This window comes from Alligator mississippiensis, chromosome 1 (assembly GCF_030867095.1).
Source record: "Alligator mississippiensis isolate rAllMis1 chromosome 1, rAllMis1, whole genome shotgun sequence".
In the NCBI taxonomy this organism is placed as follows: domain Eukaryota; kingdom Metazoa; phylum Chordata; order Crocodylia; family Alligatoridae; genus Alligator; species Alligator mississippiensis.
The window spans coordinates 8,231,155-8,517,659 of record NC_081824.1 but is presented as its reverse complement, the minus strand read 5'-3'; the positions used below and the strand labels follow the sequence as shown (position 1 = coordinate 8,517,659).

The following is a 286,505-nucleotide window of genomic DNA, read 5'->3' as shown; positions in this document are numbered from 1 at the left end:
CAGATGGGCACACGCCACACCCTGAGGGGCCCCGAGGGGTCTGCAGCCTCCCCCCTCGTGCTTCAGAGGCCTCCAGCCAGATGGAGCCCCTGGTTCTGGGCTCCACACAGGCAGAGCATCTGGCTCTTGGCTGCGGGGGCTGCCTGTGATTTTTTCAGGCTCTGGGGCCTCGGAGCATGGCCACCTCCCTTTGTGGGGTCTACTCCCTACTGGGGTCTCTGGCGCGCTAGCTGGAGGAGCTCCCGGCCACAGTCTAGAGACTGTGTGCCATCAGGGATGGCGAGCAGGAGATTAACTCCTACTGCCAGGCCCTCCTCCCCCAGGAAACAGAGGGTAGACCATGGTTTCCCTCTGGAACAAGGGAGGACCCGGGGACATCTCATTCTGTCCAGCCAGGGGGTTGGACCAAGGTGGTCAAGGGCCCTAAGGCCCCAGCCCCACTGGAGCTTTGTAACAGGTATGAACCTCTTGAACCCCAGCAGAGCCTGCTGAGTTGCCAGCTCCCATAGGCAACACAGGCTTAACTGTAGCTACTGCCCCCACTCTCCCTAAGACAAAACACAAAGTGTTTGTCGTGGGAGACTGCATCCTGAGGGGGACTGAGGGGACAACCTGCCGCCCCAACCCCTCAGCCCAGGAAGTTTGCTGCTTCCCGGGAGCCCGTATCTGAGGCATTGCGGAGAAGACCCCTAAACTCCTCCAGCCCACTGACCACTACCCTATGCTCCTTATCCATGTGGGCACCAATGACATGGCTCAACTCTCCCAGCTGGGTCATGAATCACTACAGGGATTTGGGAGCGGGGCTTAAGGGGTTGGGGGTGCAGGTGGTGTTTTCTTCAGATCTTCTGGATTCAGGCTATGGGCTGAAGAGAGAGAGGAGGATCTAGGTAATGACCAAAGACTGTGGGGCTGGTGTCATTGGGAAGGCTTTGGCTTCCATGACCACAGTCCGCTCTTTGGTGAGAAAGGCAGTGAGCTGCTGGGAAGGGATGGCCTCCACCTCTCTCTGATAGGGAGGAGGCTTTTCTCAGCCAGACTGGCTGACCTGCTCCACCGGGCTTTAAACTAAGCCTGCCGAGGGACAGGGGGACTACCGCCACTGCTGGCCTGCTGAGCAACCCTTGCAAAGCCAGCAGGCCAAGGCACTTAAGGGAGCCCACCCCTGCCCCAGCCCTAGACCAAGCTACAGGCAAGGCAAGGGCCCCCAAGGGATCACTTGCATGCCTGTGCACCAATGCGAGGAGCTTGGGGAATAAACAGGAGGAACTTGTTTCCCTGCTCAATACAAACAATTATGATATCATAGTGATAATGGAGACCTGGTGGGACTCCACACATGATTAGACCATGGGTATAGACAGCTATACCCTGTACAGGAGGGATCCAGTGGACAAAAGAGGAGGAGGTGTAGCTTTCTATGTCAAGAAGAGCTATGCATCCCTACAAGCTGAAATCAGCACCCAGGGTGGACAACTAGAGACCCTCTGGGTTAAAATCCATGGAGAGCACAGCATAGGAGATACAATGGTGGGAGTCTACTAGAGACCTCCCTCCCAGAATCAAGAGACTGACCAGGAGTTCACCAGGGAATTGGCTGAAGCTGCATGTTCTTGGTCTGTGGTTGTCATGGGGGACTTCAACAACCTGAACATCTCATTGGAAGAGCGCTCAGCCAAATCTGAATGGTCGTAAAGCTTCCTCACATGTGTGAATGAACTCTATCTGAGTCAAGAAGTCTACGGACCAACAAGAGGCAAAGCACTGCTTGACCTGGTACTGGCAACTAGGGATGACCTAATCAGTGACCTAACGATCAAAGTGAAGCTGGGTGACAACGACCACGAGCTGATCACCTTCACCATCGACCGAAATGCTGTCATGTCAGGCAACAATACAGAAATCCTTGACTTCAGGAAAGCCGACTTTGACAAACTCAGGAGACTTGTCAGTGAGGCCCTAAGGGACCACAACCCTAAAGGGAGGGGAGTCCAAGAAAAGTGGTTACTCCTCAAGGGAGTGATCCTAGATGCACAAGCTAAGACTATTCCATCTCGGAGGAAAGATAGCAAGAGGGCACAGCAGCCCCCTTGTCTCAACAAGAAACTAGCAGTCCTCCTGCATCTAAAAAGACAGACCTACAAAGGTTGGAGGACAGGATCCACCTCCAAGGAGGAATACTCTGCACTGGTCTGGACCTGCAGGGAGCGACCCAGAAAAGCTAAGGCTGTGATGGAACTTCAACTTGCTACAAGTATCAAGGACAATAAAAAGTCCTTTTTTAGATATGTGGGGAGCTGGAGGAAAAGCAAGGGCAACATTGGACCCCTGCTGAACCAGAAGGGACAACGGACAACCGACACCCAGAAAAAAGCCAACTTGCTAAATGAGTACTTTGCATCAGTCTTTCATTAGTCCCATGGGGCGCTCCTGCCCATTAAGGGACAGGGACGCCTAAGCGAGGGTGGTTCCTTGCCCTCCATCAGTGCTGACCTTGTGAAGGAACAGTTTGAGAGACTGGACATCTTCAAGTCAGCCAGCCCTGACAATTTACACCCTAGAGTACTCAAGGAACTGGCCTGCATCATAGCTCAGCCCCTGGCACGGATCTTCGAGAGCTCCTGGCACTCTGACGAAGTGCCCAATGAATGGAAGAAGGCCAATGTGGCGCCTATCTTCAAGAAAGGGAGGAAAATGGATCTGGCAAACTACAGGCCCATCATTCTGACCTCTATCTCAGGGAAGGTCTTAGAAAAAATCATCAAAGAAGTCATTCTTAACAGACTGGCCGATGGCAACACCCTGAGGGATAGCCAACACGGGTTTGTTGCGGGTAGGTTGTGTTTGACCAATCTCATTTCCTTTTATGACCAGGTGACCTATCACCTGGACAAGGGGGGTAATCCAGGTGACTTTGACAGGCTCAGGAAATGGATGGATGAGAGCCTGATGGTATTTAACACCAAAAAATGCAAGGTTTTCCACCTTGGGAGGAAAAACCTGCAGCATATCTATAGGCTTGGCAGTGCTACACTGATTAGCACTACAGATGAGAGGGACTTGGGGGTCATGATGAGCCAGCAATGTGATGCTGCAGCCAGTAAAGCAAGCAAAACACTGGCTTGCATCCATAGATGCTTCTCAAGCAAATCCCAGGAGATCATTCTCCATTGTACTTGGCCTTGGTGAGGCCGCAGCTGGAGTACTGCATCCAGTTTTGGACTCCACAATTCAAAAATGATGTGGAGAAGCTTGAGAAGGTGCAGAGAAGAGCCACGCACACGATCAGAGGTCAGGAAAACAGCCCTTATGAGGAGAGGCTGAGAGCCATGGGACTCTTCAGCCTGGAAAAGCACAGGCTCAGGGGTGATCTGATGGCCACCTATAAGTTTATCAGGGGTGTTTACGAGGACCTGGGGGAACGATTGTTCACCAGAGCACCCCGAGGGATTACAAGGTCAAAAGGTTATAAACTCCAGCAAGACTGTTTCAGGCTGGACATAAGGAAGAACTTCTTTACTTTAAATTTGGCTAACACAGGTTTTATTTTTGTTTTGTTCTGTTTTCTGTCTCCTTGGTATAAAAGTGCTGGTATAATTTTAAATATATATTCAGAAAACAACAACATTGTTTTACCCCAAGTATCCTAAAGATTTGACAATGCCCAGCAAAAGAACAAGGAAAAAGCTTTCTAAGTAAAAATTCCAATGGAGAAATTGTCCCTCTTAAGGAAAAACTCACCTTTAAAATGATAACTTGGTTTAATTGTAACAAGGGCATTGGCATCCCTCAAGCTCACATTTACAGCAACAGGAGGGCTCCACTGAGAAATTAATTTTGGGAGCCCTCTTGTTAAATAAATCACTTGATCCTCAAGGAATAGGGTAAACAGTCTTTTCTATCCTGCCGGCCACCCTTCTTGGCTAGCAAGGAGGAACAGCTTTGGGCCATTGGAAAATACACGTCGGATGGGCTTGTCAGTGCCCACCCTGATGTTAAAGCAGGAAAAGGCCAGAAAAGTTCTCGACTTATGATGGCCGCCCTCCTGTAGGTAACTGCTCCACCTTTTCTGTATAGAAGAGAAACACCCCAAGAATTGCAATAATGTGTGTGAATTGCCACTGCACATGTCAGCATTGCAGAATCTAGCAGCAGTAATCACCCAGTACTATCCTGCCACGTCTTGTTGTCACTTCTAGGTATTGGGAGGTGTTCCCTTTTTAGAATTCACTTGAAGGATATATGAGGCTTGTCTGCTCTGGGGCTCTAACCTCCCCTTACACCTCAGCCAAATGCCAACCATATGCCCCAATATAGCAGTTCATATTAGCCACCAACAGATGTTCTATTTCTTTGTTGGTCTTTTCTTTTCTTTAGCTGAGCACAATGAGGGGGAGAAGTCAGGCACTCCCCAGGTTTTAACCCCAATGGCTGAGAGGTTAGGGTAGGTTTAAGAGCCTCCTTCCACTGTAAATCTACATCTCTCTGAGTTCCCACCACATCACAGGCAAGTCAGTATTCAGTCCCCAGTCTAGGGCTCCTATATCACTGCTACTTGCATTTCCCAGCAATTGTTTAAAGTGGAGTGAGAGCAGCATGAATGTTTTGCCTAGACTGGGTAGAGCCCAGGAACTGGTCCCTTCCAGGGCAGCATCATTCTCACTAAGCCACCCTAGGGGTGCATACACATGTACTAACTTACTGACAGTTAAGATGACTTAACTTTTTAAAGCTGACTTAACTGTCAGAGTGCACACATCTATATGGAGTATAATCAATTTAAATGCAGCAAAAGATAATATGCCTCCAAACTGTGTTATCTTGAATTGCATTAGTTAAGTCAATTCTACTGCAGTGGAGGGATGCTACCAGCCTTACATCATGTCAGGGAGCTGTACACTTCAACATGGGCTTAATTTAAGGTGACTTAGATAAGTTGCTTTATTTTAAGTCACTTTAGACATGCATATGCACCTCCAGGCTCCAGCCTGCTTATTTCTGGCCTCACCTATCTCCCTCCCTTGGGTTCCAAGGAGACACCTTCAAAAGGTTCACTGATGAAAGGCTAAGGAAGACTGGACCTGTGCCCTGTGCTTTGAGCACTGTGTTAGGAAGTTGGGGACATGGGTTCAAGCCTCCTGTGTATGAAAGGCCTGGGTCCTGGGTCTACTGTTTTCCAGGCAAATGCCTTAATCATTCAGGTATTGATGTTTAAATGTAGATGGGGCTTCCTCCTCCATCTAACACCCCCTAGCCATGAGGTTTTGCCATGCAGAACTTGGAATTATGCTTCCTTGCTCTTGCACATAATAAGCAGTCTCTGGCCTGCTAAACTTCCACACTGCACATGGAGTAGCATTCCAAACTGTGTATACATGGCAGAAGCAGCAGTTACATGGCTGGCAAACTTGTGCCAAGTCCTGCACTAAGAACTGAACCATGTAATGCAAGAATCGAAGCTGGGGAGCATGTGGAGAAGTTGCAGTGCTATAGAAAAGGGCTGAGGGTTTGGGCACACGTAAACATTGAACTGTTCCAGAATGTCACTGGTTGGGAACAGGGTCACAAGTGTGTGCAGTATTCTGCCTCTGACACAGGCAATTGGAGTGAACAATTGACTCAGCATGCCCAGCAGTGGGTGAGTGGTGGAGAGAGCTTGCCCCATACCCTTGGGATCTCAGGAGTTCTGTGATCTGTGGCTGAGATGGTCACTCACACAAGGCAGCTCCTTCATAGAAAGTGCCAGCAAAAGACGAAGTGGGGATGAGGAGGCAGTAGAGTTCTGGCTGTGTACTGGAGTGGCCACTTGCAAAAGTGGAGATGGGGCAGAGAAATGAAGTGCAGGATGTACGGAGGACTGAACAGACCCATGCCACATAATGCTTGGTGTCTGCACATAACAGTGGTTCGCCATGAATCAGTTCACAATAGTATCCAGAGCAGGCATGGGGCACACGGGGTTGGGGCTGTGTGCACTGGTCCCCACCAGTACCATGGGGCTGGGGCCAGCAGTGGCAGCAGCCAGAAGGAGCCACCTGCCCTTTGGGCTGCCCATAAATTCAGGCCCATTGCAGACCAGCCCCAGCCAGCTGCGTGCCCAGGGGTGGCAGGACGTGCCACAGGTGGGAGGTGCAAGGTGGGCCAGGTCAGGGTTGTGCATGGGTTCCAGTTGATCTGCTCTGGTGGGGGTGAGTCTGGAGTGGGCACAAGATTTCCTGGGGATGCACACAGCTGACAGTGGTGGGGAGGTGCCACAGGGCACTTGGACTCCAGGCTGTTGCAGAGCAGGGGCAGGGAATGACTGGCGCAGGGGGGTATACACGGGGGTCCCATGCACACTCCACCATAACAACAACCCTCCCCTGCAAAGCCCACAACCATACCCTCCCTCACACACAATCACACTCCCCACAAACATTACATCTACCCACACCCCCCCACCTCCCACAAACCCGACACCCTCCCCGACATCCCCCCACACACCTGTGTGTCTCTGGGGGGAGCCCTGATCACTGCTACATGCACACACCACACCAAACGTGCACCCACACCACCCATGCACAACCTACAACTACCCCTCCCATACAGTCCCCCAGCCACCTTCCCCCTCGACCACACCCTACAAACCTCATACCCACCCACCCACACACACCCACAAACATTTCCTCCCACAAACCCCCATGCCCACGCACCCACATCCACCCACACCCTCACACACATCTCCACACACCACATACACACATATCCACACACACATACCCACATACCCCAAACCCACCCCCCAAACTTCCCTACTCCTCCACACCCCCCTACAATATACAAGAGTAAGACTTCAGCTTTAGATATTATACAATCACCTCTATGTATAAAACACAAAGACACACACAGATCAGGACAACAATATTTTTAAAAATAAAATTAAAATATGTTATTGTCAATCTTTTGATTGACAGTATATGATGATTTTTAATACAATTATTTTAATATATAATTTGTTTTTTCTCCAGTTCCAGGATGACAACTCTCCTGCCTCGTGTAGCCCCAGGCCCAGCCCACAGTGGCAGCCCACCCTGCCCCGCACAGGTCCAGGGGGCATATGCTCCCCATGCCTGCCCAGGGTGCATGCCCTGGTGGGAGCCACCCCCTTTCCCTGTGCCCCCCAAATGAGCTGTGGTTCCATCCTGCACCACGCCCTGCCCCACACTGCCCTGTCCTGTCTGGGCAGTGTCTGTCCCAGCCCCAGCCCCAGCTCCACTCCCTCCCTCACCTCACGGGCCTTGATCTGCCTCATCCAAACCCTTGCCCTTTCCCCTCCTCTTCCACCACAACAGATTTACCAGCTGGACACTGCTCTTCAATCCATTGGGCTGCTCTTCAATCCATTGGGCTGCATATCAGAAATTACATTGGTATCGACCATTATGCCTCCTTAAAAATTGGCTATCGGTATCAGCTCAAAAAATCTGTATCAGTGCACCCCTAGCACAATTCACTCCATTTCTTCTGTGCCTTATAGCAACTTCTATGTCATCTGTGAATATTTACTGTTGAATATGTTAAAATGTCCAAAGGTTGCCTTTTTGTGAATGTTATGATTATGACTGTAGCTTATTATATAACTATTACTCTTTGGTTTGCTACCAAAGTTACTTTAATATATTTTAGATTTATTTCAAAGGCAGGCCTTGGGATGAAACATGCCTTGTATGGCCTGCCCAGCACATTTTCCATGTGCATGATATGACACTAGAAAGTGTGTTCATGTGTGTTCAGTGGTAATTATCTATACCTGTGCCTGGCTGCTACTAACTGGTAAAACTGTGATGACTGCAGAGTCTGTAACACAACATATGGAGATGGAGAAATAGCTTTATAGGAGCCCAGTCTGTTGTGACCTGCTTGCCTCCTGGCCTATTGTTTTTGACTTCTGTATTGTTTTTCATCAATTTCCAGCTTTGGATGGCTGTTTTGTCCTTGAATTGTTTTGCTGCCATTTGCTTGCCCTCTGGCTGTGTGATACTTCCATTGCTGTTCAGTATTGGTAAGGCATAAATTGTGTTTGTGTGTTCTTTGTGTATATAGCTGTGAAATTGTTATTGCTGTTGCTATTGTCCCTCCCCTTGTTAACATCCCCCATTGCTTGATCATTTGGTCAATAAATTATGTTGCATTTTTTACTTTAAACCTGAATCCCTGCATGTGTAAATCTCATCCTGTAACAGAGAACCCTGGCCCTGTTACTAAGAGACAGGATGTTCCCTTCAAATCCAGAACCTTCCAGTCATGGCTGGCCAGTCAAGTAGGGGCTAAGGCTCAAGCCCTGCTAGCCGGTCAGGTGATAGGAAGAGGAAGGCCAGGATCATATAAATGGCAAGTGGAGAAGGCCAGAGGGGCAGCAGGGAGGGGTACTTCCAATGACCACGGTGCTGCAGCTGCAGTCTCTGTTGGAAGACTATGCCATGCTGTGAGCCATCCTCATGATCATCTAAGGTAAGCAGGAATGTTGCCTCTCTTGTTTCTGTATTATCATTTTTCCATTATATGGCATTAGAAGCCTGTTTTGTGTTGAATGTTAAGACAGGTGGTTTGGGTGAGGCTATTTGGGGAAGGAGGAGGCCTCATTGGGGGCCCACTGCAGTATGGGGACCCCAGTGCCAGAAAGGGTGCAGTATTTGGGGGTGAGCTGACCCTACTCCAAAGAGGGTGCAGTATTTGGGGGTGAGCTGACCCCAGCACCAGAGAGGGTGCAGTATTCAGGGGTGAGCAGACCCCAGTGCCACAGAGGGCACAGGAGTCCAAGTGAGTTTTTTTTTTTGAGAGCTAGAGCCTAGGAGTCAAACCCTGACTAGTATATTTTTTGACTGACAGGCCTAGCTAGAGAGAGAAGGGATAGGCCCACAGCGGCCAAGACCCCAACATAAAAAGGAATTTACAAATATCATCTGTGAGGCTTGGGCTGCGGTGTAGGGAAGGACCGGAGCCACAGATAATGCCCCCTGCCATCGGGGCATACAATGGGCAGCCTCCCACTTAACTAACAATTAATTAACAACAAGGCATGGCAGGCGATAAGGTGGACAGTTGACCCATAACAGGTGGGTGGAGCCACCAGTAGACTGACCCTGAGGAGCTCCCCCCCCCCCGTTATATATTCTTAATAACCATTTCAGAAAAAAAACCAGGGCTGGCACATCCACCTTTCTCTGCTCAGTCTGAACCTTGCGCTAACTTAACCCATTTTGCCAACCCAAGGGGTTCTTTTCCCTACATTTATTTGTTCCTGCTACGACACAGCCTGTTATTGTTTTGCCATATGTCTATGTTAAGTGTGTTTTGTAATATATCTGGGATAATGGTGAATGCCTTGGGTTAACTGACTTGATATTATGCTATCAGGCACTGGGGAAGAAGGGGTCAAATTTGCCCTGGACTGGATCTGGAAATAAAGAGGGATCTCTGCATGTAGCTTTATGGGAATGGGCCACCAACAGTGCAGTGGACCAATCTGACCAACAGGAGTGTGACTGAATTGAGGGTTCTCCTTGTGGGACTCTCTATGCCTGGTGACAGGAAAGACTTCAAAGAAATGACACAATGGAGAATGGCCTGAAAAACACATTCCCAGATACGCAAGAGAGGCAAAGGCAAGCAGGACTGAGAGTTTCCAGCAGAAACAACCCGGCCTACTGGCTGACTTCAACGCTGCTAATGGGTTGGCCTGGGCATCCTAGCAGTAGGACTCTGTGGGCTGGATTGCACTTGGCCAGGAAGTGCTGTCTGCCTTGAGAAGGTGAGTTTATTCACAGCCTGGGACTCAAGGGTGTGTTGCTTCCCCTTAAAGAGAGCAAGGCCCATTCCAGGAGCTGAGCCTGTTGTAGTGGGTAGTGGAGGTGTGGACAAAGCCTGGTGGTGAAGATTCCCCAAGGCCTGGTGTCAGAGGCAGAGGAGCTGGCTCATCCACAGGAGAAGCTACAGTAGGGGCCCACATACCACAGCAAGGTGCATGCCATACACAATGTGCAAGTTCACACAGGGCCTTTATTGAAAGAGGGGCACAAATGTGACACTTCCCCTGCTGCAGTTTTTCCATTCACCGTTGGCGGCAGCATATACATCCCAATACTTCCACAATGAGGTGGGTGCAGAAGGAAATGCTGATTACGCAGGTGCCACCATGTCTACGGCAGATCTCATGTGGTGAAGGAGCAGCACCCCCTGCACAAAGGGAGAAAAAAATAACATGCTTAGCTATCGTTGCAAAGAAACAATGAGCAGTGGTGAAAGGTTTCTGTCACAACCCAAGGCTGTGATTTTTGTTTTGTGTGTGCTTCGGCACTGCTAAATTATTTTCCCGCCAAATTTGTAGCTTTCTTTGCAGGGTGCATTTCTTCTTTGCATCTAAGAAGTGCGTGTTGCAAAGAGTTCCCGCCATTTGTATTCTAATCCGAGCTCCATTATTGGCTCTCATTAAATTATGCACACGTGGCGGCTAGTGATTGGCTTGCTAGCCGTATAAAAAGCCTGTGTGGTTTCCGCCCAAGTTGGAGGACTCCACGAACATCAGGAGGAGGAGACTTCACCCTGTGTGAAGATCTCTAAGCGCTGCGGATCCTATCAGACCCAATGCATTTCATAATAGGCAACAGAGGTCTGATCAGCCTCTGGCCTCTGCCCGTCACCGTTCAATCCCTAGATGAATCCCTCCCTGCACGCAAAAAAGACGGATCCACGGAGCCTCGACAACTCCGTAGGAGAGACCGAGCTTGTCGTAGTCCTCAAACGAGGATTTAAGCGGAGCTGTGCCTGGAAAACTGTCCAGCCTACACCGCAACCATCTTTGGTGTAAGTAAACAATCTTGAATCAACTACTAAGCGTCCGCGACTAATTCTAGCTCGCCGCCTGTTTTCTCTGACCCCGCGTGCCCGGGCTGCTGGCCACAGCCCACGCGCACAAAAGGGCCCCGGATCGCTCCCGGCCCGCACAGTTTCTAACAGGGATACATAGAGCGAAGCTTCGAGCTCCTCCCAAGTAGAAGTGGCTTAGCTTTTAGAAGGATCAGATCCCTACAGTTTCCAGTGACTCCACTTTTAGCAGGTCAGCACACCTTTGCAAGTCACCTGAAAGCTCATAAAGGAGCTGTGCAGATGTAGGTACGAAGCCCTCTGCAAAGGGAAGGATTTCCAGGGTAGCTTTCATTTAACACAGGGGAAGTGCATGCACACGGGCAGTTCTTCTAGGGCAGGTGCTGTGCTGTTAAGCCTCACCCCGCTCATCCTGCAGTGACTTGTTTGTGTGCCAATGTCCTAACTGTTGGCTGTGAGCATGAAGTGAAATCTGTATGTGAAAGCATAGCAGGTTTCTTAGAGGGAGACCCAAACATACCGGCACAGCGTGTTGAAGGGGAAAAAGGAGAGGAAAAGCTGGCCACTTACTAAAGTCTCATTGGGCAGGGCACTTTTGATGCCAATAAGTGGTGACTCATTCTAGTCAGTTCCAACTAAGGTCATGATGAGAAGTTTTGGACAAGTGTTATGAGAGGAATCTGATGTGGAGTAAGAGCAAATGCGAAGCGACTCTCACAAATAAAATATTTGGATGTCTTCTCCTCTCAGGATCAGATTGATCACCACATTTGGGATCAGGAAGGAATTATACCCCATGGACAGACTGGCACAGACTGTTTTGCCTTTCTTTGTAGTCGGGGCACCATCCCCTTCCTTGGCTGTCTGCGATGTATTATAACAACTCCTTCCAGTCCTTGCAGTGGAAGGACATTTATAGTGCCCTTGTCCCCATGCTTCACCTGTGTCAGGTCAGGGTGTTTTTCATGTTTTCAAGCATTGTGCTTGGTAGTTGTGTGAGAGGGTGGTTCCCAGAGTTTTAATATGAGGTTACACAAGATAGGATAAATACAGATGATCCTGCTTTGAATGGGGCTTGGACTAGATGACCTCCTGAGGTCCCTTCAAGCCCAACTTTTCTGTGATTCTGTGAGATTTGAACAAGAGAAGGTCTACAGTCTGATCATTAAACATGTGCTGCAGTAACAGTAAGGACGATAACACCAACCAGCAAGGGTGACTTGCAAAGATTCCTGGGAATTTTTACTTCCCTAGTAAACTTTATTCTACACATCAATAACAGCCCTTTTAAGATAACTGCTTGAAAAAAGACATTGAGCTTGGCTAGATGCCGAAGCATGAGATAGCATACAGACACGTGAAAGCATGCTTACAAGGGCAGCAGAGCAAAGGTCCTATAAAGACAAAAGAACAGTTACTGTTTAGTCTGTAAAAGAGAAGGAGGGAGGACTGAATAGCAGGCTTTAACTACCTGAAGAGGGGTTACAACGAGGATGGAGCTGGACTGTTCCCAGTGGTGGTAGATATAGGTAGAGGACAAGGGGGGCTAATGGGGCTTAGCCTCACAAATGCGGGGCAGCAGCAGGGCCACTAGTCAGCTAGCTGAGGGCGTCGAGTGGCTGCAACTGGGGTGAGGATGGAGTGGGGCTGTGTCTGAGGATACGAAAGGGCGAGGCAAAGCACAGCCAATGGGGCGTGGGACTGAGCCACGAGCGGCTCATCCAGGGGACACAGCTCCTGCTGCTACGTGCACCATGGGAGGCATGGGGGGGGTAGCAAAACCCCCAGTTTTTCTTTCTTTTTTTAAATGCGTTCCCTCCCCTTCCCCAACCATTTCTGACTTTTTCTTTCCCTCTCTATTCCCTATACATAAGTACAAGTGAGCTAAGACATAGGATAAGCTTCAGCATCTTATTTTGGTAGCAAGTTGTATTTTTTGTTTTTTCTCCTTTATATTGTATAATCATGATGTTTATATTGATTTTTACTGTTCTATATTACTGTTTTACTGGTATATATGATTTAGGCCTACATAGGTAAGTTAGCATAAGTCATGTCAAGTTTCCATTTTGTTTGTCAAGTCTCCATCCTGTCCCCAGGCCCCGTTGTGTAATCCACGACTCACACCTACCCCTCCTTTTTAACTTGGTTCCTGAATGAATGGGGATGAAGGAGGGTGCTTAAGAGACAATGGCAGAAGGTCTAAAACCAGCTCCCTCTGAATGACTGAACCATCAACACCAATACCTGGACCAACGACCCAGCCCTTGGAACCACCCTCAAGGTTCAAGAAACAAAAGATGAGGCAACCCACCATTGTGCCAGGCTGCACATGCTCAGTAAGAACACCTGGAGCCCTCTGGGACAGGACTGACCTTGCCTGGACAAGCCCTCCCCATAGGAGATCAGAGGTAGTCTGCCCCATAAAAGGTGTAGTGAAGACTGACTCCTTGGGATGCCCTCTCCATCTGGACCAGCACCATGCCACACCACCTATCCACCCAGAGGCCCTGCTGCGACCCCCCTCTGGACAACACCTAATGGACAAGGACCCCTTTCCAGCCTGGATAGGTAGCTATCACCCCCCACCCCCTCTTCAACCAAGGACTCGGACTCTGCTTCTCTTCCCTACCTGGATTCCAACCCTTCCACTGAGTCTCTTTCTCCTGCTGCCATTGTGTGCGTGTGTGTGTGAGAACCAATAACTTCATGGGGCTGTGTAGTGTGTCATCTGTTTAATAAACCTGTTATTTGGACCTCTGAGTTGGGTTTTGCCATACTATGGTTCAGACCTGCTCCAATCTCTGCTCCTCGCCCCTCTAACTTCTGTCTCATTTCTCCCTCTCCTGCTTCTGGCTCACCGCCACCTCCAACATCTGTCCTGAGCTCCTCTCTGCCTCCAACCCCCTGTTTCTTTGCCACTGTCTTATCCCCACTGCCTTTTCCCCTGAGAAACCAGGTTTCTGCCTCGGTTTCTTTCCTGGCTGTCTCCTCCTTGCCACCACTTCTCTGCACACCCCCCCCCCCCAATCTCAGCTGTCTGCTTCAGTTCTCAGCCCCAGTCTACCTTAAGTAACCCCAAGCCTCATTTCTTCAGCCAGCTTCTCTGTAGTCCACCAGTTCTAATCCCACTTCTGACAACTTTCACTCCCTACACTTTAACTCTCTCTCACCTGAACCTTTCCCCAGGTATCCCAGGTACCAAAAGCACACACATACACACTGTACCATTCAAGTTAGGAACTTACCTGTGTGTATGTGTAGATGGGTTGTATGTGTGTGAACTGCCGAGTGTGTGCTTGTGTGTGTGTATGTATATATATGTCATTGTGTGCCTGATATATGAATTAGTGATCAGTGTCTATCCTTTGGGGTGTATAGTGTATGTGCTTGAATTGGTGATAGGTACGCATGTGCCTGAGTTGGTAGTGTCTTTGTATATGTCTGTGTATGCACCTAATTGATGTGTGTGTTTTTATATGTGCAATTTTGTCACACCCACCTGTCTAACAGTGCAATATTGAGATCCTGAGAGTTGGCCTGACCCCACAGGGCAACAGGGGGCTGTGTGGGGCAGGGCAGGCTGCTTCTGTGGGCTGGGCTGGGGATTTGGTTGGGGCCGGATTGTGCTGGGGTCTTCTTGGGGATGACTCAGAATGGGGAGGGCCCGGGGGTCCTGCTCTGGCCCCCAGCTCCGGGCCTCCCTGGGCACTGTGGGGCCAGAACTGGGGCTGGGTAATGACCCCAGGCATGGAGGAAGGGGCATAGAAGGCCCTGGCCTGCACCCCAATCCTTGGCCCAGCTCCACTCCTCTTCTTCCCTACCCCTGCCTGATCCTAGCTCCTGCCCCACTCCCACGCTCAGCCCCCTGCCACCCAAGGTTTTTTTTTTCCTCCGCCTGTAGTGGCAGATGACAGAACAAGGAGCAAAGATCTCAAGTTGCAGCAAATGAAGTTGAGGTTAGATATTAGGGGAAACTACCTAACTAGGAAAGTGTGAAGCACTGGAATAAGTTACCTAGACAGGTGAGGGAAACTCTATACTTGGAGATTTTAAAGGCTCAGCTTGCCAAAGCCTTGGCTGGGATGATCTAGTTGGGGCTGGTCCTGCTTTGAGCAGGGGGTTGGACTAGATGTGACCTCCTGTGGTCACTTCCAACCCTCATTTTCTGTGATTCTATGATTCTATCAATGGATGCCAGTCTCACTGGATTAGGACCTGTATTGATGTAAAAATAGGCTTCCTTATACATGTCAAGTTCTAACAGCGACACAACAAAACTATGGCCAAAATACTGAAAGAAAGGCTAGTCATAGTGCTTGGCTTTACTCAATTTTTATCAATATATCTATGAAAAAAGGTTTCTATAATGGTCCATCAAGGATCCATGATGGAAGCTTATACTGCCAAAAAAATAAAAAAATAAAAAAGAATAAGGGAGCTGTATATAGACCAGGAAAAGAGTTAGTAATTTCTGCTGCCTTATGTGGGTCCTACACAATGAATGGTGAAGGGGCCCGTTGAAAAGAAGCTGACACTGTTGGCACAATTCATAATGTGCCACTAGCCATTGTCAGAGCAGGAACTGAAGGAACTGCAAGCAGATGCTGAAAATGATGCTGTTCTTTAAATGTGAGGACTAATTATCTTGTAGGCATACCCAGAACAGAGACCTGATATACCAAGATAAATCCATATTTATTGAGCAGTCAAGATGGACTTATCTTAAAAAACAGCATCACCGCAGTCCTGGACATCTCAGTGAAAAGGTGTTAGACACTATTCATGAGAGACCTGGGAGCAGAGCTGTGGAAAAGGAGAGCTCACAGTGCTGCTTGCTTATTGCTCAGGTACACGGGGGCAAACTGAAGGTATGGTACAGTCCTGGGAGATCTCTCAAATCTACAAAAACAAAAGTCAGAAGCAACCTGCCCCACTTAAAGGGCTAGATGCACTACATGATCCATGCCTTCCAATGGCTTGAGTGTCTAAATATGGCTTTGTGAAAATTCGTGTTTCAGTTCCACCCTGGCATCACATGGGGAGCTGGTCTTTGTCTGCTAAAAGCATTGCCATGCCATAAGCCTCTACGATACAAACATCCTTGTTATCACCTTGCCTCTCCCTTGTATCCCAACCCCCTTTGGTAGACTGTGCTGTCGTCTCTCATATAGAGGCTGATGTTGACCGAGCTCAACGGAGCCCTCATTCCTTACTGCTCCCAGTAGATGGGTCAACAATAGGAGTCCAATCCTTCCAGGTTATTTTCTTTCTTACCTGGTGCAACCTGGGAGAAGAAGAGGGCAAGAGCTAAGATCAGATAGAGGTTCTTCATGGCAGAAGGCAGGCTGTGATCTCAGCGGCACGGCAGAAACAAGGCGCCAGGCAAGATAACCATGAGGTTCTCTACTCCGTGGTGGTATTTGTCTATATATATGGCCTTCAGGTCTGAGCAGTGCTGGCTTCTGGCATCCTGGGTGCACAATCCATCACCAGAAACCCCCGCTAATAGCTACACACATCACTTCCTCTGAACAATCACCCGGGCATCACAAGTGAGAGCAGAGGACAATAATTCCTCTCTGCCCGGTCAAGGAGACCAGGCGCTAGGAGTGCTGTGTGCTTCAGGAGGCCTTTTGGTGAAACAGGTGCTTACTTCAGAGAAAAGCCAAAGGGGACAGAACAATTGGAGGGCACATTGTCACGGCAGGGTACAACGGCACAGAGGGCTTAGCAAACACCAAAGGTTTTAAAGCACTGCTCCATGACCTTTGCTGGCCAATAGGCAAAGTGACAAAGCAAACTTCATTACCTACAGCACGTGCTACATCAGAGGCTGTCATGGAGAACACACTGCCTACAAGTCACAGTTTGGAGCCTCCTGATTCACAGCATTTTGCTGAACAGAGATGGTCCCCTGGCCTAGACTGCAATCCTGTCACTGAAGCCCTCTTCCCCTTTATGGTGCGGGGCATCTTTTCTGCTTTCCAGCAGCTCTGGACCTCCGTCCGACCTAACACCTTGGTCTTCTTCCTCCATGGGGAACCAACTCTTGTGCCTGAGCCTCACACCTGCCTATTGATCCATTAATGTCAGGGAGCAATATTTCTCTCCTCCTTCTTCAGGCTTGATTCATCAGCAGGGGTATGGAGGCTTGTATTCCTGGGCAGGACAGCAGATCTTTCATTAAAGCAGACCATGCACTGCTTGTCTAGTTTTAGCCCCCTGAGCAGAGAGATGTAGCTAGCTGTGTTAATATACCCTGCTTTTTTCCCCCTGGACAAGGCCATTTCTGTTTTGGTTATAGTATAACTTAATCAGCCTCATCAGAAAAGGGGGAGCCTAGTTAACAGCTGTGGCATGGGCTCCCCCTAACTGACAGACACCAGGATCTGAGCCATATCTCCCTTGCTGCCATTGAGCTCAGTACTTCCTCTCCCGTCCCCTGGGGACACAGAGAACAACTGGTTTCCATCCTTGAAATGACTCTTTGGGGTTTTGAAGACTATTATCACATCCCTTTTTCAGCCCAAATAATCCCAACCTTGCTTCCTAAGTCATGTTTTCCAGCTCTTGCTGTGAGCACCCATCTGTCAATACATTTCAACAACCTCACTGTCACAGCCAGAAACTCTGTCCTCTACTCCCTGAACCCATTTCACGATGGTGTCCAGTGAAGTCACAACATGATCTTGAGTACTACACACTAGATATCTCTCTGGCCATATTTTGTATTATAGAAGGCAACTTCCCTATCTTCCCCTCGTCATCCCTCAGGGCCTCCACATTGGAAGCCAAGGGGCTTCTGGATCTCTGTGGTTTATTGGTGGCCACCAACGACAGAGTAGAGGGAGAGTTTTCCTAGACATGAAGGAGGTTCCAAGGTAGCCCCAGGTCATTTTTATGAGGAGGTTGAAGGGTTTTTTTAAGACTGAAAGTAGAAGTTAATATCACAGAATACCTGGAGCCCATTCGACTTATATCTACCCTACTCCACAGCATGCCTAGAGACCACCCAAGCTGATCTCATTAGGATGAAAAAGATCAAATGCGACTCTAACAGGAGCCTATAGATTTCATTGGGGACCAGATCCTGTTTCCTTCTTTCTGATTTAGCAGCCCCATCTTCCAGAAGCAGCTCCACATGCAACATGGAGGAGGTTTCCCTGAGTGTCAGTAGTCAGGAAAAACATTCATTACACACAAGGAGCCCGAAAACCATTGTAAGACTAAAACTGCATGCACAGATACTGCCCAATGGCATCACAGCATAGATTAGTCTGTTCAGTAGCCAATGTCCCCCTGGATGAAGAAGTCTCTTAAGGAAAAGAAAGGGGTTATGGCTGCCCACTTCACCAACCCATATCAAGAGATTGGTCAGGTATCAACAGGTACCCCGTAGTGCTTAGCTTTTCCCAACCACATGACCACTTTGTGCTCCCCTCCTGTTGCCCCAAAGATTCCTTTAACCAGAGACCCCCAAGGATTGAGACAGCCCCTCATCTGATTTGGTGTCAAGTGAACTTTATTTAGTAACCCCTAGGCTCATTACAAGTATTCTTCCTTGTAATAGGACCAGGCAAGTGGTTCCTTAGACGTTACAGCAGTGACCTTCGGTGGTACCGGTCTCAGATCCTCCGCTGGGCGTGCGGGATGTTAGTTTCTGAACTCCTTGTTACTCAAAGCAAGAATTCCAAGCCTGCTTCTGTCTCCCCAGGGTGGCAAGACAATCACACGTCGTCTCTTTGTTTGTCCACTACTTTTGTAACTTTTTCATCTCAAACTGCCCAATCCTCAAGTTTCTTACCTCATCTTTTTAGATAAGGTACTCCAATCCTATTCCATCTTTGGTTTTCTTTCCTTTTAGGGAAACTACTGTAAGTGGTTAGCCCACCATACCAATCATAGCACTCACTTTTCCTAGTGTAATTACACTCTGTGTAATGTAATTGCTTAGTTCTGGGAAGACCTAAAGTTATGCTAAGAGCCTGAGCATAGCTCAGTTTGCCTGTCATCTTCGCTGTCTTGATGCCCCAGAGTATGGTGGCATCACACAGACATTGGTTGACCTCTCACATGTGACTCAAGGCATGTGGATTGCTACCACATCTGAGATATCGATCTTCTCACAAGCAAGCCACCATGTCCTGTGTAGACTTACTTTATGGAGAGTTTTGGAGGAGAGCCTTTAACTCTTCCTTTTTTGCTCTAGCTTCAAACCTGGTCAAAAGCCTTTGCGTACAGCAAACAAGCACACTTTGGATAACTGATCATAGGATTGCCAGAGCTAAGACCACCACAAGGGGGTGTAAGGCCATATTGAGGATGTGGGTCAGTGGGTGACCAACCGCACAGTGTTCCCCATCAATGCTTGTGAGTGGTATCTTTAACTTCTTGTAGGACTGAAACAATAGTTTCCTTTGATCCTTGAATTACAACAGAGGTTCTGTTAGCTGTATCCCAAACTTTTTTGCCCTTCTGTAGCAGAGTCAGATCTTGTAAGACTGAGTAAGTTTGGGATCAGGCATGTTCTTGGCAATTCTATCCTTTTTATATAATGGGCAATGCTTTCTTTGTCATTTTAAATGGTACCAGTGCCCCTCTGTTCTGCAAGATGATGGAGAAATGCTGAGAGATAGGCTCTTTCTGTGCAAAAATCATGTCTGGTTTCTATTGGGGATTCCATCATTTCCCTTTTTTTGTTTTAGACCTTTACACAAATTTTAAGAATTATAGATTCATAGATGTTAGGGTCAGAAGGGACCTCAATAGATCATCAAGTCCAACCCCCTGCATAGGCAGGAAAGAGTGCTGGGTCTAGATGACCCCACCTAGATGCCTATCTAAAAAGGCAGAAGCGTAGTCAGCAGGATTCGAACCTGCGCGGGGAAACCCCAATGGATTTCTAGTCCATCGCCTTAACCACTCGGCCACGACTACATATAATTTAATAAAGCTATAATACATTATTATCTCTACTATAAAAAAAACTAAAATAACTCAGTGCTCTGTTATCAACAGCATGGGGTGGGGACCCCTCCCTAACCAAAGCATCCTGCCAGGGCCTGGCCATGTCCCCCCCTCAGCTCAGCACTGTGGAAGGAAGGGCTGCTCTTGTACCCCCTGTCTTCTGGCCTGAGCCACTGCAGGCGTGTGCCTGCATTTCTTCAGTCCAGAGGGGATATCTTTACAGTTACAAACTGATTCAGCATAGCCAGGTAAGACTAACCAATAAAAGAATGACAATAAAAACAAATGGTCAATCTGGCCTTCTTGATCTTTGTCACGGCCAAACTTTTGTAGGCCTGGAGGCAGTTATACCATTTTCTATAGCCACTCTGCAGATATTTTATAGTTTATCAAGAAGTTTTGCTTACATGTCATTGTTTATCATAGTTAACATCAGAATCACTTATAATAATAACATTGCACAAATATAGCCAAGCAAGCAAGACAATTGCTATTATGCATAACACAATCAAGCTCAATTCTTCTTTATATCCAGCAAACTTTTTGAAGCTTCAGTGGTGGTTTACATCCTGCAAAACATAAAGACAAAAAAGGGAAGGGCTCAACCCCCTTTAAGTTAGTTCAGGTCATGGAATCACTTTTGACACTGTGGCTGGCTTTACCCAGATATCCCCATTCTTGCTCTTTGCAGAAGCTACTTTTTAGCAGGCTTTATGTGTTAAAGAGACAGGTTTGCCAATGTGTACTCTGCTACACATCTTCCCTCCTTGGCCTTCACCAAAGGTTTTTCTGTTGGGGTATGCACCCCCTAACCTTCTCCCATCCAAGGGTAAGCCACAAGGCAATGGGAGCTACGGTTTTCAGGTGCCCTATACTCACCTTTCTGTGGGGTGGAAACATGTGGCATTTGTAGAGACTTCCCCTCCATTAGTAGCTCCATCACATTAACTAGTTCCAAAAGGGTGTAATTTTCAGGTCATACACAGGACCAATTTTTAGGCTTTTCTGCTCTGGTTGCCATTACTCTTCATAGGCACAGTCTTACTTCTGGGCTTTTTGGCCCCTTCCCAGCTCTCTGACCTCTCAGGCTTCTAGCTCTGGCAATCTTAGCAGAGGTTTCCTTTAACCTTTTGACCTTTTTAGGGCTCTGCCATTGGATTGCCAGACCGCTTGGGTTTTCAGGGCTTTGCCAGACCCCTCATCAGATCTTTCTCTCTCTCAGTTCCACTTTGAGCCTTTTGACCCATCTAGCAGTATTTTATTCCAGCCGTCTTTGAAGTTTCCATACTTTCTGAACAAAATATTATGTTTTAATATACATTTAAAGCTTCCTGTTACCATTAAGATTGTATCTGACATTTATCATAGCTATCCAAAAGACCGTATACGATTGCTGAATCAAATTTAGCTTTGATTTTAACCATTTTTTAAATAGAGAGGTTCCAAGTTCAGGGAAGCATAAAATGTGCAGGTGCTTGTTTCCTGTAAAACAATGGATTAATGCAGCTTTTTACACACATCCTGCTATGTTGGTGTTATAAATAGCATTTAAATATCAATAAGATTTTTCCTGATAGTTTTGAAAACATTTCATTAGGTTGTTTGTTAAAAACATAATCTTTGAATAAATATAATTTTGCTAAACAAATGGAATTTATGACTTAAAACGTTCACGGGGATGTCTGCCCTTTGTTTCAAATATCCAGTCCAAGCCAGAAGGAAATGTCTTGGTCTGGGATCCAAAGACAAATTTAATTTTTAGAGGGTGTATAACTCATGTTTTTATTGCATTTTTATGATATTCATATGCATTTACACTTTTAACAATTTAAAGCAAACCAAACAAATACACAAAAAACCATGCAATAAGACAAACAACACAGAACAGGCAAAACAATTTTTGCTGTGGTGGTAAAATAAAGCCATGGCTTAGGTGAAGAAAATGCTGTTCATGGTAATGATGAGGCCCCATGGTTTATCAGTCACCTTTGCTGCTGGATTGCATTTTACGCTATAGCTTCTGGAAAAGAAAACAAACCACACACAAACCTGCCGAGGAAAACTCCTTGCAGTAAAATATTATTCATATTTACAAATTTACAATGCTGACATGTGCAGTGGCAATGCACACTTTATTGTAATTATCGGGGTGTTTTTCTTGAATATACACACATATTTGGATAAACAAATATTATTATTCTCATGACTATTAACTTAAAATTATATCAGTGCTTTTGTGCCAAGGAAATAATCAAAGACTATATTAGACAGATTAAATATTAAAAATTATTTTACCCTCCTGCTATAGCTGCTGGAATTTCAGAGTATTTTTCTATACCGGGAGCTACAACAGTTGTTACTGAATTCAAAGCTCTGAAGTTTAGTGTTAGTTTTCAGGTTTCCTTGTTTGCCCTCAAAACAGATCAGAATTGGGGAGTTACATATACTAAACATCTGTACTATCATTTCCTAATTTAAATTATCTACTAGAAGTTGTAATTCTGTTTCAGCCTCTAGTAAGTATTTACACTGCCTTTATGGGGGAAGTTTGATTCCTCATTCAAAACACATGCCTATATTCTGCCACATTTAACTTTATCTGCTCGAGACATTAGAAATGCCTTCATGTACTTCTCTTAATTAACCCTATCACTTACAGTAAGAGTCTTAATAGTTGTTACCGAGTTTTCATAGACACCCTTTTTCTTGCCTTAACAAGTTGTTAACACTTTCCTTTCTAAAAGATCCACACTTTACCTGGAGAGCAGGGGAGGTAACAAAGACATTTCTCACTCCCTGTTACCAATGGGAATGCACACTTACACTTCCAAAAGTTTCTCTGCCTTGCAACATATACACAAAGCAAATATACCACAATGCTCACCATCTCTGTTTTGCACAAAAAAACCCCACTCATAGTCTTTACAAAGCCACTCACTCATTAGCAGGTATCCTGGTTTCCCATTTTCCATGGAAAAATAGAGAAAACCATGGATCTCCCCTTTTTATCTGAGGAAACATGAATTTCTCCTTTTAGCAGAGAAACCTGTGGATTCCCTGCTTTTGCAAATAGCTCTGAAGGCTGGTTGAGCTCCAGCCTCCAAGAGCTGTTTGCAAACCGGGCTGGAAACCCCAGCCCTTCCTGGAGGGGAAAGGGGAGAGGGGAAGGGCAAGGCCTGGGGCTTTCACTCAGCCATAGCTCTGCTCAGCTTAGCTTCACTCTTCACTCCTGGAGCCTGAGGTAAGTGGGGCTTGCAGGGGCCTGGGGCCCCTCTAGCAGAGCTGGGGGGTAGGGGCTGTGGGTGAGGTCAAGAGGCATGAGTGGGGAGGGGGGGCTGTTGTGGGGTCAATGAGGGGCACCAGCAGGGTTGGCTTTGGGGCTGAGTGAGGGACCAGCAGGGTTTGTCTACAAGACAGTTGGGCACTGTCTACAAGGAGTTTATCCCAGAAAGCATAATCCACTCCATTTCTTATAAGCCTATACAATCCCAAAGGTTCCCTATCTGTGAATGATATGGCTATGACTCTAGCCTATTATATGACTAACTTTGCTACCAAAGTTACTTTAATATATTTTAGAGCTATTTCAAGCACAGGCCTTGGGATGAAATATGTCTTGCCAGGCCTGCCCCAACACACTTTCTATGTGCATGATATGAAACAACCTGTTATTACTCTGCCATATGTCTATGCTTAGTGTGTTGTGTAATACTTCTGGGATAATGGTGAATAGGGCTGTGCAAAATGTCACTGCGTATATTGTTTTGAAGCTGTTTTGATGCATTTTGAGCTTGAAACAGCTAAATTGAAACAAAGCCAAAAGCTTCGGAACAGCTTCAAAACAAAATGAGGGCACTTGAAACATTTTGAAAGTTTTGAAATGTTTCAAGTTCCAAACAGCCCTGTGGCAGGAGGCAGGGGACAGCCAGGGCTGTGCTCCAAGAGGCTTCGCCAGCCCCACGGAGCTCAGTCTGGTAGCAGGAGGTGGAGTGTAGCCCTGGCTCACCCCACCTCCCACCACTGGGCCCCTGGATCTGCACGCCGGATGAGAGAAGGCTGCTTCTGCCACCTGGGACCAGCTGCAGCATCGATCTTCCCCGGCATTGGATGCAGCGCAGACAGGAATGAGAGGAGCAAAGGCAGGCAGGACTGAGAGTTTCCAGGAGAAACAACCTGGCCTACTGGCTGATTTCAATGCTGCTAATGGGTTGGCCTGGGCATCCTAGCAGTAGGACTCTGTGGGCTGGATTGCACTTGGCCAGGAAGTGCTGTCTGCTTTGAGAAAGGTGAGTTTATTCACAGCCTGGGACTCAGGGGTGTGTTGCTTCCCCTTAAAGAGAGCAAGGCCCATTCCAGGAGCTCAGCCTGTTGTAGTGGAAGTGTGGACAGGGGGTAGTGGAGGTGTGGACAAAGCCTGGTGGTGAAGAGTCCCTGTGACAGGGCACCCTAACCCTGTCATGAGGAAGAAAGTGCACCCCTACAAGGCCAGAACCTTCTGGGCACAGAGGGCTGGGGAGGAAGGGGTTAACTGCAGAACTGGGACAGGTAGTCAGCTGACAGGAAGAGGCAGGACTATAAAAACCCTGGGTTGAATGGTAGTAGAGGCCAGCAGCCAAGGGGGAAGGAGTGTTTCTCAGGGCTCCAGGGAGAGGCTTGGTGGAAAGCCCAAAGCCAGGAAGAAGGGAGCTATAGAAGCCCTGGAGGGATGGCAGCCGCACTGCAGCAAGGACTGGAGCTAATGGTGGGGAGCTGAAACACAAACCTGCAACCGTAAGCTGACGTACCACTTCCTTTATTCCCATTTTTTTTGGTGGCAGATATTGCCCACGGACAGAGCTGTTTATTTGTTTTCTTTCAGTGATGGAAAACCGGTGGTTTGGGAGAGGCTATTAGGGGTTGGAGGAGGCCTCATTTTAGGGACCCACTCCGGAGTGGGATCCCCAATGCCAGTGAAGGCACAACTTTTGAGGGCCCAGACCCCGGCGCCAGTGATGGCGCAGCTTTTGGGGGTCCAGATCCCAGCACCAGTGAGGCACAGAGAGGGAGAGGGCTGCGAAGAGTATGAGTGCCAGTAAGGGCACTGTTTTGGGATGATCTTAAGAAGGCCAGGGAGGCCTAGAGCACCTGTGTGGGCTACAAATGTATTTTTTTCAATTGTTTGAATAGGTGGGGTCATGCCCGGGATTTGAACTTATGACCCCTTTGCCTGTGGGGCCGGCATATGTGCCTCTTGGTCAGGAGGAGTTGTGCCTTAGAAAAGAGCAGAAAGGGGGCCAAGAGCCTCCAGGCACTGGAAGAAAGAGCTAGAGCCTTGGAGTCTAAACCTGTTTGGTGAGTTTGGATGGAGAGGTCTAGCTAGAGAAAAAAAAGGGGTCAGACCATCATGGCAGAGACCCGAACATACCCAATATAATGGGCAGTCTCCCGCTCACATACTAATTCTGTCAAGACGTGGGAGTTTCCCATCTTATAAGTGTGCTGCTGGTTACTACTGCCCAAGTGCAGCACCCTGCACTTGTCTGTATTGAAAACCATCCTGTTTTTGTTAGTCCACCCTTGCAACCTATCCAGGCCTTTCCGCAGTCTTTCTCTGCCTACTAACGCGCCCACCTCACCCCAAATTTTGGTATCATCAGCAAATTTGAACAGGTTGCTTTTCACCCCCTCGTCCAAATCACTGATAAAGAAATTGAACAGCGTGGGCCCAAGGACCGAGCCCTGGGGTACTCCGCTGCCCACTTCCCCCCAGGTCAAATATGACCCATCCACCACCACCCTCTGAGTATGACCCTTCAGCCAATTCACAATCCACCTGACCGTGTAGGCATCAATGCCACAGTCTCCTAGTTGTTTTTTTTTTTAATGAGGATGGGGTGGGAGACAGTGTCAAAGTCCTTGCTGAAGTCCAGAAAGACTGCATCCACGGCGACACCTGCATCCAACGCTTTTGTGACCTGATTGTAAAAGGCAATCAGGTTGGTCTGACGTGACCTGCCCCTAATGAAACCATGCTGGTTGCCCTTGAGCATCATCCCCAATGCCGGCCCATCACAGATGTGCTCCTTGATGATCTTCTCAAAGAGTTTCCCCAGGATTGAGGGAAGACTGACGGGTCTATAGTTGCCTGGGTCCTCCCTCCTCCCTTTTTTATAGATGGGGTCCACATTGGCTATCTTCCAATCATCTGGCATCTGGCCCAAGCACCACGAGCACTCATGAAGCCGTGCTGAGGGCCCTGAAATAAACCCTGCTAGCTCCCTCAACACCCTGGGGTGTAGAGCATCTGGACCTGCTGACTTGAACACGTCCAGCCCCTCCAGAAGCACTCTAACCCGGTCCTCCTCAACCTTAGGTCTGGAGGCGTTCCCCTTGAGTCTGTCTTGAATCACGGTGTGGGGAGTCCCGGTCCCTGCACAAGAAAATGGAGGTGAAGAATTTGTTAAAGAGGTCTGCCTTCTCCTCTGGCGCAACCACCAGATTGCCCAGAGTATCTTGCAGGGGCCCCACGTTTCCCGGTGCCTTCTTCATCCTCCCTATATATTTGAAAAAGGACTCTTTATTATCTTTGATCTTGGATGCTAATTCTAGCTCTATGTCCGCTTTAGCTTTCCTAACAGCCCCCCTACAGGTCCGAGCAGTGGAAGTATACTCCTCTTTGGAGATAGCCCCCCCCCCCACTTCCACCGGGTGTACGCCGTCTTTTTGGCAACCAGGCATTCCTGGACGTCTTTGGTGAGCCAGGAGGGCCTTTTGGGCACTCTTGTCCCCCTTGCTTCTTGTTGGGATCATCAACCCTTGGGCCCTGAGTATCGTCTCCTTAAGGAATGACCACTCATCTTGGGCACTGAGTTCCCCTGCCCTCGAGAACCCCAGCGCCTCTCCCACCAATCTCCTCAACTTGTTGAAGTTGGTCCTCTTGAAGTCTAGGGCTACTACCTTGCTGCAGGCCCTTGTTGCCCTGCACTGGATGATGAATTCCAGCAAGCGATGATCACTTTCATGGCAGAAGGTAGGCTGGGATCTCTCCGTCACTGCAGAAATGAGGCACCAAGTCAAGGTGAGACTGCCACCACTGAGTACTGAACAGCAGTTGCCTATTTATAGACCTTTCAGGTCTGGGCAGTGATGGCTTCTGGGATGCTTGAGGCACCAGATGCCATCTGTAGCTAGAAATTTCTGCAAACAAATACACACATCATTTCCCTTGAACAATCTCCTGGGGTATCACGGGTGAGAGCAGGAGGTAATAATTCCTGTCTGTCTGGTCAAGGAGACTGCATGCTAGGCTTGCTGTGTGCTTCAGGCATCCTTTTCATGGAACAGGTGGTTACTTCAGAAAGAAGCCAAAGAGGATAAAACAATAGAAGGCCGCAATGCTCACCAACTTTTGCAGGCTCACGGGCAAATTGACAGAAAATTTAACTTCCTAATGGCCCTGAGTGACATCAGAGACTTGTGGCAAACTTGTTGCCCATTAGCCAGAGGTTGGGGCCTCCTGCAAATAGCTACACGCATCACTTGCCCTGAACAATCACCCGAGGTATCACAGGTGAGAGCAGGGGACTTCTCTGTCTGGTCAAGGAGACCATGCACGAGGAGCACGATGTGCTTCATCAAGTCTCCTGGTGCAACAGGTGGTTACTTCAGAGAGAAGCCAAAGGAGATAGAACAACTGGAGGGTACAACTTTACTGAAGGGTACTATGGCACAGATGCTTTAGCAAACACTGGCAGTTTTAAAGCACTGCTCTCTAAGCTTTGCTGGACCATGGGCAGAACAACAAAGTAAATATTACTTCCTAATAGCCATGGGCAACATCAGAGCCTGTCATGGAGAATGTGCTGCCTACAAACCACAGTTTAGAGCCTCCTGATTCACAGCATTTTGCTGGACAGAGATGGCTCCCTGGCCTAGACTGCAATGCCATCACTGCATCCCTCTTCCTCCTTATGTTACTGGGTGTTGTTTCTGCTTCCCCAATGCTCTGGATCTGCATCCAGCCTAACACCCTGGTCTTCTGCTTCCCTGAGGGGAGCTGGCTCTTGTGACTGAGCCTCATGCGTGTCTACTGTGCATTGCATGCACTAGGCGTGCTCTGGAAAACTGGGCCCCTCTTGTCTTTAGGAGTTGGGTTGACTTGTGTGTACACTGCAATGGAGCATAGGCTCGTCACTGCTCCCTGTGGGTGCATGGGAGCTTAAAATGGCAATGCTGAATCACAAAATATTACAAAAGTAGGGCTGGGAGGGGATCTTGAAAGGCCATTTGATCCAACCTCCTGCTCAGGCCAGGTTTATGTCTGTCACCCATCCCAAGCAAAGCCATCGGGGAAGGAGATCCCATAATCTGGCCCAGTTTTTACAGACTCCCAAAGTTAATAAGTGCTTTCTAAATCTTTTCTACTGCCTTTTACATTCATTATTTCTTGTCCTGTCTCCTGGGGATGCAGAGAAGCAGTGCTTTCCATCCTCTGTATAGCAACTCTTTGTTTTCAAAGGCAGACTAAATAATCCCAGTTTTTCTAACTTTTCCTCACATCCCATGTTTTTCAGACCTCTAATCATGTTTGTTGCTCTCTGCTGGGCTGTCCATTACAGTGCCCAGAACAAGACACAGCCTTCAGAAGAGGCTTAACTAGTGCTGAGTAGACTGGAAGAACCAGTGAGAGTAGAGTAGACTGGTGAAACCCCATGAGAGGAATCTGCAGCGGAGGAGTGGAAGACTGTCACCTCTGGACCCAGGCAGCAGGAGCTGGCATCTTCTTCCCCATTGCATCTGGGGAACACATATGGGGGCCCTGGCAGCCTTAGTGGAGAAGGCAGCAGAAGAGGATGCAGAGGAGGTGGTCCCTGCAACCCCCATTGGGCAGGTTGGGGGACCATTGCCCAGGCAAAAAAAGAAACACCAGGTTATTGTGGTGAGCAATTCAATCCTGAGAGGCACAGAGGGGTTGATCTGCTGATCAAATCCTATGGCAAGAGAGGTCTCCTGAATGCCTGGAGCTAAGATCAGCAACATCACCAAAAATATTCCTGATCTCATCAAGCTCTGCGACAACTACCCCATGGTCCTTGTCCATGTGGGCACAAATGATGCAGCTGGGAGTAGTCCAGACAGCATCATGAAGGACTTCCAGGAGCTGGGGGTTGGGCTCACGAATTCTGGGGCACAGGTGGTATTCTCCTCCATCCTTCCAGCTGGCAGCAGCTGGAGGTGCCAGGATGCCTGCGTCGGGGTAGTCAACCAGTGACTCCAGAGATGGTGTCTTCAGAAGGGATTCGGATTCTACAACCATGATCAGCACTTCCAGGGATGAGGCTTCCTGGGAAGGGATGATCTTCATCTCCCTCCTAGAGGTAAGCATCTGTTCTCCCTCAGGTTGGCTGATCTCCTCTGAAGAGCTTTAAACTAGGTTCGATGGGGGACGGGGAACTGGTGGTCGATGAGAAGCCAGGGTTGTGAGCCACAAACAAAGCACAGGACCAAACCAGGTAAGCACTAAGGGGCACACTAACCATCAAGGCAAAGGGGCACCAAGAGCAACCATTGGGAGGCTAAAATGTCTTTACACAAACACCAGGAGTGTGGGGAATAAGCAGGAGGAGCTAACACTCTCTTATTTCCTATCACACAGTATGCCCTAGTCAGCTTAACGGAAACATGGTGGGATTGTACTCACAGCTGGGTGGTGGGCATTGAGGGGTTCAGGTTGTATACGTGAGACAGAGTGGGGGGAAAAGGCGGGGGTGTAGCTCTCTGTGTTAGGGAGCAGTACACATCTTCCATCATCAAGGCGGGGATAGAGGAGGAGAATACTAAGGAATTGTGGGTCAGGATACAGGGTGGGCCAGGGGAAAAGTACTTGGTAGTGGGGATCAACTACAGACCTCCTCATCAGGATGATGAGTTAGACGAGGTATTCTCCAAGCAGCGCTCAGAAGCCATTGAGGTGAGGGAGGTGGTGGTCATGGGGGATAAAAATGACCTGGACATCTGCTGGGAGGAGCAGATGGCCAAATCAAACTACTCACATAAGTTGTTAAACTGCATGCAGGACCTCCACCTAACCCAGGTGGTGTCCAGTCCCACCAGGGGTAGCGCCTTGCTAGACCTGGTCCTAGCAACAGGGGATGATCTCACGGGGAATCTGTGAGTACACAGTAACCTGGGAGATAGTGACCATCACTTGGTAGAGTTCACTATCCAGCGAAGGGTGGGAAAAGTATCCAGTGAGGCTAACGTGTTAGACTTCAGAAGAGCCAACTTTAGTAAACTTAGAAGGCTAGTTAGTGAGGTGCCTGAACTCAAGAGCATCGAGCAAATGGGGGTCCAGAAGGGTTGGGGGTTTCACAAGGGCGTGATCCTTGTGGCACAAAAGGAGCCTATCCCCTTATGCAGGAAAGGGGGTTAGGGGATAAAAAAGCCCCCTTGGCAGAAAAGGGAACTCCAGAAAAGACTGGGGGCAAAGAAAGAGATGTATAGGCAGTGGAAGTGGGAGGCAGCCACCAAGGAGGAATATACCTCCCTGGCGTGCTATTGCAGGGAATCAGGCAGGCCAAGGCAAGACTGGAGCTTAGGTTGGCTACAATAATTCAGGACAATAAAAAGTCCTTCTACAGATACATAGCAAGCAAAAGGAAGGTGCAGAGTAACATAGGGTCCCTGCAGGACAAATGAGGACAGTTGGTGGCTGACACCAGGAAAAAGGCAGCGCTCTTCAATGAGTTCTTTGCTTCAGTATTCCTAAGTATGGGCCAAGACAATTCCCCCACCTTGAGGATAGACGGATATCCAAAAGGCACCAGACCACCAATTAGCGCTGACTTAGTTAAGGAGCACTTGGAAGGGCTGGATAGGTACAAGTCGGTGGGCCCGGATGGCTTCCATCCACGGGTGCTGAAGGAATTGGCCAATGTCATAGCTGGCCACTGCCACAGCTGTCTGAGTACTCATGGTGCTCCAGCCAGGTCCCTGAGGACTGGAAAAGGGCCAATGTGGTGCCCATTTTTGAGAAGGGTTGAGCTGGGTAACTTTAGGCCAGTCAGTCTTACCTCTATGCTTGGGAAAATACTGAAAAAAAAAAATCATTAAGGAGCGCATTTGTGAAGGCCCAGTAGGGGAAATGATGCAGGAAGGAAACCAGCACAGGTTCATCACAGATAGATCCTGCCTGACAAACCTTATAGCCTTTTATGACCAGGTCACACACTGCCTCGATACAGGAGCTGAGGCCGATGTCATCTACCTGGATTTTAAGAAGGCCTTCAACACAGTTTCGCATCCTATTCTCGTAGGGAAGCTAATGGCCTGTGGAGTGGACGCCTACACAGTCAGGTGGGTGGTCAACTGGCTTTGGGACTGCACTCGGAGAGTGGTGGTGGATGGGTCGTTCTTGGCCTGGAATGAGGTGGGCAGTGGGGTCCCGCAGGGTTCAGTCCTTGGACTGGTGTTATTTAATGTTTTCATCAGCGATTTGGACTAGGGTGTGAAGAGCACCCTCTCCAAGTTTGCAAATGATACCAAGTTATGGGGCAAAGTTAACACACCAGAGGGCAGGGAGCAAATACAGGCCAATCTGGATAGGTTGGATCACTGGGCAGAATAAAATAGGATGCAATTCAACAAAGACAAATGCGAGGTACTCCACCTAGGAAGGAGGAATCCCCAGCACACCTATAGGTTGGGGGGTGACCTCTTCAGCAGTTCAGTGGCTGAGAGGGATCTTGGAGTCATAGTTGACTCCAGGATGAACATGAGCCAGCAGTGCAATGGGGCCATCAACAAAGCCAATCGCACCTTGTCATGCATTAGCAGATGCATGACCAACAGATCAAGGGGGCCGCAGTTGGCCCCCTCTATGCGACATTGGTCAGGCCACAGTTGGAGTACGGTGTCCAGTTCTGGGTGCCGCACTTCAAGAGGGACACAGAGAACCTGGAAAGGGTCCAGAGGAGGGCCACTTGCATGATCAGTGGCCTCTGTGAAAGACCCTACGAGGGGAGGTTGAGGCATCTGGATCTCTTTAGCTTTCATAAGAAACGTCTAAGGAGAGACCTTGTAGCCGCCTATAAGTTTATCAAGGGAGGACAACAGGGAATTGGAGGTGCGCTATTTACCAGGGTGCAAACTAGCAGAGAGTAGATTCTATTAATCTATGAAAAAAAAAAAAAAAAAAACCCAACCCATTTTCTTTGGCTTACACTCCTACTAGCGTGTAAATACACTATTGGCATTTTTCTTGCAACAATAGTACTGTCTTGACTCATAGAAAATTGGCTGGGTTGGATATAAACTGCCTGGTTTGTTGGGCTTAGAGGGTAATAATCAATGTCTTGATGTCTAGTTGGCAGCCAGTATTAAGTAGAGTGCCCTAAGGGTCAGTCCTGGGGTCAGTTTTTGTCATCACCGACCTGGAAGATGGCACACAGTGCACCTTCAGCAAGTCTGTAGATGACACCAAGTTGGGAAGACTAGCAGATACTCTGCGGGGTGGGACTGAGATTCAGAGAGACCTCAACAAACTGGAGGATTGGACCAAAATAATCTCATGAAGTTCAATAAGGACACGTGCAAAATCTTGCACTTAGGACGGAACAATCCCAGTCATGGATACAGACTGGCTGGGCCCCGGGGACTGACTGGCTGGGCAGCAGCTCTGCAGAAAAGGACCTGGGGGTGACAGTGGACAATAAGCTGAATATGAGCCAGCAGTGTGCACTAGTTGCCAAGAAGGCTAACTGCATCCTGGGCTGCATTGGTAGGAATGTTGTCAGCAGATCAAGAGAAGTGATTCTTCCCCTCTCTTTGGCATTGGTGAGGCCACATCTGGAGTACTACCCAGTTGTCCCCCATCCAGAAAGGATGTGGACAAACTGGAGCAAGTCCAGCAGAAAGCAATGAAAATGGTTTGGGGGCTGGGGCACATGATTTGTGAGGAGAGGCTGGGGGAATTGGACTTATTTAGTCTGCAGAAGAGAAGACTAAGAAGGGATTTAATAGCAGCCTCCAACTCCCTGAAGGGGGGATCCAAGGAGGATGGAGCTGGACTGTTCTCAGTGGGGACAGATAACAGAACTAGGAAAAATGTTCTCAAGTTGCAGCAAGGGAAGTTTAAGTGATATATTAGGAAAAAAACTTTCTATCTATGAGGGTAGTAAAGCATTGGATCAGGCTACCCAGAGAGATGGTGGCATCATCATGGCAGTTAAGACCCAGCTAGACAAAGCCTTGTCTGGGATGATGTAGTTGGGGCTGGCCCTGCTTTGAGCAGGGGGTTGGACTAGATGTGACCTCCTGAGGTCCCTTCCAACCCTCATTTTCTATGATTTTTATATTCAGGTCACAGTCCACTTGAAACTTCAGGTCCTTTTCTGCAGTACTGCAGTTTCTCTGCTTGCTCCCCAGCTTTTTTTTTTTTTTTTTTCCACTTGATTCTTCCATCCAAAATGCAGGGTTTTGCACAATTTTTCCAGCTATATTAACAACTGCTTTTGGTGCACACACAGAGCAGGCAATTCTGTTCCATGTATAAATTGCATCCATAGTATACTAGCCCATTGCATGTGTGCATAGAGCTGCGTACCTGCCCCAGCCAGCATGCAGCCTACTGCACATGTTCTTCTTGATATTTTCCATGCCTTGCAAGGCACTGGACAGTCACAAGCAGGGTGAACAATTGAGCGAAGCCCCTACATGACATCCGCTGCTCATCAATGTTCCTCTCTAGGTTTCTTAACTCCAAGCAGCCTTGCTTGCAGCACTCAGTACTGTTGTATACCTGATGGGCAGGACTGTGCTTTACATCTCACTGGGGCCAGGCCACTGAAGTCACTGAAAGTGTAACAGCCTGAGCAAAGGAGATGTCTGTTACTCCTTCTGTCCTTAGACTTAGTCTCAATGGGGTGCTAACCTGTAATGCATCTTCTTGCTGGGGAGGGTCCCATGCAGATGGAAGTGAAGAACAGAAAGTCTGCCTTGGACCATGAGAGATTGCTCTGGGTTACAAGGTCATCGTAGCAGACTGGTTGGCAGAGGCTTGCACCAGGCTGCACAGCTCAGGCTGTAGCCCCTGGCAGGCTAGCAGAGACTACAGCCCAGCTGCAGGCATTGTAGCTGATTATAGCCTTGTCCACAGACTGAGCCACCTGCCTCGGATAATTAGCTGTGGCACTGGAAGCTAAAAGGCTGCCAAGGAAGTCAGCTAGAGGCAGGCAGTCTGAAGCGGAGAGACTCCCAGAGAGAGAAAGAAGACTGGGATGGGGAGGATGCTTGGCTGGCAGTGGCAGCACCAGGCCAGGGATCTCCCAAGGCCTAGAGCTGCAAGGCTGGAGGCAGCAGCCCCTAGACGGAGAGAGGGGACTCAAACGAGAAGAGAGATTGCCCTGTGGTAGGAGGTGGCAGCACCTTCTTGGGATCTGGGGGAAACACCAGGACTGCGAGCCACCCCGTTATGAACTGTGTTTAAAGACTTGAACTAAGCCAAAATCTCTGAACCTGCTACAGACATCAACCAGTTTCCAATGGAGAATGAGGAGTGGGTTAAGGTTGCAGTGACAAATGTGTCCTGTGCAAGAAAACGTTGTATAGAGCCAAGGCGGGTGGAGCAGAATGGCAAGGTGTTAAGGAGTGAACAGCCTGTGCTGTGGGATGGATCAATGACTGTATTGATCGGTCCAGCTCGGTAGATTGTCGGGGTCGCTGCTCCCCGCTGGGGCTCACCTTCTGCCCTGTGGTCTTACCATTCAAGGGGAATCTTGCCATGGGTGTCAAAGGCTTCAGGATCTGATGTAAGCAATTCCCACTGATGTGAAATTTGTCTTCCTGGAAGTGTCAGGAACAACAGAGACTACACAGGTCTGATTCTGTGATCTTTCACATTCAACGGTTTTCATCTCAGATGTTCCAGATCAGGCACTGAGATGGTGGATTCGATGTGTGTGTGTGTGTGTGTGTGTGTGTAGGTATGCATCTGAGCGCGAGACCCAGGAGTGGGTGGCTTGTAATGGCCCAATAACACTTGCATAATGCACTTGTACAATGGGTTGATCACAACATTTGCACAGTGTACAAGAGAAGGGAACTGGTTTACTTTAGGTTTAGGGAGTGACAGGGATCAACAGCAATGGGAACTGTTTTTACTGTAATGAGAAAAATACCTGTAAAGACATCCCTGTTTCTTTCTGGATATTTATATGCTGTAACTGGCTGGAAAACATCAAAGAAAAGTATTTCTGTGCAGTTTGTGATTGCAACTCATGATCTCATGATGAGATTTGCAGTACTTGGCATTCTTTTGAAAACCCCTGCTCCTGGAGTCAGGTGATTTATATGAGAATCTGCTAGCTCTCATTTTGAAATATCACCTGTATTTTTGCTAAGAGAAGCTCTCTGAAAATAAGACCCCTCTAGGAGCTTAACACCCCAGAGAACAAAACTAAGCAAAAAATCTGGGAGTTTTAAGTATTCTTTTGAATGCTTGGAATTTGCAATGCTGGAGAGCTATTAAAGTATATTATTATTAACTGTCCACATTGCTGTCAATCCAGGTCACTCCCTAAACCTAAAGTCAACCAGTTCCCTTCTCTTGTACACTGTGCAAATATTACAGTCAACCCAGTCCTGTTTTTTTCTCTCATTGCAGAGGACTCTTTGGACAGCATTATACACTTGGAGATAGGGCTTTCTGTACTGGTCTACAGCTCTGTGCTGTGTAACACTGTGGGACGTAATATTTTGTTGTGGAGATGACATTTCATTGCTCGTTGTACTCCGTGTTACCTGAAACACGGTTCCCAAACCCGGGGGCTCAAGTTGGCATCTGTAAATTATGAAAACAGCCATCACAAGAGGGAGGTAGCCAATCCACTAGTCTTCCCTGACACTTTCGCTCCCCAACTTTCCTTGAGCCCGGTATTTACATAAAAGAAAATGCATCTCTTTCCACAGTAGCAAGTCGCTGACTCCAACTCGCTGTTCTCAAATACAAAGGGGAAGACCCGAAGCTGGGGGCTGCCGTTGGGTCCATATGGAGGCTGCCCTATACAAATCTCACCCTCCTTCACTCCCTTCTTCTCCCCTGCCCCATCATGTGCACAGTTTTTTAAATGTGGTTGTTGGTATCCTGAACAGTGGTATCAGCAGGACGAACTTTAGTCTCCATTAGCAGGGCTGAGATCAGTTATTTACATCCTCGTGGCGTGGATGATGGAGTCTGCGATTGGCCTAAACTCCCCATCCTCTTTCCATGCAATGAACTGTTGGGATGCTTCCTCTGGCATTTGTAACATGATAAATGGTGGGTGCCAGGGAGGGTATTAAATAAGGGATAGGTCACCCTGGTGTAGTGGTTCTCAACCTATTTGCCACACTTGCAGCTCTCAATGTGCTATGTGGGTTGTACCCACACCACTTACTTTCTGTGCATCCATCTAAAAAGTGTTTTAACAAGATGTCACGTGGGCTGCAACACTGTCCTGATTGGGCTGCATGCAGCCCACAGGTTGAAAGCCACTGCTCTAGAGTTATCCAGACCAGTGCTCTCCCTGTGTAGCATCCACTCCTGCCACTGGCAGAGACTGCATACTGTGCTAGATGGACTGTTGGACCTACTAATTGCGTCCTTCACTCACTCAGCGTTTGAAATGTCGCTGTCGAGAAGAGTCAAATAACCTTTTCTCCTAACACACACTCCTCCTGCTTATCCCTTTCCAAGGAAGCGTCTTAAGCACTTCTGGTGGAACCGTTTGCCTGTATTGATATGAAAGGGGGGAGCATTTTTTCTGGATGGTCCAAGGATCCCCCTAGCACAGCTCAATGCAAGCTCTAGCTTTTGCAGCATCTCTTCCTGAAAGGACACGGTGCAACAAGAAAATGCCCAGAACGACAGCGCTCCCAGTTCCATATGCAGTAACCTCTGGAAAACCTACAGGAGGGGATCGCTTCCTCTTCAGCAGACCCTGCAGGTGGGACAAAAATGAGGTCAGACCATTTGTTCATACACACGCACTCCAGCAAAATGCAAGCTATTCCTTTAGGTGACTGTTAATTGGTGTTTACTGAAAGCTGAGCACAGACACGCTTGGCTTGACCAGGACAATTATCTCACTGTGAATTTGCTTTGCCCGCTGTATGTCTTCTCTCCAGCATTTCTGTATCTGAGGAAGGATGGGCACAAAATGCATTTGCACTTTTCTCAATGACAGAAAAAAGGAGCGGTCAAACAGACCTGCTGGCTGAGGGACAACCCCCAGCACCTAACTGAGACCCGAGGAAACAAATGGCCATGACTGTGTCCACACTATAAGTCACTTCTTTGACTGCAGTGCGGTGCAGGCATATCCACGCTTGCTTGAAACTAAGTTTTGTGGGCACTGGTAGCTGAGCTGCTGCTCAAGTGGGTTTTTCAACCTGTGTGAACCTCCATGGTGCCATGGCTAAACTGCTGCCCCTTAGACCCATGTCAGCTAGCTCAGAGATGGATGTGCAACACGGCACTGACGGTAGTGCAAGTGTATCCCATGTCAGCACATGGGCACAGACTGGGGTGGATCCATTGGGGGTGCACTGGTACAGTTGCCTCCCCCTTTGATGCCTTCTCCACCCAAAGTTTAAAACTGCCTGGCAGTGGCAGCAAGGAGAGCATCAATTGAATGCATGGCTCATTAAAATCTACCTGATCCCTTCTAAACTCCTTATTTCACAGGTGTTAATGACCCTCTCTCCTTTTTAATGGTCTTGATGTTCCATGAATCAAGATGGCCTTTCTTCTGCAGTCTGTTAGCTGCTCCTGGTAATGTACCTCCTCTTCTGCAACCCTGCAGACTGTTTTTAACTCATTAAAGGAAGTTATATTTGACCTTGCTTAAACATTACATTCAATACTACAGCCCTAGGCCCTTAGCATATTAGTACAGCTTGTAGTTTCTTTTTAGCTGGATAAAGACATGTGCTGTGTTATATGGGATGATGCACCACACCACCTGCAACCCCTTTTCAAAATCCTACATCTGCCCATGGATACAGATTTGCTAGTTAGATACCTGATGGCACGCCTAACAGTGAGGAAGTGTGTTTGGTTTGCTTGTGCAATTAGTCTGACTGAATTTTAGGCTCCTTTTCATGCTCCTGGAATTGAGAGGACATTATATTAAGATGCACAAAAGGCAATATGAGCAAGGTAGAATTTGTTCCCCTCCCTACAGAGGTGAAGCCAGACAGGAAGCTTAAGAGTAACTAGTTCCCACCTCCCAGGTTGGCAGCGTAGGTGTTTGCATTTGAACTGCCTCGTCTTTAATAATCTCAAAGTGTTATGCCTCACCTGGAGCAGCCTGAAAGAGGAAGAAAGCAACAGCAAAGAGCAGGAAAAGGCTTCTCGTCACTGCAAGCCAGCTGGGATCTCAGCGCCGTTGCAGACTTGAGACACCAAGGCCGAGTGAGACAAATGTTGTTTGCCGGTATTCATAGAGCTCTGGGACCGTGACGTGTTGGCAAGCAGGACAGTTTGTCCAGCCCTTCATCTGAATGACCGGTGAGAATATCACACGTGTCTCCAGAGAGGTGAACATTTCCTTGGAACATGTAGATTTTCATCACCAAAATTAAAAGTTTCCAGTCCAGACTCACAAATTTTAGTTTTTTGGGCTAAAAAGTGTTTAGGCTTTCAGCTGGAAACCAACAGAAACATAGTAGTTTCATACTTTCTAGGGTCAGAAGGGACCTGAACAGATCATCAAGTTTGACCCTCTACCCTGGGCAGGAATGAGTGCTGGTATCATAATACCCCAGCCAGGTATCTATCCAACCTCCTCTTCAAGACCCCCAAGGTAGGGGAGAGCACCACCTCCCTTGGGAGCCCATTACAGAGCCTGGCAGCCCGAATCATACATCTTGCGTATGATTTTGATTCACTGGAACCCCAGTTTTCCACATTTAAAATAGTTTAAATGTATAAATTTTGACCAACCGTAGTGTATCATAGAATCATAGAAAATGAGGGTTGGAAGGGACATCCAGAGGTCACATCTAGTCCAGCCCCCTGCTCCAAGCAGGACCATCCCCAAATAGATCATCCCGGCCAAAGCTTTGTCTACCCGGGTCTTGAAAACCTCCGAGGATGGAGTTTCTACCACCTCTCTGAGGAGCCTGTTGCAGTGCTTCACCGCTCTCCTAGTGAGAATATCCTTCCTAATATCTAATCTAAACTTCCCTTGCTGCAACTGGAGCTCGTTGCTCCTTGTTCTGTCATGTGCCACCGCTGAGAACAGTCCGGCACGCTGCTGGCTCATATTCAGCTTATTGTCCACTATCACCACCAGGTCCTTTTCTGCAGAGCTGCTGCCCAGGCAGTCAGCCCCCAGTCTGTACCGGTGCCTGGGATTGTTCTGTCCTAGGTGTGGCTTAATTATGTGTATAACTTAATTAGCTACTCACAATCTTTTTTTTTCTTTAGGGCTGTGCTCAGTATCATAATTCAAGAGCCGGTGTCCCAAGAGAATGAAACCATCAAGAATGTGAGAGAGAAAACTCTAAATGAAATATAGCATTTCACCACTATTTTTCAGCCTCGGCGGGTGACTCCCTGGTTTGCACAACATGAACCTTTGCACAGCACAGTCAGTTCTGTACACAGCCCTACCTTGCAACTCCTAATGGCAGGAATGAAACCTGTCATTTTGCAAGTGCACCTGAATGCAGCCAGAACCTGCATTTCCGTATGAGCTGTCAGAAATGATCTGCATCTCAGTTTGGGAGATGCTTTCCTATGAGACTGAGAGAGTCAGGGCAGGGGGAAGCCCCAGCTGATTCGCACGCCATAAACACAGGCTCCTCAATGGAGAAAATCAAAGGAACATCTGTGTATAACAAACCTGACACTTATCTACTTCACACACACACGAGTGCATGCTGCGATGCATGCATAGGGTTCATCTTCCTCTTAGAAAATAGGTGGTTTAACCCCTTAATTGAAATGGGCAGAATGAATAAGGCACAACTCCTTTTTGCAGAGGTCTGCTGCTCTTTGAATTTCTTCTCTTGCAGCATTTCTGACTATAAAAAGCATTGTTCCTCAGCCTGACGAAGGGTTTTTGAACCCGAAAGCTTGCTCATTTTTTTTTTCCAACTATTTAAGTTCATCTAGTAAAATATACCAGATTCACCCAAAGAACCTTGTCTGCCTATATCCTTAGACCAACACGGCTACAACCTACACCCTTGTACAAGTAGGCATTTTTGACTTGATGAACTCCTGTCACGAGGCCCCCTCCAATCAGCACCCACAAAACTACAGGAAAAGAGTCTGCCCTTTAGGCTTGACCATGCCAAGGAATGAAGAGATTCAAAAATGCTTTCTGCAGATGCAAGTAATAATTCAAAGTAAAGCGTCAGCTGTGATTTTGAGACAAAAGGCATAATAGGCATTTCCTGTCAGTGTAGCTATTATATTTTAGCAAGGGCATAATTGTCTACCCATGATCTCACTTTTTTAACTCTATTTCTTCTATGCTATTTTAATATAAGAGGAACAAGGATGGTTACAGTAGGCAAGGATTTCTTAGGGTTGTATCTTTTATTGGACCAACTGCATGGTTGGCATGGAGTTAGACAAGCTTTCAAATGCAAGACATTTTTCATCAGGTCTGAACCCAGGCAAAGGAACAAAGCTATTTAAATGGTTATCTCCAGTTGTCTCCAAAATAGACATGGGTGGCATACACACTCAGTTAGTGTTTCTGGCCCTGATTCCCTGTTCCCTGAAATCTGTCTACCTCAGTATGGCTCCACGGACTGAATGCTGATTTATGGCTCGTTTGTGCCCCAGCAGAGCCTCAGGATTTGGGTCACTAATCAGGGTCCCATCGTGCTAGTCTCTGTATAAGCGCCTACTAAAATGTTGAAAACAGCCCAAAGAGTTACACGGGGAAAAAAACGACCCAGGCTTGACATACCTTGCAACTCCAAATGGGGTTTGCTTTTGTCTAAGTGTCAGTCATGATGGTTGTGCTTACAATAAGCAGACTGCAAGTGTGTGTACAAACTCAGGACAGAGATGCTATTTATTAAGAAAGAGTCACGATATAGCAGCAGGCTCAGGACTGGGGCCGGAAAAGTCTAACCCATCCTGTGCCAGTGACTGACTATGTGCAATTCTGTTTAATTTTACAGCCCCAAATGGCCATTTTCCAGCATTTTTGTCACGTGTGCACAGTATGCGATTCCGTTACTCGTGCATTGTGGACGGCTAGTGAGCATGTGCAGCAGGGCGCAAGCTGGCTACGTATGGGTGTACCTGAGCAGAAGTCTTAAAAAAACAGCAAGAAGGAGCATCCTTCCATGCTTTAGCCCAATAGCCTCATGCAGTGTCTCTCGACCTTTTCAGACTCAAGATGCCCTTAGATAGACCTGAGACACCCATCAGAAAATGCCAGATCCTAGTTTTCAATCCTTTTTTGATCAGAAAAACAATAAAGTCGTTACACTGTTCATAGACAATGAGGGTTGGAAGGGACCTCAGGAGGTCACATCTAGTCCAACCCCTGCTTAAAGCAGGACCAGCCCCAACTACATCATCCCAGCCAGGGCTTTGTCTACCTGGGTTTTAAAAACCTCCCCGGATGGAGCCACCACCACCTCTCTGGGTAACTTGTTCCAGTGCTTTATTACCCTCCTCATGAGAAAGTGCTTCCTGATATCTAATTTCAACTTCCCTCGCTGCAGTTTGAGACCATTGCTCCTTTTTCTGTCATCTGCCCCCATTGAAAACAGTTTAGCTCAGGGGTGGGCAATTATTTGGGTGCAAGGGCTGTTTTGGGGAGCTGTTACGAGCTGGGGCAGCACCCGTCCTCCCCTGCAACAAGTCACCGAAACTCCCCATGTGGGATGGGGTCCTGGGCAGCAGTGTCGGGGGGTGGGACGGGTGGGTGAGGCCAGGATTGCAGGACAGTGACAGCATGGCGCTGGGACCAGGTCAGAGCCACAATCCACTGCCTGACCACCCTTGCGATGGGCACAGGTTTCATGGGCAAGACCTGGCCCTGGCAGATCTGCCCCCACCCCAGATGCAGCTACCTGTTCATGTGCACCCCATGTCCATGCAGCTCCCTGGAGCTGTGTCTAGGGCCAGGGTCTTAGGGTGCGGAGCCAGGGAAGAGCTGGAAGCCTCTGGGGGGGCTCCAGCATCCACAAGGGGGAGAGGAGGACTGTGAGCCCCACATAGGGGGCTCAGGAGGCTAAGGCTTGGGAGGCCGAGGAGGGGAGGCAGTGGCAGGGGACAGCTACGTGTCACTGCCGAATCCACCAAGTAGGGAGAACTTAGCCTCCCTTCCCCTTCCCCTTGGCCATCCTCTTCCTGGCCTGGGCCATGCAGCTCCCAGGCAGAGGACTGAGGGGGGTGGACCCAGCGGCAACTCCATGCCCCGCCATGTACTTGCAGTGGCCAGGACCAGGCTGGGACCAGGAGAGGTGGGTGGTACTGGGACACTCTTGTCCCATGCCACTCCACAGCTGGCCATGGGATGCCTGCATGGCAGTGGCAGCACCCAGGCCTCCAGCTTCAGCATGGGACATCGTGGCATGAACCAGAGCAGTGGGTGCAGTGGCACAGTGGGACACCGCTCCACACCTGGCCATACACAGTCTCCATGGGGACCAGACCCCGGCCCCAGACACAGCATCCTCATCAGGGCTTCCACCACTGCTGCTGTCCCTGTGCCACTCCGCTATGTCCCATGCTGAGCTGGCAGGGTTGGGGGCTGCTGCCACTGCACAGGCATCCCAGGGTGAGCTGCATGCTGGCATGGGATGGAGATGCCCCAGTGCCAAGTGCCGTGGCTGTGGGTCCCACCATGGACCAGGCAAAATCACTCTGTAGACTGGATCCATCCCATGGGCCATATTTTGCCCACGCCTGGTCTAGCTCCATCCTCTTTCAAACCCCACTTCAGGCAGCTGAAGGCTATTATTCATTCCCCTCTCAGTCTTCTCTTCTCCAGACTAAATAAGCCCTGTTCCCTCAGCCTCTTCTCAGAAGTCATGTCCTCCAGCCCCTAAACCATCTTAGTTGCCCTTCATAGATTTCATAGACATTAGGGCTGGAAGGGATCTTGCAAGATCACTGGGTCCAGCCCCCTGCCCCAGGGGCAGGAAGTCAGAGGAGGTCAAATGATCCCAGACAGATAAGCAAACTTCAGACTCCACTGGACTCTCTCCAGTTTGTCCACATCCTTTCTGTAGTGGGGGCCCCAAAACTGGACACAGGACTTCAGATGTGGCCTCCCCAGTGCTGAATAGAGGGGAAGAATCACTTCTCTTGATCTGTTGACAACACTCCTACCAGTGCAGCCCAGTGTGCCATTAGCCTTCTTGGCAACAAGGGCACACTGTTGGCCCATATTCAGCTTCTTTCCCATTGTCACCCCCAGGTCCTTTTCTGCAGAGCTTCTGCCCAGCCAGTCACCCCCCCAGCCTGTCCCCGTGCATGGGATTGTTTTGTCCTGGTGTTGCAGAGAACTCAGAAAGATCACAAGTATGGCTTTCTATTTGAAATCTCTGGATTCATCTTGTGAATCATGTTTGCACGCCTGATACTGTTAACACTGTGTGGCACCCCATGACACCCTTGAAAGGATCTCAAGGTACCCCAGGGTGCTACAGTCCCTTGGTTGAGATTCACTGACTTAGTGTTTAGGTAACTTGACAAGGAAATGAGAGAGCCAGTTTCTATCCCTTCCCTTCCCTTTACCCCCTGGTCTGTGATATGATGAGTAGAGCACTGTACTACAAAGTCTGAGAGAAACAGGTTCAAATCTCACCTGGCTGAGGAGAACCAAGAGCCTATGTCTTCCAATTCTTGGGCCAAAATAAGGAGGGCTGTTCCTCTGGTCTCTAACACTCACTGGCCATTGTTTTTTTGCCAGGTAGAATTGTGCGACTCTCACATGCCCAGCATATGTGTATATGTAGTCAGGTATCCACCCAGCCCATGCAAAACCTATTGAACAGTCTCAGTAGCACTGTGGATACTAGCATGTCCACACCGCAGAGATAACAGCCTCAGAAACTGTGTGTAAATCCCACAACCAACACGTACGTTGGGTGTACAAAGTCTAGTAGAATTCTGCCCTCTATGTCTCTACATTCTCTTGTCCACACTGTGGTGATCATTACCAGCTTGGCGATGGATTCGATATTTTTGTAAGTTCCTTGAAGAAAAACATTTTGATTCCCCTTACACAGACAGTGTGCTTCATTCTCATTTTATCTCCAAATCCAGCTAAACAGGGTAAAATACAAAAGCTGCACAGAAAACATGGCGCTTCTCTGCAATATATCTCCATGCACGTTGGTTAAACTAAAGCCGTTTACAACTTGGTCGTAAGATTTCCTAGATAATATCCTTTATAGTTGGGAAAGAGGTTAGATCAACTTTCAGTCACAAAATATCCTTCCTGAGGTCTCGGAAAGAAGCAGATACAACCTTAGCTAAATACCAGGCAAAAAAATGACAGCAATTATTTTGTTTTAACTCCACTGGGGTTAGAAAGAACTTCCTCTTTCAGTGCTGAGGCCACCTCTAAGCCCAGAGCAATTCTCTCCGTGGGTGGGTGAGGTTCCCAGAGACTGGAAATAGGCCAACCCTTTCCTGAGTCCTAGGTGCCCTTTGAAGGAAAAGCTCTTTGTATGCCAAATACCAAATCAAGAAGGTGGTGGGTTGGACAAAAGGAGGAAAAGAACTTGACCCAATGTGATCCGAACACATAACCTTAAGGTCTGATTGGTGCATAGTCTTGACCCCTACCAAAGCTAACCACGAAGACCCAGGTTCTGAACAGCAGTTTTAGAACAGCCTGTAAGTTGAAACTGTGTGATTAATGGTCTCCTTTCTGTTCAGGATCAACATAGGGATTTTCAGGCTGAACAACTTGCAAGTAAGGTTTCAGGGTAAATAGAGTTTTGTAATTGAAGCCGTTGGGAACCATAACTATGCAGAGGATGGGTCCTGTCCGCAAGAAGCAGATAAACAGCCAGATCTTCACCTGGTTATAGCTTTATTGATTGATGCCAGCTAAAGATCTGATGCATTATTTTAAATGGAGCTGTGCTAATTTAAACCAACGTACAACCTGGCTGTTGGCTTGAGTTGAGCTCTGTCATTCTCCAGTGGCTGAAGAATGTCTTGCATTCGAAAGCTTGTCTAACTCTATACCAACCATACAGTTGGTCCAATAAAAGATATTACCCTAAGGAATCCTTGCTTCTTGCATCTATTTGATATGTTTAGTGTAACAGGATGCTCTTCCCAGGAGGTGCCCATGAAGGCCACTGGTGGTCACTCAGCCCTTGCTCAGTCTGCTCTGTTGGGGTACTCTCCCCTTTGCTTCCTGCCATGCCTTGATGTTACGTTCCTTTGAAAGAAGGAAGGGAGACTGCCCCAGGGTTTTTCAAGCCTGATATCACTCTCTGGCTTGTTGGCTAATTAGAGCCAAGTACCCCAAGACACAACCCAACATGGGGTCCCCTCGGCCGTTACACATTTGTCAGCACTCGGACTTCCTGACCTCCACTCCTCTTTCTCTTGGCTGGTTCCTGCAGCCTAGGCCAACTACACCGGACCTGAGTTTTGAGTCCCAGCCTTGTCCTGGCCCTCCTTGGGTCTTGTCTCCACCTGGCTCTGGGCCCTGGGCTCTCTGGGCCATATTCTTCCTGGCTCCAGCAAGATGCAGCAAACAACCACTTAACGTAAATCCTCCCTTCTGGGCAAATAAACCAACAGAACAGAAAACAGTAGGCTACCTCTTTAAAAGGCAAACCTTCCCCTAACAGGGTAGGTAAGCAAACACCCAGGGTAGCCCTCCCTGGGTACCCACATACCCACCAGCTCTGTGTTATATCCTTCTGCAGGCTCTGTGTCTTGCTGGTAATTCCAAGGCAGCTCAGCAGCTCACCAGGCACTCCCTTGCAGTGCTCCTAGGCAGGAGATCCTTCTTCTGCAGCTTGTAGAGCCAGTCTTCCCATCCTGGTTCTGGCCCTGGCTTATAGTTCTCCTTGGCCTGACCCCTTTCCAGTCAGATGACTCCACAGGGTTGGCTTTAGGTGCCTACTAATTAGGCTCACTACTTTGTCTCTATGACAGCTCACTTGTAGCAATGCCTTGTCTCCCATGCAGGTCTCCAGACTGCAGTTTTACTGTGGAGCGACTAGCACTGCAATAGGCTTCCTGCTCCTAAGGCAGGCATTGTCCTATGGTGGTATAGCAGAGCAAGCAGCTCTGCAGTAAGCACTCATGATTCTTGCTTCGCTAGGCCAGCTCTCCTGCAGCTTTCTCCTTTGCAGTCTCTCCTCCACCTGGGGCTATCGCTAGGCCCTTTCTCCTTTAAGTAGCAGAGAGTTCCTGGCTGTCTGTTACAGTTACCCATATTCATTGATCAGGAGAGGTAATGATAACCTAAGCAGGAAAGAAAACTTCATGTGGAATTGTTACCCTTTATGCACACGTAAATGGTGTTTTTGCTAATTCTGTACAGTTTATGACACTATTACCTCCACAGTTTAAATGCATAAGTGCAGTAAGCTATGCACTGACCTTGTACACACACCCATTCTGAATGTGTACCTGCATCTAAGTCCCAAAAACACAACTGGCCAGAAACCTATGACTAACTGGTAGGAAATGTAGGAGGAAGAAGATCCTCCCATGTTTTCACCCTCATAGCTGAAGGATGGTTTGAATCTGAATCTCTTCACTTTCCCAACATACCAGTTTAACCACCAGACCAAATTTCAGGCATTACCTAATCATCTTGCTGGCTTCCTTTAGAAGCTGCCCCCCTGTGCAGTCAAGAGGAAGAAAGGCAGGGCCAAGAGGGCCAATGTAAGGCTAAGACTATGTGGCTCAGTGAGTTGGATGCTCTTCTGAAAGGGAGCAGGCCCTTGGTTTTTTCCATGGCCTGTGTTCATAATGGGACAGAAACTCTTAACTCAGGGTACTTTTCTCTGCCCCACCAGAAGAAGGGCAGCGGTTCAACTTCAAAAGGAAAGTTAGAGAAGGGCCTACATAATAGCTAACCTACGGTCTGGTGGCCACAATCCTATGGCAGGGCATCAGGGCAAGGAAGGTTCAAAGACCTGTGAGTGAAGAAGGCCTAGAGCCCAGATCTCCAGCTTCTTGGAGGAGTATCTTAACCAGTCTGCTACCGAGGTTCAAATATGAGGGTCCCTCCTTCCCCCAGCTACATTGGAATTGCTCTCAGCTACGTGTCACGTGCCTATGTGTGCACGTAGCTTACTGTACATGCTGAGCCTATATGTGCAGGCTTACACGTCTCCTCCATAGTGTCAGGGCACAAAACACCCAAGTACTGTGGCTAGAAAGGTGCCATTGAGGCACACAAAGATAAATAGAAGTCCACCCTGAAATATTCACTGAAAAAAAAAGCAACATGTGACTCTTTGGATGCAAATGCTTCATCAGAAGAACCTGGACTCTATTCTACAAGAATCTCTTGAGTAATGACTGCCCTCCATTTTTCTCTCCTTTATTTCTCTACAGACACCCTGTTGCAACACTGGACACTCCAGCCATTCATTTTAAGAAGGAAACTAAATCCACTGTTCATTCTGCCTGTCACAGATAGTCACAGAGGCCCCATTAATGAAATATCTGAGCACCATTTTTTAAACAGTTATTCTCATCAGGGCACATTGAGATAAAAAAAAAAAACCCTGCTATTATCCTCCTTTCATAAAGGGGAAACTGAATCACGTAGGCTACAAATTATATTTTTCTTGGAATAAACCATTTTATCCTGGGACAAAGTGCAGTCATACAGGTGTCCATGTCCATTGCCCTTGGATAAATCCAAAAAAAGGTTTCCTGGAGAAGAGGCAGTAACAGTTTATCCCAGGATGGTACAGAGTATGTCTGTACAGTCATCCTGGGGTTGCATCATTGAATCAATGGCAGAAAAGCAGCAGTGAATTCAACCACTCACTGAACTTTGATTAGAAGGGCAACGTGTGTATGTACCAGCCCTGGGACAGTGCTGGTCTGGTACAACTTGTCCAGGAACAGCTGTCACATCTTTACCTAGTCATAAGGAAGTCAAGGGTTAGATCTGCAAAAGGACTTCGGTTGGGTCTAACCAGGGTTAGATCTTTTCCTAGCCACAGAGACGTCAAGAGTTAGATCTGCAAAAGGACTGTTGTTTTGCAGTGCCTGACCCAGAGGAATCCACAGCACAAACTCCTTAGGTCTCATCATAACTCACTACGTGGGTTATGTGTCAGAAATTGGAGTCATCCAGCAAGAATCCATGGCTCGTCCTGGCATAAGGTGACCAGATGAGGGAGTCAAAGACTCAGCATCTGACTGAGCCATTTGCCCAGCCAGTCAGCAACAGAAGCAACATCCCTAATCTGTCGGTGCCACTGTTCAGTTCAGGATTTATAAAGGATGACAGTCAAATTTGCAAAGATCAAGCTGTCCTCTAGCCATCAGGATGCAATGCTGTCCTGATGAAAAGGCTCTTCTTTTGCTCATGCCATGCTCAACCCCCAGGAAAAACAATGAGAGGGCCAGCTAGACTATAACCACATTGTGCCATTCATAGTCATTATTTATATGGCAGTGCAGCCAAGGTACCTCAGCCATAGATTTAGGACTCTGATATACAAGTATAAAGATGGTCTGTGTTGCAGCGAGCTGACAATCTAACTAACAGACAAGTGTCAACAGCCAGACACAGGAAACCACAAGACTGTATTGTCTCATGGGTGGGATGGTCTCAGTACATCAGCAGCATAACCATTCCCAGATGGTTTTTTAAGACCTCAAGGCAAACATGAGTTTTAAAGAGGGATTCATAGATGGTAGGGTTGGAAGGGACCTCAGTAGGTCATTGAGTCCGACCTCCTGCCCTAGGCAGGAAAGAGTGCTGGGGTCAGACGACCCCAACCAGGTGCTTGTCCAGTCTCCTTTTGAAGACCCTCAAAGTAGGGGAGAGCACCGCCTCCCTTGGGAGCCCATTCCAAATTCTGGCAGGCAACCCTTGCTGTGAAGAAGTTATTTCTAATGTCCAACCTAAATCTGCTCATGGTAAAGGCAGACGACAAGGTAGCTGGTGTTTTTTCTTCATGCAGGAGCTATAGGAAGCTGACCTCAAAAGATTAGGTCACCCAAGGCACTTTGAGCCGTATTGAGATAGGTAGACCCATAAGGCCATGGAGCTTGGACACAATACCCAGTCTTGTGAGCAGGTACCATACTACCAATATTTGCCATCCTCTTCATTAGCAGCTATGTGTGTGCTCCAGCCCCTCAAAACCATTTCAAGAACATCAGAGATCCCACTTGGTAAATGAGGCTGGAGCCGAACTGTAGAAGGGGATATAGTCCCCCACGCTGCCTTATTCATCCCATGCCAGTGGAGTTTATTCAAGGACTTTGATAGGGAATTCCTCCTATAAAAGAAAAAGCTCCACACTGTAAAGCCCATTTTAAACTAGACATGTTAACCAGTTTCATAATACTAGAGGTGTAATGCAGTTGGTCCAATAAAACATATCACCCCCAAAACATCCTTGTTTAGTTCTTATGTATTTCCTGGACTGTCACAGCTAAAACATCCCTCCAACATGACCAGTTTAATAATGCCCCTTTGGAGAATGATTAATTTACATAGATGCCAGCAAAAAAGCCGTAATGTAGATGCAGTGATACCGGCAAAAAGTCCTTTAGCTGCTATACCTTATTTTGCTCATGGAGCTGGTATAGGCTACACTAGCAAAGTGAAATTAGTGTTGGTATAAACTGTCTTCACTAGGCACACAGCTATTCCAATGTAGCGCTCTACCAGCAAAGGGTTCCTAGCATGGATGAGACCTAACAGCGAAAGCCAGCTGGAATATCTGGACTGTCAGGCTTTGTTGAGATGAAAGATTACTTTTATATCCCTGTGGCTATTGCGGTGTATTAAATAATCACAGGCTGTGGTGCAGTTTATCTGACATGGAGTTAAGCCTACTTCATTCACGAGCTTCCATCTTCTCTGGGGGCAGATTAAGGTGCTCAGAGGCCTCTTTTATTAAGACCACTCATGTTGAACTGGTTCCTTTACCTTCCCAAAAAAGTGCAGCGCAGCATCCTGGAGTTCACACTCAGCCCAAAGAGACAGGGATGGTAATAAAGGACTCTTCCGCCACTGCATACCCCAGCAACAGGGCTGTGGGGCCCAACATCGAGCTTTGCCATTTGCCCACAAGTCTCTGGCTGGGCTGGGATTATCAGGTCCACCCAGAGCAATGTGTTTTGGAGTTAACACCCCACTGAGAACTGTTCATATGTCCCAGGGCTGTTGATTCAAGTTTCATAAGGCTGTAGTGTATGAGGGGCCAGACAGTCTTTTGGGCCTTTTGCAGATGTCCTGTAACATGGGGGACTGTGTTCAACAGCCTGTAAGGCCTCTTCCAGTCCTATGCTCTGACGTACATTGGTTGCAAGCCAGATCCAGTTTTAAGCCAGATGGCAGACAACTTCTTTCTTTAAATGACCAGTGAGACTCTGACTTAATCATATGACTCCAGGCGCTGTCACCTTATACACAGGCTCCTAAACCCTAGTGGGCTTTAACCTGTGCCTGGTCTTCTTCCTTGTCACGTATTCAGTGCAGGTTGTCAATGCAGGCACCCGATGTCCTGCAAAGCACTGTTTACTGAGTCTGAAGATAAAATGCCATTGTATTTTACAGGTGACAACGTGATGACATGGTCAAGCAGCAGGGTCCCTCTGGGACAACAGGAACTACCTGCTACCTTCCATTTCTTAGGGGCCTGCCATTCAGAAGGTGTTGTATGTTCACCGTCCAAAACCCAGGTCCCTTTGAGTTGTCTCCAAATGTGTGTCCAAAAATGAAGGAAGCCAACCTCAATGGTCATGTTTTAAAACCTTGTGGGTGGAGCTGCAGGCTTCCTGGGGTATTTTTACTATTGTGACAGCCAGAACCAGAGGGATTAATAAGCAATAATGTGTGCTTCTTGGAGGCATTTGGTATTTTGCCTAAATAGGTAATATTAGTTAATATAAGCTTCTAAGTTTGCAACTGTAACTTGTCTGTCATAAGTTTAACCAAACTGATAAAATTAATTGTTCATAGAACTGGCTGGGCCCCAGAGGCAAAGCTGTAGCTGTGAGATTAGCTGGCCTAATAATGGTTTTATTGCTCAGGGTTCAGCTTTAGCGATAAAACCTGGATCTAACTGCTAGGCACACCCAAACACACTCCAGGAAGGTGTATCCCAAGAAAGCATATTCAACTGAAGCCTAAAAGGGGCTGGGATTTAGGCGGAGCGATGTCAATTTCAAACCTAAATGTGCTGCATCATAATTTGCTTATTGGATAAACCCGAGTCTGGGTAGTAACCTTGTATGATGATTTGAACACCTTTCAATCCCATAGGGTAACAGCTATAGGGCAAGATTGTGAGTGGCCCTGAGGCCAACAGATTAGCATAAAACTAGGTATAAAAACACATGCATCAGGTAACCAACAGGAAGAAGGGAACAGAACGGTCATTTCTGTCCCGCACCTGGACCCCGGACTCCCGGTGTGAGTGAGGATCGGATCCTGAGCAAGGGCCCTTCCCCGGTAATCCCTCTGACAGCCTCGATCTTCAGGGACGCCTGACTTCGCTGGAACCACTTGGCATGCACCTGGCATTGAGGGACTATCGATAAATTGCCAAGCCATGTCTGTCTATTTGTTGTTTTGAACAGCCCAGTGTGGCTAATACCCTCGCAGTGCCTAGCTGGCCTGTGACAGATTGATCTATCTATCTAGCTATCTATCTAGCTATCTATCTATCTATCTATCTGTTATTATTATCTGTTGTTACTATTTTACTATTAGCTCTTTTATATTGCCTTATCTGCTTATCGCATTTATCTTTCTGTTAACTGTTGTGTGTGTGTAAGCTATAATAAATTTGCCTTTATTCCACTCCCAACTTTTACCTCCTCAATCCAAAATTGATACACTCACAGTGCTCAGCTGGCCTGTGACATACTATGTGCTTTTATTCCATTATAACTGGTGATCCCAAGGTAAAGAAAACTGTTGCCATCCAAGATAACTCTTTTGCTGTTCCACGAGGACTAGTCCATGCTGTAAAGTGCTTCATGCTGAGCCATTGCACCTTGCGTTTAATATTCACTGGACAACCTGGCTGGAGAGCAGGAGGGAAGCTTAGCTCAGGTGGGAGCTAAAGGTCCAGGGTGCCACCTTCCCAAGCAGCAGCCATCTCCTTGAGCCTTGCAACTCTAGTTTGCTTGCTTCCTGCATCCACATATCCCCGCTCTTTTTGCTGCCCATGGGGCCAGCTTCAAAGGGGATGCAGGAAAAGAGCTTGCATAATGCCTGACCTATAGCCAGGTAGTCAGAGCACTGTATTAGGAAGTCAAAGAGATGTGGTTTCAAACCTCCTTTGGGTGGCCTGAGTCTCTCACTTTTGACGCACCCTAACTGGCTGACTGTTGAGCTAAAACATGGGTACAATCCTCTTCTGGTGTCCCATTAGTCATGGGTTTCTTCTTGGCTACAGTTTGAGAACCCATGCAAGTACACAGAGTATGCCAGTACCTGCTCGGCGGGCATGCAGCCCCCTGCATGGACTCAATAGCTGTTTGGATGCTCGTGCATCCCCACTGCCCCGGAACAGAATTAAAAACTGCATATGCACCAAAACTGGCAGCCACACAGCTTCTGGCACAGAGGAATAGCCCAGAGTTCAGTTGTACCCAGCCCACTGCAACATGCAATCTGATTGGTCAATAGCGCTCCAGAATGTGGTGATGCAGAGCAATGGGTAGGTGGGCTTGTCACGTGACTCACTTCAGCCAATCCGGAAAGGAACGCATTCTTCTCTGTCACAATGAGATTCTAGATGCGAGGTTGGCACTGTCTGCCACTCCTCTGAGCGGTCCTGGGCAGGAAGCAGCAGGTAAATGGAGCTCACAGGACCAATGTCCTCTGCCTTGGTCCCCATGCATTTTGGAAGGAAAATGTAAATCCCGGGGCAATTTGCCCTTCTGCGTTGAGTTGCTCCAGATCAGTCTGTTTTGTATCTCTTCCCTCCAGGGATTCAGAGGTAACAGCCGATCTTCAACTAGGAGACAGTCCCTCGCTACCTATTGGTTTAAAACTGCCTTTAAGGGGATTTTGCTGTAAGCACCAGGTAATTCAGGCTCAATTCACTTAAATCCTTTTGATCAGGTTCCTCTCTCAATACTATTTTACAGCGTCATATATATGCTAGGCTCATCTGACCCCAGGAGATTACAATAGACCCTTCCTTTATGATGGGGCCAGCAAGGGAAGGCAAAAAATATAGAACTGCTTTTAAGATGGAGCTTGGTGATAAAGAGTAGGGCAGGCTGAAGGCAAGCAGATGGGGATAAATTGCAGTCAGACCTAGTGAGTGCTCAGGCTTGGTCTATGAGAGCCATGGTGGTTCTGTAGCGTAGAGATGGGGAGGTGTTCAGGTTCATAAAAAAAAGGGATGCCATAAAGATATTAGATGATGGCCATCATTGAATGTTATTTGGAGCATCACATTAATAGCCAAATGGTGTACTTGAGGAGCTTATGGCTTCCAGACCCGTAACTGATCTCCTAATAGACTTCTTTTTGTGTGTCTGTCTGTCCTCACACACACCCTCCAGGCCATGTTTTCTACTGCACCTGCCACCTGTATCTAAGTAATGGTTTAGTTTTTGTGTCTCCTCTCTCCAGTCATACTCTGTGATCTCAGTTGAACTTGAAATGATGAAGTTCTTCTACCTTCTTCTGGTTGTTCTCTTTGGGATCTTCCTGGCCACTACTGGTAAGATTTGATTCTAACAGCCAGGACAAACTCAGCTGTCTTCTTTCCCAAATATTTTAAGGTTGTGTAATGTGTGCGTGTGTCTGTCTGTAGAGGGAAGGGAAAGGAGGTCAACTTTCTCAAGAGGCCAGTCACCCTGATCTTCACTTTGTATTTGAGATAACAACAGACACTCGCAGAGAAAATGCTGAGGGGCAATCCTTGTCCCGGTGGAGTCAGTGACAAAGCTTCTCTTGAAGCCAAATGAGGCCAGGACTTCATTTAGTGCTCTGTCTGGCTCTGAGTCAAGGTTGCTCATGTTTCGTGGTTTCAGCCCATCTTCACATCTCCCTCCCAAAGCCTTTGGAGAACAAGGGAGGGAAGGGAAGGGAAGGGAAGGGAAGGGAAGGGAAGGGAAGGGAAGGGAAGGGAAGGGAAGGGAAGGGAAGGGAGGAAATGGGTTTGCCCAAGCAGAAGTCTGGGCTTGTCCTTGAATTTATTCCAGCCTTGGGCCCCAGACCAGCAAAAAGTTTAGGTACATAATGAAACTTTCAGCTACGGCTGCTTCTGCTGATGTTAACCTCCACGGTTACCATACCTCTAATATAAGTCTCCCTGTATAGTCTGATGTTAATATGGGATCTGAAATAATCTGCCTTTTAAAATCAGAAAGCCAGATTTTTGTATTAAGTATTTCACTTGCGGCCAGCTCCAAAGCCACACGAGGGCAGTGGGAAGAGTTCAAATGGGCGATGCATTGATCTGGTAACCTCTCCTTTTCTCTCCATTTGTTCTAAAACATGTGTTCATGTCATTTCCCATCACCCACTGACTCTAGTCCTTTGCCCGGGTCTGGCAGTGGTATCACAGTGATCTTGCATTTGCTCACTTACTTCTCTCCTTGTGCAGCCAATGGCCAGCGTGCATCCCGGTATGTCAACCACTGCCTCCAGAAAGGTGGCACGTGCCGATATGATGACTGTGAGGCGGGTGAGGAGCAGATTGGGACTTGCTACCGTCAGACCATGGTCTGCTGCCGTGATGAGGAATAAAAGGGGATACAGGCAAGCAGGCTGTCCTGGAGGCGCCCCATTGCCAGATGCACAATGGCCACAGAAATCCGCGCTATTTTTTAATTAAAAGAAAATTGTTGATAAATTATATTTCCTTCATAATAAAAGGACTGCATTGCTACCCTGGTGTGCATGTTTCTCTTTAATTCTTCTCCCTTGAGAGCACAGACCTCATTCTAGTCTCATAAAAGGGCCTTTTTGTGGGTGGAAAGATAAGATCCCTTTTCACAGGAAGAATGGAGTGAAGAGAAAATGAAAATCAGGCCCTGAGTTTCATGTAACCTCTTCTCTTGTGTACTTACTTAGGCCCATTCTCTACCGTCCACTTCCACGGGAGGTAGCAAAGTGGTTTAATCCCTATTTTACACAGGAAAAACTGGAGCATGGGGAAGCTAAATGATTTTTCAAAAGCCTTGCAGGGAGTCTTTCCCATCCCAGGGCCCTGAGCCCAGGTCTCTCATGTCTCCAGACAAAACCCGTGACCACTGGAGCAGCATTCGTCACTCACCACACTGGCTCAACCTTGTAACTAATAAAAGTATGCCCAGGCACAAATGAGTTAATTGATACATTCTCATCTGATCCAATGACAGCAAATGCGGCTGGGTTGTGCTCCCAAAGAAGTCTTTGCCACGTGGCAACCCAGTTTGTGCTTCTGCAGCCACCTTGTGGCCTGTGTTTGCACCAATGCATTCTGGGAAAATCTAGACCATTATCATATCTTGCCTCCGCCGCTATGGGATGTACAAACAGAACGATGCTAGTGGCTTGTGGCGCGATAGACACTGGGGTGCCCTGCTTTACGCTGGTCTATGAGGAAGGTGGCTCTATCCCAGCTAAGCAAGAAAATGGCAACATGTCTGAGAGGTTACAGGAAAGTAGACATAGCATCATAGACAATGAGGGCTGAAGGGACCTCAGGAGGTCACATCCAGTCCAACCCCCTGCTCCAAGCAGGGCCATCCCCTACTAGATCATCGCAGCCAAACGGTCCCCAACTACATCACCTTAACCAAGGTTTTCTCTACCCGGGGCTTAAAAACCTCCAAGGATGGAGATTGTTGCCACATCTTCTTTGGGTAACCTGCTCCAGTGTTTTACTACCCTCCTCATGAAAAAGTTTTTCCTAATATCCAACCTCAACTTCCCTTGCTGCAACTTGAGCCCATTGCTTCTTGTCCTGTCATCCGCCCCCACTGAGAACAGTCCAGCTCCATCCTCTTTGCAACCCCCTGCAGGGAGTTGAAGACTGTTATCAAATCCCTCCTCAGTCTTCTCTTCTCCCGACTAAATAAGCCCAGTTCCCTCGGCCTCTCCTCATAAGTCATGTCCTCCAGCCCCTTCACCATTTCCTGTGCTGGACTCTCTTATTTGTCCACATCCTTTCTGTAGTGAAGGGCCTAAAACATAACTCCAGATGTGGCCTCACCATTGCCAAATAGAGGGGAAGAATCACTTCCCTCAATCTGCTGGTAACACTCCTACCAATGCAGCCCAGGATGCCATTAGCCTTCTTGGCAACAAGGGCACACTGGTGGCTCATATTCAGCTTATTGTCCACTGTCACCCCAGGTCCTTTTGTGCCTTGCTGCTGCCCAGCCAGTCACCCCCAGCCCATACCGGTGCATGGGATTGTTCCATCCTAAGTGCAGGACTTTGCACTTGTCCTTATTGAACTTCATGAGTTTTCTTCCAATTTGTTGAGGTCTTTCTAAATCCTAGCCCCACCTTCCAGCACATCTACTACTCTCTGGCAACCGCGGCAGAAAATTGCTTCCGCATGCCTGGCCGCTGAGGCATTGTGAAGTTTCACAGCTGAGATCATCAACTGCTATGAGAAGGAAATGAGAAAGCCAATGATCAGCAAACATAGAATCAGTCTATATTGTTTGGGTAACACCGCTAGGGCAGAACGACCTGACGTGAGGCATTTAGCTGTGAACAGTGCACATGAAACAGGAGTGTGATGAATTCATGCCTACTCCCTCTCTGTATCCAGGATTCAAGCAAACATCCACAGATACAGAGGCTCTTTGCCTCTTTGGAAACCCCACACTCAAGCTTTGCTCTTCTCCATGGCAGAAAAGAGGATGCTTTGGTTTGTTGCCATCCTTATACTCCTGGCTGTTCCAGGTAAGGCAAAGAAAGCCTAGGTTTTGAGACTGATAATGCATGGGATACAATATCATTTTGGAGCACCCATGTGTAAGGCTAAGGAGGTGCCAGGAATACATGTCACTAAGAGCAGGAGTACCCAGGAGCTGGGTTAGCTGATGAGCTATTTGAACACGTTTCTCCTGGGCATAGGGGAGGAGGAGGAGGAACGATCTTGGAAGGTTTTAGAAAGGGCAGAGAGGAGCGGGTGGCAAAGTTGGTTGGGAAGATTATGCCATTTAGAGATGGCAGCAAAGAAATGTGCACGGGACCAGCCCTGGGAGACACCAGTAAGCAGAGTGGTGCTGTAAAAGAGGCAGTGCTGTCTAGTGGGTAGAGTGCCAGCCTGGGACTCAGGATAGCTAGGTTGTATCCCCAGCTCTCCCACTGACCTGTGGGGTGACCTTGGGCCAGTCATCTCACTGCCCTCTGCCTCCATGTCCCCATTTGTGGATCGGGGTGAGGATAGTGACCTCCTCTGTAAAATAACTTTTGATCCACTGATGAAAAGAGTTATCTATGGGCTAAGTGTTATCACATGCTGCTATGGGCTGGGGAGCTCTGAGCTGGTTCTTCAATGACAGATCCTCTGAAGCTGCCGGTTAGGAGGTTCAGCTTACTCTCCTCTGCTTGTGACTTGCTATCTTTGTAGATGTGGCTCTGTACACACTCACAGAGGCTGACATAGGATCATAGCAAAGTAGGGCTGAAAGGGACCTCACAAGGTCATCTAGTCCAGCCCCTCGCTCAAGGCAAGATCCCTGATGTCTCCAGGCAGGCATCACCATAGTTTACCTATCAATGCACCTTTTCCTCTTGCAGGCAATGCCCAGGGATCCAAAAACGTCTGTAGATCTGCAGGGGGTCAGTGCCAGATGGGAACCTGCCTTTCGGGTGAAGTCAGGATTGGGGACTGTTTTACCCCCGTAATCCTATGCTGCAAAAAGTACCTAGCGCGCAAGACACCTGGAGAATTGCAAGGAGGTGCCTGATCCTTCGGCAATGGTCTCTTCTGTTCCCCTCTCACGCGAGGCGGCAACTTTGTGTGTTTTGAATTACGTGCGGTAGACCTGTGTGTTTTCTAAAGGAGATGTTGTGCCTTTCTGTGCTTGTTCTCTTGGCTCTTTGCTGCCAGGTGTCAGCTGAGAGTCCATCAACCCCACATCCAAGCTGCCCATCCTGGCCTGAGGAACAAAATCAGAGCTGCATTGGTCTTCCCTTGGCTTGGAGCCTCCCAGGAGGCCAAGGCATGGAGCCACCGTGACACGTGCACGCATGTGTGTGTGTGTGTGTGTGTGTGTGTGTGTGTGCGCGTGCGCGTTTATTCTGACTTCCTCCCAAACACTGTCACTAGATTACAAGTGTGTCACCTCGGGGGTAGGGAAAGCCTTGTAGCCATTAGCCTCAGGTTATTCTGTGCAGTGTCCGTACCTTTTATCTTCCTGTGTGGAAAGCAATAAATGTGGAGCTTAACAGAGCAGTCATGGTCCTTTTGTATGTATTTCCTCCTTCCTCCCCTGAGCAACTTGCTCACAGTCTCACAGCAAATCAGGAGCAGATGTGCAAGCACCATGTATGTGTGGTGGGACTCCACTATGGGTGCTGGCTACTAGATCACCCAAGAAATGGCACCCTCTCCCTGGAAAATCAAATCTCTATCACACTAATCACAGCTGCAACAGCCAAGTCTCCATCACACTTTTGGAGTGGTGGTCTCACAGATTTAACCATCTACCGTTCAGAAGGTAGCTTCTCCCAGTCCTTTCTGGGGTGTGCCAGTCTGCGGGCAGAGCTTCTGCTGCATCAGCGCACAGAAAAGAAAGAGCAGGACTCAGCCTGCCCTGCTCGAGTAACCCAAGAAGACTGCAATGGCAGGGAATGCTCCCCCATTTTTGAAGAATCAAATGCCGTGGTTCAGGTTGAACCTACTTGTCATTTACAAACGGGAGGGAGTTTATAGATTTTTTTTTTTAATGTAGAATTAAAAAGAAAGAAAGAAAGAAAAAAGGTTAAAGTCTAAATGTCACATCTTGCAGTTTTCTAAACGCAAGTTTTCCTGGTCTGGTCTGATTTATTTTGCCAGGTTTTTAGTCACTGATATTTGCCACCACAAATCCAGGCAGAAAAAACTTCAACGTGGCAAAAACTCTCGTGGGATGAGAAACCTGTTCCTTACTCCACACCCATTGGAAAGGCTTTTATTAGCACTATTGGGCATTTGTACACACCACGAGATTTCCAGTTTACACCACCGCAACTGTTCCTAGATCAGGACTCGCTACTACGATGACCTGCTAGATCATAAGTGACAAATTTCACATACATGGTGCCCAAATCTCATGAGCTACCAAACCACTGCCTGGCCATCTCTGTCCTTTTTTTCCCCCCTTAAGTATGACATTCATTATTACTTTTCTATGACACCATGTGCTGTTCTACCACAAGAACCATCTGTTTTTATGTCAAACAAAGGGATTTTGGAGGAAAAATGTGTAACTTTGTTATTCACACTTTGTTCTCTTCAGCAGGAAAGCCAAGTTTCAGTCCAGTAGTCCCTTTCTCTTGAACAAAAGACTACATTCATTACCATCCACTGAACCAAAGTAAGAGCAAAGAGCAATTATGCCAGTGCTGTAGAGTTCTGACCTTATATCTCTCTGTATAAAAAAAAGTGGTTTTTCCCGTTTGTCCTTTAAAGAACTTTACTTCCAGCTTATTTTTTGCTTCTTTCTCCACCAGATTCACTGAGACCTCAGCTGACCTCCAGGCATGAGGATCTTTTATCTCCTCTTTGCTGTTCTCTTCCTGGTTTCCCTTCTCCATTGAGATAATGCCCTCTGTCAGAGGCAGCCAACAGATTGGTAAAAGCAGGAATACTGCAATTGAACAAGAAAGCAAACCTAGCTGCTTAGGCTGTGCTCACAGCTAGGAAAATATCACCATTAGACGAGGAACTCTTGTCCCCACTGTTTCAACAGCAAACCCTCCATGGACTCCAGAAGGGATGGATTTCCCTCTTATGCAGGGTGTTTCAAAAATGCATACCCACTTCAGCCATCAGGGATACAGAGACGTATTGATCAAGAAGAGTTGATTCTTATTTCTTTAGAAAGCAAGAATTTCCAATGTACGCTAGTGTAGGTATTCCAGATGTCCACCATTGATAAATAGGAACTCATTGCAGCAGCCAGCAAGAGAACAGTACACACATGGGTATATATATATTTTTGAGACACCTTGGATACAAGAATATGAATCTGTTTCAGCAACTTCACAGTCTCAGATCAACTCATTGTTCCCTTAATTTTCCTTAGAGATTGTCTGTCAGCACCACAGTCACTTACTTTATGTCCTGTTAAAAGGTTTGTAGGTCACAGCCCTGCAGTTGGATACATGCAAGTAAATGCCTATACTTTCATGCAGTTCCCATGAGGTCAACAGCACTCCACATCGATGCCAGGCTCTATCCTCATGGAGCTGATTGCAGGATGGGACACTTTTGGACCAAAAAAACTGCAAAAAAGTTGGATCAGTTTTGGCCTGCAGCTCAAATTTCCAGGCCCAAATTGAAGAAATGTTCTCCCTCTCATGGGTGCCATGTATGTGGGGCCCCTTGGGAAGAGGGTTGTCACCTTGAAATGCATAAAACTTTTCACATATCCCCCCCCTACCCCTCAGCAAAATTAAAAGTCTGTACTATGCCGCCTCTAATTACCGGTCTTTCCCAATGTGAACATTTCTTTTCTCCTGTGTGTATGCAACAGTCATGATCCAAGTCTCTTACCTGTATTCTTAGCCACCGCACTTTTTAGTGCCTTGCTGATAGATTCAGCTTTAGCATGACTCATTTATGAAAAGGATTTATGTAATTTGGGATGAAAAGAGGCACTCTGATGGGGTTTTCAAAGCGCCTAGGTGCTTTCACACCTATTGATTTCAATGGGAAGGAGGCACCTTTGCAGAACCACTAGGCACATACCTGTAGTTTGACATGCCCCAATACCATTAAAAACCTTTCTGAAGGCACTTTTGAACTGCATCCTAACTGTTCCCCTCCTGTGAGACATCACTCAGTGATTCTCCTCTGCTTCTGGCTTCTCTAATGTAGTTTCATGTCAGGTCTACCCTTTCTACTCATGGGATCATAAATCAGGGAATCCAGCCATCTCTGTTGACTCTGGGGGGTAGGATAAACCTTTTCTTTGTGTTCAGGGAAAGGCCATTTTATCACTCTGCTTATTCAGAGGTGGTTCCTGCTGTGCTGGCAACTCTACCCGGAGGAGATGGAGACTGAGGACTGCTGAAAAAGCAACAGCATATGCTGCAAAAGGATGTGAAAGGGTCTTCTCTAGGAGCTGAAGAAATCTGACCCAAGAAACAGGGCATCAGGAGACATCTGGGCCGACTCCAGTAACTAAACTCAAGCTGTTCCATCGTGTAATTTAATTAGAAGGAAGTGTTGAGCTTCTCTGATTGGATGTACGGAGTATTGTCTCCTACCTGGACCCCTTTTGTCTAAATCATTTAATTTGGGGTGCTGCCAGGCTAACACAATCACTTAAATTGAAGTGATGTTGTCACCATGATTGTCCAGGAAATACGAGAAAGACAAAAATGCTGTTGGTGATACCTTTAATTGGTCCAAGTTGGTCCAATAAAAGATATCGCCCACAGAGTCCCTGCCTCTCGCAGTCTAAGTCAACCTTATTGCTTCTCCCCTCCCTCCGTGTTTGATTTCAAAAGGTACCATGGTCCCAAGGGGCATGGTAGGCAATAGTAATCTGTCACCAGAGAAGATCCATTAGTGGCAATCATCTTTTTTGGGGCTGGATTCTGATTTCACTTGTAACAATGTAAATCCTATGGAGTGAGAGGTATGACTGAATTGTAGTTGGGATCAGATCTGGACCCCCGTTTCTAGAAATGGATACACAAGGACCCCTGTTTGAGAGGGGCCAAGCAGGAAGACTGAAAAGGAAGCCAGGATAAGGAAAGATCGTGACATTTGGTAGACTAGTTTTAGGGGATGAGACGGCCTAATGGGAGAGTGTGGTGGGAAGGATTTGGGCATGCTATCAGTTTGGGAGGGCTGAGCAGCAGCTGTCCATGTGGTAAGACTTCAATTCGATAGAAACACCTGGCTCCTCGTTGTCAGGTCAGCTGGCCTGTATCCACAGTCCGGGGAGCTACATCCAGGACTTTTGATACAGTCTCCCACAACAGTCTCACAAGCAAGCTAAAGGAAAATAGGTTGGATGAATGGACTGTAAGGTGGATAGAAAACTGGTTGGATCATCATGCTCAAAGGGTAGTAATCAACGGCTCAGTGTTTAGTTGGTAGGCGGTATTAAGTGGAGTGCCCCAGGGATCAGTCCTGGGACCAGTTTTCTTCAATGTCTTCCTCAACAGTCTGGACAAAGGGATGGAGTACACCTTCAGAAAGTTTGCGGAGGACACCCAGCTGGAGGGAGCAGTAGATACGCTGCGGGGTAGGGCTAGGACTCAGAGAGACCTCGACAAATTGGAAGATTGGACCGAAAGAAATCCCATGAAGTTCAGTAAGGACAAGTGCAAAGTCCTGCGCTTAGGACAGAACATCCCTCTGATGACCTGAGGAATGACCCAAAGGCCAGGCGAGGGCTGCCATCCCTCCTCACATCTGCGGGGTAATCCCAGGCTTCCTTGTGCTGTTGACAAGCACAGATTTGTTGGGTAACTACAGACATTAGTTTGTCATAAGACCTCTGTGAAGCTTGTTTGCTGTTCCCAGGAGACAGTCCAATGTCTGTTTGACCAGGATAGTGAAAGCCAAGAAGAAAACCTTAATTTGCTGTGTGAAAAAGTGTGCGGTATAATGGAATGACAGTCTGGAGAGGTAAGGCTCTGAGTTGGGTGCCTCAGTTACCCATTGTCTGCATTGTACCCATTGATTGTTGTACAATCCAACCTTGTAGGGGTGCTGTGAGGCTACAGGAGGTCCGAATACAATAACCAGGGGAGATCCCTTCCAGCCTTACATTCCTATGGCTCCCATTCACACGGCTCCCAGGCTGCAGCACAATGACTGCCACTGCAAAGCCTAGAAGTGAACACCCAGTGAAAAAGGCATCGATGATATCAAAAGGAAAAAACAATAGACAGAAAAAGATGCTGATAAGATAAGAGGGAAGCACTGGAGTCAGTCTGTGGGGGTGATTCTGGTGCTTGGGCAGCACTTTCACGGTGCTAAGCACTATGGGCTCTTGCAATATATGTAATGAGTAATAGCAAAGCCCCCTCGGAGCCCAGCAATGGATCAAGACCCTATTATAGTAGGTGCTGTGCAAGCACACAACCAAGAGATCCTGGTGCATAAGCTGCCAGGGGCAACAGATGAAGAATTGGAGTGGTCTCATCTGTATGATGACAGCTAACACAGGTTGGTTTGCAATAGGGGTAACTAAACTTCTTCTGAACTGTAAGAGCCACTGCACTTCCATTTCTGAAGTGACATGCCCCTGTGGACTCCAGCTGCTTTGCTGTGCACAGGTTCATGATCGCTGTGCAGTGCAAAGCAGCTGAAGCATGCAGTGCAACTCGCTCCAGATGTGCACTTCCATCACCCATGCCGAGCCTGACTTTATCCCTGCTCTCCATCTACCAAGGTGTTAATTCAGGGGTGCTCCGCCCCAGGCTGGAGCCATCTCATCTCACCCACAGCTCCCCATGGGTCTGGAAAATTTGGCAGCAAGGGAGCAGTGCTAATTAACACTGCTACTGCTCATGCTGCTGGATTTCCATGTCGCTGTATCAGGTCCCAGCTGGGCCATTCTCGCGCAGCTGGATCAACCAGGCTATCCCAGCCCATGCAGTTGGATCAAGCTCCATCCAGACCAGGGGTGGGCACTTATTTCGGACACAGGGCCACTTACTGAGTTTTGACAAGCCATCGAGGGCTGCATGACAGGCAGCCAGGGGACAATAAATATTAATTTTCTAAATTTTTAAGGAGCCCTGCAGGCCGGATAGACTGGCCTGGTGGGCTGCATCCACCCTGATCCAGACCATTCCCATGCAGCTGGATTGAGCCTACAGATGGGATCTGGCCCACAGCCAACCTGGCACAACTTATCTAACCCATGGGCATCAATGTTTTAAGTCATATGAAGAAACAGGGATTTTTCACCAGTGGAAGGACAAGCTATTTCTATGCATATTAAAAGGACCCTCAGGTTAAAAAGCATGTATATTGTCTCTGCCACACAACACCAGAAGAAAGGAGTGTTTGGTGACATGGAGAGGTGGCAGGTTCTGCTAAATGGAAATAATCTTCCACTCACTGTGCAATCAGACTGTGGCACTCACTTCCCCCAGGCCAAGAATTTGGGGCTGGTCCTGCTTTGAGCAGGGGTTGGACTAAATGACCCCCTCCCAACCCCCATTTTCTATGATCCTTGGTAAGACTCAGCGGGACTGAGAACAAGCACAGCCAGCAGCTTAACTGTTAATATTATCAGAGCTCATGGCTCTGTGTTAGGAATCAGGACGGTAACTCCATGGACGCCTGTTATGCCCCTTCTCACTACCATGGGGGTCACATGTGTCCTCTGAAACAACTGGACCTGACCACTGCCAGAGATGGGATGCTACACTCCCATATTCCTCCACTTCTTAAGATGAAATATTTCTTTTTAACATGCTCTGAGCCTTAAATTTGAGTTTTTAAAATGCAAAAAGTTCTCAATGCAACAGCTAGAATCTGGGTCCTTGTAAAAGTGTCTTTGTTTGATGGAGTTTTTTTTGATCGAGTCATAAGATGTGGGTATCTTACATCCAAAGGCATCTAATAACCACAGAAATATGGTTTATGGGCTTTGAATGTGTTCTAGTTTGGCAAGTACTAAGCTCCACTGGTCCTTGAGACTCAGGACCCACCAACACAGAGACAGGCTCATATGAGAAACTTGTTCTGAGCTAGTATGAACATAATCTTCTGTCAATAAGTCACAGGCTTAAAACAAGAAGAATGGGCATAGTTATTTTTCTAACACTTAATGAATTCTGTAGGGCAGTGTCTTGCCTCACTCAAGGCCCCATCCAAATCCACCGAATTACATGAGAGACTCTGCATTGATTTCAATGGAGCCTGAATGAAAATCCAGGGGATTAAAATGCATCGCTCAGGGTGTTCAGCACACCAAGGTCAATGACTAGTGTCTTCAAGACGCAGTGTCTTACAGATAGCTGGGCAGGAGACAAAAGCTATAGCTGCAATGCAGTCACTGCTATGATGCCCCTTGCATAGACACACCCACGCTTGTTTTAAGGATATTGCTAGCAGGATGGGTATGGTAATTTGGAGATCAGCCTGGGAGAGATGCCCAAGTACCTCTCCCATTCTTGGATGGGGTTGGGAGTTTGCTCTGGGCTCTGCCATAGATACAAGGTTAGCAGAGCCCCGGCTAGGCAACTGCAGTGGTGACACACCCATAAAGGGCAGGGCAGCTTGTTCTACCCCTGAGCAGCCAGTGGACTTTTAAGTGCCCTACATCCACTTGTGATCATGGACACATCAAAAAGACCCACAAATTATCAAAATGAGAGGCCTAAAATCAGTCACCTTCATCCATGCTTGAGGGGCGGGGTGTACTCTGTACCTGGCAGTGTCATGAAAGCATAGTCATGGTCACCTATAGCAATGAAGATGTCACAGCACGGGTTTTGGCATGGGCCAGCAACCCATGTAAGTACCCAAAGTGCCTGCCTGGGCTTATCCAGCCCTCACTGAAGCCATTGCCACTGCAGCTTACTCCAATTGTCTATATGTGACTGCAGGGTAGACATTTCAGCACAAGGCCTGATTTCCAGGCATGCAGAACCCTTCCCACATAAAGCAAATCACTTTTAAAACCCATGCCCCTTAGGCCAACCAAAGCCTGCTGAAGTCAATTTAAAAATGCACCTTGACCTTGGGCTTTGGATCACAGTCCTAGTGAGAGGTCTCAATATTAATTTCCCTGCCAGCCTCCCACTTCCCCCATTCAGGGACCAATGTCTCGTATGTAAAGCACAGGCCGGGATTTGTGAACAGCAGGCTCTGAAAACCCTGGAGACTGAAGGTAGCTAAGGCACTGGGCAGCTTCCCACCCAAGGGTCAGACGTCAACACAGCCTTCAAGCAAGGCAGAGATGAGTACGGATGTGCCTGGACTACCACTGTATGGCTTGCAGTGTTCATTGATTATGTATGTGGACAAGGTTGCCAGTCCTCTGAGCAATTATACTGGCTGCTGCCAGAGTAGCTCAACTTGGCTGGCAATGGGTATCCACTTTGGCTTCATCCAGCAGAAACATGGTGGCCATTCAATAGTCTGGCCTTCCTAAGTACCTAGTAATAATCTAGCTACATAGAAGTGTTGAATCACCATCTTTTCCCAGCTGGGCTTCAATGCAGTATAGAGATGGTTTTACCCATATTTCTATTTTAAAATAAAGCCTTCAAAACCAGAAAGAAGCCTCTGAAATGCTGTTGCTTCTCTTTTTCGCCCCCCAAGTCGATCCCCATGAATCCAGGTGCAATCTTGGCCTGCTTGCCCTGATCTCTGATTAAGTCAGGAAGTCCCATCCAGCCCTTTGCCCTGTGTTCCTGTGTCCAGCCAGGAAAAGGCTTATCTGCATTGTTTGATGTTGATGCTTCTTCCATTTGGCCTGGCTGTATTTGTCAATACTGGCCCATCTCCAGCTTGCAAATAAAAGGTCACAGAGGCAGCTTGCAAAGGGGGAAATAAATCCTTGTCTGTGCTATTCCTTACTTTCCTGTAAAGAGTAGACACGTTTTATTTCCTGGGGGGGGGGGGGTATTATTATTTCAGGGGGGGAGGAAGTATGGGGGTGGGTTGGTATAGTGACATTCAGCTCTCCAGCTAGAAAACCAGTAGGACACAATGTGAGTGCTCTAACTCCCCTCCCCAATGAGTCTCGGAGTTTCTTTCCCAGTAAAGCAAGTCCCAGCTCACGAGAGGAGACTCTGAGAGTTCGTTAAAATAAAAGTGGACGTTTCCAGCAGACTGGGTTCTTTGGATAGATGTGATATCTTTTATTAGACCAACTAAATAGTTTGTGGGGGGGGGGGGGGGGGGGGAAATGTTCCTTGCAAGCTTTCGGACACTAACACCCTTCTTCAGGCCAAGGGAGAGTTTGCTGGTGTTTGTGTGCTCTCCTGGGTAGAATAGAAACCAAAATGCAAAACTCAGGTCTGTGAAAATCCACGTGCATGGCAGCGAGGTTTTTGCATTCTCATATTTGCATTTTGCAGACCTGCATTTTGCATTTTGGAGAGCACACAAACACCAACAAACTCTTCCTATGCCTGAAGAAGGGCGTTTGTGCCCATAAGCTTGCAAGGAACATTTTTTTTCCCACTATTTAATTGGTCTAATAAAAGATATCAGATTTACCCAAAGAACCTGGTCTGCCTATATCCTTAGACCAACACGGCTACAACCAACAACCCTGAAGTCTTTAGCACACGTGTTTCTAGAGAAATGTTTCAAAAAGTGACCCCATGACATCCAAAGGACAGAATTCAATGTGTATTCATATATCCTTTATTTAGGCTCTTGTGATTTTTTTTACACCGATGTCCTGATTTTTTCATGGGGAATTTTTGCACACAAAACTCCGATACTGCAAGTACCATGTACCCATAGACAGAAAACTGGGACTAAGAACTGTGTTCCTGTCACCACTGGCTGAAATATAAGTACAGGACAACTAAATTGTGACCTCTCTCCCTCAAGATCTTTGTGACCTGAAGTGGCTTCAGTTCTGGCCTGTGGCTTTTATTTTGTCGATAAAAAGCTTTGTTTGCTTTCCTGCTGCTGGTGCCTCCAGGATGAACCTTCTCCCCAAGGCCACTGTTTGCTGGAGTGTCGAAATGCACCTGATAGTGGTCTCTCGTCATCAGGAATATTTTGCAATCCCTCCAGCCTGTATAAATCAATAGTCTTCCCATCTCTGTCTGCTTGTTTCCATCTTCCTGGGTGCTACTTCCTTGCGGTGTGATCTGCCCTTCAACCATGAGGATCCTTTACCTGCTCTTTGCTGCTGTCATGATCCTTTTCCTCCAGGCTGTTCCAGGTGAGGTAGAAAGATTTAAAGGGAATGTATGGGACTGGGTGGAGGGGGAGCAGAGATGTTTTCATGCTGCAGCTGAGAAGAATTATACTGGGGTCTCTGGGGAAGATGGGGCACCTGGGATCCTCCAAGCAAGAAGTTACTGCATGAAATATTCTTGCCTGGGATGGCTTTTGAGGACAAAATCTTCAAAACCCAATCAAAGGTATGGTCAGTTAATAGCAGCTTGCAAAAAAACTCAAGTTGAATCCTGATGCTCACTTCACAGTTCTCTGACTGTAAGATGGGGATAGTGGAACCAGTTTAATACCCAAGGGTGTTAGTTGAATAGGGGATTAGTTCATCAAAGTCAGTGGGATTATTACAGTGACCTTCAGATCAGTCCTTCATCTCAGCTGGAAAGTGCATAGGAGGTATCACTGGGATGGTTGCAATGGTGTTGGGTACAATGCCTGGAAGCATCACTGGGATTGTTGTGATGGTGTTGGGTACAATGCATGGAAGCATTGCTGGGATTGTTGTGATGGTGTTGTGTGCAATGCATGGAAGCATCACTGGGATTGTTGCGATGGTGTTGTGTACAATGCACGGAAGCATCATTGGGATTGTTGTGATGGTGTTGGGTACAAGGCATGGAAGCATCACTGGGATGGTTGCGATGGTGTTGGGTACAATGCACAGAAGCATCACTGGGATTGTTGTGATGGTGTTGGGTACAATGCATGGAAGCATTGCTGGGATTGTTGTGATGGTGTTGGGTGCAATGCATGGAAGCATCACTGGGATTGTTGCGATGGTGTTGTGTACAATGCATGGAAGCATCATTGGGATTGTTGTGATGGTGTTGTGTGCAATGCATGGAAGCATCACTGGGATTGTTGCGATGGTGTTGTGTACAATGCATGGAAGCATCATTGGGATTGTTGTGATGGTGTTGGGTGCAATGCATGGAAGCATCACTGGGATGGTTGCGATGGTGTTGGGTACAATGCATGGAAGCATCACTGGGATTGTTGCAATGGTGTTGTGTACAATGCGTGGAAGCATCACTGGGATGGTTGGGATGGTGTTGGGTGCAATGCATGGAAGCATCACTGGGATGGTTGCGATGGTGTTGGGTACAATGCACAGAAGCATCACTGGGATTGTTGCGATGGTGTTGGGTACAATGCATGGAAGCATCACTGGGATTGTTGCAATGGTGTTGGGTACAATGCATGGAAGCATTGCTGGGATTGTTGTGATGGTGTTGGGTGCAATGTATGGAAGCATTGCTGGGATGGTTGCGATGGTGTTGTGTACAATGCATGGAAGCATCATTGGGATTGTTGTGATGGTGTTGGGTGCAATGTATGGAAGCATCACTGGGATGGTTGCGATGGTGTTGGGTACAATGCATGGAAGCATCACTGGGATTGTTGTGATGGTGTTGTGTACAATGCATGGAAGCGTCGCTGGGATTGTCACCATGGTGTTGGGTGCAATGCATGGAAGCATCACTGGGATTGTTGTGATGGTGTTGTGTACAATGCATGGAAGCATCACTGGGATGGTTGCGATGGTGTTGTGTACAATGCATGGAAGCATCATTGGGATTGTTGTGATGGTGTTGGGTGCAATGCATGGAAGCATCACTGGGATGGTTGCGATGGTGTTGGGTACAATGCATGGAAGCATCACTGGGATTGTTGCAATGGTGTTGTGTACAATGCGTGGAAGCATCACTGGGATGGTTGGGATGGTGTTGGGTGCAATGCATGGAAGCATCACTGGGATGGTTGCGATGGTGTTGGGTACAATGCACAGAAGCATCACTGGGATTGTTGCGATGGTGTTGGGTACAATGCATGGAAGCATCACTGGGATTGTTGCAATGGTGTTGGGTACAATGCATGGAAGCATTGCTGGGATTGTTGTGATGGTGTTGGGTGCAATGTATGGAAGCATTGCTGGGATGGTTGCGATGGTGTTGTGTACAATGCATGGAAGCATCATTGGGATTGTTGTGATGGTGTTGGGTGCAATGTATGGAAGCATCACTGGGATGGTTGCGATGGTGTTGGGTACAATGCATGGAAGCATCACTGGGATTGTTGCGATGGTGTTGGGTACAATGCGTGGAAGCATTGCTGGGATTGTTGTGATGGTGTTGGGTGCAATGCATGGAAGCATCATTGGGATTGTTGTGATGGTGTTGGGTGCAATGCATGGAAGCATCACTGGGATTGTTGCGATGGTGTTGGGTACAATGCATGGAAGCATTGCTGGGATTGTTGTGATGGTGTTGTGTACAATGCATGGAAGCATGGCTGGGATTGTCACCATGGTGTTGGGTGCAATGCATGGAAGCATCACTGGGATGGTTGCGATGGTGTTGGGTGCAATGCATGGAAGCATCACTGGGATTGTTGTGATGGTGTTGTGTACAATGCATGGAAGCATCACTGGGATTGTTGCGATGGTGTTGGGTACAATGCATGGAAGCATCACTGGGATTGTTGTGATGGTGTTGTGTACAATGCATGGAAGCGTCGCTGGGATTGTCACCATGGTGTTGGGTGCAATGCATGGAAGCATCACTGGGATTGTTGTGATGGTGTTGTGTACAATGCATGGAAGCATCACTGGGATGGTTGTGATGGTGTTGGGTACAATGCATGGAAGCATCATTGGGATTGTTGCAATGGTATTGGGTACAATGCATGGAAGCATTGCTGGGATTGTCGCAATGGTGCTGGGTACAACGCATGGAAGCATCGCTGGGATGGTTGCGATGGTGTTGGGCACAATGCATGACACAGGGTTTGTTCCCTGACTCCTGCTCCAGCCGATTTAGTGACAGCAAGGGAGGTGGAGGCAGTGCAAGGAACAATGTCCTTTAATAAATTGCAACACTGAACTGAAAGTTGAATGAAAGCCAGAAATGTCCTGTTCTTGCCTGGTGGAGCGGTAGCCAAAACAAAATTTGAACAAGCAGTGGCAAACCAATGTAACTTATGCTCACGAACCAAAGATTAGTCCAAGGTTGTGGGCAGGGTTGGTGCAGGGAGGAGGGGAAGAGTCTCTGCTTTTGATTCCCTATTTTTTCGGAAACAGAAATGAAACCAGTGGGTTCTTTTTTGTTTTGTTTTTCTGATGATGTATTAAAATACAGGTTGCTTCTGCTTTGTGCTTTTTTCTGAAAGATTTTAGGGGCAACTAGGGTATGTTGACCCCACTTCCCCAGAGCTCCTGGGAACATTGATTTTGGGCACGTTCTGCCAACCTGCACGTAGCAAACATAGGAATGAGGTGCTGATGAATGAGGCTGCCCATCCACTGCCGCTCTCCAGCACACGGGGGAGTCCATGAGTGATAGCAGGGATTGTCCTCAGTGCAGCTCCAGGGCCTCGTTTTGTGGGGAGGTGGTGGGTGTGAGTGGAAGGGAAGGGATCACTTGTGAATCGCACACCCAGAAGTCTTGGAGAAGTGATGTAGACAAACCCCAAGAGTATTAAGATGCCTATACCATCAGAGCTGTCAAGGGAGTGAAACTTAAATAGCAAGGAAAGGAGGGGTTTTTACTCAGACTGTTTAAAACCCCTCCATTTTCATCCATTCAATTCAACTGTCCGACAGGCAGATGGGAAGAATAGCCCTATTATGAAAGATGCAGTTTTCTAGCCTGGTGTTGAGTGCAAAACAAGGAATCCTTGCTATTTTGAAAGGTAAAGACAAACCCAGTTCTCTCTCGTACACCCCGCCACCCCAAAAATAACCAAACCAAAAAAACCCCCAACCTTTTCTGGACCTTTTAAGTATCTTAGATAAAAATACAGCAGCACATCTTTGCTTCGTTTGCAAGCTGCCAATAAGGCACGTGGGTTGTTATCACCATAAGTGTCTCTTGCAAATCAAGGGAAGTGATTCTTCCTCTCTATTCAGCATCGCTGAGCCCTGACCTGGAGTCTGTGAACAGTTTGGGGCCCCACACTTCAAGTGGAAAATGGCAAAAAGGATTAGAGGCCTGGGAAATGTGACTTATGCGGAAAGGCTGAAAGACCTAGGATCGTTTCGTTTGCAGAAGAGCAGAGTGAGGAGAGATTTGATCTATCCCCCTTGAGCAGGGGGCTGGACTGGGTGATCTCATGAGGTCCCTTCCAGTCCTATTTAATTTTCCCCATGAGCTTATGATCTAGTTTCCCAGTTGCCCAATTTAAGCTCCTGCTAGGCCAACAGTGAACCTCAACTTCAGGAGGGCTCTGCCTGGGTGCATGGTTCTCATTGCAAAGATGGTGTCTATCTCTTTCCCTTATGCAGCCAAAGGCAGCTATTACAGCACCCTGCAATGCAGAAACAACCACGGCCACTGCCGGAGGCTCTGCTTCCACCGGGAACGGTGGATCGGCAATTGCAACGGTGGGCATCAACACTGCTGCAAATGAAAGATGAAGCTGAGATAAAGAACCACCAGATCCCAAAGAGGAAGGAGACCAAACCAGACCTGCCAAGAGAGACCACACCACGGCAATTCCCAGGCTGGACTCAAGCAGCACTTTTACAGCAGGGTCAGTCCACTGTAAATAAAAGATTTGCTTTTATATGTCCCTCTGGCTCCGTAGTTGAACTGCGTTTTCTTAAAGACATCGGAAGGTGGACATTTCTATCAGAAGTCTAGTGCTGGAGCACTGGGTCATATAGTTGGGTTTAGTAATAGATAAAGGCTTTTTTGCTTCTAACTTTTCACTCTGATGATGATGATGAGAAGCCCCAATCAATTATCTGACATCAGCCCTTCCTGCCATTAATCAAAAAGCAGTCTCTGTCTCAGAGATCTCACAATCTCTGTATAGATGAGACAGTCATAGGAGGAAAAACAAGAAGTGGAGGGAAGAGAAGGTAAATGCTGAAAGAACACTGATATTAAAAGAATCAGCTGAACAAGTACAGGACGTCCTCAGTTATTTGAAGCCGCAGTCATCCAAATGCCAGGTTTCTTCTACTAGCTTGCAACTACTGGCCTTGCACAATTAACTGTTTTCCTTTAAGCTTCGTTGAGTACAGAGCTGTAGATCTGCTGAGAAGTTCAATACAATGGCTTGTAGCCTTTGGTACTGTGTTAGAAACTGTTCTCTTTTTTAAGAGAGAATATCTGTACCGTCGAGCCTAGGATGACTTTATATGATGCCTCGTGTGTTAACATTACTCACAAGATGCTCCGGCTTCAATTCAGTGACCCAAATGGCTTTTTGGCGGCTGCTTTCCAAATGGGTTCAGGTTACTCAGGATGTACCGTAGCAGCAAGAGCAACCGCCGTGTCAGAACCAAAGCATGTTGATAACTAGAGAAAAATCACTTTGACTTCAGGGAGTGGACTTTGGAGTGGACTTCAGGACACAGGTCCAAGCCTTTGGAGAAGGCTGATTGGTGGGCTCTGGGAGAGTAGCTTCATTTCAGTTCCCAGTAGGAAAGCATCCTTGTCTGATAAAACATCAGCGTGCCTGGTACAAATTAGGGTCCTTTTCTTTTCCGCAGAATTTGACTGCTTTTTCTTTTCTTAATGCTGATCAGCAACTTTAATATATCAATAGCTATAGCGATAGCAATAGCTATATCTCAGACTGTTCTGCTAAATGGCACCTCCCTTTTGGTTTTATTGGGCTCTGGGGTTATAGCTATATAGATATCTATAGCTATATCTATGGCTATTGCTATATCTATAGCTATATCCATAGCTATAGCTATATCTCACAGACTATTCTGCTAAATGGCTCCTCCCTTTTGGTTTTATTGTGCTCTGGGGTTATAGCTATATAGCTATCTAGATCTATAGCTATAGCTATAGCTATTGCTATAGCTATAGCTATAGCTGTAGCTTTATCTCACAGACTGTTCTGCTAAATGGCTCCTCCCTTTTGGTTTTATTGTGCTCTGGGGTTATAGCTATATAGCTATCTAGATCTATAGCTATAGCTATAGCTATTGCTATAGCTATAGCTGTAGCTTTATCTCACAGACTGTTCTGCTAAATGGCTCCTCCCTTTTAGTTTTATTGTGCTTCGGGGTTTTGCAATGCCCAGCATTGAATCAATCAATCACCTTAGCGACAGGATGCAGGAGTTGCAGAATGATGAAAAGAAAATATTTTCAATTGTTTTTCTTTCCATACTTGAAAAAGCTCTTCTTTTTAAATGTTTAATTTTAAAAATAAATGATTAAATTTCTTTGAAGGTGCAGGAGCCCAGTCATAGATCCATAGATTGTAAAGGGCTGGAAGGGACCTCACAAGATCGTCGGGTCCAATGACTCGAGATGAAATGATGAGTTAGCACCACCATTACATCTCAGCATTGGATAATCACATTCTTGAGACCGATGGTGATTTTGAGTGTACGGACACAAGAGAAAGATCCACGCAGATTTTAGGGTGAATGCTACATTCTGTAAGCAACTGATTTTTGTGCAAATCTAAACTCAGTCAATACCATCAATACAATTTGCCTTCAAATATTAAAAAAAAAGACATTAAAAGAGGAAAATAACATTATTATAGAATATGTGTAGAGAAGAAAAATGAAGTTTAGATGCTTAATATGCTGATACAAAGCTTAATCTGGCCCCTATGGGAACCAGCAATAAAACCTCTTCATTGACTTCACTGAGAATTGGAACAGGCTCAGCGGCTTGAACGTTATACTATTTTTCAACACTAGATGGGGATCCTAGACCACTTTCCCAACTTTGCCGGAGCAGCAAGCAGAAATGAAGAAATGCTGTCTGGACCCTGACATTTTTTGCTATTCCTTTAGGCTTCCCAGTGATGAGCTGCACTGACATTCAGTGCTCACCATAACTCTGCATTTGCACAGCCCACGCCGACATAGACTGCTCATTAATAAGGATGGGTGGCACACGGGGATGTAATCATCTGATGAAGCAAGCTGATGCTTAGGATAGCTTATGCTATATACTTCCTGATTTAGTCTATAAGGTGCAAATCAACCCTGCCTGATACACAGTGAAGCAGAAATCTGGTGAACTTTTCCAACACTAGGCTGTTATCCCCATGTGCTCAGAAAGTGAGAGTCAGTGAAATGAAATCATGACATTGGCCCTGAAACGAAGAGTTATTTTAAATAGTTGCTTTTGCTGCCTGGTCTCTGAGCTACACGCTGCATTCAGGTCATCTTTTCCCTGCAGCCGTAAGATCTAGAAACTTTTTAAAATTAAATGCAAGCTGAGGTTTTCCCACAACAGCACTCTGGGAGCTGGGGCTCCCAGGAAGATACAGTATGATGGGGCCCGTGATGCAATGGCAAGAAGCAGCAGCCCTGATTTCTGGATTCACAAACCTAGTGGGAATTTGTGACTGTTTCTCCTGCAACTGGAGTTTTTGTTCTGCTACAAGGACGCTTCAAATGAAAGAAAAACTGGGAACCGGGTTTGCAGCTGCTACGGATCAGTAAAGCGCTACTGATCTCGGTACAACTGGGCTGAGATACTGGTGCAATGTGGCTGAAAGGCAACCGGTGGAGAGAGCTGCACGCTGCGAGTAAAGATGGCAGAACCGGTCCCCGGGAAGGGACAGCGTTTTCCCGCAGTGACACGCGGGGTCCCAACTCCGGGCTGTGGAAGGAAACTGAGACAGAGGAAACAGCCTGAACACCAGTGACAATGTCCTTGCTCGGCATTTTGGCCGGAGAAAGCACTAGACCTGTCCCTGAAGGGGGGATTTTCCTGGCCAGATGTTCATGGGAACTACGTCCCTTCACGCCAGTGGAGACCAGCAAGCCTCCAGTGACTTAGCTCTTCACCTGCACGACCCCCATTATTATATGCAAGGGGAGCTGCGGGGCGACAAGAGCCTCCTTTGAAAATCCCATGCTTCTTCCAGCAGTAATGTGCAAAGCGTGTGGAAGCTCCTTCTCGGGGCAGCGGCCTCGCCTGCCCGAGGATGTGCTTCTCTTTGGGTTGGCAGGGTGTCGGAGAGCGAGCCCAGGGTCAGGCGCCCCTGAGGCTCATCCCCATCATCCATCCCATCGAGCCGATAAGCCGCCCCTTGATAACGGGAGGTGCCAGAAGGAGCCTCCGGTTTCCCACCTTTTTGAAGTCTGCCCGGTGACGTTTTGCAGAGCTTTGTCGCTGTGCCAAAGTAACCAAGCTCCAGCTCAGCCTTTTCTCCCCTCCTTCCCCTCAGCCCCCCCTCCCCTCTTCCTCCCGTTTCACTGAGCACGCACCTCTGCGCGGGGCTGATATGGGCTTTGGGGTCCCACAAATGATGTCATCTGTTTTTGGTCCAGCCGAGGAGAAGGCGCTGCCGGAGATGGCCCCGGGTGAGATGCGTCTGCCTCTACCCAGCCTGGCGCCGGCCGCAGCAGCAAGCCTTCCTTTCACAGCCCCTTCTGCACCTTATCACTGGAGAGATGACATCTTCGGGGGCGCTGCGCAGGCCGGCATGGCTGGGAGACAGGCTACGGGATTTCTGGAGGCCACTGCTGGGAACCCATGAATGTGCATGTGTTCACGGGAGCCAGTTCCTGGCATGAAACAAGCAGGGAGATCACGTCCAGCAGGACAGAGCCAACAGCCAGACGGCATGAAAGGGAAGCTGGCTGCATGCTACAGCCAAGCCATAGTCAACAGTCTCCATCAATAGGCTGAGTATTCAACTAATTCTGCTCCTGTTAAAGCCACCGATAGCTTAACTGCTGGTATCAATGGCCAGAGCTTCACACTTCTGACAGACTCAGTGCAAGGTGAAGCAGTAACCCAGGAAGGGTTAATGGATCCCAGCCTATCGCAGGGCTCAGGGGAGTGCAGAAGCAGGAGGAAGCCACGTCTAGGGACAGGGGTTGCATGATATGGCATGGCATGGCATGGTCTGGTATCGTGTGGCATGTTCTCCTACCTTGGGAATAGAGGCAATTTGTGGGGTGTGACTAGCTGGATGGCTTCTATGGAAGATGCTATGAGATGGATAGTATGGGTCTGAGTTCATGAGATGCTGCGGGGAAAAAATCCAACAACATGCCTACTTCTTCTGGAAATGTTTTTTTCTCATCACAAATAATGCCCAACATCATCCTCCCCCTGCATCTTCCTTCCTCATCCCCGTATCTGCAAAACCAGGGTGTTGGTCACAAATATTTTGGGCACCACCAGAAATGAACTGGAGTTTCTGTCTCCCGGTGCACCCCGGCGGTGTGGTGGCCATGCTGCACCGCTTCCCTCACCAAGGGGGGACACCCTAGTGCACGGTGGGGGATGAAGTCCAACCAGGTCGCTGGACAGAGGAAAATGGGAGTTTGAGGCATGGGGACGACGACTTCCAGAGGAGGGATGGCTGTGATGATTTGGCACTGAAATAGCGCCGTTCGGGGCTGAAAAACGTTGGGGCCCAATTCTGCTCCACCTCATAGGCACATAAGTGATCTTAGGCACCTAAGTGTGATTTTCCTCCACCCTGCTTGAGTCCCTGAAAAACTGTTTGTGCCAAAGCCTGGGAGGGTGCCCCTCTTCCTTGCAGCCCACATACAACTCAAGCTAAAGGACGTGTTAAAAAATCGATGCACTGATGGATGTTCAAGGACTTGAGCAGGGTGGAATACAATCAAGTTTTTAGACTCGTGGGGAATTTTGTCATTGGAAACAATGGTGCCCTGGGAGGGTCAGGCACCTCTCTAATCCAACATTACCACTGGCAGCAATGCGACGCTCATCTTGTGTCATCTAGCCTTTGTGCCGCACTGAAAACGCAGCACCGATGTGGCTTTCTCAGCAGTGCAACCTATGAAAAAAATAACCACAGAGCCAGATTTATCCTGTCCTTGGCTTGAGAGCAAGGACAGATTGGTCGAATATGGTGGGGATAATGAATTAACAGGAACTTCTCCTGTGCATAAATAAATGACTTCACTGCCCAGGCCTGTCCTTCTGGCCTCTTTCAGCTACACACCATGGACCCCTAACAAAAATGTAGCAACGAGACCCGTTTCTCCAGGGATGAAATGCGCAGCGTGGGAGGCATCCAATGCAAACATGGTAGAAAACAGCTGCAGGGTTGCTCCGTGAGATCTCAGCCCAGCTAAGAGTTGCTTGCTGCTGGTCCTTCCTATGTGAACCTATACAACCTGAAGCAAGGGTAGGTCCCTGGAGGACCAAATCGCTCCCTTGTCATCAGAAGACGGAGGCACTGAGCACGTGTCAGGAGCAAAGTCTTCAATCACCCCGGCCTCCTTTTCCAGCTCCTGGTTTGGGGCCATTCAGTGAGATTCAGAAGACATGGTGGTGTGCATGGAGAGCAGGGTGCTAATGAGGTTCTCCTGCAATTACCTAGGGAACTAAGCACCTCCTCCTGCAATTAAAAAAATGGCTGCAGCCATCCCAGTGGCCCCAGCACGGCAATGAGTAGTGACAAGCTGGTCAGCCAGCAGTTCTCCAGCTCTTCCAAGTTCAACACCCGGGGGCTGCTTAGCTGGAGCCTTCCTCAAGTACCTGCTCAGCACCCTGGATGCTTTGATCTCGTCAGGCCATTTATGCCAAGGCCCAGATCCCTGTGTCTAGGGCTGATGTGAAAGCTGTCATGAGGTTTATTGTCCAGCTCTGCATCCCCTTATCAGCGACTCCCACACACTGGAAATGAGATAAGCATGACAGCATTTTTTCCATTGGCTGGCTTATCACATCTGTGAAGAGGAGAGGGCGGTAGAGGGAGAGCAGGATGGAGGGTGGGAAGGGAAGCAGGAGCATAGATTCCTATCCTTTACCACCAGATCCTCATTCGTGATAAAGAAGAAGGGGTGACAGGGTCTCAGAGCAGTCCTGGGGCTCTTGAGGTAGCTAGAAGAGACATGCAATTGCCTTGACTAATGCAAACAGAGCTGCTTCTGCCCTAAATTACTATGCAATGTAGGGAGATTCTCACAAGGGATCAGCTGTGTTCCTGGCTATGGGGAGCATCTGCACCAATGCTTGGCTACAGGTACATGGTTGATCAGGCTTCAGACCCCAAGGCACTCAATTGACTTCAGCAGTGGTCAGGAAGGACATTCGTGTCATGTTAGAAAACCTCTTCGAGGGAAAAAGGAGGAGGCTGCATCAGAAACAGAGAGGCAGTGAAACCAGCTGCAGAGAGACCCTCACATGCCATCACTGCCCCTAAGGCAGTTTGGCCAGGCTCACTATATGTCTTCTTCTCCACCTCCATCACCTTGGCGTGCAAATATCAGTGAGCAGGAGGGAGAGAAGTAGCATTTTCTCTGTTAGCAGCTGAGGACCTGAGACTCATAGTTAAAATGAGGGTTAAAGGGACCTCAGGAGGTCACGTCCAGTCCAACCCCCTGCTCCAAGCAAAACTATCCCCAGCTACATCATCCCAGCCAAGGCTTTGTCTACCGGGGTCTTAAAAACCTCCAAGGATGGAGATCCCCCCACCTCTCTGGACAACCTGTTCCAGTGCTGGGTATAGCAGATTCAGAGATATTAAATGAATTCTGTCTCCCTGTATCTAAGTCTGGTCATTTCTAGTCATCTCACAACTAAAACAGTGGTTCTCAACTTTTCTGTACCAAGACCCATTGGGAAACATTGATGGCCAGCCCTGACCCAGTGCCCCTCACTCCCGACCCACTGGCCCCACCCCCGGCCCCCCAGGGTATGGGGCAGGGGCAGGAGGCAAGTAGCCCCAAGCAACCCGAACTTGGACAGCTTGCAATGCAAAAGCCACGGTTTCCCACCTTTTTCTCCTTTAAAAGGAGCGCCCATTTTTAAAGTTTGTTCGCAACACTTTCAAATATTCTTGAGACTATATCGAGACCCGCAGGTTGAGAAACCCCATGCTAGAGGACACTTCCAACACAACAAGAGGCCAGTCCAGCGCAGATCCATCTGGGGTAAGTGCCCAGTGCAGTGACGTTCAGGCACCAGCAGATGTCACAACTCTCCCAGTGACCAGTTGAATTTAAGCCACTTTAGATTAAATCTTCCATCTCCCAGACAGAAGCGCGTTACACTTTTGTTCCTGACGGCAGGCACTGAGATGCTGAGGGTTCAGATACCACCGCCAAAAACTCATTCGCTGTCACTTTGGTGATAAAACAAGTTGATTTGGTTTAAAAATGGGGGGGGATAACAAATACGTTTCCATTTTTATTACTCACCTTCTGGTTTTTGTACCTCTGCTACCCATCCAAGCCATGTGAGCAGGCTTTTCTTTACTACTAACTGGTGTTTTCATAGCATAGAAATGCTTAAGTGATCGAGTGATCCTGGAAGCCGGGACTTTAAGAAAAGCATGAAACGCTCCGAGGGTGGCAATAAAGTCACTAGAGCTGGCAGCCACGTTTTCAGTTCGGAAAGCAGTGCGGTGAATACAAGGGGCTGACCAATTGGAGGGGGTCGCCCATGTCCCTGCATCTAAGCCAAAAGCTGCCCGTGGATTGTCTTAGGTCCCAGAAGTCACAGAGATACGGATTTAACGCTTCAACAGCTGTGCTAAATTCCTGCATGGCTACCGCAGAATATTTTTCTGTGGTGCAATGTGGTCGTTAGAAAAACCTAGCAGCACGGATTGCAAAGAAGATCATTTGATTTACTCTAGGTAGACACCTGGACCCTCACATTTGCAAATTCATTTTGCATTGGCACAAATAGCCCCGGTCTCTCCAGCATCCAATCAGGCATGCAAGCAGCACCCTCGGTAGTGATCGCAAGGCCCACCACAAGGTAGACAAGTCTATAAAGGCACTGTATTTTCCTGTGGAGTGACAGAGAGCTGCTACACAGAAGCTTCCCATATGCAAAGGTGACCTCTGAAATTGTGTTGCCTCTGATTTTACCAAGAAGCCCAGTCTGAGATATTTGGGGGGGGCGGGCTGGCTTTGGGAGGCCTAAGCTGCACAAAAGCCAGCTGTTCTGCTCCTGGGGGAAAAAAAACCAAAAACACATATCCAGCCACTTTGGGAACAAAACGTAGACACTGAGAATGAAACATTCATTCATTCAACGTTCATTATGAAACAACATAGCCTGGAAGCCCAAGGACCGAGCTTCCCAACTCAGCCAACATCCCCGGAGGCTCAAGGCTTCCAGGTCCCCATCTGTTTGCTGGAGCCAGCTGCTGCCACGAGGTCAGGATGACGGGGCTTTGGTGAGCAAGAGGCCCTCTCTCCCATCCTGGTGTACTGCATGTCCCACAACTCTAGCTCCTGGAGTCATTTGATGGTAGACCAAGTCCTGATTTTTGACTATTTAGGACTGACCAGACAGCTCAGCAATAGGGGTGCCTCTTCAGGCAAGGGCACAGAAGACAGGCGTATCAAGAGCAGGAAAGTTTGTGTTTTGGATGCTGAAATGGAGAGCATTTCCTCCTGAACTGGTTCTAAAGGACCCCATTTCATAAGAGGTCCTGGCCAGAGGATGCCCAGAAGTGGTGGTTATTATTAATGCTGCACCGTGCAGCATTAATAGGACCCCAGTGTGACAAGAGCTGTATAAATGAATACAGCCCCTGCAGACACAGGAAACAAAGCCATGGCACTGGAGATAGGCACTGGAAAGCCGGGACAGACTCACATCTCCTGCCTCAGCCAAAGCACAGTTGACTGGGCTGTGGGGCCTTCCCTAGGAAGACAGGAGGGTCTTGCATGCCGCCAAGCTTGCAGCCATGTCCTGAGTGCATGGGGCATGGTCAGACATTAGATGTCAGACCCTTCTCCCGCAAAATGGCAATGACCTCTGCAGATCAGGCTCGAGGACAAGCCCAAGGAGGGCTGTTGGCCTCTTGGAGCAACCAGAATACACATCCCAGCCCTGTCTGCTGCTCCTTGCAAGGAAAGATAGAGAGGAAACCTCCATTTGGTTTGCTTTAAAGCAAGGGGGTGGGAGGCGCTGCACTATCTAAGGGCAGTTTGTGAGGTACTTGCTGAAATAAATAAGGGCTTAGAAAGCAGAGGTGAAACCCTCCCTGCTGGAATGTGAATAGGTTTATCTCCCCCAGGAGATATGCCCCTCTAGGAAGGGGCTAGGTCCATGCATTTGTTATAGACACTGTAAGGATGGGGGCATGGCTGGGGATGCAGGCAGGCCCTTGTGATGGGGGGGATTTTTAAAACTATTATCTGCCAAAGGATGCTTTGCATTTGAAAGCTTGTCTAACTCTATCCTAATACATGCTATGGGTTGCCAACTCCATTTGAATCTATCCCAGGGGGTTTCCAGGATGCCAGCGTGCCCACGACACACAACATGAACGTGCCCGCGTGCTTGCGTAGATCTGTTATGTGTTACGGCACGTAGACTTTACATCAGGAAGGCGAAGACCTTTTAAAAACCCACTGGACAACTGTATCAATTGGATTCAACATTTAATTTTTATTTCATCTCCCGGGCGACTCTCAGCAGCCTCCTGGAGAGTTATATCCAATTCCTGGGGACTCCGAGGCAAACTGGAGGGTTGGCAACCCTATATAAACTCGGTCCAGTATAAGATACCACCCTAAGAAATCCTGTCTCTCGCATAATTTCTGGACCTTCACACTTACAACATCACTCTTGCACTAATTAAAATATTATCCACAGTCCCAAGGCATCTGACATGGAGCACCAGGCCTCTCATCCTGCAGAGCGCACGGGAGGGGAAATGGCTGTGCGCTGACGGCTGGTAGACTAAAGTGCATACATACAGGAGCTAGTGCAGGGAGTCATGGCTGTGATTTGGGGACTGATGGGTGATGGTCATGGCTATGATTTGGGGACTGATGGGTGATGGTCATGGCTGTGATTTGGGGACTGATGGGTGATGTCCTCTCCGCTCAGCATGATGCAGAGCTGGAGATGAGCCCTTGGGCCCTGCCTGCAGGGAAGCAGCTGTCTGCTGGGTGTAGGCAGGCTTCAGATGCCATCTATTAACAAGGTTACCTGTGGGGTATAGACTGCCCTGAGGTTAAGCTAGTTGCTAGCCTTCCTGGATTGGCTGGGAGTCTACCAGAATCGGCAATGAGCTCCCGGTGAGTATCGAAAGCAATCCGGGAGACTGATATTGTGAACGGGTTGAACAGTACAATTAATGACATTTCATCATGTTGGGGGGAAAAAAAATCCCGAAATAGCTTCAGTCTGAGTTGGCAACCCTAAGTTAACCACAGCTTTGAAGTAATGATTGATCTCAGGACATGCCTTAAAGAAAAGCCTCACTTCACCCTTAGGAAGGTCAGCCAATATGGGCCTATCTGAAGATGGAGACACAACAGCCACCCCCATTGCTAAAGCAGAGATCCTCTACAACAAAGTGAACAAGGAGGCCCAAGATGAGAAAAAGCTCAGGACCAAGACAGGCGTAGACCTACCATGTAACACACGTTGAGACATGGACTATGGATGCACCCATGCGTGTGACTGTATGTGTGCACGCGGCTGCAGCACAGCACGTCTGTGTGGATGCCCAGCGCCTTTGAGAGGGAGGGTAAGAAGTGGCTTGTAGGTAAGACCACCCATATGGAAATTATACCGTGGTTAGTATGCACCAGGTTTCCAGGCAATGTTATCGGTGAGGGGGGACTCCCCACTTACAGCTAGCTGGGGACAGGATCAACAAGCCAGACATGAGCTCTAGAGTTTACCACCTTCAGATTAAAGGCTTTAACTCTGCAACTCCAAATCATTCGCATTACAAAGCATGAGATTGCTGACAGGAAGTAGCCCCGAGAGGAGGAAAAGGTTATTATAGATTCCAGAGATCTACTCAGCCAGATTTTAGAGGATATGTGATATATCAAAATTGGTATCTGTGTTAGGAAGATAGTGCAGCTGAGGACCTCATCTCCTCATCTTTGATGTCCTTGCAAAATGCACTAGATGATATGCGGTCGCTGGCTAAGCATGTGTTGCATCCCGCTTCAATGGCTCGTGCCCTTAAAGATAACAGCTCACTACTGCCTCCTGCTAATAAAATTGTTTCTTTACCGACTCAAGAGGTAGCAGCCAGTGCTGCAGCCTTGTGGGCTCAGACTAGGATCTGCTAAACCACCACATCTCAACTGGAATAAATGCACTAGAAGGATACAGTAGGGGACCCCATGGAGTGCCCCAAAAGGCTGAATCATAGAAAAGTAAGTGTGGAAGAGACCTCCGGAGGTCACTTAGTCCATACCCCCTTCCTAATGCAGGATCATCCCTATCCAAACCAGCTCATACAAATTTGTACCCATCCTATTCCTAAAGCTACACAATCAACAAGAACTACAAGGCACCTGCAATAGCACCCACAACTACAACAGCACCCCCGCCTGCCACAGGTAAAGCAAGGGGACAAAAGAAGTCAGTGTCCTGCTCCTGCAAGGGTTGTCAAAATATACACTCGAGAGATGCAAGGAAGAGGTGAAACCCTCCCTGTTACCGAGAAAGGCAAAAAGCCCTCCAGTCGCTACCAATCTGACCATGGGGGAAAATTCCTTCCTGACCCCAAATGTGACCATCAGTTTGATCCTAAGCAGAGAAGTGAGACCCTCTAGCCAGGACCCTGTGGGTTTAAGTTTCGGAAGGAGAATCAGCATGCTGAATCCCCTAGTCAAAATCCCCAGCTTCAGCTGCAGCCAACACCCAATGCTGCTGAGGAAGGCAAAGGAAAAACCCTAGCACATGTAGCAACAGCAGGGGAAAAAGTCTTTCCCAGCTCTATGTAGCAGCCAGCAAAGCCCAGAAGCAAGGAAAGTACTTATAGCACAGCATAGGCACAGCTGCTCCTAGATCCTCCATAACCAGTGCTTATCCAGCCTATTTTTGAACACCTCCAAACGATGGAGAGTCCACACCTGACCTAGATGGTCTGCTCCACTGCTTCGCTATCCTCACCCATTATAATATGACAGCCATGGCAAGACGGAGTTGAGGTGAGAGTGTACATCAGTAAAGAAAGGTACAAAACATTACAGGGGAGTTGTAACGATCCCCTGACCGAGCTCTATAAACCCAGTGCTTCAGAGTTAAGATCACTTAAGAAACACAGGCATGTTAAGAGATGGAAATGCAGAGTTCAGGATCCAAGCAATTTTTGCTCTGCACCTCAGTGATGCCAAGCAGTGCCTATGCGATGCGGATTACAGCCTTTCAGTGCGTGGTCCTAGAGCGCGTCTACACGAGATGCATACTGGGCATTAGCCTAGTAACACTGTGTAGTAGCGTAGCAGTTACTAACCATGCTAACAGCCTACTGAGCAGTGTTATTAGGTTAATGTGCAGTAAGTGTCACTAAAAAACCATGCGCCAGCACTACTGTGCAGTAACTCTAGTTACTGTGCATTCAGTTAGTACCTCTTATTAGAGGCACTAAACTAAATGCGCAGTAACTAAGGTGCATTAATGAACGTGTAGACGCGCCCTTAGACTAACAGATGCATGACCGTTCTCCCGCACCCCACTGATTTATGGGGCAGCGAGATAGAGATTGGTCAAAATCCCCTCTGAGATGACATCCAAGTTCTGAGCCCTCGATCTGACCCGATGCTTGTATAACTGCTCTTAGGTACAGCGATCATTAACTTCATTACAACTGTATTTCTTCAAGCACAGCCTACTCGTGAAGTCTCGGTTAATTTTAGCTGTGCACAATATCTGAAGAGCCCATTGCTAAGATCATTCCAGACAAAGAAATAACTGGCAGAAATGCTAAATGTTTTTAGAGGATGAGTTGGGAAACTAAGCTCATAAACAAACCAGTCCATTTATTTGGAGATTTCCAGAAAAAAATCATTCTGCGTTCAAAGAAGAAGTGCTGGGAGTTGGATTTTGCATCTATTACGGAGAGATCTGTGTCCTTCTGAGGCCAAAGGGGAACTCAGACTTTTTTCTAGAGCTGATTCGACACACTAGAGATGGTGTATCATGTTCTTGTGCTGTTTAGACGCGAAGACGGCAGGTTCAGAGACTCCAAGGCAGAGCCAAGTTGTCCTGCAAGCCCATGGAGAATCATTCCAATAGCACCCAAAAGGCCCAAATGAGATGGTGACGTCATTATGTGAGATGTTATATAAGTACACAGGCCTTTCCTGCCCCTTACAATAACCCAAAAGAGACAGGACAGACAAACCATAGGAGAAAAGAGGTATGATTATCCCTATTGTACAAGGCAGGGGAAACTGAGGAACAGAAAGGGGGGTTGTCCATGCCTTAATAATCTCCTTCCTGGGCCTTAGAAAGCCTCTGACAAAATATCCTTGGCCCGCTTGCTCCCATTTGGGTGGGCCAGAAGCAGCAATTAGAGGAGAAGCAGCCCTCAGCAGCTTGGAGCACCCTCTTGGCATCGCTCTGTCCTGACCCAGTGTGGGACCGTTATTTTGTTGGTGACAGTCCCAGGTTTGAGAGGGGTCTCAGGATCACATAGCATCCTAGCTAAGACTATAACCCAGATCTCATAAACCCCAGGCTTTAAACACAGAGCAACCTTCCCCTCATGTCACCCCACTGAAATGCATGCTTTGCATGGGGCTTTCGGTTCTGGAAACACACTGGGTGATTTTTATGCAGTTTCTCAGCAACCTCCCCAGGCAGAGTGCACATCCCAGGCGGGGACTGACACAGAAAAGCTCAGCTGATTTTTATCTACCCACTTGAGACTGCTGATAAGGAGAATTCAATGGGCTAATCCATGCCAGCTGGGAGATAACAGTGGTACCTGATAAAACAGACAAGGCTCTTTTATATATATATATATAACATCCAGCATCTGCTCAGTGCTAGCTGCCAGATCAGGGGCAATAAAGATGTTCTCCAAGCATGGGGCAGGGAGCAAAAAAATATCTGCATTGTAGTCCAGGCTTTGCCACTCTTCAGCTGTGTGTCACTAAACTACTTTGTGCCTCAGTTTACCCACCTGTAAGCTCCCCCACCCCAGAGGCCAAACTCATGCAAGCCTGGATAAAAGCCAAGGCAAGGCATAACCCAATTATCAAGTGTTGTGGGGTTTTTTAGTATTAAAACTCCAGGCTGCCACAGGCTGTAGGAGTAGCAAAGGGGAAGGGTACAAATCTTTCTGCCAGCATTTTTCTCTGATGGAAAATTGAGGTTTGGGGGACAATGACAGCTTTCCTCTTATTTTTCTCATAGCAGCGCTAAAACAGAATGGGCTATTTTTTTTTCTTCTCATTTATGAAAGCAAAGGAAAACTGCTGAGCTTTCCATTTTGCAAGAAGTCTGCATTTCCAAGTGGTAAAAGCATTCGTTCTCCAAGCGGCTCCAGCCGGGAGGTCTCTCCCTCTGCTTCTCTCCCCGCTAGCCCCCCACACCAGCCCTGAGGAAGATAAATGGGTGGGGAGCCACCAGGCCAGTCATTAGCAGAGTAGAAAACAAGCCAAGGCTGGTACAGGCTGGGCTCTCCCGTGATAGCGCCGCAGACGGGGTGCCGAGCTCTCCCCCTCGTCTCGAGTGTGCCCGAGCAAAGCCTGAAGAGGCCGTGGGAGTTTGGCTACCGTTATCCCAGCCTTATCATCCCTAATGTGCAGCTTGTCACTGATCCCACTTAGCTCGATGACCAAGAGGCGACCCCAAGGTCAGGCCCGTCTCCAGAGACTCGGCGCTATCTCCGTGACCTGCCGAAACCTTGGCAAGGGCTCCGGTTTTCTGACGACAGACAGCCCCCCTTCCTTTTGCCCCCTCCAGCCCCCAACTCCTCTCCGGTGTCTGGCACGGACCCGGGGAAGGCTCCACGCTTACGGACCGAAATAGCAACATAGATAACTGCCCCAGACAGGCCCATGCTGATGAATTCCCATTCAGAAAGCAGCCATCGCTTCCCCGCCCCGTGCCCCGCAGCCGCTGATTCATCTCATCGCACTGTCCACCCGGCTCCTGAAGAAGGATGTGCATGATGCTAAAGCCCGGGGCAAAACCCACCTTGGCTCCACACAGGCAGGGTCGAGCCCATGCAGCCGCTCTTACTCATCATGGCCCTGACCCTGCCACACCACATCAGGAGGGACCCTCATCCTCTAGGACAGAGAAGGAAGCTAAGGGACAGTGATTTCCTCCATGCTAGGTCACTCAGTGGCAGAGGCAGGAAGCAAAATACTGACTCCCATTCCCCTGTCCCAGCCATGAAGCTCCTCCAAGCTGCTCAAGGAGAGCAAGCAGCTCCCTGCAGCAGCTTCCTCCCTTTATCCCATGCCTCAGTTGTTCCTGCCTTCTGCTTCTGAGCAACATTGAACCCATTGCAGAGGGCTTAGACACCACCTGATGCCTCAGAAGAGGGTATCGACCCTGCTTGCTTTGCAGCATAAGAGGACCTCTGAGCACGGAGGGAAGAGGCAGGCTTTTTAGCTGGGGAAAAGTTATCAGAGCTCACATCTTGCACTTTCCCTAGAAGGCTGTCGTCTTCGGCAGTGATGGGCCTGTCACAGTCTGGACTCATCTGGCCTGGCTGTTCCCATGCTAGGCCTGGCGTGTTGCTATCATTGCACCCACCGATTTTATAATCAAGGCACAATAAACTTCGAAATGCAAAATGCAGTGGAAGCTCCATGTCCCGTCCACGCCCCTCTCGACTCACAGTGTACAGGAACAGCTGGGGGGAACCCCACAAGGGCACTGCAAAACCGGGGGTGGGACCCATCTGCCATGACTCAGTCTAACCACGAAGAGACAGGGGTGCAGGAGGAGACGGTACCCGGTGGGTTGGACTGCTCTTTTGTCCAGCCTGAGACTTGCTGTTACCACCAGGGCTCTGCAAGAGATCCACAAGATTGTAATTGGACCCAGAGAACAGCCCCTTGCTCAGTGCAAACCAGCTCTCCACCATCTATAGCCTATAATAGCTCTTACTGCAGGCAACTAGCTCAGGGGTGCAAGATGTGTGTCTGCACCCAGATGTGGATTAAATTGACTACAGACATGAATTTCTCTGCGCTGATGGCTCTGGTGTGATGTAAGGTTTGAAGCTCGTTTAAGAAGCGCCCTGCAGTTTATTGAGCACGGTCCATTTTGTGGCCTATGGCAGAAGGGTTTGATGGGATAGGCAGGGGAGCCAGGATAAGGGTGCAAAGAAAAGACGTGGTCAAAAGGCTAAGGTAGGGAAATGACCTTGGCCACAGCACTCTGCTTGGAGAAGTGTGGGACATTTGTCACGATCCTAAAATATGTAAATCTTTTTTCTTTGGTTCACCCCGGCCTATTCTTACTTCCCCTGTTAAGTGCCTAAATCTCCTAAACGGTCCTAAAAGGAACTGTAAAAAGAGTCCATGTTAGTAGCTTTGCACGGTTGATTTCTAAATTGATTTTCTCCATTTTGGTACTGCCTTCCTACTGCAGCATGGCCAGAAATGGGGCCTCGAGGTCTTTCATTCTGATTGCAACCATTCTCCCCACACTGGTATGACATGCCTACATCTCAGTGGGGTTTTGGCCTGGTGCGGTCTCTTCCTGCCCATGATGGCTGTCAGTATATCTCCTCATTCCTTTATTTCTGCAGAAAGAGTTGCCCTGTTCAATTCAGTACGATCAATCTACCACATCCTCGCGCATGGCACGATCCGCACCCACCGTCAGTCCTTGCCAGCTGAAGAACCCAAGAAACAGCCCGCTCCTTCTGTGATTGAGCCGATATATATGTATTATTTAGTTATTTATTGGGTTTATATCCCACCCATTCAAAAAGGCTCAGAGCAGCTCACAGCAAACGAACAGCCCACCTGCAGGATTCCCCCAAACCTGAGCACTCCAGCTACCCTCTTCCCCTTCTCCCTGCCCAACCAACCCCCTGCACCAGCAAACCCTCCCACCAATCCCAGCCACATCTGCCATCCGCCAACTACAGCTAGATTACAAAAAACCTTTTCCCAACAGTCACCATTGCCTATGCATTCACCCCCTCCACCCAACCTCGACCTCAGAGGAGACCCATCCATTCTCCCCCAACATCCCCTCCAAGCCTGCACCCCCTCTCCTACAGAGGGGTTGTTGCTGTTGCATCCCCTTTGCCCCCAAAATCACACTGAACTCCTCCTCTTCTTCCTTCTAGCAAACCCAATAACAAATTTAAAATGATGCTTAACAAAAATGTCAAAGAAAGAGAAAGACTCTCCATGCCGCCTCGGACACCCTTAAGCAGTGCCCTTCAGTAGCACCCAGGGCAGCACCTGCTCTGGGAGGCCTGCTGGTTTTGTGCGGCCTGAAGGCTAGCCAGGTCTTTCTTCCTTCTTGCAGGTGGCCAAGTTGGTGTCCGGGCATAGGTGGATCAATGAACGGGCCCTCCCGGATGCTTGGGTTCCCTTAGGAAATGGTGGGTTTCCCTGTGCAGGCCGGCAGCTTCCCAGCCTGCAAGGGATCCTGCTTGGGCTGTGGGGAGCGAGACGCAGGGAGCATCGGGTGCATGTGCGCAGCCTGAAAAAGAGCTAGGCGGTGTGGAGAGCAGCTCCCTGCAGGTAAGTGAGGAAGGGAGCAGATCAAGGCCCCCATGGTGAGGGAGGGAGCAGGGCAAGGACAGGGGCAGGGGGTGCTGCCCAGCCAGGGCAGTGCAGGGGACTCATCCAGGGGTAGCTCATCCAGGGGATGTGGGGGAGCAGCTTCCTGCTGCTGTGTGCACCCGCCAGGGGAGGGATGGGGGGGCATGTGCCCCCTGATTTGTGCACGGGGCAGATACAGGCTACTTGCTGTGAGCTCAGGGCTCTCCACTCTGCTGCCTTTGCCCCGGGAGCCCTGTGCCAGCAGCTGTGGGGGCAGCACCGGGATAAAAAGGGGTTCCTCCCACCGCTGGAGCCCGGGGCTACAATAAATCTCAATCCGGCACTGTCTGGGCTGGGCCCCAGCGTTCCCCAAAGAGAATGAGGATGGGAGGAGGGACTGATGCCAGCAAGCTCTTCATCCCAGGAAGGCCTGCCAGCTTGGTGTTTGCCGTGGTGGTGACACATTGCTCTAAGTCTTCCTCTAAGCCTCTTCTCTGAGGTCCCCTGCTTGAATCGATGCTGCAGGAGCAGATAGGAGTGCCCACAGATCCCTTCCCTGGCATGGGAGCAGAGACCAGAGCTGCTCTTTGGGGGGTTGTTTTGCTGACCGGACAAGGAAGGCGACTTTTTTGAGTCGTCTTTGTCTTGGCCGCTTCCTCCCACGGCACCGTGTCTGCCATGCAAGAAGCCAGGATTTCCATGCGCCCCTCTTCCCCTTTGTTCTTATACATTCTCTTCCAGGCGCTTTTCCTTATCTCCTGCTATTTTCCTGTTTTCTTCCCCCACCGAGCGCTCCCCGGTCTCCGAGGCAGCTCTGCCATTGGCTAATGTCGAGGGGCTTCCTCCATCAACTAATGATTTCCCCGATATAGCCACAGACAGGGAGTCGCAAGGCAGGCATTCAGGGGTGGCTTTGGCAACCAACTGGGCCCTGTAGGAAGAAGGCTGTGGCGGCGACCGGCCTCGCTAGGAAACCAAGACAGGGAAGGTCAAAGGCTTCTGGAGCCCAGAATATCTCTGCAAAGAGGGATACACGGGGCCTAAATCCCTCTGGCGATAAGCACAAACCCTACCACTTAGGGGAGGTCAGGGCTGTTCATGTCAGCAGTTTCTTCCTCTCCTGGCATCAGCATCTGCCCTTTCTTTCCCAGCCTGTCGCAGCGTCTTCGGCGCAGCCCCTGCAATTGTTTTGCAGCCTGCGATCACCTCTGGACGTGCGGCTCAGCAGAGCAGAGCGGGGCAGAGGCGCGAAAGGCCACAAGTGCGAGATTAGCAAGACGAAGGCATTTCCATCGGAAGCTCCCCATTCTTTTTTTGTTTGTCGTTTCTAATTCAGGGAGCGCCCAGGGGCTCCAGTCGTGGCCCGGGACCTCGCTGTCCCGGACGCTGCAGTGGCACGAAGCAGAAATGACCCTCACCAAGGAGGATTTTTGCAAACAAGGGTTAGGATGGGGTAGGCCTCCCACAAACAGAGCTGCCTATTATACCTTTCCTAGGGTGAGGTATTGCTCTGAGGGATGGTCAGGGGACCTGGGCTCCGACGTAGGCAAGGTGCATTGCACGGGTGAGAAAATTAGCAATAAAGCACTGATTTATGTCACTTGACCAATGTCAGGCTGCAAGCCAGTAGCAGCATCCTCATCCCCTGCTTGAACCACTGTGCACACTTGGTCCTGCTTCCCCTTTCCTTCTTGACATTATTGGGGAGGGCTGCCTCTGGCCTAAAGCACAGGGAGGCAATGTTGGGGCTATGCTGGGAAGCCGAATGAGTCACAAGATAAACCCGGAGATTTCAAATAGGAATCCATCATAGCGTTAAAAACATCCTGACCCTTTGAGGGCTGCTTTGCTGCAGAAGAATTGCTCTATTATTTTTCTGCAATCAAAAAAAAAAAGGGGGGGGGGGGACTAAAAGCTGGCATTTTCCAAGGGGTGCCTTGAGTCTAACGAGGGGTGCCTCGTGGCTGAAAAGGTTGACAGCAGCTGGTGTAGATCAAACACTCCCCAGGGCTTTTCTCAGGGGGAGGCATGGCTAAGTGATTACAAGGGCGACACCAGAGGATTATGCATGAAGCCTGGTCCAGCTCAAATAATGCCCTCTGCCTCAGTTTCCCCCTCTGTAAAATCTGTTCAAAATGCCTTGTAATTAAAAAAGATGCAGTTAAATCTAACTATGAATCTTTCTTTCTATGTACCCAGCTCTGAATATTACACCTATTTAAGCAATTTGTAGGATTAAAGCTTGCTTCCCCATTCTTTTCGCATCTCAGCTGAATACCATTCTGCTCGGCTCTTTGCCCTCCTCATTTCTTTCCCCCCCCAGTTATACTTGAATGCTACTAGCAGAGGTATCAAGCTGGGGAGTATTTAGGGATTCAGCAAGCACAGAAACCAGTGCAGAAAATAGGACCAGTGAGAACAATCAGAATTGAACCCCCTCTGGTGATCAAATATGGATATTGCAAACAACAACACATTGGTGGGGGGGTTTCCCATCTTTTTCTCCTTTAAAGGAGAATCCATTTTTTAAATGTGTTTGTGTGCCTTTCATATATCCTCGCAACCCACTTTTGGGTCACAACCCCTGGGTTGAGAAATGCGGCGCTAGAGGACTGGTGATCCAGGACAGATTTCTATCCCTGGTCTCCTGACCCGGGTGTGAGAGCTGGGTTGGGGGGCACACATGAAGCTGGGAGGTGAAGAGTTAATGGGATGGGTAATGAAATGAGGTGGAAAGCAAATGGGGTGGAGTAGAGTGGCCACTAACACATCCCCAAAATACTGGACAGCCAATCAGTGGTAAGAGGTGGGCCACCACCTCAGCCAATCAGCAGTGATGGGTGGGCCCAATCTGTCTTCTCATCCAATCAGCAGCCAGGGGTGGGGCTACCACCTCCCTCCCTCCCTGGCTGGCTCTGAACCCCTCTCCTCCTGGCTGTGCTTGGCCCTCCCTGTAGGCACAGCCAATTGAATCACAAGGACAAATGACTGGCACGTATTTCCACCAATGAACTGAAAAACGGAACTTTTCCGCAGGCCATTCCTCCTTTAGAAAGGGAGGGGGACAAAGGGTTTCAAAACAGGATGGCCGGGTATAAAACAGGACCAATGGGCACTGTAGGGTGGAGGAAGGGTGCAAGGAAGGAAGTCAGCCACTAAAGGGTACAATTCAAAATAGAAAGCAAAAGAACTGAAAAAGAAATAAAAAAGGAAGTTAACAAATTTCTCATGTTTTAATGAATTGGGCGTGGGGGGTGGTGGCCATGCTTCCAGCTGGGAGCAGAGAGGGAAGGCATTTCTGGGGAAGCTACTGGCCCTGTCCCTGCCTTGAGAAGGAAGCCCAAGTTCATAAGGACTCGATTTGACCCCCAACCTTGAGTGCGGGGCTGGCCAGAGTCCAGCCAGGTCTAGGACCAGTCACGCTCTCCCCTGCTCCCTAGGGCTTGGCAGTGACCACCCACCTGGAGGGGCTCAGCACTGGCACGGAAAAGTGCCCTGGCCCACCGTGCCTGGACCAGGGGGCTGGGGCAGGGCAAACAGAAAAGCTACAGCTGCAATCCCTAGGCTGCTGCACTGAGCAGCCGGGGGTGGGAGAGCCAGATCCAGCCCCCAGCCTTGTTTCTGACCCCTCCCAGACCAGGCCATGCCCTGAGACCTGGCCGGCCAGCTTCCAGGCTGCCTAGAGCGGCTGCAGGGAAATTTCACATAACCACCGGTGACTGTGGTGCATTGAAATTAAGGAAGCTGCCTGCCAGCGTAGAGCGCAGGGCTTGGCCTGAGCCCGAGCAAGGAGGGGGCTGTTTGGGGCTAGACACTGCTTTCCCCTGCTCCCTGGGGGTCAGGGGGACAAGCTCAGGGAAAGGTGGCTCTTCCTGTGGTTCCCGGACCAGGTGGCTGGGAGAGAAAAGCCCTGAGTCCCAGGGAGCAGGGGAGAGCAGTGGCCAAGCTAAAAATGCCTTATCTATCACCTTCAAAGTTCCCAAACACCACACCAGTCAGACACCAGCAGCTCTTCCTCTTCCTCCCACTCAAACCTCAATTTACTGGAGAGGTTTCTTGCAGGGTTCTCACTGTCTGTGTCATCCGAGCTGCCTCCATCCCATCCCAGGTCCACCTCCTGGGTCTCCCGAGTTCAGTGCTGGGGCTCAGGAAAAGGGTCACAGGGGATACCAGATCCTCAGAGCTGTCTTGGAGGCCAGCTGCTGCTCCCACTTGCTGGTCAGAGGGACCAGCCCCGAGGCTGCGCATCGGACTCTGTGGCGAGGAGACACAGCGTGATCCCTCTTGAGGATCTCTGCAAGAAGGAGATCAGGGTCCCGGCTGCCCCAGACAGCCTGTTGGCATCCTTGCCCCATATGTAGAGGGATTTCAGGGACTTTGTCACAGTCCTGACCTGGAGCCAGTCCCGCTGATACCTCCGTGCCACCACCTGCATTGCAATCGGCTCATTCCAGCCCGATTTTGATGGTTCCCTTTATTTCCCATCGCTGTTGTTGCAATGGTCCTCTCTTCTCCCCATATCACGAGGAGGTCCAGCACTTTTGACTCATGCTGACTGAGTGAGCTGAAGGTCGATTGACAAAAAGTTTGTGTTTGCTAGTTGGCATGGGCTCTGCAGGCTGTTTGCATGGTGTTGCAGCCCTGGGAGTGGGCAGGTCACCACCCTCTGGACAGTAGAAGTCAGGAGGTGGAACATTTGTCCACAAGGAACTGGAGGTGGGAAGGGGCACTGCATCCTGGGATACTGGAGGACTGCAACTTGGGCAGCTCATCTGCGGGGAGCAGCCACACCTTAATGCAATATGAGCTGAGTCACACGGCTCAGACATAATCCTGCCCTGGAGAGGCATAACTCTGAGCTGCATAATGAGTGCTTAAAACTACTTTAAGGTGTTATGGTGCGGACAATCCAGGTATTAAGAGCTCTAGGAGCTGCCTAGAGTTACCATGTAACAAGGCCCTAAATCAACTATTCATACTCTGTGAATCATCTTTCAATCTTTGGCACCATGGAAGGTGTTGCAGGACTGGCAATATGTATGTCTCATAGATTCATAGATTCATAGATGTTAGGGTTGTAAGGGCCCTCAACAGATCATCGAGTCCAACCCCCTGCCTGGGCAGGAAAGTGCTGGCGTCAGCTGGCCCAGGCCAGATGCCTATCCAGCCTTCTCTTGAAGACCCCCACAGCAGGGGAGAGCACCACCTCCCTTGGAAGCCCATCCCAAATTTTGGCCACCCTTACCGTGAAGAAGTTTTTTCCTGATATCTAGCCTAAATCTGCCCTCTGTCCATTTGTGACCATTTTTCCTTGTTACCCCGAGAGCCGCCCTGGTGAACAGCGCATCTTCAATCCCTTGCTGCGTCCCCCTGATGAATTTGTAGGTGGCCACAGGATCACCTCTCAGCCTTCTCTTGCAGAGGCTGAAGAGGTCCTGGTCCCTTGATCTCTCCTCAAAGGGCTTGTCCTGCAAGCCCCTAACCATACGAGTGGTCTCTTCTAGACCCTCCCAAGTCTATCAACATCCTTCTTGAAGTACGGCACTTAAAACTGGATGCAGGACTCCAGCTGCGGTCTGACCAATGCCGCATAGAGGGGAAGTATCACTTCTTTGAATGTATTTGTCGTGCATCTGCTGATGCATGATAAAGTGCGGTTAGCTTTGCTGATGATTTCGTCACACTGCTGACTCATGTTCATCTTGGAGTCCACTATGTCTCCAAGATCCCTTTCTGTGTCTGAGCTGCTGAGAGGGTCACTTCCCAGCCAGTAGATGTGCTGGATATTTTTGTGCCCTAAGTGCAGCACTCTGCACTTGTCCTTGTTGTACTGCATCCTATTGTGTACTGCCCACTTTTCTAACCTGGCCAGGTCTGCCTGCAATCATTCCCTACCTTCTGGAGTGGGCACTTCGCCCCACAATTTAGTATCGTCCACAAACTTGGACAGAGTACACTTCACACCCACATCCAAGTCACTGATGAAGACATTGAAGAGTCCAGGTCCAAGGACCGAGCCCTGCGGGACCCCACTGCCCACACCCTTCCAGGTCGACACCAACCCATCCACTACCACGCTCTGGGTGCGACCACTAAGCCAATTTGCCACCCACCAGACTGTGTAAACATCTGTGTCACAGGCTCTTAATTAATTTATGAGAATGGGATGAGCTACCATATTGAAGACCTTGCTGAAGTCCAAGAAAACGACATCCACCTCCACTCCTGCATCTGAGCGTTTTGTGACCTTGTCATAAACCAAAACCACACTGGTTAGGCACGATCTACCTGCTACGAATCCATGCTGGTTGCCCTGCTGCATTATTTTTCCCACTGGACCCCCACAAATATGATCCTTCATAATCTTTTCAAAGACCTTTCCAAAGATGGAGGTGAGACTGACTGGCCTCTAATTACTTGAATTCTTCTTCCTCCCCATCTTGAAAATAGGGACCACATTGGCCCTTTTGCAGTCCTTCGGGACCTGACCCGAGTGCCACGAGCGCTCAAACAGCCATGCCAGCGGTTCTGCTATGACACCAGCCAATTCCTTCAGTCCCCTTGGGACACATCCTGTCCATCCAAGTGACTCTGCACCAAGTCAGTGTCCACAGTTGGTGGGCTGGTGTCTCTCTGATGCCCATCTAAGAACCCATTAAGAGACTTATCTTGGCCCCTGTTCAGGAAAACCAAGGCAAGAAACTCATTGAATAGCTCAGCCTTGTCCCCGCCTCTGTCACTAATTGCTCCTCCTTGTTCAGTAGGGGTCCTCTACTGCCCTGCGCCATCCTTTTAGGTGTGTGACTGCCCCACTACCCAGCCTGCAGCTACCTTAATACTGAAGCCATGTAGCCCTGGTGAGCCGGTGCTATTTTTTATTGTCCAGTGCAAGAGCATCTGCTTGTCCCACGTGTCACAACTAGAAGGTGGATGCACAGGTTCATTTCCTGCACTCTTAATACATCCTCCCCTACTTTACCTGGGGCAGGTTAGGGTGCTATGCCTCGTGGTTGTATGACAGGGCTGACGGTGTAGTTTTAGGGATAGGCTAGATAAGAATTTGTCTGAGATGGTTTGGATAGGGATAGTTCATACCCCCCTCAGGCAGGGGGTATGAACTAGACAAGAACTAGAGGTCACTTCCAGCCCTACTTTTCTCTGGTTATATATCCTGGATATCGGTGACACTGAAAGTCTAATGAATTCTCTACATTTCTTCTCCTACTAGGGAAGGAGGCAAGCCGAACTCTTACAATTCTTTGTCTGTTGCTCTCTGTAGGTATGCCCTTATTACCTCCAGAAAGACTTTTTCTCATCAGAAAACTTTGGGCCGAGCATTTACCTTTTAAAGGAGTCTTGTCCATAACAGCAGAAAGCAAGCTGACTTAGCAAGCAATTTGTTCTTCCACACTCACCCTTCCGGGAACCCGTACTATTCCCAGCCATACATGCAGCATGCAGGAGCTTAATTGGATATGCTAACTTTGGCATCAGACTGGAAGAGCAGGCTGTCCTCTAGAGATGCAGGAAGGTCCAATGGTTACAGTGCACATCTAGTTTCTATTCAATCAGATCCAAGTTCTCCAAGATATGTAGGAGCATAACTCCCATATAGGTTGCAATACTGACATGACCCTGTAACATTGCACAGCCTTCTCTTTTCATCTTTCTCTTCATTTCAGTGCAGGTCCAGGATGTCACCCCACGCTGTCTAGAAACTACACTGCACATGTGCTCCCCTTTTCGGGCATGTAGGGAAGATGGCATCTCAAAGCCAGCTTTATACACTAGAGCCATAGCGTCTGAGCGCTACATGCTCTTGAATAAAATTGCAGGGCTATGCCCTTGTCCCATTTTGCAGGCAGGAAGAAAAAGTCCGGCCTCTCTGGCATGCTCAAAGGCTTAACTCCCAGCCAGCAAAATGCAAATCACCATTTGACACCAAGCCACAGCTCCAGCAATGCTGGGTTCAGCTTTCACGTACGTGAGTGTAAATCGGGAGCAACCCCACGGGAATCAGTGGTGCTGCACTAGTGCAAAACTAGGGCGAATGGGAGGAGAAGGGGGTTTGCCACATGGCTCCCATGATTTCTTTTAACCTCTTCCCACCTGGACAGAAGGACTCCCATAAAAGTGGTGCAAACCACAGGCTTCCCACGAGGTGGAGTCAAGCCCTAATGCGAGCCAGGGCAGTTACCCATCTCCTGTTCTGTTTGGCAGCCTGGGAATCAGCTCCCAGGAAAAGCCCCTAGGCAGACTCTGCCTCCCCTTCCACCCCCTCCATGCTGTCTGGCGAGAGCATGGCGCACATGGCAGTGCAGACACTGGCCTGGTGGGTTTTGCTTTCTGCTTGCAGCAAATGTCTCTGTTTCCTCCTCCATCAAAATGGCCCTTTAAAAAATGAACCCTTTGATTATGCCCTGCAGCAGGGATTTTCAACCAGGGCGCTGTGGCACTCTGGGATGCCAAGGGTGCCACAAAACGCTAGCACAGTTAGGAGGGCAAACATGACTCACAAGAGAAAGCCAGAGATTTCAAATGGGAAGCCAGTGTTAAAACCATTCTGACCAGTTGTGGGCTTTCTTTGCAACCGAAGAATGGCTCTGTTATGTTTCTGCAGATAAAAAATTGAGTGAAAACTAAAAGCTGGCATTTTCCAAGGGGGGCTTGAGTCTGTCGTGGGGTTTCCTAAGTGTGAAAAGGCTGGGAAGGGAACCACTGCTCTACAGCATGCCTGGCAGATCCAACAGCGATGCCTAGAGCTGAACAGACCCTCAGAGATGTGGTCTTTCTGCATTGCCCCTTGGCACCTGGGGGAGTACAGCCTTTCCTCAACCCCAGACAGCACAAGCAATTTTCCTGGATTGGGAAATGTAGTTATCAGAGCCCTGGGGCCTTTGTATATGCCACAAAATTGGCTTTTAAAGAGGCTTAAATGCCCTTTTAAAATTAAAGTGTATTCCGCTTTAATGACATTGCTGTTTGCATGCTCGGCAGCGTATCACGCTTTAAATGACTTTGCTGACCAGGAACTCTTACCAGCCCACTGTGGGCAGTTCTGGGCTCCCCGTTTTAAAAAGGATGTGGAGAAGTTAAGTTAGGGAGGGTCCAGAGGTGGGTGACAAAAATGATAAAGGGCTTGGAAAGCAAGTCATATGAGGGGAAGCTGAAAGAGCTAGGCCTGTTCAGCTTGTAGAAAAGGTGCTTAAGAGGGGACATGCTAGCAGTCTTCAAATACTTGAAGGGCTGCTGGAAAGAAGAGGGAAAGCACCTTTTCTCTCTGGCTGCAGAGAGGAGGATGCAGACCAATGGCTTGAAGTTGCAGCAAAGTAGGTTTAGATTGGATATCTGGAAAAGCTTCTTCACTGTGAGAGCAGGGAGGCAGTGGACTAGGTGCCTAGGGAAGTTGTGGCCTCTCCATCGCTGCAGGTATTCAAGAAGAGGTTGGACAGGCACTGGTTAGGGATGATCTTGGTGTAGTTATGCCTGTTTTCTACCGTGGGTATTTACCATGCTTGTGGGCATTGCTGGTTGCCTTTGCCTCCCTCCGCTTTTCTGCTGTGTGTGGCAAGGTGTTTTAAACCCTTCCCAGAAGCACCTTCCCCCCCACACACCCACCCCCTGCCCCACACACTGGGGGCCTGGGACCTGGGGGCAGCGGGTCGGGAGTGAGGGGTACTGGGTCGGGACTGGCCAATATTTATAAATGGGTCCTGGTACAAAAAAGGTTGAGAACCACGGGTATTCTGTCAATTGGGGGTCCTGACCACCAACAGCACATTTTAAAGGGACAGGCACCAGGCAATGCAAAAGTGGGCATTGCACGGCAGTCCAGCAGCCTGTAAGCAGAGCTGGGCTCCAGTGCAGGGAGGGTACCAATCGCCATGAAAGCACAAGCCTGCCCATGACCCTGGGTACTAACTCAGCAGCTGACAGCCATACTGCTTCCCTGGTAGGTGCCCTGGTGAGACCAGTTAAAAAAGCTTAGACGTGTTTACATAGGCTCTGGTTACACTGCAGATTGCAGCCCAGACATCAAACAAAGGTGGGTCAAGGATTCCCCTGAGCTCAGATATCTCCCTGGGCCACAACAGCGGAGGCATGTGACTGCCACTCCTCAATGGTCACAGCCCCCCTCGACAGTGCAACACAAATGACCAGGCACCTGCTGACAACTGAGGAAAGCTTTCAGCAACAGCTGAGGGTAAGATTTGAACTTGTGTCTTTTTAAGAGCAGCAGTAGGATATCGGGAGCACCCAGCCTCTGTTGGCCATGCCTCCAACAGAAAAAAAATCTACCACTCCTTTACACTTTACAAGGCTCGGCCCTTTGCTCTGGATTCCCTGTCTCCATGCTCATGTCCTTACAGTCACGTGGTTCTTCTTTCATTTCTGTTGTATAATAGTTTTCATAGACATTAGGGCTGCAAGGGACCTCGGGAGATCATCGGGTCCAGCCCCCTGCCCAAGGGGAAGAAGTCAGCTGGGGTCAAAGGATCCCAGCAAGATAAGCATCCAAATGTTTCTTAAAAGTGTCCAGAGCAGGTGCTTCCCTCTCTCACCCCACACAAAAGGGAGAGAATGAACTCCTGGCTATAATAAAGGAAACCAAGTCAAACTCTAGACTGTGCCTGAACTCAGGGCAAATATAAGAACTATACTTTGGGTGTCATTTGTAAGAGAGGGCCAAAAAATGCAGACAGAAGATTAATAGATGTTCAGGTCAGAAGGGACCTCAGTAGGTCATCAAGTCCGACCCCCTGCTCTGGGCAGGAAAGAGGACTTCTGTACTTTGAGAGTGTCCCTTTAAGGAAGTCCTCCCATACCTGCACAGCAGGGAATTGCAGTGAGTACAAGAGGACCCCTGAAACAAGACTGCCAGACCTGGACTGGTCACACTGGTATCAGACCGAGTTCCCACCCCCTCGTGTGGCCTTAAACACCTGGCGTGGTGCATTCTGGGATACCCTTTTCCCTGGAGAATTAATGAGATGGCAGCAAAAGGGCAGGAAAGTAGCTGTGATGGGCCCTTTGTCTGTGACGGAGAAGGCAAAGCGTGTCCAGCTTAGCCAGTGCAGGCTTGTGGCACACAGGAGGCAGCATGACCCCCTCCCCAAAAATTATATATATAAATATATAATATATATAGATTATATAATTATTATATTTTTTTATTTTTATATATATACACATACACACATATATACACATATATGTACACATATATATATACACATATACACATATGTATACACACACATATAGTGTATGTGTGTGTGTATATATATATATATACTGTATGTGTATGTGTGTATATATATGTGTGTGTATGTATATATATGTGTGTATGTGTGTATATAAATATATATATACACACACATATATGTGTATATATATATATAAATCTATGTGTGTGTATATAAATATATATATATATACATACATATATATATATATATATATAACTTCACCTCCAACACTTTGCCAAGCGGCCCCTGTGGTTCACTTGGCAAATCAAAGCACACTAAAAACCCATTACGCAGTTCAGCACATGAGCCTGACTCTGTTGCTGGCATAGGCGGATGCAGGATTTTGGAAAGCCGGGTGCTGGAGCAGTGACTGGAGCTGCAAGGTTGGCTGCACTCTCGCTCCCACACAGCTAGGCTAGAGCAGGGCAGGAGTTCCCACTGCTTGGGAGATCCCACTGCTCCAGGTGAGCCAGGGGCAATGGGCAGGAGAGGAGGGGAATAGGAGAGGGGGGGAATGGGAAAGGAAGGGAATGCACCACTTAGTACGGCAAAATTCCCGAAAGTCCCCAACTGCTGCAATACCTGCCCACTTTTGTGTGGTGTCCGAGATCATAGGAAAGGAGGGCTAGAAGCCACCTCAGGAGGTCCTCTAGCAAACCCTGCACAGGGCAGGACCATCCCTGTCCAAAACCCCTTAGACAGGTATTTGTCTGTTCTTGATCAAGGCTCGGAGGTTATTCAGATTTATCTCCCACTGAATTTTGAGCACCAGGTGAAGACCATTTTCCCCCAGAGCACCTGTGTGCAATAGCACCAGACTTTCTCACTCCCTCCTGCTCCAGGATTTCCTCCCTGGGTTGTGGCCTGAGATTTCATTTCAAAATGCTACAACTCATTTTTTTTTTCTCTGCACCGGCCCCTTTACTCATTCCTCCCCCCAGGTTAAGGATCCGCTGTTGTTACGCAAGCTGTCATCTGACCAGGGACTGACTGAGATGGGGCAAGAGGAGAGGAAGCCAGCTCAGAGCTTTTAACCACAGAAAGACGGAGATTTCAGGCCATGCCGATGAACACACAGTTTGAAAGACCAAGCTCAGCAAATGGTGGGGCAGGGAGCCAGAGAGGAGGGAAAGCGGACACTGGGTTGAACCCCAGATCATACTCGGGAGATTGTTACTGCTCTTCTTCAGGGAGTTATACAGCCCATTTTAGATTGGTGTAACCTATTGGGTGCAGAAGAGGCAGGCAAAACCAGGATCAAGCTCCAAGTGTCTGCTCTGGGCAGATTGAAATTTAATGCAGAAACTGAGAAAACCGTGCAAACACAGACTGCCCTCTGAGCTGGGGCTCTGGCTGATGGGGAGCAATGGGGGAAGGTGAGCAGGTGGCTTCCAGCCCTTCACATATTAGCGCCAGGACATTCATCCCATGTGACAGCGTGCAACATGTACCGGGTGTATTGCAAGGGCATTACCAGGAGAGCAGGGAGCCTTCAGCACGCCTCCATGGACGGCGGTACCGCCGGGCAACATGTCACAACAGCTCCACGGGATCATCCTGAAATAGAGCCATCCTCGAGTGACACTGGGACGCTAACCGATGAGCTGTCCCTCTTGGGTATGTCACAGTGCCGTGACAAAGCAGCAGTATGATGGCCGTATCAGTGTGTAGCCGTCCTGTGAGCATCGTGCCCATAAAGCGGTGGGTGGGTTTTCATACTGGCAGTGGGGATCTTCTAAGGATGAAGCCCCTGTCTCAGGTCAGCCCACCTGAGATGGCATGACCTGTACCAAATGTTTGCAGTCACTCTGCCTGTTGTGCCTTTAAAGAGAAGGGAGAGTCCTGGTGACAAGGGAGGAAAGAGCTGGGATGTGGTTGCTGGTAGGGAAACAGTAAAAAATAAAATAAAATAAAATAAAATAAAACCCACTCTTCACTGCAAATATTCCAGTGAATAACCTTCAGTTAGAAATCAGAGAAACTATAGAGAAGTAGAGCTGGAGGGGACCTCCAGAGCTCATCTAGTCCACCTGCCTGCTCGAGGCTGGATTAGCCCTGTCCAAACCATCCTATTCAAACTCTTATCTGACCGATTACTAAAACTGCACAATCAACCCCGTACCACGATGACAAGGTAAAGCACTCCAACCTGCCACAGGTAAAGCGAGGGGACCACAATGGCCAACTCCATGCTGCTGCAAAGTTTGTTAAAATACCCTTGAGAGATCCAAAGAAGAGGGCTATGCCCCCGAGGAAAGTGAACCCCCCCCCAGTCTGTACTGATCTGCCCATGGGGAAAAATTCCTCCCTGCCCCCAATTATGCTGATCGGTCTGATCCTAAGCAGAGGGGCAAGACCCTCCGAGTGGGAATCTCTGTGTTTAAGTCCCAGCAGGAGCACTGGCACAGCCCAGTCAAAATCCCCAGCCTCGGCTGCAGCCAACACCCAATGCTTCCAAGGAAGGTGGAGAGCCCCCCACCCCAAATCCTAGCACATGCAGCAGAAGGAGGGAGAAAAGTTATTTCCCGGCCCCACGTGGCAACTAGCAAACCTGAAAAGCATAGGAAATACCCATGGTACAACACAGGCATAGCTACTGCTAGATCATTCCTGACCGATGCTTATCCACTGCTCTTCCTGAACATCTCCAGTGATGGAGAGTCCGCATCTTCCCATGGCCTCTATTCCACTGCCTCGCTGTTCTCACAAAGAAGTGTTTCCTGATATCCAACCTAAACCTACTTTGCTGCAAGCCTTTGGTCCATGTGCAGCTAGAGAGAAAAGGAGCTTTTCTTCTTCTTTATGGCAGCCTTTCAAGTATGCGTAGGCTGATACGTCCCCTTTAAAGCACTTTTTTTTGCAAGCTGAACAGGCCTAGCTCATTCAGCCTCTCCTGGTATGATTGCCTTCCAAGCCTTTGATCATCTTTGTTGCCCACCTCTAACTTCTCCACGTCCTTTTTAAAATTTGAAGAGCCCTTTGGAGAGCTGAAGGCTGCTATCTTTTCAGTGCAATCAGTGCAAATGATTCAGCAGGTGAAGAAGCCACGCTCCACAAGGCTAGCACCCTCTGGCTTCAGTTTACTACTTGGGCATCTGATCCCAAGAAAGGTTGCATCTGTGGCTACCGATCTGCTTTGAACGTCACCGTGGAAATAGTTCTCGGCAGTCCAGCTGGGGCAAAGCAGAAGCAGGTGGTTTTGGTGACTGGGAAGGGAATAATGTTTGGACTTGGATGCCATGTTTCAGGCCAGGTGTGGACAAATGTTGCTCTTGGCCTCACTGCTGCAACACGGGCAGGAACAATAAGGTGACACCAGAATAAAAATGGACTCCTGGACTTTGGCACAGCTCAGGCATGCAAGAGCTGATCGGTTTTGCTCTAAGTCAGAGAAGGGAATAAAGCCAGGGAGGAGGATTAGGCCAGAGGGTCCAAACCAACCCCCATATGGTGCAAAGGTACTGCGAAGAGTCTGGGCTGAAAAGGTGAAAGAGATTATCGTGGATCAGAAGGAGCCCTGGACTGTAGCAAGCGCAGATCCTCTGTGTTGCTCCACCCAGGTGCAAGGGTCTGTCCACGCAGGATCATGACCTGGAAAGCTGCTCAGACAAAGAATTTGCCTGATCAGCAGCCGTGCTTTATTGTCCCCCCATGTGCTGAGCAGCTGCTCTCAGGCTGATTCATGCCTGTTTCTGATGACTATAACCAACCAGCCCTGGCAGAACAACCCATCTCCAGAGCAGGCCATGAAAGGGAGAGACTTAATCTGGCTTTATGTACCTAAGGGGTGTGCACATAGCCATGTATCTGCAGCAGGGGGTACTTATGGACAGTTTGAGATTTCATATACTTGCCCGTGTAGGGCCAGGGGCCTGGAAGTGCCCTCGTGTTTAGAGCCCTTGCCCAGGGCACAAAAGATCTGAATTGTACTCCTCCCCCAGGCCTGTGAATCCTGCCTCCTAGCAAAGTGTTTTAAGTACTACGCACTGCCCAGTCCCTTCTCAGCTCCTCATATTTTATATTTATTGGATAAAAGGTACTAGGAAAGTTTCTGGCCTCTTGGGAACAGGGGAGCAGCCTAGAAGCTGGGGTCCTCTCCCTTCCAGCCATGCACCACTTGAGATACTTGGGGGGATCCTGAGGGTTTGTGGGCTAGATCCTTGCTTTTTCCTGCCCAGGGCAAGTGCTTTCCTCCAGCTGAAGAGCAAAGGGGAACTTTGTGCAGCTCCCAGCCCTGTGGGATAACACCCTATGGGGCTTGCTTCCTATGGGTCAGATCAGGCCTACTGTGCAACCAGGAACCAGGGGGTGTTGGCCTTAGAGACAGTTTACAGGAAAGCCCCTGGATCAGGCTGTGCACCCCTGGGCTCCAGGAGAAGGGTCCAGCAAGGGTACAGCTGTCAGAAAGATGCTAGGGGACCAGCCGGTCGAGTAGCGGCTGAAATGAAGAGGCTATCGAAGCCCTGAGTGTTAGTCCTGTTGTCCCTCTCTTGCTTTCTGCATACTGAGGGCCTGCATTAAGATAAATGGAGGGAAGGAAATGGCCTGGGAACTCATGATGGTACTGGGATCATCGTGTATCTTTGCATGTTTCCAACAGGGGTTTTGGCCTATGGAGCTTTGCCCTCGCTCATCCAGCTCTGCATTGCTCGGGACTGGCAGTGGCTGTGGGAAGGGACTTTTGCTGATGTCACCAATACTTTATTTGTCTCTGGATGGAGTTGCTAGCTTCCCTAAATCATGCATGAGCTCAGCAGCATCCTGTGAGACCGCAGAATTTCTCAACCCTGGCTCCCTGCTAGCAGTAAATCAGGTGCTTGCGGAGGGCATAGAAGGACCAAAGCAGCTGATCTGGTTCCCCATTCATAGTGGGAGAGAAGCCCATAACCCGGACACATCTGAAACACCACAGGGGTACATTACATTTGCCTAGGCCAGTGATTCTCAATTAGGGTGCCCTGACATCCTTTGAAGGGTGCCATAGGACGTGTGATAAGGGCTCTCTCCCTATGTGGCTGCTCCCCTGCCCTGCTGCCTGGCCTCTCTGCAAGGAGATAAGCCTTGTAATTAATAAATTCATTTTTGAAATAGGATGCTCTCCATTCACAAAAGCTGTGGAACAGTACCCTGCATCTAACTAAGGGTGCTTTGGGTCTAACCACTGGCCTAGGCCAAGGGTATCAAATATAAGGCCTGAATTTGGCCCCTTGACCCAGGTCATCCAACCTGTAGACTTTTGCTCAGCACTGAGATGGCAGCCAGTGCCCTGGCAGCAGCACGGAGCAGCAACAGGAGCACAAGCCTCTTCCCTCCAGCCAGAGCTCAGCCAAAGGACCCAGCACAGTGGGCTGTGGCATTGGTGGCAGAGTTTGAACCACACGTTTTGTCCGTGCGGGGCTGGGGTGCTCCCTGCCATCAGGGGAAGTCTCACGCCTGGTGCTAGAGCTTCTGCCCATGGCGCTGCCAGTGTGGGACCCAGCATGTGGCTGGCAGGCACCTGAAAAGGAGGGAGCGCGGCTCTCCAACCCGCCTGAGCTTGACCCCCCCCGGCCTATGCCCTTGCCTCCATCCCTCACCCAGGATCCCTTCATTCAGTCATGTCTGATGGGTCTCCACTCACTGCCGATTCCCCGTCCTACCCCCATCGCAGAACAGGGATGCATGGGTTATCTTGCTCTCAGGGGTGAATGGTCCAGGCCTGCTGGCAGGATCCACACTGTGCATGGGCAGTGCTCACAAGGCAGCCACACCTGGAGCCACGGGGTGCTCCCTTGCCACCGCAGCCCATGGGGGGAATGGCGAGGGATTGCTCTGCAGCTGCTTCATGCTGCTGGATAGGCCAAGAGGTGAGGCGTTCTGCAACACAGCCCTGCACGGGGCACAGCGTGGTCCTCCGCCCCGGCTTTCTGTTGAGCAGGAAACCACCACGCATCACCCTGAGCACCTTCGGGAAACTGCCGTGGGTGAGGCAGCTCTTGCCGCAGGAAGGAAAGAACAGCTGCAGTCGTGTCTCTCTCCTGCTTGTTAAAGGATTGAAGCTCCCGGGTCACAGCAAGATGAGGGGGCACGTTATGCAGAGCTAAAATGCCCAATGCTTTCCCATGCAATCCCAAAGGACCTTCTTCCCACGCCTCCCCTTCTACAGGAAGCCTCTCTGAACCCCTGTGTCCCTGCTCCGTGTTGCAACACAGCCCCCCCCCCGGGGCTGCCTCTTGGGACCCCAGTTGTGACCTGTTGCTCCATAGGTACAGGCAAGCTGATTTTCTGACCGGGCAGCAAGGGTTAGGCACATGCTGTTCCTGGGCAAACCTAAATACTGAGGTCTTAGCTGTGATCCGGGCAAGATATGACATCATGATCTAGTTTCTTAAAGCCACAGGGTCCAACATTACTCCCCATCGTGTTTTGTTTTCCAAAACCAGGACGCCGTCAGAAGAGGATTTCAATGCAACACGTAACTGCATCTAGTTTTTGCAGGGATGGATCTGCAGGGAGGTTAACCGCTTTATAAAACTCTACTTACCAGTAGCTCTGGGCAAGTAATTTATTTGGGTCAGCAATTAAGTTATTATCGTTAGCAAAACACATAGAATTAGGGCAGGCCAAGTTTGGCCCGTGCTGGGAGCTGTACGTGAGAAAGTTTTGCAAGAGTTAGACAGAGGGTTGCTAGATCCTGACTTGCCTGCCAAATACAGCGTAGGCATAACATCGGACCCCACACAGCCGGAAACACCCCTGGGAACTCCAGGCAACATCTTCCCCAACCTACTGATGAAAGCAGGCAGACATGCCTGAGATCACACAGCAGGGAAGCTGGGGGCGAAGCAGGGAGCTGAACCTGTCTGTCTCAACCCCAGGCAAGCCAATGGACCCGATCCTCCTATTCTCAGCATGCTGTCCGGCCCAGCACCCTGCACTGAAGCAGCTCCTAGTATGTTAAAGAAATACCATATGCAGTAAGTGATAGCATGGTCAAGCTTATTCCTATATACAAGCATGGATCAAACCTCCAAGCATCCAAAGAGAAAAAAAAAAAGGACAGGCATGTACAGTGCTGTTGTTAGGGTGGTAAAGTGCTTTAACCTCCGTCTGGCCAGTGGACCTGTAGCCATTGTGGGCGGTTTGCAGCTTGGGTATCACTGCCAAGCACCACTGACCCACTGATTTTGTCTTCTTTCATCTGTCAAGATGTTGGATGGCCTGCCTTAAGGTGCTAAGCCCTAGACAAAGGAAAGGAGCTGCTAGCGATAAGCTAACTTAAAAAGGCTTAAAAAGGCAGTAGACAATAGCAAGGAGCTGGGTGTGCCAACCTCTTGGCTCCAGTGTGTCCAGGAAAGCCCATCAAGAAGGGAGGGATTTAATCTTTTATTGCCCCACCTACCTGGTTGGAATAAAGTCAGACAAGCTCTGAAATGCAAGACTGTCTTCATCAGGTCTGAGGGGGGAAGCAATGACTCCCCCCCCTCTTAATGACCCCCTTCCCTCCCTTTGGATGGGTCTTGATCTGCCAGGAATAAGCTTCCTTTCTTCTGCTAATTGTTTCTCTGCTACCCCTGGGAATTTGCCTCTTCCCCTCCATCTTCACAGTTCAAGTCTTGACTGGTTGGTTGCATTTCTGCTCAGACTTGATGAACACAAAGCAGGTGTAGCTTTATTTCAGGTCGGGTAAAAGATATCACCCTTCCCCTCCAAAAAAAACCCCAAACCCCTTGCCTCTTGCATAATCCTTGGCTACATCATTCACTAGCATCAACAGTAATGCCAACTCTCATGAAAAAAATCAAGACACTCCTGATTTCCAAGCCAAATTAACTCTGACTCATGATCTTCTGATAGAGAGATCACATCTCAGGATTTTCTTCTTCCGGTGCGTGTAGAGAGCACCAAGCTGGTAAGTCTGTGGAGGGGACGGGGCAGGGGGAAGATCGAGGGGAGGGAGTGGGGCAGCAGCTGGGGTGAATGGGGACCCTGGGGCAGGGGCGAGTCATGCAACATAGCCGTGGGTGGCTGTCTGTCCACATGCCTGTGTCTGCCCCTCACTCCCAAGCCACAGCCCCCAGCCCTGCTGCTGCCCCTCACCCACAGTACCCTGCATCCTGCCAGGGCTGCAAACCTCCCCCCCCCCACACCCCTTCACAAATAACCCTCCCCCCATGCACACTTCAAAAATAGCATCTCATGATTTACATTCCAAATCTCTTGATTTTTAAGAGTTTGTCTCATGATTTTTGACACGATGGGGGTGGCAATACTGCATCAAGAAGGGACTAAGAGTAAGCAAAGCCTGCCGAAGGAGGCTTTGTGTTTGAGGAAGTTGATGAGAACATTTGGAAATGGTGGACTGGCTCTGATCTGTTCCTGGAAAAGTATTTTAGAGCATTTGCCTAAAGTCATGACTAAGCCTTTGGGTTTCATAAAGGAATTTTAGGTTGATTACTGGTGTGGTCGGGTCAATCCAACTGCAGCACAGGGGTGGAGGAAAGACATGATGGCCTGGAGGGAATGGAGCAGAAGGGATGGTGCTGGGGGGGAGTTTATGCCCACTGGGGCATGCTCCTCTTCAAAATTGGGAGAACGGGTGAGCCTCACCACTTGCAGTCAGCCAACATCTAGGGCACTCGCTGGCAACCCTCTTCTGCTGGTCCCCGCAGGGGATAACCACCCACTACCGCTGCCAATGACTCCATGGGCTCAAGCGGCTGAGGCCTGCCAGGCGGGTCCAAAGCAGCAGTTCTCAACCTTTCTAGACCAGCGGCACCCCTCGATAGATTTGAGGCACCCCTCAAACACTCAAGGCGCTCCTTGGAAAATGTCCGTTCTCACTCGTTTCTTGACTATAGCAAAATAACAGAGCAACTCCTCTGTTGCAAAGAGCATCGGCATCAAGATCGTGCCATATGACCGAATGTCTTCCTTTTTCATTTTGATTTTTTGTTTTTAAAAAGGCAAGGAAATGACACTGCCTCCTCCCGCAACCAAAATAAAATCCCCACCTACATGCAGAAAACAGGATTAAGCATGCAAAGTCAAGCCCTCAATGGCTACAAAATGCTGCCCTTTTTTGACCGGACACAGCCATATTCGGGGCACAGGATGGATCTGTGCTGGGAGGAGCTGGTGTTTGCTGCTGCTCCTGAAAGGCAGGTAGTGAACAAGGTGCAGGCAAGGGTAAGCCTGGCACATCCCAACTTTTGAGAGCCTTGCAATCTTAACGCTCAGCTGGTTTCTATGTGTTTCTATGATGGATGCACTCCAGCTAATGATCATTCCTGCTCTACTAAGCAGTATTTAATATTTAGCCAATTTTTCCGCTGGCACTTGTTGCCGTCATGCCCCCCCCAGTACCCGAGTGGTTTGCAAACATGAAGGACTCCAGACTTTCTGAGCTGTGGACGGTATCTGACGCCAAGTGAGAAAGCTTTTCCTAATATCTAACCTCAACTTCCCTTGCTGCAACTGGAGGCCACGGCTCCTTGTCCCTGAGCCCCATACAGATCAGTGGTCTCAACCCTTTTCGTACCAGCACCCATTTGTAAACCTCGAACGCCAGGCCTGACCCAGCACCCCTCACTCCCAACCTGCTGCCCCCAGCATGCAGGGCAAGGGGTGGGCTTGCGGGGGCCCCAAGCAGCCCCTTGCAGGCTGGAGCCATGCTAGTTTCCTGTGCTTTCCTCCTTTAAAAGCAAATCCATTTTTAACACTTGTTTGCAACCCTTTCATATATTCTTGCAATCCACTGGTCTGGCCAAACGCTTGCTAAATCAGCACCCAGCTGTCTGCATTTTGGGTTTGACCTTGCACTGCCTCTCTAGCAAAGCTTCCAGCTGGGGCTGAGCTGGAGGTCAAGCTATGCTGTGCCACACCAGGGGATGTGCCATGCACACCTCTTTCCAGCACGGTGTAGGGACTGCGGGGGGTGCAATATGGGGGCCAAGTGCACTGTCCCGGCCAGGGCTTTGCTTGCAGACCCTCCAGCAGGGGCTTTGCCTGCAGGCAGGCAGGCAGACCTCGCAGGGGTGGGGATGGCCCCGGCTCCTGCAGCGCTTGCAGCCAGGCCCCGCCCGGGCTCACGCGGGGCGGGGGCGGGTGATGCGGATCATGTGAGCGGCCGGGAGGCACGTGAGCTGCGCCGGGATAAGGGCCGGGAGGCTGCGGGCGCTGCTGCTGTTGCTGCGGGTAAGTCGGGCTGGGCACAGGGGTTTGGTTTGGTTTGCCTATTTTGGAGCAGGATCTATGCGTGCCCCTGCAAGGGAAAAGCTAATTTTTTCCCTCCCCCATTTCTCTCCTTTTTAAAGGCAATTTTTTTTTTTTAAATTATGATTATTTTTATTTTAGTTTAATCCGTTTCCTAACCTTGCTCCGGATCCTTTGCTGTGTTGTTGCACCCCCTTGCTAGGCGCTGACCCGCAGGGTGAGACAAGGTGACCTTGCTTTCTTGGCCCTGTTGCTCTCGCACTAGGCCAGGGGTCCCAGGCAAAGGGTGCAAAGTCCTTGCTCTGGATTTGGCAGATGTGCCAAATCCAGAGCTGCCTTCGTGTCTTTTTTTTATGTGCATTGCTTAAGGTCCTGCTGTGGGTCGTCTCCCCCCAGGTTGCAGCAGTCGGTGCCTTCCCTCCTGGGGGGTGAGCAAGTGACTTGGGGCTTGCATGGGTGGGAGTACGCTGCAGCTTGGGCATTGCATAGGTGCTCGGGCTGCTTTGGGAGGTGCAGGCAGCTCCTTAGCTGTTTGGTTGTACCCTGGGTCTTGGCCCTGCGCTGATCTGAAACGTGGGGCCTGGTCTGTAAAGATTTCTGGGAAAACATAACTCCTGGGCGTGGATGTTTGGCTCTTTACTGTGCGAAGTTGCCTCCCTCCCTGCAGAGTTGCTCCCGGTTTGCAGCACAGGCTGAGGTTGCACTGTATGCCCAGGTCGCTCCTGGGTGCTCGGTGGAAGGAGATGCGAGATGTGTGGCAGGGTGTGCGTGCCTGGTGGCGGAGCAGGGAAGATAGAGGCGAGGCCTGCCCAGGGTTTGGGACAAGGTGCTGGTCCCTGGGAGAGTCCTTTGGGAGCAACTCCTGAATGGGCATAGATGTGCCTGCCATGCGGGTTACCCCAGTGCGGCTTGCCTGCTCTCGGTCACCACCGATGCCTATGCCAGAGCTCGCTGCAGAGGAAAGAGCTCATTGGGATTGTGGGATGTGTAATATGGGATTAAAATGGCATCTGCAGTGCCTCTGCAGTCACTGCTAGAAGAGATCCTGGGGATAGGGGCTGCTTCCTTTGCCTTGTGCCATCCCAAATGCTTCGGCATGGTAGGGTGGTGCATGGGGCATCGCTGCCCAGCTTGGGGCTGCTCACCCTAAAAGGGCATCCCTGAAATCTCTAATTCTTAAAAACAGGCGGGGGGACCAGGCTTGTCCTGAAGCACAGCTCAGGCCACCGGAGCCTGGTTCATGCATCGGCTTTGACTGGCCCTGCTACTGCTGAGGGGTTTTGGAGGAAACTTCCCAACCTGCCAGCCCTCTGCATCCCTGAATAGACCCCTAGAGCTGGTTTTGACCAAGAAGTGTTTAAACATTTGTCTAAATGCTGCAGCAGGAAACTGGATCCCAATATCTTAACTCTGCAGCATAGGGCTTCCTGAGAGGGCCCCAGTCTGTATTGTGGGTGTTTCAATTCCTGATTAAACTAGGAAGCTTAAGGGGGGGGGGCCTTGTGCTGGGGGAATCAAGTTCCAGATGCTTGCACGAAACCTGATTTTAGTTTATCCAGATGTCTCCTGAGTGAAATGAAACTTAATTCCTTAGAGCAGCCTTTTTTCAATGTGCTAATACTGTGTGGGGAGGGATGCTGTGTCTTGCAAGCCTAGAGCACATGCTAATTTTGCAGCCTGTGTAAGGGATGGCAATGTCTGCTCATTACCCTTCAAGGATGCAAACGGGTGCTTCTGGGTTTTGGTTTGTAGCTGTGTTGGTTTAAGGTTCCTGAGTATCTGTGATATCTTTTATTAGTTGGGGGTGGGGAAAAATGGCTTTTTTGCACGCTTTTGGGTGCAGTCACCCTCTGAAAACTGACCTTTTGGTGATGATGCAGGCCTCTGTCTACCCTGAGTTTTGAGCCTGGCACTTGTGCGACAAGCTAAGCTTGCAATTTGTAGCAAAATGCAGTTGCTTTGTGCACACGTTGGCTTCGTTGCAGCTTAGTGTTACACGCACAACGGTGACAAACCAAAGTGACAGCCATCGCTGTGAAGGATGGGGAGTTTGGGGATTTTTCTCCGTAGAATGGGTGTGATAGTTGCAAGATGTAGGTGCAGCGACCCTGGAGGGGCACTTCTGGGGTTCTGTTTTATAGCCTGGACAGATGCATGATTTGTATTTTCTGTCTCCCTTGTGCGTTCTTGGGAGCCTGTGAATGTTAAGCCTCTGGAGAGGTAGACAAGTATTGTACCCACTTCCTGATAAGTAAACTGAGGCACTGACATGACTTTCCCTACGGTCAGTGGTGGAGGCCTCAATAGAGCCCAGGTGCTCTGTATTATTCTTCTGCTCTAGCCAGTCCCAATCCATGATGAGTAAAAGCTTCCTAGCTGCTGGTTTATGAATGGGAGCATACCCTCTGCATTTGGTATCGGGGCAGCAGTGTCTTCACACCATTGCCCCGTGTTGCTGCAGTCCTGAAGCTCTCCAAGCAGGTGCGCGCCTGGGATCTGTCCTGCCCATCGCTTTGTTAAAGAGGATGGGTATAGATATCCATGAAAGCAGTACAACCACCACTTCTTTGCCCTCTACCCTCTTCTGTAAAGCATGGGAGGATGCAAATGCCCTCCCCAAGCATTAGGGAGGGGGAGGCAGAGTTATGGGGAAGTAACTGCTTCAGCTGTTGGAGAAGCAGATCTGAGCTAGATCGGGCCACCCCCTCTTGCCAAGTGCAGCTATGTCATGTCAGGCTGGGCTCAAAGTAGATGCTTTCTGCTCCTTCCTAGAAGTAAAACTGCATCTTGGAGACTTGTGGCTGTTTTGGATTTTGACTTGTAACCAGGCACCAAAAGAAACAAAGCAGCATCTCAAAAGGGTTAGTTCCTCTGTTTCCCTTGCCTGGGCCCCAGCCTGTGTTCAGGATGCCTTGTCTTGTCCAGCCCTTCAAGGTTTCCCCAGTGTCGCACCAGTGTGTGACTTCTGTGCACTTTACAGGAATGTCTTTTCCCCACCCACACGTGGTGGTGTTGTGGTCCAGCAGAGGCAGGCACAGCTGTACCAAAACCTGTTATTAGCTGAACATCCCCTTCTCTGTTTGAGTCTATAGGAACTCCGTAACCTTCTGCACTTTTGGTTTCGCATGCGAAGGCAGCTAAGTGGGTCCCCACATCCACTTTATGCTAGCAAATAGATGACTGGAGTCTGTTTGCATGGGCAAAGTACGATCTCGGCTTGATTTTTGTTTTTTAGGATGGCTGAGGCCTGTTATAGGACTCACTTGCCCTTGGGGTGGGGGTTTGCATGCATGCTCTTTATGCAGTGCAGAGGACTGTCTATTGTAATTTTTACCTTGTTTGTCTTGAATCCCAGCTGCTGCTTGAGCAGGTGTCTTCAGCCTGTTGTGTATTAGGTTCCCTTCCTGTTTGTGGTTTTTTGTTGTTTTTTTTTTGGGGGGGGAGGGGGGAACCCAAGAAATCACCCACAGGAAAAGCCATCCTGATCTTAGCTCACAGATGAATTCCTGTGCTGCAGTTTCACTTTGCCTGCTCGTGTGTGCAGAAACATCTACCTCTACTGTTAAGGTTGAGTAAATATGATAAAACTTGAGAGAGCCTTTTGTTAAACCGGTACCAACGGTGAGAAGGTGCCGTATCAAACTCGAGATGCAGTGCGGCACTAAATAAAGCAGCGGTTACAAGTTGGAACAAAGTCCGTCCTTGTGTAAGTGGGGCTGTGATAACGGGGCTTGCTGACCCGCAGCACTGCATGGAAGTGCATGAGCCAGCTCTATGGGCCACCTTCAATGCTGCATCTAAGGCACCTTTTGGGGCTGGGACCTGCCCACTTCTAAGGTTACAGGATGGGCAATGGTGAACCTCGGCCAACCCCACACATTGGGCAGAGGAGGCGGTGATGAGTGTGGCTAGTTACTCTTATGCAATAGCACCACATCCAGCTGGTTGGTGCATGCAGGAAGGGGTGTGAAGCAGAAAAGGAACTGAAATAAACTATAGCCCACAAGTGGATTTGAAGCCTTTGAGCAGCCTCTTCTTGTCCTGGGCCACCTGAACCCCACGTGGGTGCAGAACCAGTTGCAGCTTCATGCTCTGTGCCTGCTCTTGCAGAGGTGAAGACTACTTGGGTCAGAGTCAATTTGGGCCTCATTAGCAGCATACTTAAGATCTCAGCAATTTGCTTTTAAAAAAGCGATTTGTTCCCCCAGTTCCAGCCTTAAGCAGCAACTGGTAGCATGTGATAGAGCCCTTCTGAGCTGCGAAGGCTGCTGCATCAGCCAAAAAGGGCTTTTGCAGTCGGATGGCAAGGCTCGGCGTCAAAGCTTGCAGTCAAGGGAGGTCTTCCATTGAAGTTTCCATTGGGAGTGGCTGCCCTGGCCCTTGCCAGGCTCTACCCCTGGGGTGCAGACCCCCAGGTACTGTGGGTTAAGTCACGTTGGGCTGGGCAGCTCAGCTCTGCCCACCCCTCCCTGCCCCAGTCATGTCAGTGGCTTTCGGTGCCTTTACAGCACCGGCGTTGGCCCCAGCCTGCGCCATGCTGCATCAGTGCCCGGACACCCTGAGCCCAGCGCGGCCTGGCCTGCTGGTGGGCAGATGGGAGTGCATCTGAGCTCATCCTGGCTCACGGGAGGGAACCCAGGTGTTTGGGGGGGTCCCAGCCCTGTGCGCAAGAGGGGACCCTAGGCATCTAGGAGCCCTGGCATAAGATTATCAGCTACAACAGCCAAAAAATCCGATTAATGTTAATCTTCCTTTTTAGCGGCACCAATCTGATGTGCAACCGATATATCCATGCATCTCTCATTGTTAGGTCTCCTATGATTTGCACCTGTCCTAGCTGATGTGGGTCTGAATTTGACACTCCTCTCCCATCTGTGGGTACTTAAACGGTGACCTTCAAATGAGATGGGTCCTTGGGATGCTTTAAATGGGCATTTTTTTTTCCGCTCCCCAGCGTGAGCGTACTACAGCAGCAACAAGAGCACGAAACCAAGGTTGGGTATGGCTTGTGCCTGGTGCTATCCAAACTCGGGAGGAAGCAAACTTTCAGTCCAAAGCCTCAGTCTGTAGGAGGTAGCCCATTGCCAACCCTCATTCCCCGCCTGGAGGCGAGGTTCAGGTGGGGCTTTCGGCAGCCTCTTCCTGCTGGGTTTTGCTTGCTCATTTTGGGGGGGGTGGTAAACGAGAGAAACTGCTGAGCTGAAGTCCAAATTTCCTTACTAAAGGAAGAGAGCGGAGGGACCAGGCTCTTTCTAGTTGACACTTATCTGCTGTGCGGAAAAGGGCTTTGCAGAGAAGTGTCTGTGTTCAGTTTAGTCTCTGGTTGACTGGTGTTCAAAGTGCACTCAGGAGCTCAGGTTGTGTAACCTGAGGATGCGTGCTCTCTCGAGCTTGTCTGCCTCCAGACTCTTGCACAAACAATGTCTGCTTAAATGGGAACCTTGGCAGAGCTGGGTTTTTTGGCTTGTTTTTTTTCCCCCCCGCCCCAAGCCAGGAGAGTTCACAGAGGGCAAGGTGTAGAAACCATGTTTGTGCAAAGACTTGGCTTGCTAGGGTGTTGGTGACACTTGGCTATCACTTCTGTGAAAGCATGAGTATCTGTCTGACTCACTTGAGTTTCTTGGGTAACGGGACCCAAAGCAAAAACTCAGTCGTGTTCCCGGGGCTGGTGTGTATTGCGCTCTACCCAGTCCAGTGCAGGGGAAGTATCATGACCGTTACCCGCAAGGCGGTTTTCCCAGGGCAGGGGAAAAGTAATCTTGGCAAGGGGTAGTAATCGTGACCAAGATAATGCAGAGTTAGCTTCCCACTTTCACTTCTAGTGGGAAGGTCTTGCCTGTACGCTGACTCTTTGGAAATGGGAGACTCCTCCCTAGCCTGCTCCTGCCATATGGCAGAGGGCAAGCAAAACCTAAGGGGGGCATCTGAACCCCAAGCCTCTGGGCTTGGGCCTGTGTATAGGATGCCCAGCAAAGGATTTGGCAGCATCTCAAGCCTCAGGGTGGGGGTGGAGGATGCTTGCTGGTAGCAGGACCACATGTATGGTTCTTGAATGACCTGTGAATTTGGAATTGATTTGACTTGGGATGCACAGTTTTCCTTAAACTTCACATAGGAGCTGACGGTGGGAGCGGGACCTTCTCAAATGCGGTACATCCCCCACTATGACATGGGCTGTACTGCATTCACAAATGCTAGAAATCGCTGCTGACCTTCACCTGAAGTCTCCACTCATGTCTAGGAGATGGTTAAGTACCTGGCCCCTGAGTCAGTGTGGCCTTCTGGGTGCATCTTGCAGGGTATGTTCGGCTCTGCACACCAGGGAGCAGAAAGCAAAGTGGTGGTTCAGGCAGGGGAAGGGGATCGGAGCGGGGCCCATAGGGAGGGCATGGGGCTTAATTTGGCACTCCTGCCAAAAAACATTGCTGCCCCCCTCCCCCCCCCCCCCCCCCCCGGGCCTTTAGGCCAAGTGCAGCAGTTGCATTAAGAGGAGTTGCATCTGAAGCCTTATCTTGGTACTTCCTAGAGTACTATGTCCAGTTTTGGGTCCCCCGCTACAGAAAGGATGTGGACTAGCTGGAGAGAGTCCAGCAGGAAGCAATAAAAATAGTTGTGGAGGCTGGGGCAGGCATGCAAATTTAGGAGAGGCTGAGGGAGCTGGGCTTATTTAGTCTGCAGAGGAGAAGACCGAGGTGGGGGGAATTTAATAACAGCCTTCAACCACCTAAAGTGGGGGTTTGAAAGAGGATGGAGTTGAACTGTTCTCGGTGAGGACAGAAGGTGCAATGGGCTCAAGTTGCAGCAAGGGAAGTTTAGATTGCATATTGGGAAGCACTTTCTCACTAGGAAGGTGGTGAAGCACCAGAGCAGGTTACCCAGAGGTGGGGAAATCTCCATCCTTGGGGGGCTAAGGCTCAGCTTGACAAAGCTTTGTTTGGGATGGTGCATTTGGGTCTGGTCCTGCTCTGAGCAGAGGGTTGGACTAGATGACATTGTGAGATCCCTTCCAACCCTCATTTTCTATGATTTTTTACCCTGTGTTCGTCTGCTAAAAGGACACAATAGAGCATGGATCCGTTCTTGGAGGGGGGTGGAGGAAGCAAACCTAGGTTCTTTGGTACCATCTGAGCTTGGCTCCAGGGCACATGGAGCCAGGAAGAAATGAGCCTCTCGTCACTGGCTAGTGAGCGAAGCTGAAGGCAACAGTCGAAGTAGCCCAGCCTTCTTCATAAGGTTGCCTGGGGGCTGGGTGATGGAAAGGGAGAGGCCAATGAGACCCAAGAGCATCCATGAAATGCAGCACAGTTGGGGCACGAAGGGACTGATGCTGCTTGCCTTCTGCATGGTGGCCTGTGCACCTTGGTGACTGCATCTAATCTGGGGGGAGCCTCTTCTGTGCAAGGGAGACTATGCAGAGCTCTTTGTATAGGCCACAGTCCTGTTAACTATTTAATACCTTAACTCTTGGGAGGAGGCTGTAGCTGGGGAAAGTAATGCCTTGTGCAGTTCCCACCTAGCTCCTAGGAGCTGCTGCATTTTTAATTTTTCCTCCCCAAGAACGTGCTGAAAAGCCAGGCTGGCTCTGGTCAGCACCTCTATGGAGGAGCTGCTCAATTGCTGTGTTGCTAAAGGGACAGGGTCCTTTTTTTTTTTCCCCCATAGTCTGCATGGTTCCTCCAGCCCCTCCTATCTGCTGCCCTGGGAGTGCTGGGGGCTGCTGGGGAGGAAGATGCATCCTCTCTAACAGCTGTGAGAGCATCTGTGATGGGTTTTGCTTGGCTTCAGTCTTACCCACTGCACAGCCTGTCTGTGGGAAGGGCTTTGCACGTCAGGGGAATGAAACGTGGAGAGAGCTGGGTCTTGCAGCAGCGTGGCCCCTATTGGTGCATGGCTGTCCGAAGGGCGAGGCTTAAATCCTGCTGATGCAGTTGGAAACTTCCTTCCAGGAAAGCATTTTGCGGTTTCCCTGCAAAGGAAACCGCCCTCTTAACCCTATAAGCTGCTGCTGTGACTTGTTCTCGGAGGTAGGCTGGGTGCTGACTCCCCTGCTGTGAGCAGGAAGGGAGGTGCGTGCAACCGGGTGCCTGGGAACTCAAGCTTGGCATGGCTTGCATCTGCCTGCCTGTGCTCTTCGTCTAAACCTGTCTCTAGGCTCTCCTGGCACTAGAGACTGGCCATGGGAGACTTCAATGATATGCTTGGCATGTCTGTGCCACTCCAGGGCCTGCCCAGGCCACAACTGGCACCAGCATGGAGGTGCTGCTAGCTCCCAGGGCACCTGCCCCCTCTTGATCTCTGCTTCCAGCATGCTTAATCCAGAGGATCTGGGCTTTGACCCTCCTGCCCAGTTGTGCACAGCTACCAGGGCTCGAAGCTTGCTTAGTAATAGGACCTACTAAGGTAGTGGACAGTAGCTGGGCAGGGAGGGCATGTGGCTGGGCAGGGAGCCAGCACCACTCCATATGCAAAGGGCATAGATATGGCACGTGCCCGTTCTCTTGCTCCTTTCCAGTAAGGAGATGAGCGACTTCCTGCCTTACAGGAAGCAGCTGGGGGTGTGAGTGGTACTGCATGTCCAGACTGGCTTTACCAGCTCCAGGCCTAGCCCTTGTCAAGCTGCTGAGCAAAGACCCGGGAGCCGTGGGAGTGCCCTAGGCGGGTACGTGGCCTTCCTAGAATTCGTGCAGTGTACAAGGGGCTGCACCCCCGCTTGCTGGGAAGAGGAGGTTGGGGTGTGGGAGTGGAGGGACCTCGCCACCTCCCTGCCAGAGGCATGTGGGGCTCTGCTGATGAGGTCCCAAGGGCATCTGCTGCAGTGCAGCGTGCCTGCTAGGGCCTTGCTTTCAGTGAAGGCTTCCTTCCACTTACCGGGTCACTGCTGGTCGTCATTTTGATTGGTTTGTGTGGGGACATGGGACAGAAAATAGCATTGGGGGGGGGGGGGGGGATGTAATGTGCATTTAAAAGAAAAGCAAGAGGAAAATTGCCTCTGCTAAAATCTCAGTGTGTCTAGGACAGAATAAGTGATCCTGAAAATTGTTGTTTTTAAATTGAAGTTGCTGACCAGGAGGAGCTGAGCTCCGGCAGCATGCCTGTGCTGCCAGAGCTGCTCTAGCAAGGAGGGAGGTGCCGTGAGGCTTGGAGCAGCACCGAGCCCTGCCGCGCGGTATCCTCCCCTGCAGACTCGCAGCGCGTGGCGTGCTGCTGGGCTTTGCCTCTGTGCCTGGCACCTGCTCCTAACCATTTTTGGCAGGCAGCTGTTTCTTTTTTGATGGGAGGCGGGCAGGCTCTTGAGTTAGACAGCAATTTGGGTTTAGCCATCGGACAGGTGCAGTGACTCAGCGTGGCCTGATGTGTGAATCTCTTTCCAGGGGAAGCAAATCGCTCCGTGTCCAAGATGTGGCAGTCCGTGCCTGTCCTGTGCGTCCTGCTGGCTCTGACGGGTGCGCGCAGTGTCCCCTACTTTGCTCCCCTCTCGCATGACATGGTCAACTATATCAACAAGCTCAACACGACGTGGCAGGTGAGTAGCAGCCCTCTTCCTCCCAGGGTTTTTGGGGCTCTTGGCTGAAGTGTGATAGCCCTCTGCTCTGGTCCTGCTTCTGGATGGAAGTGGGACTTGTCGTGCCAGCAGGATCAGCCAGCTTGAGGGACTATCGCAAGAGTATAGGGGAAATGGCAATCCTCTGGCTAGCAGAGCTCTGCATTTGCATGCCTACTGAATAGCTGTTGGCCAAGGATGGGCAATTATTTGAGCCTGAGGGCCACATGGGCTGTTTTTGGTGAGCTGTTGGAGGTTGCCCCCGAACACCCACCTCTGCATGCAACAGCTCGCCAAAACTCCTCCTATGGGATGGGGCCCAGGAGTGGGAGACAGGTGGATGTGGGATCACAAGGTGGGGTTGCAGGGCCGGGTCAGAGCCACCGTCTGTTGCTTGCACACCCTTGCGGCAGATGCAGAGAGCAGATTGCAGCTTTGCCTTGGGCCTCAGCCCTGTGCTGTCACCACCCCACGATCTTTTCTTTTGGATGCAGCTCCCTGTCCACACGTGCATGTGGCCCACATGGCTCCCTGGAGCTGTCTGGCCCCAGGGCCAGGATCTTGGGGCAGTGACAGTATGGGGTCAGGGCAAAGCTGGTACTGGGGGCTGCAGCAGTCGCCAAGAGGCACGGGGGGGCTGGGGGAGGTGGGCTGCAAGCCCTGCAGAGGAGGCTGCAGTGACTCCATGCCTTGCCACTTGCTGGGGTTGGGGGAGGTGGCCAGCACTGGGTCACCCTTGTCCCATACTAGCCCACAGCCCACCTTGGGATGCCCATGCAGCAGCTGCCCCTGGGCCTCCCATCTCGGTGTGGAGTGGAGCGGCACAGAGCGGTGCAGGGACAGCAGTGGCGGGAGCCCTGGTGAGGGCACTGCTTCTAGGGCTGGTGCCGCTTTCCATGGAGATGGGTACCTGGCCCTGGATACAGCTCCCTGCTTGGCCACATGCGATCTTCATGGAGAACATCCCCCAGCCCTGGATGCAGTGCCTTTTACTAGGGCTCTCGCCACTGCCCCTTCTCACTGCTCAGCCTCGTACCAAGCTGGCAGGGCTGCCACCACCACTTGGGCATCCCCTGGCAAGCTGTGTGCTGGCACAGGATGGGGGTGGCAGGCCAGGCAAAATTGCTCCGCAGACTGGATCTTTCCCACCTTGGAAGTATCGATGTAGCATCCCTTCTTTGCCTCAGGTCTCAAATCATTTTGTAAGCAATGCAAGGAAGCCTGTGCTGTGTCCTCTGGCCTGTCTGCTGTTCAGCACGTGGCAAGCTAAACTGCTGCTGGCCTCCATGAGGTCTTGGTGTCTGAAGATCGTGTAGGAAGGGAACGAGAAGATTGTCTTCGCTGTCAGCGGTGGACACACAGTCCCCAGTGACCAAACCAAGGGCTTGCACCTACAGTCTTGTCATACAGGCGCTTGTGACAGCAATCAACTCCAAAGGAAAGGCTGTTAAGAGAACATGCACTAGTGTCATCTCACCAGAGCACGGTGATAGATAAGTGGCTTGCACAAGGGAGAGGCCTGTGGCAACGATAGAAGCTATAATTCAGTGGTTTTCAACCTGTGGACTCCCGGGGGTCTGCAAGCTGTCTAAGGAGTCTGCAAAAGATGACAGACCAGTCAAAAGTGTGTGAATACCCACATTTACAATTCAAAGGGGTCTGTATCTCCATTCAGAATTTTTTTTTAAATAAAAAAAAAAAAAAAGGTTGAAAACTACTGCTTTAATTGATCCTTCTGCCTGAGCCCAGGGTGGAGGGCAGCGGTTTGCAAACGAGGGAGGCACAACCTTGTGCGGGGCTCTCCCTACTAGACGGGGTCTGTGACCCCTACTGAAATTCAGTTGAGTGGTTGGGATCTGACCTGAAGTGGGGCCACCACAGATTAAAAACTGGGTGCATCTGGCAGAAGGGAAACCTGGTGTCCTGGGATCCCCTTCCAGGAAGGATCAATGCAAAAGCAGGACCTGAAAGCACTGCCTCAAAGCCTTGTCTGAAATCTGTCTGCTTGGGTGACCAGATGTGGCTTGCGGGGTGCTGTTGAGAAGAGGCAAGGGTTGTTGAGGGTTTTACGGTATTAGTTGGGGAGGCATGGGCTCCAGTGCCTCTTTTACCATAGACTTGGACCCAGGTGCTCGGAGTTATAAAGCTCCCTTGTACCCATGGGAGTTCAGCACCTTGGTATTTGCAAGGATCTGAGCCTTCACTTCCTATCTGTGAAAGGCAGCTTGGGGTACTCCCTGCTCTACAAAGCTGTTGGGCATAATCTGATGCTACAAGATGCTTGGACACTGGGATATCTGAGGCCAGAAAGACATCTTGGAGCAGTGGCTCTCAAGGACCCATCTGTAAACATTGATGGCCAGGCCAGCCTGCTGCCCTTAGGTCCCAGCCCCCTGTGTGTGGAGCAGGGGAGCCCAAGGAGCCCCTTGCAGGCTTGAACTCTGCCAGCCTGCAAGGGAAAAGCCACGGCTTCCCACCTTTTTCTCTTTTTCAAAGCTTTTTTGTTCATGACTTTCATATATTCTTGCAACCCATGGGTTAAGAAACACTGGCTTGGAGAAAACTGCTTCTCTGCTCTCCTGTCTGCAGTGCATTCGCTTCCCACATGTGTTCAGAAGGCTCTTTCCTGCAAGTGGGGCATGGGCTTCCCATCTGGTCAGACTGGGGAGAGGCTTTCTGGAAAGTGGGAAAACTGACTGCAAAACCCAAGGGAAACGCGCTAGTACATCCCTGCACTTGCTCAGAATGAACTCTTTCACCTTGCTCGGAGATGCTATGTGTTGGCTTTAGCCAAGGCTGGGGATTTTGACTGGGCTGTGCCGGTGCTCCTATTGGGACCAAAGCCAAGGTTGCTGGCTACAGGGACTTGCCTCTCTGCTCGGGACCAGACTGATTGTCATAGCTGGGGTCAGGAAGGAATTTTACCCCATGGTCAGATTTGGCACAGACTCCTCGGGCCAGGGGGATTGCCTGCCTTGGTAGCAGGGGGCATGGCCCTCTACCTGGGATCTCTTGAGCATATAATAATGTTTTACAGAAGCAGGATACTGGCTGCTGTGGTTCCCCCTGCTTTACCTATGGCTTAGGGTGTTGTCAGGGTTGATGGCAGTTTTAGATTATGGATTTAGATAAAAACGATCCCTTCTTTAAAGGGAGGGGTTGGACTAGATGACCTGAAGGCGTCTTCCAGCCCTACTTCTCTCCTACTTTCAGACTGACATTAGGAACTTGCTCGGGCATCTTGGTGATCAATGGCTTGTTTCTTCCAGGCTGGGCACAATTTTCGCCATGCAGACATGAGTTATGTGAAGAAACTGTGCGGTACCTTCCTGCATGGGCCCCGGCTGCCAGAGAGGTGCGTGATGCTACAGGGGACTCTGAGGTTGCTCCTGGGTTAAAAGCAGTGGAGGCCAACCTCTTTAATAGGCATGCCGCACGAGTCCTGCACTCTCCTCAAGTGCCACTCTGATCCCCTCTCTTCCCTATACATCACAAGCTGCCTGTGGCATTGCCACGTTGGACTGCAGCATTTTCTATCCCCTTGCTATACTAGCACACGTTCTGTAGTGCCGAGCATTTGGTGAGTGCAGCTTCCTCCTGAACTCTTCTAATGACCCTCATGACTTTGAGCCTGTGCTTTATGCCTGAATTGACTTCTTCATCTATTTGGGAGGAGGTGGTTGTGAAACTCCAACATGCATGAACCCCTTGGATGCCCCTTTCATAGGGTCCAAGGCTTCCTTTAATTATTCCATCCTTGTCCTCTTCCCATCAGCTGTCAAACCCTGTTTCCAGAGCTCCTTCCCCCAAAGCCCTGTGGTGTGAAGGGAAACGATTTGGCAAGCGATTCCCAGGTTTCAAAAATCTGCGCCCTTTTGGGCATGCGTCAAAAATGGGACCTCTTTTTAAACAAACTTGAGGGTAGGGATTAAATAAATAGATCCCACCCCAGAACTTCCTGGTGACTTCATTCCCCAAGATGAGAGGGGCAAGCTCGGGTCCCTGTTCCAGATTGGGTCAGGCGGTGACTTGGACACCTCGTGCGGTAGAAAGAGTCCTAACCACTAGCTGCTGGTCATTCTGTAGGTCTCGTTCCCCCTCCATCTTGGGCCACCACCCCAGTAAACTCAGTTGAGTCGGGGTTGAGTGCAGGCCCCGCAGGGTAAGACTTGGGTCCAGTCTTCCTCAAGAAGCTGGACTAGATAATCACAGAGGTTTCTTTTGGCTTTGGAGCTGCTGCAGTACACGTCCATTCTGCTGGAAACTCGGATGAAAGTGTCCTGGGCTTCCTGGACCCACTTCTCGCTGTGCATTTCTATAACCATCCAAGGTTGACGCTTGCCTTGTGTGCCCTCTAAAGAGGGTGACTACTGGTTTTGGGGGAGGGCAGGGGGGGAGATGATGTTGATACTCGATTTTAACCTAGCTCTCTTTCAATTTTTGAAGGGTTGCATTCGCAGGATACCTGGACTTGCCGGACAACTTCGACTCCCGGGAGCAGTGGCCAAACTGTCCAACCATTAATGAGATCAGAGACCAGGGCTCTTGTGGCTCTTGCTGGGTAAGCAAATTGTCTGGCTAGGATGAGCTAGCAGCTGGGTAAGGCTGCCATTGGCTCTGCATGAGAGCTTTGCAGAGAGTCTTTGAGGTTCTTCCCTAACCAACGGGGAAGAGACTTGCCTCGACATGCAGCATGATGGCTGGGGTGAGACCCTGCGTGCAAGGAATTGGGGTGCTTGGCCTCTGTAGCCTGTGATTTGGGAGGCTTCCTGCATCTCCTGGCTGCAGTGGCAGCCCCGTCTTCCCGCTCTGACCAAAACCTGTGCTGCTACCAGCTGTAGACTGCAGGAGGCTGTAACCTGCTTAATGGTGACTTGACAGTGTTAGCTTGAAGCTGCTTGTCCAGAATACCAGGTAGGAGAAGAGACCAAGGAAATAAGCAAGTAAAAAATATCATAGGCAAGAAGAATTCGGAGAGTGAGGGAGGGATGGGTTAAAGGAAGCTGGCTCAGTCACTTCAAGTCATTTAGTGGTTTTATACCAGCTAGATCTGGCTTGGGGCAGATGGCTTATCTGCGTGACCTTTTTACAAGTAGGCATTTTGTGCTTGACAACAAACAAGTTATGTTTAACAATATCAGGCGGGTTTTTTTTTAATAACCTGTTGGGTGCACGTCTGTGTATCCTAGCCTTATTTAATGGGCTTTTGAAGGTGAGCCGGGTAATGGATCTTTATGCTGTAGTGTGTACCTCAGTCTTGACTCGTCAGCCTCGACTGACACTTGCTGAATGGTCCTTCTGCAGTGAAGCCAGATCAGCATGTCTTCTCTTCTTTTAAAAAAGGAGGAAAAAAAAAATCTTCAGCGTAGGGAAGGAGCCCTTTTCCCTAATAATCTGCCCATTGGAGGCTTTTAAGACTAGGCAGATTTTGAGATCATTTCAAGTGTCAAAATCCTGTTAAGCGACATCTTGTTACTTGGTTTGTTCGTTACCTGCACTTCCTGCCCAGCGTTGTGCTGCTGCGTTGCTTGTGCTGGGTCTTGTAGCTGTGCAACAGAGCTGATTTTTAATGTGCTGTTTGTATTTTGATATTCAACTGATACTCTTGAGCACTTGGTTTTGGTGGGACAGGCTCCCCGAGCCTTCCTTGGTCCCCAGAGCACCTCTGCAGTTCAACCCGGCTCCATCGTAGAATTGCCTCGCATGGTGGCCGGTGACTCGAATGCCGATGGGTGAGCTCTTGCTGCCGTGACCTAGTAATACATTTAAAGGATGCTAACGGCTACCCCATTAAACAGTATATAGAGAAGGCAGGAGTCCTGCTGACATCTAAGCATCTCTCTAGACATGGCCTGCTGCAGAGCAAGGCCCATGTCCTTCCCCAGACTCCTGCCTGCCTTGTGTGACGTGCAGTGTGGCAATTGGATCTCAGAAGAGAAATGTGGCTTTTGCCAGCTGCCTTGCTGTTTGGTCCCCAATGTCTGTTTTGTAGACCTCAGATCCTCCATCCCTCGGAGGATGAGTAACAGTCCTCGGCTGGACTCTTTTGCAGGCATTTGGAGCAGTTGAAGCCATCTCGGACAGAATCTGTGTCCACACCAACAGCAAGGTGAACGTGGAAGTCTCGGCAGAAGACTTGCTGTCTTGTTGCGGCTTCGAGTGCGGCATGGGGTGAGCTTGCAGCCAAGTCCTCTGCTTCACCAATAGACATGACTGGGCCCTGTTCCCAGTTACCAGCCCAGTAGGCGAGCGGACCAGTCCTTGCATGGTGCTACTTGAACCCACTTCCCTTGCCTCTTTCCTGCCTGTGACCCTTCCCAGAGGAAGGGGAACTCGTCCGGTATCTCCCACCTCGTAGCACTTTGGTCAGCTTTCCTGGGTGCTTTCTTCATGCTCAGAGCTGCCAGGAATAATGCTCTTTAAGCATCTGCTGGGCACAAGTGGCAGAAACAACAGAGTCCTTGTTAATTCAGGCCCTGGGCACCAGCTTGGAAACCACCTTCCCTTCGTTCTGGCTTTTGAAAGCTCTGAACTGGAGGCAGGCAGAGTTTGGCCTGCAGTGGACTTAATTTCCCAGCATCCTGGCTGTTTTTGGACCATTTCCATGGAGACCATGGCCCTGATGCTCCTGGGGTCTCCATGGAAACTGGCCAGAAGAATGTGGGCAAGGGCTTCTGGGAAATGGAGTCTAGACTTTGCCCACCGAGTAGTTCCAGTGCCTTAACACGGGGACTTGGCCTTTGTTATGCTTCCCCCAGTGCTGCACTGACTTGTGCAGAGGTGGACTTCAATCCATTCTAGGGTAGCTCCGATTCATTTTGGCACGGGTCTCCATGGGATCGGATCTGTGCGGCTTTTCAGCTTACCTCCCTAAACTCAAGCTTTCTAAATGAACTGAATAACTCCCCTCTTTGTCTTGGAACTGGGTAAATCTGCTTCAAGTGCTGCCACATTCAGTAGGGGATATTTTAAATACATGTCCATAAGTCCAGGGTACCTTTTAATCAGTTGATGGAAGACCCCGTGCGAGAAGATTGCATTGCAGACTGCAGTCTTGCACCACTCTTGCTCACTTGAACCGTGTGACCCCATTCACTCTACTAGGCCCGCATATGCATTTTAAGGTGCATGTACAGGCTTGCAGTAAAGTGTTTGGGTCCTTTCAGTATTTGCCTCCTGGCTGCCAGGGAGGAGTGCAGCGTCATCCCTGGCTGCTGGAGCAGGAGGCTGGGAGCCAGGACTCCTGGGTTGTCTGCTGCTGTTGTTACTGTGTGGGCAAACCCTGTTCTGTATATGCTCTCATTAAAACAGCTGTCATACCCCTTGGAGATGGAGTTTGAGGCACTGGATAAAGAGGTGATGTCTTAATTGATAGACCACTGAGCTGGGATGCTTGACTCTGCCACTGACCTGTTGAATAACCTTGGGCAAGTCTCTTGACCTCTGCCACAACTTCCCTATGTGGAAGAATATCATCCCCTTGATCCTTGGAGACCTAGTGCTGGGTAATAACCAGCTGGGTTTGACCATTCCTGCAACCACTTCTCTTCTTTTAGAAGAAGTCTTGTCATGGATCCACTATGCCATCCTGCAGCACGTGTGTTCCTTGAAGGTTGCTAGTCTATCCATCTTCTACCCAGTGTACTAAGCTCAGTCTAGACTGGCTTAGGGCTCTTACCTAAAGAGCTGCAGCAGGTTATGGGCTCCAGCTGCAAGGTGGTAAATGCTCCCTTCGGTTCAAGAGAAAATTTACATGCAACTTGCAGTATGGCAGCCCTGGCCTTGGGGGAAGTACTTTTTGCAATGCAGCGCATTGTGGGGGAACTGCAGAGATGTGGTGGAGAAACTAAAGAGGTATGCAGGGCCTGGGAACTGCAGTGTTGGGTCTGGAGTCTCTCTTTCAAGTGTGTCTCTACCCAAAAGCCTAAGTAGAAGCTAAGGCCATGCCTCAGATTGAGCTAGGATTGGTGGCTGACTCTGCTACTGGTGGTTCTTGCAGGTGCAATGGTGGCTACCCCACTGGAGCGTGGCAGTACTGGACCGAGAAAGGCCTGGTGTCTGGCGGGCTCTATGACTCCCACGTGGGTAAGTTGGGATGGTGCACACTGTGGGTCCTGAGTGGCATGGTGTTCGGAGGGGGTTGGTGCTGGTGGGGACACAGTTATGGGCCCAACTACACCCCTGACCCCTTCTTGGAGGGCATCTCCCATAGCCTTGAGGCCTCCTACCTTTGCCTCTCCAGGAGCATTTCTCCCATGCACTCAGAGCAGGCCTGGGAGCAGGAGGTGCCCACCTTGCTTTCCCAGAAGCCCTGGCTGAAGTTGGTCTGTCTTGGGGGGTGTGATGATTGTGACTCCTTTTTAAATGGCTTTAAAAGCATTGTTCCTCTAATAAAAGGGGCAAAGAATCCATGTAAATTGTCTCCTTAACCACCAGGAGTTTGTCAGCTGTTTCTTTCTCCCATGCCTGCCTGGGCATCTCTGCAGATCTGCACCTTATTAATCCCCCCAGATTCACCTTGCCTTTCCACATCCAAGGCAACTGCTGCCTCTTCAGTCCAGTCTGCACTTGCACCTGCTGCCTAGAGCTAGCTCGGCAAGGTGTCTGTGGTGGGACACAACAGCAGATGGCTCTCAGTCTTGTGCTACATCTTCAGGATTTTGCTATCTGCTCCCTGATCCTTCCTAGGTGCGTTGCCCAACTCTCCAGTTCTTTGAATTAACCTGGTATGTGCACAAATGGACACCCTTACCCCAGTTAGGTAATAGGGAGCTATAGTATCTCCACACTATGGTAGAGCATCTTCAAGTCCTTTGTAGCAGGGGACCTATTCGTCATTCCTCTTCTAGACTGAACACAGCCGTGTCCTGTCTCTTGCTGTAATGCAGCCGTCCAAGCTACATTACACTGGCTGGCACTAAGGTGAGGGCTGGTGTGGGCAGCTTCCTGACCTGTCTTGCTCAACAGGCTGCAGGCCATACTCCATCCCTCCATGTGAGCACCATATCAACGGGTCACGGCCACCATGCACCGGAGAGGGTGGAGACACTCCCAAGTGCAGCAAGCGCTGCGAAGAGGGCTACAGCCCTTCGTACCAGGACGACAAACACTATGGTAAGGGAGGCTTCCCCACTGCAGCAGTGGGGCATTTGCCTTTCTAGCTTCATGGCCTTAGAAGGGCCCTGCAAGATCTCGTCTGGTGCAGTGCCTTGCTGAGAGGTGAGGCTTGCTGCCCTTGCACCATCCCTCTTCATGTAGGCTGTCCAGCTCTCATGCTGCTGTAGCAGATGTGCAGAGCCAACAGCATGTGCCATCAATTCTTCATGGCCCACAAGTTGGCACATCCCATGCCCATGCAGAAGCCTACACCCATGGGTGTTTCTCTGTTGGGGAACATGATGAAAATCATGCTCGAGTTCAGTCTTAGTCCTGCTGGGTGAGCCCCCTTTCTGGAACAGCACTGAAGTGAAGGGATGTGAGCCTCGGGTCCTCGTGTTAGCCCCGCAGGAGATCGTTGCAAGCAAGAATCCTAACACCAGAGGATGCTCCCAGGACAAAAGCAGTCTTTTGAATGTGTAAAAGTCCCAAAGCACTTATTAAATCTGCTCCAGGGAACTAAACCTTCCCGCAAAGCTCTTGCCTTGCCACTGGCAAGTGTGGGGAAGATGCAAAGCAGGTGGGACTGAGGATTTTATTGTGTGGCTTTGTTTTTTGGGGGCGGGGGGGTGGGTTTCCCTCTTGGAGGCAGGCCCTGGCACAGGGTGAAGATGGATGAGTAGGCTTCTGCCAGTCAGCACTGCCTCTGGGCAGGTTGGCATCAGACCCTAGCTTGCACTGAGGCCTGGGGTTTTGCTCTGGTCTTGCAGGCGTTACATCATACAGCGTTCCTCGCAGTGAGAAGGAGATTATGGCTGAGATCTACAAGAATGGCCCGGTGGAGGGAGCCTTCATTGTGTATGAAGACTTCCTGATGTACAAGAATGGTAAGCGGTGCACGCGTCTCGGTGCGTGGGGCAGACACGGCTGGGAGTTCCTGGGCTGGCACCGAGTACAAGCTAAAAAGTGACTGGGGAACATGGATGCTCCAGCCGGTTGGGCAGAGTGCCATTGGCTGTGGTGTGATGGCAGGCACCCTTTGCCACTGCACTGAGTTTGTACGTTGGGGGAGCTAATGGTGTCAGATTCATAACTAGACTGGGCTCTTTGGTGTCCAATAGATAGGGTGGCCATAATTTGGGGACATGCATGTGGCAGGACCAAGCCACCTCTGCCCCCAGGAACCCCTGTTCTAAACTGGGCTCCAGGTGGCAGCAAGCAGTTGGGCATGTATAGGTGAGTTCCTGCCAATCCTGGACTTGGTGCTTCAAATTTCTCCAATGGCCAGAATGCTGAGAACAGTCCCAGACTTCATAGGCTGTCCCAGCCGATCCTGGATATATGGTCACGCTACTGATGGACCACTTGGGCCTGGCTATGAGGCTTCCAACCACAGAAGTCAGCCTCTATAGTGTCTGCTATGTGTGAGGCATGGATGTGAAGAGGGCCCCCAAATTGAACATCCCAAACTAACAATTGCTTGTTAAACTGGCCTGAGTGCCTCTAAGGCCATGCTGTGAATTGGTGTCTGAACTGGAACCTGATGCGAATGCCCAGCTTCTGGTCCATTCTCGCATTGCTGCATCTACGGCATTTCTTCCCCATCACCATTGCACATGAGTTCCCATTATGCAGCAGGCACCCTGTTGAACTCATCTGCCAGGGCATTAAAAGACTCTTGTTCTGGCGTTACCAAGCTGTGAGCTTTCACCCCCTGCTAGGGGTGTGTGAGGGTTGGCATTTCATTCTTTTCCAAAAACTTTTATTGTAATGTTAATTGATGGTTTGAATGTTGTCTGTGAAAGATGCGATGCATCCTTAGGACATATCAGAGCACCAGCAAAGGAACTGAAGAGCAAAATGGTATCAAACTTTTTACACTAGGAAGATCTAAGGGCAGTGATCAGGCAGATGCAACACCCCACCCACCACCTCTCTTGCTTGCTTTTCCTGCAGGCGTGTACAAGCATGAGACTGGGGAGCAGGTTGGAGGCCACGCTATCAGGATCCTTGGCTGGGGTGTGGAAAACGACACCCCTTACTGGCTGGCTGCCAACTCCTGGAACACGGACTGGGGTGACAACGGTAAGCGGCCGGGCAGGGGCGGATGTGCTTCCTCTTTGAAAGGCTCTTTCAAATTTGTTTTAATCTCCTGCCTCTTTATAGATGCCTGCTGTTCCTATTCAGATTTTAAAGACAATATATGCTGCTTTTTTTTTTTTCCTTCTAGCTGGGTGGAAAAGGCTAAACCTTGGTCGGCTCAGTACTACCCCAGGGAGCAGGGCCTGGTGGGGGTGGGTAGTAGCTCGACTCGGGCTTGGGCATTTCGCATCCTGCCAGTGTGAAAGCCTTTCCGGCGTCGCGGGGTTTAAGGGAATACAGACTTGTCAGACTGGTATTCGCACGTGGGGTCAGGAAGGCATTTGCCCCATGGTCAGATTGGTATGGATTGGCTGGGGGTGGGCAGTTGCCCCCTTCTGTAATGGTGGGTCCTGGCCCTCTATTTGGCATCTCTTTATAGAAGCAGGACATGGGTGGCTGTGGTTCCTCTGCTTTACTGGTGGCAGGTTAAGGTGTTGTCAGGGTTGAGGATAGTCTTCTGTAGAGTTTAGATTTATAGGATGGTTTGAATAGGGATGATCCTGCCTTGGGCAAGGGTTTGGACTAGATGCCTCTGGAGGTCTCTTTAAGCCCTACTTCTCCACGAGTCACCAGGCCACAGAGCTTGGTTTGTGACCTTTGCTGAAGCAGCTTGGAGCAGCCTAGAAAGAGGCCATTTAATGTACATGGTGCTTTTTGAAGCAGGGAAGAAATTCCCCTACCCCAGGCAGGTTTGCAGAGGCAGATTTAGCATCTTGTACAAGGTACTGCTGTATTAACAGTACCCCAGGGCTTGGGTTTTTCACCTCTGCTCCAGGTGGCCAGGCCAGGCCAGTCCCACAGGCTGCAGCAGGGAAGGCACATGTCCTGGACCTGGTTCAGAGATGCTGAAGGTGGGAGGACACCTGGTGGCAGAGTCCAGACTGAGAAGGAAGAATACAGCACTGGCTCAAAGCTTGAGACATCTGGACTCGGCTAGATGCTCTTTAGCAGATGGGGAGACAAAACAGGGTAGAATAGCTGGGCCTAGGTCCTACAGGGCATCTCCTTAATCCCTGGGGCAGTGAGGGGACAGAGGTATTCACCCTAGTGTTAGCAAGCCAGTGAAGGTTGTGCACTGAGAAGGGTGAATGTCCTTGGGGCAAATGGGTATGGGATGTATTTTTGCAGAAGGGATGAGCTGACTGAGATGTGGATACACATGTGATTTGGGCATGATGGGAGTCCTACAATCACACAGCAAGTCAGCTGTCACGATAGGAATAAGAGGGACTCAGCTGGAGTCCATATGTAGGCTGGTCCCATATCTGCCTGTCTGGGAAGTGAGATGGGTCCCCATTCCCACCTCTCTGCCCCCATGTGAGATTTTAACAATTCTCTCCCCTCCAGGCTTCTTTAAGATCCTCAGAGGGCAGGACCACTGCGGCATAGAGTCGGAGATCGTGGCTGGCGTGCCCAGGACAGAACAGTACTGGAGGAGGATCTAATTTTTAGTATCCCAACTGCGGCCAAAGCTACTGAACCGCAAAGAAGTCTGACTTGGATGCTCTTACCTGGTAGCAGATTAGGGGCAGAGCTAGCCCATGCTCTGAAGAGACTATACAGTCAAAGCCACTTTTTAATAAAGCCTTTTATCTTTTTGTTTTTAATTGTACTGGGTGAGGGAAGAGGCAGGCTGTGCACAAATGCACTGCATGCCTCTCTCTGCCATAGGCAGCTGCCCTAGAGCGGAGTTTGCATGGTGGCCACCTCCAAATAGTGCTTCCCTACCCTAAGGACTGATGCAGGAGAGGGGCTGCTGGTGTCTTGCTGCAGCAGTGAGGTACCTGGAGAAACTTGAGCCTCATTGGCCAAGCCTGAGAGTGGGGAGGATAGAGCAATTAATTTTCTTCTGGAAACACTGACCCCATAAGCTGCAGGGCATCGGGACAGGATGACCGAATGGGTTTCTTTGATCCCTGATGTAAGAACACTTACCGTGCCAGAGAAGCATTGCCTGGTAACCTGTGTCCCTGGCATGCTCTGCAGACTGCGAGTCCTCTACAGGAGCCTAGGTTCCCCAAGTGGGTATGTGCAATCTTGACCTGTAAGTACACAGCTCTGGATAGTGCCCGTAAGCTTCTGAAAATGTTGTGCCTTGGTTTTACTGACTCTTCTTCTTGAGGGAAGAGACCAGTGACAACCCAATACTGGCCACTGGAGGTGGACTGGCTCTGCAGAGTTGAGGGGAAAAAGGGTCCCTACTTATAAAGTAACTGAAAAGCCTTTAGTTAAATAGCTTGCTGTTTTTAGCTTCTGCCAAAGCACTGGCTGCTACAGTTTGGGGGTTTCTACTCTGGGATGCAGGGGGTGGTGGGGAGTTGGTGTGAGCTCCAGATAACAAGCATGTCTGGCTTCTTGACAAAAAGAGCCCTGTGTAGCTGCCACCACCCAGCCCCAGATCTCCTCCCCGGATACTTATTAAGCAACCCCACATCCCTTCCTTGTGTGTCCCCAGTGCAGAACATGGAAATCCTTATATTGCTCATAAGATCCCAGTACTTTTACTTGATTCCCCAACAGCCATGGGAAAGAGGGCTTAGCATTGTCCATGGCAGTGGCCACAGGAGAAGCTTGCGGTCGGCTAGCTGCTTTGCACCACTTTCCCGTAGTGCAGGAGACTTGCTGAAGACTTCCATTTTTTTGTTCCTAGGAACTTGTTTCCCAGAGGAGGGGTTTGGGGTAGGTGCGTGGGCAGAACCATATGAGAACAAGGAAGATGATTTTTAAAGTAAAAGTCATGTTGCTTAACTGAGGTGTTGCAGTCCTGGTATAAATTTGATGGGCAATCCCAGCACCTGTCTTAGACTGTTCTGGTATTTGGTGTTGCTCTTTAAATTGTCTCCTTTAATGCCTGTTTTTTTTGTAATTGCTTTAACCACTAGTGAGGGTGACTTCAGTGTCAATAAAGGTTTCTCCTGTCTCTTGGGCTCCTATGTGGTGGAAGGGGAAGGTAACTCTGGGACTTCTGCAGTTCCTAAGCTTGCTCTGTTTTGCAAATGGTGGCTTCTGGAAAAGGGGGAGCTGTACGCACATGGGCTACAGTAGCATCTGTACACTCTACTTGGCTCTTTCTGGACTTGCTTTCTGTCTATCTCTAAAAGCCCAGGTCTCCCAAGAGATGGGTACCACTCTGCCTCTATAGCTCCTTCTGTAGGAAGCAGTTGACAAAGTGCAGGCAGGATGCAGTGCACAAATCTAGTATAGCAGCAGCATGTGCTACAAACAGCAGCCCACCTTAGACCGAGCTCTGTTAACTCATAATTGTTTAACAGTTGCTGACCCATGTTTTTAAAGCAGGGGTATGTGACATGGCGTAGTGCCATGTCAACCAGCCTGGGTGCTGGATCAGGTGCCTGAACTAGGCTGCATGCTCCAGGACTTGTTGCAGCCTGTGACCTGGCTCTGCTGTCCAGCTGAATGGCAGGGCCAAGAGGTAGAGTACCATTGCTGCTTGTCCTTGTAACCTCCAAAAGCTTCTGCAGGGGGTATATGCAAAATTGCCCAAATGCTACTGAATCCCACAACCTGCAAGAGGTCTGGGTGCCTTGGGCTGGGATTCTCAAAAGGTAACTTGGGGGCAAGACTGGTGCAGCTAATGTGTTCTGATCAAAGCATTTTCTTGAGGGGAATCCCAGGTTCAAATCTCTGCCCTGGATAAGGGGTGTGATTCTTCATCTTGGGGACCAGTTGTAACAATTTAGCTGTTCAGTAACCTGGAGGAGGCCACTACTGGAGTCTTAGGGATGATGGTAAGGCAGGTTTCGGTGCCTCACTTAGCATGGAGATGCCCTCCTGACTGAACATGGATGCAGCCTCCTGTAGATCAAGCCTGGCTATTTGAAATGACTTTCTGCTCAATTTGCTCCTGGGGCTGCTGCTGCAGCCCAGGGATGCAGTCAAATGTGTCCGTTAAGTCTCAGGCCACTTCAGGGCTGGGGTAGTAAATGCCTTTGACACTGGCCAGTGCTCATCCTGCGCGCTGCAGATATGTGGAGCAAAAGCTCACCCCAACAGCTGGCTACTGAGAGCAGCCTTCTGCAAGGTGAAGTGGGCATGCTGGTTGGCACCAGTGGGCCAATTGGATCAGAGGTGAGGAGGGAAGAGGATGCCCCTCTGCCCAGACCATGTTCTTCACCAGCCTCTTCAGTGATGGAAGACCACAGCAGATGAACCTAGAGCAGCCTCAAATGGTGTTGGTGCATGGGAAATGTCCCTGCCTGCACCCTCACAGTGCAAATATGCACCAGGGAAGAGCTTTTTTTAGACCAGCTGAACAGGTAGGAGAGTTGTAGGACAAGCTTTCAGCTCTACTCCACCTCAGACCAGTGAGAGAGGATTGCAGCTTACCAGCTGCCTCTTGGCATGTCCAAGGAGTAGCAGCACTTCATGAACAATGCCCACAGAGGCTTATGCCTCTCTGAACTAGTTACTGCCTAAGGTAACTCCCTGCCTTGCTTTCTGCCTTCAGACTAGCATGGGTAACTACCTCCTCCAATTGAATAAAACAAATCTCTGCCAATTAATTAGTTTATTCTTGACAAGACAGGAGACTACAGAGTTAGAGAATGCTTGCTTTAACCATAGCTTAGTTCAAGTATGTACACTCCTTGACCTCCTTGCAAGGTCATGGGATGTCTCTGTGCTGTAAGTGGGTTTTACAAAGCCAAAAGGCCTTAACTGTTCACTTACAAGTAATCTTGAACATGTTTTGTCACGGCCTATGAAAGCCAGTCTTCAGTGCCCTTGCTACCACAGCAGACACTTGCTGGCTCAAAGCACCAGTCAACAGTCACTTGAACAGAGCAGACCAGGCATAAAGAGGGAAGACATGCTGCTTGTAGCATTAGGAGCTTTTTCCAACAGCCTTTAATGGAAAGCGCATCACCCAAGGATTTAATAATTAAATCCTTGGATGATGGTGTCGCTGTGGATGTAGCCTTTCTAGACTTTAAGGCCTTTGACACCGTCTCTCACCCCATCCTGATGAATAAATTAAGTAACTGCAGCACTGATGCTTGCACAGTTGGATGGGTAAAAAATTGACTGATGGGGTGCATCCAGAGAATAGTGGTGGATGGGCTGTACTCAACCTGGCAAGATGTGAGCAGTGGGGTACCCCAAGTTTGCTGATGACACTAAGATGTAGGGCAAGGTGGACACACTTGAAGGGAGAGAGAGGCTGCAACTAGATTTAGACAGACTACAAAAGTGGGCTGATGAAAATAGGATGGGGTTCAATGCAGACCAATGCAGGGTGCTGCACCTTGGGAGAAGGAATCCACAGCATATGTACAGGCTGGGGAGTTCCCTTCTTGAAAGCAGAGGTGGGAAGGGATCTTGGAGTCATTACTGACTCCAAGATGAACATGAGCCGCCAATGCCAGACCGCAGCCAGCAAGGCCACCCATACCTTGTCATGCATCCAAAGGTGTATCTCAAGCCAGTCCAGAGAAGTGATACTCCCCCTCTATGCAACTTTGGTCAGGCCACAATTGGAGTACTGCATCCAGTACTAGGCACCACACTTCAAAAGGGACATGGCCAGCCTGGAGAGGGTTCAGAGGAAGGCCACCCACTTGGTGAGGGCAGCAGGACAGGCCCTATGAGCAGAGACTGAGGGACCTGAACCTGTTCAGCCTCAGCAAGAGGAGGCTGAGGGGGCGCCTGGTGGCTGCCGACAAGCTCATCGGGGGAGATCAACAGCAAATAGGCAGAGCCCTTTTCTCCCCAGCACCACCTGGGGTGATGAGGAACAATGGTCATAAGCTGATGGAGAATAGGTTTAGGTTGGAGATCAGAAGGCAATATTTTACAGTTAGGGTGGCCAAAACCTGGAACCAACTTCCCAGGGAAGTGGTCCTCACCTCTACTTTGGGCAAATTCAAGGAGGTTGGACCATCACTTGTCTGGGGTCTTGTGAACCCAGCATTCATTCCTGCCTGTGGCAGGGGGTCAGGCTAGATGATCTGTTCAGGTCCCTTCTGACCCTAGCTACTATGAAAGCACGATATGGCTCAGTCTAGGCCCCAACAGCAGGTGGTGGTAATTGGGGGCCTATGGTTGTGTGCATTCAGGTGTCACTAATGTGAGCACCTGATGGTGGAGTAAAGGACACTAAAATAAGCTGGTTGCCATAAGAGTCTGCTTTGAACTGTAGGATGAAACCTCAAAAGGCCCAGTTTGAACAGGCATTTACTGAGATTGTGGGAAGGGACACTAGTCCTAGCACTCTGGGCAGGGGTAAAAAGATCCAGGGGCATCTCTTGAGCTACACTACACAATAGGTGATGGCCTTGTTCCAATATGATAATATTCAAACCAGACTTCTTTTTTGTTTGGGCAGGTGGGAAGGGAAAGAAATCACTACTGAATTAATGAGGTTCCCTTTGCACTCCCTGAATAGCTAAGAAAGAAGAGGGGAAACTTTGCACGTGTTGTCATTATAAAGCTGCCATTTACTGGTATTTTGGGCCTGTAAAAAGACAAAACAAAACAAGCAGCACACAGGAGTGTTTTAAAAATTACTGCATCATACAAATTGAGTCCAAACTATTCGTGACAAGTTACAAGGCCAACATCTCTGCCCAGTCTTTTAGTACAAGGGGGGGTTGTACAGATCTTCCCCATGCATCTTAGTGTTTTAAAACCATCACCACTCTTAGGCTAACAGTCAGAAGTCAGCCAGAGTTTCTTTGTGTCCTTAAGATTTCGTCTGTCATAGGACGTGCTAGGTTTCTGTTGCTGGATGGAAACATTAATATTCTGAAGCTGCTGTGGAACAGGAGATAAGAACGCGCACACACATGCACACAGGGCAGAGGAAGAGTTGGTAGAACAAGTCCCATGTCTCAGTTTTTACAGGAACAGTGAGTCCAAATTCCAAGCAGCAGCTTTATGTAAAAAAAAAATCCCAGCCAGAAAGCAGGGAAACAGTCTCCCATGAAGAAAAGGTCAAACACAAAACTTCTATCTAACTTGTTCACCTCAATGACACCAGGTTGCTGGCATGGGAAGGGTAACCACGGTCTAGCAAGCCAGCTTACCTCACAACATTTTGGGGCTAAATGGCACCTCCAGACATCCCGATTCATTCACAGCATCAGTCTCCAAGGGCACATGCTAGCTGGAAAGTCTGCAGCATAACAGCCCACCGGGAAGACACCCAGGACACAGTCCCCAACACTGCCCAACTGCCAACCTGCGGTCTCCCCCAGCCCTCAGTTCTCGCCAGCCTGAATGTACTCCTCCGACGCCTTCGACATCGCGCTAAGATACTGCCAGCTCAGCGCTGCCAAAAGCATGGCGCAGGATAGGTAGATGGGGGAATAATGGTTACGGGACACGATGGTGCTGCTGGGCAAACTCATTGTCCGGACAGAGGCGATGATCTGCTGGGTCTTGTTAGAAGAAGGGTCTGTGCTTGGGATTTTCTGGTAGATCTGAAAAAGAAAGAACCCACCAGTGAGTAAGGGAACAGGAATGTTCCACACGGTGGCATAGCCCCTCAACCGTGAAATCTTCACAAGGACCACGTCACCAGTGGGAAGCTGAGTCTACTCAAACAGGACACTACTAAGCATTAATTGCAATATGGCTGGTTCAACAACTGCATTTGGTTCACGGCCACCACATTTGCAGGTTTCTGGTCCTGCGTTTCTCCTGCAAAGGAGAGGGAGCACTTTTCCCCTGAGAACCGTGTGATATACGATATTCACTTTAGAGCCTGGTCTGCGGCCAAGTCTGAGGCACACTTGCGCATCAAAATCCTGGCACCATTACAAAGACCATTGTTTGGGACAAATGTTTATACTCTAGGGCCTTGCACAGAAGGTTTTAAATGTGACATATCAGCAGCAATAGACCAGATGTCCAGTAAAATGGTTCTTACTTCCCTGCTAACATCCTTTCAATTCCCTTTGCAGGTATGCCCTCAACATGCTGTAGCCCATCACCAGCCTTGGTACTGGGAGGTCAGGACAGCCTGGCACTAGTGAGAATCAGTGAAGCTACTAGGACATAACAGGTGGACTCAGATTTGAAACAGGTTCCTAAGCAAAGTGCAAAAGCCAGACATGTGGGTTAGTTCCCTGGCAGCAACTAGGGTTGAACAACTAAACTGCCTGCCTACTTTTGTAACCTCAATCACCTCCTTTTGTCCACTGCTCTTTCTTTTATCATATCGAACTTCTTCAGCTCTGGAGGGGCTGCCAACAATATTCCCTCTAAAGAGTAGCGGTCTGTGAGCGCGTTGCTTTGGCCTGCGAGTGCGCTGCTTCAGTCCCGTCTCCCCTTTTGGCGCAGTCCACCAGTAAGTGTCCCACAGTAAGGTAAAATTGATGCTGTGGCCCAGCCACGGGCCGGACACAATCAATTGATAGAACCAAAAGGGCGGCATCGGGGCCAGCGTGGGACGCTTACCAAAGGTAAGCTTACTCCTCACATGGGGCAGGCAGCAGCTCCCCCCTGAGGTGAGGCAAGGCAGGGATGGGGGTCGGGGCTGAGGCCTGGTGCAGGCTTCGCCAGCTCTGGGGAACTGCTCCACTCTCCAGCCCCGATGCCATGTGCCTCCTCGCTCCCCGAGGCGATGCTGGGGTGCAGAGCAGTTCCCCGGAGGCCATGGAGCCCGTGCCAGCCCCAGCCCTTGTCCCCACCTTGGGTAGGAGCTGCTACCTGCCCTGTATAAGGAGTGCCTTTTGGCAAGTGTCCCATTCTAGCTCCGGTGCCTCTGCTGCACTCCACGCCCAACTCCTCTCTGGGCGGGTGCGCAGCCTTAAAAAGTTGGTCTGAGGCAAGATTTTTACTTGTACGCAGTCACACACGCGCGCAGCTTAGAAGGAACCTTGGCTGCCAGTCTGATTGTCAGTGGTGAGGCATGTCACACTGGCTCCAGGTGCTCTGTACCACCTCCGAGTACTTCAGATGAGGGTTTTGTTTCTGTGCAGTACCCAGCACACACCTGGGGCTGCTCCGGTTAGTGCAGCAGGGCCCATGTTGCAGAACTCTACTGTGAGAAGGGTGTTTCAGAACAGGCCAGCCAAGACAAAGCTTGTAAGCCTATTACTGGGGTAGCCTGTGTCCACCACGGACACCTACCTTTTAGGAAGACATGAACTTACCAGCTAACTTAACCCAACAGAGAAATCCCTTATTAAGCTTATTAAATAAAACAACACTGTACCCATGCCAACAAACCCATGGCTGTTAAACTGTGGGGGGGTTGGGTAGAAGATCAGTTAGGACATCTTTGCTTTGCATCTGGAGGCAAGCCCTGCTCTAAAACTTGTACCAAAGACTGCCCCTGCTTGACTCAACTGTACAGGCATTTGGGCTGGAAGTCTAGGGCAGCTGGATGTGATGCTGACCCATCAATCCCTCACATGTTGTTGACTTCAGAATAGCACTCTCACAATTCTCCTATTGCAAGTGAGAGAGAGGAGAGAGCAGGGTGATCAGACAGCATTTAGAAGGACCCCTCAGCTATAGCTTTCACTTCTACAGGAGCCACACTTAAGTCCCTTTAAAATAGAAAAGCGGTTTTCGCATCAGGAAGTGCGGATGTTTCTGCTGAACAGACAGCAGATGAAGAGAAGATGACTGTCTTAAGGAAAAAGTAGCATTCCAGGACTACTGTTTTAAGTTGCTGGCTGGTGGTGTCCTGTACTTCGGTGATGGCTTGAATTGAGCAATATTGGCAGACGCAGGACAACTACTAAATGGCTGGAAGAGGTTGAAATTGGAATTGCCAACTTAGCCCTAATGGGGTATCAAAATGGGCTGAAAACAGAAAAGGTCTACATCTGAAAACAACGCATTCCGAGCAAGCCATCCCACTTACCTCTTCCACATATTGGTATATTATAGCTTTGACGGCCTGCACATTCGTGGCATCCATCATCATGGTAACAGCTTGTCCCTTCCGAATCTTCACGACACCCCTAAACACTTGTTTGTTGTTGTAACAAGCAGCCAGCGTGGCAATGGCCATCGCCTGTCGAGAAATAATAAACTCACATTTTGTAATAAAAGGTATGCAGGGCAAAACCTTGGTCTCATCAAAATCAATGGCAAAACTACAATTGGCTTCAAAGGGAACAGTGATTTGTACAGTGTAAACACACGCCTGCTTAAAAGGAGGAATCGGGGAAATGATTTTTGAAGGATCAGTCCTCACAGCAGATGCGTGAAGCAGGACAAGGGTATTACAGAGAAGAGATGCAACAGTTAGCCTTGTCCTTGAAGTATGCACAATGTTCTTGGTTTGACAGAAAAAAAAAAAAAACCCTCAAGGAACAAGTGTACCCACTTCAACCCATGAGCTTTGCATAGCTCCTGCTAAAGTTGGTTGGAGTAGCATGCTACAGAAGAGCCATTCATCAGAAGAATACCTCGTTTCTCAAGACAATAATTCAAATTCACCCATGATCACCACACCAAACTCTCTCTCAGTTGGAAATGAAAGAAGGCACAGGGCATAGGGCACAGACCCCTATGTCTGTAAGTGAGGTTGTGGGAGTAGACAGGGGGAAACCATGTGGAAGCATGAACCTACCTGTGGAATAGCACAGAAGTTGAAGACACTTTGGTTTTTGAGTCTGGACAAGTACTTGAGGACATCGGGGACATGGTGGAGAGCGTTTGTGATCAGCTCGTTCAGACACTGGACGGCCACGTCAGCGTTCTCTGGTTTGGCAAGATCCGAGAGCTTCTTGGCATACCTGCTCCAAACCTGGGGATATCAAACATACAGCAATGCCACCACTCACGTGCTTGCCATTGCACAGGTGTCCCTATGGGTTTTAACAACGTGCTTTGTTGGACTGAGGCTATAGCAGCCATCTCCCCATGGTATGAATAAAGCTATTGGGATGGGGATTTCCCCTTTGAATGATTCTCATTAGGTTACAGACACTAATAACCTGTGAACAATCTTGGGGCACTGAACGGAGCAAGACAATCTCTGTGGAGAACAAAGAGGATGCTTTTCTGCACAACATCCAGCGTCCTTGGAGATGTGCAACTCATGCACATACCCCTGGTGATTGGGGGCACACCCAGTGTGTAAGAGCGAGGTTCTCATCAGCAGTGATCAACGGAACACCACCCGTGTCCTCTGCATTTAGCCCAGGATGAGGGATGGAGCTGCCCCAACAACATCCCTGTTTCCTCCCTACGCCACCCACCACACAAGGACTTGAAGGCAAGGAGAATGGAAGAATAGCATTTAATCTCACTGCACATGCACAAAGGATCAGACCGCTTGCTATAATAAATGGCTTGTGTACATTGCATAGTAGTGCTGTGTCCTCTCACAGTTCTAGATGAAGTACTTTATTGCAAGCCTTGGCCATTTTCAAGAGGCCTGGATCAAGCTGCTGAAGTCCCAAAGCCTATTTCTGAGGAATCATAGAATGACCCTTTGCGGATGCGACAATTAGCTTAGTCTATGTAAAAGGAAGCTATCAACATGTCTAACTGAATAAGATGAAATTAAAAACAGAGCACAAAGCCTGAACAGAGAACAATAATGGAAGGCCATACACTAAATAATCCAAATACAGTATATCATAGCTTTCACTTACAATAACTGATGTAACCAAATTTATTAGGTGCTGTTTTGCTATAATAGATACAATTTGTGTTAAGTTTTTGGAAGTTGTAAAAAAATTTTTTTTTTTTAATTTTTAAAATAGCAGTCTTGTTTATGAACAACCATAAATTTTGTGGAAGAGAAAAATCAGGAGGGCAAGCAGTATTCCATAATGCTGAAGGAAGGAGGTAAGAATCCTTCTCTCCAAATGTGCGATTTTGACAGAAACATAAATCCAAACTGACTGATCTCTTTCATGTCCACAGGAAAACTGATTCAGTCCAGTTCCAAAAGTTTCAGCAAAACAAATGATAATAAAAAACAGTAAGAAGCCATTCATTTGAACGTTAGACTCAGCCATCTATGTGGCTGGAGGGGTCCTGGGATACAGGCTGGAGGGAAATTTAGAGAACTCAGCAAATTCAAGACCTGCTTCCCAACCTGAATGCCACCCTCCGCCCACCTCTTAAATCTCCAGCTGGCTTAAGTGAGAATCCATGTTGTGCTGTCACAGGCAGCCAGACTTTGGGATAAAGGTCTGTTTTTGTGTTCTGAAGTGCAAGCAAATAAAAGGTTGGGCTGTAGACCTGTTTCTGCCTCTTATCAGTAGCCAGCCTGCAAGATCACCTGTAATATGGATAAGAAATTGCTTGAAAAAGAAAAAGCCATTATTGTGGTGGAAGATAAAAGTGGCACGTAGCCACAGGATGCAAAGGAGCATCCATACATTTGGACCACAACACAGCTTAATCCCACAGAAAGATCAAGTCCTGACTTGGGCCTTGGAGATGACTTGCAAAAATCTTAACCACTGGGTAACAAGGATCTCGGCAATCCCAATTGGCAGGTGCGCGGCTGACATTGCAGTTAAGCATGATTGCAACAAATTTACGGCTAACCTGGTCTGCTTAAGATACAGCCAGTAGCCTTATTTGAAGATCAACAGAAGAGCATGCTCAACCACAATGCATCTGCTCCAGATCCCAGCCATAACACTGTGTGTGTGCCAGGAAAAGGAATTTCATGATTTATCATGGAGTTTCACAGATTTCCTACCACGAGCGAGCCCGTCTCACTCTCCCACATCTCTTAAGAAAACTAAGGTTAGACAACAAAGCCGACATTACTGGGACCAGGAAACATCCTACCTACCTTATGAACACCCCTGCTCCTGTAGCAGGCTACTGTTTCTTCTAATATTTACCCACACTGCTTTATGCAGAGCAGACCACAGTCTCTGAACTGGTCAGACTCTCCTTTTCAGATGAGTTGCCTCATCGCAACAATACACTGGAAATGCCCATCTATGAAGTGGTGGTTTCCTTTACCTCTCTGGGCCAGAATTCCCTTCCCTCCAGCTGGTCCTGCAAATAATCACGAATGATGTTGGTTTTCTGCAGGAAAAGCCCCATGGAATTTGCAAGCTCCACGTCCTGTCCTACGATAGGGTCTTCAAGCTCCGAAGCAGAGAAGAGACGGGAAAGACCAATCCCTACCAGTCCGGCAACATAGTGGCAATACTGCAACATTTGGGGAGGAAAACAAAAAAAAAAAAGAGTTCTGAGAAATGTATCTTCAAGAGTTCCTGAGGTTTCAAGAAAATTAGCAGTTACTCAACCGGCTTATTCTGGGCAGCTCTGTGGGACTTTCCCCAGAATAATTCCCCTGTTTGCCCATCAAACCTGGCTGGACCAATGCCACTGACACTTAGGTACCATTCCTGACCCCAGAGCACCAGGCAACAAGTACACCCTGGCACAGCTGCCTTTGCTGAACAGAAAACAACCTCCCATCATGAATGTGCTTGTGCAGGAGGCCAGGCAAGGCCTCTAGCTGGGGCTGTGCACATTGCCCCGAGCTGGTTTCTTCACCGCTCAGACATCCCTACCTTGTCCCAGTCCTGCACGGAGTTGATCTTCTTTTCCAAGTACTCCGCCATTCCCACTCCCATCTTACGACAAACATCAGTGATCACATCCTGATACACCTCAGCCAGGTTCCTGAACTCCAAGGAGATCTACAGCAGAAACCACAAGGAGATATGCACAGTGCCAAAGCAAAGCTGGGTCTGGCATTCATAAACAGACTAGGAACAAGCAACACAGGGACTGTTTAGTAGGTTCTTCTCCTGCTCTCGCTGTTGACTAAACTCCAATTGACTGAAGATGGTGCAGGACCAAGGCCTTGTGTGCAGTGAACACATGCTCAACAGCTCCTTTGACCATCGCTCAGATGCTGCGCGTATCTTCCTGATGGCATGTGACTTGGGCCTGTTTCACTTGGGAGTCCACAAAATAAGGAAGGTACAAAATAAAATTGTAGGGCACCACATGCAACTTATGGGAAAGCCCTGTCAGAGGACTGCTTGGTGAAGCAGCAAGAACAGACTCCCAGTGTTTGACTCCCTACCATCTAGCACTTTCTCAAGATCATGCTCTCTCCAGACTTTAGTATGTGCCAGTTGCAGTGGGCCTTTTCTTCATGAAAAGCAGCAGTCACTGCACCAGGACCCAGGAGACTGCAGCTCTATTCTCAGCTCTACCCAGCTGGCTGGGTGACACCAGGCAAGTCACTGCCACTCTGTGCTACAGTTTCTTCTTATATGAGCTAGTGACAGCGATAACTACTTTCTTTGTACACACCCCATTTTTTTTTTTTTTTTTTAAGAGGAAAAAAATCTACTGATGAAATATGCCGTACGTAGATACTGTTGTTTGACAGTTTCTGGTAGATATTACTCTTTAAGAGTTTCTAGGCATAGGCGAATTAGTGAATGGGCAAGCTGGCCATGAGCCCAGGGGCCCCGGCCCCAAGATCCTCATCAGCGGGGAAGTGAAAGCCAGTTTTAATTAAACTCGGCACCCATTTTTGGCACCAAGTTTAGAACTGCGGCTTTCACCTTGGCTTCCCTGGGAGCTGGAAGCGGGGCTCCTCCACCAATAAGGTGGACTCGGAACAGGCTGGGGTCCAGCTACAGAGCTGTGCTGTGCCTTTGTAGGCGGCAGTGCTGGGAGGGCCTTGGGGGCTACAGCCCCCCCAAATTCATCTTAGCCCCCCACAGCCACCACTCCCAGTGCCACCACCTGCCTGAAGAGATGTGGCGCAGCACTCCTGGCCCAGCCCAGCTGCCCCTCTGCATCTGCAAGGCTGCACGGGACGGCCAGGCAGCAGCTCCCTGTAGGTAAGTGTAACAGGGGCCAGGCAGGGAGCTGTGGGTGACTGGGGGGCTGCCTCCGTGTAATCCAGTGATGGAGGGGGAGGTCTTGTGAAGGGAAAGTGCATGCCTGTCCATCCCTTACATGCGCATGTGTCTATCTGCCTCTGTGTGTCCATGTGTAGAGTGAAAGCAGAGTGTACGTGCACGTTGGACTGTAGCTGGGGCAGGGAGCAGAGAGAAGAGGTGGGCATGTGCCCCCCAGCCTAGTGGGATCCACCCAGCCTCCCCTGCCAGCACTAGGAGGGAAAAAGGGGCCTCTGTCCCCACTCCTGAAGCCCAGCTCCCGCCAGGAGAGGGGGGCCTCCAATTTTGTGCTTGCCCAGGGCCCCAGTATATATGAATCCATCTCTGTTTCTAGAAGATCTGTATCAAAATGGCATTGTATTTTGCAATAAAGTTTTGAACATAGCATCTGCATTGCAAAATGGCATCTGTATCAAAATTGCAATGAGGTTTTGAACATGTACTGGAGTCCCTAAAGAGCCAGAGGGTGTAACTAGCCAGAATATTTCAGAGAATAGCATCCCCTTCAGTACCTTTTTCAAAGACTAGACCTACTAAATTATTAACATGTTTGCCCACCTCTATTGTAGTGACATTCCTGAATCTGAATGCCAAGAACTTTTCTTGAAAGCAAGGACATCAACACCTATTCTTGGTAGGTGGTTCATGGCTACCAATGAATATCTGGAATTTCAGAGAGGCCTGAGGAACCCAAATTCCATGGACTATCAGGATACTTTGAAAATCCCGGCCTCAATATCAAGTTACCATGGGCTGGGCAACAGAAATGATCCCACGCTCCCTTATAAAAATACCAAGCCCAAGACTGCAGTGGAAGTCATGTGCAAGCCTTGAACTGTATGAAGAAAATTTCCATGCGCATTCTCAGCTGCTTCATCAGTTGCAAATACTGGGAAGGAGGTGGGGGCTAATTTTAAGGGACAGTAGCTATTATGGAGCCTGCCCCAAGGTTTATTGACTGATCACACAGATCCTTCCATTCCCTTGTATATCTAATTCACAATTATGCCGGAGGAATTCTGTGCAGATCTGGAGAGTTGTAATTCAGGAAACTTGTGCTACTGCTCCATGTGGTTTTATGCACTCCCTCCCAACCAACATCTTAGTGCCTCAGCAGAACAGCTTCTGGGTACCAGGCAATGCAAGTGTGGACTTGGGTTGTGGCAAGCCTGCTTAAAGCAGGGTGTCAGAATGGTGAGAGGTGCGGGCTTCTGTTCTTTCAAGTACAGCCTGGCACGTCTAAGCTGGGAAGCACCTGGGACAATTCAGAAATACGCAAACAGAGCTGTCTTCTGCATCTCTCACCCATATTTTGTTCAAACAGCAAACCCAGTAACACTTAAGCAGGGACTGCCAATGACGAAGTCCTCAGCAGTTGACATGTAACCATCACACCAGGGGTGCTATGCTCTGGCTCAGGCCAAAACCATTTTTAGTGCTCATCAAGTGTGCACAAACAGTGACCATATAGCTCAGGAGGGGCAGACCATTTACCCATAGTGGGACTCAGGACTAGATCAGGCTGGGTCTGATCCTGTTGGATCAAGATGCAAGAAGGCCTGATAAGGGTACCTATAAGAGTTAACTCACAAGCTACTGTGGTGAGGGTGGAAGTGAGGGCTGAGGGCTTACCGTGGGGAAGTCCTCCAGTACTTGCTTGTCCTTCTCCTTGCTTTCGGTGTACCTCCACTCTGGCTGATACAGGTAGGAGTGGAACTCGTGCAGCATTGGGACTTTAGTTTCTAAACTGATGGTCATGTCATCTTCTATGGTGTCCAGGGCTCGGAGAACCAAATAGAATATGCAAACGGCATGACTGCAGGGGAAGGAGAAGTGTAACACATGACTCAAATGTTCCCTATTAGACAGGCAAGCAGCTAAAGATCATCCTGTGGCTATGGCAACAAATAAGAGACTGTCAGCTCTGCACATCATTTCCACGCTTTCGGGAAAAGAATGCATGAAGAAAGACAGGCTCAAATCATAACATTCAGACCTTTATTTCTAACACGTTGAGTCTTTGGGAATGATCACATGCAAAAAACTTTCTTTCAGATCCCTCCATAGCAGAAGGGGATCCACAAATTAAATTCTGAGGCCAAATGTAATCACTTGCAATCACCCATCTGTCTTTAAATATACATCTACCTACTGGTAACCCTTACAATACTGGTATCTCTTGAGATAATGCCGTGGCAGTCATTATAGACATTTAAGGACATATGCATGGAAGTACAGCATACTCTACATAAGACTCAAGGGTAAAAAAAAAAAAAGAGGGCTACATACTTAACCTGGAGTTCAAATTTAACATCAACAGACATTGCATGTACTCAGCTATGTACACCTGGTTATGCCCTAGTACAGAGCAACTACCTTGCCCTTCATGACAGGAAGATTCAATGTATTCAATCAAACAGCTGTCTATTAGCAGCTAGCTAGCTACTCAAATCCTTGTCTGTGCACCAGTAATTTTGCAGCTCTTGCTTGGAAGTGGAGAGGTGCCCATCAGTTTCCCCAATTATTAGGCAGTTCAGTGGAGTACAAGTAGACGGCTTCCTTGGGGCACATCTTTACCATGTAGGACAAGATGCAATTTTGTACTACCAAATTCCATACAGCATCTGCTGCTCCAATATTTGAAGTTATTCAGTTCCTTCTGCAGGACGTGCTCATCCTAGCTTGTGCTACTGGTAACTTTTCTTAGCATCCCCCTGTATTTTGCCCCAGGTCATTAAAGAAAGTATTACACAGGAGCCTGGTACGTTACTAATGCAATCTCCTTCTACCCTTCCCAACACAACCTGCTGTCATCTTTTGCATACATCTACCAGCCTTGCTCTAATCCCCAGCTTTTCCAGTTATACTGATCATTTCCAATCTGGCACCATATCAAATGCTTTACTGAAGTCTTAGTGTTATTGCTGCAGCCCAGATCAAATACTTATGTCCAGACAAATTACGACATTCTGCATGTAACTAGAACTTTTACAATCTCTGCTCTCTCCTATGCCTGATAAAGGGTGTGCGTGCACAAGAGCTTGCAAATAATAAAATAATTTGTTTACAAATATCTAGTTGGCTTAATAGAAGAGACCACCTCTTCCATGACTTCCGAATTCCTTATGACATTCTGCAAGCATTTCCCTTTTTAGGGCTGACAAATCCACTCCAGGTTTGTCAAACGCTAATAACAACTTCAAGTGCCTTTAACCTTTATGTCAAGAAGTGACTTATAAGCTTGCACTTGAAATCTTAGCTCCAATGGGCAGATGCCAGGGACACTTGCAATGTTCAAGTTCCAGTGTGCATTGTTGGCCACTGCCTCTTTTCAACACAGGTTTTAATACATTTACCAGTAAAACTACTGTATCATTAACACAATGACATGCAATGCAGATGCAGACCTCTGATGGCAGCCCAAAGTCCTGCTGTATTGACATAGCCACGCTGCTACCAAATCTGGGGAGACTCAGGCAGGGTGGCAATAAAACTGAAATCACCCAAACTCAGCAGCATTAGGACCCAGGGGCTGTAACCATTGTAAAAGCTTGATGGCAGGGAGAAGCTGCTGCAGATAAAGGAAAGTGGGAAAAACAGGAACTGCTGTGTGGACACCCCTCCAGTTCCCCTTTGACACTGCCTTGCAGCTCATTTCCAAGGGGCACTAAAACTAAAACCAGAAAGAAGAGGCATTTAGTGAGATTAAGAGCGCCTCCAAGGGGAAGCTCCTGTGCTTTAAATTCACAGCCCAATTCACTTCTGCAAGAGCTTCCCTAGGACAAAACACCCGCCTGGAGGGAAGGGAGGGGAAGCTGCGATGCCTCCCTCTGCAGCAGCTCCTGCCATTCTGTAAGCAACAAAAGGGACCAAGACAAGAACAGGACTGGGGGGGCCCAGAGCAGGGATGAGGACCATGAGCTGGGGTCCTGCTGCTCAGATCCAGGCATTCGCTGATCCACCCGCTTCCAGTCACTGCCCTAAAACTCAGAATCCCGTTTCAAAAGAAATGGTAAGTTGTCTGCAGATTCTGAATCCTGCCTCTACGCCGCCCCGATGTGGGGTTTCAGGCATATCACCAGCTCTCTGAGCCCAGGCCAGGCCTGCCTTCCCTCTACACCAAAACCTCAAAATCCCAGAAACAACAACAGCTAATTGGGAAAGCAAGAGATACTGGTTCCAGCCCTGAGATTATAAATATAATCCGCCAAGTATGATATAATAAGGATAATGCCCGCTACAAAGGGAGGCTGCAAGAATTAATTAGCTATACCTTGTGTCTCACATTAGGAATTAAGCATTAAATGAAGACAGAGCATGAGTCAGCTGAGATCATAATAAGCAATTAAGTATTATAAAATCATAGGGAAGTGGCTGGATCATAGCTTTTCACTGCTAAAATTTAAACCTCTGGTTGTTTTTATTGGGGGGGGGGGGGGGGGAGGTTGTAGAGCTAGAATTATACATGGGGCATCAGCTGAACTCTGCCCTTAACATGCATGTGTGTAAGCCTGTGCAGCACTGCAGAAAATGCCGGCCCTAAACTACTGCTAAGAAAAAAGGGATGCAGAAGTATCACCTGCCCAAATCCTTAATTCTGAAATTTGGGTATTTGTGACTCACGTGCTCCGACAGGGATGATCCTGCCACAGGCAGGGGGCCGGACTAGTCCCTTCCAGCCCGACTTCTCTGCCTTTCTGCTGACCCAGGGCTGTTCAGTGGCTATCAAACCCTGAAGGTGCCTCAGCTCCCCAGGCCCTCCCTTATCTGTTCAGATAGAGCATCAGGCAGTCCTGCTTCTCTGCACGTCCCAAGCAACTCCTGCTTTCCACCCTGAACTGTGACACGGTGTTTCTATGCCTTGCAGCCCTGCTACTCTGCAAATCCGTGAGCATCCCCCACCCCCAACAAACACCTTTTCAAGGGATTCAAGCCCAAAAGGGAAAAGGCCCGGTTGCACCGAACACTTGCACGCAGCGACCCAAAACACCCCTAGCACACGATGAGCTGCAACAGGTGGGTTTGCAGGCGACAAAGCGGGAACGAGAGCAGAAAGCGACGGCAACGGGAGCACGAGGTCGAGCCACCAACTGGAGCTCAACCCTGGCACGTTTCAAGGAGCCTTTTTTTAAGCCACGTGGGAGAGATCAGCGAAGAAAGCGGAGATCCAGGTCCACGAAGCACACGAGGGAGGCCAGGAGGGTGGCGTACGGGATACGACGTTTGCTCGGGGCGGGAAATCGGGGTTGTTTCTCGGTTTTCGTGGCTTTCCTCAGCCGCCGTGCGCGCGGCAGGGCCGGGAGACGCAGAAGCAGCAGATCCTGGGATTGGGAGTGCAAAAGCTTACGAAGGCCCCAAAATCAGATCGGCGGGTGGGACAACACCACGCAGCTGGGCGCTGCCGGGGGTGGCGTCTCCAGACCCAGGGAGGGGACCCGCTTACACGGGAGGAGGCGCATCCAAATACAGGGCCAGGCCTTACACGGCGGGCGGCAGAGGCCGCGCAGCTCCAAGCAAGCAAACAGGCAGCCCCAACCCGGGGGGCTGCCGACCCCTTCCCCGGCATCCAGCTCCCCGTGGGGGGCTCGGCTCTCACCGCAGCTCGCCGTCCAGCGCCTGGATGACGGCGGCGAAGCTCCGGCTGGTCTGGTTGAGGTGCTGGTAGCAGGCGCGCAGGCTGGCGCGCGGCGGGTCCTGCGGGCAGAGCAGAGGGGACTGCTGGGCGCGGGGCCGCGACGGGCAGGCGCCGGGGGCCGCCGGGCAGCAGCAGCAGCGGGGCCGCGGACGCCCCCCCAGCAGCCGTGCCGGGGAGCAGGGCCCGGGCGCCCGCGGCGGGGACAGCGCCAGGCCGCGCTTCAGCAGCCAGGCCGCCTTCGTGCTGGCCGCCATGGGGGCGGGGCGGGCGCCCCCGCGGGCCCCGCCCCCTTTCAACCCCGTGCTGCCCGCCGTGCCCCAAGCCCCTGTGTTAACCCTCGCGCCGCCGGACCCTGCACCCCCCCTACCTACCCAGACCCCCCCGCGGCTGCTGACATGGGGGGGGGGCAGCATCCCCCCCGCGCATGCTCACACCTGAGGCAAGGGGCACTCATGCACCCCCCACCCCCGGGTAAATCCCTGCCCCCTCGCCCCGCACACCTTGCCCACGGCGGTGCCAGCGGGGGCCAGGCGGAAGCGCAGCAGGTTGCAGAGCTCGGCGGGGCGGCCCAGCCAGCGCCACACACGCTCCATGACCCCAGCGCCGCGCAGCGCCGCGCAGCACCGCACCGCAGCCTAGAGCCGCCTGGCCCCGCCCCCGCGCCTCCGCCTCAGCCTATGGGCGGCCCCGCTGCAGGGCTCGCGGGCCGGCCGGCGCGCCGGTTGGTCGGCGGCTTCTCGCACCAGGAAGACGCCGGCCAATGGGCGAGCGGCCGAGCTGGCCTGACGGCCGTTGGGGACCACGGTGATTGGTGCGGAGGGATGGGGGGCGGGGAGGGAGAGACGCCGGGTTTCTTAAAGGGACCGCGCGGGGGGGGAAGGGCACACCCCCGCAGTGATGAGCACACGCACCTGGCAGTGCTGCCTTCTGCAAGGACACGCCAGTGCCCTCTGCACAGACACCCCCCCCCCACACACACACACACGCATGGGCACCCGCAGTGCCCCCCCCCCACAACCCAGTGCCCCGCAGTGCCCCCCACGACACCCCCCAGGGAATGGGCAGAGGTCATGGCGGGACCCTGGCACGGCTCTACGAGCGCTCGCGGTGCTCTGGCGGGGTGCCGCAGGACTGGAAAAGGGCCCGTGGGGTCCCCGTTTTCACAGAAGGGAGGAAGAAGTGGGGGGAGGCGGGCACGCTAGAAGGGAGGGACCGGATACACCTGGACCTGCACAGGGGGCGGGGGGGAACAGGATGGGTTCAGCACGGGCAAGTGCACGGTGCTGCAGCTGCGGGGGAAGAACCAGCAGCACACCCGCACGCGGGGGGCTCTCTGCTCGGCAGCGCAGAGGCGGAAAGAGACCTTGGAGTCATTACTGATGCCACAATGAACGTGGGCCGGCAGTGCGGGGACGCGGTCAGGAAGGACAACCGCACCTTGTCGTGCGTCCTCAGATGCATCTCGAGCAGGGCCAAGGAGGTGATCCTCCCCTCTATGCCCCACTGGTCAGGCCGCAGGTGGAGTACTGCGTCCAGTCCTGGACACCCCCCGATCTCCCCCCCCAGTCCTCCCCTACACAGACCCCCCATGCACAGACACCCCCCATGGACACCCCTCAGGCCCCCCCACACGGACCCCCCATGCCCTCCCCACAGACAACCCCAGTGCCCCCCACACCCCCCCCAGTGCTCCCCTGCACAAACACCCCCCAGTGCCCCCCACAGACTCCCCAGTGCCCCCCTCTGCAAGGACCCCCCAGTGTCGCCCCCTGCATGGACACCCCCACACAGACCACCCAGTGGTCCTCCACAAACACCCCCAGTGCCCCTCCACACAGACACCCCAGCACCCCACTCCAAAAGGACCTCCCAGTGCCCCGTCACACAGACCCCCCAGTGCCTCCACATGGACACCTCAGTGCCCCCCACCAGACCCCCCAGTGCCCCTCCCACACACAGACCCCCCCCAGTGCCCCACTCCAAAGGGACCTCCCAGTGCCCCGTCACACAGACCCCCCAGTGTCTCCCCATGGACACCCCAGTGCCCCCCACACAGACACCCCACAGTGTCCCACTCCAAAAGGACCTCCCATTGCCCCATCACACAGACCCCCCAGTGCCCCCCCATAGGCACCCCCATGCCCCCCTCACAGACACCCCCTAGTGGCCGCCCACATGGACACATTGACACGTGTCCCCCCATGACTGCCCTGTGCTGGGCTCTGCTCTGCCAGGCCCTGCTGCCACCGCACACGAAGCAGCCGTGGTGTGAGATATTTCCAGGTCACTGATAAAAATGGTGCGACGCCCGGTACCGAGCACCGTGCACCGTGTCTGGACCCTCTCCCCTCGGTGCGGCTTCCCCGGGGACCGCTCGTTTTGGAGGCTGGTCACCTGCATTTTATAGAGAGCGCGAAGCCCTGACCGTTCAGTCACGGTGTCACACTGTGCCAGACCGTGTCCCTGTCCGCACCACAGGGGCTCTTGCTGCTCTAATAGTAAAGGCACCGTTGAGGCAGTGGGGCATTCCTGCAGACACAGGAGTTTTTCCACCGCCAGCTCTGGGATGGGCTCTGCCCCCAGTGTCGCACCAGCCCCTGGGCTTTGCCAGCGCATTTCTGTGGGATGCTGGATGTAACCCTTCATACTGTAGCTCTGTGGGCTACTTGCACGTTACCCTTGCAACACGGCCGCTCTGGAGATGGACACGGGAAGGCTGGGAACTTCCTCGAAGGGGAACTCTCAGCCCGGCAGTGGCTGCTGCTTTTAATTGTTATGTGTGAACTGAGCTGGGAGCAATTCAAGTGCAGCAAAAGCATCCAGGATTGGAGTTACATTAAAGTAGAACCATTTGCAATGTTCTTCTTTGGGAAATGCCCCAAGGGTGCACCCACACCTCATCCTACGCAGATGACATGGCAAACCTCTTCAAGCTTTTGATGATGGGGAAGTCATTTAGATCAGTGCTTTTCCACCCATGGATCACGACCCAACAGTGGGTAGGAAGAATATACGAAAAGGTCACAAACGACTGGTTTAGATCCTGCGCACATCAAATCATGTCTGTAACAAAGGAGTTGCTTAAAATGAAATAGCCCTGCTTACTATTGCAACTAGGAATGCTGTGCAATTCAGAGCCACCTCCCAGTTAGCACCCAGTAAGACCAGTTACCTTGTCATTCGGAGTCCCAGCAGGGGAAATTAATGACCCAGGCTGCTATTTGACTCTTTGACTCTTCATCCACCTTAAGCCAGCCTCTGTTTTCAGGAAGTTGAAAGTACTCTACCTGCAGGGTTTTGCTGAGTCTGTAGCAGGGGGTCAGATTTTCACATCACTGGCCATTTTTTAAGCAGTCTGCAGCCATGCACTTGTGTTCGGTCATGGTTAGACATTGTTTACTGTGGCTAGATGAGGCAAAAATTGTCCTGCCTGTCTACAGACTGCATGTTTGGGAAGGGCCATGACTAAATCTGGATTACTTCTTGTGAATAGGTGCAGAGTCTTAGCAAGAGACCCTGATCTAACTCTGTTCCACTTGTTCCAGATTTTTGGATGAGGAGGTTAACATGTAGTAGGTGAAAAGATGTTAATTGGCAATATGTTAAATTTATGTTGAATAAATATAAATGCTTAGGAGCTGGTTATAGATTCTTTAGACTAAAGGGTGTTCAAAATGACCTCATTTAAGTCCCTAATTGTGAAAAGATCCTGATTTCCTTCCCTAGCTAGGAGACTCGCTGAGTTTCAGAACAAATAAGATGAGCAGATGAACAGCTATCACACTTCTACGATTTATACTGCTTTATGGCCAACATAACTGGGCTTGCTGCCTCTCCTGTGCAGGGTGGAGAGTGTGTAAAAGACGGGGTTGTTATTTGCATCCAGGACCGGTGTGACATTCATCGCTGGGAATTGTGCAATGTCACTACAAGCAATGTAGGGTGAAACACATCTAGGAACCGACCTGAGAGTTGAGTGTAAGGTGCTCTCACTGACCCCCCACCCCTCCCCAGAGACTGCTCCCAAACTTCCAGAAGTAGAGGCGGTTTGGGGTTTCATACTGCTATAGCGCAAGTATAATAGTTATTAGTATATAATAGCTATTAGTCTCTTTTTGGGTATACCTATTGATTTTTATGTTTTTTTCTACCTCCCCTTTTCTCCCTATGTAAATAAATTGTATATAGTTAAGTACTGAGTTGTGTCTGAGTGATGGTTTCAAGGCTCCAGGTGTCCTTCTGTAGGGAGACTCTCCACACTGTAGGAAGGAGGGCTCCAAGACAGAGACCTGGCTGCAGCTGGCGGGTAGCTCCACCTCCTGAGTTACACAGGTATTTTCAGCTATTAGGTAGAACTTCCTGGACTTGCTGTACTGATCCCTACAATGCAGCATGGACATAGAAACCATTCCCCCATCTTTTTAAACACACTGAATTTTTCTCTGCTTTTTTGGTCTTCATGGAAAAGCGATTTCTGCTCAGTGCATCCTACAGCGTGTTGCAAGCCATCCTCATCCTCATGCAATATTCTCCAAGAAAGGACAGCATGTCCTTAATCCCTTTAAAGGATGGAAGATGTAGTGGTATGCATAGGAGGATGACCTTTGCTTTCTGCTGGCATATGAGGCTGGCACTGAGGGCACCACCAGGTAAGTCTCTGAAGGTAATGTAGGGGACCAGAAGTTCCCTTCATCACCATGTCCCCAAGAGGATATTGCTCCTTCTGGTAGATCAGAGGGTGTAATCCTTTCCTGTGCAGTTTCTTATGCAGCCAGTGGGTGCTGAACTGAATGGCATGATGAAGCAAGGCGTTGAAATCGGAGGGAGCCAAGAGGGACCCTTGTGATAATGGGTGGATCTTTGCCAAGTACAAGATCTCATTCGTCATGATGCTCCCTGGAGCAGAGGGGAAAGCAGAAGTTCAGAAATGAAGATGCAACAGCAAGAACCGTTCACATCAGTGAGTCACAGGCCGGCAAACTAAGCCAGGGGTGCTTAGAAGTGATAACCCCTTCTCCCTACAGCAATGCCAATGGCCTGGAGCTTCAGTGAGGCAGCCACACAGCACGCCTGGCCTGGATCCACACACATGTGGGCATGGGAGCTGTGACAGCACCAACAGCACTTATTCCTGCAAGTCATAGAGGTGGGCTAGTTGGACCACACGCCACCAGTGGTTGTGGAGCTCTGGGAGGAAGCTTTCCCCATGGCAGGAACTCAAGAGGAGAGAGGACCATGGCAGGCAGGGAGGGTCTATGGCTGCAGGGCAGAGAGACTCTCCTGCTCCTCTGTCTGACTTTGAGGGATCAGCGGGGTCCACCCCATTAGTCCTTCTGCCCCAGGGTCAACTCTAGTCAATGCGGCCTCTGAACCTGGAGAAGTCTGCTACTTTTGGGGCCTCCAACCCTGTGCCTTTAACCATCCCAGCCTCTCCTGGGCTCCGGCCTCTGTCTCTTCAGCTGACTGCCCCAAACCCAGTCTGGCTCTCTCCCAGCTCACGTCTGATCTGCTGCAACCCTACTGGTCTATGGGTCCCTGACCCTGCTTCTCGCCCTGCTCGGGCTACCGGTCCCTGGCCCTGGCCCTGCATGCTGTCATCACTTTTTAGCTGTGGCCCTGCTCCTCAGCCTTGGTCCCTATCCCTTGCACCTTGGCCCCACTCCTGGGCCAGTTGAAACCTCCACCACTCACACAGTCCTAAACCACCGGTCCTTACCCCCAGCAGTTTGGCTGCTTTAGCAGAGATTCCCCCTGCAGAGTGGTCAGGAGCTCTTGCCTCCGTGGCCCCAGGGCTGGATTGCCTGCCCAGCTGGAGCCCTGGGCTTATATCCTGCAAGTCCAATCCCTTTGGGCTCATGTGGCCCCCTTGATTGCCCTCTGCCTCACCTGCAGCCAGCTGCTCCTGCCGCCTGCCTTCCCTTAAAGTAGCAAGAGCACCAAGCTCCCTGCTACATCAGCCCAATCTCATTCCTTTTGGTATAGGGTAGGCACATCTGTCCATGGAAGGTGCTATATACACATGACTACTACATGGCTACTACCGGTCAACTGCAAGCCTCATGTCTCAGAGGGGATATTTAACACACAGGGTCTACACTAATGATATATCTGAGATCCATCTCAGACTGAGTCATAGTGTTTCTCTCTTTGGAGCCCATTTCCCCTCCCCGGTGGAGCATACAGTATACCCAGACCCCAGAAATATCTCCAGTCCAGAAGGGTGTAGCAGACAGGCACGAGCCTGCAACAGGTTTGCAAAGCCTGTGCCTGATGGATCTCAGCAGATAGGATGTCAATGGTGGATTTGGCAGTCGGTGAGGGGCGCCAGTGTATTCGGCAGTTGTAGAAGATGAGGAAGCCCCCTTCTCAAAGTGCAGAACCAGCCTTAAAAGGAGCAGAATGGAAATTAGAGAAAATACCCTGACTTTGCCTATTCAGGGAAGGCACGGCAAAGACAAACAGACTCTGGAGATGACATGGGGAAGATCTGGCAAGGTTTGGACTGGCCATGCAAAGAGGGAGATGCCAGAATGTGCAACAAGCCGCAGGGGGAGATGAGAAGGATGATCTTGTATAGCATGAGCCGATGGTCTTCCAGGCAAAGACGCTGCCTTGCAGGATGGTGTTAGGGTGCAGCTGGGCCAGGCTGCCTGAACACTCAGCATGAGCTTTTCTATCCTATTTAGTTTTCTGTGTAGCCCTCAGGGTGGGGAGGAAACATTTCCAGTGTAGCCAGGAATACAGGCTACTAACAGACTGAACGGGGGGAACCTCCCACCCACATCCAGCTCGCTGGGCCTCAGCTCTATGCAGCCAATTAAGACATTGCTGATTCTCTTTCTTTACTCAAGGACAAGTCGCAAATTGACTGCATTAACATTGACAGAAACAGCAAGTTTCAGACAGTCAGTGCTATGCTGAGGTGCCCCCCTGAAAACAAGCAGGCAGCAAAATGCCCTCTGCTTCGGGATACACCTCTCTTCCTGCCCTACCCCTCACCCCCTCCCACCCCAAGGTTAGTAGACAATATGTGAATGAAAGCGCCCACAGTTGGGTTTTTTTCCCAGCCGCAAATTTCATCAGTTCAGCCCTGGAGAACATGAATCAAGCCCTACAAAAAAAAATACAGCTGTTTACAAGTCAGATCCTGCTCAACATGTCCTGCCATGTAATAAAGCAGGCTTGCTACATTCACCTGATGCTAACATAGACACCCAGGTAAGGGTCATTCATTATTAAGGCAGAGACCCACCCTGCCCCACTTTTGCCGAGGTCAGTAGACCAGCATTTCTCAACCCATAGATTGTGACCCAAAGCTGGGTTGCAAGAATATATGAAAGGGTTGTGAGCAAACTTTAAAAATGGATTCTTCTTTAAAGGAGAAAAACATGGGAACCTGTGGCTTTCCCCTTGCAGGCTGTCATAGCTCCAGCCTCCAAGGGGCTTCCCCTCCCTTTTGTGCAGTAGCAAGGAGGTGAGGAGGAGAGGACACCCCTTCTTCTCAGCAGTCAGGTGGGGAGAGACATCACACACTTCACTGCTGTGCCAACAGCTTCCAGCACACTGCTTAGAGCTGATTTGTCACCGTGCATGTTGGCGGCTCTCTGTAAGAGCTGCTAAGGATGATTTGGCCTTGGAAGTTGAGCCTATCTTTAGAGGCTCAACTTCCAGGAGGGAGTTAAATTTGTTCAGAGTGCCAACCATTTGGAAAGCAAAGCACATGGACAGTCTTGCTCCACCTGAACCTTTTCAGGAGCTCAGTTTTACAAGTACAGATGGAGTCAGACAGAGAGCCACCTGCGAGTACCCAGGGGTCACCACTCAGAGGTGCATTTCTGTTTTTCCTTGTAGCCAGGGTAGGTGGCCCTTCAGCCTGTCTATAGCCAAGTTAATCTTTTGCTGCTGTGCCTTATGGTAACACTCTCCGTACTGGCCAGGCCAGCGCTCCAGCATGAGCGAGGAGCAGGGTCTGTGGCTGAGCTGACAAGCACAGACAAGGCTGCCTTTCAGCACATCTCACCTGGGAGTCCTGGAGCTCCAGTCCTTGCAGCTCATTCAGGCTAATCGGTCGGCTGCTTCCTCCTGCCTGGGCCAGCACCTGCCCCACGAAAGGCAAGGTCAGGAACTGGAACTTCCTCACGGACGGGACGGGCCTTCTGGCATCTTGGGTGCTGTCAAGGGAGCAGCAGGGGCACCGCTGAGATGTCTTGAGTCAGTCACTCGCCTACAGAAGGACATACAGAAGGCGATGCTCCCCATCTCCACGCACCCCCTAAATCATGTGCACACAGGATTCAAATTACACTTGGACTCATGGAGAGGTCTGCAAAAAAATAAAAAAATGAAACGGCTGCCCATCACAATACCCTAATAAAATTGGAGACTCCCCAATTTATGATTTTCAAATCTGACAGAGGGGTTCCCATCTTTTATGAGGGCGGGAGGCTCAGCCCCCCCCGGAGCTCCTGCATAATTTGAACCCCACATGCACAGTCTGCTGGTTACAGCCACCCACACAGACTGTGCACTGGCTTGCCTGTTTTGGATCAGACTGCTTTCATTTATGCCAACATCTCAGCTGGATCATCTGAACCATAGGTGCCGACTTTTATTTTTGTCGGGGGGATCTAAGATGATGCTCCCATCACCTCCGGCGGCAGAGCTGAGTGAAGCCTGTGGAGGGGTGGGGGTAGATGTAGGCTGTCTGCTGTGGACTCGGGGGTCCCCACCCTGCTGCCCTCCCCTGGGAGCCCCATGCTGGCCATGCCACCATGGCAAGGTACCTCCTGCCTGCCTGCCTGGCAGCAGTGAGGGCACAACACAGCACCAGTGCCCCTGCTGCTGCCAGGTGGGTAGGGGGCACCTACCTCACCATGGCAGTGCAGCTAATGCAGGGCTCCTGGGGGAACGGCAGCAGGGCACAGAGATCCAAGCCCACAGGAGACAGCCCACATCCATCCCCGTCCTATGCACAAATGTAGGGGCACATGCCCCCCCATGCCTCTCTTCCTGGGAGTCCACGCAGCAGCATGGAGCCGGTCCCTGGATGATCCACCATTGGCTCTGTCCCACTCTCTACCCTGGGCCTCAAGCAACACCCTGACTGGGCAGCTCCCCCGGACCCAGGCCCAGCCCCTGCCTCCCTCCCTCGCCTCAATCTGCTCCCTTTAGACTTACCTGCAGGCAGTCAGGGGAGCTGCTCTCCACTGCTGCCTAGGGCTGTATTCCTGGCCATTCGTTTCCCATGTATTTCCAGGGTGAACAGAAACCCAGATCCCTGTACAATACTGGGAATTCAGGACAAATGCTGTCCCAGAGTCATGCAGCCCAGGAGCAGGACTTGATGTTCCTGTTTCGGGACAGTCCCACCCAAAAGGGGCCAGGGCCCTTGGGCCCTCCATGTCCCCAGTGCCTGAATGGATAGCAATTATATTGGGGCAGAGGTGCTCATTCCTGGCAATGATTGCTACACTTGGGAAGTTGCACTGCTTTAGTTCCACCAGTTTCAAACCAGAGGAGTTTAAACAGTGCAAACTTGGGGAGCAGACATGCCCACAGGCAGCTCCAAGTCGCAGAGGAGGTGGGCAAGAGTCCTCCAAGCTGCCTGGATTTCTGGTCTGACTCCTAGGGACTTCTAGGGATCTTGGAAAAAATGCCAAGTCCACTGTTTATTATGGATCCAGTGCTAGGAAGGCTGAAATCTCAGGGCACTGAGAACACACTTGTGTCCCAAACCTGGTACACTGGAGCTCTGCCGGCCCAGCCTGAACCTCCACATTGCTTAATTTAATCAGCACTGCACAGAGCGGGTGCTTAGGAACACTTTCTAGTCACCATCCCAACACACACATGCACATGTACATGTATGTATATATATATACATTCATGTGCACACTGCCAGGTCCTCAGCTGCTGTGTACTGGCACAGCTCCCTTGACAACATGGCCCACTACGTATGCATGGAAGTGAAGGTAAAGATTAGAGAGAAGCTATTCTTCCCTACTACTCTTGATCTTCCTGCAACAGCTTCCTACCATTAGTCCCTGTCATTAGCCCTCTTGTCCACGGGTGACTGGTGCCTTGTTATTCACCTATGTCATCACTTCCATTCCTGTTTTCTTTTACTTGTCCCAAGGAATCATTTGGTGTGTCCTCAGTGGCCTCCCTTATTAAGGGAAGCTTGTAGTTATTTTGTGACGGGCCCATGACCAGACAGCACATCAAATAGGCCTGTGACACACAGTGGCTGAAAGTAGATTGTGAAAGGGAGTGTAAACTGGGTATGACCAGAGGTTTTCAAGTTTCTCACTTGCAGATTCAAGCAGATTCTAGCATTTAAGGTCTAGGAAACTCTGATTCAGAGGCTGTCCCTCTAACCACCATGCTGATGCCCCTTTCCTCCAAGAATCTGTCCAGTCCCTTCTTGTGTGACACGCTGGCTGCTAGGCTGTGGCTGCCCTCCCCATGCCAGCATGCCAGCATCATAGGGACCAACAAGTTTCATACCACAGCTGGAGTCTGCCTCTTTTTTTCTTCTTTCCTCCACAGCCCTGCTGCTCTGTAGTGCATACGGCTGTTCCTACTTCACCGATGGAGCTCAGACCTTTGGCTGTAAGAGATGCCTATTCAATCCAGGTCCTCGGAGCTTATGCCTTGCACTTCAGAGCAACTTGTGTAGCAACAATTTGTCCCAGGGGAATCCTCAGGAGAGACAATGCTCCCTAAGGGGAGAAGGCAGGGGACCCACCAGGCACAGCCAGCAATCAGCTGGCAAAAACATGATCCCTGGGGTGGGGGCACCCTGGATGGTTTCCAGTGCAGGTGACAGCACCCCCTGCCCCCTGCCTTTAGCCAGTGCATGGCCAGGCTCCTAGCCCTCACCATCAAATGACCAGTGTCTGTTAATTTTGATGACTCTGTAACTTTACACGCTTTGTGCTTGACTCCATTGGCCAGCAGATTTTTACATGGAAACTCAAGTTGCCATTATGTTGCTTGAGATTGTGACTCCCCGTTCCCATAAAAAAACTGCATGACATGGGACTTGTGTTCTCCCATCTCCTCTTTTGCCCTGTATGCATGTTCTTATTCCCTCTTGCTCAACAGCTGGAGAGTGCAGGGGTCTTTCCAACTAGCTACAGGAACTCCGCACCTCCTAGGGCAGGTGAAATCTAAGAGACACAAGCTCTGGCTGACTCCTGACGGTTTGCCTAATACACTGAGATGAGTGGATATGTACAGCCCACCTTTCTCCTAAAGGACTGTGCAGAGATGTTAGCCTTAACCCTTCCAGATTTTAGCATAAATAGCTTGGGTTTAATTTTTAAAGTGCAGTGATCTTAAAATGTTCCTGTCTTGCCTTGTCATTCTGTTTTTGAAAGGGCCACAATGGCAGGAGGTGTCAGCAGTGCGCACAGACAGCACTTGCAGTGTTGACTTTTTCCCCACCCACTCTTGTTCGGGGAGTGAGGGGAACCAGGTAGGTTCAGTAGTGATTTCTGGCCCCATCCCATGTCTAGTCTGAACATAGCCATGTTGGAACAAGACCACTTACCTGTCACTGCCAGCAGGTGGTAGCCTTCACCAACCTCAGTCTCATGGGGAGCCCCTTCACAGGAACAGGAGACACCTGGGATGGACCTTTCCCCCACAGCCATGCTGCTCTGCAGAGCACACAGCTGTTCCCGTTTCACTGATGGAGCTCAAACCTTTGGCTGTAGGATATGCTCATTCAATCCAGGTTTTCTGAGCTTGCACCCTACATTTCAGAGCTGCTCGTGTGGCAACAGGCTTGTCCCAGCTGACACCACCAAACGCCGACTGTCTTTTAATTTTGATCATGCTGTACCTTTAAGTGCTTTCTGTAAAGTGCAATCAGAAGTTCCCTTTAATCCCTTGTGTTAGTGCCCCTAGTGCCCTTCACTCCACCATAAGGCTTTTACATTGGTGGCTCACTTTCCTCAGCAGCATCTTAAAGCAGAGAACCATGTGCTCTAAATATTGCCATCTGGGCTAAGTACAGACAGGAAAAAACCCTGAGGATGAATCAATTCAATCTTCACAGGTTAATCTAAACTGCGGTGATTGAACCAATAAGCAAGTGCACAGACATTCACTTTTGAGCCACATCCCTTCAGTGGCTGAGGCCAGAAGCCAGCGGGTGCTAGAACATGCCTCCCTACTCTGCGGTAGCAGATAGCTTGGGCTAAGGCTAGCCTGCCCACCCTGCAAGAGGGGCTTGCAGGAGATATGCAAAGCATCCTGGGATGCTGGAGGACTGTGTGTTAACTTGTATCTGGAGGGGATCTTGGACAGAAGTTCAATAAACTGATTTAACCTAAATCAATTAAGTCTGACAGTACAACCATACAGATTTATTTTAAAGTGGTTTTGGCCATCTTGAAAGTGGTTTATATGCACTGAAATTCAATTGCATTACAGATCTGAACCAGTTTCCAATAACTTATACCAGATTATGTGTCATATATGTCCCTAGCTCTTCTATTAGGGCCTAAACTGAGCTACATCTTGCTTTCCTTTAAAGCCTATTGAAAAATATTGCTGCTACCACAAACAGCATATTCCTTCTTTTTATGCCTGTTCTGATTCACTAGAGTGAATGTTGACTGGTGCTTTGAGCCAGCAAAAATGATCATCTGCTGTGGTAGCAAGAGCAAGGGCACTGAAGACTAGCTTTTACAGGCTATGGCAAGACAATTATGTTCACGATCATTAAACAGTGAATAGTTGAAGGCTGCTGACTTTGTAAAACCTACTACAACACAAGAGATGCCCTGTAGCCCCAGCAATGATGTCTAGGAGTATATTTATTTCCAACTAAGCTATCAGTAAAGCAGACATTCTCTAACTCTGTACAGCCTCCTATCTTACCAAAATTAATTGATTTACTTGCAAAGAAGGTGCCATTGTATTCATTTGGGCTGTAGAGAGGTACTTAGCCATGTTAGGGCATGTGTACATGTAACGATGATGCCATATACACATGAGGAAAATCCCCCTTTGTGTAGCTTAATGGTATCATACTTTACAGGTATGCGAGTGTGGTTGGGCCCCTTTTTTACAGCACGATCAGTGCCACGTTCCCTCTTAGGGAGTAGGCTGCATTCTCAGGATGCTCACCCACAATGACTTAATGGTATTAATGTAAAATTCAATCCCAGAGAAGAAAACAGGATCTGCCATCATGGCTCTCTTCCTATTAGTCCAAAATAATCAGCTATGGCTCTGAGTGAAGTCTCACAGACCTATAACGGGGGCTCCTCCAGCCCCTACACCTCCACCACAGTCCTCCAGGTCGATTAAGGACTGCTGTTAAGGCTTCACAGACAGGTGCTAAACACAGTACCTTCCTGGTTGACTTCCAGGAATTCACCGCAGTCTGTCAGTCACAAAAATAAAGAAATATGGGCAGATGTGCCCCTCACCCCTGCCACCGCTGATCTCTGGAGTAGAATTCCCCCTTTTGCCACTTCCTGCATCCTTTTAGGTTCTCCTCCAAATACTCCCAGCCTATCAGCATTGGCTTCTGGTTTCCAGCTGCAGCTTGTCTGTCCTGTATTAAGGCAAAGCACCTGGGATGAGCTGGAATCAGGTGTTTCTTCCCCTGAGAACATAAACTGCTCAGGATGTCCTGACCCAGCTTTAGTGGTCCTGAATAGGGATTTTCCCTCCGGGGAACTCTGTTTCACAAGGGGACTCTTTAAGGAGCTGGACCGTAGCTGTGCTGGCCACTGAACTGCCCCAAGTGTCCCTGCCACCTGCCCCTTCACTTTTGGGCTGCTCGCACCTCAGCCTGGGGGAACTCCTGAGCTAAGGGGCTTATCCCCTTCATGCTCGCAGACCTACCTTGGGGCTTCCTGGATAAGCTGTATTGGGACCGGCTCTCCAGCTGCCCAATGCCAGCTGCTTCTGGTGCTCATCCCATCGCTATCAAGGCAGCTCACCTCCCAGACTCTAAGGGAAAGGGGGCAAGGAGAGATTTCCTCCCCGCACTTCCACTTCTCTCCTACAGTGAGGTTTGGGTGTCTCAAATTGTTCCACATCATGACAAACTAAACCACATCCTGGTGTACTTTAGTTTGACACACAACAGTTGCACCATTGCAGCCAATAAGCTGGCATGCATACATAGTAATTCACTGAATTATGTGTATTGAGACCCTTTGTCCACTGGGTGTTGCTACAATTTTTACATAGTTGCAGCTAATTTGCAGGTATTTGTAGGTAATGAATGTTTTAGCACACCAGGTGTAGCAGCAGGGCCCAACATGGATCAATCTTCTGCTGACCTCTTTTTCTTAGTTCATTAAAGAAATATTTCAAACAAAGTGTTTTGTATTAGTTGTCACCGATTTCACTGTACTGATGGCAAGGGTGTGTTGTGGGGGGTGAAGATCAGGGTGGTTGAACTATGCTAGGCATCCAGGAGCACAGGAGCACAGTGGCATTGGGTACAATAACATTATTAATGTCTCCAAGTCTATCTACAAGCCCCCTCTTTTTACATGAGACACCACCAGCAGTATAACAGCGTGGGTGCTCAACAAAACGCTTAGACACCTGATCCCCAAATTTAGGGTCAGGTGGCTACTGCAGCTGTCAGGTCTCTGCTCCCCATGTCTCCATAGGTCCCATTATCATTACTGCATCTGGGTGCAAGAACGCAAGAGTAAAATCCCACTCCCAGTTTTGTCGGTTTTCCACCACTCCCTTTTTATATGAGTTTCCCTCAGCAGTAAAAAGTTGTGGGCACTCAACACTTACATGCCTGAACCTGAATTCAGGGTGGGGTGCCTACTGTGCGTGTCAGGCTCCCACCCCCATGTCTTCATAGGTCGTATTACCACAGCCACTGAGAAAGGGGTTGCTATGCCAGATGCTTTCTGACCATGGATGGGAGTATGGGACTTTTTCGTGCAAAAATGTCTTGACTTGTAAGTTATGCATGCCTATACAGGTGTGAGCTGTTCCTTAGCACCGACACTCACACCATCTGCCCAAGAGAGTATTCTTAACACAACACCGCTGAAATCCATAGTCTGACCCAAATTGTCCCCCAGATTGACCTATTGTACAAAATGTTAAATGATAATGGCTCACTGCCAGTAACACTAGAAACTCACTGTCTGCAATGTAGCTTGATCGACCACAAGTGTCGCTGATCTGCACATATCAGCGGTCTGTGAGCTATAGGAGCCCTCTGCTATTATTTAATACTAAGAAGTCAGTGGAGTGGATTGTTATGCAGCGTCCCCTTCAATATTTAACTTTGAATAGCGCATGGAACAATTTATAATATTTTTAGCAGGCACATGTACACAGTGACAGAAACAATTAAAGCTCACTGTGTCAATTTAGGGGACATAGGATGATACACGGAGGAATAAACCCCCGTCACGTGTACAAGCGTCCTTAGTCTGAAGTCAGGCAGAAGGCAGGGCAGTACCTTAAGGAAGGACTAAGTGGTTCGGAAAGGCATAAACTTCTGCAGGTAACATCATTTAGTCATGAAAACATGAAGAAGTTGCTCCCACACTTCGGAAATGCTAAAAGGCAGCATTTTGAGATGCACTACTTGCGAGGTGGTCTCCTTGGGTGTAGTAGGGCTAAAGCATTGAAAGGGCACCCCATGCCTGAAAGCTTGTCCAACAGCTCTGCCAGCTGTACAGCTGGTCCAATAAGAGATGTGCCTTGTGAGCATTTGCATTTTGAGGGGGCAGGGAGGGACTTTCCCCATAGGCTACAACAGCTGAGCTGCTCTAGAGTAGTTTGCTGCAGTCTGTCTAACCACTGGAGAAGCTGGTGAAGGACATGGTTGAGACAGAGCAGCATCCTCTTCCCTCCTCACCCCTGACCCAGTCTGCTCACTGGTGCCCACCAGCATGCCCACTTCACCTTGCAGAAGGCTGCTTGCACTGGGAGGCACAGGTGTGTCAGAAGGCGCCCAGTAGCCAGATGCTGAAGGATGCGCTTTTGCTTCACCCAGCCTGAGTGGAAAGGATGGTCCAATTGTTGGGGCCCTGACACGTGGGAGCAGAGGTGGGGTCAATTCCTTCCTGCATTGCAGGGCTCTGACTTATGGCACTGGCTCATGACAAACGTATTTGCTACTCCAGCCCAGGAGTGTGCAATCACTGGCACACTTCCATGGCCAGGTGCCTTTACTGAGCTAGGCAGAGGAGGAGGGTCTTATGGAAGGTATCTCCAGAATCAAACTGAGCAGGAAATCATTTCAAAGAGCCAGGCTGTTGTCCCTGCGTGACCTGGAAAGGTCCAGGCCAACTAGGTGGGCTGCTCCCTGTTTTAAGAATCCCGCCCAGGGCCTCCCGGTGCTCAGAGCCCCTCGGGAGCTGCGGGATGTGGCAGGGCACAGGCAGCTTTGCACGTACCCCTGCAGACACTTTGGCAGGTTACAGGGAAAAGCTCCAGCTGAGCAGTGGCTTAGAGCAGGCAGCAGCAGCGCCTGTAAAGCAGCGAGGAGTTAAATGAACAGAGCCTGGTCCAAGGCAGGCTGCTGGCACCGATTGATGCTGCTGGCTTTCCAATGCCACAGCCATCCTAGGATTCACAGGCTGGATCTGGCCTGTAGATGGTCAACCCCTGGTTCAGAGAAGCAAGCTGGGGATCTGCAGAAGTTGCCCCCTCCCTCAGTCTTCACCCAATGGGCAGGCAACCACCCACGAGGCCTGCTCTACAATGAATAGCAGCAGGGCACCCCCTCCCTTCCCTGCACAAGGCCACAGCCCAAGGGACTGGAGCAACCATTACTGGCAGCACTTTTCCATCTGTAGGTAATGAAGGCACCTCTCGCTAGTGGTTAAAGCGATTAAAAAAGCACAGATGAGGAGGAGGCTGGATTTCAAAACAACACAAAATACCAGAGCAGTTTATGATGCATACTAGGATTGTCTGTCAACTCATGCCAGGACTATGGTGTCCCAGCTAAAGGATGGGACTTTGTGGTTTAAAGTCATCGTCCTTGTTCTCATACGGTTCTGCCCACACCCCGCTCCTCCGCGAACACATTTCTAGCAACAAGACTAGGAGGTTTTAACAGATCTCCTACGCTAAAGAGACCCGAGTTGTGTGCAAAGCAGCCAGATCACCGCAACCTGCTCCTGCAGCCACTGCCATAGACACACTGAACCCTCTTTCCCCTCTCCACAACCAATGCCAAATGTGAAGCGTTGTCATCTTACAGGAGGGATACGAGGCTCCACAGCCTGCGGGAAGTGTGCCCTGGAGCCATGTCAGGAAGAGACGGGGACTGCTTAATAAGCATCTTGGTGGGAGGAGGACTGGAGGTGGGCGGTGGCAGCTGTCCTGGGCTATTTGTTGACAAGCCAGAGATGCTCATCACCTGCAGCTCCATGAGCTGGAGTTTGGGCTCCATGCACCACCTTAAACTGGCCATCTCACGGCCACCCCCCACACCTCTAGAGTCGAAATCCTCCAGCTACAGCAACAAATGCTTTAGGAGAAGTTAGAAACAGAGCAAGCAATGGACTAAAAGCTGTGAGCAGTTTTACAGCTAGGAGGGGCCTTTTCCATCTCTTTACAGAGCTGGCCCACCTCAGAAAGTACTGTGTCACTGCGTGTCCCTTCTCCCAGGAAGCAAGATTAGCTGGTAAAACCCAGGCACAAGGTTGTGGAAGTTTCTGTGCAGTGTGCGGCAGACATGCACATACAGGTCAGGATTTGCCAATACCCATTTGGGAATCCAGGCCTCTAAAGAGTTGCAGCACGCAGAGCATGCTGGAGACACGGGTTCCCAGGCAAAGCCCCTGTCACTGATGCTCTTTCATCAGAGATGGAAGAAACCCATGAGGCCATCTCGTCCCGACACCCTTCAGTTGATCACGCCGGCATCGCTCTTGCAAACGATGCAGCAACACACAAGTCGTCTCATGTTTCAAGAGTCCTCTGGGTATGATTATCGGTGGCTCCAACCTCAGGACTTGACCTACGGGAAGTCACTCATTTAAGCTCACGCTGCTAGGAGCGCAGACCCCGTTGCATGATGAACAGGCACCCGCACTCCCAGCCGATGATGAAGGGAGAGGAGAGGGATTTTGCTCAGCCAAAAGGTGGAAAATCCTGACCAGGCCTGTGGGAACTGAAAATAATGTGCATTTGAGTGTTGTTAGGGGGCTTTGACTGGTTCCAGTACAAGAGAGGGGATTGGGAGTGCCAAGTGCTGGTGGACTACCTGTGCCACGTGCTGGCAGAGCCTCCAAAACTCACGTTCTCTTTTCCTGCCCCAAGCTGAGTTGCTATAAAGAGGTGGAAACCAGTGTGGTCTCTTTTCTGACGCAGGTGTGGATGTTGCTGTCCATGCAGAGCTCTCACACGGGGCTGGCAGGTCTGCCCCAGAGGCCTGGGGGAAGCCATGTCCCTACAGTTCAGAAACAGGAGTGAATGGCATAGGGAATGGGGCTGGGGGTGTCCAGGACTCCCCCATGGGGTGCTTCCTCAGGATAACTGCAGATCGGTCTGGTCTCCGAGAGCGCATGAAGCCAGCTCCGGTGTGTCTTGTAGAGCAGGGAGGGGAGCCGTGGTGAGGAGCTGTCCTTGCTGCTCTCCAGTTTTCAATGGCCCCCACTCCACGAGCTGGCATCCAGTCCCCGTCCTGGGAGCGGGATTTGACTTCTTGCTGGGGAGAACAAGTGCAACCCAGACCTCCCAGCAGCAGACACGCAGCTCCGCTCCATTTCTCGGGGAAAGGCCACCCAGCCAGGCGCTCCCAAATCCTATTCCCCCTGCCCACAGCAATGTCCTCTGTCCCCAGTCCAGAGCTGCCCCAGATGTTGCTCTGCTCTCCGCTTTCCAGGCTTATGATCCCCGAAGCTGCTCTGCTGCCCTCTGCCCCCAGCACGATTCCTTCGGTCACCCCGGGCTTGTCCGTGGGCTCTCTGCCCCTGCGTGTCCCCCGGGTATGATCTGCGACTGTTGAAGTGTCAGTGACCCTGTTCAATTCCCTGTAGGGGACGTGGCTTCTGTCATGTAGGCCAGAAACTCTGGCTTCAGTGTCACGCTGCACCTTCTTGCCCCACGCACTAGCCTTATGGGCAAACTGAGGCCTGCAACATTATTACAACAGGAACACAGTTAACACAGCCATATTTGGATGCTTTACTTTCTGGGGTGATCTGACTCCAGCTGACTTCCTGCCTTTTGGGCAGAGGGCTGGACCCAATGATCTCATGAGGTTCCTTCCAGTCCTAACGTCTATGAAATCTATGAAATCAATGGCATGATGTGTTTCACAGCATCGCCCACGGCAATTCATGTTCATGTTCTCCAGGGCAGAACTGACCTAATTTTGGGCTGGAAAAGGAATTTGTGGCACTTTCATTCATGTATTGTCTCCTGACTGTGGCAGGGGAGGCAGGGGTTGGATGCAGGGAGCCTAACCCTCCCCTGGGCATTTTGCTGCCTGCCCATGTAGGGGTGGGGGATACCTCAGTACAGCACCTCCTGTCTGCCGTGTCAGTGTTGGTGTTGACATCAATGGGGCCAAGTTGGGATTTGTCTTTGCGTAATGAAATGTCAGCCATGTCCTAATTGGCTGCACAGAGCTGAGGCACGGGTAGCTGGTGGGTGCGGTGGGTTCCCACTGTTCAGCCTGCTGGTAGCCTCTGTTCCTGGCCACGCTGGGTACTTTTACACCCCACCCTGAGGGCTACATAGGAAAATGAATAGGATAGCAGAGATCCTGTAACTGCCCAAGCACGCTGGGCACATCATGTGAGCTGAGTGCTCAGGCAGCCTGGCCCAGCTGCACCCTAACACCGTCCCGCAAGGCAGCATCTTTAACTCTTGACTAGAAAAAATTTAGCTCACGCTCTACAAGATCATCCTCATCACCCCCAAAGCCTGCTGTACACTCTGACATCTCCCTCTTTGCATGACCAGATCTTCCCGAGGTCATCTCCAGAGTCTCTGCCCCCTGTTCATCAGCCAGCTAATGTTCCCTTGCCACCCATCCTCCATTGCCATTTGACCGCTGCAGCCATCTGTGCTTTGGCTTTCCCAACAAACATTGCTCCCTCCCTCCCCTCCATCTTTATGGCTCTCCATTGGTTCTCCTTCACCACTACATCAATTCTAGCTTCTCATGACAATGTTGGATGTCTTTCCTGCCTCTGCTGCTCTCCCCCTAATCGGCTTTTTCCTCCTTGCCCTGCAACTCAGCTTCTTTGCTCTGCTGCCAAAGGCTCTCTCCCAAATGCCTCTGTGTTTTGGACATAATGTTTTCAACCTGAGGTAAGCTATCCAGAGGCTGCACACTGCTGGTTTGTCTCTCCAGCTCAGGAAGGAATAAATACAACAACCAGTGGCAATTCAGCCCATTTCCAATAGCTACTTTCCCCGCTGCTATGGAGGTTTCCTTGCCAGAGCTGCTCTGCTCTTGCCACTTTTTGGTCTGTACCAGTCTGATGCTGGGGTAAAAATCCCTTTGGCACCCCATATGTGGCTAGCAGTCTGTCCCTGACTGGAGACACATCTTCTAGCCAGGAACCTCCAGGATTAAGTCCCATCAGGAACACTGGCACACCCCAGGCATAATCCCTAGCCTTCTTTGCAGCCAAAATTAGGTGGTGCTGAGGAAGGCGCAAAAAGCCCCTGGCACGTGTAGCAGCAGGAGGGGAAAAAAATACTCTCCTGGCCTCATGCAGCAACCAGCAAAGCCCAGAAGCATGGGCATAGTTACTCCTAGATTATCCCTGACCAATGCTTGTGAGACCTCTTCTTGAACACCTCCTCTGCCTCACTGTCCTGACAGTCAAGAAGTGTCTCCTGATGGCCAGTCGAAACCTGCTTTTCTGCATCTTCAGGTCACTGCTCTGTGTTTGGCTCTCTGCAGCAAGAGAGAAAAGGTGCCTTCCCTCTTCTGTACAACAGTTTTGTCAGGTCTTTACAAACTGCTGGCATGTCCTCTCTTAAGCACCTTTTCTGCAAACTGAACATGCCTATTTCCTTCAACCTCTCCTCGTATAACTTGCCTCCCAAGCCCTTTATCAGCATTTTTCTTTCTACCAGGTCTGTATTTCTTCTAAAAGGAGCTCTCCCCTACTAAAGCTCTGCTCACAAGCTGCAGGGACCTATGTAGAGGCCAGCCACCTGTTTCCAGGGACTGTGTCCAACTCTTCCTACAAATCCCTCCTCCAGACCCATTTCTGCTTACTCCATTCCCCATTGTTTCTAGGACAGTTTTTCTGATTCCCATCCTTTCCCTCCTCTGCATGGTCAGTCTAGCTGCAGTGGGCTGTGATCACTCCTGTGCTATGTTTTGCCTGAATAGTCAAAGTCAGGGTATTCTCCCCCTAATTTCCATTATGTTGCTTTGAAGGCTGGTTCTGAACTTTGGGAACGGGTGCTTCCTTGTCTTCTACAACTACTGGATACATTGGAGCTCCTCTCCCTCTGCTCAGACCACCATTGACATCCTGCCCGCTGAGATCCTTCGGGGACAGGCTCTGGAAGCCCTTCGCAGGTGGATGCCCGTCTGCTGCACCCTTCTGGACCGGAGATATTTCTTGGGGCTGGGTACGCTCCATCAAGGAGGAGGAATGGCCTCCAAGGATGGAGACACTATGGCTCAGTCTGAGACAGAGCTCAGATTTATCATTAGCTGTAGACCCCATGTGTTGTATGTCCCCCTGAGACACGAGGCTTGTAGTAGACCTGCTTGTTGCTATAGCACCTTCCATGGACAGTATAGTAATTTGGCTTAACTCCCTTATTAAAGAGTGATGTCATCCACAGGAAGTCCTGGGTTGACCATTTTGAGTTAGGGGTTAGTTGCGTTACAATAAAGGCTTAATGAGAGGAAAGCGTCTCCCTGCCTCTTCCTAAGATAGGGTTACCATACATCTGGATTTTCCCAGGCATGTCGTCTTTTTAGATCCTCTGATCTCAGTTCGGGTGCTTTTATAAAAATATGACCAAATGTTTGGGATTTTGGTCAGCTCAGCTTCAAAGTATTTTCTGGCACTTCCCGGCTTGCCCTAGCAAAAAGCTGCTTGGGCCTGGGGTCAGGGCAATTGGAGGCAGGACACACACACACACGTGTGTGCATGTAGCCAGGTAGGAGGTGGGAGCAGCCCAGCAGCTGGATACAGGTAAAGGCACCACCATATCACTGCCCCACCCCACAATCATATACCTTCTCTCCCTCCGCACAAAGGGGGTCTTCTTTTTTGGAATTGGAAATACAGTAACCCTACTCCAGAATGGGACATGGTGTCAGGAGTGGTGAATCCTGCCACCGACACGAAGTCGAACAGGTGATTCGCAACCAATGGATCAGACTCTTGCACCTGCTGAATCCAGCGCAGAGCAGAGCCCGGAGCCCCTACCTGCAGCAGAGCCCAGTGCAGCGCTGAGGCTGGCTAAGGAGACCATGCAGGCGCTCAATGTTGAACCACCACAACAGTCTGATTTGCAGCCCTCTCAATAGATAAAGCATTTTAATCGCTTCAGGGAAGTGTTGGGTCTGGACAAACAGATGGAAGCTTATCACATGAGTAGTCTTATCTACTCTCTGGGACATCACAAATGCAGAGAAAAAGCAATATGCTGCAGTGATAGAAGCATTAACCGATCATTTTCTGGGCAAAAGATGTGATTTATGAACGAGGCCGATGCAATCTCCATAAGCAGCAGGCTTCAGAACCTGTGGACAGATTCATCACATTTTTGTACACATTGGCTAAATATTACCAATACGGAGAGGTTAAGAGGAGCTAATTAGGGACCATTTAGTTGTGGGGCTTCATGATACGGAGCTCTCACAAAGACCTGTTCTTAGACAGAGCAGGGAAGAAAGGGGGCGGGCGGTGCAGCGCTCTACGTCAAAGACCAATACACGTCCTCGATGATGAGGATGGGGTGAGAGGAGGGGCAAACTGAGGCGCTGTGGGTAAGAATGCAAGGGGGTCGGGGGGAAAGGGACTCGACAGGGGGTGTCTACTACAGACCGCCTCACCAGGGGGATGAGCTGGACCGGGAAGTCTCAAGTCAGCTCACAGAGGGTGTAAAGTCAAGGGATGTGGTTGTCATGAGTGACCTAAAATACCCAGACATCTGCTGGGAGGAGCAGTCAGCCAGGTCCAACTATTCATAGGTTCCTAGCTGGGTTCCAGGACCTCCACCTAACCCAGGAGGTGCACAGTCCCACCAGGGGAAATACCCATTTTATACTTTTTTTAATGTCACTCCTTTGGTGACTCTTTGCTTTCAGAGTGGTCTCTCTGCTGCCAGCATACTGTCCATATTTTATCCTGTCAGCATATTCCTTTGTTCAACAGATCCATCAGGAGCACACCTCTTAATTTGGTTGTCTTCCAGTGTCTCACTTTGGGCACTGTCCCTTGGTCTCCTTTCTCACCTTTCATGAACATCTCCAATTGTTTCATCCCTCTGATTCAGCTGGTTAGTGCCAAGTTTACTTGATTTGAACTGATAACAAAACTATTACTACGTTGTGCTAGAAAAAAAAAAACTTCTCACAGTGTTTGAAAAAGAAAGAAACATCATGTGAGCAAACTCAAGGCCATAGGCTGCTTGCAAGAGGCAAGGCCAGCTGATGCTGCAAACACCAGCAAAATGAAAAGTTCAGATAACACTGAGGCTATACAGAACTTAAGCAATGATTAAAGAATATAAAAGAAAACTTTAAACAATACTGGAATTCATCACTCTACAAACAGGTGCAACTTTAAAGCATAAAAGATGACAAGCCTAACAGCAGCAGTGGGGCAAGGGTAGCTGCTGCCCTGAGCATGGCCCTCAGTGCTTGCCCAGCTTTGCCAGGCTCCCAGTGGCCACCTCTGCTCTGCCCACAGGGCAAGATCAGTGACAGCCTCAGCACCTGCTACCAGCACCTGGACCAGACAAGCCGGAGTTTCGCTGCCGCCACCCGGGCACTAGACGTTGAGCTGCGGTGAGTAATGCCTTGGCTGGGCATGGTGGCAGAGGGGTAGGGGGGAGTGGATGCCAGCTTAAAAAATCAAAAAGCAGGGCACCTTGAAATGTGCTTGTTTGAGCAGCCACTGGTTGCTGCTTTGGGCTCCCATTGCTGCTGCTTTCCACTCTGGCTCCTACTTGGTTCTCCGCACCTCGTCCTACGCACATCGCAGGCTGCTTGAGTCGCTGTGTGCATGTGTTCAGTGCTCAGCACAGCTGGCCCTTTCCCTTTGGGCTTCTGACCACCACTGTACTGAATCCTTTGAGAAGGTGTCTGTGTAGGGATGAGACACTCAGATTTGCTTTTCCTACCAGGGAAGGCAGCTAGGAAGCAGAGCAGGTCCCATGGCACAGAAGCACTGGGTCACAGTTCAGGGTGGAAAGGAGGAGAGCCTTCCCCTGGGGCATGCAGAGAAGCAGGACTGCCTGGTCTGCAGCACCTTAGCAGGGAGGGCCTGGGGAGCTGAGGCACCTTCAGGGCTTGTCATCCCCTGAGCAGCCCTGTGTCAAGGCACACAGTTCATGAATGCCTCAAAATTCAGAACAAAGGATTTGCACGGGTGATGCTTCCCACTCTGCTCCCCTCTCCCCAGCATATCAATCAGTCTTCTTTTTTCGCTTGTTTTAAGCAGGAGTTGAGGGACAGCATTTTGGGGGGTGCAGCACAGACCTGCATATGCGTGTGTTAAGGGCAGAGTTCCTGGCCCCGGGCCCCCCAGTCCTGGTCTGGTCTTGATCCCTCTTGGTACTTGCAGTGGCAGGAGCTGTGGCAGAGGGAAGCATCACATCTTCCCCTTCCCTCCCTCCAGGCAGGTGTTTTGTCCTGAGGAAGCTCTTGCAGAAAGGAACCGGGGCATGAACTAAAAGCACAGGAGCTCCTCCTTGGAGACACTTTTATTCCTCACTAAATGCCTCATTAGAGCACCTTGGGGATGACCTCAAGGCAGTGTCAAAGGGCAACTGAAGGGGAGTCCGCATGGCAGCTCCCATGTGATGGCATTTTCCCTTTAACTTACAGCAGCAGCTTTCCCTATCAGCAAACTTTTGCAGTGGTTCTGGCTCCTGGGTCATCATGCTGCTGGAGCTGGGGGGTTTAAATCGTATCGCTACCCTGGCTAAATATCCTGAGATTGGTAGAAGTGCGGCTGCATCAGTACAGCAGTATTTTGGGCTGCCATCAGACCTCTGCATCAGCATTGTATGTCATTTTGTTACTGATACAGTAGCTTCACTAGAAAGTGTATTAAAACCTCTGTATTGAAAAGAGGCAGCAGCCTACAACGCATGCTGGAACTGGCACATTGCAGGTCTCTCTGGGCACGTCTATACTTTCATTAATGCACCATAATTACGTTTTGCCGGCCATGCTAATGCACAGTAGAATTATTCTTCTGTGCATTAAGTGTCTCTTGTAGACAAGCCCCTTCTGTATGAACTATACTTTTAGTGATTGCCACAGCATTATCACATGAGACATGAGTATCATAATGGTTACCGCTGGGAGGATGCATGGTTCAAGAAAGATGAGTGATTACATTTGGTCCCCGTTATTGATTTGTGGATCCTCTTCTTCCATGGATGGATCTGAAAGAAAGATTGGCATCTGATTATTCTCGAAGGTCTGAATCTCGTGGTTTAAGCCTGTGTGTCTTCATGTGTTTGTCTCCCCTGAAAGTGTGGAAATGATGTGCAGAGCTGACAGTCTCTTACTTCTTGCCAAAACCTTGTGATACTCTAGAGCTGCCTGCCTGCCTAGCAAGTAACACTGAATCACAGGTTGCCTTTTTCTCCCACTGTAGTCACGCTGCCTGCATATTCTACCTGGTTCTCCGAGCCCTGGACACCACAGAAGATGACATGTCCATCAGTTTGGAAACAAAAATCCCAATGTTGCCTGTGTTCCACAACTACCAGTATCAGCCAGAGTGGAGGTACATGGAGAGCAAGGCAAAGGACAAGCAAATGCTGGAGGATTTCTCCACGGTAAGCCGGTAGCGCTTACTTCCACCCACAATACAACAGCCTGTGCATTTACTCTTACAGTTACCTTCTTCAAGCCTTCTTGCATCTTCATCCAACAGGATCAGACCCAGCCTGATCTAGTCCAGAGTCCCACACAGCGGGTAGGTGGTCTGTCCCTCCTGAGCTGTACTGTCACTGTTCCAGTGCTCAAAAAGTCAGCACAGAAAAAAAATGGTTTTGGCCTGAACCAAGCATAGATCGCCTGGTGTGATGGGTGTTCACAGGACACTGCTGAGGGCAGTGTCATTGGGAGTCCCTGCTTGGGTGTTGCTGAGTTTGCACAAAATAGAGGTGAGGGAGGCAGAAAACAGTGCTGTTTGCATATCTCTGGATCGTCCCAGGTGCTTCTCAGCACTCACGTCCCAGGCTGCAGCTGAAACAACAGAAGCCCCCACCTGTCACTATGCTGACACCCTGCTTTAAGCAGGCTTGCCACAGCCCAAGTCCACACTTGCATTGCCTGGTACCCACAAGCCCATGTGCTGAGGCACTGAGATGCTGCAAGGGAGGAGCGCATAAAACCAGATAGAGCAATAGCCTGAGTTTCTTGACTCATAGCTCCCCAGATCTGTACAGAATAACTGGCGCATCGCTGTAAAGTATTAGGTATGTAAAGAAACGGCAGGATCTATGTGATCAGTCACTAAACCTTGGAGGTCCAGTTAATACCAGGCTCAATACTAGTTACTGGATGTATCTACACATGTATTTACTGCACAATAAGTAGGCTGGTGTCTACACGTGCATGCATTAAAGCACAGTAACACTTAAAGTTAGTCCCTAGTCAGTCCACACTGCGCAGTAACACATCTACACAAGCATTACTGCATAGTAACTAATTGGGCATAAATTTGCTGCCGGTATAATTAGTGATGCATCAATCTATTTATTTATTGGTTCATTATTTAGTGGGGGTAATTTGCATGCCTTCCCCTGGTATAAGATGTGTCAGAGAAGCCATTCATCTTTAAGCCACCATCGCCGGGTTTATGTTGTCTAGCATTATTTGTTTTATTGTATCAGCTATATTTTAGCCTGGAAATAATTAAATACTGTAAATAGTTTTATAACAGTCTGCAAGCTTGTTTGTTTGTCAAGGGAGGCTCTCCTCTCAGGGAACCTGCTGCAGTTACCCAGGGAGCTAGGCAGGGCCACCACCTACTGGGCACCCCAAGATCCCAATATTCAGGTGAGGGTTCGGGTAACATCATACCCCAGAGTTACGAGTTACTCTTTTAGGGACTCCAGTACATGTCCCAAACTTCATTACAATGCAGTTTTGCTACAGATCTCCTGGAAACTGTGAAAGAGTAGTATCCACCAGAAACTGCCAGACAACAGTATCTACACACAGCATACTTCATCAGTAGGCTTCAAAGCACCATACAGTTATCACTGTCTCTAGTTTACATAAGAGGAAACTGTGGCACGGAGCGGTAGTGACTTGGACAGTGTCACTCAGCCAGATGTGGGTAGAATTGGCAGTGGAGCCACAGTCTCCTGGGCCCTGGTAATCTCTCTTATTCGGCATCTGACCAAAGGGAAGGTTAAAATGCATTTTGCTTAGTCTTATTTCCCGTGCTTGGAGATGAGAGCCAGTGCTGGAGGGCTCTTTCCTTGGGCAGACAACAGCAAAACAAGGTTGCATGGTTGGAAGTGGAGGTCACCAAAATATGGACTTGAAAATAAGATGGTTGTTTGGAAGATGGGGAGTGATTAACTATTGAAATATTTTGCTCACTGGCTGCTTCTTTAAGGCTCTGGGCGGTGCATGTGCAGTTGGCCTGCGGTGTTACAGACAGAGAGAGACACAGCCAGAAGTGATAAGACTTTTATTATATTTGTATTTTGAATTATTCCTTCTGAGCCGCAGATCCGTGCACTTGTCTGCACTGAACGTCATCCTGTCAGCTCCAACCCAAATTTCCAGTCTGTTGAGATCCTTCTGAATAGCTCTCACATCCTCCAGGGAATTCACAATCCTTCACAGTTTTGTGTGATCTGAAAACTTGAACAAGAAGCTTTCTATGCTAGCATCCAAATTATTAATTAATGTATTGAACAGCACTGGGCTGAGGACTGGGCTGCTGGACTCTACTCAGTCTCTTGCCATTTTGACACAGATTGCCCTTTTCTTGCAGCTATTGAGCCAACTATCTATCCACCTTATAGTGGTTTTGCCCAGCCCACAGTTATCCAGCTTGTTTGAGAAGGTCAAGCTGGACCTTGTCTAAAGCCTTGCTGAAGTCCAGATATCCACAGCAGTCTCTTCATCCACCCAAGTAGCAATTTTGTCAAACGAGAAGATGAAGTGTGACGTGATTTGTTGTTAGTAAATCCATGCTGGCTCTTTGTCATCAGCCTTTCCTTCTCCAGAAGCTTGCAAATGGCCTTTCCTAGGATGTGCTCTAGTAACTTCCTGGCTATTGGAGTGAGGCAAACTGGTTGTAGTTCCCTGGATCTTCCTTTTTGTCTGGTTTTAAAGAGAGGCACTACATCAGCTCTTTTCAAGTCCTCTGGTACCTGGCCAGTCTCCCACAACTTCATGAAACCTTTGCCAAGGGCTCAGAGATCTTCTCTGCTAGTTCCTTCAGTACCCAGGGTGAAGTTCATCTTGCCCTGCTGACTTGAATTCATTCAGGCCAAACAAAAGGTCTCTTACTGTCTCTTTTGCAGCCACAATGGTCCCTTCTTTTTGTGTTTCCATCGTGCTGGGACAGTTTCTTGTTGGGCTTCCAATACTGTGCCCCTTAGAAACTCCCAGCCCTCCTGGGTGCCTTTATCCTTCAGTCTATCCCTGCCAGGACACCATGTCTAGTCGCTCTTTGAGTCAAATGAAATTTGCCTGTTTGAAATTCAGCAGAATAATTGTGCTAACCTCATGCTTTCCCTGCGCCAGGACCTGGAATTCAAGGATATTCTGATCTCTTCCTCCCTAGTTACACATCACCTTCACGTTCTCCACCAGGTCTTCCCTGGTGGTCAGGACAAGATCCAAGACAGATGCACCCCTCCTTGTATCCTTCGCTTTCTGGAACTGAAAGTTGTCCTCCATGTGTTAGGAACTGGCTTGCCATTTTATGCTTGTCTATGCTGTTCTTGCACCAGATGTCCAGAAAATTGAAGTCTCCTGTCAGTGCCGTCTCATAGCTTTTGGATAGATTTGTCACCTGCTTGAAGCGTGCCTCCTCCACGTCCTCTTCTTAATTTGGTGGCCTATAATAAATCCTCACCTTTATAGCAGTGCTGCATCTTTCACCTCTCATCTACACCCTGAAATGAAATCTTCGTAATTTTTTTTAATGAAATCTTCATAATTTTACAAGGAGGAAACACGTTTTACCACCTGAAACCCGAGACCCTGCTCCTGCCTTTGTTCAAGGTCATTTGCTTATCACAGAGCCTAGAGATGCCTCACCACATAAGGAATCCCAGCCCAGAAGAGCTTTTCATCTTTTTCCTCTTCTGCGAAATAGGAAACGCCATAACCAGAGACAAATATGACTACATCCTGCTTGCCCCCAAACAACTTTGAGGTAAACAGACTATTCCAACTTTTCTCTGAGCATGCTCTGCATAAAACAAACTCTACCAAACAGAAGGTTTTACCACCTTCAACTCTCCTATGAAATATGAACTTTCATTTCTACCCAAGAGAATTTTTGTGATCTTTTCTCCAATGCCTGAAGAAGGGTGTTTGCGGCCGAATAAATATATATATATATATATATATTTGCAAAAATCTAGTTGGTCTAATAAAAGACATCACCTCTACCATGAGTCCTGATCTTCACCCAGATGCATTCTGCCTTGCCATCTTCTTCCAACTCAACCAGGGAACAAGTGTATGCATGTTTGCCACTTTTTCGCCCAACCCTGTCCTTCCAAAACAGCGTAACCCTCCATGTCAACATTTCCATCATGAGAGCTGTCTGTGTGATGCCAGTCGGATCATAGTTATTTCCACAGGCTGCAGCTTTCAGCTCATCTTGATTATTCCCCATATTTCTCCCATTTGTATATGTGCACTGGCCATAGCTTGAATATTGTTGGAGCATGCCCTTCCACTGATTGACAAATAAAGCTTCTGTTTGTATCTTTAGCAAACCAGGTTAACTGTGAACTTGTTGTGAGCACACTTAATTGCCATTTCAGCCATGCAGCTGCCAATCTGGGGATCTCTGAGATCCTCATTATCCAGTGGCTACGATTTTTGCAAGGCATCTCCAAAGCCCAGCTACCGACGTGATCCCTTTGGAGGATTTAAATGTGTCTTTGTCCAACTGTGAAGATGTCTCATCCCAACCTGTGGCTACATGCCACTTCCATCTTCCTTTGTGAACATGGCTTGTTTTTTATCCTGCAAATTACTTCACCAGCACTGTGAGAGGATACCCTAAAGGCTCCACAACATGTGCAAGCTATTGCATGGAGGATGAGATTCCTTATGTGTACAGTAATTGCTGTTCTTTCCACACGGACCATCTCCCTACATCCCCCATGATTCACTCTCCATTCTTCCTACTTTGAAGTCCTTGCATGGTGAGTAGTGTAGTGAGGAAACAGGGATATTGTTGGGGCAGCTCCATCCATCCTTCAGACCCGGGCTGGAGGCACAAGTATGTGGAGGACACCGGTGGTGTCCCATTGATCACTGCTAATGAGACCCTCACTCTTACACACTGGGTGTGCCCCCACTCACAAGGGGATATGTACAGCGGCTAGGTCTCTGCAAGGACACAGGCTCTTGTGCAAACAAGCATCCTTTTTATTTTCTAGAGAGATTGTCTTGCTCAGTTCAACAACAAAGGTGTGGTTAGGGGTGTCGTGAAAATTTGGAAGGGACAAGCTGTCACTCTGATGTGAGATGCCACCAACATGCAGGCCTTCAAGGCTATTATGTACCAGTATTTGGAAGAGGTAAGTTGGGTGGTTGTTCTGACTGATTTTTGTTTTTCTTCAAATGTAACCATTCATTTTTCTGCCCATAGTGATACACTGGTAGGGCTAAGTTGGTGAATCCACCTTAGAGCTCTTCCAGCCATTTAGTAGGTGTCCTGTGTCAGCTAATATTGCTGAATGCAGTCTAGCAGCCAAGGACAGGACACCACCCACCAGCAGCTTAAAATAGTAAAGTCTGGGAATGTAACTTTTTCCTTAATGTGGTCCCTTCCAGCCATGCTTTTCTGTGATCCTATGATGCACTACTGTACTATCAAAGTACTTGTGATGGAAGCCTTCAAGGAGGGTTGGAGGGTGTGGCAAGACAGATTTAGACCTATGGTCTCCAGAGGAATCATGTTCACATGATTAATGGCTAGTGAGCCCCTAGTAGTGTGAACCATGCAGATAAATACTCACACAAAGCGGGTTACTTTTACCATGCTACCTTGAACTCTGACAGGAACTTGTCCATGTGGATTCATGATGCTCCTTCCCATGGATGTGGAGTCCTTGGAGTGGGTTTTGGTATTGAGGAAGGGGCTGAGTGTTGGTCAGGGCTGCTTAGCCCCTAATGCCCTTGGATGCGGGTGGGAGGAGGGTGGCATGTTAGATGTGTGTGTACAGCCTCTGACAGGTGTCCCATGAAAAAAGGAACTCCTGTACCACCCCCACAGTGGCAGAAAATGGATGCTGAAAGGCAGTGTGAACCGGGTACGTCCAGGGTTTTATCCACTGTTTCTCTCTCACTTGCAGCCTCCAGCATTTAAGATCTAGGAAGTTCTCATTCAGGGGCTATCTCCCTGACTCCTGTGCTCAATAGCTACCGCTGTCCTTTTCCTTCAAGATTTCATCCAAACCCTCTTTTTGTGTGGCACGCTGACTGCTAAGCCATGGCTTCACTCCCAATGTCAACAATGCTGGTGTCAGTGGGATGTACAGTTTCCAGAGAACTGTTTATAAGTCTGACCTTGTCTTCCTTAATGATGGTTTCCCTGCCTTCTGGCTAGGATATTTTTTTTTACATGGAAACTGAAGTTGCCTTTACTTTGCTTGAGATTTTGATGCCCTATTTCCATAAAAAGCTGCGTGACGTGGGACTTGTGTTCTCCCAACTCCGTTTCTTCTCTGTGTGCATGTTCTTATTCCCTCTTGCTTGGGAATTGGAGGAGATAGCAGTGTTTCCAGCTAGCGACAGGAAGGTAACACCTCCTATGACAGATGAAGTCTTAAGGACAGAGGGCAAAGCTCTGGCTGACTTCTGACTCTGCCTAGTATTGGTGGTTGTCCTAAAACACTGAGATGAGTGGAAAAGATCTCGACAGCCCACTCTTGTACTAAAAGACTGTGCAGAGATGTCAGCCTTAACCATACGAGCTTTTATCATGAATCACATGTTTTAAGGTGCAATGATTTTCTTAAAAGGCTCCTGTTTTTTTTTTGTTTGTTTGTTTTTGAAAGGTCTGAAATGCCAGCAGATCTCAGACAGCATTTGCAATGCGGATTTCCCCCCTACCCCTCCACCCCAGCATTGCTGTTCAGGGAGTAAGGAGAACCCGGTCGGTTCGGTAGTGATCCTACCCACCTTGCCCTGCCCCGTCTGGTCTGAGCAAAGCCATGTTGGACCAGGACTGCTTGCTGGGTGCACAGACACTGTCCTGTAGTCCTGCTTCTCAGTTGCATGCACAGCTATTCCTAACAGGCTAATCCTGGTGTCCACTCATCCACAGGCCTTTGCACTGGTGGCACCAGCAGCGTCTTAAAGCCCAGAATCATGGGCTCTGACTGCCATTGCCTACTGTTAGGATCTAGACTGAGCTACATCTTGCTTTCCATGAAAAGCTTCTGCTACCAGGAGCAGCCTGTTCTCTCTTTTTATGTCTGTTCTGATGTGCTAAAGTGAATCTGTTTAGAGCCAGCACAAGTAAGCATCCACTGTGATAGCAAGAGCAAGGGCACTGAAGCCTGGCTTTCACGGGTCATGGCAAGACTGGTATGCACAACATCCCTCCTCTGTGAACATTTGAGGTCTGTTGGCTTTCTAAAACTCCCCACAGCACTGAGACGTCCTGTGAACCCAGCAAGGATGTCTAGGAGCGTATGTCCTGTGAACTAAGCTATGGGTAAAGCAAACATCCTCTAACTCTGTACAGCCTCCTGTCTTGTCAAGAATAAACGGATTTCTTTGCAACAAAAGTGCTGTTTTATTATTAGTCTGAAGTGAAGCAGAAGGCAGGACAGGGTGGCACCTTAGATACCAACTAGTGCAGAAAGGCATAAGCTTCTGTAGGCAACATGAAGCTTATGCTTGAACATTACTGAGCCAGTAAGAAGCTGTTCCCACCCCTTGGAAATGCTGAGACAGCCCGTGAAGTGCAATATTTACAAACTGGTCATCTTTGGTTTAGTAGGTGGCAGGACACTCAGTATCTGACAGACTGTCCAACAGCTTTCCCAGCTGTACAGTTGGTCCAGTAAGAGATCTGCTGTGGGGAGCATTTGCATTGTGAGGGTGGGGACTAACAACAGCTGAGGCTGCTCCAGATTAGTTGGCTGCAGTGTCCCCTAACCACTGAAGAGACTCTGGAAGAACATGGTCTGGGCAGAGCGGCATCCTCTTCCCTCCTCACCCCTGACCCAGTCTGCTCACTGGTGCCCACCAGCATGCCCACTTCACCTTGCAGAAGGCTGCTTGCACTGGGAGGCACAGGTGTGTCAGAAGGTGCCCAGTAGCCAGATGCTGAAGGATGAGTTTTGCTCTGCACAGCTTCAGTGGGTAGGATGGTCCAAGTGTTTGGGCACTGACACTTGGGAGCAGAGATAGGGCCAATTCCTTCCTGCACCCCAGGGCACTGGCTGTTGTCAGAGGCATTTGTTGCTCCACCTTAGGAGTGTGGAGTCACACTTCCATGCCCAGGTGCCCTTTACTGAGGTAGGCAGAGAAGGAGGGTCTGAAGGAAGGTATCCCCAGAAGCAAACTGAGCAGAAAATCATTTCTTACAGCTAGGCTTGATGTACAGAGACAGGAGCAGTGGCTAGAAGCAGCAAAGGAGCTGGCCTGACCCCATATATACAAGCCAGGAAGGCACCTCCATACTTAGTGAAGTGCCTAAACCTAGATTATGATCATCCCTAAGAGTCCAGCGGTGTCCTGTTCCAGATTACCGAATAGCCAAGTCAAGGCAGTTCCCTGCAGTAAAGGATTACAGCCATGATCCAGGGCAAAGATTTGACCCTGGGCTTCCCCTCAAGGAAATGCCTGGATCAGAGCATTTGAACAGCACCTATCGGTTGTCCTTGAGCCATCTGAAAGGATCCAGGCCCACTGGCAGGGCAGGCAGGCTGCCACTTACTTGGAGCATCTGGCCCCAGGGGGCTCCTGGTGCTCCGGCAGCATTTGGGCAGGTTTGCACATACCCCTGCAGAGACTTTGCTCCCCCGCGCTTTCTCTGGGGGTCCTGAGCGAGCAGGGCAGTAGTGTGCACCACTAGTGCGGTTACAAGGGATCCAAGTAGAGCCCACAGGGTGTACATGCTCTGCAGGTTGTGCAGGTACAGCTCCCCCCTTTCCAGGAGGCATCATGTGCGGTTCAGAGAGAAGCAAGCCTGGGAACTGCAGAAATTCCCCACTTCCTCAATGAGCAGGCAAACACGCATGAGGCCTGCTCTACAATGACCACCAGCAGTGACCTACCTTCCCCTCCACTGGACAGGAGCCCAAGAGACGGGAGAATCCTTTATTGGCACAACTCTTTTGCTTGTACACACTGAAGCCACCTCCCCACCTAGTTTTTCATCGTCCTCAAGAGCCCAGCAGTCCTGCCCCTGGGGCGCTGTGGGATTGGGCAGCGTGCAGGCTATTCTGCACATCTCCCTGCAGAGACTTTGGGTGGTTACAGGGAAAAGCCCCAGCAGGGCAGGGGCTTAGTAAAGGTGGAAGCAACAGTTAAGCATTGAGGAACCAAATTATTGGAGCCTGGTTGCCGTCCCTTTACAGTGACACAGGAATAAAACCATGGTGCTGGGTGAGGTGGGGCAGGTCAGGAAAGCAGGTGTGTCCATCCGCACCGTTTATAGACAGTATGTCTTTCTAGGTTTAATCTGGACTACAGCCATTACTCTATACACGTAGATGTCTGCAGTCCAAATTAAAATTGGCTCCAGTCTGAATTAACCACGAATGAGGATTAAATTTAAAGCAGACTAGGGCAGCCCAAATTAGGCAATTAGAACTGTATTAATTAACATGTATATAGGGGAAGGAGCTAGGGCTTTCTGTTGCTCAAGCCCAGGTTTAGCAAGTGAGGGCAGCTTTGTGGCCCCACTTGAGTACTGGGCAAAGGAGGGATTGGCAAGAAGTGTTGTTAGCATCACAATAAAAGGATGTTTTTTTATTTTTATATACAACCTTACTTATAGTGCTTTTTTTCCATGGGTGGATGAGCTGAGAGCAAGGGCGAGTTTGGCCAGAACAAGACTGAGCCCTGAGCCCGTCTGGTTGTTCCCCCGCCCCGTGGAGACAAGTAGCAGCAGGAGTTTTGGAGCCTGGTTTGCTGCAGTGACAAGTTCTTCCACAGCAATGGGCAAAACAGCCTACTGCAATGGCTCAGTCTGCAGCATCCCTGCCAGGCCTTGAGAAGGAGCTGGGCTTGAGGCATCTCCCTGGTTTCATAGATTTCATAGATTTCATAGACATTAGGGCTGGAAGGGACCTCGGAAGATCATCGAGTCCAGCCCCCCGCCCAAAGGGCAGGAAGTCAGCTGGGGTCATAGGATCCCAGCAAGATAAGCATCCAGTTTCATCTTGAAGGTGTTCAATGAAGGCGCTTGAACAACCTCCGGCGGCAGGCTGTTCCAGACCTTGGGGGCTCAGACAGTAAAGAAATTCTTCCTTATGTCCAGCCTGAAACGATCTTGTAGTAGTTTGTGACCATTCGTCCTCGTCATCCCTTGGGGCGCTCTGGTGAACAAACGTTCCCCCAGATACTGGTGATCACCCCTGATAAACTTGTAGGTGGCCATCAGATCACCCCTGAGCCTGCGCTTTTCCACGCTAAAGAGCCCCAGGGCTCTCAGCCTGTCATTGTAGGGTCTGCTTCCCTGACCTCTGATCATGCGCCACCTTTTTATATCTGTTGCCCTCAGTGGTATACAATGGTGGGCACTCAGCAGAACACTTACACACCCGAACCCTGAATTCAGGGTGGAGTGGTTAGTGCAAGAGTCAGGTTCTCACACCTCATGTCTTCATAGGTCGCATTATCACAGCCACTGAGAGAGGGGTTGCTATGCCAGATGCTTTCTGACCACAGATGAGAGCATGGGACCTTTTCATGCAACAACATCTTGACTTGTAAGTTATGCATGCCTATACAGGTGTGAGCTGTTCCTTAGCACCGACACTCACACCATCTGCCCAAGTGACCTTTCCCTACACAACACCACTGAAATCCATAGTCTGACCCAAATTATCCCCCAGATGCACCCGTTGTACAAAATGATAGGTGATAATGGCTCACTGCTGCTAACACCTGGAACTCCCTGCACGCAATGTAGCTTGATCGGCCACAAGTGTCGCTGATCTGCACATATCAGCGGTCTGTGAGCTATAGGAGCCCTCTGCTATGATCTAGTAGTAAGAGGTCAGTGGAGTGGATTGTTATGCAGCGTCCCCTTCAGTATTTAACTTTGAATAGCGCATGGAGCAATTTATAATATTTTTGAGCAGTTTTGAGTTCTGAGTAATAATTAAAGCCCACTCTGTCAATTTAGGGGACATAAGATGGAGAAATAAACCCCCGTCACGTGTACAAGTGCCCTTAGTCTGAAGTCAGGCAGAAGGCAGGGTAGTACCTTAAGGACTAGGTGGTTCAGAAAGGCATAAACTTTTGCAGGTAACATCATTTAGCCATGAAGCATGAAGTAGCTGCTCCCACACTCAAAGGCAGCATGTGAGATGCACTGCTTGCGAGGTGGTCTCCTTGGGTGTAGTAGGGCTAAAGCATTGAAAGGGCACCCCATGCCGGAAAGCTTGTCCAACAGCTCTGCCAGCTGTACAGCTGGCCCAATAAGAGATGTGCCTTGGGGGACATTTGCATTTTGAGGGGGCAGGGAGGGACTTTCCCCATAGGCTACAACAGCCGAGGCTGCTCTAGAGTAGTTTGCTGCAGTCTGTCTAACCACTGAAGAAGCTGGTGAAGGACATGGTTGAGGCAGAACGGCATCCTCTTCCCTCCTCACCCCTGACCCAGTCTGCTCACTGGTGCCCACCAGCATGCCCACTTCACCTTGCAGAAGGCTGCTTGCACTGGGAGGCACAGGTGTGTCAGAAGGCGCCCAGTAGCCAGATGCTGAAGGATGCCTTTTGCTCCACCCAGCCTGAGTGGAAAGGATAGTCCAAGTGTTGGGCCCTGACACGTGGGAGCAGAGGTGGGATCAATTCCTGCCTGCACCCAGGGCGCTGGTTGCTATCAGAGCTACTTGCTACTCCAGCCTGGGCATGTGGGATCACCTGCACACTGCCACGGCCAGGTGCCTTTTCCTGAGCGGGCAGAGGGGGACGGTCTGAAGCAAGGTATCCCTAGAAGCAAATAGAGCAGGAAGTGATTTCCAACAGCCAGGCTTGATGTATGGACACAGGAGTGGGGGAAGATGCAAGCCAATGGGCTAGTGGCACAGCCGCTCAGCCCACATGGATAGGCTGGCAGCGGCATGGGCAGGAACAGGTCTCAATCCTGGATTTCATAAAGGGCTTGCATGGGACTCGTGTGAGGGTGTCTGTGACCCCAGAGCCCCTTTGGCCCCTGCCCTACATGGACACTCCTGCATCCCAGGTGCCCCTCCCAGCCTGGCACAGACACAAGGACCCCTCTCACGCCCTGCCCGGCCCCAAGCCCGGGGTCACTATGCAGAGCTTGGTGGCCCCATCCTGCCCCATAGCATTGCCAAGGGCTGCATTGCCCTGGACTGAGCCCAAGACCTTGTCCAGGGCCAGGATCTCAGTCTAACTCCTTCTAATAGGTAGCAAAAGTGCACGTGACTCTGTGCTTTAAGATGTTTCTGGGGAAGGTGAGCCACCAACGAGACAGCCTTTGGATTAGATAAGCCCATTGCCACACGACTGGCTCTGAACTGTAGCGTGAAAGCTTCGAGGTCCCACCTCCAACAGACATCTCCTATTGCCAAAGTGCTAAGTTTCATCAGGTGAATAGGAACAGCTGTGTGTGCTACTGAGGAACAGGTCTGTGGAGGGAAGTGTCCATCCCAGGTGTTTCTCCTGTCCCTGGCTGAACACACTTCCATAGAGACTGAGACCGGGGAAGCCTGTCACCTGCTGCCAGTGCCAGGCGAACGGGCTTGCTCCAACATGGCTTTGTTCAGACCAGCCTTGCTGGAGGGGGCGGGCGGATGCATTCACTACTGAACAACCGGGTTCCCTCCCTCCTTGAACAGCGGCCAGGGGGAAAAAATGTCAGCTCTGTCTGTACAAGCTGCTCTGCTGACATCTGCTGCCACTTGGGGCCTTTCAAAAAGACAAAAAAAAATCCAAAAAAAGCAGGAGTGTTTTAACAGGAGTTTAAGAGAACAGGAGTGTCACTGCACTTTAAACATAAAGCTCCTTATAGTAAAAGCTCTAATAGTGAAGGCTAACATCTCTGCCCAATCCTTTCCTACAAGGGTGGGATGTACAGCATACTCTCGCCCACTCATCTCAGTGTTTTAGGCTCACCACCAATATTAGGGAAACAGTCAGAAGTCATCCTAAGCTTTGCATTGTGTCCTTAAGATTTCATCTGTCGTAGGTGGTTTCGGCTTCCTGTCGCTAGCTGGAAACACTGCGATCTTCTCCAACTGATGAGCAACGGGGAATAACAACACACACACAGGGCAGAAGAGGAGTCGGAAGAATGCAGGGCCCACGTCACACAGCTTTTATGGGAACAGGGAGTCCAACTTCCAAGCAACACAAAGGCAACTTGATCATTGATATAAAAATCTCTGGGGCAGAAGGCAGGGAAACTGTAACCGATGAAGAAAAGGTCCAACACAGACAGTCCTATGCAGCTTGTTTGTCTCACTGGGACCGGGGGGCGGGGGGGGAGGGGGGACAAAGCCCCCCTCCCCTCATAGGCCTGACCCAGCTCCCCACAAGACTGCAGCAGGGTAGCTGGGCTGGGCCCATGCAAATGGGGGGCACTCTCCATTCCTCCCCCTACCCAAGGCTCTTGAAAATAAAATCCTTGTGGCTGCCTCCCCTGCAGGGGAAGTTGTGGGGGGGGGGGGGGAGGGCAGGGTTCACGCGGTATGAGGGCTCTGTCTACCCCATCCTCCCTAGCCACTGCTGGCATTTGCTGTTGACTGGGGCTGGGGAGTAGAGTGGTTCAGCAGCCTCCTCGGAGACTTCGGGATTACCCCCCATGCTGGCCTGAGCCCACGTAGGCAGGCTCCAAGCCGCCTTCACCCATCAGGGGAACACCTGTTGGGTTTAATGGTGCTCTAACTCATGGCGCTTTGTGTAAAGCACATAGTTATAGTGCCTCCCTGACAGGCTGCCTGAACTCCTGTACACATCCTGCATGAAAGGCTACTGGGCAGAACGAAACTCTGGTCTGATGCAGTAAATGGCTGTTCTTATGTTCAGTATTCCTGGGCCAAGTGACATCTCCAGACTTCCCAACCTATTCACAGCATCACTCTCAGAGGTCACGGTCACATGCTGGCCAGGAAGCCTGCTGCACAGCACTCCAACAGGAAAGAGACAAAAGCACATAACCCACAACATTGCCCAACCGCCAACCTGCGCTGTCCCCCATGCCAGCCTTCACTTGTCTCTGGATTGGATGCACACCTCCAATACCTGCAATATTGCACTCAGATACTGCCAGCTCCCTTCCCCAGCCTGATCACAGCCCTGGATCTCTCCTGTCTTCCACCACCTCGCTGCCGGCTTAGAAACTAGAGACATTTCAAAACTTTTGAAATGTTTCGACTGCCCTTGTTTAATTTTCAGGCTGTTTCAAAGCCCTTTGTTTCATTTTGATTTCACTGTTACGAGCTCGAAATGAGTTGAAACAGTGTCAAAACATTATACCCGGTGAAATTTCACACAGTCCCACTGAAGCCCACTGGAGCAAAAGCTCGTCCTTCAGCATCTGCTTATTGGACACCTTCTGACAAGCCCGTGCCTCCCAGTGCAAGCAGCCTTCTCCAAAGTGAAGTGGGCATGCTGGTGGGCACCAAGGTCAGGGATGAGGAGGGAAGAGGATGCTGTTATGCCCAGACCATCTTCTTCACCAGCCTCTTCAGTGGTTGGACACTGCAGGAAACTAATCTAGAGCAGCCTCAGCTGTTAGTCGATGGAAAAAGTCCCTGCCTGCACCCTCAAAGTGCAAATGCTCCCCAAGGCAGATCTCTTATTGGACTAACTGGACGGCTGGGAGAGCTGTTGGCCAAGCTTTCAAGCACCACTTTCTCTTCCAGCACTCTAACTCTACTACACCGAAGATGACTACTGTGTAAGTATTGCACCTCACAGATTGCCTCAGCATTTTTAAAGATTGGAAGCAGCTTTTTATGGCTGGTGACTGAATTAAGCTGTTTACAGAAGCTTATACCCCTCTAAACTAGTTGGTGTCTAAGGTGCCACCCTGCCCTGCCTTCTGCCTGATTCCAGCCTAACATGGCTAGCTACCCCTGTATATCCCAAATGAATACAACAGTGCTTCTTTTGCAAAGAAATCAGTTTATTCTTGGCAAGACAGGAGGATGTACAGAGTTAGAGAGTGTTTGTTTTAACCACAGCTTACTTCAAAGTACATACATACCTGGCCATCCTTGCTAGGTTCCCAGGGCATTTCAGTGCTGTAGGGAGTTTTATAAAGGCAACAGACCTCAAATGTTCACAGACAAGGGATATTGTGCATAGCAGTCATGTCATGGCCTGCTAAAGCCAGGCATCAGGGCCCTTGCTCTTGCTACCACAGCAGATGCTTAATTTTCCTGGCTCTAAAGAGCAGTCAAGATTTACTTTAGCACATCAGAACAGATGTAAAAAGAGAGAATGAGCTGTTTGTGGTTGGGTAGCAGGCGCCTTTTCCAACAGCAGTTAATGGAAACAAGATGTAGCTCAGTCCAGGCCCTAACAGCAGGTGGTGGCAGTGAGAGCCCATGATTCTGGGCTTTAAGATGCTGCTGGTGCCACCAATGGTTCAGCCTTTGGATAAGTGACGGTCCCCAAGATCAGCCTGTTAGGAACAGCTCTGTGTGCAAATGAGCAGCCAGACTAGAGGAAAGTGTCCATCCCAGGTGTCTCTCCTGTTCCTGGGTGAACACGCTCCCATATAGATGCAGGCTGGTGACGCCCGTCACCTGCTGGCAGTGCCAGGCAAGTGGTCTTGGTCCATCATGGCTTTGTTCAGACCAGGTTTGGCAGGAGAAGGCAGGTGGAAGCACTACTGAACCAACCGGGTTCCCCTCACCACTCCCCTCACAGCAGTCCAGGCGGTGGGGGGAAATAATCAGCATTGCAAATGATGTCTGTACACTTTACTGTGATCTGCTGGCATTCAGGCCATTCAAAAACAAAACAGGAGCACTTAAAAATATCACTGCATCTTAGAACTGAAGCAATTCATGATAAAAGCTCTAACAGTTCAGGCTAACATCTCTGTACAGTCCTTGACTACAAGGGTGGGAGCCAGAGACCTTGCCCACTCATCTCAGTGTGTTAGGTCCACCACCAATATTAGGTAAGCAGCCAGCCAGAGCTTTGCCCTGTGTCCTTAAGATTTCATCTGTCATAGGACGTGTCAGCTTCCTGTCGCTAGCTGGAAACACTGCTATCTTCTCAGCTGCTGAGCAACGGGGAATAAGATCATACACACAGGGCAGAAGTGGAGTTGGGAGAACACAATACTGCATCACACAGCTTGTCATGTGAAAGAGGATTCAAAATCCCAGGAAATGTAAAGGCAACTAGAGCTGCCATGTAAAAAGTATCCTAGCCAGGAGGCAGGCAATCCATCACCAATGATGCAAAGTTCAGAGTCAAACCATTTTATAGAACTTGTTCATCTCAATGACACTGGCATTGCTGACATGGGGAGGGCAGCCATGGCTTAGTAGCCAGTGTGCAACACAAGAACGGGGCTAGATGAATTCCTGGAGGAAAGGGGCATCAGTAGCTACGGAGCACGGGAGTCAGGGGGACAGCCTCTGAAACAGAACTTCCTCAACCTGAAATGCTGCAGGCTGGAAGTGATAGAGGATCAGTGGATAAAACCTTTGATATCTCCAGTTTACTCTCCGCTTCAGCATCCATTTTCTGCCACTGTGGGGGTGTAAGGAGGTACATTTTATGTGGGGTGAGGTCCCCAAAAGTCCTCTGTAACTGTAACCCAGCAAATATTCATGGATGCAAAGCATTTTTAAAATGGCCAATAACATGAAAACTTAACTTGCTGGGGTGGGGAAGAAACAGAGTCACCCCTCTCCCTCTTTCAGGCCTGGCCCAGCTCCCTGCACCACAAGGCAACAGCAGGGATAGCTGGGCAGGTTTCACAAGGTAGGGGACTCCGTTCCTTCCCCCACCCACGGGTCTTGAAAACAGTAGTCTTGTGGCTGCTTTGCCTCAAGCTGCGGGTGGGGGGGGGAAGGAGCCCCCCCATAAGTCCCATAAGTCGAGCCCAGCTACCCCTGCTGGGGTGTTGGGGGGAGCTGGGTGAGGCATGGCAGTGTGGGGTCCCTGCCACCCGCCCCATAAGCATTACCATGGCAGCAGTCAGTACCCATTAAGAAACAGCAGCAGGAGTAGTTGGGTAGGGGCATGGAAGTGGGGCACCAACTGAAGAAGATGGGCTCCATCCCCCTTGTCCTTCTCAGCCATTTCTGACAGTCATGGGCTGATATGGGGGGGCAGGGCTGGGAAAGGAGTGGTCCAGCAGCCCCATTTAAGCCCTCCTGCTAACCTGGGACACTAGAGGCAAGCTCTGAGCCCCCCTCACCCAAGAGGGGAACACCTGTTGGATTCAATGGTGGTCTAACTCATGGCGCTTTGTCTAAAGCACCATAGTTATAGCACCTCCCTAAAAGATTTCCAGAACTCCTGTATGCACCCCATTAGACAAGGTACTGGCCAGGATGAACCTATGGTCTGACCCAGTAAATGGCCATTCTTATGTTCAGTATTTCTGGGCCAAGTGACACCTCCAGACACCATTCACAGCATCAGTCTCAGAGGTCACATGGTGGCCAGGAAGCCTGCAGCACAGCACCCCAAAAAGAAAGAGACAAAGTACACAACCCAAAACATTGCCCAGCCACCGACCTGTGATCTCCCCCATGGCCGCCCTCAGTTCTCTCGGGCCTGGGTGCATTCCTTTGACACCTTTGACATCGCACTCAGATACTGCCAGCCCAGCACTGCCAACAGCACGGCACCTTTCAGGAAGATGCTAGAGTAACCATTATGGGACACCATTGTGCCATGGCGCAGAATCATTTTCTGAAGAGAGGTAATGATCTCCTTGGTCTTGTTAGAAGAAGGGTCCATGCTTGGGATTTTCTGATAAATCTGAAAAAGGAAGAGCACACCTGTGAGTAAGGGAACAGGAATGCTCCACCCCATGGGATAGCCCCTCCACTGTGAAATGGTGTCTCCTTCACAAGGACCACGTCACCAGTGGGATGCTGAGTCTACTCAAACAGGACACTATTAGGCATTAATAGCCATATGGCCAATTTGACACATTTACATCGTGGCCACCACATTAGCAGGCTTCTGGTTGCACATTTCCCCTTCAACAATGAAGACAGCATTTTTCTCCCACACCTTAAGCATTGGGTTGTGGATACTATTTAAAGCTTGGTCTATGATGAAGTTCAAGACACTTGCACACCAAAAACCTGGCAGAGTTACATAGTTTTGGGCAAAAGTTTATGCTTTAGGGTAATGTCAGCCTTGCACAGAAGACTATTTAAATGAAGCATAATAGCAGCAATAGATCAGATGTCCAATAAGACTACAGAATCAGAGGTCCAATAAAACCACAGAAGACTATTTAAATGAAATGTATAAGCAGCAATAGATCAGATGTCCAATAAAACAGTTCTTAGTTCCCTGTTAACACCATTTCAAATCCCTTTACATTACAGCATGTACATTCACCATGCTGTATCCCATCATAAGCCTTGGCACTGTGAGAGCAGGACAGCCAGGCACTAGTGAAAATCAGTGAAACCAGTGGGTGATAACAGATGGGCTCAGATTTGGAACAGGCTCCTAAGCAAGGTGCAAAAGCCCAAGAGGTGAGTTCCTGGGTTACTGCGGCAGTTGGGTGGGTTACTGCAGCAACGGGGTACCTTGGCAGGTCTCTATCCACAAAAATCCCACTGGGCGTGCATGCTCCCATTGTGTGCAAAGCCAGAAATGTTTCACCAGCAGCACCCATCACAGGCTGTACGCACACCCAACATGCCCTCACCCTCCCATCTGCATCCAAGGGCATAAAGGACTAAGCTGCCCCAACCAACACAGCCTCTTCCTGAATACCAAGATCCACTGCACAGATTCCACATCAATGGAGAGGAAGCTCATGGATGTCCCATCATAGTGTCCCAGATACCACACAGTAAGTAATCTGCTTTGTCTGAGCATTTATCTGCATGCTTCCCACTATTATTGGCTTATTTAGTAGTTAGCCATATGAACAAGGTTTCACTTGTCCCCCATCACCCTTTGAATGCCTCCTTTTCAACTGTTCCTAACTGAGAAGGCTTTGATAGTACAATATGGGGTCATAGGATCATAGGAAAGAAGGGCTGGAGGGGACCATGTGAGGTCATCTAGTCCAGCCCCCTGCGCAAGACAGGATCATCCCATACCAAACCATCTCAGCCAAGGGCCTGTCTAAGCTGCTCTTGAAACCATGCAAAGATGGAGCCTCCACAGCCTCTGGCCAACCTCTTCCAGTGCCTGACCACCCTCATAGTGAGGAAGTTATTTATTATCAACCTAGGGTTTGCTGGCTGCAACTTTAGACCACTGCTCCTGGTCCTGCCCCCCAGGGCTCAGGTGTCCGTCTGGTGAGGAGGTAATTCTAGAGGCAACCCCAGCACATCGGACCAGGTGATGCACAGATCTCAGCCAGCTCCAAAGGGGCTGGAGGTGCAGGCTTGCATAAGGGATCAGGCAAGTGCACACTGCTGGGGCACCCTGCACAGCACTGACTGTCTGTCTCCAGGTCCCTGACCTGGAGGTGTGGGCTAGAGTTGGTGTGAACGGTCACCAAAACCTGGAAAGATTTTGGTGACCGTTCACACCAACTCTAGCCCACACACCCGACAAGGCAAAGGATGTGGCCTTGCCTAGAAAAATCTGCTCTTTGTTCAGAAAAGAAGGCTGGATTTTTCTCGAGTAATTCTGAGGCCTGGGCTGACACAGGGATGATGCTCTTTCAGGCAATGAGGGAAAAGACATACAAAAACAACACAAAACCACAAGCTGCCCCCAAAGAAAAAATAGGTCACCAAATAAGGCCCAACACACAGACTTGTTTTATGTTTTAACAAGCAAGACACGGAAAACTATGGGACACTCAACCGATAGAAACAGCTGCTGCCCATGAACTGATGGAGTTTCCTATGGGTGGCCTTATTGCCAGCTGAGGGGTGGGGGGAAGAGGGTGTGGGGAGAGCAAATGTTGAATGTTGAGGATTGCAAAGCACTTGGGCCTTAGAGGTAGTTAGCCACATGAGTTGGAAGTCAGGCACAAGCCAAGGCAGGATGGTACCTTGGAAACTAACTGGATCAGAGAGGCAGAAGCTTTCGTAGGCAACTATCTACAATGTCACATGGTGCCTATGTCTACTGACATGTAATGAAGGAGGTTGTTGCCTACAGATGTTCATGCCTCTTTGAGCCAAGCAGTTACTACGGTGCGAGCCTGCCCTGCCTGCTTGCAGTTGGGCTCCAGCGACGGCATTACAGGGGTGGGGGAGAGAAAAGGCCTGCAAGGTGCACAGGCAGCCTCACGCCTGTGGCTCCAACCTTCAGGGGCAGCATTTGCTATTGCCCACAAGGAAAGTAGGGTTTGTCTCAAGGTCCCTAAAACCAGTGCATGAGAGGTTATTGAATATTTAATTTTTGTCCCAATTGTGAAGGAGCTGTGTCTTTCACTTGTACAACAGATACAACTAAGTCCCTTCAAAACACAGGAGCAGTTTCTGTGTGAGGAAGTGCTGATGCTTCAGTGGAACAGACACTGGACAATGAGAAGATGACTGTATTAAGGAAAAAGTTGCATTCCAGGATGTTATTTTTAGTTGCTGTCTGGTGGTGTCCTCTCCTTTGTAGCAAGATTGTTTTCAGCTATATTAGTGAACCCAGGACAGTTACTAAATGTCTAGAAGAGGTCTAAAGTGGAGTCAACAACTTAGCCCTAAATGCATCACTAGGGGCTGAAAAAAAGTATCTACATCTGAAAGACTATCATTTGGAGCAAGCTGCCCAACTTACCTCTTCCAAATACTGGGACATTATAGCTCTGACAGCCTGCATGTTGGTGGCATCCCTCATCAGAGTGACAGCTTGTTCCTTCCGAATCTTCACTATACCCCTAAATACTTCTTTGTTGTTGTAACAAGCAGCCAGCGTGGCTATGGCCATCACCTAATGAGAAATGATAAACAACAGCAAGTGCATGCAGGGCAAAACCTTGGTCCAACCGAAATCAATGGCAAACTTCCATTGGCTTCAAAGAGAACAGGAAAATGTCCAACGTAAACACATGCCTGCTTAGAGGCGGAGTCACGGGACACAGTCTTTCACTTCTTTTTCAAACGATGTAGAATGCTCTTGGTTTTAACAGAAAAAGGAAAAAAACCCTTAAGGGACAAGATTCCCCACATCAACCCATAAGACAGCACTGCTCCTGCTCAAGTTGGCTGGAGCAACATGCGTACAGAAGGAGAGCCGTTCCATCAGAGGAACACCTGGTTTCTCAAGACAAGGCAAACATTTATATCAATTGTGAGGGTGGCATGCCTCCATCACAGGCACAGGGTGAGGCCAGGAAGGGTTGTGGGGCAGACGCAACCCCGAGACAGAACCCCAGGCGGGTTACTTACCTCCGGGAGAGACGGCGTCGTCAGAGCTGAGGCCGCGGCAGCAGCTGCAGTCACAATTACAGCCGCACGAGCCGGCATTACGCTGGTTATTTAAGCAGCTGTTCCCGGTGAGGGAAACAGCTGAGCCAATCACAGCAGCTGACACGGCCGCCGTGGGAGAATTTAAATGCCCCGACAGCACCCGTGGGGAGGGGGAGCAAGAGAGAGAGATAGAAGGCGGGCAGCACGTCTGGCGTGCTGCTGCTCCCCCTTGGGAAAGGCACCAGCTAGGCTGCGCTGTACCCACGCAGAAGCTAGAACAAGTTTTGAAGCCTCTGGCAGAGGCAGGAGGAGGCTTGGAGCCTCTACCAGAGGCAGGTAGCAGGAAGCTCCCTGTCCTACTTCAGGTAGGGAGCGGAGAAGAGCCAGTGTCCCTCTCGGGAGGAGGGAAGCAGGGGGAGCAACGAGGCACCCTGTGTGGATTAGCACGGCCCCTAAGGGAAACAGAGGCAGGGACAGGTGGAGAAGTCCCTAGTGGCCGCTGGGTCCAAGACGTCAGTCCGGGAAGTCTCCCCGCCCAGGCGGAATATTATTTCTAGAAAGGAGAGGGAAGAAGGACAGCCAGAGCTAGCCGAGGAGCCGGTGAGATTAGAAGACAGGCTGGCCAAGTGATACCGCTACGCCTGGGTCCCTACAGTTGGAGGAAACCAACGACAAGCAAGCTTGCAGAGGACCACAGGCCACCATACTACCAGCGTGTGATCAGTTGGCTAGTGGACTGGGTGTAGGGGTGGTGGAGCCCCGTGGAACAACAGAGGCGACAACTGTGAGTACACCCGCGTCGGGGAACCCCTCTGATAAAGAACTCCACTGAATCCCTCTCACGAATCATACATAACAGCAAAGTCGTGGCAGGCGGGATGAGGGGAGGGGCTACCTAAACGATGGGTGATACTGGACTTGAGACATCCGTCATCACATTAATCCATAATCAACATGCCACATTTTTCTCAGTTGAAAATGAAAGAACATATGAACACTATGAACACTATGCATAGGGCAAAGACCCCTACCCCACACCAACATAAGTGAGGTTAGACTTTTCGAAAGTTAGGGCTGGAAGGGACCTCAGGAGGTCACATCTAGTCCCGCCCCCTGCTCAAGGCAGTGCCAAACCCCAACTAGATCATCCCAGCCAAAGGTTTGTCTAGCTGGGTCTTCAAAACCTATAGACTGACAGGAGGTAAAGCGCTGCTGGACCTGGTACTGGCAAAAGTGGATGATCTAGTCAGCAACCTAAGAATTGAAGGAAAGCTGGGAGACAGTGACCATGATCCGATCACTTTTACTATCCATCACAAAGCTGGCAAGTCAGTCAGCAATGCAGAAGTTCTCAACTTTAGGAAAGCTGATTTGATAAGCTCAGGAGGCTTGTTGTTGAGGTCCTAAGGGACCATGACTTGACAGGAAGGGGAGTTCAGGGTGATTGGTTGCTCCTTAAAGGAGAGATCCTGAAAGCATCTCAGAGAAAAGGTAGCAAAAGGGCACAACAACCCCCTTGGTTCAGCAGGGAACTTGTGGACCTCCTGAGTCTAAAAAGAAAGGATTACAAAGAACGAAAGACAGGTATCACCACTAAGGAGGAGTACTCTGCCCTGGTTCATATCTGTAGGGAGTGAACCAGGAAGGATAAGGCTGCAACTGAACTCCAGCTGGATACACATATCAAGGACAATAAAAAGTCCTTTTTCAGATATGTGAAGAGTCAGAAGAACAGCAAGGGTAACATTGGACCGCTGCTAAACCAAATGGGACAAGTGATGGCCAACACCCAAGAAAAAGCCAACCTGCTTAATGGGTACTTTGCATCGGTTTTTCACCAGCCAAAAAGGACTAGCCTGGTTAACATGATATGGGATAGACAGAGTGAGGGTGATTTATATCCAGCATCAGTGTAGACCTTGTAAAAGAACACCTTGAGAGGCTGGAAACCTTCCAGTCAGTTGGTCCTGACAGCTTGCACCCCAGAGTACTTAAGGAGCTGGCAGGCATCATGGCTCAGCCACTGGCAAGGATGCTCGAGAACTCATGGTGCTCAGGTGAAATACCCAAAGATTGGAAGAGGTCCAATGTGGTGCCTATCTTCCAGAAAGGGAGGAAAGTAGATCTGGGAAACTACAGGTCAATCAGTTTGAGCTCAATCTATGGAAAGATTTTGGGGGAAAAAAATTAAAGAGACCATTCTTGACAAGCTGGCTGATGGCAACATCCTGAGGGACAGCCAGCCTGGGTTTCTTGCCTGTAGGTCTTGCCTGACCAATCTCATTTCTTTCTATGACCAGGGAACATATCAAGGGAGAAGAGATTGATGTCATATATCTGGACATTAAAAAAGCCTTTGATCCGGTGTCCCATGATCTCCAATTGACCAACTGTGGCCTCGACTATGCCACAGTCCAATAGCTGGGGAATTGACTTTGAGCTTGGACCCAGAGAGTGGTAGTCGATGGAAGTGAATCAACATGGTACTCCATGACCAGTGGTGTCCTCCAGGAATCCGTCCTTGAACCTGTACTCTTTAACGTATTTATTAACAATGTGGACATTGGTGTCAGAAGCGAACTGGCCAGGTTTGCTGATGACACCAAACTTTGGGGTACAGCATCCACACCCAAGGATAGGCTGGTGATCCAAGCTGACTTTGATAGGCTTAGAAAGTGGGCAGATAAAAACCTGATGACATTTAATATGGAAAAATGCAAGGTACTCCAAATCAGGGGAAAAAAATACCACATCACTCTTATAGGCTTGGCAGTGCTACGCTCACTAGTACCATGGCTGAAAGAAACTTGTGGGTTATGATTGACCACAAGATGAACGTGAGCCAGCAATGAAATATCCCAGCTGGTAAAGTGAACAAAATTCTGAATTGAATCCATAGACGCTTCTCAAGCAAATCCCAGGATGTCATCCTCCCTCTGTACTTGGCTTTGGTGAGGCCGCAGCTGGAGTACTGCGTCCAATTCTGGGCGCAGCTGGAGCATCCAATTCTGGGTTCCACAATTCAAAAAGGATGCGGAGAAGCTTGAGAGTCCAGATGAGAGCCATGCACATTATCAGAGGGCAAGAGAGCAGGCCTTATCAAGAGAAGCTGAGAGCCATGGGACTCTTCAGCCTGGCTCAGGGGTGACCTGGTGGTAGCCTCTAAGTATATAAGGGGTGTGCATCAGGATCTGGGGGAGTGTCTGGTCACCAGAGCACCCCAAGTCATGACAAGGTCAAATGGTCATAAACTCCTCCAGAACTATTTGAGGCTGGGAATAAGGAAAAATGTCTTTACTGTCCAAGTCCCCAAGGCCTGGAATAGATTCCTCCCAGAGGTGGTGCAAGCACCGACTCTGGACTCTTTTAAGAAATGTTTGGACATTTATTTTGCTGGGATCCTTTGACCCTAACTGACTTCCTGCCCCTGAAGCAGGGGGCTGGACTCAATGATCTTCCAATGTCCCTTCCAGCATTAATGTCTATGACATCTATTAAATCTTTTGAACCCCTCTACTGGTAGTTGAAGGCTGATATTAAATCCCCTTTCAGTTTCCTCTTCTCTAGATTAAATAAGTCCGGTTCCCTCAGTCTTTCCTCATAAGTCATGTCCCGCAGCCCCTCACTATTTTTGTGCCCTCTGCTGGACTCTTTTCAATTGGGTCACATCCCTTCTGTAGCAGGCGGACCAAAACTGAACAGAGGACTCCAGATGTGGCCGTATCAGTGCTGAATAGAGGGGAACAATCACTTCTCTTGAGCTAGTGGAAACACCCCAATATGCCCTTAGTCTTCTTTGCAACAAGGTCACACTGTTGGCTCATATTCAGCTTATTATCCACGGTAACCCCCAGGTCCTTTTCTGCAGAGCTGCTGCCCAGCCCATCAGCCCCCAACCTGTACTGGGGCATGGGCTTGTTCTGTCCTAGGTTCGGCACTTGGCACTTGTGCTTGTTGAACCTCATGAGATTCCTTCTGGCCCAATCCTCAAATTTGTCTAGATCACTCTGAATCCTAGCTCTACCTTCCACCATATCTACTACTCCCCACAGTTGTCGAAATAGAGATGATGAAACCATGTGGAAGCGTGAACCTACTTGTGGAATAGCACAGTAGTTGAAGACACTTTGGGATTTGAGTCTGGACAAGTACTTGAGGGCATCAGGGATGTGTTGGAGAGCGTTTATGATCAACTCATTCATACACTGAACAGCCAGGTCAGCATTCTCTGGTTTGGCAAAATCCGAGACCTTCTTGACATACCTGCTCCAGACCTGGGGATATTAATGATATTAATGCCACCATCATGTGCTTACCATTGCACACATATCCTGGTATAGCTATGGGTTTTGGCAACATGCTTTGCTGGATTGAGGCTATGGCAGCCACCTCCCCATGGTATGAAAAAAAGTCATCAGGATGGGGAATCCCTCCGTGAACAATTCTCATTAGGTTATGGTCAGTGTAATAGCCTGTGAACAATCATGGGGCATTGAACAGAGCAAGACAACCTCTCTGGAAAACAAAGAGGATGCTTGTCTGCACAAGATCCAGTGTCCTTGGAGATGTGTAACCCATGCACATACGCCTGGTGGGTGGGGGCATACCCAGTGTGTAAGAGCAAAGTTCTCATCAGCAGTGATCAATGGACCACCGCCCATGTCCTCTGCATCCTTGTGCATCCAGCCCAAGTTTGAAGGATGGAGCTATGCCAACACCATCTCCGTTTCCTCATTGTATGACTCACAACACAAGGACTTGAAAGCAGGGAGCACAGAGACTGAATCATGGGGCATGTAGGGAGATGGTTTGATTTGAAAGAGCAGCATTCATTGTACATGTAAGTGATCTCAACCTCTATGCAATAGCTTTCACACACTGCATCTTTACAGTGGCCTCTCACAGTTCAAAGTGAAGTGCTTGCCTGCATAAAAAGCCATCTTCATGGAAGAAGATGAAAGTGGCATGTAGCCACAGGTTGGAACAGGGCTCCATACAGCTGGACAGAGTCAGATCTAAATCCCACGAAAGGATTAGGTTCCCACTAGGACTTTGGAGATGCCTTGCAAGCATCTTAAACCATGGGATAATAAGACATTCAGTTTCCCTAATTGGCAGATACATGGCCGAAATGGCAAATAAATCATTCTTACAACATATGTAAACTTAACCTGCTTAAGATACAATCAGTACCCTTAGATGGAGATCAGTGGAAGAGCTTGTTTCACCACACGTTATCTGCTCCAGTTTCCAGCCTTCACCTTGCTGGCGCCAGGAAGGGGAATCCCATGATTTATCATTTTTCACAGATTTCCCACCATGAGTGAGCCCATCTCGCTCTCCCATGTCTGTTCAGAGAACAACAAAGGCAGCATCACCAGGACCATGAAACCTCCTGCCTACCTTATAAATACCTCTGCCTCTGTAGTCAGCTACTCTATCTGGTAACACTTATGCACATTGCTTTACACAAAGCAGATGGCAATCTCTGAATTGTGAGTGGGCAACTGATTTAAACAGGGCAGCTGGGCAACAGCACCGCATTGGAGAGTCACATCTACAAAGTGATAGTTTCCTTCACCTCTGTGGGCCAGAATTCCCTTCCCTCCAGCTGGTCCTCCAGGTAATCACGAATGATGTTGGTTTTCTCCAGGAAGAACCCGATGGAATTTGCAAGCTCTGTGTCCTGTCCTACGATTGGGTCTTCAAGCTTCGATGCAGAGAAGAGACGGGAATAACCAATCACAAAGAGTCCAATGGCATACTGGCAATACTGCAAGATTTGGGGAGGAGAAAAAAAAAACACTTGAGACTTGCATCATCTAGAGTTCATGAGGTATCAAGAAAATTAGCACTTGGAGTTTACTCAACTGGCTGATTATGTGCAGCTGTGTGGGCCTTTCCTGGAATCATCTCCCTCCTTCCACATCAAACTTGTTTGCACAAGTGCTTTTGATGTCTAGGCACCATCCTAAAACCTAAGTCATCAGGCAACAAGTGCTCCATGGCACATCTGCCTTTGCTGAACAGACAGCAAATGCCCACCAGGAATGTGTCTCTGCAGTTTGTCTCCATCCAGAATGCTCTGCTGCGAAGAGGCGCTAACCAGCCCAGTCTAGGGATAGGAGAACTCCAAAAGAGCACACCAGGTTTACAGAGGGATGAGCATTTCAGTGAATGGCCCAGCAGCTAAAGGAGGGTCCTGGGAGGGCACCAATTCTTAGTTCTCTGTTCCAAGCATAGAGGAATATTAGGAAGACAGTTCACTTGCAAACTCCTGCTACAGCTGCTTTACTTAGCAGTAATCCACCCAATAATCCTCATCCGTAGGATCAAGTAACAGGAGAGTGTATCAAAATCTCACCTCCCTCGTTCCAGCAGTTCCTGAGAGGTCAAAGTCCCGACTTCATGTTGGGCAGAGCAGGGATGTGAACCCAAGACCCCAACCACTGGGCTACTGCATACTCAGGGGACACAGCCTCTTTGATTTGGAAGTAAGGGACTGATTTGGGGTAGACATCCCACCCCAGGTCAGGGATCTGGCCAAGAGTGCAAGGAGATACCTGCCTCCAGCTGGACACCTGACTGCATGTGAATATGAGAGGTGAGGCAGTAAGTGCCAGCCTCTTAGAAATTCCTACAGACCATAAGTGTTGTCCCATATTGGTGAACCCCATTGATTATGTGGTGAGCCTGAGCAGAGCCTGAGGGCTCCAACCAGTGGCAGGGCACCATGGGATGAGAAATGGGACCTCTTGAGTTGAGCCGTGTAGAAGGCCAGGCCTCCAGTTGGGGCTGTGAACATTACCCTACTCCAGTTCCTTCACTGCTCACATGCCCTTACCTTGTTCCAGTCCTGCAAGGAATTGACCCTCTTTTCCAAGAACTCCGCCATCCCCAGTCCCATCTTGTGGCAAGTATCAGCGATCACATCCTGATACACCTTGGCCAGGTTCCTGAACTCCAAGGAGATCTGCAGCAGAAGTCACAAGGAGATACGCACAGTGCGCCGAAAGCAAAGGAGGGTCTGGCATTTATGAATGACTAGGAATGAGTAACTCAGTGACTGTTAAAATGCTCTTATATTCCTGGAGTTGCTGGCTAAACTCTCACTGGCTGAAGAGGGTGCACAATCAAGGCCTTGTGTGCAGTGAATATGTGCTCAAAGGCTCCCCTGGCCTTTGGCCACAATGCAGAAGCACTTACGTCTTCCTGGTGGCACACAATCTGGACTGGTATCACTTGGGTGTCCACAACACAGTGGCTACAAAAAGATGCCTGGGGGGCAGATGTAACTTGTGGGAAGTCCTGTCAAGTGAACAGCTGGCAAAGCAGCAAGACCAGATGTTGAACTGGAGCCGTACTGTCTAGAGCTCTTTAAAGTCCCTGCTCTCTCCAGACTTTAGTATGTGCCAAGTGCAATGTAGTGCCTTTTCTCTCCAAGAAGCAGCCACCAACCTCCTGGGTAAACAGTACATGTGGTGACCTCAACTTTGAGCCCCCAATCTTTTGTCTGCCCAAGGTGAGAACCCTTCAGCACTGGCTCTTTTCCCCAAACAGCAGAAATGAGACGGAGAAAGTTGCATTTTAACCATCCCTTTGGTCTGATACCTCAAATGAGAGATTACCAGGACTCAGAAGACTGCATTTCTATTTCTAGCTCTACCCACAGCTTGCTGGGTGACACTGGGAAAGTCACTGCTGCCATTCTGTGCCACAGTTTCCTCTTATGTAAACTAGAGGCAGTGGACATGTCTACACATGCTATTCACTCAAAGTAGGCTTACTGCACTTTAAAAATACTGTGCAGTAAGCCTACTGGGGACCACGTCTACATGTGCTCACTCTTGGCAACAGATTTGCTCCTGCCCTGCCCTGCCCCCATGCAGCAGCTAGGGAGAGCTCCAGACTCCTCCTGGGTGCCAGCCTACCAGCTGGCAGGGAGCATAGGGCCAGGAGACATCACCCCGGGAGGGGTCCCCATGTGCACAGGGTGGAAGAGCTGCTGTTGCTGCAGAGACACAGGGGTGGGAACTGGGGAGTGGCTGTGGTGAGCGGGGAGCCCCCACAGGCAGCAACAGCGGTGTCAGTGTGGGGGGGGGGCAGGGAGTGTCAAGCACCAACCAGCGGTTGGTGATTGCCCACAGACCTCTCCAGTGGTATTGGTGGCAAGGGGGGGGGGTATAATTGACACTTCTTTCAGGAGGTGCACTGCCAAGCTCAGGGGGTGCACATGCACCTGTGTATACCCCTACATGTTGCCAAAGGGAGGGAAAGAGCTCCAGGGAAGGGGACTCTTCCTGGCACTCTGCCTTGATCATCCGATTGGGGAACGGGGCTGGAAAACAGCGCGGGGCGGGTGGGGGGGGAGCAGATCGCGGCCTCTAGCCCTGATCCACCTTTGGAGCAGCTAGCCGTGAGCTAGGGGAATCACTGCCCTGCTGGAGGCTCGCTGCTAGCTGCTCCACCATTGGATATTTGGGAGATGACTTCCTGAGCAGCACAGCAGCAGCAAGGGATCTTGGAGTCATAGTCGACTCCAAGATGAACACAAGTCCTCAATTCGATGAAGTAATCAGTAAAGTGCACTGTTTCATGCATGAGAAGGTGTATCATGAACAGGTCTAGGGAAGTGGTACTTCCCCTCTAGGCAGCATTGGCAAGGCGGTAGCTGGATTATTGCATTCAGTTTTGGGTGCCACACTTCAAGAGGGATGTGGAAAATGTTGAGAGGGTCCAGAGGAGGGCTACTCATATGGTTACGGGCCTGAAGGCAAAGCCCTGCAAGGAAAGATTGAGGGACCTGGATCTCTTCACCTTCTGCAAGAGAAGGCTGAGAGTGGATCCAGTGGTCATGTACAAATTCATTGGGGTGGGAGATGGGGGGCAGCCAGGACTAGGAGATGCTCTGTTTACCAGGGTGCCCCTTGGGGTTACTAGAAACAAGGGCCACAACCTGACACAGACCAGATTTAGATTAGAAATTAGGAAGAACTTCTTTATGGTAAGGGTTACCAGTCTCTGGAATGGACGTCCAAGGGAGGTGGTGCTCTCCCCTACCTTGGAGGGCTTTAAGAGGAGACTGGACAAGCACCTGGCTGGGGTCACCTGACCCCAGCGCTCTTTCTTGCCTGGGGCAGGAGGTTGGACTCAATGATTTATTCAGTTCCCTCCTGACCCGAAACATCTAGGAAATTGTTGAAATCTGTGAATATTGTTTTGCCCTGATTTCAGGGAAGCCTGTGCAACCCAAATTCCACTGACTAGCACGTTACTTTGAAAATCCCAACCCCCACATGAGGTTACCATAGGCCGAGCAACAGAAATGCTCCCACACCACCCTCAGCCCCACCATGACTTTAGTGGAAGTCAACTCAAGGCCTTGACGTGATCAGTTAAATTCCCCATGTACACTCCCAGCTGCTTCTTACTTTGAAAATATCAGGGGTAGGAGTTGGAGCTAATTTTAAGAAATAGTAACTATTATGGAGCTTGTCATTAACTCATCACCCTCAGCAATCCCTCGATTAGCAGATGATCTCTACCATGGCTCATTCATGGGTCTGGAGGTGACTCAGGAGTCGAATCCTTGAGCCACAGCCCTGTCCACAGAAGTTGCAGGTCCTTTCACAGGGGAGAGTAGGCTACAGGCTGCAATTGCTCTCCTTTTCCTCTCCTTTTTCTTCCTTCATGCTCTCTTCTCTACTTCAAGGTAAAGATGCTTTACCTCAAAGTGGGCTGTCGACTGGTTGAGGTTGTAGTGCCATCAGTTGACAGCCAGCTGCTCCCTGCTCTTGATGTCAGCTGTTTTCTTGAAGTACGCTTTCAAAATGTCCTGTTGTTTTCCCTAGTCACCGTGAGATTTCAGGCTATTACAAAGCTGGGAGCAGAGCATTTATTTTGGGAGTTGAGAGTCAGACATCTGTATACAATGTCCAGTCCAGCAAAGCTGGTGCTCGAGGATCACATACTCAATGGTAGTAACACTGGCTTCAGCAAGAAAGCTGGCATTCATGCAGTCATCTTCCCATTTTCTGGAGGCCTTGTTGATGATATATCTCCAGGCTTGAGATAATGATGGTAGGTTACCTACGTTTCACATCCATAGAGGATAGTGGGGATGATGTAGACCTGGATCTTGGTGTCTTGCTAGAGATTGCAATGAATAAAGTCTGACTGATGCAGTTTCCTAAAGGAGTCACTTCTACACTGGATCCTGTTCTGGATCTCCTCAATGTTCACATGCTGAGAGAGGTGGCTACCAAGTTAGGGGAAGTTCTTGACTACCTCCAGAGTCCATCTCACGATGGTAATTTGGGAAGGGGTGGGGGGAAGGAAGGTCTCATTCGTGGCTTAGGGCAGGCTGATAGGGCACTTTAGTCTTCTTGATGTTAAGAGAGAGGCCCAAAGATCAGCAGGCTTCCCTGAAATGATCCAGCACTGTCTGAGGGATTTCTGTTAGTGTGCACAAGGATGGTGGAGTCATCAGTGGATTTCAATTCAAGGTTGATTACTTTGGTCTTACAGCAAAAATGTCCCAGATTGAAGAACCCTCCATCCTTTTGGTATTCAATGTCAGCTCCAGAAGGAAGACAGTCCTTAATGTAAACCAGGTTGACTGTCAAACAAATGGAGAACAAAGTTGGAGATTGCGCCCTTTCTTGACCCCAGTTTGGATGGGAAACAATTCTGTCTCTGACCACTTCATAGAATGGTTGCAGTCATCCGGCTGAGGAGAAACCTCTTCTTATTTGGCAATCCCTCTCAGTAGGGGATGATTGTGTCCCATGATTGTCTTATCTGTGGTTCTCAAGATGGCTGACAAGGCCTATCTGAGATCGAGAGACTGTCTTGCAACTCGGGGATGTGTTTCCATGTGGAATGGGTGGCTCTGGATTCTTGATCTGGTCCACAACATGCTGTTTCTGCCACTCTAGCTTTTCTTTCTCCTGCTGTTGTCATACGGTTTCAAAGTACTGAGATTCTTGCAGCAAACTCTTCCTCTATCTGGGCTGGTCCTGGGTGATAGTCTCCCACAAGTGGATGTAGATGTCGCATTTTTTCAAGTTGGCCTTGAGTATGTCCTTGAAGTACTTTCCCTGCCCTCCTCTTGACTGAGATGGGAGAATAAACCTTGCATCAGGAGTCTGGAGTTGGGCATCTGTGTGATGTGACCACATTTCAAGAATAAATTTGTGGAGTCTCAGCACCAGTACTCACTGCCAGCCTTCTAGATGCCAGCAGCTATGCCTTCTGATCCAGAAGCTTTGTTGTCATTGGTTTTGTTGGGTTTTCTTATGGCACACCAGACTTCTTCCAGGGTAGGAAGGTTGGTGAGGGATCCCTTTTCAAGGTCTTGGCGGATGGCCTCGATGGTGGTATCTGCCACTGAACTCCCCACTCAGGAGTGCCTCAAAGTGCTCTTTGCATCTAGCTTGGATAGATTCATTGTCTTTGAGGAGTGTGAAGCCATCCTGTGATAGTAGGAAAATAGGACCATGGGAAGTTGGCCCATAGATGGCTTTTGCTGCCTGGAAAAAGCTACGTATGCCCTGTTTGTCAGTATAAAGCTGAATCTCCTTAGTTTTATCTTGCCACCACTGAATCTTGATTTCCTGGATCCATCTTCAAGATTTGGCTTTGAAAAGATGAAACGTCTCCTCCTGCTTAAATGAGGTGTCATCTTGCCAACAGAATGAGCCCTTCTCTTCCAGTTGTGGAGGTCATTGCTCTCATGAAATATAGTATAGTCATAGTCTTGGTATTGACACATGTTATCGCTAATGGATTCAGCACGTGTCATATGGACAGTGTTTTTAGATGAGCTAATACTTGACAGTGAAGCTGACGCTACGAATGCAGCTATCCTGAATTGGTTTCCCCTTCCAGAAGAAGGCGTAGCTGCCAACCTCTTCCCTCAGATGACCCTCATCTAGCAGTCGCATCTCACTCAGACCTGTAATGTCAATGTAGTGTCTCTCACTAATTCCTTGGAGATGATGGCAGCCCTGCTTTCTGCCAGCCAGAATCGAATAAGACAGCCTAGGTTTAGGGCTCCTTTTCTAGCCCCTTCCCCATGGGTGAGCAGAGGGGGTTCTGAATAGGACTGCTCAGTCATGGTAGCAGCTGCCAGTTGGCACTCCTGTCTCAACCCAGGTGCAAGACAACCATCAGGCTACCACTGTCTGAAGATTCATGGCTGAAGCCTGTTGGATTCACTAGTCCTGTGTCTATCCCACTATTCCATTGCCTCAGGGCTCTTGGTTCAAGAGAACTTGTTTCCTGTCGTAGAAGCCACTATGTGACTATTTTATATGAGGAACCTGGTGCATGGAAACAACAACCACATGATCTTGACAGTATGGAGATCTCAGTTCAGTGGCAAGGGAAAACCCTAGACAATTGGAGAGCTTCATCTTGCTGCAGCCTATTTCCATCCTTACAGCTGTTGAGATCCAGACATCTTTTTTCTGCCCGATCGTCGCTTGGACCATAAGGCTTTAACTGGACTCCAAAGGTTTAGTAACTGATCACATAGACCATTCCATTAATTCATAGGCAGAGGGAGAAAATATTATTTGGGGGGCCGAGTGCATGACTCAGCACAAGAACAGCAACTCACATTGTGCTCTGTGTGATGTTACACATGCATGGTTAGCCTCTTCTTCCTCAGCAAGGAGAGAGTAGTAGTACCACTGCCGCTGCCTGTGCCTGAGACTGCATCCCCTCCACGAGCACCAGGCATAACCCCTCCGCCCTACCACTGCCACCTCAACAACAAGCAGCAACACCAGCATCAGCTTGACTGTCTCCTCTGTTAGGGTGACAACACTTGGGATTATTGAGGAGCATTGAATCTGCAGTTGAATTTAAAGGCTTTTTCTTGTGTCTCAGCAGAGCTGCTGGTCATGAGGCAAAATGATGTATTAAAATAACCTTGCAAATGCTTCGGCAAGTAGTTTCTTGAGCAATGGAATAGTGTGCAGGATACGTGATTCCTGGTGTAAAAAGAACAAGATGCAGCCCACCAGCTATGGCAGGAGATAAAGCAGAAGCAAGACCTTGGAGATGGTGCTGGAATCAGCAAAGAACAAGAAAGATCCAGCAAGTGACTGAGTGTGCCCAAGTTCACGGCCTTACTCATGTGCTCTTAGCAGAGAGGCAGGTAAATGAATTAAATGCATAGGCAAGTCCATCTTAATGAAGTACACAGTAAACCGAGGCGGAGCTTGAGATGGGAGGGGAAATGGGTGGAACAAAGGGCGGGACATGGGTCGAGTGAATGTTAATACGTGTGAACCAAGGTGTATAAAATGTGGAAAGAACTAGTGTTCAGGGCAGCTCCCCAGTTTGTTGGTTTTTTGGGAGCTAGTCCGAAGCTGTCTCCATTCTGAATAAAGCTGTTGCGAGCAGTGTGTGCAAGTAGCGTTTGCTCCCTGTCTGCTCTGGCTAATGAGTACCAGGATCCATAAGCGATTGGATCGTCGTCTCCCTAGTCGTTGGGTGCCTCATGGAGTCAGGGTCTAGCATCCTTCACCCCCATTTCACTTCCCATGCTGAGCCTTCCTGTGGCAGAGGAAGACCTGGTGCTGGATCTGGATCTCAGTGCCCTAGCAAGGGAAATTCTGGGGAAGGAAGGGCAATCATCTGAGTTTGTGCTCCACACCCCTCAAGTTTCCCCTAGAGCCAGGTCTCCTTCCCCAGAAGGCACTTTGGAGGAGGTTGACATAGAGGTGGAGGCAAGCGGCTCATCTGAGTCCGCTCCTTCTTAGATTCATAGATTCATAGATGTTAGGGTCGGAAGGGACCTCAATAGATTATCGAGTCCGACCCCCTGCATAAGCAGGAAAGAGTGCTGGGTCTAGATGACCCCAGCTAGATGGTTATCTAACCTCCTCTTGAAGACCCCCAGGGTAGGGGAGAGCACCACCTCCCTTGGGAGCCCGTTCCAGACCTTGGCCACTCGAACTGGGAAGAAGTTCTTCCGAATGTCCAATCTAAATCTGCTCTCTGCTAGCTTGTGGCCATTGTTTCTTGTAACCCCCGGGGGCGCCTTGGTGAATAAATACTCACCAATTCCCTTCTATGCCCCCGTGATGAACTTATAGGCAGACACAAGGTCGCCTCTCAACCTTCTCTTGCGGAGGCTGAAAAAGTCCAGTTTCTCTAGTCTCTCCTCATAGGGCTTGGTCTGCAGGCCCTTGACCATACGAGTGGCCCTTCTCTGGACCCTCTCCAGGTTATCCGCATCCTTCTTGAAGTGTGGCGTCCAGAATTGCACGCAGTACTCCAACTGCGGTCTGACCAGCGCCCGATAGAGGGGAAGTATCACCTCCCTGGACCTGTTCGTCATGCATCTGCTGATGCACGATAAAGTGCCATTGGCTTTTCTGATGGCTTCATCACACTGCTGACTCATGTTCATCTTGGAGTCCACTAGGACTCCAAGATCCCTTTCCACCTCTGTGCCACCCAGCAGGTCATTCCCTAGGCTGTAGGTGTGCTGGACATTTTTCCTCCCTAGGTGCAGCACTTTGCATTTCTCCTTGTTGAACTGCATTCTGTTGTTTTCTGCCCACTTGTCCAACCTGTCCAGGTCTGCCTGCAGCTGTTCCCTGCCCTCCGGCATGTCCACTTCTCCCCATAGCTTTGTGTCATCTGCAAACTTGGACAGAGTACATTTCACTCCCTCGTCCAAGTCACTGATGAAGACATTAAAGAGTATCGGTCCAAGGACCGAGCCCTGCGGGACCCCACTGCCCACACCCTTCCATGTCGAGACCGACCCATCCACCATGACTCTCTGGGTGCGACCCTGTAGCCAATTTGCCACCCACCGGACTGTGTAGTCATCCACGTCACAGCCTCTTAACTTGTTCACCAGTATGGGGTGGGATACCGTATCGAAGGCCTTCCTGAAGTGTAAGTATACAACATCCACCTCTCCTCCTGTGTCCAGGCGTTTCGTAACCTGGTCATAGAAAGAGACTAGATTGGTCAGGCACGATCTGCCCGCCACAAACCCTTGCTGGTTTCCCCTCAGCATAATTTCTCCTGCCGGGCTCTCACAAATGTGAGCCTTGATAATTTTTTCAAAGACTTTACCAAGGATGGAGGTGAGACTGACTGGCCCATAGTTGCCCGGGTCCTCCTTCCTCCCCTTTTTGAAAATGGGGACCACGTTAGCCCTTTTCCAGTCCTCCGGGACTTGGCCCGTGCGCCACGAGCGTTCGAATATTCCCACCAGTGGCTCTGCAAAGATGTCGGCCAGTGCCTTCAGCACCCTCGGATGGAGCTCATCCGGGCCTGCCGACTTAAAGGCATCCAGTTCTTCCAAGTGACTCTGCACCATCTCAGGGTCTACGTATGGAAGTCTGGCGCCTTGCTGCTGCCTCTCTACAACCCCAGTGAGAGACTTGTCGTGTCCCTCACTTAGGAACACTGAGGCAAAGAACTCGTTGAAGAGTTCAGCCTTGTCCCCCCTGTCTGTCACCAATTGTTTCTGCCCATTTAGCAGGGGTGCTATTCCTCCCTGGGCCTTCCTTTTACTCCCTATATATCTAAAAAACAATTTCTTGTTGTCTTTTACTTGGGTTGCCATCCTCAGCTCCACGGTAGCTTTGGCCCGTCTAGCTGCCTCCCTACAAGCACGAGCAGGGGAGGTATATTCATCTTTGGTGATCTCTCCCTGTTTCCACTTTTTATGTGCTCCCCTTTTGGCCCTTAGGCTGCCCTGGATTTCTCTGGTCAGCCATGGAAGACTCCTGGCCCCTTTCCCTCTTTTGCCTCGCTCGGGGATCATCTTGCTTTGTGCCCGAAGGATCGTTTCCTTAAGGCACAGCCACCCTTCTTGGGCTTCCATTTCTTCAAATCTCCTACTCTGCAGTGCGTCCTTGACTAATCGCCTGAGTTCATTGAGATCAGCTTTCCTAAAGTCTAGCACTTTCACCCTACTAGTTACCTTACCCACTCGACGTCTTATGTTGAATTCTATTATTAGGTGATCACTGTCCCCCAAATGGCTACCGATCTGGAGGTCCCCTATCATGTCATCCCCCGTTGCCAATACCAGATCCAGTATGGCATTCCCCCTAGTGGGACCATGCACCTCCTGTGTCAGGTGGAGGTCCTGTACACAGGTTAGAAACCTGCGTGAGCGGTGGGACTTTGCTGTCTGTGACTCCCAGCAGATGTTCTGTTGCTGTGCCTCTGCCTGCTGAGGAGGGAGAAAGTGCAGCATCATCCACACATGCACCCACACCCAACAAGAATCTCCCCAGGGGGTCGTACTCGATGATCTATTGAGGTCCCTTCCGACCCTAACATCTATGAATCTATGAATCCCTAACATCTATAAATCTAGGAGGCTGAAGAAGTGAAGTTCATAGGCCCAGCTGTAAAAAGTGGTTTCTAAATTCCCTCTCAGGATTGTTGGCAGGTTTGAGTTTGAGCTGTAGGAAGTTGGCTTCTGGTGATGAGGTTAGGCTAGCAAGGATCGGTGCTTGTTTGAATTAAATTTACAAACCACTTTTCAGAGCCAGGCCTATGAATTTCACTTCATCAGCCTCCTAGGTACAGAAACTCATGGACACAATATAGACAGAGCAATTCTGACACACTACAACCTGCCGGACACCAGACTCCCCAGATACCTCTGCACTTTTACCTGTGCTGTTACATCCCCCTCCCCCTGCACAACTTAAAAGCACAACATAACCCATGACACACCACAAGTAACACATCATTTATATATCCAAAACAACATCTCTAGTTCTTCCATTCAATTCTTTTATAAGAAGAAAGGCTCTGTGCCAGTTTGGCTGCCTGAGGTGCTGCTCTTGCTACCGTGCTGCTGCTCACAAAGTTATTTTATATTGGCTGTCATGCGAAGTGGTGGACCGGGATGAGGCTGTAGGGGAGGAAGAGGCCACACTGGGGCACATTACCGTGTCGTGTAGATGCCCCAGAGCAAGTGAGGGTGCACCTTAACGCACACACCGTCACCCATGTTACGAGTTTTGCTTGTCAGCAGCCTGAGGTGCAGTTTCCCAGAACCCTCTCCACCTTTCTCCTTGAAAACTAGTAGGCTTCAGGCCAGAGCAGGGGCTAGCACGCCTGCAGTTTTCACCCTGCTGTGCCTTAACACACACAAAATGACACCCATGTCACAAGTTTTGCTTGTCAGCAGCTTCTGGTGCTGTTTCCTAGAAACCCTTGCATCTATCTCCCTGAAACGTGGTAGGCTTCATGGCCTCAGAAGGGGATACCATCCTTGCAAATTCCACTCAAATCAGGCACGAAATGACAAAGTTATAAGCGGTTTTGTGCTTCCCCATTATAGCTTATGGGCAAAACGTCGAAACAGCAAAACTGCCTTGATGAAACAAAACGGAACAGCGGTTGCAAAACTAAACCAAACTTGAAATGAAACACTGTTCCATCAAAACGTTGAAAGGGAACGGTGACATTTCACTCAGCCCTAGTGGAAACCCCTCCAAGTCCCCTCTGACACCGCCTTGCAGGTCATCTGCAAGGGACGCTAAATATAGAACTACAAAAGAGGCATTTAGCAAGGATTAAGAGCATCTCCAAGGGGGTCCTGTGCTTTCACACCCCAGTTCACTTCTGCAAGGACTTCCCCAGGAGAAAACACCCGCCTGGAAGGAGGGAAGGGAAAGCTGTGATGCCTTCCTCTGCTGGACTCTGCAGCAGCTCCTGCCACTCTGGAAGCACCAAGAGAGACCAAGACAAGACCAGGACTGAGGGGCCAGAGCCAGGACAAGGAATGCTGGAGCTCTGCCCTTAACACTCACACTTTCAGGTGTGTGTTGAACCCCCCAAATGCTCTCCCTCAACTCCTGATCAAAACAGAAAGAAAAAACCAAACACCAGGGGGTGATGGGGGGAGTTGGGGGAGGCAGCAGCAATGCCACTTGTGCAAATCCTCCATTCTGAATTCTTTGTTATTTATTAATTGCATGCCTTGAAACAGGGCTGCTCAGGAGCTATCACACCCTTAAGGTGTAGCAGAAAGCCCCCTTTTCCTCTTGCCTGCATTTGCTCTCCCCTCTTTGGATATTTTTCTCTTTTTCTACCTTTTCTTCCTTCCTCTCTCTTTCACTTTAAGATGAGGAATTGTGTTTTAAAATCTGCATGTGTGCATTTTGTATCTTCCCTTGTATTTTGGTATTTTTATCTATTTGTGTGCCATGGCATTGGTAGCTTATATTTTATACTCCTCACCTTTCAACTTTCAACTGAATGTGTTTAGTTTCATAAGTAAATTATACATTGTAACAATGTTAACAAGGACAGGAATCAAACTGCCCTTCCCTGTATCAGGCTGGCCCCTGAAAGAGTGAGTGAATCAGTGATTGAATGTATAACGTGATTGAATGTGTAACATAGTAGCAGACAGCAATTATCACCTGGAAACTGAAGATCAACCAAGGGAAGAACTCAATAGAAGACAATGTAACAACCAGGAAATCTCTAAACGTCACTGATCAAGGGTTTGAAGCCCTGGCCTGAGTAAATCAACGCCAGGGACCAAATTTTGGGCTGAATATCTCTAGATCGACCACTCCCAGAGTCCTATTCTAAATTCATCAATGGACTCCCAAACCTGCACATACATGCGGACGACCCCTGGGGCTGACAGATGCCATCCAGTAGCCACCGAGAAGGGGGAAGTCCCACGAGGGTCAATGACCCCTGGATTGGGCAAACCTGAAAACTGGGGAGTCACCAAAGTCTGCCAAAGACTGATAAAAGGCAGTGAAAAGTGACCCTCAGTGGCGCCTTCTTGATCTCCAACTCGACCAGACCTGTCCAGCCAGAAGGACCAGCTGGCGACCTCCTTCTGAAGGATAACACAACGCTGAAAGAAGCCTTGACTGGCCATTGATGACAGACTCCAGCGCTTGTAGCATAGGTATACCTGACTCTGCAGTTTGCTACTGTGTGTGTGTGTATGTGTGTGCATGTGTGTGTGTGTGTGGGGACCAGCCCCAAGGTTTATGATTTAACTCATTACAGTGTTTCAATCCACCTAATAAACTAGAATTTTAAGGATCCCGAGTTGGACATTTGTAGCCAACAAAGGCACCTCTGCTTCCCAGGTCCTCCCTATCAGGATCCTGAGTACCAGGCAGTCCTACTTCTCTGCACGTCCCAGGAGAAGGTGCTCCTCCTTTCCACCCTGAGCTGTGACCTGGTGCTTCTATGCCATGGGACCTGCTCTGCTTGCTGGCTACATTCCCTGGTAGGAAAAGCAAATCCATGCCATGCACCTATCCCCTACACAGACACCTTCTCAAGGGATTTGTTACATTGATGGTCAGAAGTCCAGAGGAAAAGGTCCAGCTGTGCTGAGCACCAAACACATGCACACAGTGACCTAAACAGCCTGCAATGTGCACAGGATGAGGTGCAGCAGGTGGGTGTGGACAGTCAAGTGAGAACCAGAGGGAAAAGCAGCAGCAATGGGATCACGAGGCAACAGCTCCAACCGGCACATTTCAAGGTATCCCGATTTCTATTTTTTAAGCTGGCACCCCTCCTCCCCAGTGCCTGGCCCAGGCGTTACTCACCGCAGCTCGCCCTCCAGCCCCTGGGTGACAGTGGCAAAACTCCGGCCCGTCTTCTCCAGGTGCTGGTAGCAGGTGCGGAGGCTGTCTCTGATCTTGTCCTGTGGGCAGAGCAGAGGTGGCTGCTGGCAGCGGAGTGAGGCTGAGCAGGCGCTGAGGGCTGCGCTGCAGGACAGCAGTCACCCTTGCCCTGCTAACCCCAGTGGCCCAGAGTGATGGGGCTCTCCACCTGGGCCAATTAACCCTGTGCAGCCAAGACAAGCTGCAGAGCCCCATTGCATCCTGCCCTCCCTTCTCTCCTCTCCCTCACCACATTTACCCATTGGCCCAGAGCAATTGGGACCTTCCCTAGCCAGTTAACTCTTTATGGCCCAGGGTGGCTGGAACTCCCCCTGCCCTGCGGGAGCTTGTGATAAGGCTGCACTGACTCACAGCATCAATGGCAATTAATTTGGATTAGCCGTGATTGTCCTGGGACAGAGGGCTGTCCCATTGCTTCACAGCACTGTCAGGAGATGACAGGTGTGTCTGCCTGCAGGATCCCAGGCTTTGTTCCAGGGAAAGTGGCTGGTTATAGCTGCAGGCACCTTTAGCCTCTTGTGCCCATCACAGGACACCCTGTGGCTACCTGAAGGGGACACCCTGAACCCACCTGTCATGGAGGTGTGGGCAGAGAATTAGAGGAGGGGTAAGGATCCCCGAACAACATGCTTCCTCTCTGTCAATCCCCGGGCATCCCTGGGTCCCTACAGATGTGTCTAAACACTGATTTAATCCAGGGCTGATGGGTCTCATCTTTATGTCCTCGCACTGATTTGTTTTGTGAAATAGCCCGTTCCCTATCTCACCCCGTCCAATGCAGCTATAGCAGACTGTGATTTAGACAGGGTAGAAAACACTGTAAAGATGTTTCCACTCCTGCACCACCAAGGGGAATGACTGGCCTCATCCTCAAATCCCAGAAGAAGTGCTATAAAAGCAAGGCAGCTGTTTTATCAAGGCTGGCACTTCATACCCTGCCATTCAGGCCTGACCTCACACGCTTCCAGAGCAAGAATATGCAAGGGCTCCTTTCTTCCAGCTCATCGGTCTGCCTGTGGGCTCACTTGAATCAGGGGTCCTGAGTGCTTGGCCCAGACCACTCCCACCGGCTGGGATCAGCTCTCAGGACAGGCTCCTGCCCAAGCCATCACTTCATGCATGCAGCAGCCACCAGGACCCAGACCCTAGACTCATGGGGAAAGGCCTTATTTCATCTCATATATTTTTATCCAGAGCAAACACTTCAGTGCAGTAACTGGAAATTTAGGGGCCAGGCAACAACATCCTCCTGCACATGGCCCCAGGAGAGAAAAGCTGTCACAAAGCTGTCATGTGGGAACAGATCGTCTTTCTCTACAATGATCACTGAACACACACACCAGACCACAGTGTTGCCTCGAAGGTTTGGAGGCTTTAAAGTGCTGGTTAGACAAACATTTGGCCAGGACAGTTCAGCAAGAAGTTCCCTGGCACAAACAAGGAGACAGGTGAGTGACCTCCAGGTCCTTCCCAGAGCACTTCTGCAAGGCGCTGCAGGGACGGGCTGTTCCCGCTGCTTCTGAGGAGTCCTGAACAGGACTGAGGGGATCAGCGCCCATGAGCCACAGCATCTACTGCAGGGTCTCGGCTGTGTCTAACTCCATGCCCCCACCTGCGCTGCCGCCTGCTCGCTCTGGTCAGTCTTGGGTGTCTCGGGGGCAGCGCTGGACTGATCCTGCTCTGGCCGAGTCCCAGAGTGGCTGCAGCAGGGCAGAGCGTCCCTGGCCCTCCAGGCTCCTCTCTGAGCTCCCAGGTTTCTCCTGCGAGCCCCAAGCAAGTGCTTGCACTCTGCACAGTGTTAACAGTGCACGGTGCCCTTCAAAGGTTGTCCCTGCATGGGGCTCTGCTGCCTTGCTCTCATCCTTCCTGTCTACCCCTGTCTGCAGCCCTGAAGGGGAAACCCTGAAGCATGGAGGCAGAGGCAGAAGCTGCAGGGCAACAGATTGAGTCCCCAGCAGGGAATCGCACCTGCTGCCCCCGTGCAGAAAGAGCCTAGAAGCCACATCCCTCCACTTCATCCCCTCCATGAGCACCAGCCATAACCCCCCTACTCCCTAAACCACCACCACCACCACCACCAGGATGACAACAACACACACCAGCACCAGCTTGACACCCCCATTTCACTTCCCGTGCTCTGCATCCCCCCATCCCACTCCACCCCATCCTACCCCATTCCACTCACTGGGCCTGGCCGTGGTAGCCCCACACACAAGCCTCTCATCCGGAATCGCAACTGGCTGCACAGCTCTGCCGGGCAGCTCAGCCAATCCAGTATGTGCTCCATGGCCTCGGGCCCCTGTGCCAGTGGACACCCGGACAGTAGATGCAGCGATGCTCCTGGCCCAGGATATCTTGCCCTCCCACAGGGCACTGGCTTAAAGTGTTTGCGCCGACCACCTCACTGGCCCCAGCCTATCCAGCTGCCTGCTGCAGGGCTCCATCCCCAGTTGTGGAAGATGCCAGCCAATGGGCTACTGACACAGCCATTTGGGCTGTGCAGATTGGTTGGCGGTGGGAGGGAACCAGTGGTGCACATGCTCACCAAAGACCAATATATATTCCACCTTGATGCCACTGGGGACCTCAGCTGGTGGCTCCTCCATGGAGCCATTGCTATGGGTGTGTATTTGGAGCAGTCTGCAGATACCCCCAACACTTACCCTTTTGGTGAGCAGGGGGAGACCCTGGCACATGCCTACCTGGAGGGCACCAGGCTGCAATGCCTCACCACCTCCAGGACGTCCTGCTGAGGCTGTGGCTGCACTGCTCCCCTCACCTTTTCATTTATGCACTCCCCATCCAGAGCCCCAGCATGTCCCAGGACCTCCTGGTCAACACCCTCCTAGCCCTGGTCCCTTTCCTGTCCCTTGTCCCTTCACATCTCTGGGCAGAGTTTCACTGGGCAATGGCCACTGGCTCCTTGGGCTTGTTCGAGGGCCTGGGAACACTGCCCAGTGCTCTCTGCTCAGTGTCCCCCATCGGTGCACTCGTTATGAACCTGTGGCCCTCACTCCTGTCCCAATTATGTTTTCATTTGTCCCAGGCAGTCAGTGCCATGCCTTTAGTGGTCCCCACCACCAATGGGGGCTTATAGCTCTACTTGGTGAGCTTTGCCCCCCCATCCCAACAGCATATCAAAAGGCCCGTTTCACATGGCAGCTGGGGGTGGATGCTGAAAGGCAGCGGGAATGAGGTATCACCACGGGTTTTCCCCTGTTCCTCTCCCACTTGCAGCCTCCAGCATTGAAGGTCTAGGAAGACCTGCGTGCACCCTCTGAGGTGGTTGTGCACCCCCTGGAAGCACCAGCTCTGAAACCAGAAGTGCCGTAGGAAGCGCACTTCTGGTTTTGGCGCTGGTGGTTCTGGGCTTGGCAATTGGGGGACCCTCTGCCCCGCTGGCAATCTGGTGCCCCCTCCCACCAACTCAGGAGGCATTAGTCACCCATGACAGGAAATAACAAGTGTTATTGCATCAGAAATTTATTGAGAAATAAAAATAAATGTAAAGAAATTTAAAATGCACATTTTTTACATGCTGTCGGTCCTCCCTTGTGTCCCTTCTGTAGAATGCCCATACATACTTCATTGTAGACTGCATCTTTCTCAGCAATTGGCAATTGCTCATCAGGTAGCCATGAACATAGGGGTATTATATTGTTGCAAATTGGACCTGTATTTTTAAATCGGAATGGCTATATAGATAAATATAATAGATATATATAATATAAGTTTGTATCTATATAGATATATAGCGATACATATACAGTTCTCAATTTAACCATGTTTTATTGATTTATTTATAATTTTAAAGCAATTTAGAAGCCTACAAGTGCCTCAATCATTGAAATAATATAGATTCTAAATACCTATAGTTTTTACTTTTTACCAATAAATCAGAGTTCCCCTGCTTATTTTGCTCAACAGCATGTGGGTCCAGTTGTGCCCCCCCCACCCCGGCGCTGCTTTGTAATACCAGGCAGCCCTGAGTGACATACCAGTGCCCTGCTCCTGCCCATGGCGGTGCCCCTCAGTCCCAATTAAAATTTCCCACTTCCCTCTGGGCTCTGCTGGTGCCACCCGCCTCCCCACAGCCACCGTGCCCTATCCAGGCGAGCACCAACTTCTCTCCCTCATCCAAAGCCCAAACCTCCAGCCACAGAGCACATCTGGCAGCACAGTGGACACCTCTGGACTGCATTTCCTTTGGCCTCGCTCCTCTGTGGCCTTACCTGGGCCCACACTGCCGTGAGCAGCACCAATACACTCCCATCCTGCCAAAACTGGCCATTGCCAAAACTTGAGCTGTCCTGCTCAGGTTTGGTGACACACCCTGGGTCCTGGACACAGATCGTAGGACATTGTTTACCCCCTGCAGCCTTGCCTCACTCTGGAGATGTTTCCCAGGCTCCTGGCTCTTAGACCAGCACCTCCAGTGCTCTTGTCATGGTGCTTGTGTCTTCCTCCTCCAGCGTGCTGCCCGGGGTAGTGCCAGTGACCCCTGGCAGGAGGCACCACAAGGATTGCAGCTTGGCCTGGTTTGGAAACATGGACATCTCTGTGGCCCTGAACTGAGCACAAGACTTCATGTGGGGCCAAAACAGATCTTGGACAAAGACCTCCAGTGCAGCCCCGAAGACAGCAGGGGTGTGGAATCCACCTCTTCCTGTGGGACCTTGTTTGATTGAGGAGTCTCCTTCATGCTCTACGATCCCCATTTCCTATTCCACTGTCTCTGGCTTCATTCCTTGTGCCTTGCCTGGTTGTGCCCTCACCACTGGTCATGGCTTTAGCACCTTGCATTTTCTCCCTTGGGCAGTTGCCTTTGCCAGACCCTCAGTTCGAAGACATTGTCTACCGGGGCTCATTCCTGGGTCCTGAGATGACTCAAGAGGCCAGTCCTTGAGCCACAGCCCGGTCAGGAGAGGTTGCAGGTCTTTCCACAGGGCGGAGCAGGCTGTAGACTGGGATTTCTCTTCTTTCCCTTCCTCTGCTCTCTTCTCTGCTCTTACACTTGGGATCTGCTGCACCAGGGACTTAAGTTTCTTCACTTAGACAAATGAAACAGACTGAGCTCAAGTCCTTCATTCAGGTATTTTCTTCAGCCCAGAAACATTTTTTCCTGGCTCTTCCTGCACCCTCCAGTTTGTCAACCTCATTCTTACACCGGGGACAGGAAAATGAGAGGCCGGTTCAGTCTGAGCCTCGCTCCTGCTGTGCTCAGGGTCCTGCTCCGACTCCCTGCAGCCTTGCTTACACCCCACAGACCTCCTAGCTCTCCTTGCCCAGCCCCGTGAAGGGAGCTCATGCTGATCTGCTTGTTCGCTTCTCGTCGTGGGCCAGTGTCTGTTCCTGCATGTCTCGCTTCACATTCATTTGCCTTAAAACACACGTCGTTTCCCCAGGCCCCGGGTAGCCGATGCTGCAGGTCTCTGTACGACTGCCCTGCCCTTCACTCTGCCAGCCCCTGCTCCCACCACATGAACCAGCAGTGGTTTTCTTGTTTTCAGGTCACTGGTGATAACTTGACATGCCTGGTCCTTGACAGGCCTCTGTGCCACATGCCTTGATGCACTCCCCTTGGTAAGGATTCCCTGGGGACCACTAGTTTTGGAGACTGGATAGACAACTCGAGATCATTTTCCCCTGCACTTTATAGACACGGCAGAGCAGGGATGTTTCAATCACACCATCATCCCATTGCAGACCTCTTTGACATCTAAGGCTCTGTTTGCACCAAAGGGGCTCTTGCGGCTTTATCAAAGGCAGCATCAGGCAGCTGGGCCCCTCCTGTAGGCACCGCTCTGCCCACTCGAGTTTTCCCACTCGAGCAAGAGCTGTGACAGTCTGGCCAGACAGGGGAGGAGCCGTGGCACCAGCCCCCGGGGTTTGCCAGCACACTTCTGTGGGCTACGGGATGCCAAACTTCCATACTCCTACGGTAGCTCTGTAGCGCTGGTGCCTGCTTGCGCATAACTCTTTCAATACGGCAATGTCCACTGCTCTGAGGATGGACACACGAAGGCCGGGAACCACTTTAAAAGGGGAACTCTCAGAAGAGCAGCGACTGCTGTTTTTCATTGTTACGTGTGAACTGAGCTGAGAACAATTTGAGTGCAGCAAAATCATCTAGGGTTGGAGTTACATTGAAGTAGAACAATTTGCAATGTTCTCTGGCAAGGGCTCCAAGGCTGTGCCACACCTCACCCTATGCAGATGAACGCCAAGGACATTGTAAAAATGTGCAAAAAGGAAGTTTATTTCCTACCTATGGGGACTTTTTACCATCTTGTACCATCTACCCTTGTCCCAGAGCCTGACGAAGGGTCTTTGATCCTGAAAGCTTGCAGAAAAGGACAATTTTCCTGCCACTTTCCAGTTGGTCTAATAAAAGGTATCATTTTGGAACCAAGTTCTGGTTTTTCGTAAGAACATTGTAAATCACTTAAATTGTCTTTGCAATGTGGGAAGTCATTTCGATCTTTGACACAGGAAATAATGTCTGTAGCCAAAGCACTGCTTAAAATGAAATGACCGTGTTGGGGAAAACTTGTCCCTAGGGTCGTTAGTTGGAGGCTCAGATGAACAACAACATAAGTTTAAAGACTTGATTTATTAAAGAATGCATTCTGAACAAACAACTGCCCCGAGAGATAACTGTCTGTTGTTCTACTTCGCGCGCAGCTTGATTATATAGCAAGTATGATATAGGAAGTATGACATCATATGCATAGTAACAGATTCATCAATCTATTTAATAGCCACACACTTTCTATACTAGTATCCTGTTTTTCCTAAACTAGAATTGGTCCAGTTTCTGCTTAGCCTAGCAGTTTGGGGTCATGCCCTTTGACTTCCTCACAGCTTAAGCTGTGTACGTGACCTGCTCGCTTACACATAATGGCGATTGACTCCGTTCTGTTCCCCTTCATTCCCCCCTTTGATCCTTCAAAAGAAGGATCACTCTATTTCTATCTGGCACAGGTCTATCCATAGTTTCTCCTGTTCTATCTCATTTTCCTGAAATTCTACCATCATTTGTTTTACTGTTTCTTTTGATATTGTTGAGCTAGTTTGTTCAGCCTTCTTTACACACAATTTTACGCAGCACAAAATTAGTTGTGCTATTACATATAAACTTAAGCCTAAAATTAAAATCATGCATAATGCAGACATTATCTTCCCCAGCAGCCCTTTAAACAATCCTCTAGGATCTAACCAAGCAAACCAATCTGCCGAAGAATCTTTAGGAACAAAGGCTACTTCAGCAGCCTTGGCAGCGTGTGCTAAGGCACTTGCTCTTCTACTAACTTAAAAGTACTATTTACATAGGTACAACATTCCTGCCCTATTACAGCACAGGCACCCCCTTCAGACGCTAATATGTAATCAATAGCCAATCCGTTTTGTATAACCATCTATTGTAGATTGTCCTGGTTTTGTGCTACAGTTTTTATGGCATTTCCTAAACTGGTTACGGCAGTTTCGGTTTCTAGGGCTAATACTTCAACCACCGCTTGTAGTCGCAGGATGTATCTTCCCACACAGGAAATGGCGGGGCCGGTTATAAGTGGAATTATTCCCACTACTGAACATCCGATCAGCTTTCCTACTGTTAAGGGATTCTTATATGTCTCTAAAGTAGTTCAAGCAGCTTGTTCTTGACTTGACCAGTTAGGGCTTTCCCTCCAATTTCTGAAGTGACCTTGGGGTAAGGACTTGGTTATTCTTACTGCCAGAGTTAACCAAGCTAAATAGCAAGACCCAAACCAGCCAGGTTGTAGCTGGTGGTAAACTTTTGTACCACATACCCAATAGGTTCCCTTTAAGGCCATCCAGCTGGGTAAGGTTTTTTTATTTTCGTTATACTGGTTGTTGTAAAGGAAGTCAGACGTGATGACCCCAGCCCCCCACAGGACTAGGTCTACCCCAAACATTTATTGTTGGTATGGGTGTGCCAGTTTTATGACAACGTCCTCCTATTAGAGAACAATCTCACACAGTATTTGGCAGATGTATTGATTTACAGGTTATTGAGCTGTCAGTGGTTGATTGATCATATGGGTTATACCAACTTTTGAAACTTTTGCACCATGTTCTGTCTTTGGTGTGATTATTCATCCAAACTCCATTACCCATATCATAGTGGTTACAGTTACTATGCCCCACTGAATAAGTTCGCTGTTGGGAGTAGTTGCGTACCCAACACATTTCTCCCTGTTGAGGTGGCACCTTAAGGTACTTGGCATCACTCCAGGTGGCATTGTTTGGGTCTGCCCATCGCACAGTTAAATTTAGAAGGGTTAAAGGTTGCATTATCATTAGAAATCCTTTGTCATTAGTTCTGGGGATAAGTCCACAGACCCAACAATCAGAAACATTTAAGGCCAAAGCAACCCTTTTCAGGAACTGTAAATACACATTTGCATTTGCCATAGCTAGTACCACTAACATTAACATCAACAGCTTCGTTACGTTGAATTCTGTTGGCAGGTATTGTTTGGCTTGCCTCTGCAGGCAATTCTTCTGGATTACGTTGTCACTTGCTTCACCGTATTGAAGATTTCTTTTACTGAAATCGTTGTATTAGGTTTATTTTTTCTTCGGACGCAGGTTGTAGGTATGAGGGGGCTCAACCTGGTGAGCTGCTTCAGCGCTTACATCGGGGAGACCTTCTTCCTCATCAAATCCAGTTCCTGTTGGAGTGGGATTTAAATCCAGCTGGGTTGGTTCTGGGTTGATTTGTTCTACTTCTTTTGGTGTTAAGGTTCTTTTGCAATGAGATGCATGGATCCAGGCAGACTTTTCATCAACCTTTACAGCCGTATTGGTGGTTAGTAAGACTTGATAAGGTCCATTCCATCTAGGCTGCAGACAGTTTTTCCGGTGAAATTCTTTTACAAGGATCCAGTCTCCAGGGCTTAGAGAATGGCGAGGAACATCAGTAGGCACGGGTAAGACTGCACTGACCTGTGGGAACAAAGCTTTAGCAGTTTTCATGAGTCCTCTGCAATAATTTAACACATTCTCATGGCCTTCCAACAGGCTTGCTGCTTTTTGTTCATTGATAGGGTGTAGGCCTACATTCATCAGTCTACCAAACAAAATTTCGTATGGCGTCAACCCATGTTTTCTATTTGGCATGTTCCTGAGGTGCATCAGTGTAATTGGAAGAATGTCAGGCCAAGAAAGTCCAGTTTGCTTACAAAGTTTGGGTAATTTGGATTTAATATCTCTGTTAAGACGTTCAACCTTTCCTGAGCTTGCTGGGTGATAAGGCGCATGGAATTTCCATGTAAACCCCAATGCCTTACTTAGTACTTTCTGAATTTGCGAGATAAAATGTGGCCCTTGATCTGAGTCTGCCGTGAGGGGTATGCCGAATCTTGGAATTAATTCAGTCATTAATTTCTTTGCTACAGAGATTGCGTCTGCCCTTCTGGTAGGGTAGGCTTCTATCCATCCACTGAAATGGCATATTACAACCAGAACATGCTTAAACCCTTTGCTAGGTGGGAGATCAATGAAGTCTATCTGCAAGTTCTGAAATGGTCCGTAGGACCATGGAGTAGCACTGGCCTGGACATGTGTTGGCTTACTAATTCCATGTTGTAGGCATATAGCACAGGTTTCCGATACCTTTTTCGCTTCTGCATGAATGGTGGGTGCGTACCAGTACCTCAAAATGTTCTCAGCTACCCCCCTTTGCACGCATGTCCCAATTCATGGGATGCGTGGGCAAGCTGAGGGACAAGGGTTTTTGGGGCAATAATGCGCCCATCTGGAGACTTCCATAGGGTATCAGAATGTAACGTACAGCCTGCTGCAAGCCACGCACGCTTTTCGGATTCTGGAGCTGCATCTTGGAGGAGAGAGATATTAAATAGTGAAAGATGAAGAGGTGCACATAAGGAGGTAACAAGTGGGGTGCCTTCGAGGGCAGCACGCTGCGCGTGCTGATTCACACAAGCATTTCCTTGGCTTATCGGATCAGAGCCTCCTGTATGAGCTTTGCAGTGTATAACAGAAATCTGTTTAGGGAGTAAAATAGCATCTAACAAGGCATTAATGAATGGAGCATGAGAAATTGAGGACCCTGCAGAGGTAAGGAATCCGTGATGCTTCCAAATCTGACCTGTGGAATGGCACACTGTAAAGGCATAGTGAGAATCAGTGTAAATATTAGCAGACTTATTTTTAGCTAGAATACAAGCACGGGTTAAGGCTATTAGTTCAACAGGTTGCGCACTATGGACACCAGGGAGACTGTGAGCTTCAATAACTGCATGTGGTGAACATTCAGCGAATCCCGCACAAAGTTGCCCAGTCATGGCTTTTGCATGAGCCATCTACGAAAAAAATACAATCTGGGTTAACTAGAGGTGTATCTGTGAGATCTGGAGGTGGGGTAAATACCTGATATGTCTGAGTACTGTAGTCATGATCTAACAAGTGAGTATCTCCATCGTGCGGTAAAGGTAAAAGAGAAGCAGGATTTAAAACATTACAATGAACAATAGTAACATTATCAGCAGCTAAAATAGCACACTCATAAGAAGATAACTTTTGAGAGGACAAGTGTTGAGTTTTTCCACGGTTTAACAAGGCAGATACAGCATGGGGAACAGCAAGGGTAAGGGGAGATCCTAACACTATAGCTGCTGACTTGTCCAAAAACAATGCAGTGGCAGCTACAGCACGCAGGCAGGGTGGAAATCCTTGTGCAACAGGATCAAGCAAGGAAGAAAAATAAGCAATTGGTTTGTGAAAAGAACCAAAAGGTTGAGTGAGAACTCCAAAAGCAACACCTTCTCTTTCATGACAGTACAAAGTAAAGGGCTTATCGTAGTCAGGGCATCCCAATGCTGGTGCAGAGGCTAGGGCTGCTTTTAAATCAACAAACGCCTGTTCGTGGTGTTCGGTCCACGGGAGAGGGTTATCAGCGGAATCGTCTCTAGTAAGCTCGTTTAAGGGTTTTGCCAGTAAGGAAAAATTGGGTATCCATTGTCGACAATATGAAGCAGAGCCTAAAAACCCTCTGAGTTGTTTCTTGGTAGTAGGTTTGGGAAGAGAAAGAACAGCAGAAATGCAATTTGTAGTTAAATGTCTATGCCCCTTGGAGATTTCGTGCCCCAAATATATAACTTTTGGCTGGCAAAACTGCAACTTAGCTTTGGAAGCTTTATGACCTTGTTGGGCTAAACATTTTAGAAGGTGGATTGTATCTGTAACACAGGCGATTTCAGTTTCTGCAGCAATCATAAGATCATCAATATACTGAATGGGTACTGAGTTACAAGGTAATGTGATAGTATTTAAATCTTTCTTTAGCACTTGAGAAAATATGGAAGGACTTTCAGTAAACCCTTGAGGCAATCGTGTCCATGTATGTTGCCTGCCTTTGTAAGCGAACGCAAACAGAAATTGGGAGTTAGGGTGAACTGGGATAGAGAAAAAAGCAGAACATAAATCAACAACAGAAAAGAAAGCAGCAGAGGCAGGAATCATGCTGAGGATAGTAGAAGGGTTTGGCACAACAGGATGAGAAGGAATAACAAATTGATTAACTTTTCTTAAATCTTGTACAAAGCGATAAACAGGTTTTCCATGCTTGTCTAATTTCCCAGGTTTCTTTACAGATAGGACAGGGGTGTTACAGTGAGAGCGAATTGGAATTAAATCACCCTGTTGCAACAGTACATCTATAACCGGGGCAATACCTTCCTCAGCTTCTCGGGAAAGGGAATACTGATCTACAGCAGGAAAAGGTTTGTGTGTATTATAAGTCAATTGAACTGGCTCAATGTTCAAGAGTTTCCCTGTTTCATTGAGGTGGGAAGCCCACAAGGACTCTGGAACATCCGAAAGAGATGGAGAGTTGGAAGAGTCACCATCATTTGGTGATTCTCAGGGTCTGTAGAGAACAAGAGCATTACATTTTGGGTCTGATCAGAGGGCAGATCTAAATACACACCCTCAGGGGAACAGTAGATTGTGGCGCCCAATTTACACAACGAATCTCTTCCTAATAGATTTACTGGAGCAGTAGGACTTAACAAGAAAGCATGGTCAGCAGACAACGGCCCAATTTTGACTGTAGCTGGACTAGCATATTTATGCAGAATGATTTGTCCCCCTACTCCAATTGCAGTGACTGTCTCATTGGTGGGTATTAGTCTTTCAGCGTCTTCATATTTTATAGTAGACATAGAGGCTTTTGTATCTACAAGGAAACTATGAGATTTGTCATTAACAGTCACAGTTACACTGGCGTCTTTAGAGGTTTTGATGAGAGAATGCAGCGCAGCACATTGCAGAGACACAGAGGCCGTGCTAAACCGTCATTGAGTAGGGCTTGAGGGACAGGAAACAAGTGGGCCATTTTGCTGGGGCCAGTTTGGGCAATTAGTTTTCCAGTGTCCCTTTTGTTTACAGTAATTAGACTTCATCTTCAGGACGCGAACCGCAGCTGAAAAGGAGGTACATTTGGTCTTGAGTTAACTTGTGAATGAGGGTTTTGATCAGACGCTGGGGCCCCAGGATAAAAGTTTTTGTGAGGTTGGACGTATGGGCGAGGACCAGTACACTGTTTTTGTTCTAAGTCTTGGATTTGTAAAGCCATAAGGCTAGTTTTAAGTTCTTTTCTTTTTTCCTTTTCTGCCTGCTGGTGTTCCCATAAATCTATACAAGCCTGAACAATCTCGGCCATGGTTTTACCCTTCCAGCCCAGAACTAATTGCTGTAGTTTATCTTGTAGTTTTGGCTGTAAATTCGTTACATAAGCGGTAACTATTAACCCTTGCATATTTTCTGCACCAGGATCAATGCCAGTATGTCTTTGAACTGCTGCACAAAGTCGATTTTGAAAATCGGCTGAATGCTCGTCAGGATTTTGTTTGCAATTTTCTACCTTTGTCCAATCTACATGATTCTGAGCTACTCTGGTAATGGCGTTTAACAGAGTGGTCCTTGCATTTTGCAAATCTTGCAATCCCTGATTGTTTTTATAGTTGTAATCATTTTGTGGCCATGGAGTGCCGTTCTGTATGTTTTGGGTTTCAGCAATAAGAAGTTGCTTTTGCTCTGGGTTTAAAAGACTGTTTAAGAGCCAATCGACATCTGACACAGTGGTATTATAGATATTAAAAACTTGTTACAACTTTTCTCTAAAGTCTGAGGGACTCTCTCTCAGTTTTGGAAAGGTATTGCAAAAGGTGGTGATGTCACTAGCAGTCCAAGGAATATGAACAATAGTCCTTTGGCCACCATGCATTTGAGGCGCATATTGTCTCAGGGGACAGAGAACAGTTGCTTTAAAATACTGAGGGTCTCCGAAAGTGGTTACAATCAATCTTCCTCCCTCTTGGACTGTAATAGGGTTATTACAGTCTGCCCATTTGGACCCCTTTCGATATTTTTAACATCATATTATTTCTAGGAATCCCCTCAGGTAATTTAATTTGTCAGAGTCAAAGGTTCCTTCATCAGGGAACTGTAACTCGGGGTTTTCATAGGTATACCCATTCCAAGCATGTGCCAATTTAACTAAGCGCTTTTGCTTCTTGGAACCCAATTGAGTTCCATAAGTCTTACACATATAACCGAAGGGTGTTTTTGGGTCCAGGCAAGAGGATCCCTGACCCATTTCTTTTGTCTTCAGTTAAGGAAGAGAACGGGAACTTAAATATAATAATTGTAACCAAGGGTAGTACACAAAGCAGCATTTTACATTTACCCACTGATTAGTCAGACAGCCCGTTCATGAATGAGGAGAAAGGAAAGGGAGGAGAACCTGTCCGCTGGATCACGAGGTTTGAGCTGAACCCCCTTGCTTTCAAGTCTGCTTTGCAGGCAGCCTTGGGGTGGCTAGACTCAGCCTTAGTCTCAGATCTGGTCAGCAGCTCATTATTATTTTAAAAGATAGCACTGAGGCACGGGGTTCAAGAAAATTTTCTTTAGTCCCAGCCTTGGTCAGCGAGGGTATGGATAATGTTCATAGTACTTTCAAGGTTTCAATATTCCTTAGTCTATAGTAATCTAATATAAACCCAGTTCCCCACTACACTTGTAGAAAGTTAACAAGTTTGTCAAATCAAATTTTAGCCTCAGGACAGGGACTGCTAAAGCCAGTAGGCAAAGGGATAGGCAGAGAAGAGTCCGGGTGTCCCCAGACCAAGTCAGAGCAGTCTACCAGTCAGGGATCCCATATATTCAGTTTCAGATAAAGTATTCTGTTATAAATTTCAGTCAGTCAGATAAAGCAAGTCTTAAACTCTACATTAATAACGTAGGGAGCACTTACCGCCGAGAGACGTAACTCGTCCAGGCTAGGGAGCACCGAGACCCGTTAAGTGAGATTTTTCAATTAGGATCTCTTACCTCTGTGTTTGGCGCCACGGGTGTCAGCTGTGTCCCCAGACTGTTCAAGTTGTCTGCTTGGTGTTCCACTGTATCCCACCACTAACACCAGAAAACTGTTGGGGAAAACTTGTCCCCAGGTTCGTTAGGCGGAGGCTCAGACGAACAACAACATAAGTTTAAAGACTTGATTTATTAAAGAATGCATTCTGAACAGACAACTGCCCCGAGAGATAACTGTCTGTTGTTCTACTTCGCGCGCAGCTTGATTATATAGCAAGTATGATATAGGAAGTATGACATCATATGCATAGTAACAGATACATCAATCTATTTAAGAGCCACGCATTTTGTATATTAGTATCCTGTTTTTCCTAAACTAGAATTGGTCCAGTTTCTGCTTAGCCTAGCAGTTTGGGGTCATGCCCTTTGACTTCCTCACAGCTTAAGCTGTGTACGTGACCTGCTCGCTTACACATAATGGTGATTGACTCCGTTCTGTTCCCCTTCACCTGCTTACTCTTGCAACACTGTGCAACACAGAGCCACCTCCTTGTTAGCAGCTAATTAAGACTTGTTACCTTGTTATTCAGAGTCCTGGGTGATTAACTGCGAGTGGGCCTCCTCTGGACCCTCTCAATGCTAGCCACATCCCTCTTGAAGTGCGGTGCCCAGAACTGGACGCAGTACTCCAACTCCAGCCTGGCCAGCACTGCATAGAGGGGAAGGATCACCTCCCTGGACCTGCTTTTGATGCATCTGTAGATGCACGGTTAGCCTTACTGACTGCTTCCTTGCATTGTCGGCCCATGTTCATCCAGGAGTCCATAATGCCTCCAAGATCCCTTTCTGCCACCATGTTGACAAGAAGGGAGTTCCCCAGCCTATAGGTGTGTTGATGGTTCCTTCCTCCTAGATGCACTTGTCTGTGTTGAACTCCATCCTATTTTCATTCACCCACCTCTGCAACCTGTCTAGATCTACCTGGATTCTGTCCCTCCCCTGCTGTGTGCCACTTTGCCCCACATCTTGGTGTCATCAGTGAATATGGACAGCGTGCTTTCTACACCCACATCCAGATCGCTGATAAAGATGTTGAACAGTACAGGTCCCAGGACTAAGCCCTGGGGGACTCCACTGCCCACATCCCTCTCAGTCGAAAACAACACATCCACCACCACTCTCTGGGTGTGGCCATCTAGCCAATATGCCACCCATCTGACTGTGTAGGAATCATTGCCACAATCACCTAGTGTTTTTAAGAGAATGTGGTGGGAAACCATGTCAAAGGCCTTCTTAAAGTCCAGGGGTGTACTTGGTAGCCGTGTTGGTCTGAGACAAAAAGATAATTAAAAAACGAGAACTCTTGGTTCCAAAATGATACCTTTTATTAGATCAACTGGAAAAAGGACAGTTTTCTTGCCATTGTCCAGTTGGTCTAATAAAAGGTATCATTTTGGAACCAAGATTTCTAGTTTCTTAAAATCCAGGAAAACGACATCCACCCCGACACCCTCGTCCAGGGACTTTGTGACCTGTTCATAAAAGGAAACCAGGTTAGTCAGGCAGGACCTGCCCCCAGTGAACCCATGTTGGCTGCCCCTGAGCATTACCTCCCCTGCTGGGCCCTTGCAGATGAGCTCCTTGATGATTTTCTCCAAGGTCTTCCCAAGGACCAAGGTAAGGCTCACTGGCCCATAGATGCCGGGCTCCTCCTTTCTCCTCCTCTTGTAAATGGGGACCACATTGGCTCTTTCCCAATCCTCTGGTACCTGGCCAGAGCCCCACAAGTGCTCATACAGCTATGCCAGGGGCCCCGCTGTGACCCCCCCAATTCCTTCAGCACTCTTGGGTGAAGAGCATTGGGACCTAATCATTTAAACATGTCCAGCCCCTTTGGGATGCTCCCTAACAAGATCATCCCTGACCCTAGGCATGGCGGTGCTTCCCCTGTGTCCTTGCATAATCCTAGTTGGGGAAATGTCACAGTCCCTGTCCAGGAATATGGAGGCAAAGAATTTGTTAAAGAGGTAAGCCTTTTCATTTGCTGCAATCACCAGATTGCCAAGTCTGTCCCGTAGGGGCCCCACGTTACCCGGGGCCTTCTTCTTACTCCCTATATATTTGAAAAAAGTACTTTTGTTATCCCTAATTCTGGTCGCTAGTCCTAGCTCCATCTCTGCCTGTGGCCTTCCTAACAGCTTCCCTGCAGTCATGAGCAATGGAGGTGAAACCCTCCTCAGTGATAGCTCCTTGCTTCGACTGTTTGTACGCCTCCTTTTTTGCCCTCAGGCATCCCTGGATGCCTTTGTCGAGCCATGGAGTTCTTTTGGCACTCTTTCCCGCCTTGGTGTGCTTTGGGACTGACTCCCTTTGAGCTCAGAGGATCAACTCCTTAAGGAACAATGACCCGTCTTGGACTCCCATCTCATTGAGGCTCCAAGACCCCAATGCCTCTCCTACTAATCTTCTTAGTTCATTAAAGCTGGACCTCCTGAAGTCAAGGACTTTTGCCTTTCTGCTTGTAATCACCCTGCGCTGGATAGTAAATTCCAGCAGGCGATGATCACTGTCACCCAAGTGGTCGAGTACCCTCACACCCCTCACCAGGTCGTCGCCTGTGGCAAGGACCAGATCCAGCAAGGCATTTCCCCTGGTGGGACTGTGCACCTCCTGGGTTAGGTGGAGGTCCTGGATCCCAGCTAGGAACCTACGAGAGTCATCAGACCTGGCTGACTGCTCCTCCCAGCAGATGTCTGGGTATTTTAGGTCACCCACGACAACCACATCCCTTGTCTTTACAGCCTCTGTGAGCTGATCTGAGAATTCCCGGTCCAGCTCATCCAGCCTGTCTGCCATTCTTACCCAGAGTGCCTCAGTTTGCCCCTCCTCTGACCCCATCCTCAAAATTGAGGACATGTATTGGTCTTTGACGTGGAGCACTACACCACCCCCCCACCCCCTTTTTTACCTGCTCTGTCTCGCTTGCACAGCCTGTAGCCCTCGATGTCCACTGCCCAGTCATGGGTAGAATCCCACCAGGTTTCCATGAGCCCCACAAGGTCTGGGTTTTTGCAAGCTAGCAGAAAAGCAAGTCCCTCCTGCATTTCTGTAGAGGCATTAGAGGCCTCTTGTAGGTGCATGTGCCGCTCCCTTGTTCTTAAGCCTGCCCTGGCCCCTGTCACTTACCTGGGTACCACCTGTGTGCATCGCCTGGCTTGATGGCAAAGTGTCCTTGTGTTCCTCTGCGTCCCCGTCCCCCAGTGAACCTAGTTTAAAGCTCGCCATATGAGATAAGTCAGCCTGGAAGAAAAACACACTTACCTTTCGGGGAGAGATGAAGCCTGTCCCACCTGAGCGTGTCCCCTGTGCAGAAATATGGGTCGTGGTGCAAGAATCCAAGGCTCGCCTGGTAACACCAGTTCTGAAGCTGCCAGTTGACCTCAACTATGCATGCCTCATGGTGCTGTCTGTGTCTGCTGACTGGAAGAATAGAGGAGGAAACCACCTGTGCCCCCCTCTCCTTCAGCTTGGCCCCTAGAGCCTTGTAGACTCTCATGATGTGGTCCGGGTTGCCCCTAGCCACACCATTCGTTCCCATGTGGATGAGGACCATGGGGTATTGAGCAGAGGGTTAGATGAGGTCCGGGATCATCTCCGTGATGTCCTAAATCCAAGTGGGACAGGCAAGGGAACTCCCACTCCCCACGCCCATCATGCGGCAGAGGCTGGACCAGGCATCCGCCACAGACAGCGGAGGACGGTGGCCCTAGCCCCACTATGGGCTCCATCTGGGTGGAGGCATCAGAGGAGCCCCGGGCAGGCAACACCACCGGGTGAGGGGCCCTGGCAGGCCACCGTGCACTCACCATTATTGTAGCACCAAGTGTCTTCCTCTCTGTCCTGTCAAAACCTCCAATCTGGCTCCTCCTTCTTGCACAGCTTGCACAAATGCTCACACACCCTTACAGAGTGCACCTGTTTGTGCGCTCTGTTCACTCACGGCTCGGGAGTGTGGCTCCCTGCTCTTCCAGCTAAAAGGGATCCAGGGGCTTTCCCTCCAGATCCGCTGCAGCCGCACCCACCACTCTGCCCTGCTTACCTTTCAGCTGCTGTCACCAGCACTGTTGGTCCTGGGTGTGTGTGAGTGTGTCGAGGGCACACGTGCACTTGGTGCACAATTACGCCTACTCCTGGTCCTGCTCTCAGTCCTGACTTCCCAGGCTGGGGCTAGTTCAAATTTCCTGTGCTAACCGCGGCACCCAATCAGCCTGTTCCAGGCTTCCCCAGAAGAGCTTGTTGGTCGCTCATGCCCATGGGCATGGGCACAGGCATGGGCTGTCAGAGGCACTGGCTGCAGTCCCAACTCGGAAACCAGTATCTTAGCAACCGACCCCAACCACAGCCTAGTCTCACCGACGTGCCCTCACCCCCAAGATAGTGGGCCTTGGAGACAGGAAACTTCTGCCGAGCAAAGGCTTCTGCCTGGCAGCCCTGTGGCTGTTCCCCAGCCCTCCCTCCATGAAGAGTGGAAATTCAGGTAAGAAGGGTCCTGGGGACTCCTGTTGTAAGAAAGTTGGGGGAAAGTGGGGGGAACCATGGCCAACTGCACTGCTCTGTGCCACAAGTGCAGCTCCTGGGACTCAGGCCTGCTGGTCCCCAGTGGGTGCCACCATGTGCAGCTCCTGGGACACTGGCCAGAAGCCACAGGGTGCTGCATGCCATTGGGCCAGGCCAGACCTGTGCCTCCATGTGCAGCTCCCAGCACTGCAACTGAGATCGCTGGGAGCTGCACAACACTAGGGTGTGTCAGGCTGGTGCTGTGCTGCCTTGTGTAGCTTCCTGCTGGAGTACCAGGAGCCCCACGTGGAGGCATAGAGCTGGCCCATCCTGATGGTGCAAGACTCCCAATGCATCCCAGCACCGCAGCTGGGGGTTGCGCACCATCTGTCTGGGCTGGACTGGCTCCTTGCCAACACGTGCAGCTCCCACCACTGCAGCTGGGAGCCACAGGAGCTGAGTGCCATCAGACTGGCCTCCATTGGGCTGGCACAGCTCCATGCTGCCATGTGCAGCTCCTGACCCTCCATTGGGCAGCTGCAGGAGCCACAAGCCGTCAGGCCAGGCTGGCTCCCAGGACTTGGGTGGGAGCTGGAGCGGTGGGCTTGGGCTCGTTTGGCCTGCACTCTGCTGCCTTTTGGGGGTCTCAGGACTTGGGTGGGAGCAGCAGGGAGCTGTGAGTGATGGGGTTGAGCCAGCCTGGCCCTGCTCTCTGCCGTGTGTGGCTGTCTGCATGGTGGGGATGGGGCCAGGAGCTGTATGCAGCCCCGCCATGTGCAGCTGTTTTGATGACCTAGCCCTGCCCCTGCGACTTGGGCCAGGAGCTATGGGCTGGGCTAGGCCCTGGTAGCTACGTGGGCAGCAGCCTTGCTGTGTCCCTGCACAAGGCCAGTGCTGCTGCCATAGTTACTGGCCCAGTGTGCCTGGCCTTTGTGCACCAGTTCTACCCTTGGTGGTGCCCTGCCCATTACTTCCACGCTGCCCGCTATGACTGGAATGATCACATGCTACACCCGTTTACCTAGCCAAGTTCCCCAAATAATTGGGTGAAAATTACAGTAAGGACATCTATGTGACTGGTAAGGACAGGGGGCAGGGCAAGGGTGCCCTGAGATGTGCTGAGAGCCCTGTGCATTTTGACCCTGGCTGTGCTGGTGGCCCCAGGGCAGGGAAGCTAGAAGCTCCTGAGCAGTTACCATGTTGGGAGAGACGCAAATCCTTGGCTCCTGGGCAGGCAGCAGAGTGTCTTTTGCAGCAACCATGCATACCAGCCCTGGGCTCCAGGACACAAAGGCAGCAGCATCCTGGGGTGGAGGGCTCTGTGTGGGGTTGCTGAGCAGCAAGGAGTAACTCCAGAGGAGGGGTCTCCATTTCATAGATTTCATAGACATTGGGGCTGGATGGGACCTTGGAAGATCATTGAGTCCAGCCCCTTTCCCCAGCGGCAGGAAGTCAGCAGGGGTCATAGGATCCCAGCAAGTTAAACATCCAGATGTCTTCTGAAGGCGTTCAGAGTAGGTCCTTAAACCACCTCCGGCAGCAGGCTATTGCAAACCTTGGGGCTCAGACAGTAAAGAAGTTCTTCCTTATGTGCAGCCTGAAACGGTCACGGAGGAGTTTGTGACCATTCAACCTTGTCATCCCTTGGGGCGCTCTGCTGAACAGCCATTCCCCCAGATCCTGGAGAGCACCCCTGATAACCTGATAGGTGGCCAGCAGTTCACCCCTGAGCCTGCGCTTTTCCAGGCTGAAGAATCCCGTGGCTCTCAGCCTCTCTTCATAAGGGCTCTTTTCTGACCTCTGATCAGATTTGCAGTGGAATGGGAAAAATGCTTGCCTTTGCAGTGATGGCCATGGCCCCCAAGTTGCACCAGCCTGCTGGCACCCAGCCCAGGTGATCACAAAGGGCACCACAGCTGAAGAGGGAAGCACCAGCCCCCGTGCAGCTCAGGCAGGCAGAGAGGCTCCAGGGAGAAAAAAAAAAAAAGATCAGAAATCAGGCTCGCCACTTTTCTTTTTCCCTCAGTGGAGCCTGCCTGCATGGGCTACCGCTGGGCTGCCTGCACGGGCTGTCTGCCCAGCCCCTGAGCTGCATGGGGCCCGGTGCTTCCCTCCACCGTTACTAAGGTAGCAAACTCAAACACCTTGGGCATCTTTTATTTTGCTATGTCCCAAAGTCATTTAACATTTAGTGTGCTGCCAACATCAGCAAAGCCATTAAAGCAGTGCAAAAAGGCATTTAAGCTGCTTTAAAGAACAATTTTGTGGCATGTACAAAGGCCCTTTGAGCTGAGAAGAGAGGGGCTAGCTATGGCAGGAAGGTCTTGGTGCCACCCAGCTTGGCATTTGTGAGCAGGGATCTGCGTTAGTTGGCTGATTAAAAGGGGACAGAGACTTTGGAGATGATGTAGGAAAAATCTGGAAAGGTTTGGCCTCTCCGTGAAAAGTGAGACATATCACAATGTACCTGGCTTTGGGGGACAAAGTGAAGGATAATCTTGTAGAGCATGAGCTAATTTTTTTCAGTCAAGAGCTAAAATTTCTGCCTTTCATGGCTGTGTTAGGGTGCAGCTCGGGCATGCTGCTCGAACGCTCGGCTCACACGATGCACCCAGCGTGCTTGGGCATTTACGGGATCTCTGCTATCCTATTCATTTTCCTACTTAGCCCTCAGGATGGGAAGTAAAAGTTCCCAGCGTGGCCAGGAACAGAGGCTGCCAACTGAACTGTACGGACCTACCCCACCCACCAGCTACCCGTGCCTCAGCTCTATGCAACCCATTAGGACATGGCTGACATTTCATTACACAAAGACAGATCCCAGCTTGTCCCCACTGATGTCAACACCAACACTGACTCGGCAGACGGGAGCTGCTGTACTGAGATACCCTCCTAACCTACATGGGCAGGCAGCAAAATGCCCAGGGGAGGGTTAGGCTCCCCTTGCCCTGGGTCTCCACCCCCCTGCCTCCCTGGCCACAGTCAGTAGACTAAACATGAATGAAATTCCAGAAATTTCTTTTCCAGCCCACAAATAGGTCAGTTCAGCCCTGGAGACCATGAACATGCAGCACTGTGGATAATGCCGTGCAACAGATCATGGACTTCATGGTCCTGGATTTCATAGATTTTATCATTATCAGGGCTGGTAGGGATGTCACAAGACCCTTGGGTCTAGCCCTCTGCACAAGGGGCAGGAAGTCAGCCATGGCCAGATCACCCCAGCAAGAGAAGCATCCAAATATTGCTGTGTTAATGGTGTTCATGCTGTAATAATGTTGTAGGCCTCAGTTTGCCCATAAAGCTGGTGCATGAGGCAAGAAGGGGCAGCGTGACACTGAAGCCAGAGCTTCAGGCCTACGTGAAAGAAGCCACGTCCCCTACAGGGAATTGAGGCAGTGAAGGTGTTCAAGAAGAGGTCCCACACGCATTGGTCAGGGATTATTTCCAGAGTCTCTGTTCTTCTTTGTGGAGCAGGCCTTGTGGGTGGTTGCCTGCCCATTGAGTGAAGACTGAGGGAGGGGAAAACTTCTGCAGTGCCCAGGCTTGTTTCTCCCTGAATGACAGATGGTGCCTCCTAGAAATGTGGGAGTGATAGCTGCACAAGCTACAGCAGAGTCTGTACTCCCTGTCAGCTATGGGTGGGCAAAATACAGCCTGTGGGCCACACCCAGCCTGCCAGGCACTTTCTTCCAGCTTGCAGCACCCTGAAATGAATTGTGTCCCACCCAGCGAGGCACCCACATGTACAACCCCACCAACATACCCTATTATACCTTGCTCTCACCCTCTTGGGCAGAACGACCCTGGCCAGCCAGCAACAGCTTCCAGGTAGGCCTCCTGCTGCAGCCACTCCATAGGAATCTGCTTGGCTTCCTGGAAGTCCAACCTGCTCAGGGCAGCAGGTAGGGAAGTGGCAGAGCTGGTGGGGGGAGGTGGAGTTGTAGTTGGGCAGAAGTGCAAAGTGCAGCGTGGAGCCTGCTCCCAGGGGAGCAGCAGGAGCATGGGCTTCAGCTGGAAAGGGTGTGGGTGTGAGGGTGCGGGGTGTAGGGACCCCCCGCACACTGCTCCCATGGTATGCAGCCCCCGCTGCTGGCACCAGCAGCAGGTGAAGAGGTCAGGACACTTGTGCCCAGCGCAGCCACCCAGTGTGGTGCGGCTCCAGCCAGTGCTGTGCGTGGGACAGAGAGCAAAGCCTGCCTGGCTGCCTCTATCACTGGGGCTCTATGCCGTGTGCCTGGAGCTCCCACACTTGCAGCAAGAGAAGGTCCACACTGGAGCCCACCTCCTTCCCCGTCCCCAGTCGCACAAGTCCCAGCACTTTGCCAAGGGTGGAGGGAGCCTCACCTCCTGCTGCTGGCAGCGGGGGTGTGCACCATGGAGGGAGTGTGTGGGATGTCCCTACACCGCCTGCACTCTTCCACACACCCCACACACCACACCCAGCCCCCACAACCCTCATCGACATACACACCCGAACATACCCTATGCCCCTGTACACAACTACACCCTCTCACAATCCCCCCACACACCCCACCATACAAACACACATAGTCACACTCCACCATACACACACAATATAAAAGATTGACACTATTTTTTAGTTATTCTGAAATCCCTTCTATATACAGTACACAATCACAAGTCATGACAAATATTTTTTTGTAGTAAAATTAAAATATAGTAGATGTTTGACTTCTAGTGTATGATTTGTTTTTGTTTTTTCTGGTTCTAAGATGATTTTTCTGGTTCAAGAAATGTTTGGATGGTTATCTTGCTAGAGTCATCTGATGATCTTTGAGGTCCCTTCCAGCCCTAATGTCTATGAAATCAATGAAATCTATGGCAACCCCCCTCCCAAAAGAGTATTGTGGAGGAGAGGGGCAGCAAGGGACTTTTGGGGGCAAAGATCAGGGGTTAGGGGGCAGAACTTCTGGTCCCAATGTGGCAACCAGGGGGTGGGGCAACTGTCAAGGGGCCGAGCTGCCTATGTGGCCCCCAACACCTCACCAAAACTTGTTAAGCAGCCCTCTGCCCAAAATAATTGCCTGCTCCTGCTGTAGGCTTTACTTAGATCTCTTGAAACCATAGTAGTGGGGCACCCTACTGGACTTGTCCACTCAATGCCCCATAAATTAGGAGTACTTCTGTCTGCCTCTTGAAGCCTGAACAGATGATAGACACCTATGACTAAATTATGTTGCCTACAGGAGCTTATGCCTTTCTGAACTAGTTGGTGTCTAAGGTACCATCCTGCCCTGCCTTCTGCCTGACTTCAGACTAATGTGGCTAGCTACCTCTCTACACCCCGAATGAATAAGACAGCACTTTCTCTGCAAAGAAATCAGTTTATTCTTGGCAGAACAGGAGGCTGTACAGACTTAGAGGATGTTTGCTTTAGCCATAGCTTAGTTCAAAGTGTGTACGCTGCTAGACATTATTGCTGGGTGCCTGGGATGTCTCAGTGCTGTAGTGTTTTACAAAGCCAACAGACCTCAGCTATTCACAGTTAAACAATCTTGAATGTAACAGTTTTGTCACAGCCGCTGAAAGCCAGGCTTCAGTACACTTGCTCTTGCTACCACAGCAGATGCTTGCTTTTGCTGGCTCTAAATAGCAGTCAAGATTCACTTTAGCAGATCAGAACAGGCATAAAAAAAAAAGAGAACACGCTGTTTCTGGTAGCAGAAGTGTTTTCCAGCACCCTTTCATGGAAAGCAAGCTGTATCTCAGTCCAGGTGCTAACAGGAGGTGATGCTAGTGAGAGTCCATGGTTTTGGGCTTTAAGATGCTGCTGGGGAAGGTGCGCCTCCAATACGAAACCCTTGCGGTGGAGCAAAAGACACAGATATGCCCGTTGGCACGGGATTAGCTCTCAACTGCTTGGTGCAAGCTTAGAGGAACCAGTTACAATAGACAACTCCTTTGCCAAAGGGCTGAGCTCCATCCTTGAAGTAGGGACAGCTGTGTGTGCTACCCAGGAGCAGGGCTGTGAAGGAAAGTCTCCATCTAAGGTGTCTCTCCCATTCCTGAGTGAATGTACTCCCATGTAGACCGAGACAAGAGAAGCCCAATCCCTGCTGGCTGCTCTTGCTGGGAACTACTGCAGGATAATAGTGCAGGGTTGCCAGAAAGCACCCTCATGCCTCAGCCAGCCCCTCCAGAGCACATGGAGCCTGGTTGGAGCAGCCCCGGGCTGGCAGGCTCATGCCCTGGATCCCCTGCCAGGCTGGGCTGCTCCAGCCAGGCTCCATGGGCTGCACATGAATAAACTCCAGAGCAATAGCCCCAGAGTTTATTCATGCGCATTAATTGCACATGTAGACACTCCCGCTGAGGTCACTGGACAAGCTCATCTTCCCTGTACAATGTTTCCAGGTCCTATACAAAATGGACATCCTTTTTGTTGCCCAATATGCTAGATTTTACAGGGAAGAAGAACAATGCTTCCGAGGGAGGTGTCATACATGGGCAACAGCCATACAAGGGCTAAGGGGTGACCCAAGTCCACCCGCGGTAGGGCTATGGGTTTGACGATGATGGTTCTGTTGTCTCAGTTTGCTGATAGTACGCATCGCTGGTCTCTATTGGCATTTTTGGGCAAACACAAACAAAAACAAAGCCAGGAGTATTTCAATCACCTCCCCTTAAAATGAAATGGTTACAGCTAACATGGAGGAAAGGGGTATTGGCAGTTACTGAGCATGGGAGATAGGAGCTCGGCCTCCGAGTTGAAACTTCCTAGACCTGAAATGCTGCAGGCTGCAAGCGTGGCTAGGACTGGTCATACCCAGTTTACTCTCCCGGGGCAAGACGGACCTATGCCCTGACCCAGTAAATGGCAGTTGTTATGTACAAAAGTTCAAGGCCAAGGGACATCTCCACCTGTCCTGATCCGTTAGAGCAGGGATGGGCAATTATTTGGGCTGGAGGGCCACTTAGGGAGTTTTGGTGAGCTGTCGCAGGTCAGGTCAGCATGCCCCATCCACCTGCAACAGCTCACCAAAACTCCCTAAGTGTCTCTCGTGTATGCTCAGCCAGATGCCTGGGATGGGGCTGTGGGCAGGCTGGGAACAGTATCCAGGAGTGGGATGGACAGGCAGGACTGGGATCATGGGGTGGAAACAGTGTGGAGCTAGGCCCCAGGGCACAACGGCAATATGGTGCCTGCATGTCTCTGCAGCAGGTGCTGGCTCCATGGGCGGGGGCTTGCGGGCAGCAGCTTGTGGCTCTGGTTGGGGCCCTGGCCCTGTGCCGTCATGGCCTTGAGATCTCAGGGTCTCCACAGAGACTCGCCAGGACCTGTGCAACCAGGCGGATGGGATGGTGCCACGGGCAGGGAGGGAGCTGAGTCTGGGAGTGGGATGGGAGGGTGCCCAGCACCAGGATCTTAGGAAAGTGACAGTGTGGGGTTGGGGCCACGATCCACACCCCTCATGCCCCTGTCCGTGAGACTGTCACTAGTTGCAGGGATGAGCGGGAAGCAGATTGTGGCCCCAGCCCCACGCTGTCACCGCCCCAAGATCCTGGCCCTGCCTGCCCATCCTGCTCCTGGACACTGGTCCCCACCAGCCCTTGGCCCCATCCCATCTTCCCAGCCATGAGCCCTGCCCATGTAGGTCCAGGCCACTCTCTATGGACACCCCGGGATCATGGGGTGGTGACTACAGGGCCAGGATCTGGGGAACAGCCACAATACCAGGGTGCCTGGGCATCAGAGCCATGTCCAGTGACAGCAGCAGCCAGAAGGAGCTGCCACTGGGGGGAAGCATGTCCAGCCTTCATGTCACCCCAGCTGCATGACCAAGGACAGGCAGACCAGCCATACACACCACAGCTTCGGCTGCCCCCTGCACCTGGGTTTTGCAGGAGTGAAGGACCCACCACAGGCCAGACAAAATCCCTTGGTGGGGCAGATCCTGCAGGCCATATTTTTCTCAACCCTACGTTAAAGGCATCAGTCTCTGCTTGCCAGAAAGCCTGCAGCACCACACTGCAAGAGGAAAAAGACAACAAGATAAAGTCCCCAACATTGCTCAACTGCCAACCTACACTCTCCCTCGTGCCAGTTCTTGGTTTTCATCAGCCTGAACGCACTCCCAAAGCCTTTGACATTGTGCTCACACACTGCCAGCTCATTACTACCAAAACCATGGCACACAAGAGGTAGATGGGGGAGTAATGGCTATGGGACACCATGGTGCCTCAGGACAAAATCATTGGCCGGAGACAGGCGATGATCTCTTTGGTCTTGTTAGAAGAAGGGTCTGTGCGTGGGATTTTCTGGTAGATCTGAAAAAGGAAGAAACCACCTGTGAGTAAGGGAACAGGGATACTCCAGCCCATGGGATAGCCCCTCCACTGTGAAATGGCATCTCCTTCACAAGGACCACGTCACCAGTGGGAAGCTGAGTCTACTCAAACAGGACACTACTAGGCACGAATAGCCATATGGCCCGCTCAACACATTTGAGTCATGACCACTGTATTCGTGCAGCTCTGGTCCCACATTTCCCCTATAATAAAGAAGAGGGGGCACTTGTCCCTCCTTAGAATTGGGTTATAAGTGACCCTCCCTTTAGAGCTTGGTCAATGACAAAGTTTGAGATGCTTACACACCAAAATCCTGGCAGCGTTACAAAGACCACGGCTATGGCCAAATGTTTTTGCTCCACAGCAGTGTCAGCCTTGCACAGAAGGCTATTTAAGTGTAATGTATCAGCAACAACAGCCCAGATGTCCAGTAAAATGGTTCTGACTTCCCTATTAACTCCACTTTACCCTTTCCAGCCATGCCTTCAACATGCTGTAGCCCATCTGTGACAGGGGACCTCCTCGGGGCCGATCTCCGTGGCCTGCCCACCTGTCCTTGGTGGAACTGCCCGTCCTCTCACTTGCCACGCCTTGATGTTAATTGATTCACCAACTGTTGTCAATTAAGTGGGACGTTGCCCATTTTAGTGCCCCGATGCCAGGGGGTGCTCTCTGCGGCTCCTATCCTCCCCAATACTGCAGCCCAAGCCTCACAAATGGCATCTTGCTGTTCAAATCCTCACCGGCCCCCACACTGGGCCCCAGAACCATCCAAACTGGACCCCTCCATGATCCCTCCGATCAGACAGCCTCTCCGCCTTCATCCGGGCTACCTACCCCCCCAAAGCCGTTTTCCCCTTTCAGGTGTGGTCCCCCCGGGACCTCCGGCTACTAGCTCTGGCCCACCTCCAGGCCAGTCAGGACCCCAAGCCCCTGGCTCTTGGGCATCCCTCGTGGTGGGACCCTGGCCCTTTTGACCCTCCTGGTCCTGGCCCCAGCATGGGCCAGTCAAGGGTACTCTCTCATCAGGTCGGGTCTCTAGCCCCTCATTCTTTCCCAGGGTCCACCCTCTGGGACCCTCAAACAAACAGGGTTACCCACCCGGTGGTGGGGGCAAGGGGTTAAGGCACCCCAACCGCCCTTCACCAGGGTGGTAACTGGCCTGGCATTTCCTGGGGGCTCCCTCACCACCCAGAACCCCACCAGGCCACCCACTCCCAGCAGGGTGCAGTTTTAGGTCATGCCCAGGACCAGGAGCCTCCTTACCATCCCCTACAGCTCCTCCCTTACCTTCAGATAGTTCTCAGCAGCTCTCCAACCAGGTAATATTGCTGTTTGACCTCCAGCAACCAAACTGCCCTGTTTATATAGGCAGCCCTTGCCTCCAAAATGGCTGCCCTCGTCAGGCACCTGGTGGCTGCCAGCTCCAGGCCCTTAAAGTGGCAGGCACACACAGTGCCCTGCCACACCATCATAAGCCTTGGCACTGTGAGGTCAGGACAGCCTGGCACTAGTGAGACTCAGTGAAACCACGAGGAAATAACTGGTGGACTCAGATTTGCAACAGGCCCCTAAGCAGGGTGCAACAGCCAGGCAGGTGGGTTACTTCCCTGGCAGCAACTGGGGTTCCTTGGCAGGTCTCTGCCCACATGAATCTCACTGTGCGTGCGTATGCAGAGCCAGAGATGTTTCACCAGCAGCACCCATGAGACGCTGTATACCAGAAGCTGTACACCAGCCCAGACAGTGGGGCTAGATCTGGCAGTGGTGACACTGGCAGCAGCTGCCAGACACAGTGAGCCACCATGGTGGGGGCTGCCGGGAAGCCAAGTCCAGCTGCCATGCTATGCCTGCCCCGCCGTGGCCCAGTGCAGCAGTTTTGGCTGCACATGACACAGCCTGAGGTGCCCCCCACCCCGGGACAGCCAAGACCACGGTACCCATTGCAGGCTGGAGAGAATCCCTTGCCCACCCCTGCCATACACACACCGAACATGCCCTCGCCCTCCCCTCCACACCTGAGGGCATTAAAGGGCTAAGCAACCCCAAGTAATGCTCTGCCCCTTCCTCAATACCTAAACCCACTCCAAGGGCTCCACAGTCGTGGGAAGGAAGATCATGGATCCATGTGGACAAGGTCCCGTCAAAGAGTACCAGGTGTCATGAGACACGTAACCTGCTTTGTGCGAGTACTTATCTGCATGGTTCCCACCACAATAGGCTCTTTAGCCATTAACCACATGAACAGGCTTTCTCTGGAGAGCATAACTCTGCATCCTGAATTTGTCTTCCTGTAACCCCCCCTGCCCTCCTTTAATGCATCCATCACAAGTGGTCCTAACTGTGAAGGCTTTGATAGTACAGTAGTGGGTCATAGGATCGCAGAGAAGCACGGCTGGAGGGTACCATATTAAGGAAAAAGGTACACTCCAAGATTTTATTATTTTAAGATGCTGTCTAGCAGCGTCTGTTTGCTAGATTGCATTCTTCAACATCAAGTGACACAGAACAGCTACTAAATGGCTAGAAAAGGTCTTAATTGGAGTCACCAAACTAAGCCCTCAGTGTATCACTGGGGGCTAGAAAAAAAGTGTCTACATCTAAAAGAGTATGTATCTACCAGAGCAAGGCACTCAACTGACCTCTTCCAAATGCTGGGACATTATAGCTTTGACAGCCTGCATGTTGGTGGCATCCCTCAGAGTGACAGCTTGTTCCTTCTGCATCTTCACTATGCCCCTAAACATGTCTTTGTTGTTGTAGCAAGCAGCCAGCGTGGCTATGGCTATCACCTAATGAGAAACGATAAACAGTGACAAATGCAAAACCTTAGCAGCATGCAAACAGGAGAGCCACTGCACCAGAAGAACACCTGGTTTCTCTACCTGAGGCAAGAATTCATACTCATCATATCATCATGCCTGATCTCTCTCAGTTGGAAATGAAAGAGGACTAATATGAAAACTATGCGTAGCACATAGACATCCCCTCTCCCGTCAGTGTCCCTCTCCATAAATGAGGTTGTGGAACCAGTGATGATGAAGCCTTCTGGAAACATGAACCTACCTGTAGACTAGCCCAGTAGTTGAAGACACCTTTGTTTTTGAGTCTGGACAAGTACTTGAGGACATCGGGGACATGCTGGAGAGCATCTGTGATCATCTCATTCAGACACCCGACAGCCATAGCGGCATTCTCTGGTTTGGCAAGATCCGAGAGCTTCTCAGCATACCTGCTCCAAACCTGGGGATATCAATAGCATACAGCAATGCCACCACTCATGTGCTTGCCATTGCATGCATGTCTGTGTATAGCTACAGGTTTTGGCATTGTGCTTTGCTGGACCGAGGCTAGAACAGCCACCTCCCCATGATATGAAAAAACTCCAAAAAGCCACCAGGATGGGGAATTAAGCATACTTACAACAAAATTAAGGTTAACCTGGTTTGCCTCAGGTACAAACAGAAGCCTTATTTGTCAAGCAGTGGAAGCGCATGCTTCAGGAACGTGCAAAATGTGTCCCGTGCACATATACAAATGTGAGATGTATGGAGAATAATCCAGATGAGCTGGAAGCTGCAGCCTGTGAAAAGAGCTATGATCCAACTGGCATCACAGAGACCTGGTGGGACAGCGCTCGCGACTGGCGTGTCAACACTGAGGGTTAGACTCGTTTGGAAGGACGAGGTTGGGAGAAAAAGTGCGGGAGTTGCTTTTCAGTGTCAAACACACCCTTGTTTCCTGGATCAAGGCAGTAAAGAAGACCTTATTTGGGTGAAGATGTTTGGCCTCATCCACCTCCTCTTCCTGATTTGGAGGCCTGTAATAAATCCCCTGCGTTATATCGGTGCTTATCGTTATACCAACGAGAGACTTCTATTTTCTGGACATCTGCGGGAAGAGCAGCGCAACCACACCTAAAATGTCAAGCCAGTTCCTAACTTGTGTGAAGGACAGCTTTCTGGTCCAGAAAGTGGAGGATACAACTAGGGGATCCTCCATCTCGGACCTTGTCCTGACTACCAGGGAAGATCTGGTGGAGGATGGGAAGGTGATGGGTAACTGGGGAGGAAGCGATCACAAGAAAGGCAAAAAGGAGGACCCAGGGAACTACAAACCAGTTAGCCTCACCTCAATATGCAGGAAGTTCCTGGGGGATATCCTAGCCAAGGCCATTTGCAAGCATCCAGAGGAGGAAAGGTCGATCAGAAGCAGCCAGCATGGATTTACTAACAACAAATCAAGGAAGTATGGGTTGCATGAATGGAGTGTAAGATGGATAGCAACCTGGTGGGATCATCAAGCTCAGACAGTAGCAGTTAATGGCTCGATGTCTAATCGGCAGTTGGTATCAAGCAGAGTGCCCCAGATGTCAGTCCTTGGCCTGGTTTTGTTCAATAGCTTCCTTAGAGACCTGGCAGATGGGATGGAGTACACCCTTTGCAAGTCTGCAGATGACACCAAACTGGAGGAGGGTGGGGGGAGAATAGTAAATATGTGGGAGGATAGAGCTAGTATTCAGACAGACGTCAACAAATGGATGACTGGACCATAAAAAGAAAAAAGAAACTCTCACAAGGTTCAATAAGGACAAGTGCCAAGTCCTGAACATAGGGCGCAACAATCCTATGTACTCGTACAGGTTGGGGACCGACTGGTCAAGCAGCAGCTTTGCAGGAGTGGACCCGGGGGTTACAGTGCAGAGCAAGCTGAATACGAGCCAACAGTGCCTCCTTGTTTCGAAGAAGGCTAATGGCATCTTGCGCTGTGTTAGTAGGAGCATTGTCAGCAGATCGAGGGAAGTGATTCTTCCCCTCTATGCAGTACTGGTGAGGTCACATCTGGAGTACTGTGTTCAGTTTTGGGCCCCCCCACTACAGAAAGGATGTGGGCACATTGGAGATAGTCTAGTGGAGGGCAAGAAAAATGGTGAAGGGGCTGGGGCCATGACTTCTGAGGAGAAGCTGAGGGAACTGGGCTTATTTAGACTGGAGAAGAGAAGACAGAGGGGGGATTTAATAGCAGCCTTCAACTACCTGAAGGGTGGATCTGAAGAGGATGGAGCTGAACTGTTCTCAGTGCTGGCAGGTGACAGAACAAGGAGCAATGGGCTCAAGTTGCAGCAAGGGAAATTTAGTTTAGATATTAGGAAAAACTCTTTCACTAGGAGGGTAGTAAAACACTGGAATAGGTGACCCAGAGAGGTGGTGGACTCTCCACCCTAGGAGGTTTTTAAGACCCAGCTAGACAAAGCCTGGGCTGGGATGATGTAGTTGGGGCTGGTTGTGCTTTAAGCAAGAGGTTGGACTAGATGACTTCCTGAGGTCCCTTCAACCCTCAATTTCTCTGATTCTATGAAATGGTTTCAAATCTGATCTCCTGCTTTGACAAAGTAATTCTGTAGGTGGATGAAGAGACTGCTGTGGATATAGTGCATCTGGACTTCAGCAAGGCTTTTGACAATATCTTGCATGACCGTCTCATGAACAAATTGGACTTACTAAAAGGTGGATAGACAACTGGCTCAATAGGCACAAGAAAAGGGCAATGCGTGTCAGAACGGGAAGAGATTTTACGTGGAGTCCTACAGGGATCTGTCCTGGGCCTGGTGCTATTCAATGAGTTTATTAATTATTTGGATGCTGGCATAGATGGCTTCTTGAGCAAGTTGGCAGGTGGCATGAAACTGGGGAGGAATGCGAACATGCTGGAGGATGAGAGTGCTATTCAGAAAGATCAACATACTGGAAAATTGGGCTAGAGATAACAGGATGAAGTTCAGTGCCAGCAAATGCAAACTGGTACACCTATGGAAGAATAATCCAAAATACAAATACAAAATGGGTGACACCTGCCTGAATTGCAGCACTATGGAGAAGGATCTGGGAGTTTTGTAGATTCAATACGAGTCTGCAATGTGATCCAGCAGCACAAAAGGCCAATGTGGCTTTGGGATGCATTAAATAGAAGTATTAGGTACAAGACATGGAAAGTGATAGTGCCTCTCCTCTGCATGCATTTCTAGGCTCCACGTGTTAAAAAGGACATGGATAAATTAGAGAGAGTCCAGAGGTAGGCAATCAGATGATAAGGGCTTGGAAAGGAAGACATATGAAGAGAGGTTGAAGGAGCTTGGCATGTCCAGCTTGCTAAAAGGTGCTTAAGAAGGGACAGGTATCTTCAAATACTTGAAGGGCTGCCATAAAGGACAGGGAAAGCACCTTTGCTCTCTTGCTGCAGACAGAATGCAGACCAATGGCTTCAAGATGCAGCAAAGTATGTTTAGACTGGATATCCAGGAAAAAACAAACCAAACAACTTCTTCACTTCAATAGTGAGGCAGTGGAATAGATGTCTAGAGGAGCTGTGCACTCTCCATCAATGGAGGTGTTCAAGAAGAGGTTGGACAGTCACTGGTTCAATCTCTGGCTGGACTGTCAGGCTCATAGGGTTGTAATCAATGGCTCAATGCATAGTTGGCGGTCAATATTACATAGAGTGTCCAGTTCTGTTCCATATCATCCCATCTTCCAGGTCACTGAGGAAGGAGTGGACGCTCAGAAAGTTTGCAGATGACACTGAATGGGGGGGAGTAGAAGATATTAGAGGGTAGGACTAGGATACAGAGAGACCTCAACTAATTGGAGGATTGGACCAAAAGAAATCTCATGAGTTTCAATAAGGACAAGTGCAAAGTCCTGCCCTTAGGACAGAATAATCCCACGTACCGGTACAGGCTGGGGCCTGACTGGCCAAGCAGCGGCTCTGCAGAAAGACCTGGGGGTGACAGTAGAAACAAAGCCGAATATGAGCCACCAGTGCACCCTTATTGTCAAGAAGGCTAATGGCATCCTGGACTGCATTGGTAGGGATGTTGCCAGCAGATCGAAGGAAGTGATTATCCCCCTCCATTCAGCACTAGTGAGGCCAAATCTAGAGTGTGTGTCCAGTTTTGGGCCCCCCACTACAGAAAGGATGTGGACAAACTAGAGACAGTCCAAAGGAAGACAATGAAGTGGTTCAGAAGTTGGGGCACATGACTTCTGAGGAGAGGTTGAGGGAACTGGGCTTAGTTAGTCTGGAGAAGAGAAGATAGAGAGGATTTACTAGCAGCAGGGCGGCTGCAAAGAGGATGGAGCTAGACTGTTCTCAGTGGTGGCAGATGACAGAACTAGGAACAACGGGCTCAAGTTGCAACACGGGAAGTTTAGCTTAGATATTAAGAAAAAAACATCTCATGAGGAGGTTAGTAAAGCACTGGAACAGGCTACCCAGTCGGTGCATCTATACATGGAGCGGCCTGCGCTGTTGTTACTGCAGAGTAATTTCGTACTTGCTTAAGAAGAAAATGACTGCACAATAACCAGCTTAACTGCATAGTCCTGGTGCTGCACTCCCTCCTCCCCCCCAATACTGCACAGCAACAACAAGCTACTGAGCAGTAGCTTCGGCATCATGATTTGTGCCCACCAAAGCTATGTCACCGGAGCAACAATCGACGGAGATGTAACTCATCACTACAGCAACGTAGCATCTTGTGTAGACGTGCCTAGAGAGGTGGTGGAATCTCCATCTGTGGACATTATGAAGACCTGGCTAGACAAAGCTTTGGCTGGGATGATCTGGTATGAGATGTTCTTGCTTTGAGAAGGGGGTTGGACTAGATGCGACCTCCTGAGGTCCCTTCCAACACTCATTTTCTATGGTTCTATTATTGGGGATGGTCTAGGCGTAGCTGTGCCTCTGTTCTGCTATGGGTATGTATTTCCCATGCTTCTGGGCTTTGCTGGTTGCTCCCTCCACTTTTCTACGATGTGTCAGGATGTTTTTGAGCATCCCTCAGAGATGCCGGACGTCAAAGTCTGTCGACTTCGACTTGGCTGTGCCAGTGCTCTTTCTGGGACCAAAGCCAGAGGCTCCTGAATAGAGGGTCTTGCCCCTCTGCTCAGGGTTATTCCAGTTAGCAGGTCCCCATGGTCAGACTGGTATGGAACTGGCCGGGGGCATGCCCTCCTCTCTAGCAGGGGGCTTGGCCCTCTACCTAGGATCTCTTGACTACCTTATATAGAAGCAGGACGTTGGCTGCTGTGGATCCCCTGTTTTACCTATGGTAGGTTAGCATGTTAGGTCTGTGTCCTGTCAAGGTTGACCACAGTCTTACATAGAGTTTAGATTACAGTTTGTATGGGGTGGTTGGGTATGGAGGGGGGTGGATTGGATGAGCGCTGGAGGTCCCTGCCAGCCCTAATTCTCTAGGATGCTATGATCACAAATTGTCTTCTCCTGTTGTCCCATTGACCATGCCACGAAGGACACTTCCAATGAGCCCCTCTCACTCTCCCGTATCTGCTCAGAGAACTACGGTTAGAGAATGAAACCAAATCACTGGGACCATGTGATCTCCTACCTACCTTACCAACACCCCTGCTTCTGTAGTAGGCTGCTGTTTCTTCTGACGTTTCCCCACATTGCGTTACACAGGGCAGACCAACATCTTGGTCAGACTGTCCTGTTCAGATGAGCTGCCTCATCACAACAATACACAACACTACATCTACAAAGTGGTGGTTTCCTTTACCTCTCTGGGCCAGAATTCCCTTCCCTCCAGCTGGTCCTCCAGGTAATCATGAATGATGTTGGTTTTCTGCATGAAAAGAGTCATGGAGCTTGCAAGCTCTGTGTCCTGTCCTACGATCGGGTCTTCAAGCTCTGATGCAGAGTAGAGACGGGAAAAACCAATCCCCCCCGAGTCCAGCAACACAGCGGCAATACTGCAAGACGTAGGGAGGAAAAAAGAGGTCCGAGAACTGTATCTTCCAGAGTCCCTGAGGTTTCAAGTTAGGTGAGAGATCTGGCTGCAAGGGGAAGGAGATAATGCCCTCCATCTTGGAGTTGACAGATGACTGCCTGCAAGAGGTGAGGCACGTTAGCCTGGGCTGGTTCCTTTGCTGCTCATGTGTCCTTACCTTCTCCAAATCCTGCAGGGAGTCGACCCTCTTTTCCAAGAACTGGCCCATTCCCACTCCCATCTTGTGACAAGTATCAGTGATCACATCCTGATACACCTTGGCCAGGTTCCTGAACTCCAAGGAGATCTACAACAGAAGCCACAAGGAGATACGCACAGTGTGCCAGATGCAAAGCAGGGTCTGGCATTCATGAATGGACTAGGAATGAGTAACACAGGGACCGTTTACTAGACTCTTATCCTGCTCTTGCTGGAGATGTTGGCCAAACTCCCACTGGTTGAGGGGAGTGCAGGACCACGGCCTTGTGCGCAGTGAGCGCATGCTCAAAGGCCCCCCTGGCCTTTGGGCACAGCGCAGAAGCCGCTCATATCTTCCTGATGGTGCACAGCGTGGGCCAGTATCACTTGGGAGTCCACAAACACAGCAGTTACAAAACACAGCCTGGGAATCCAAGTGTGGACTCAGACTGTGGCCAGCCTGCTTCAAGCAGGTAGTCCAAATGATAATAGGTAGGGGCTTCGTTCTTTCAAGCACAGCCCGGCACATCAAAGCTGAGGAGCACCTGGGACTATTCAGAGCAGGGGTACACACAGACCCACAATCCACTCTGCATGCACCCACCTTCCACCCACTCGACCACCTGCCAGTGGCTGTTGATCATGCTGGGTGGGCAGAGTGGGTGGAAGGGGGCTGGGAACTGAAGTCCTGTGCACCGGGGCAGAAAACAGCAAGCTACAGCTACCTCCCCACCGCCCTCCACTCGCCTCCGCTTCCCCTCACTCGACGAGGAGCCTTATGTGGTTGGCTGTGGCCAGCTGGCCAACCTGGCTCATCACTCCTTCCCCCATGGTGCAGACCAAGGGGCTCAGACATCTCCTGCCCTCTCTGCCCATTGCCCCTGGCACCCCATGCAATGCAGCCCTCAACATGGGAGTGGGGCTGGCTCCAACTCATGGCCCCTCCCGGCACGCATGGCCTGCACCAGCCTGAGGTCCCCAAACAGCATCCAGATCCTCACAGCTCCCAGATGAGTCCCAGCAGAGAGTAAAGCTGAGCTGGCCTGGCTCCATCGTGCGTAGCTCTTGGACAAGTCCCGGGAGCTGCATATGGCAACTGGGATTTGGCCAGGAATCATGAGGACCCCATATGCAAACAGGGATATTTTCTGCATCCCTCACCCATATTTTGTGCAAACAGCAAACCCGCCATCACTTAAGAAAGGACTCAGCAGTCACCCTACAACCTATGAATACCCATCATACCGAGGGCTCCATGCTCTCATTCAGGCCAAAGCCACTTCTAGTGCTCATCAAGCCAAGACAAAAAAAAGTGACAGTACAGCTCACTAGGGACAGACAGCCCGCCTGCTGTGAGGGACTCAGGACTATGTGGGGCTGGATCTGATCAAGATGCAAGAAGGCTTCAAGAGGGTACCTGTAAGAGTTAGCTCACAGGCTACTGAGGGGAGAGGGGCAGTGAGACATAAGGGCTTACTGTGGGAAGTCCTCCAGCACTTGCTTGTCCTTGGCTTTGCTCTCCATGTACCTCCACTCTGGTTGATGCAGGTAGGTGTGGAACTCACGCAACATTGGGATCTTCGTTTCCAAACTGATGGACATGTCGTCTTCTATGGTGTCCAGGGCTCGGAGAACCAGGAAGTAGATGCAAGCGGCGTGGCTACAGGGGGAGAAAAATGGTGACCCATGATTGGGTGTTCCCAAATGGGCATTATCACATGTGTCGCCCAGGTGTACTCGGGTATATACACTCCTTCTCCAATTGAAGGGGATTGTCAGCTGGCAGGTGTGCTGTGGGGGAACTGCAGACTGCTCCGTTTCCCTCCGTCCCTATAGCTCCAGGCCAGGACAGTCAGGGGACTTCAGGGGAAATCTGCCCTTAATACTCGCACATGCAGGTCTGTGCTGCATGCCCCCCAAATGCTGTGAACTCCTAACAAATAAGAAAAAGAGGACTGGTTAAAAAGAGAAGTGACTGCCTGAGAAGTCCTGGCAACTCTTCAGAGCTTTCAGTGCAACTGCCCCTGTTTACATGGGCAGAGGTGCATCGAATACAAAGGTAATGCCAGTGCCCGAATCCTAAGGGTGGAGGAGGCAGAGCCCTTCCAGGGCACGACAAGAGCTACACCTTCCCCTTCACTGGGGGAATGATTATCCCACTGCTGACACAGAGCCCGTTGCAGGGATGAGTGGGGAGCGGATTCATAGATTGAATGAATCTGCAACTGGCCCAGATCCCAGCCAGAGATCGTGACTCTGCCCCAGATCCCAGCCCCAAGCCATCACCACCCCACGATCCCGGCCTCAGCTGCCCAGCCCACTCCAATGCTGCTCCCTGCCTGCCTGTCTGTGGGGTGCAGGGTGGATGGGCCCAAGGTTGGATAGGATCATTTGGCATCTCTATGGGCTCCCTGCCATGCCAGGCAGTGTGAACAGCTATGATGGGGCTGGGGGCAGGGCTGAGGCTGAATCAGCCCCACTGCTCCCCCCACTAGCTCAGCAGAACTCCTTAAGTGTCTCTCCACTCCAATTAATTGCCTACACCTGTATTCACCCCAGCTCAGCTCCACACGGCTCAACCAACCCTTCCCTGACCGCCAGCCCAACTAACACTTGATCTCTGCATGCTGCATTGCTGTGATGGCCCCCTCCTTCTCCGACTCCTATTGCCCTGCAGGGACATGACAGCACTCTTCAAATGCTTGAAGGGGTGCCTTAAAAAGGAGGGAAAGCCCCTTTTCTCTCTTGCCACAGGAGTAGGACGAGGACCTATGGCCTGAAGTTGCAGCAAGGCAGGTCAGGAACCACTTCATCGTTGAGAACAGGGAGGATGTGAAACAGATGCCTAGGGAAGATGTGCACCCTCCATCACTGGAGGTGTTCAAGAAGAGGTTGGATAGCCACCAGTCTGGGAGGTTGTCTTCCCCCTTCCCTCTTTGCTGCTACATGTGTTGGGGCATTTTTAAGCCTCAGAGGCACTGGGTGCAGCCAAGGTTGGGGATGATGACTAGCCGTTGGCAATGCTCCTGCCGGGACAAAGCAGGAGGTTCCTGGCTAGAGGGTCTTGCCCTTCCGCTCAGGGGCAGGGCGATTGCCACATCTGGGGTCAGGAAGGAATTACCCCCCATATCTCTTGAATGTGTACTAGCAACCTTTTACAGAAGCAGGGTCTTGCTTGCTGCGCTTCCCATTGCTTCATCTGTGGCAGGCTTGGGTGTCATGTCTTGTATTGTATCAGGGTTGACGGTAGTTTTACAACTCTATCATCTAACCTCTTTGTACCACACGGTTTGGATAGGGACTCTCCTGCCTCAGTTCCCTTTCTGCCCAGCTTCTCTAGGACTCTCCCTTGGGCCCAGCCAGGGTGTCACTCACCACAGCTCGCTGTCCATTGCCTGCATAGCAGCACCGAAGCTCCAACCTGTCTGCTCCAGGTACCTGTAGCAGGTGCGGAGGCCGTTGCTGAGCGAGTCCTGCGGGCAGAGCAGAGGTAGCGCAGGTTGGCTGCAGCAGGGCAAGGCTGAGCTGGTGCTGGGGACCATGCTACAGGGCAACAGCTGCCCCCACCCCTGCCCCAAGAGTCTGCCTTTGTACTGGCTGCCAAGGGGCTGCCAGACTGGGGGCAATGGGGGTCTGGGGGCAAGACCAGCTGTTAACCCCCGGGGCCCAGAGCCATTGGGCATGCCCCCGATTAAACCCCAAGTAGCCCAGAGCCATTGGACATACCCCTTATTAACACCCTGTGGTCTCAGGGGATCAAGCTGGTTAACACTGGTCACACTGCCCCTTCCCCCACATTAACCCCTCAGGTCCCAGCCTCCACCCCATTAACCTCTTACAGCCTGGGGACATTTTCTCTCTAATTCATCCAGCCAAGACTCCCTGCCCCTGCAGGCTCGGGACTGCCTGGGGACACCAGGACCATCCCCGCCTGCCCTACTCACCGTGCCTGGCCCTGGCAGCCCAACATGCACCTGCACCTTCCTCCTGCAGTGCTCAGCAGGGCAACCCAACCAGCCGCACATGTACTCCATGTTCATGAACCCGGCCCCAATCCTGGCCGTGTCCCAGTGCAATGCATGCTCCCCTGTGTCGTGATGGTCTTAAAGAGCACTCGCCCCACCACCCAGTCACTGGACCCACCCCGCAAGGATAGACATCAGCCAATGGGCTAGTGGCACAGCCACTCAGACCGCTCGGATTGGGGGATGATGGCAGGGTGGGAACAGGGCACGATGCCAGGTCTCATGAATGGCCCATGCAGGACTCATGGAGGGTGGTAGTGAACCCAGAGCATGCCCCACCCCGGTCAAGCCAGGTCAGAGTCCGAGGTGGTGTCTGCACAGCCGTGGCGGCAGCACCGAGGAAGTGGGCAGGAGCGTTTCACTGCAGGAGCTGAGACAGGCTCTGCTCACAGTGTTGCACCAGAAGCCCCTGGGGTTTGGCAGCGTATCTCTGCAGGCTGCTGGATGTAACCCTTCATACTCCTGCGGTGACTCTGTGGTTTGCTTGCACGTAATGCTTTCAACGCGGCTGCTCTGAGGATGGACATGGGAAGACGAGCACCTTTTCAAAAGGGGAACTCTCAGAAGAGCAGCGGCTGCCACTTCTAATTGTTGTGTGTGAACTGAGCTGAGATCAATTCAAGCGCAGCAAAGTCATCCAGGGTTGGAGTTACCTTGAAGCAAAACCGTTTGAAATGTTGTTTGGAAAGGGATCCAGCGGTGCATCCACACCTCATCACATGCAGATGGAAGCCTGCATAAATCATTTAAAACTTCCTGGTAATGTGGGAAGTCATTTTGATCTTCCACCCAGGAAACAATGCCTATAGCTAAGGCACTGCTTAAAATGAAATAAGCCTGCTTTGCAACCAGGAACACCACGCAACCAGAGCCACCTCCCAGTTAGCACCCAATTAAGACCAGTTACCTTGTCATTTGGAATCCCAGCAGGACTGGTTAATGAATCACCCAGGCAGCTGCTTGACTCTTTGGCTCTTCATCCACCTTAATCCAGCCTCTGTTCGCAGGAAGCTGACCCTCTTCTACCTATGGGGTATTGCTGAGTCTATAACAGGAGGTCCTGCTTCCACAAAAAAAGTTTGAACAAGGAGACACTCAAAGGTTTACCTCCAGGGCCTTGGCACACAACGTTCCCCGTGGCCGCAGAACCGTGGCCTGTTGGCCAATTTTTCCTGGTTATTAATAAACCCACCATAAGCAGCCTAGCAGATGTATTACATCTCCAGTTACCTTTCCCTGACCTGACTTGCACTGGAATCTCCTCAAGGAATGAAACCAGTTCGTTTGGACAAAACTTACTCAAGCCTTTACCCGAGGTGGGCTACTGGGGCAGAGCATAACACAGACAGCACGTTTGGGGAGGGCAGTAAATACATCCGGGTTAATTCTTGCATATAAGCACAGAGGCTGAGCAAACCCCGATGCTCAGTGCGCTCAAAATGACTCATTTAACTCATTTCACTCTACAATGATGTCAAGATACTGATCTCCTTCACTAAGCAGGATGGAGTTTGCCAAGAGGAGTACTGAATATCAAAGCATATAAGATGTTCAGGAAAACAGCTATCACACTTACACTGTTAATATTTTTTTTGTGGTCAACACAAATTTAACATATTACCTTTTAACATCTTTTCAGCTACTGCATTTAAGTCCTCCCATCCACAGATCTGTAACAGGTATTTTCAGGTACTTCCCTACAATGCAGCATGGACATCCCCCCATGTTTTGTAAATGCACTGAATTTCTCTCTGCTTGTTTGGTCTTCATGGAAAAGCGATTTCTGCTCAGTGTAGCTAACAGCTTGTTACAAGCCATCCTCAGCCTCATGTAATGTTCTCCAAGAAAGGAAAACATGTCCTTAATCCCTTAAAAAGCTGGAAAATGTAGTGGTTCATAGATTCATAGATGCTAGGGTCAGAAGGGACCTCAATAGATCATCGAGTCCGACCCCCTGCATAAGCAGGAAAGAGTGCTGGGTCTAGATGACCCCAGCTAGATGGTTATCCAACCTCCTCTTGAAGACCCCAAGGGCAGGGGAGAGCACCACCTCCCTTGGGAGCCCGTTCCAGACCTTGGCCACTCGAACTGTGAAGAAGTTCTTCCTAATGTCCAGTCTAAATCTGCTCTCTGCTAGCTTGTGGCCATTGTTTCTTGTAACCCCCGGGGGTGCCTTGGTGAATAAATACTCACCAATTCCCTTCTGTGCCCCCGTGATGAACTTATAGGCAGCCACAAGGTCGCCTCTCAACCTTCTCTTGCGGAGGCTGAAAAGGTACAGTTTCCCAAGTCTCTCCTCGTAGGGTGTCACGGCGGGGTCCTCTCGGAGGGCCGTGATCTCCTTAAGGTCCCACGCTCCGTGTCAGGCCGGCCCAAGGCACCCTCTAATTCTGACCCGCCACGTCTGGTTGGAAAATGTAATAGGGAGACTGCCTATGACTCCCTGGGCACGGCTACTCGGGACCTCTGTCCCCGTGTGTTCCGGGACCCCTGGGGGTCTCCCGATACGGTGGGTGTTCCTCGCACACCCTAGCCTTATGGGCTATGCGTGGCTCCTACCTCCCCTGATACCACGCCCCAAGCCTCGCAGATGTAATAGACGTTGGTATGTCTGCACGCCCGCTTCCCGGGCCTCCTCTATAGTCTAGCCCACTCTGGGCTCTCTCTAGTGCCCAGCCTCTCACTGGGACTCTCGTCCAGCCCACTCTGGGCCTTCCCTGACGGTGTGGTCCCGCTCAGGAACTCTCTAGCGGGCCCCGGCCCTTCCTTGGCCAACCGCACGGATACCCTCTCCGACCCCGGCTCACCGCACTGCTACTCCCCGTCTTCTGGGGGGCAACCGCAGCACCTTGCCTCTGTCTGAGGGTGTTACCGCACTAGCCTGCGGCCAGGCTCGCTATGCCCGTCTCGGGCTCCTCAATATGGCCCCTCTCGGGCTCCTCAGTATCGCCCCGCTCTAGGGCTCCTCAATATGGCCCCTCCCAGGGGCTGGGGTCTATGCACCCCGCAAGTGACGCCCTTGCCGGCATCAGCTGTGCCCGTCCTGGGCTCCCTAATATGGCGCTCCCCCTCTCCGGGGCACGCTGTGCCCCCACGGGGCTTCTCAATAATACAATGTGGCGCTCCCCCTCTTTGGGGCTCGCCGTGCCCACCCTGGGCTTCTCAATGAAATCGCCCCTCGCTCTGGGGCTGGGGTCTATGTCCCCCGCACGCGATCCGGGGTCTATGTCCCCCGTCTGCAACCTACTGGTTGCGCCCGCAACCCACTGGCCGCGCTCCTCGCCCCCAGTTGCTCCTGCACTGGTGTGCAAGCTGCGCCTTCACTGGCGCTGTGAAAATAATGCGCCCTCTTGGCGCTAACCTGCGCCCTCTCTGGCGCTAGGGCACCGCACCCCTGTGGGGTCCCTATGAGGCACCTATGAGGTAGCTGTGATTGAGGCCTCCTCCAACCCCTACAGCCTCACCCAAGCCTCCGGGTGTAATAACAGAGCCAAACAAGCTCAAGCCTCCTGGCTGTAACGCAAACATAAAGCCCCCTGGCTAAACCACAGTGCCCAATCCTCTCAGGGCTATCACGAGCTGCACTTGCAAGTCGGGCTTCTCCCCATATCTCGGCTGGGGGAGCTCCTGCCTCTCCGGCTGCTGGCAGGGAACTGCCAGCCTGGCTTCAGCCCTGGGCTTTATAAGGGCCAGGCCCTGCCCCCTACAGGCAGCTGGCTCCGCTTAGTTGCTCCAGCAACTCGCAGCTGCGCTCAATTGGCTCTTCCAGGGCTCTCTCCTTTCTAGGAGCAGAGCTCCGAGGTGCCCTGCGACACACCTCCCCCCTTAAGCTTGAACTCACCGAGGAAGATCTTCATTCTTGTTACATTCAAGTTGACTCGGCGGCTCTTCTCGGCCTCTCTTCACGCACCCGGCGTTTTCTACACAAGTGGCAGAGGTTGTAAGGCGCCCCCCACTCGCCTTTTCCCCAGGGTGCACCGCGTGGGATTTCCCGGGATTTACCCTGCCAAAGGTAGTCTCCCCACACTGGCTTCTCCCTGGTAGGGTGCAAACTAGGCCTCTGTCCTCTCCGCCTTTGCCGCCTCCACACTCTTCCTGGTGGAGCAGTTTTCTCTTGTTCGGGGTATCTGGTCTCCTCTTCTCCCTCTCGGTCTGAAGGCTCCTCCTCTGTGTTCCCTATAATCACCTCTCCTTTCCGAGGTCCTCTTGGTCTCCTGCCAGTCTCTGAGCTTTCCCCAAAGCTCCCACTGCATTTTAAGTGCTCGCTGGACATTTTTCTCTTCCCAGAACTCTCTCTTTCCTTGACCAGTGGATCTCCCATCCGGTCCTGTAGACACCTTCACGAACGCTACTCCTCCAACTCTAGTCTCGCCTAGTCTCCTCAGGGTCCTCCATTTAATTCGCCCTGGGAGATTGTTAACATATACATAGGGCCTCCTTCTCTCCTTTTGCTCTCTCTCTGATCGAGTTACCCTTGTTGTTAAAGGCCTACTAGCCTCCTTAGCAGGGCCTGTGGCCTGCACTCGGTCTGCTCTCCGCTGTTGCGCAAGCCTAGACGTCTTGTCCTTAAGGTGGAGTTTGTCACCTCCCTCTCCTCCCCCCTTAAGTTCCTTGGGGCTTTGGCCCCTTCCCTTCAGTCTAGGCCTTTCTTCCTGCCCTAACTATGCTATGCTATGCCTGTCTCGGGCTCCTCAATATGGCCCCTCTCCGGCTCCTCAGTATTGCCCCGCTCTAGGGCTCTTCGGTAATCACCCCTCTCTAGGGCTCCTCAGTATGGCCCCTCCCTGGGCTGCTGTCTATGCACCCCACAAGTGTCGCCCTTGCCGGCATCAGCTGTTCCCGTCCTGGGCTCCCTAATATGGCGCTCTGCCTCTCCAGGGCTCGCCGTGCCCCCACGGGGCTTCTCAATAATACAATGTGGCACTCCCCCTCTTTTGGGCTCGCCGTGCCCACCCTGGGCTTCTCAATAACATCACCCCTCGCTCTGGGGCTGGGGCCTATGTACCCTGCACGTGATCCAGGTTCTACGTCCCCCGTCTGCAACATACTGGTTGCGCCCGCAACCCACTGGCCACGCTTTTCGCCGCCAGTTGCTCCTGCACTGGCGTGCAAGCTGCTCCTTCACTGGCGCTGTGAAAATAATGCGCCCTCTTGGCGCTAACCTGCGCCCTCTCTGGCGCTAGGGCACCCCACCCCTATGGGGTCCCTATTAGGCACCTATGAGGTACCTATGATTGAGGCCTCCTCCAACCCCTACAGCCTCACCCAAGCCTCCGGGTGTAATAACAGAGCCATACAAGCTCAAGCCTCCTGGCTGTAAGACAAACATATAGCCCCCTGGCTAAACCATAGTGCCCAATCCTGTCAGGGCTATCATGAGCTGTACTTGCCCGTCGGGCTACGCCCCATATCTTGGCTGAGGGAGCTCCTGCCTTTCTGGCTGCTGGCAGCGAACTGCCAGCCTGGCTTCAGCCCTGGGCTTTGTAAGGGCCAGGCCCTGCCTCCTACAGGCAGCTGACTCCGCTTAGTTGCTCCGTCAACCCGCAGCTGTGCTCAATTGGCTCTGCCAGGGCTCTCTCCCTGCCAGTTTCTCCTTTCTAAGAGCAGAGCACCGAGGTTCCCTGCGACATAGGGTTTGGCCTGCAAGTCCTTAATCATACGAGTGGCCCTTCTCTGGACCCTCTCCAGTTTATGCGCATCCCTCTTGAAGTGTGGCCCCCAGAATTGCATGCAGTACTCCAACTGCGGTCTGACCAGCGCCCAATAGAGGGAAAGTATCACCTCCTTGGATATATTCGTCATGCATCTGCTGATGCATGATAAAGTGCCATTGGCTTTTCTGATAGCTTCACCACACTGACGACTCATGTTCATCTTGGAGTCCACTAGGACTCCAAGATCCCTTTCCACTTCTGTGCCACCCAGCAGGTCATTCCCTAGGCTGTAGGTGTGCTGGACATTTTTCCTCCCTAGGTGCAGCACTTTGCATTTCTCCTTGTTGAACTGCCTCCTGTTGTTTTCTGCCCACTTGTCCAACCTGTCCAGGTCTGCTTGCAGCTGTTCCCTGCCCTCTGGCGTGTCCACTTCTCCCCATAGTTTTTTGTCATCCGGAAACTTGGACAGACTACACTTCACTCCCTCGTCCAAGTCACTGATGAAGACATTAAAGAGTACCGGTCCAAGGACCAAGCCCTGCGGGACCCCACTGCGCACACCCTTCCAGGTCGAAACCGACCCATCCACCATGACTCTCTGGGTGTGACCCTCTAGCCAATTTGCCACCCAATGGACTGTGTAGTCATCCAAGTCACAGCCTCTTAACTTGTTCACCAGTATGGGGTGGGATACCATATTGAAGGCCTTCCTGAAGTCTAAGTATACGACATCCACCCCTCCTCCTGTGTCCAGGCGTTTCGTAACCTGGTCATAAAAAGAGACTAGATTAGTCAGGCACGATCTGCCAGCTGTGAACCCGTGCTGGTTTCCCCTCAACATAATTTTTCCTTCTGGGCTCCCACATATGTGAGCCTTGATAATTTTTTCAAAGACTTTGCCAAGTATGGAGGTGAGACTGACTGGCCTATAGTTGCCTGGGTCCTCCTTCCTCCCCTTCTTGAAAATGGGGACCACATTGGCCTTTTTCCAGTCCTCTGGGACTTGGCCCATGCGCCACGAGCGTTCAAATATTCCCACCATATTCTATGCATACCATATTTCTATGGTATGCATAGAAAGATAGCCTTTGGTTTCTGTTGGCACATGAGGCTAGCACTGAGGGCACCACCAGGTAAGTCTCTGAAGGTAATGTCGGGGACCAAGAGTTCCCTTTATCACCATGTGCCCAAGAGGACATTGCTCCTTCTGGTATATTGGAGGGTGTAATCCTTTACTGTGAAGTTTCTTATGCTACCAGTGGGTGCTGAACTGAATGGCATGATGAAGCAAGGCATTGAGATCAGAGGGAGCCAGGAGGGACCGTTGTGACAACGGGTGGATCTTCGCAAAGTACAAGATCTCATTCGTCATGATGCTCCCTGGAGCAGAGGGGAAAGCAGGAGTTCAGAAAAGGAGATGCAACAACAAGAACCGTTCACATCAGTGAGTCACAGGCCGGCAAACTAAGCTAGGGATGCTCAAGAAGTGATAAGTCCTTCTCTCCACAGCAATGCCAATGGTCTGGAGCTTCAGTGAGGCAGCCACACAGCACGCCTGGTCTGGATCCACACACATGTGGGCATTGGAGCTGTGACAGCACCACTACACCAACTCCAGCAAGTCATAGGTGTCACAACCCAAAGTTGTGTTTTTGTTTGTGTGTGCTTCGGCAACGCTAAATTATGTTCCCACTAAAATTGCAGCTTCCTTGCACGGTGGAGTTCTCTGCTGCAGAAGAGAACTCCGGTGCAACAGGGAATTTCCAGCCAAATTTGTAGCTTCTTTGCATGGTGCATTTCTTTTGCATCTCAGAGATGCACGGTGCAAAGGAGTTCCCGCCATTTGTATAAGAGTTTGTGCCACATTATTGGCCAACTCCAATATATGCACACGTAATGGCTAGCGATTGGCTTGCTAGCCATATAAAGGGCTTGGGTGACTTCCGCCCAAGTTGGAGAGAAATCACTTGGAGAGAAATCACCTAAAGAGTGTGAGGATCTCTAAGCGCTGTGGATCCTCACGGACCCAACGCATTTCTTAAGCAGGCAACAGAGGTCTGATCAGCCTCTAGCCTCTCCCCATCACTGAGCGCAATCCTAGACGTATCCCTTTCCTATCTACTCAATTTTTGAACCCACGAAGCCTTAACAACTCCGGGGCCTGAGAACCGAATACATCCCACGGAGCTTCAACAACTCCGTGGCAAAGAATTGCCGAACCCGTGGAGCCTTAACAACTCTGGGGCCAAAGAACTGAATTTGTCGTAGTCCTCCAACGAGGATTTAAGTGGAGCTGCACCTGGAAAACTGTCCAGCCTACACCGCGACCATCTTGGGTATAAGTAAATAATCTTTCAATCAACCATTATGCCTCTGTGACTTATTCTAGCCCGTGCGTGCCTTGCCACCGCACGGTTCTCTCCGGCCCCACATGCCCGGGCTGCTGGGCACAGCCCGCGTGCGCAAATACGGGCCCGGGTCTCCCCCGGCCTGAACAATAGGGGCGGGCCAGTTGGACCACATGCTACCAGTGGTTGTGGGGCTCTGGGAGGGAGCTCTCCCCATGGCAGGAAGCCAAGAGGAGAGAGGACCATGGCAGGCAGGGAGGGTCTATGGCTGCAGGGCAGAGAGACTCTCCTGCTCCTCTGTCTGACTTTGAGAGATCAGTGGGGTCCACCCCAAGATATCCTGATATAGTTGAGAGGACCTTACAGAAGTGTTGTGTTTCCTGCTAACAGCAGCCCCCCACTGGAAAATGTAACTCAACTGAGTGTCATGTAAGCACAGTTAGAGCAAGGGATTACTGATTTCCAACATGGTCTGACACCAAGTCTCTCAGAGGCTGTTGGGGAAGTCATGTAACCTCACCGTGCCTCAGTTTCTCATTCTGCACAATGTTGAGGATCCCTGTCTCTCTCGCCTAGATATAAAGCTTCACACCCCCATTTCCAGATGAAGTAAGCATTCGTAGCATCTGCTGAGATTGATGTATTTGAAACCAGGCTGTGACAGCCCTGCTGGGAACCCAAGTTCCCCAGTGTCTTCAGAGCATGAGACTGGCTCAGACGTCACCTCCCTCCTGCCAAGGCTCCTGTGGCCTCAAGTAGCAGGGAGTGGAGGCTGACAAAGAGAGAACAGGATCTGATGTTATGGTTAAACCACGTTATTTGGAAATTATAACTGGATATTTTTAATGATATTTCCTATCTCTAATATTACCACTGCACAGGAGAATGAAAATTCAGAAATGAGCAGGTCAAAGAATAGCAAAGTAGACACTGAATGCCAAATGCTCAACAAAGAATGGACTCCTGAATATTTTTTTACCGATGTGGGTGGAAAAGCTGTCTGCTTAATTTTCAAAGAAAGTGTGGTAGTGTTCAAGAATACCATTTGATTGGCATTTGAGACCAAGAATGCACCTCTTTCTGAGAAACTGTCTGCCAAAAAAAAAAAAAAAATCAAATAAAGCTGAGGAAATGTTTGCTGGAATACAGAAAGAGAAACAGTTTTTTACAAACGTACCGGCGGCACAGGATGCAAGGATGAGAACGAGTGACATGATTGCACACAGAATGGCCTAGAAGAGCAAACCATTCTGTGATGGAAAGTTTCCAAAGGAACGTATGGATGATTCGGCTGCAATTTTGTGTCCAGACAAGAAAAAGCAGTTCATTTGTCAAGGCAGACTATTACGACGTGTGTCGAGGATATCTCTGGAGAACCTGGACCAGCAGTTGAAAAGTACGGTAAACGATTTCTCATATTTTGCATTGGCACACGGTGAGAGTCGTGATGTCAAAGACAGCCCGTTGTTGATTTTCAGTGGAAGAATCACTGAAAACGTTGAGCTCACAGAAGAATTGCCATCCATGCAGTCATTGAAAGATACAACTGAAAAAGATTTACTGGAGGCAGTAAATCAATGCATGTCCAGATTCACAGTGGAATGGGAAAAAATCTAGGAGCACAACCACAGATGGAAGCCCAAACCTAACAGACAAACATGTTGGATTGCTAAAAAGAAATCTCATGAGGTTCAACTCGGGCAAATGCAAAGTCCTGCTCTCAGGACGGCAGAAACCCATGCACTGGTACAGGCTGGGGCTGACTAGCCAAGCAGCAGCTCTGCAGAAAAGGCCCTGGGGGAGACAGGGGACAACAAGCTGAACAGGAGCCAGCCGTGTGCCCTTGTCACCAAGAAGGCTAACGGCATCCTGGGCTGCGTTAGAGAGACTGGCAGCGTCACACTAAGGAAGCAGACAAGTTCCAAGGCTTTTTGGTTTCATTTTTGGTCGGGACTTGAAGGAAGCTGCTTAGGGTGAGGTATACCTCCAGCAGGGCATTTCCATTCGACGCCCAGGAGAGTGGGTGAGCCACGACCTTGTGGGCCGGGCTGTGGCAGAGGAGAGGGAGAGACCACAAGAGAGAGGGAGAACAGCAATGGAGAGGAGTACTGTGAATGTGGCAGGGAGTGGCCTGCTGACACTGGAATAAGCCTGAGGCATTGACATTGGCTGCTTGTACACGCCACGGGTGTTTGCTTTGGTTTAAGTCTCCCTAAATTAAAATGCTGGGTTTTTAAAAACCTCGCTTTAATTTAAAGTGAAGTCTACCCCCGTGGCATGTACACAAGGGCAGGGTCTGATAATTACCTGCCTCTCTGGCAGTGGGGAGGGCAAGGGCGAGCTGCTGGCGCACCGAGTGGTCCATGAGCTGCTGGAGTGGGGTGGAGGGTAGTGCTTGCCTTTGTGGTAATGACCATGGCCCCCAAGTGGCACCTGCCTGCTGGCACCCCCCAGCCCAGGTGGTCCCCAGGGGTACCACAGCTGAAGAGGAAAGCACCGGCCCCCGCACAGCTCAGTCAGGCAGAGAGGCTCCAGGGAGGAAAAAAAAAAAAGATCAGAAATCAGGCTCTCCACTTTTCTTTTTTCTTCAGTGGAGCCTGCCTGCATGGGCTACCGCTGGGCTGCCTGCACGGGCTGCCTGCCCAGCCCCTGAGCTGCACGGGGCCCGGTGCTTCCCTCCACCATTACTTAGGTAGCAAATTCAAACACCTCTTCCAACACATCCAGTTCTTCCACCTTGGAAGAACTGGATGCGTTTAAGTCGGCAGGCCCGGATGAGCTCCATCCGAGGGTGCTGAAGGCACTGGCAAACATCATTGCAGAGCCACTGGCAGGAATATTTGAACGCTCATGGAGCACTGGCCAAGTCCCGGAGGACTGGAAAAGGGCCAATGTGGTCCCCATTTTCAAGAAGGGGAGGAAGGAGGACCCAGGCAACTATAGGCCAGTCAGTCTCACCTCCATCCTTGGCAAAGTCTTTGAAAAAATTATCAAGGCTCACATATGCGAGAGCCTGGCAGGACAAATTATGTTGAGGGGAAACCAGCACGGGTTCGTGGCAGGCAGATCGTGCCTGACCAATCTAGTGTCTTTTTATGACCAGGTTACGAAATGCCTGGACACAGGAGGAGGGGTGGATGTCGTATACTTAGACTTCAGGAAGGCCTTCAATACGGTATCCCACCCCATACTGGTGAACAAGTTAAGAGGCTGTGACTTGGATGATTACACAGTCCGGTGGGTGGGGAATTGGCTGGAGGGTCGCACCCAGAGAGTCGTAGTGGATGGGTCGGTTTCAACCTGGAAGGGTGTGGGCAGTGGGGTCCCACAGGGCTCGGTCCTTGGACCGATACTCTTTAATGTCTTCATCAACAACTTGGACGAGGGAGTCAAATGTACTCTGTCCAAGTTTGCAGATGACACAAAGCTATGGGGAGATGTGGACACACCGGAGGGCAGGGAACAGCTACAAGCAGACCTGGACAGGTTGGACAAGTGGGCAGAAAACAACAGAATGCAGTTCAACAAGGAGAAATGCAAAGTGCTGCAGCTAGGGAGGAAAAATGTCCAGCACACCTACAGCCTAGGGAATGACCTGCTGGGTGGCACAGAGGTGGAAAGGGATCTTGGAGTCCTAGTGGACTCTAAGATGATCATGAGTCGGCAGTGTGACGAAGCCATCAAAAAAGCCAATGGCACTTTATCGTGCATCAGCAGATGCATGACGAATAGGTCCAAGGAGGTGATACTTCCCCTCTATCGGGCGCTGGTCAGACCGCAGTTGGAGTACTGCATGCAATTCTGGGCGTCGCACTTCAAGAGGGAAGTGGATAACCTGGAGAGGGTCCAGAGAAGGGCCACTTGTATGGTCAAGGGCCTGCAGACCAAGCCCTGCGAGGAGAGACTAGAGAAACTGGACCTTTTCAGCCTCCGCAAGAGAAGGTTGAGAGGCGACCTTGTGGCCGCCTATAAGTTCATCACGGGGGCACAGAAGGGAATTGGTGAGAATTTATTCACCAAGGCGCCCCCGAGGGTTACAAGAAATAATGGCCACCAGGTAGAAGAGAGCAGATTCAGACTGGACATTAGGAAGAACTTCTTCCCAGTTCGAGTGGCCAAGGTCTGGAACGGGCTCCCAAGGGAGGTGGTGCTCTCCCCTACCCTGGGGGTCTTCAAGAGGAGGTTAGATAACCATCTAGCTGAGGTCATCTAGACCCAGCACTCTTTCCTGTCTATGCAGGGGGTTGGACTCGATGATCTATTGAGGTCCCTTCCGACCCTAACATCTATGAATCTATGAATCTATGAACCTCGGGCATCTTTTATTTTGCTACGTCCCAAAGTCATTTGACATGCAATGTGTTGCCAACATCAGCAAAGCCATTAAAGCGGTGCAAAAGGGCATTTAGAGCTGCTTTATAGAACAATTTTGTGGCATGTACAAAGGCCCTTTGGCTCAGAAGAGAAGGGCTGGCTATGGCAGGAAGGTCTTGGTGCCACCCTGCTTGGCATTTGCGAGCAGGGATCTGCATTAGTTGGCTGATGAGAAGGGAACAGAGACTTTGGAGATTATATTAGAAAGAACTGGAAAGGTTTGGCCTCTCTGTGAAAACTGAGACATATCACAATGTACCTGGCTTTGGGGGACAAAGTGAAGGATAATCTTGTAGAGCATGAGCTAATTTCTTTCATCTGAGAGCTAAAATTTCTGCCTTTCGTGGCTGTGTTAGGGTGTAACTCAGGAATGCTGCTTGAAAGTTCAGTTCACACGATGCACCCAGCGTACTTGGGCATTTACGGGATCTCCACAATCCTATTCATTTTCCTACTTAGCCCTCAGGGTGGGAAGGAAAAGTTCCCAGTGTAGCCAGGAACAGAGGCTGCCAACTGAACTGTACGAGCCTACCCCACCCACCAGCTACCAGTGCCTCAGCTGTATGCAACGAATTAGGACATATCTGACTTTTCATTACGCAAAGACAAATCCCAGCTTGTCCCCAATGATGTCAACAGCAACAGACACACATTTGTGAGAGCCCGGCAGGACAAATTACACTGAGGGGAAACCAGCACAGTTTCGTAGCAGGTAGATCATGCCCGACTAATCTAGTCTCTTTTTATGACCAGGTTATGAAATGCCTGGACACAGGAGGAGGGGTGGATGTCGTATACTTAGACTTCAGGAAGGCCTACGATATGGTATCCCACCCCATACTGGTGAACAAGTTAAGAGGCTGTGACTTGGATGACTGCATAGTCTGGTGGGTGGTGAATTGGCTAGAGGGTCGCACCCAGAGAGTTGTAGTGAATGGGTCGGTATTGACCTGGAAGGGTGTGGGCAGTGGGGTCCCACAGGGCTCGGTCCTTGGACCGATACTCTTCAATGTCTTCATCAGCGACTTGGAAGAGGGAGTGAAGTGTACTCTGTCCAATTTTGCGAATTGTGGGGAGAAGTGGACACACCGGAGGGCAGGGAACAGCTGCAGGCAGTCCTGGACAGGTTGGACAAGTGGGCAGAAAACAACAGAATGCAATTCAACAAGGAGAAATGCAAAGTGCTGCACCTAGGGAGGAAAAATGTCCAGCACACCTACAGCCTAGGGAATGACCTGCTGGGTGGCACGGAAGTGGAAAGGGATCTTGGAGTCCTAGTGGACTATAAGTTGAATATGAGTCGGCAGTGTGACGAAGTTATCAGAAAAGCTAATGGCACTTTATCGTGCATCAGCAGATGCATGACAAATAGATCCAAGGAGGTGATACTTCCCCTCTCTCGGGCACTGGTCAGACCGCAGTTGGAGTATTTCAAGAGGGATGCGGATAACCTGGAGAGGGTCCAGAGAAGGGTCACACGTATGGTTAAGGGCTTGCAGGCCAAGCCCTATGAGGAGAGACTAGAGAACCGGGACCTCTTCAGCCTCCGCAAGAGAAGGTTGAGAGGCGACCTTGTGGCTGCCTGTAAGTTCATCACGGGGGAACAGAAGGGAATTGGTGAGGTTTTAGGACGTTTTAGAAATGTGGAAGATGATTCGACATAGAACAGAGAAACAGATGGGAAAGTGAAAAAAAACACGTAATTAGTAACAGACTCCGAGATGAACGTATGCAAAAGGGGAATGGTGATTAGTGAAGAAGCCTCCAGAAGCTTCCAGGTTTCGGTCAAAGTTCGCCCATTGACCGAAGAAGAGAAGTCAAGGTCTTAGACATGCGCTCCTAGCAAAAAGACATGTAAATGAGTACAACGCGTAGGCAATTCCATGCTAATAAAGCAAACAGTAAAGAGAGGCAGAGCTTGAGATGGGAGAAGAAATGGGTGGAACAGAAGGAGGGACAGCGGTGCAATGAATGTTAATGAGTGTAAAGAAAAGTGTATAAACATGGAAAAAACTATTTGTCGTTGCAGGTCCCCTCGTTCACGGGCCGCGTGTCTGTGAGGGACCCTGGTCCGAAGCTGTCTCCGTTCTGAATAAAGCTGTCACGAACAGTAGCGTTTGCTCCCTGTCTGCTCTGGCTAATGAGTACCAGGACCCTTGAGCGATTGGATCGTCATCTCCCGAGTCGTTGGGCACCTCATGGAGTTGGGGTCTAACGATAACTATACGCTCCTGATGGGACTTAATCCTGGAGGTTTCTGGCTAGAAGACGTGTCTCCAGTCAGGAACAGACTGATTGCCACTTTTGGGGTGCCAAAGGGATTTTGGCAGAGCAGCTCTAGCAAGGAAGCAGTTTACTATCGGTAAACTGAGGAATGCAACATTTCAACAGGAACACAATTAACACAGCAATATGACCATGAAGCTCCTGACTTGTTTCACTGCATTAACTGTAGCGATGAATATACATGTTCTCCAGGGCTAAACTGACCTAATTTGGGGCTGGAAAAGGAATTTGTGGCACTTTCATTCATGTATTGTCTCCTGACTGTGGCAAGGGAGGCAGAGGGTAGATGTGGGGAGTCCAACCCTCCCCTAGAGATTTTGCTGCCTGCCTATGTAGGGGCGGGGGATACCTCAGTACAGCACCAGCTTTATGGGCAAACTGAGACCTGCAACCTTATTACAGCATGAACACCATTAACACAGCAATATTTGGATGCTTCTCTTGCTGGGGTGATCTGGCCCCAGCTGACTTCCTGCCCCTTGGGCAGAGGGCTAGACCCAATGGACTTGTGACATCCCTACCAGGCCTGATAATGATACAATCTATGAAATCCAGGACCATGAAGTCCATGATCTGTTGCACGGCATTACCCACAGTGCTGCATGTTCATGGTCTCCAGGGCTGAACTGACCTAATTGTGGGCTGGAAAAGAAATTTCTGGAATTTCATTCATGTTTAGTCTACTGACTGTGGCCAGGGAGGCAGGGGGGTGGAGACCCAGGGCAAGGGGAGCCTAAACCTCCCCTGGGCATTTTGCTGTCTGCCCATGTAGGTTAGGAGGGTATCTCAGTACAGCACTTCCTGTCTGTCATGTCAGTGTTGGTGTTGACATCAGTGGGGACAAGCTGGGATCTGTCTTTGCGTAATGAAATGTCAGCCATGTCCTAATGGGTTGCATAGAGCTGAGGCACGGGTAGCTGGTGGGTGGGGTAGGTCCGTACAGTTCAGTTGGTAGCCTCTGTTTCTGGCCACGCTGGGAACTTTTCCTTCCCACCCTGAGGGCTAAGTAGGAAAATGAATAGGATAGCAGAGATCCTGTAAATGCCCAAGCACGCTGGGTGCATCGTGTGAGCCGAGCGTTCGAGCAGCATGCCCGAGCTGCACCCTCACACAGCCATGAAAGTCAGAAACTTTAGCTCTTGACTGAAAAAAATTAGCTTATGCTCTACAAGATTATCCTTCATTTTGTCCCCCAAACCCAGGTACATTGTGATATGTCCCACTTTTCACAGAGAGGCCAAACCTTTCCAGTTCTTTCTAATATAATCTCCAAAGTCTCTGTCCCCTTCTCATCAGCCAACTAATGCAAAATAAAAGGTGCCCAAGGTGCTTGAGTTTGCTGCCTTAGTAACGGCGGAGGGAAGCACCGGGCCCCGTGCAGCTCAGGGGCTGTGCAGACAGCCCGTGCAGGCAGCCCAGCGGTAGCCCATGCAGGCAGGCTCCACTAAGGAAAAAAGAAAAGTGGCAAGCCTGATTTCTGATCTTTTTTTTTTTTTCTCTTGTCACAACCCAAAGTTGTGGGGTTTTTTTGTGTGTGTGCTTTGTCACCGCTAAATTATTTTCCCGCTATTTGTCGCTTTCTTTGCACGGTAGAGTTCTCTGCTGCGAGAGAAAACTCTGGTGGAACACGGGATTTCCCGCCAAATTACAGCTTCTTTGCAGGGTGCATTTCTTTTGCATACGAGTGATACACGCTGCAAAGGAGTTCCCGCCATTTGTATTCGGATTCGCGCCATATTATTGGCCAATTCCCAATATAGGCACACGTGGTGGCTAGCGATTGGCTTGCTAACTGTACAAAAGTTTCCGTCCAAGCCGGAGGAGGGAGGAAAAGAGAGAGATTCTGTGTGAAGATCTCCAAGTGCTGCGGACCCTTGCGGACCCAACGCACCTCCCCTAAGCAGGCAATAAAGGCAATAGAACTGAACCTACAGAGCTTTCACCTCTAGCCTCTCCCCGTCGCCGATCACAATCCCAGACGTATCCCTTTCCTGTAACTTTGGACCCGTGGAGCCTAAGCAACTCCGGGGAATCTTTCGAACCTCGAACCGGACCCGTTGAGTCTGAACAACTCCGTGGGAGCAATCAAATTTGTCGTGTTCCTCTAGCTAGGATCTAAGCGGGACCTGTGCCTGGAAAACTGTCCAGCCTACACCAATACCATCTTTGGGTGTAAGTAAACAATCTTTTCAATCAACCATTACGCCTCCGTAACTAATTCTAGCTCGTGCGTAGCAAACCGCGCCGCCGGTTCTCTCCAACCCTGCGTGCCTGGGCTGCTGGTCACAGCCCGTGTGCGCGAAGATGGGCCCGGCTCGCCCCCGGCCCGCACATGGCGGCGGGATTGGGGCCCGGCCTGCACATGGCGACGAGGATGGGATCAGGAGAGAATCCGCTAGAGTTAGAATTGGTTAGGAACTGCCCTTGGCGCGATAACCAACGCCAAGTGAATAGCTTTGAAGAATTAGAGATACATATCGCTTACCACCAGGTGGGTGGAACGGGTGAAAGATTTGTAAGCGGCTGTCTGTCGCTAAAGGGAGAAGAGGGAATCTCCGAAGACGGAGCCCCGAGAGAAAGGGAAGTGTACTTGCTCCCTGCAGCGTTCGGGTGTATAATGAGAGATGAGTGGGTCCTGTTTAGGCCCCTCGATACTGTGTCCCTCGCCGAACCCAACCCGGCGGGCGAAACGAATCTGACTTTCACCCGGGAGTGTGCCCGATGCCTACGATATGCTCGGGAGAGTGAAGAACTGGAGCCCATCGGCCCGTTCCCCCCCGGGAATGATAATGTCTAGATTACGGGGTCGCGAGCTTCCATCCGAGCTCCGCGAATATCTGGGGATGGAGGAACGCCCCGCGGATGAAAGAGTGGCCTTGCGGTACGACAAGGGTGGAGAAGGTAGTGCAATTATTCGTACTATAATGAATCTAATGCAGAAAAACTTAAGTTTGAAAACCCAGCTGCAGATGGCGATTCGATCGGTCAAAGAAGCGGCTGAGAAAAAGAAGCCTGAAACGCCAGTCCAAGATGGCGCCGAGCAAGAGGGAGACCGCATGGAAGAACCGGAAAAGAAGGGTGGAGCTTCTAATGAACCCGCGAGAGTTCGGTCAGCGACTCCACCCATCGACGCAGCATCGTCGCCGGCAACCCCGCCTAGCGATGCAGCAGCATCCCTGCCGACCACGCCTTCCTGCCGACGAAGGAGAGAGTCAAGCGGAGGAGTGCATCCGCCCCTCCTGCCTGAAGCAGCAACAGCAGCAGTAACCCCCACGGCAGCAGTTCAGCCTATGACAGCATCATCTCCCGAAAGAGCAGCTTGTTCTATAACAACAACTAACCGAGTTGTTACTACTTATTATGCTCGCACCAGAACTGAGTTTCAGGATCTATGTAGAGCATCAAAGATTCAACCTGAAGAGACTCTAGCTGTATGGTTAGGTCATTTAGTCATTGAACTTGGATCCGACCTGCTGAACCAAGAAGAAGCAAGCTTCTTAGTCAGACAAGCTTCGTGGAGTAGAGGACATGTCACTGACATCGACATGATAACATGTAATACTCACTGGCCTATTCCACTGCCAGCGCTTGTTGCAGGACTGATTAGTCAAAAGGCCCACGTGTGGCATGCAGGACGGCCAGAATATACTGGCACAGATCACCTTATGCTGGCAATGATTGGCGTCTCGTATTGTGCTTGGAACCCGAGAGCATGCGCGCTGGGACTGACATCACTCCAGCGAATAAGACCATGGCCTCACCGTCATTTGCGAGATCCTGGAACCGTTCCACTAACCTCTCACAGCCTAGACAGTTGCCTCGAGATCTACGGACAAAAGAACATTGTTGTTCTTTGAATTCTGCTCAGTCCAATGGTGAACCAACCCGTGAGTAATTTTCTTTGTCGATTGCCAAGACTGCGTATCCTGATGGAGCCAAGATTGTCTTTTGATCGGGACTGTCAACACCTGACCAGGCCCCAAGACACTAGACGACGTGGATCCGATCTCCCACCACTGCCACCGAGAACCCTAGAGGAGCGATACATGTTTGGATTTCTCCTACAGCGTTCTGGACTTAACAAGCGGCAGCTTCGGATTTTAGGGGACGCAGGCCAATGGCAGTTAGCTTATGAGTTAGGTTTCTGTTATTGGAAGAACCAGATGATGAATCTTCAACGATTTTGTCTAATTAAGCCATGAAAATCGTTTAAAATTGTTTAAGTTTGTTGAATAAGGTCATTGATCTGTTTTGAGAGTTTTTGTTTACAGATCCGGAATTCAGAGCGCGTGGCGAGGAGGAGCCCTAAGAGGGATGACACCACCGGAAGAAGTGAGGGCCTGATGTACGACTTTGCCACGACGCCCACTGAAGCCCTGATCGTGCAATTTTGTTATGAATCAGATTATGTGTTTATGTTGATTATTATTTCTTGATTGTTATGTAACTTGATCCCAGGACAGCGAATTTTATGTTTGTGTATTTGTTTGTTGGCTTGTTGACTCATTTGATGACCACGACAAACTTCTAGATTGCTCGGAAGAGTATGGCATAATTTAGCTATGCTCTCAGCAAGGGGGGATGTCACAACCCAAAGTTGTGGGTTTTGTTTGTGTGTGTGCTTCGGCACCGCTAAATTATTTTCCCACTATTTGTCACTTTCTATGCACGGTAGAGTTCTCTGCTGCGAGAGAGAGCTCTGGTGCAATGGGGGATTTCCCACCAAATTACAGCTTCTTTGCAGGGTGCATTTCTTTTGCATACGAGTGATACACGCTGCAAAGGAGTTCCCGCCATTTGTATTCAGATTCACGCCATATTATTGGCCAATTCCTAATATAGGCACACGTGGCAGCTAGCGATTGGCTTGCTAGCCATACAAAGGCTTGGGTAGTTTCTGCCCAAGCTGGAGGAGGGAGGAAAAGAGAGATTCTGTGTGAAGATCTCCAAGCACTGCAGACCCTCGTGGACCCAACGCGCCTCCCCTAAGCAGGCAAGAGAGGCAATAGGACTGAACCTACGGAGCTTTCGCCTCTAGCCTCTCCCCGTCGCCGAGTGCAATCCCAGATGTATCCCTTTCCTGTAACTTCAGACCCGCAGAGCCTAAGCAACCCCAGGGAACCTTTCGAACCTCGAACTGGACCTGCGGAGTCTGAACAATACCGTGGGAGCAATTGAATTTGTTGTGTTCCTCTACCGAGGATCTAAGCGGGAGCTGTGCCTGGAAACCTGTCCAGCCTACACCAATACCATCTTTGGGTGTAAGTAAACAATCTTTTCAATCAACCATTACGCCTCCGTAACTAATTCTAGCTCGCGCGTGCCAAACTGCGCCACCGGTTCTCTCCAACCCCGTGTGCCCGGGCTGCTGGCCACAACCCGCGTGTGCGAAGACGGGCCTGGCTTGCCCCCGGCCTGCACATGGTGGCGGGATCGGGGCCCAGCCCGCACACCTCTCTGGAGTCTCTCTGCCTGCCTGAGCTGCGCGGGGGCTGGTGCTTCCCTCATCAGCTGTGGTGCCCCCGGGGACCACCTGGGCTGGGTGCCAGCAGGCAGGTGCCATGTGGGGGCCATGGCCATCACCACAAAGGCAAGCACTACCCTCCACCCTGCTCCAGCAGCTCATGGACCGCTCGGTGCGCCAGCAGCTCGCCCTTGCCCTCCCCACTGCCAGAGAGGCAGGTAAGGATCAGACCCTGCCCTTGTGTACATGCCACGGGGGTAGACTTCACTTTAAATTGAAGCGAGGTTTTTAAAACCCAATGTTTTAATTTAGGGAGACTTAAACCAAAGCAAACACCCGTGGTGTGTACAAGCAGCCAATGTCAATGCCTCAGGCTTATTCCAGCATCAGCAGGCCACTCCCCGCCACATTCACAGTCCCCCTCTCAATTGCTGTTCTCCCTCTCTCTTGTGGTCTCTCCCTCTCCTCTACCACAGCCCGGCCCACAAGGTCGTGGCTCACCCACTGTCCTAGGCGTCGAATGGAAATGCCCTGCTGGAGGTATACCTCACCCTGAGCAGCTTCCTTCAAGTCCCGACCAAAAATGAAACCAAAAAGCCTTGGAACTTGTCTGCGTCCTTAGTGTGATGCTGCCAGTCTCTCTAACGCAGCCCAGGATGCCGTTAGCCTTCTTGGTGACAAGGGCACACGGCTGGCTCCTGTTCAGCTTGTTATCCCCTGTCTCCCCCAGGGCCTTTTCTGCAGAGCTGCCGCTTGGCTAGTCAGCCCCAGCCTGTACCAGTGCATGGGTTTCTGCCATCCTGAGAGCAGGACTTTGCATTTGCCCGAGTTGAACCTCATGAGATTTCTTTTTAGCAATCCAACATGTTTGTCTGTTAGGTTTGGGCTTCCATCTGTGGTTGTGCTCCTAGATTTTTTCCCATTCCACTGTGAATCTGGACATGCATTGATTTACTGCCTCCAGTAAATCTTTTTCAGTTGTATCTTTCAATGACTGCATGGATGGCAATTCTTCTGGGAGCTCAACGTTTTCAGTGATTCTTCCACTGAAAATCAACAACTGGGCTGTCTTTGACATCACGACTCTCACCGTGTGCCAATGCAAAATATGAGAAATCGTTTACCGTACTTTTCAACTGCTGGTCCAGGTTCTCCAGAGATATCCTCGACACACGTCGTAATAGTCTGCCTTGACAAATGAACTGCTTTTTCTTGTCTGGACACAAAATTGCAGCCGAATCATCCATACGTTCCTTTGGAAACTTTCCATCACAGAATGGTTTGCTCTTCTAGGCCATTCTGTGTGCAATCATGTCACTCGTTCTCATCCTTGCATCCTGTGCCGCCGGTACGTTTGTAAAAAACCGTTTCTCTTTCTGTATTCCAGCAAACATTTCCTCAGCTTTATTTGATTTTTTTTTTTTTTTTTGGCAGACAGTTTCTCAGAAAGAGGTGCATTCTTGGTCTCAAATGCCAATCAAATGGTATTCTTGAACACTACCACACTTTCTTTGAAAATTAAGCAGACAGCTTTTCCACCCACATCGGTAAAAAAATATTCAGGAGTCCATTCTTTGTTGAGCATTTGGCATTCAGTGTCTACTTTGCTATTCTTTGACCTGCTCATTTCTGAATTTTCATTCTCCTGTGCAGTGGTAATATTAGAGATAGGAAATATCATTAAAAATATCCATTTATAATTTCCAAATAACGTGGTTTAACCATAACATCAGATCCTGTTCTCTCTTTGTCAGCCTCCACTCCCTGCTACTTGAGGCCACAGGAGCCTTGGCAGGAGGGATGTGGTGTCTGAGCCAGTCTCATGCTCTGAAGACACTGGGGAACTTGGGTTCCCAGCAGGGCTGACAATGTCCGTGGAGGAGAGGGGAATCCCTGGTCTGGAGCCTGGGCATGGGGGGCAAGCAAAGCTGCCTGGTCCTTTGATGCTTGCTTTCCTGTCCAACTGCAGCTGTCAAGTCCATTCATAGCCATGTACAATCTGACCCCCAGGCTTGCAGTGACCAGGGGCAAATGGTAAAGCATCCACACCTGAGGATAGGCTGGTGATCCAGGCCGACCTCGACAGGCTCAGAAATGAGTGGATGAAAACCTGATGGTGTTTAATACCGATCAATGCAAGGTTCTCCACCTTGGAAGGAAACACCTGCAGCATCCTTATAAGCTGGTGGTGCTATGCTGGCTAGCACTACAGACAAAAGGGACTTGGGGATCAGGACTGACCAGAAAATGAACATGAGTCTTCAGTGTGATACTGCTGATAGTAAAGCAAGCAAAAAGCTTGCTTGCATCCACAGATGCTTCTCAAGCAAATCCCGAGACACCATTCTCCCTTTGTATGCGGCCTTGGTGAGGCTGCAGCTGAAGTACTGCGTCCAGGTTTGGGCTCCACAATTCAAAAAAGGATGTGGAGAAGCTTGAGAGGGTGCAGAGAAGAGCCACGCGTATGATCAGAGGTCAGGAAAGCAGACCTTATGAGGAGAGGCTGAGAGCCATGGGACTCTTCAGCCTGGAAAAGCGCAGGCTCAGGGGTGAACTGCTGGCCACCTATCAGGTTATCAGGGGTGCTCTCCAGGATCTGGGGGAATGGCTGTTCAGCAGAGCACCCCAAGGGATGACAAGGTTGAATGGTCACAAACTCCTCCGTGACCGTTTCAGGCTGCACATAAGGAAGAACTTCTTTACTGTCCGAGCCCCAAGGTTTGCAATAGCCTGCCGCCGGAGGTGGTTTAAGGACCTACTCTGAACGCCTTCAGAAGACATCTGGATGTTTAGTTTGCTGGGATCCTATGACCCCTGCTGACTTCCTGCCCCTGGGGAAAGGGGCTGGACTCGATGATCTTCCAAGGTCCCATCCAGCCCCAATGTCTATGAAATCTATGAAATGGAGACCCCTCCTCTGGAGTTACTCCTTGCTGCCCAGCAACCCCACACAGAGCCCTCCACACCCAGGATGCTGCTGCCTTTGTGGCCTGGAGCCCAGGGCTGGTATGCATGGTTGCTGCAAAAGACACTCGGTTGCCTGCCCAGGAGCCAAGGATTTGCTTCTCTCCCAACATGGTAACTGCTCAGGAGCTTCTTGCTTCCCTGCCCTGGGGCCACCGCCCCAGCCAGGGTCAAAATGCACAGGGCTCTCAGCACATGTCAGAGCACCCTTGCCCTGCCCCCTGTCCTTACCAGTCACATAGATGTCCTTACTGTAACTTCCACCCAATTATTTGGGGAACTTGGCCAGGTAAACAGGTGTAGCATGTGATCATGCCAGTCACAGCGGGCAGCCTGGAAGTCATGGGCAGGGCACCACCAACTGGTGCACAAAGGCCAGGCACACTGGGCCAGTAACTGTGGCAGGAGCACTGGCCTTGTGTAGGGACACAGCAAGGCTGCTGCTCACGTAGCTACCAGGGCCCAGCCTCACCCACAGCTCCTGGCCCAAGTTGCAGGGGCAGGGCTGGGTCATCGAGACAGCTGCACATGGCGGGGCTGCATGCAGCTCCTGGCCCCATCCCCACCATGCACACAGCCACACATGGCAGAGAGCAGGGCCAGGCTGGCTCAACCCCATCACTCACAGATCCCTGCTGCTCCCACCCAAGTCCTGAGAGCCCCAAAAGGCAGCAGAGTGCAGGCTAAACGAGCCCAAGCCCACCGCTCCAGCTCCCACCCAAGTCCTGGGAGCCAGCCTGGCCTGACGGCTTGCTTCTCCTGCAGCTGCCCAAAGGAGGGTCAGGAGCTGCACATGGCAGCATGGAGCTGTGCCAGCCCAATGGAGGCCAGTCTGATGGCACTCAGCTCCTGTGGCTCCCAGCTGCAGTGGCGGGAGCTGCATGTGTTGGGAAGGAGCCAGTCCAGCCCAGACAGATGGTGTGCAACCCCCAGCTGCAGTGCTGGGATGCATTGGGAGTCTTGCACCATCGGGATGGGGCAGCTCTGTGCCTCTGCATGGGGCTGCTGGTACTCCAGCAGGAAGCTGCACAAGGCAGCACAGAGCCAGCCTGATGCAGCCTAGTGGTGTGCAGCTCCCAGCGATCTCAGTTGCAGTGCTGGGAGCTGCACATGGAGGCACAGGTCTGGCCTGGCCCAATGGCATGCAGCACCCTGTGGCTTCTGGCCAGTGTCCCAGGAGCTGCACATGGTGGCACCCACTGGGGACCAGCGGGCCTTAGTCCCAGGAGCTGCACTTGTGGCACAGAGTAGTGCAGTTGGCCATGGTTCCCCCCACTTTCCGCTAACTTTCTTACAACAGGAGTCCCCAGGACCCTTCTTACCTGAATTTCCACTCTTCATGGAGGGAGTGCTGGGGATAGCCACAGGGTCACCAGGCAGAAGCCTTTGCTTGGCAGAAGTTTCCTGTCTCCAAGGCCCACTATCTTGGGGGTGAGGGCACGTCGGTGAGGCTAGGCTGTGGTTTGGGTCGGTTGCTAACTGACTGGTTCCCGAGATTGGACTGCAGCCAGCAACTCCTGCAGCCAGCGCCTCTGAAAGCCCATGGCCATGGCCATGGCCATGGCCATACCCAGGGGCACGAGCGACCAACGGGCTCTTCCAGGGAAGCCTGGAACAGGCTGATTGGCTGCCGCCGTTAGCACGGGAAATTTGAACTAGCCCCAGCCTGGGAAGTCAGGACTAAGAGCAGGCGCAGGAGTAGGTGCAATTGTGCACCAAGTGCATGTGTGCCCTCGACACACTCACACACACCCGGGACCAACAGTGCTGGTGACAGGAGCTGAATGTTAAGCAGGGCGGAGTGGTGGGTGAAGCTGCAGCGGATCCGGAGGGAAAGCCCCTGGATCCCATTTAGCTGGAAGAGTGGGGAGTCACACTCCCGAGCCGTGAGTGAACAGAGCTCACAAACAGGTGCACTCTGCAATGGCTCACCGGCATTTGTGCAAGCTGTGCAAGCAGGAGGAGCCAGGTCAGAGGTTTTGACAGGACAGAGAGGAAGACACTTGGTGCTACAATAATGGTGAGTGCACGGTGGGCTGCCAGGGCCCCTCACTTGGTGGTGATGCCTGCCTGGGGCTCCTCTGATCCCTCCACCCAGACGGAGCCTGCAGTGGGGCTAGGGCCACCGTCCCCCGCTCTCTGTGGCGGATGCCTGGTCCAGCCTCTGTTGCATGGTAGGGGGTATGGAGCAGGGGTTCCCTCACCTGTCCTTTTTGGATTTAGGACATCACGGAGATGATCCCGGACCTCATCCAACCCTCTGCTCAATACCCCATCGTCCTCATCCACATGGGAATGAATGGCGTGGCTAGGGACAACCCGGACCGTGTCATGAGAGACTACAAGGCTCTAGGGGCCAAGCTGAAGGAGAGGGGGGCACAGGTGGTTTCCTCCTCTATTCTTCCAGTCAGCAGACACAGAGAGTACCATGAGGCATGCATAGGTGTGGTCAACCAGCAGCTTCAGAGCTGGTGTTACCAGGCGGGCCTTGGGTTCTTGCACCATGACCGACACTTCTGCACAGAGGACATGCTCAGGTGGGATGGGCTTCATCTCTCCCCAAAAGGTAAGTGGGTTTTTATTCCAGGCTGGCTGAACTTATACGGCGAGCTTTAAACTAGGTTCACAGGGGGACGGGGACGCAGAGGAACACGAGGACACTTTGCTGTCAAGCCTGGCAATGCACACAGGTGGTACCCAGGTAAGTGACAAGGGCCAGGGCAGGCTTAAGAACAAAGGAGAGCACATGCCTCTACAGGAGGCCTCTAATGCCTCTACAGAAATGCTCAAAGCCTGGGGAATAAGCAGGAGGGACTTGCCTTCCTGCTAGCTAGCAAAAACCCAGACCTTGTGGGGCTCATGGAAACCTGGTGGGATTCTACCCATGACTGGGCAGTGGACATCGAGTGCTACAGGCTGTACAAGCGAGACAGAGCAGGGAAAAAAGGGGGTGGTGGGGTGTAGCGCTCTACATCAAAGACCAATACAAAGCCTCGATTTTGAGGCACAGGGGACATGCTCAGGTGGGACGGGCTTCATCTCTCCCGAAAGGTAAGTGTGTTTTTCTTCCAGGCTGACTTATCTCATATGGCGAGCTTTAAACTAGGTTCACCAGGGGACGGGGACACAGAGGAACACAAGGACACTTTGCCATCAAGCCAGGCGATGCACATAGGTGGTACCCAGGTAAGTGACAGGGGCCAGGGCAGGCTTAAGAACAGGGGAGTGGCACATGCACCTACAGGAGGCCTCTAATGCCTCTACAGAAATGCAGGAGGGACTTGCTTTTC

The 286,505-nt window shown here is 49.9% G+C and overlaps 4 protein-coding genes, 1 long non-coding RNA gene, 1 other non-coding gene and 1 pseudogene across 7 annotated transcripts; 2 read left to right on the top strand and 5 right to left on the bottom strand.

The window, feature by feature from the left end:
- Window positions 1-19,721: 19,721 nt before the first annotated feature.
- TRNAS-AGA (transfer RNA serine (anticodon AGA)) lies at window positions 19,722-19,803 on the bottom strand. Its single transcript has one exon. It is a non-coding gene; the product is annotated as a tRNA-Ser (tRNA).
- A 91,948-nt stretch (window positions 19,804-111,751) lies between these two features.
- CTSB (cathepsin B) lies at window positions 111,752-135,571 on the top strand. Of its 2 annotated transcripts, none has more exons than XM_006263294.4 (10): window positions 111,752-111,854; window positions 121,244-121,395; window positions 124,683-124,768; window positions 125,860-125,974; window positions 127,466-127,584; window positions 129,413-129,498; window positions 130,381-130,527; window positions 131,280-131,396; window positions 132,466-132,594; window positions 133,999-135,571. In XM_006263294.4, exons 2-10 carry the CDS (start codon window positions 121,270-121,272, stop codon window positions 134,094-134,096), a joined length of 1,023 nt encoding a protein of 340 aa, XP_006263356.1. In that variant the 5' UTR covers window positions 111,752-111,854; window positions 121,244-121,269; the 3' UTR covers window positions 134,097-135,571. The 2 variants fall into 2 exon arrangements, with proteins under 2 accessions (XP_006263356.1, XP_014465703.1); XM_014610217.3 differs by lacking the exon at window positions 111,752-111,854 and adding an exon at window positions 119,876-119,896.
- Window positions 135,572-139,083: 3,512 nt separating this feature from the next.
- LOC102573401 (squalene synthase) lies at window positions 139,084-153,740 on the bottom strand. Its single transcript, XM_014610226.3, has 8 exons — window positions 153,615-153,740; window positions 153,076-153,173; window positions 149,112-149,295; window positions 146,127-146,255; window positions 145,567-145,758; window positions 143,201-143,377; window positions 142,487-142,639; window positions 139,084-140,090 (listed from the first exon to the last, which is right to left on the bottom strand). Exons 1-8 carry the CDS (start codon window positions 153,705-153,707, stop codon window positions 139,869-139,871), a joined length of 1,248 nt encoding a protein of 415 aa, XP_014465712.2. The 5' UTR covers window positions 153,708-153,740; the 3' UTR covers window positions 139,084-139,868.
- Window positions 153,741-157,082: 3,342 nt separating this feature from the next.
- LOC109282700 (uncharacterized) lies at window positions 157,083-166,645 on the bottom strand. The gene is made up of 3 exons (XR_009462484.1): window positions 166,481-166,645; window positions 164,669-164,975; window positions 157,083-161,437 (listed from the first exon to the last, which is right to left on the bottom strand). It is a non-coding gene; the product is annotated as an uncharacterized LOC109282700 (long non-coding RNA).
- Window positions 166,646-176,718: 10,073 nt separating this feature from the next.
- On the top strand, window positions 176,719-180,181 carry LOC109282701 (squalene synthase-like). The gene is made up of 2 exons (XM_019485520.2): window positions 176,719-177,082; window positions 178,905-180,181. The coding sequence occupies exons 1-2, from the start codon at window positions 176,922-176,924 to the stop codon at window positions 179,098-179,100; spliced, it is 357 nt and encodes a 118-aa protein (XP_019341065.2). The 5' UTR covers window positions 176,719-176,921; the 3' UTR covers window positions 179,101-180,181.
- Window positions 180,182-195,627: 15,446 nt separating this feature from the next.
- On the bottom strand, window positions 195,628-237,529 carry LOC102562543 (squalene synthase). The gene is made up of 8 exons (XM_059727215.1): window positions 237,431-237,529; window positions 219,806-219,903; window positions 207,420-207,477; window positions 207,058-207,186; window positions 205,795-205,986; window positions 204,311-204,487; window positions 199,582-199,734; window positions 195,628-196,638 (listed from the first exon to the last, which is right to left on the bottom strand). The coding sequence occupies exons 1-8, from the start codon at window positions 237,527-237,529 to the stop codon at window positions 196,417-196,419; spliced, it is 1,128 nt and encodes a 375-aa protein (XP_059583198.1). The 3' UTR covers window positions 195,628-196,416.
- Window positions 237,530-243,832: 6,303 nt separating this feature from the next.
- On the bottom strand, window positions 243,833-260,156 carry LOC132250377 (squalene synthase-like; annotated as a pseudogene).
- Between the last annotated feature and the right edge of the window lie 26,349 nt (window positions 260,157-286,505).

Bases quoted from the DNA above. Each gene is read 5' to 3' on its own strand.
- LOC102562543 (XM_059727215.1), bottom strand. From the start codon at position 237,529: ATGGCGAGCTTTAAACTAGGTTCACTGGGGGACGGGGACGCAGAGGAA. The intron at 207,187-207,419 runs GTAAGTGCTTCT...CTTCTGCTGCAG, and splicing joins TTGTGTGCCACCAGGAAGAC to ATCTCCTTGGAGTTCAGGAA. The intron at 204,488-205,794 runs GTGAAGGAAACT...TAATATCCCCAG, and splicing joins GGGAATTCTGGCCCACAGAG to GTCTGGAGCAGGTATGTCAA.
- CTSB (XM_006263294.4), top strand. From the start codon at position 121,270: ATGTGGCAGTCCGTGCCTGTCCTGTGCGTCCTGCTGGCTCTGACGGGT. The intron at 131,397-132,465 runs GTAAGCGGTGCA...CTTTTCCTGCAG, and splicing joins CTTCCTGATGTACAAGAATG to GCGTGTACAAGCATGAGACT. The intron at 132,595-133,998 runs GTAAGCGGCCGG...TCTCCCCTCCAG, and splicing joins CACGGACTGGGGTGACAACG to GCTTCTTTAAGATCCTCAGA.
- LOC102573401 (XM_014610226.3), bottom strand. From the start codon at position 153,707: ATGGAGCGTGTGTGGCGCTGGCTGGGCCGCCCCGCCGAGCTCTGCAAC. The intron at 145,759-146,126 runs GTAGGGATGTCT...CAAATGTTGCAG, and splicing joins CCGTGCAGGACTGGGACAAG to TATTGCCACTATGTTGCCGG. The intron at 140,091-142,486 runs GTAAGTGGGATG...TTTCTTTTTCAG, and splicing joins TATACCAATATGTGGAAGAG to ATCTACCAGAAAATCCCAAG.
- LOC109282701 (XM_019485520.2), top strand. From the start codon at position 176,922: ATGGCCCTCAGTGCTTGCCCAGCTTTGCCAGGCTCCCAGTGGCCACCT. The intron at 177,083-178,904 runs GTGAGTAATGCC...CTCCCACTGTAG, and splicing joins GCACTAGACGTTGAGCTGCG to TCACGCTGCCTGCATATTCT.